At 40.7% G+C, this 258,939-nt stretch overlaps 14 protein-coding genes and 1 pseudogene across 29 annotated transcripts; 7 read left to right on the top strand and 8 right to left on the bottom strand.

The window, feature by feature from the left end:
- The first annotated feature begins 5,467 nt into the window (after window positions 1–5,467).
- six1a (SIX homeobox 1a) lies at window positions 5,468–7,790 on the top strand. Its single transcript, XM_030718792.1, has 2 exons — window positions 5,468–6,327; window positions 7,124–7,790. Exons 1-2 carry the CDS (start codon window positions 5,768–5,770, stop codon window positions 7,416–7,418), a joined length of 855 nt encoding a protein of 284 aa, XP_030574652.1. The 5' UTR covers window positions 5,468–5,767; the 3' UTR covers window positions 7,419–7,790.
- A 15,830-nt stretch (window positions 7,791–23,620) lies between these two features.
- six6a (SIX homeobox 6a) lies at window positions 23,621–26,141 on the bottom strand. Its single transcript, XM_030718523.1, has 2 exons — window positions 25,153–26,141; window positions 23,621–24,181 (listed from the first exon to the last, which is right to left on the bottom strand). The coding sequence occupies exons 1-2, from the start codon at window positions 25,722–25,724 to the stop codon at window positions 24,016–24,018; spliced, it is 738 nt and encodes a 245-aa protein (XP_030574383.1). The 5' UTR covers window positions 25,725–26,141; the 3' UTR covers window positions 23,621–24,015.
- Window positions 26,142–57,840: 31,699 nt separating this feature from the next.
- ppm1aa (protein phosphatase, Mg2+/Mn2+ dependent, 1Aa) lies at window positions 57,841–72,453 on the bottom strand. Its single transcript, XM_030718521.1, has 6 exons — window positions 72,031–72,453; window positions 70,280–71,133; window positions 70,065–70,182; window positions 66,463–66,574; window positions 66,277–66,334; window positions 57,841–59,256 (listed from the first exon to the last, which is right to left on the bottom strand). Exons 2-6 carry the CDS (start codon window positions 71,114–71,116, stop codon window positions 59,227–59,229), a joined length of 1,155 nt encoding a protein of 384 aa, XP_030574381.1. The 5' UTR covers window positions 71,117–71,133; window positions 72,031–72,453; the 3' UTR covers window positions 57,841–59,226.
- A 2,466-nt stretch (window positions 72,454–74,919) lies between these two features.
- On the top strand, window positions 74,920–80,552 carry dhrs7 (dehydrogenase/reductase (SDR family) member 7). Of its 4 annotated transcripts, XR_004019036.1 has the most exons (9): window positions 74,920–75,142; window positions 75,884–76,036; window positions 76,218–76,324; window positions 76,557–76,796; window positions 76,945–77,067; window positions 77,168–77,383; window positions 78,690–79,921; window positions 80,004–80,067; window positions 80,166–80,552. XR_004019036.1 is itself a non-coding variant. In XM_030718522.1 (7 exons), exons 1-7 carry the CDS (start codon window positions 75,013–75,015, stop codon window positions 78,729–78,731), a joined length of 1,011 nt encoding a protein of 336 aa, XP_030574382.1. In that variant the 5' UTR covers window positions 74,920–75,012; the 3' UTR covers window positions 78,732–80,552. The 4 variants fall into 4 exon arrangements, 1 of the variants encoding a protein (XP_030574382.1); XR_004019035.1 differs by having other exon boundaries at window positions 80,004–80,552; XR_004019034.1 differs by having other exon boundaries at window positions 78,690–80,067.
- Window positions 80,553–84,122: 3,570 nt separating this feature from the next.
- Window positions 84,123–87,196, top strand: LOC115772335 (uncharacterized). 3 transcript variants are annotated; one of them, XM_030718520.1, is made up of 3 exons: window positions 84,123–86,873; window positions 86,956–87,019; window positions 87,118–87,196. In XM_030718520.1, the coding sequence occupies exon 1, from the start codon at window positions 84,584–84,586 to the stop codon at window positions 86,549–86,551; it is 1,968 nt and encodes a 655-aa protein (XP_030574380.1). In that variant the 5' UTR covers window positions 84,123–84,583; the 3' UTR covers window positions 86,552–86,873; window positions 86,956–87,019; window positions 87,118–87,196. The 3 variants fall into 3 exon arrangements, with proteins under 3 accessions (XP_030574380.1, XP_030574378.1, XP_030574379.1); XM_030718518.1 differs by having other exon boundaries at window positions 84,123–87,019; window positions 87,118–87,181; XM_030718519.1 differs by having other exon boundaries at window positions 86,956–87,161.
- Window positions 87,197–90,925: 3,729 nt separating this feature from the next.
- On the top strand, window positions 90,926–92,924 carry LOC115772709 (dehydrogenase/reductase SDR family member 7-like; annotated as a pseudogene).
- Window positions 92,925–93,123: 199 nt separating this feature from the next.
- On the bottom strand, window positions 93,124–101,200 carry pcnx4 (pecanex 4). Its single transcript, XM_030719385.1, has 11 exons — window positions 101,060–101,200; window positions 99,722–100,500; window positions 99,462–99,641; window positions 98,380–98,918; window positions 98,155–98,255; window positions 97,753–97,875; window positions 97,153–97,513; window positions 95,632–95,735; window positions 94,447–95,552; window positions 94,152–94,338; window positions 93,124–93,987 (listed from the first exon to the last, which is right to left on the bottom strand). Exons 2-11 carry the CDS (start codon window positions 100,417–100,419, stop codon window positions 93,736–93,738), a joined length of 3,651 nt encoding a protein of 1,216 aa, XP_030575245.1. The 5' UTR covers window positions 100,420–100,500; window positions 101,060–101,200; the 3' UTR covers window positions 93,124–93,735.
- Window positions 101,201–107,155: 5,955 nt separating this feature from the next.
- Window positions 107,156–124,045, bottom strand: lrrc9 (leucine rich repeat containing 9). 2 transcript variants are annotated; one of them, XM_030719040.1, is made up of 33 exons: window positions 123,820–124,045; window positions 123,657–123,723; window positions 123,355–123,573; window positions 122,709–122,849; window positions 121,409–121,472; window positions 121,240–121,310; window positions 119,681–119,863; window positions 119,242–119,397; window positions 118,933–119,150; window positions 118,668–118,799; window positions 118,399–118,572; window positions 118,204–118,321; window positions 117,729–117,864; window positions 117,484–117,624; window positions 117,259–117,377; window positions 116,670–116,855; window positions 116,463–116,582; window positions 116,107–116,298; window positions 115,796–115,921; window positions 115,161–115,301; window positions 114,852–115,029; window positions 114,534–114,754; window positions 114,333–114,455; window positions 114,123–114,253; window positions 113,899–114,007; window positions 113,677–113,816; window positions 113,016–113,152; window positions 112,345–112,562; window positions 111,399–111,467; window positions 110,360–110,485; window positions 109,110–109,293; window positions 107,393–107,531; window positions 107,156–107,289 (listed from the first exon to the last, which is right to left on the bottom strand). In XM_030719040.1, exons 1-33 carry the CDS (start codon window positions 123,837–123,839, stop codon window positions 107,256–107,258), a joined length of 4,533 nt encoding a protein of 1,510 aa, XP_030574900.1. In that variant the 5' UTR covers window positions 123,840–124,045; the 3' UTR covers window positions 107,156–107,255. The 2 variants fall into 2 exon arrangements, with proteins under 2 accessions (XP_030574900.1, XP_030574901.1); XM_030719041.1 differs by having other exon boundaries at window positions 118,204–118,318.
- A 383-nt stretch (window positions 124,046–124,428) lies between these two features.
- Window positions 124,429–147,262, top strand: rtn1a (reticulon 1a). 5 transcript variants are annotated; one of them, XM_030718731.1, is made up of 10 exons: window positions 124,429–124,573; window positions 124,699–124,914; window positions 134,998–135,708; window positions 136,271–136,957; window positions 144,531–144,738; window positions 144,845–144,983; window positions 145,079–145,148; window positions 145,507–145,553; window positions 145,640–145,698; window positions 146,411–147,262. In XM_030718731.1, the coding sequence occupies exons 2-10, from the start codon at window positions 124,713–124,715 to the stop codon at window positions 146,451–146,453; spliced, it is 2,166 nt and encodes a 721-aa protein (XP_030574591.1). In that variant the 5' UTR covers window positions 124,429–124,573; window positions 124,699–124,712; the 3' UTR covers window positions 146,454–147,262. The 5 variants fall into 5 exon arrangements, with proteins under 5 accessions (XP_030574591.1, XP_030574590.1, XP_030574592.1 ...); XM_030718730.1 differs by having other exon boundaries at window positions 124,452–124,914; XM_030718732.1 differs by lacking the exon at window positions 136,271–136,957 and having other exon boundaries at window positions 124,454–124,914.
- A 268-nt stretch (window positions 147,263–147,530) lies between these two features.
- On the bottom strand, window positions 147,531–176,430 carry tdrd9 (tudor domain containing 9). Of its 4 annotated transcripts, none has more exons than XM_030718726.1 (35): window positions 176,220–176,430; window positions 167,237–167,313; window positions 167,034–167,101; window positions 166,302–166,523; window positions 165,148–165,270; window positions 164,556–164,636; window positions 164,305–164,469; window positions 164,111–164,214; window positions 163,888–164,007; window positions 162,841–162,925; window positions 162,710–162,767; window positions 161,840–161,944; window positions 161,663–161,760; window positions 161,432–161,563; window positions 159,670–159,832; window positions 159,456–159,519; window positions 158,120–158,183; window positions 157,975–158,019; window positions 156,561–156,614; window positions 156,174–156,290; window positions 155,927–156,034; window positions 154,758–154,858; window positions 154,468–154,638; window positions 153,718–153,829; window positions 153,387–153,602; window positions 152,588–152,677; window positions 152,248–152,505; window positions 151,798–151,965; window positions 150,609–150,679; window positions 150,415–150,524; window positions 149,620–149,716; window positions 149,401–149,539; window positions 148,421–148,539; window positions 148,007–148,079; window positions 147,531–147,905 (listed from the first exon to the last, which is right to left on the bottom strand). In XM_030718726.1, the coding sequence occupies exons 1-35, from the start codon at window positions 176,348–176,350 to the stop codon at window positions 147,807–147,809; spliced, it is 4,008 nt and encodes a 1,335-aa protein (XP_030574586.1). In that variant the 5' UTR covers window positions 176,351–176,430; the 3' UTR covers window positions 147,531–147,806. The 4 variants fall into 4 exon arrangements, with proteins under 4 accessions (XP_030574586.1, XP_030574587.1, XP_030574588.1 ...); XM_030718727.1 differs by having other exon boundaries at window positions 155,927–155,992; XM_030718728.1 differs by lacking the exon at window positions 155,927–156,034.
- On the top strand, window positions 168,512–175,133 carry rd3l (RD3 like). The gene is made up of 3 exons (XM_030718736.1): window positions 168,512–168,938; window positions 169,926–170,267; window positions 173,362–175,133. The coding sequence occupies exons 2-3, from the start codon at window positions 169,954–169,956 to the stop codon at window positions 173,723–173,725; spliced, it is 678 nt and encodes a 225-aa protein (XP_030574596.1). The 5' UTR covers window positions 168,512–168,938; window positions 169,926–169,953; the 3' UTR covers window positions 173,726–175,133.
- A 731-nt stretch (window positions 176,431–177,161) lies between the features above and the next one.
- On the bottom strand, window positions 177,162–188,309 carry kif15 (kinesin family member 15). The gene is made up of 35 exons (XM_030718993.1): window positions 188,187–188,309; window positions 187,948–187,978; window positions 186,980–187,166; window positions 186,757–186,833; window positions 186,612–186,649; window positions 186,415–186,512; window positions 186,130–186,309; window positions 185,448–185,657; window positions 185,231–185,356; window positions 184,248–184,370; window positions 183,989–184,136; window positions 183,721–183,812; window positions 183,417–183,626; window positions 182,977–183,154; window positions 182,749–182,884; window positions 182,296–182,437; window positions 182,021–182,188; window positions 181,799–181,927; window positions 181,605–181,710; window positions 181,316–181,481; window positions 180,805–180,955; window positions 180,617–180,702; window positions 180,446–180,524; window positions 180,266–180,352; window positions 180,075–180,179; window positions 179,836–179,958; window positions 179,577–179,723; window positions 179,403–179,486; window positions 179,104–179,268; window positions 178,721–178,821; window positions 178,550–178,616; window positions 178,406–178,443; window positions 178,144–178,276; window positions 177,364–177,495; window positions 177,162–177,263 (listed from the first exon to the last, which is right to left on the bottom strand). The coding sequence occupies exons 1-35, from the start codon at window positions 188,203–188,205 to the stop codon at window positions 177,189–177,191; spliced, it is 4,137 nt and encodes a 1,378-aa protein (XP_030574853.1). The 5' UTR covers window positions 188,206–188,309; the 3' UTR covers window positions 177,162–177,188.
- A 1,834-nt stretch (window positions 188,310–190,143) lies between these two features.
- On the top strand, window positions 190,144–198,134 carry tacc3 (transforming, acidic coiled-coil containing protein 3). Of its 2 annotated transcripts, none has more exons than XM_030718911.1 (17): window positions 190,144–190,257; window positions 192,619–192,781; window positions 193,404–193,522; window positions 193,608–193,645; window positions 193,734–194,850; window positions 194,952–194,994; window positions 195,097–195,241; window positions 195,349–195,407; window positions 195,489–195,619; window positions 195,761–195,848; window positions 195,951–196,076; window positions 196,899–196,966; window positions 197,105–197,148; window positions 197,256–197,416; window positions 197,522–197,628; window positions 197,706–197,826; window positions 197,918–198,134. In XM_030718911.1, exons 2-17 carry the CDS (start codon window positions 192,620–192,622, stop codon window positions 197,981–197,983), a joined length of 2,595 nt encoding a protein of 864 aa, XP_030574771.1. In that variant the 5' UTR covers window positions 190,144–190,257; window position 192,619; the 3' UTR covers window positions 197,984–198,134. The 2 variants fall into 2 exon arrangements, with proteins under 2 accessions (XP_030574771.1, XP_030574772.1); XM_030718912.1 differs by lacking the exon at window positions 190,144–190,257 and adding an exon at window positions 190,882–190,931.
- Window positions 198,135–199,148: 1,014 nt separating this feature from the next.
- On the bottom strand, window positions 199,149–226,000 carry LOC115772579 (fibroblast growth factor receptor-like 1). Its single transcript, XM_030718913.1, has 7 exons — window positions 225,705–226,000; window positions 225,059–225,151; window positions 208,795–209,067; window positions 202,735–202,809; window positions 201,963–202,247; window positions 200,967–201,320; window positions 199,149–200,433 (listed from the first exon to the last, which is right to left on the bottom strand). Exons 2-7 carry the CDS (start codon window positions 225,138–225,140, stop codon window positions 199,997–199,999), a joined length of 1,506 nt encoding a protein of 501 aa, XP_030574773.1. The 5' UTR covers window positions 225,141–225,151; window positions 225,705–226,000; the 3' UTR covers window positions 199,149–199,996.
- Window positions 226,001–227,686: 1,686 nt separating this feature from the next.
- On the bottom strand, window positions 227,687–257,163 carry zfyve28 (zinc finger, FYVE domain containing 28). 2 transcript variants are annotated; one of them, XM_030719657.1, is made up of 14 exons: window positions 256,787–257,163; window positions 237,393–237,533; window positions 235,274–235,411; window positions 234,951–235,153; window positions 234,728–234,817; window positions 234,517–234,606; window positions 234,333–234,434; window positions 232,753–234,243; window positions 232,429–232,524; window positions 231,252–231,415; window positions 231,048–231,164; window positions 229,824–229,928; window positions 229,576–229,679; window positions 227,687–229,477 (listed from the first exon to the last, which is right to left on the bottom strand). In XM_030719657.1, exons 1-14 carry the CDS (start codon window positions 256,820–256,822, stop codon window positions 229,346–229,348), a joined length of 3,009 nt encoding a protein of 1,002 aa, XP_030575517.1. In that variant the 5' UTR covers window positions 256,823–257,163; the 3' UTR covers window positions 227,687–229,345. The 2 variants fall into 2 exon arrangements, with proteins under 2 accessions (XP_030575517.1, XP_030575518.1); XM_030719658.1 differs by lacking the exon at window positions 232,429–232,524.
- Between the last annotated feature and the right edge of the window lie 1,776 nt (window positions 257,164–258,939).

Genomic DNA, 258,939 nt, shown 5'->3' with positions numbered 1-258,939 from the left:
GTAAAGCTCCTTTTGGGTGGGGGGTCTACAGCTCCCCACAGCTCAGTCCAATCCAATGGCCTTTTCCCTTAGCGAAGGCCAAATCCCCCACTCCCTATTTCAACATGTGGAAGAATGAATCTGAGGGGCTGTCACTCACAGACACCGAGTCTATCCAGAAAAAAGCCTCAACTCTTCTCTTGGCTTGAGGGGATTCGCTGTGAATTCATGATTCAATTCCAAAGCCAATACTTGTTCACTCAATGGGCACCTGACCAAATCAGCATGGAGAGATAAGATGGATACAAAGTTTAACAAATGGATGGACAGCAGGGGATTTTATTTTATGCACAGTGTGTCTGTGGTGGATTATAGGAGTTGTCCTCTCTCAGTGAATCCTGGCTACAGGAGTTATATATGATCTAACTGATGACCTAAATAAACAGAGGCTGTTTGTCTGTGCTCACTGTTGAGTCACAGAGAGGGAGAGAAGAAAAATGGCAGAGACTAGAGGGAAGGGGAGGGAGAGGCAGGCAACTTGGATAAAGTTACCTGTGCACAGGTGACCTCGTCGCCATGGGCAGTGGATTAGCTGATTGTTGGGTATCAGGTAACTCCTCCTGTAATATTGAAGAGGGTGAAAACAGCTTTGTTGGAGCCCAGAACAATATCCCATTTGCAGCAGGAGCCCACAGTCTGTGGATCTCACGGGGAGGGGAGGGCTAGTGGGCACAGAAAACTCCAAATTCCACCTTTGTGTATTGTGCCTATGAATTCAACAGAAAAAGAAAATAAGTGCTGCCACAAATATGCTGCGTTTGGATTTCTACATCAGAATGTTTAAAAATTTCATAAATAAAATGCTTCTTTTATGAGCGAGAACCAGGACATCCTTGTGCCTAAGTGGCGTAGTGGATCATTTTGTCCACAATTTCAAACATGCAATGTGAAACATACTTGGGTGAGCAGTAAAAAGGAGGGAACTCCCCCAGAACTCTGGCCTTATTAAAAACACTGACCTCTGAACTTTCAGATGGTTTCAAAGCTGACATTTAATGCGGCGCAGCAGACTGCAAGCCATATGTAACATGACCTGGGGAGCACGGTACTCCGCTGCTCCACGTCCCACTAATGAGAGGGCAGGGGTCAGCGGGTACCAGCCTGCTCGTACAGACCCACCATACAGGCCAAGCTCGGTCCTGGCACAAACAGTCTGTTGGCTCCAGCCGGGCTGTGGAAAGTATGTGGCAGTGTTTGAACTATGGAAGGGAAATAATGACCTTGTAGAGTTTTCTTTTACCTCCTAAGTTGTTGTTTGGCAGAGTTTGAGGTATGCGCACATGTCCGCTGCATCACCCAGTGTGGCAACGGGAAGATGCAAACAGCATGATTCACTGCTTTGTTCTGGAGTACAAGGACAGAAAACATAACTCATGAGGACAGCTTCAAGTGTGCATGTGTGAGTGTTTGTGAGGCTCAGTGTGATGCACTCACATTCTCTCTCTCTCACACACACACAAACACACTTGCACACAGGGGCAGCAGCTGGGAGGCAGCATCAAGTGCACACCACAGTGGTCAAAGGTATTTCCCAAAGAGAAAAACACCACTTTGTAACAGGAGCTGCACATGAGGACTGAAGTGACCAGTGAAGACCATGAGCACACCCGCACACCTGCTACACAACTGTGCGACTTCTGAAACGCAAATACCAACTCATCCTCTCAGGGGTTACATTTTGACTCGGATGCAAGTATTGTCATGGCGCCCCCTCCCTGCCAGAAGGCACACATGGCTGCCCCGGCACATCACGTTGAAATTGTTCTTGTTTTTTTTTTTTGTTTTTTTTTATGTAAAGGGGGGGCGGGGGTATGGATTTGTCTCCTCGCTTCGTTTGTTTATTTATTCAAGCCCCGCTGCCAAGAAAAGAGTTTCTCTAAAACAAATGTGTTCATCTACATGCCCGGAGTGTGTTTACCGAGCAGAGCACAGTAAAAAGCCAAGGCCGTAATTGCATATTTGTGGAGGTGGACCTCTGAGGAAATGCGTAATGATTTTGATGAGGAGGGGTGGTGGTGGTGGTGGCAGTGGTGGTGGGGGCTAACCCCAGTACACTTGTACCAGGTCTAATTTTCCAACATGACAGGAAACTCTGTTAAGCTGATAATTGCAGCTCCAATTTCATTTAACTCACTCATGTCAACAGTTGTGTTTTGTTTTGAGAGAAGGAGCTGCCATTTACATCACCAAATAAACCTCTTTTACTCTTAATTAAAGACACGTTTAGAGCATCTTGTATGAGCAAATCTCGAGGTTATGTTATACTTATTAATTTGTTGCTAAATGTGAAGTTAGTCAAATGTAAGATGATTTATTTGACAGAGTTTGTGACATAGACCCTGTCATTGAAGTCTTATAAAATAAGAAAGGCCTGGCTTCACGCATAACCTAAATCCACCTATGTGTTGTTGATTTGGGCTTTTTTTTTTTTTAATAAATAAATGATTCGTGTTAAATATATATTGCTGTAGTGACAGTTTCCTTTGGAAAAAAAATACTCAAACACCATGGAGACTAAATCTGACATTTTTCACTTAATTCAAACAGCATCGGCTTTGTTCCAGTCGATACAGCTGAAATAGCACTTTGGATTTAGATAGAGTGAAAGCCATCTGTTCTGTGAGCCAGTGCGCGTTTCAATTTTCCTCTATATTTTGAGAGAAAAAAAAACCCTACAATAGGAAACTTCTTTTTTTTTGTGTGTCTTTTTCACGATGACATTTTTATGAAGTGTTTTCAGTGTTTTGGGTTGTCACGCACTGGGCTGGAGTATAATCGCTACATTTCACGTATTTTTAGATCAATATTGCACAAAATGCAGTGGCGTAGTGCTGCAGTGAATTGGCTAATTATTCCAAACCTCGGAGCGGAACAGTCTAATTCAAAGAGCGCAGATCAACGTCTCCATTTGCGGATAAGATTAAGGAGGGGGAGGAGGGTGTTTGGGGGAATGAAAACCTTCTGACTCGTTTTAAAATTTCAGTGAAAATTTAAAATGAGTCAGAAAGTGGATTTTGCTGGATTTTAGCGGCTCTGAGCACACAGGAAGGGCGTTGCGGTTAATAAAGTTAATAAAGGACGAATGAGACGGACTGGGGAGAAAAACCCTGCAGAATAAGGAATCCCTGCTCCTTGGAACGAGTAGGCCTAACGAGTGATAGCCTACCCGAGTACTGCATTACTCCTTGTCGGAGTATGAGGAGACCAGCACTGGCCGTGGCAGAGGCGGAGAGTCCACATCTTGAAATAATCTCGCCCCCCGGGCTGCTCGGGTTAAAGGAGGAGGCGCGGCGCAATGTGGTAGAAATATTAGAGAAACCCGAGAGCCGCTCATCAGACAGCTCATTTACTGAAGCACTGAGGTTTTACACAGCCCAGAGTGCAGCTTACACCCCAGCCTGGCTGTGTCCACCTACTTCAGATTTTTCATCAGGGTATCCGCTTTTACTCTTGTTCAACATAAAAAGCAAGACGGAAAACATCCTACAGCAATAGAATGATGTGTTAGGCCTGTTACCGTACAGGGAGCAGTGCTGTGGGAAGTGAAAATTTAAATGTTTTCAAATGTATTTTAACCAATAATGTAATTTTTTTCTCTCCTGTGGTTAATTTGAGCATGGAGAAATAATTGTCACTCATTCAGGAGGAAAGCGCTTCAATATAAACGAATACACGGAAAACAATTCGTTTAAAATTTGATAAATTATATTTTTCTGCATATATTTTTAAATTGACATACTACACAAAACACAATCTTGTGTTTAGGACAGCCCCCTCGAAAAACGAGATATTGCCTTTCAAGAGTCTGTTCTTTCAGTAAAATCAAATAGGAGCAGAGCCAATAACCTGTTTATCCTGCAGTTTTTAATTAATTTGACGTTTTATTATTTAATAGTCTGAACATTTGCCCATATCCTCTCATATTGAGTCGTTTTGTTTTTCACACGTCTGCCCGTAAAATGTTACAGCTTGATTTATAAGAAGCCTATTCCAGAGTGAAACTCTGTCTTTGGCAGCACTAAAACAAGTTAAAAGCAATAAATCTTTATCGCCAAAACAAATAAATAAATAAAATAAAAATAAAAATCCTTGGCAAGACCTTTTGTATTAAATTGTTTTTGGTTACGTTTTCTATATATTAGAATTCAATCTTGCTCCCTATAACATATTGAAAGGGGGTTTAGTTTCAGACTCTGGTGTAGATAAAGAAATGTGATCTATATGGCTCAAACCAACAACTGCACCACCAAGGACCAGTGTCGCAGTGAACTCATTTACTAATGGATTGGTTTAGAGTTTCACCCCGCAGAAAACACTGGAGCCAGTGCTGTGCCCGTCTAATCCTTGAAATATAAATGTATAGCCTGCAGGCTAAAAGGGATCTCTTCAGAAACCCGCGATGATGCAGACAAGTTGGCACAAAGAGGAGCGTCTTTTATTTGTCCAGATAAACTATGATATTAATGGCGAGATTCATGTGGATCAGCAAAATGTTTGTCAACAAGAGGATACTTTTTTTTCTTTCAGTTTTATAAAATGTGTATTAAGTGTTTATGTATAACCAATCCTGAGTCTGTTAGGCAAGTTGCAAGCGGAGACTATGGAGGTATATTTTATCAGCCCCCCCCCCCCCCCCCCCCCTCTCTCTCTCTCTCACACACACACACACACACGCACACACACACACACACACACACGCGCGCGCGCGCACACACACACACTCTTACTTAAGTGGGTGTTTTCCTACTGGTGGTCTATGGGCCATAACACGTTTGGCAGGTAGTATAGGTTCCTCATATAAAAGAAGTGCGTAATGGCGCGTAATGGACCCAGCTATCATAGGAACTTATTAAATTATATCACCTCATAAAATAAACGGCCTTTGTTAATTAATAGGCTATCAAAGATCAGGATAAACCAAAGCCCAGCCTGCATGTAATTATGGTAGTGGTCGCCCACAACATACAGTGATGGTAAATTTAAAGAGAAGTAAACGAAGACTTGGGATTGGTTGAAACGACATAAAAACTAGACAAAAAGATTTTTTTTTCTATTTAAAAACTATTTGTTTGTTAATGCTGACTATAATCTCTGTTTAAATCGAGTATAAACGTTTCTTCAAAAATCAAAAGTTTTGTGTTTTTGTGGGTTTACCCTCCACTGACTATGATTACTGATAACGCTTGGGGAAGCATTGTGTGGTTTTGTCCCACATGGGAAGGTCTACTGCCCATAGACACCGTTTAAAGAAGATGTAGCCTCTATTCAGAACATGTTAATGCGACTTTTAAGAGGTCTGTAATAATTGATTAGTGTTTAGGTGCTGCTCTGCTCCCTCAGATGAAGCGGGAGAGGGACTGTGGGGGCGGGAGGTGGGAGCGCTCCTATTTCAGCCCCTGACGCACTGCCTCTGGGGAGGAAACGGAGCTGCAAACTCAGTCCTGCTCTGCTGTACAGGGTGCAGGGCAGAAGGAGAGCCAATCACCGAAACGCAGAGGCTCCCTTTAAGCCTGACATATCTCCAACAGGAACAAATTGTCCCAACAATCAACATCCCAATCTGCTGCGCGCATCAGGGGCTGGAGTGGAGTGGATAGCTTATAGGCCCGTGCTGCGCTGTTGGATTGCGCTGGATTGCACTGCGACAAGACACTATTAAACAAATATAAACAAAGCAAACAACTGCTACCACTTTGGATAACAACGCAGAGGACTGCGCTCGGAAATCATGTCTATATTACCGTCCTTCGGGTTTACACAGGAGCAAGTGGCGTGCGTTTGCGAGGTGCTGCAGCAGGGAGGAAACCTAGAGAGGCTCGGTCGCTTCCTGTGGTCGCTACCCGCTTGTGATCACCTCCACAAGAACGAAAGCGTCCTCAAAGCCAAGGCGGTGGTGGCCTTCCATCGGGGTAACTTCAGAGAGCTTTATAAGATCCTGGAGAGCCACCAGTTTTCCCCGCACAACCACCCGAAGCTGCAGCAGCTCTGGCTGAAGGCGCACTACGTGGAGGCGGAGAAGCTGCGCGGCCGGCCGCTCGGAGCTGTAGGGAAGTACCGGGTGCGGAGGAAATTCCCGCTACCCCGCACGATATGGGACGGCGAGGAAACCAGTTACTGCTTTAAGGAGAAGTCCAGGGGGGTGCTGAGAGAGTGGTACACGCATAACCCATATCCGTCCCCGCGGGAAAAGAGGGAGCTGGCCGAGGCCACAGGACTGACCACTACGCAGGTCAGCAACTGGTTCAAAAACAGACGGCAGAGAGACAGAGCCGCAGAGGCGAAGGAGAGGTAGGTTAAACTGTCACAGCCTCGCTGCTGACATCTACGACAGAATATATTTAGATTTTTTTTTTTCAAGAGCAAATTCTTGTTTGACAAAGTATTTTGTAAGTAGCTACAAGCAGTGAGAGTATGAGTGAATCAATGACAGCGCTTTGACAGTATTCCCCTGCACACAGAAGTAAATATATATTTCTTATGCGAAACATCAAATTCAAATAGTTCATATACTGAGTAATTTAGGACATGTTCACGTTTCCAAATCAGATAATGTCGTGATAACAGTGAAGGTGTTAAACAGCAGCGAGTTGTAAATGATGAACTCACTTCAAAAACCCGACTTGTCTCGACTTGAACTGTAGTCCAAAAATCACATAAAATCCGTGGATGTGACTTCAAAAACATTTTTTTGTTGTTGTTGTAAAAATGTCAAAATTAAACAATATGGGCAAATTTTTGGAGAGCTTGGTAAATTTGAAATATGTTAGGCTGAGGGTTAAATTACGTTATACAAGGGAATGTAAACGCATATGACACTCTACTTTTACCAAACACATCAGTAAATGCAGATAATATAAAGCAAAATTCAAGATACGGGAAAGAAGAAACAGGGGAGTAATTTTTAGAATCTGTTTCTCGCCAAGGCTAGTTTTCGTTGTTGGCACAACACCGCAGTTTGTGCACAATATTCATCCACATTTTTAATCTAATAAAGAGCTTTCCTTAAGGCCCGCCTCACTGGCCTAATGTCATCCTCTAGACTGGGAGTATTTTCTCTAAATTTCCCCGTTCTTGTCATTTCCAGAGAGAACAGCGAAAACAACAACGCAGGCGGCAACAAACAGAACCAGCTGTCCCCTCTAGACGGAGGAAAGTCTCTCATGTCCAGCTCGGAGGACGAGTTTTCTCCACCTCAGAGCCCCGACCAGAACTCAGCGCTTTTGCTTCAGGGCAACATGAGCCACCCCGGGGCCTCCGCTTACCCCATGTCCGGACTGGGGGCCCCACAGCCGGTGCACGGCATGCACGGACACCCACACCAACTGCAGGACTCCTTGTTGGGACCTCTAACCTCCAGTCTTGTGGATTTGGGCTCTTAAAGAGGCTGCCAGATGATCAGGTTTTACAACAAAAAAGCAGCAAAAGGAAGAAGACTGATAAGTGTATCAGATTAAATACATGTATGAAATAATACTATAGTAGCCTACCTTATAATATAGACTGACTTGTCTGTCGTTAAATTTGGTTAGAACTAAATTCCTTAAGGCGCTTAACCTACATACCCCACCGACAGGAGGATTTCTGATCTCCTGCACATGGAAACACACACAAACAGGACCTTTCTGAAACTCTTAACGAAACACTTACCTGGACTGCCCATTTGCTTAATTTATGATATTTTGTTAAGATAACAAACAAAAAAAAATTATAGCGACCTCCTGCTATGGAAACTAAGAGGTAACGTTTTCATTAGAGTCATGGTAATTAGTTTCCAATAAAACAAAACTAATTCATTTGTCTCTGTGTTATTTGTGTATTTAGCGGGAACAAAATAGCTGGTGATGGCGTCTATAAATCCAAGCAAACCAAAGGAATCACGCCATTAATAAGTCCTTAATAAGACTTACATTATTTATCCTCGTTTTATTTTTATAATTATTACAATTATTTTGTCATCAGTTGGACCTGAAAGAGCACGCCCTTTAACAACTGCACAACAAATAAACAAATCTGCACTGCCGGGAGATGAATCAGAAATTATGATAAGTCGCTTTTTAGGCCAGATGAAATCCTGTTCTACGGGTTCCCGGGTTTTCAACAATAAACCAAGAGTCATGAAGGGAAATTTAATTCAACACTAATGTGAGTCAACATCAGCAGCTGTCTGTCAGGAGGCTGTTGTGTACACACGAACCAGCTTTGGCTCCTTTGAAAATTGCTTGTGCTCCATCATACATGTTTGGCTGCAGGAGGGAAATTTTTTCTTTATTTATTTTTGGTTATTTAAAAAAAAAATTATTATTTTTTTTTTTTAGCCCGGGTGCTGCGGATCATTGGCTTTTTGTTGCCGTGTTTTCTTTGCTCTCTCCGAGAGTTTGCTCTGTCGGTTCCGGGCCATGGGAAAGCGCCACCATTCAACCTTTACCAGTCTTTTTTTTTTTTTGACAAAAAAAATATGGGCAAGCATCCCATATGGAAAAAATAGCTATAAGTTTACTGACTTATGGTATTTATATGGACTCTAAAACAAACAAAACCAACTACATGGGCTTTGACATTTGGTAAACAACTGTAACTACTCAAAACAACCACAGCATTAATACACACACCTAGAAATCAATATAATAATAATAATAATAATAATAATAATAATAATAATAATAATAATAATAATAATAATAATAATAATAATAATAATAATAATAATAATAATATGGTGGCCTGTGAGCAGGAATTTGGTGAGGACAGCTCTCTTGTCCCCCACCCCCATGCTCTCTCTGGGCTCATGTCAGGGTAAATTGTTTTGAGCAGAGAGCACCGAGGATTTCCTGAGCATAATCTGAAACAGTCGCCGCTTGCATTACTGCCTGATTGCGAAGATTGCAGAGCTGCAGGGCTGCAGCTCCCACTTTCAGTGGAGGGACCTTAAGGTATTCTCCATCCCAGAGGCCTCACTCTTAGTGTGACTCTCTCAGCGTTTCATTCCTGCTAAAACATCACAGCTCTGCGCGGCTGTGCCTGAGTGATTTGTCCCACTGGTCTTAACAGACCCATAACAAGTTTTTTTTTTTTTTTTTGCCACAATACTTTTTGCAGTTTTAATGTAGAATGTGTGAGTAAGTGGTGAAAGAAGTAGTCTGTAAGAAGCAGTACAAAATGTAAGTGTACTTACAAAAGTTTAACCACTAATGCATAAACGTGTGAGCTGTATTTCAATGTTGTAGCTGCCTGAAATTTAGGTAATATTAATTAATGCGTACACTGCTTGGTTGTGTACTGTGACACTATGTCTGAGTAATTAAAAAAAAAAAATACAGAGCTGTTAGGTAAATGAAATGTAGAGTAATAGAAACTTAAAGCAGGCCTTAAAGCATTTCTTTGTAACATTAAACATTTATGACTGAGCAGGCAAATATTAAAGTAACAGTAAGGGACATGACACAAAGCAGTTTTGTGTTAAAAGAAGTTAAATATCACTTACAACAACAGTGGTACTGCAAAAAATGATTCCTGACATAAATGCATAAGAAGTGGCTACAATGTAGAGTTTGAATTTGGAATCTCTGACTACAAGCGTCAAGAAATGTTTTTTATTTTTGCACTGCAGCCCATTGCAGCACAGGACAATTAGAGTGATTGAAAATTAGTTACAGCAGTAATTTCAGTTGAATAGTAATAATTTATAATATGCTTCTGTTATTAGAACCAAAAGCTTCTCACTGGACTGCCCATGTGTACCATTCAACAGAGGTCAGCAGAGAGCAGAGGTCCTCCAGATCATGTACATTTCCACCGACAGCCATGTGACTTTCACTCTTGGCACATAGTGTGGCTAAATATTCACAAATTAACAAACAGGTGATCACAAAGCCAGCAAAGAGACTCCTCATACCTGTTAATCTAATGACAACATGTCCGGCAGAGTACAGACACAGCGAGGATTAAACAGCCCCAGTGCCACATGACAGGGAGAGGCTATCAGAGTCACCTTCAGGATGTGCAAGAGACTAAAATCGATGCGGCACGGAAACTCTGACAGCGCTTTTAATCACGCTTGAATCCCTCTCTTCCGAATCAGGATGGACAAAGTCTGCAATCATAAATCTATGTGCTGTATCAGCCAGTGTTTCCTCTCATCGGCCGTGTGTGCAAGTGGAAGGCGTGCGCCAGCCTATAGACTGGATGACAAAAGCTGGAGGTAACGTCAGCCTCAAGCACCCCCGTGCCAGTAACAACAGATGCTGATGGCAAACAGAGTTCGAGTCATCAAAAGGGTATTTCATTTGTCATAGGCATAAGTGGCAGTGGCTCTAAATCAACAGCAGGAAGGGCCCTGACGTGTGCAAATAAACACGGAGAGTGGCCCACATGAGCCCGCCTCAGCTGGGTTAATGTTTTCTCTGGCATCAGAGTCAGCAAGCTTCTTGTATAAGGAGAAAATCCAAAGCTGGGAAACTTTTAGTTGAGCTGCCTCTGCATGGTCTGGTGCCTGCAGGTAGCTCAGCTGCACACGAGAGCCGGGTGTGAGATCGTCCCAGGTATCTATAACCACATAGACTGTGAGAGGGGTGTGTGTCAGAGGACGGAGAGGTGGGGGAGAGAGGGGTGGTGGGGGTTAGGCGGGTGATGAGGGACAAAAGGATCTTTTCAGGTCTGCCTGAGAGGGGTGGAGGTGGTGGTGTGGAAGGTGGGGGGAGGTAGAGAGATTTTCTTACCAATGATGCATGGATCTGACAATGTTCCTGCCCAGCCAAAGCCAGAGGCAGATACAGGCTCTGTGTGTGTGTGTGTGTGTGTGTATGTGTGTGTGTGTGTGTGTGTGTGTGTGTGTGTGTGTGTGTGTGTGTGTGTGTGTGTGTGTGTTGTTGAGAAAATAAAACTGACTAAAGTAAAACTCACACTGTATGTAGACAGTACGGGGTCTGCTGTATTTCTAGAACACTACTCTGCCAGAAAAAAATGTTAATTATCTTGATGCAGGGGCTGCGAGCCAAAGACAGCTTCCACTCACAAGAGTAGGAAGCCGTTCAGGAAGCTTCTATGTGACAGAGCTGAAAGAAATATTTATCTCTTTCTTCCAGTCGTGTGAGTGATGCATGACCCCGGGCTCATAGATGAGGAGGAGGAGGAGAATCTGCAGACGATCCCGTACTGTTAGGGTGTTAAATAGCATGTTGTGTGTCAAATGAAGGACAGCATCATATACATTACCTGATGAATTGGGGGTGGGGGGGTTCTAATGTGTTACAAGAAGGGAAAAAAAAAAAAAAAGAGAAGAGAAGATGTGCGTCTATGAAAAAAGGATTTCTATTTTTAAAAAAAAGTGACCAGAAGGCACAGGCTCATATAACTTCCCCTTCCTGAGACAAAACCCAGCTCTGGTTGCTCAGAATCAGATATCTATATTTCTGGAGCTTGGGGAGAAAGGTGATAGTCGCATTAGCCTCGTACGTTTGATCAGAAAAGTGACTTCAGTCTGGAGTGTTTTTGCTCCACTCCTGTGAGCACTTACTGGTTTTGTTAATGTAATTTTCAGACTTTATAAATGCCTGATGGATGGTATGGATGTTTTGTAAAGTCAAGAGAAAGAAAAAACTAAGGGAGTTGCATGATTTAGTAGGGGAACAAATATCCTTCTTAAGAAACATGTGATTAATTTCATACTGTTTTAAACCTAAGGGTAAATGTCTAAAAAGGCTCTGTCATTTTCCTAAAGAGTTACATGCTGTAATTATTAGCCAACACTATTCAAACAGGCACAAACAGTCACTGATTAATACGGTAGTCAGCTGTTTGCATGTGGGGGGATGAGTCAAAATAAACTACAATACACACCATTCATCATAATAAAGGAACATGCAAACCACAGTCAGGCTCACTGACATGTTTTAAGGATTCATGAACATCAGGCATAAGCTGCAGATGAGACTCGTTAGTAACATCAGTTCATTGATGCTTCCAGTCTTTTCACGCTCTTTTTATTCAGAGACAAAGATGAAAATGTTGATTTCCACATCTCCTTATCTTTAGAGCAGATGTTTTTTATAGGCTGTATTTCTATAGAAGTAGCAGCAGAAGTCTGTATAATAAATGCTTCATTCAAGCAGGATATATTTTAAAATTAGAAAACACTTTCTTGGATGCCTGAGTCTTCACTACTAAAGGAGGCTGGCATAACTCCAGTATATCAGTAAAACTGACTTAACTGACATTTCTTATCCGCATGCCTAAGTTTGTAGACAAATCCTGTGATAAAACACAGAATACAACATTTGTTACATTATCAAGTTTAGTCTGTGGGTCCGAAAGTCAGCAGCTTATTCGTCTTTTTGAGCGATTGCCATCTGAAGCATATGCAAGGGGTGCATGGAAAAATTAACAAATAAAAAACCAGAGATTATAACTTGATTTTAAAGGAAAACATCTGTGAGTTTATCATCTGCTGAGAAGTTTGACCACCATTTGCTGAGCCAAAGGTAAGAAAGGGATGCATAAATGGATGCATACTGGATGAGTGAAAGATAAAAGTAAAGATAAATGTAATGTACATGTAAAGATAAAAGCAATGAAAAATGGTCAAATGTTAGGGAATTGACGGGGAATCTGGAATGCAATATAACATATACTAGGCTGAAACATTGTTTCTACAAATGGTTATATGAATCCACAACTTCCCCAAACTGACCTAAAACTTTAAAATCAAAGTCTGGAAGATGACAGGCAGATAATATGGTGAAGATCACCTGGCAACTGTTTCTCTGAGCCATTAAAAGCTACCAACAGTTGGCGAGTATTAGTAGAAAAGTTGAAAAACTGTATTAGACAGAGTAACGCTTTGCTGTTTTTGTCTTTTTCAATGATTTCTTAACCAAACCAAACATTACATTTACTGACTCAAACAACTCCACGCTGCCAATATACCTAAAACCAGCTCAGGTACTGTTTCACCCTCAGGCATCAAGAAAGACTAACCTGCCTTATTGTCACTGTGTAGAGAGGTTCTAAACATAAATCAGCCTTCATGGCATCTCTGAAGGTGCCAGACATAACTAGAGGCATAATGACTGGATTCACTGTTATTTCACAGGATTTATTTCCCAATAATAATCCCGCAGACTGTTATCACTCTGCCGTGTGTTCCTCTGCTTTAATGCCAAGCCAAGAATGGTCCACGGGTTTAAAAGACACATCTCTGCTCCAGGCTCAAGAGGTTTTTAGGGAGGGGCAGGGGTGGCAGACACAACAAGAGGAAGTGGTATGGGATATGGGATAATGAAATCTACCTCATGCTCCCGAGAGGCATCTCCTCACCTATCCTGGGGCTCGCAAATAGCTCAAGTAACCAGTCTCCGCAACTTCACACACATGATCCACACCCCCACTGTGCCCAAACCACACTGCAACTACTCTCCACCAGGACCCTGCAGCTCTAGGCAGTTTGTACTTTATTTGTTTGCCGAAGCTGGAGTGACAGCAGCCTGAATCTGAGGTGCCATCTTGCTCCCCTTGCTCTTCATCTTCATGCTGCAGAGTGGGATAAAATGACCTTCTTCGTTCCACACGGGGGGGGGGGGGGGGGGGGGGGGGGGGGAAGAAAAGAAAAACATTCAGGAAATGAAAGTTGTAACACGATCCTCTGTGTGCCAAACGTCTCCCTGAACAGGGACAAAAGGCCCAGAGAAAAGCTGCTGGGACCATTTTAGCCTGTAAGATGACAGAAGAAGAGGGAGGGTGGCGCTGGGAAAACACGGATGGATAAAGAAAGAAAAATAGACAACATAAGATTAAGATTAGCGAGGAATCAAAAATCAGGGGGATATGGTGGGAATTCATTCAAATTATTACAAGAAGAAGAACAGGATTTGAGGGAGCTGCTGTGATGAACTCCTCCATGCAGAAAGTAGTGTGCTCCTGCAGCCCACTGTGCGCAGAGCCCCACATCCCACAGATATGCAAGCACCAAGCAAAATAAACTTCCCATTCCGGCCCTGCAGTATGTTTTCTAGAGGGCCTCTCCTGAGAGAAAGTCTTTATGACTCCCATTTTGGTGCTTATAGTCCAAAAGAGCGAGACTATATGAGAGCAGAGAGAAAACTAAAGACATTTGATGTTCAGCAACAAAGTAGGGAAAAATAAATTCGGATATTCATGCAGTCTGAGGTGGAAAACAGGCTTTGTCATTCTGCTGTTTGGAGAAACCACTTTCTTCTAGCTCACCATTGGTGTGCCAGGGCTGATCACCATGGCACCCTGGCAGCAGGGGGAGGAGAAATGCCCCACTGGTCTTCTCACTGCTGACCGGTGCATTTGCAGCATGGTGTCAGCGGCCGGTGGTAATTACCAGGCTCTCTCTGAGTTACCGCTACGCCAGTGTGCCACCGGCTCTGGTATGCCAGCTAAGCTCTGTTATTAGGCTCATAGCTGCCACTGGACAGTAGGCACTACTTCAGCAGACACACAGTCAGTCTATCTATCTCTTCTGCCTGCATAATGAGAGATTGTTTTACTACCTCCAAAGTACAGGCTGGAGTGCTAAATTAGTAGGATCTTTGTCATATGTGGGAAACATGTTTGTCTTAAGTGGCAGCTAAATTACGCACATTAGAGTTGTCATCACACTTCAACAGAATCAGTGAAATGTCTAATTTAAGGCTACGTTTTTTAAAACATTTCACCGCTACTTACCCATCAGAAATCCCTCTCATCATCCCACTGATGCCTGCTGTAGAAACAGAAGTTACACTTCATTTAGTAAAATAACCAAACCTCTCCCAAAGCTCCAAGAGCTGCATTCAGGACTACAGCTGATGATATTTTTTAATGATTATAACACATTTTGTGTGATCACCTCTGAGAAGCCTCTCGTGAAAAAAATGCGTAAAATTTCCTCTTATTGCTGCTGGTGCTGTTAAAGCCAAGTTGTTCTCCACAAAACGCACCACCAACACCCTCAAAAATGACCCGCTGTGAGTAACCTGAGGACCATATTTCATTATTATTTTATAAATTATAATTTAATTCTATTATTAAATGGGCAAGATTTATAACAGTTTTTAACAAAAAAAAACAGAGGATTTTGAAGCATGAAGGGATTTTAAAGAAGCACTAACTGTGTTATGTAGAGTTGAAAGTTAAACTTAAAGATGAGCTAGTAATTAGGCAGATATTTTAGTGGGGTGTCAGTCAGAGGTGGAGAATGGACAAATTCACAGTAACACAGTAAATGAGGAAGTGTAGTCGATGTGCTTTGGCTGTAGAAAAACTTTTCACTGCACTTCACCAGACTAAAATTAGCTCCATAAAGGGGACAACCTTTCACTTTCTTGAGCTTTGAGGGGATATGAAGCTGAGGGCAGTCCCTGCTTCGCTGTCTGCCTCTCAGAGTTTGGCAGGTTTATAACTGTGACCCGGGAGCATGGCTGAGAAAGGCCCAAGGTGCTGAACTTAAACTTGGCGACAGCTGCAGAAACTGGAGACCAGATAGTTTAAATATAGACCTTTAAAATCCCAACTGGTGCCCTTACTCTGCCTCAACACTTTCTTACACATGTACATTCACACCCTCCACTCAGCAATGCTGTACTCTCATTTACACTTCGGACCCAAACCCGAAGCTGGACTTTGTTTGCTTGTTTGTTTGCACACAGTAGTGGGTTAAAAAGATATTTATTATTCTTGATACGGTTTTTCAGAAATGGAGAAATGGAGCATGAGAGCAGGCTCAGAACAAGACAATATTTAAAGTAAAAACACCGTAACACTTACCCTGTAAACATACTGTATACTCTGTGTTATTACAGGCTGATGAGGGGAACTGTTTACTTTCTCTTCTTTGAAATAAAAGCACTCGTCAAAGCTTTTTCTCTCTCTTTCGCTCTCTCTTTGAGGCCTTTTATTGCACATGCTTTAACGTGTACTTACGCAGTTAAACAGGACAGATGTCTGCAACTCATGCCGCTTTGCTGCGCATGCGTCATTCTTCTCAATAATGGTTCTTATGCACCATCTTGTGGCCAAAAAGCAATGCTACAACTAGCCTGCATATTTCACACACCCACTAACAGTGACTTATTGTTTCATTGTTTGGTTTGTTTAGTTTTGTTCTTTTGAATAGACTATTGTGTGTCTGGAGCCTATCCCAGCTGTCATAGGGGTAGAGGCAGGATACACCATGGACAGGTCACCAGTCTGTCGCAGGGCTAACACAGATCTGTGTTAGCCCTGCGACACTGTGAATGTGAGTGTGAATGGTTGTCTGTCAGACAACCATTCACACTCACATTCACACCTACGGCCAGTTTAGAATCACCAGTTAACCTAACCCCACTAACTGCATGAAGAAGCCAGAGTAAAAAACATTATTTATTTATTTATTGCTTTCTTAGAAAATAAAATGAACAATTTGTCATTATAGCCACACCTAAAAATGTGGGCGAAATTAGTTTTCAACAGGCTTTACAGTAATGATCTGATTCAATTTGACAGATCATTTTTGCTGCATCTCCTTAAGAGTCCGACATGAACTCATGTTTGAATTCTGAAGCACCATCCGCGGAATAAAGATGTTAAAAATACAGATTTCGTTCTCTGGTCGCTGTCTCCATCTGGTGGCCAAAGACTGAACTTCGCTGACTGTCGTATTTTGAAATCCATCTTTTCTTGAAAGTTGAAGTGAAGTTGGTTAAGAACAGGCATGTACCTGGGATTTAGCACGCAGTTTAAACGCTATAGTATATTATGTGCAGAGTGATTTAATGTTTCACTCTGTTGATTATTTACTTGGTTTATTGTAGATATTCTTCTCTTTATTACGCCACTGTATAAGAGCAGGAGACCAAACATAGGCTAATGCGTCATTATAGCTTAATCCTATTACTGTAACGTTTTGGCTGCATGTGAACAAGAATGAATTTCCAAGTTGGATCCCCAGACTTTTGTCAATGCTATATATACAGTGACTGGCATAAGCTATTTACTGTGGTTTTTAATACACAGACCACTGACACTGTAAAGTGAGCTGGACCCTTGTTAACTTGTGATAATAATAATAAAATGTAATGCTTCCTACTCATGTTCCACCAAACCATGACAGTGTGATATGAGCCAGTAATTTTATTGTGTTCACTTTTTTATTTTCATTATTGTAGGGTCTTGACCTTGCGATTTGGCGTTATATAGATGAATTAATTTTTCTTCTTCTTTTTTTTTTTTGCCCTGGGGCTAATTACTGTGGCAATCAGGCCCTACTTTTAATAATCTGAAACGAACCATTTGTTAATGAGGATAATTACAGGCATTTTATTGACATTTCTAAAGGTCGGCTTCACAGACAATAAAGAAAAAAAGAAGTAGTAGTAGTATTTCAAGCTCTACAACAAGGATGTGCAGTTAATTTTCCCAAGGGCCCATGGGAGAAACCGAACTCAGTTCTGCTTAATATTAATTTTATCTCTGTACAGGTTTTTTGGTGCGGCCCTCCACAACAGTCCCAGTTTCTCCTGTGGGCCCTTGGGAAAATTAATTGCCCATCCCTGCTCTATAGTGTCACCAGGGCGATAGCCTCTTCTTGGCTCCATAAAGACTCCCAGCCTCTGTGAGAACCACGAGCTGCAGATCGTCTGACCGCAAACAGCAGCTCCATCTCTGTTCCAGGTTAGCAGGCGCAGTGACTGGGCACGTTTCCTGGTCATCCCGTCGTCCTAGTTTTGTTTCCAGCTTCTGTTAAAACATAAAATCCAGTTATAACAGCCGAAATTACGTCTCTCTGAGTGAGCGGTGACGTTTGAGATTGGCTGATTGATCCGAGCGCACTTCAGAGTCTGAACAGATGATTAGAAGAAACGAACGTGGCCAATCAATGTGTGGTAAACTTACAGCGCTCTCCCCCAAGCCGAAACCTGCAAAGGCCGAGAATATGAAAAACACGGCTGATCAATGAGCGGTCGACCTATATAGTAGGTTCTTAAAATTGGTGCAGTTGTGATTCTACTGTGTAGTGGGCATGGAGACTTTGAATTGCGAGGCTATTATACACACCCTGCGTTAGGTGCTATCCGAAGAACTAATTTGTCGAGAATCACTGGCAATTAGGCCAAATAAGACCTTTGTTTCAAACGTGTGAATTATAAACCTGTCATTGCAGCAGCTAGAGCGCTCAAGAGGGCAAAGTTTGCTTTTTCAAGACTGCGTAAAGTCTAAAGCTTTTTTGAATGTATGCCACCTCCAAACATCAGCTGTATGGCAGAGCTGATTAATTACAGACCAAATGATGGATGGGTTGGTTGGGGAGCATGCTGCAGGTGAGAGGGCCGCGTCTCTGTCCGTGGTGCTGAAAGTCTCCAGAATTTCCCTGTTGATCCGGAGGCTGAGCACATCCATTCACAGGAAATCAGCACTTGCTAACAGTGCGTTTAAAACTGACTGACCGCGTCCGACTTTAAATTTGAATTTTTTTTTTTTTGTGATAAACTTGCATTAGGTCAACACCCGGCTTTAAATCTACTCAGAACAGCTACTACTGAAGACCCCTCAGTGTTACTGGGGGATGACATGACATCTCCAATAACAAAAGCGATGCTCCTGAAGAACGAGTTCGGTATTATTTGTCTATTATATGTAAATGTGATCAATTTGAACAATGTAAAATTAAGAAAACAAAACTGAATGAAAAGACCTGGTATTTCGTACATTTAGACTGTGTGAAGAACAGATTAATACCTGTAAGGAGACATGATTTAGAAAAAATGTAGCCAGCAGGAAAAATTTGCATCTCAGTTTGTAGTTTTCAGTCCGTTTTTTTTTTCTTTGCCTTTTTTTTTAATTCGGGACTACTTGAGGCAATGAGAATATACTTTAAAGCAGTGAATCTGCATTCTATTTGATATTTTGTGATTTTTCTTTCTTTTCGGGGGGGGGGGGGGGGGGGGGGGGGGCTTGTAAATGTAACCACCTGTTTGAAAGAAATACTAACTGGATTCAGTATTTTCAGCCTCGCCAGCTGGACCCTTTTTCTATCTCTATAACAAAACTCCGTCGCCAGGGGGCGTCACTGGCACGCACTTTTTTCCGGTTCATTTTGATGACGGTTGTGCCGTGAAGCCTCCACAGAGTGAAGCATCTGCGCAACACATTGTTTGTCATTGTTTGAAAATAAAAACCTCTCAGATGGGAAGAAAAACACCTTAACAAGCAAACACAAATAACTGGAAGCTGTTATAGTTCCAAGGTTGGAAAGAACTTGGGGCCAGGAGCGACTTTAAATGGATTATTTTGATATCAATTCATGGCCTTTGCACAATGAGCTGACAGGGGAAAAGAAATCGCTTGCTTGCCTCAACCAAATAAACTCTTTTTAATGGCGATTTTTTTTAATGATCCTGCAGTGAAACCTTGTAAACAACAAACAAGGAGAGGGTTTTTTCTTCTTCTTTTTTTTAATTTTTTTTATTTTTTTTTGAAAGGGAGAGAGAGAGCAGAGAAGAAAGTTGCTGTGGTGCGGTTTTTGGTAGATAAACGAGGAAGGCGGAGGACAAAAGCCCTGCTGAAAAGGGCACATTTCCCCTGCTGAGTGTCCTCAGCCAATTCAGGAGGCGTGTTGAGAAGGAAAATATCTACTTTGTCCAATAACGATGAATCCGAAAAACTATTATTACTATTATTATTAGTTTTGTTGTTAGGAGAAATACTGAGATATCGCACTTGAATAAAAACAGTAATGTCGCAGTGTAGAAATACTTAATTAGCATCTGCAGCGCAGTAGTCAGTACTCTAATGGCCCCTTTCAGACTGATATATAATATTATTGGATTATAATTATTATAATTAGGCTTCTGGTGCATTTTTGTGTGAATACTGGTCTACCAATTGAAAAATATTGTGCTTTTTACCTCGTTACATATGTTTGTCTAACAGGTTCAGTTACTTTTCAGATTACAGTTTTTGCCTCCTGTCTTGTGCCAACCGTGTATCACCAAGTTTGTTGATTTACAAAAATAAAAATGTGATAAACGGAAGGATGCAGTATTCTAACCCTTTTGGAACAAGTGGAAAATAGATGATCATAAAGCAGAAAACAGAGATGGATTTCTGAGCTCACTGACTTTTTTTCTAGACCCTGCAAACATGATAACATGGTGCACCGCAGTAAAAGTAAAGCATCTTAAACACCCAAAGCGGTAAAACGCAACACACACATTCATAAAGCGCAAATATTCATGCATACTGCATACTTCAAGTAGCCGGTATTTTGCTGGTAATACTCATATAGGGCAGCTTTTACTTAAGCAATGGAGTATTTGGCATAGGTACTTTTACTTAAGTAAATGATCTCTATACTTCTCACACCACTATACACTAATTAATACTTTTATGGCAAAGCCTGCAGTGCAAATGAAACAAAAAGAACTGAACAGTCATTTCGCATTATGCAAACTGTATTGCATCAGACTGTGCAGGTGTATCTATTAGTCGAGTGCTCTCATGTCTTAATAATCTGAACCAACGAATATACTAAAAGTAGCGGAATAAAAAACGTTTGAGTGGCCTACTTTTATTTTCATCACCGGAAACTCCGGGGCCCCTTAGAGTGTAAAAACTATCACACCCCAATTTATAGCGAGCCCCCACCCCCACCCACCCCCCCACACACACACACACACACACACACACACACACACACACACACACACACACACACACACACACACACACACACACACAAATACACATTTTACTGCATCACTGTAACGATCTTCACAACTCCGAGGATCCCATCTCTGCCTACATTCACTCACAGCTTGGCGGGTATTGCTTGGATGCAGCAGGTGTCTGCAGCCACACTGAGTCCAGATGTATTCCAGCAAACTATCCACATGTTTATTTTAAGCCCACGAATCTCTACCAGTACGATCAGTTCTGCAGTCAGATCTGTCGCTCTGACTTCAGTTGTCACCAAGCTGAACAGGCTTTAAACCAGTACCAGCTTCAGAGGATGTTAGAGGCGAAAGACCTTCAATGCAGGGCCCTCGCAGCTATTACATTTATTTTATCATCTGATGGGATCTTAAATGAAAAATTTGCATTTCGTATTGATTTGATACTGTAGAAACAAATGGGGATAAGTGTTCTGGTTTTGAATAATAAAACGTCAGATGATGGATTTTCGCACAGTGAGAGGACACAGGATAAGATCTCTCACAAATTTAAGGTGGAAAACACCATTTTCTGCGCCTACAACGTGACCGAAGAGGCACTTTTACCCAAGGGTTAAACGTTCCCACCGTCTACGTCAAAGCAAGAGAGGAGGCTGTTTAGCATCTTGCTTTTTATCCCCGAAGGAAAATACGAATAGAATGCTATTTATCAACCAAAAGATAGGTCCAGGACGCATTAGAAAATATGAAAAATAATAATAAGTAGGTTATAGTGCGGATCCAGTTCAATCAAATACAGCTTTTACATGCAGTCATGCTTAAAGAGAAACAATGCTGCGCTCCAGAGAGTGTGCACACGCAAGGACGCTGATAGATTCAATCACAGTAAACACATATGACCAAGGCTGCAGCCTGCCCTTCATCACATATCACAACCACAGCTCAAAGAGCCTCTGCAGCACTTATCCTTAACTTGACTTGGTAATATATATATATATATATATATATATATATATATATATATATATATATATATATATATATATATATATATATAAAACATGTGTTGAGGTGCTTAAGCTCTATATATATATAGCTGAAGCACCTCAACACATGTTTCGTTGAACCTAATTTATAACTTTACTGAAGAATAATTATTGCACCCAGCAAACAACAGCAAAGCAAAAAAAAAAAAAAAAGCAAAAAAGAATAAATAAATAAAAAATAACTAGATCAAAATCACTACAATGGTGATTAAATCCTATTAATAGGCCAAGCCACCCACCCACACACACACACACACACATACACACACACACACACACACACACACATACACACACACACACACACACACACACACACACACACACACACACACACACACACACACACACACACAGGAGAAGTTTTAATTCTGCGCCCCAGACTATCCTCACAGGAGTCTTTTCTTTGGATAGCGACCCGCGGTCGCTTCCCTTCACAAACAGCGGCAGGACCCCTTTTGTCCGCGCTGGGACCCCAGACCCATCATTAGCACTGATTACCGCTGACCAGTTTGACAACCTTATTGACTGCGAGAAAGACTTTTTTCATGTGGTCCCCCCCGGTCGTCCTTATTCTCAATAGTAACGGAAATATTTAGCTATTTTGTCCTCGTAGATTGTAAAAGGAGTAAAAAAATAAATGCAAACTAAAAAAAAGAAGCACCCTGAACCCCGTTTAGTACCCTTCACTTGGTCCGTCTCTCCAATGCTCCACACACATTTGGCTTCTGTTTTGTTCAAGCTGAAAGGCTTTTGTGCGCTTCATAAGTTACAGTAGCCTAATTAATGACAAATAGGGGGAAACCAGGTGGTTGCCCCATCAGCTGGAAAGGCTGAAATTGTGGTTTAGTCTGCATTTTCTCACTGCGCACGCATCCCATTTCTGCTCGCAACACAAATGTAGCAAAGGCTGTGCAGATAATAAAATTAAATAAAATGATGCTATCATATTTGCTGAAAAACTGAATTTTTAGCTGAAGGGCTACCGAATATTCAAACATGAAATTGGCATTCAATTACACACACAATATATAATCTAATTTACAAACTCTATATCTATTGTCCAATCACATACAGATCAACATTATGCTGTATGTGTGCATCACCGTGTTAAATTCATCCAGTCCATAATTAGAAGAGTCGCAGCTTTTTTTTTATGTTAATTACAAGATTCATTTGCCCCATGCACGGTCTGATTACCAATGTCTTGGGAAAATGGACACTTGCACGATTTAAGAAGCCTGTTCCTGCATCGTCTGTGCAGCGTAAAGCCCAAGGTTCCAACAATCTGCTGTGTTTTGATCTCTATGATCTCTCCCGCAGATCATCCGGGTTAGTGAGCCGGCCTCTCTGTGACCTCTCGCTGTCACCCTGCATTACAAGACGCAAAGCATGTTGGCCAATTAGGCCTCGCTTTAAAACGTGTCAAGGAATCGAGCACCGAGGTATTAAAATCACTAAAATGTTTCTCTTAATAAAAATATCCAAGATTATTCTATATAAGCTTAACAGTGTTAATATGTTTACAGCTTTATTCACCACTTTGTCTTCTCTCTCTCTCTCCACACGACAGTCCAAGAAATAAGACTAAACTTTAAACTCTCTTGATCAACAATTATTTTATTAAGTTATCTTTACTTCTTTTTTTTTCTTTTATTGAAACACATGTTCACTAAAGCGCGCATGCTCAACAGGTTTACCTGTGTAGAAGGTAAGTATTAAAAACACCAAGCAAATGAATATGAAATTCGAAGAGACAGAGCAGATCGTTTTAAATAGGCAAATAAACATTATTTATAAAACTTTAAAGTAAAAATATCACAGTTCTTTTCAACATGAAATACCCACAGAGAACAGCAGGTTAGGCGCGTGTGGATGTCTTCATCCCTTTTCCTTTTTTTTTTCCTTTCATTTATTTTCTTTTTTTTTTTTTTTTTTACGTTTCATCTCGAAGCGTTGGCTTATTAGTCCGTGAAATGTGTCTCGTCCAAGTGTTAAGTTCAGTTATCCGGACGTGGGTAAAACGCAAACAAAAGTATAGGCCTAAAAGGATAATGACGGGCAGTCCGCAGCAGATCACAGATCCCTTCATGTTTTGGCAGCCGTCAAATATCAGTTTGTGTGTAAGTGTGTGTGTGTATATGCGCGCGCGTGTGTGTGTGTTCTTTTTTTTTTTTTTTTTTTTTTTTTTTTTAACTCAACGCAGGCACTATGACTTGTTTATTGGATTGTCTTTCACTCGTATCCCCCTTAATTCATTAACACCCTCGATCTGCCCGTCAGATGTCACATTCACTGTCGCTGGAGGTGATGGAGATGGCCGAGGCGGCTGCTTTGCTGGACAGACTGGCCTCTGGACTGGACGAGTTCCCCAGGCGGTCCACGGTGCCATCCTCGTCCGCCAGGGAGCGAACCGAGCCGCCCGAAAGGACCTGCTGCTGGAGCCTGAGCACGGGACGGAGAGAGGACATGGCATTAAAAAAAAAAAAGTCTACTAGATATCACTTCCAGGATGATCCAAATTGTGTCAAATTATCGGAAAAAGAAAAGAAATCTGCAATTTTACATGTGTAAAAATACAAAAATAAATAAAATCCCGAAACAAACAGGATCCAAACATATAGAAGAAAACTTGCTGCTTTTTCTTTGACAAAATAAAAAATAATAATAACTTAAATCAGTAAAATTAGATTTTTTTAATTTAATTTATAATAAATACATTTTAAGTACTGTACACGTACCAAAGTTAGATCATAAGTGTATTATGGGATAATAATTGGATACAGGACAATTTCAAATGTAATTTTCTGTATTAAATATCTAGCTTACAAAAGGTTTAATGAAACATGACCTTATGCATGTCTACCCACCTTATTACAGGCAGATACAACTTGAGAAAACAGTTCGTTGAAAGCACACCGTGATATCAGTTAAATTACATATAAAAATATTAGATTTATGTTATTGTTCCTTTTATTATTACTAATAATAATAGTAGCGACAGTATCATGGGGTCATTGATGATAAATTAACGTGAATGTAGTTCCAGTATTCTTGATTTTAGTCTGAATATTACACTTACAAAATAAAAATGCATATTCAGAGTCGAAATAATTAAATATAAGCAGGGGGAAAATATAGAAGCCCGTTGCCATTTTTGTTCTGCCGGTTGGCCATTTTCTGCGATTCAACATAGACACTGAAAGCAGCGTTTATTGCAAAGGAAGAAGAAGAAAAAAAAATCAGGATTACAGGATGATTCTGAATTTAATATGATTTGATGTCAGAAGTCTCCAAACAGGCCCGTATATTAACCTGAAAATTTACTAAACCTCACGATGCATGGAGTCTGGATTTCATTTATAACGTGCTCATGTAATTTGGCTGTTGAGGCTAACGTTATGCACGGAGCTCACCTGTTCTTTGCAGCCGCCGCTCTGTCTCTTTGTCTGCGATTTTTGAACCAGTTTCCTACTTGTGTGGGTGTAAGTCCAGTAGCCTGTGCAAGCTCCCTCTTTTTACTAGGATTTGGATAGGGATCCTGCAAATACCATTCTCTTAACAAGTGCCGGGTTCTCTCTTTGAAGCAGTGGGTTTTCTGCTCTCCATCCCATATGGTTCTGGGCAGGGGGAACTTCTTCCTCACCCTGTATTTGTCCACCGGCCCTAGCGGGCGTCCCCGAAGCTTCTCAGCCTCCTGGTAGTGCGCTTCGAGCCACAGCGCCTGTAGCTTCGTGTGCGACTCTTTGGTGAACTTGTGGTTCTCCAGGATATGGTAGAGTTCACGGAAATTGCCAGTGTGGAAGGCGACGACAGCCCGGGCCCTAAGCACCGATTCGTTCTTGTTGAGGACCTCGCAGGCCGCTGGCGCGACGGGCAGCGACCAGAGGAAGCGGCCCAGGCGCTCGACATCCCCGCTCTCCTCCAGAGTCTCGCAGACCCCGGCGACCTGCTGGGGACTGAAATTCAAGATGGGCAACTGAAACATGGAGGCTTCTCCCGTGTTTCCCTCTCCCCCTCCTTTCTCCTCTCCTCTCCTCTCTCTCCTCCGCGCCGAGTCCTTCTTCTTTCCGTGCGCCAAGGCAATCCAAGACACCCAGAAAACAAGGCAATCCCAAAGTTATCGAACCAATCGTCTGACCAGCCGTGAAAAACGCAAACACCAAACGCCACAGAGGAGGGACAATGCTGCGTGGGGGCCGGCTACCGCATCCTCGGGCTTGGCAAACTTGGCAGGCAAAGGGCTGAAGGTGCAAGAAAAATTAAAGCCACAGCGCCGATGTAGCCTATTTTTCAAGGTAGGCTGAGATTGAATGTACGAAAGAATTAAAGCCAGAGCTGAGATGTATTTTTAAGGGGGAGAAAAAGACAGTCAAGCCCCCTCCGATGATTTCCTATTGGACTTGGCAGATTGGCTGCCTGGTTGCCATGGATGCACGTCAATCACTGTCAAGTTCAGCCAATCAGGCGGAAAGGAGCTCTCAGCACCACCCTTTTCAAAAATAATATAAACATTTTGACCTTTTCTGCTTCGCGTCTTCAAACGTTTAGCTGCCTCTCCGTGCTTCCCTCTGCCTTTGTGCGGCGGGCGGTGTTAAAGGAAGACTCCTATATAGTGAAGTGCCAGAGCAGACAAACATGCTCAATCTCCCTTTATGAAACAGGCTTTACGCAGCAAAATGACACATCCCTGCTGACTATAGACTGCCCTGTCCTGCCCTGCCCCGAGGTGGAAATCAGCAGATAATATTAGACAGTGTGGAAGCTAAATTTGAGACATCATATTTATAGTTGCGTTTAGCATGGCCTACTAGGCGACCATACTTGCTGTGATTTATCCTCCGTTATGATAAGCCAGCCCATGATACGCCTATAATAATCTTATAAGGAATGACTATAAAAATGTAAATGCATGCTTTGCCTTTTTAAAATAGATTACAATCTCTCTCTCTCTCTCTCTCTCTCTCTCTCTCTTGCTCTCTCTCTCTCTCTCTCTCTCTCTCTCTCTCTCTCTCTCATGTCTAATACACGCATCTAAAATCATATGTCAATTTGCAACTGTAAAAATATTAATAATGGCGGATTATATTCCAGCATTTCAATAGGATTTAAAATTTGGATCCAGCCTTGAATACTTGCAAAAACTTGATTAATAATAATCATAATTATATCCGCTGTTTTATGTGACGCACGAATAAATGTTCCTTGTTTTATTTTATTTTATTTGCAAACATAGACTAAATAATTGCTGTTATTTAGCAGCTGTAGGTGTAATGTGAGCCTTTCGGTACTTCTGTGCAGTTTGTTGTTGTTTTTTTTAATTTACAGTAGCCTACATCAGCGCCAGCAGCATCAGCGCACAGGCGGTTGCGTCCGTCCAGCTTGCGATAGCTGTAAAACATAGCAGGGGAGAAATATTGTGTGTATATAGGATTATCATGGCCCCGCCAGGCTACTCGGTTTTAGTATCAGACACACTCCGTTTTGTGCACAGGCTGATTTAGTAAATAAGAGGGCGGATAGATAGCGCAGATGGTTTGAAGTGTCAGGTCAGATTATTTCATGGCTGGATACAGTAGTAAAGTTCATTCTGACGGAAAAGCCTGATATCATTTTCACAGATACACCCCCCCCCCCCTCTCTCTCTCTCGTGCACGTGCGCGTACGCACCACACACTCGATCCAAATCCCCTTCGGGATCTTTTTGCATGAATTATAGACTCTTGATGCAGAGTTATGAAATGCCTTCTGTACAGGAAGCTGTTTATTCTTTGGCTGGTTTATTTGGGGCTGTGCCGTCATTGCACATAATAATATTAATAATAATAATAATAATAATAATAATAATAATAATAATAATAATAATAATAATAATAATATAAAGAGCAGAATCTGTTAATTTGTTAGAGATATCTTTAGAAACTGTGCACAATCGTGGAGCAATGCACATACTGGGACTATTTAAGTTCTATTTGTCGGGGTCTCCATTCATTCAACCATATTACGACACCGACGTGCAGTAAATAAAGAATAAGAAGCAGAAGAAGCAATGGAAGCAGTAAATTGTGAGGGCGACTGACAAGGTGCTGGCATGAAATATTCAACTGCCTGTAAATATTTCATTCTTGCAGGCTTCCAGTCTCAACCTAAATTTACACGGACTGCAATACTTTCTCGAGGAAGCGTGCATCAATAAAAAATAAGTGAGTTTTGGATTTCTTAAACGGAGGGCTGGAAGTAACAGTTGTAGACCATGCAATGTAAGCAACACGTCTACTTTATAGGCAGTTTTTTTTTTTTAAAGATTTATATGATGAAAAAAAATGTTCTTTTCTTTTTCTCGTAATAAATTGGTGCTTACGCAGGCCTACTGCGCCAATAAAAAGGCGTTAATGCATATTTATCTTGTGGAAAGGCTCACAAATTTATCATTTCCGTTCATTTAGGATATGTTTCTGGCCTTCCTTACACTTTTTCTTGTATTTCATGCACCTGTGATTTTACCTTCTCCAATACCACCACAGGCCAGCAATGCAATCTTAAATATAGGCTGCTTAGCCGATGTGATATAAGCCTAAACTGTAGAGCAGTGCGTAAAGGCCTATGACACCATGTCAGGAGGATAGGCCTCCTGACACCAATATCTCCGCACATGCAGCACAGCGACACAGTGAACGTCATTCAAACGCATCTGTTTTCATTCTTTTGTCTGTTTCACCAATCCCAAAGCCTCTCTTCAGTCCTCAGTTACACACACACACACACACACACACACACACACACACACACACACACACACACACACACACACACACACACACACACACACACACACAGGAGAAGTTGTGATTCTGCACCCCAGACTATCTAACAAACTTCATCCTATTTCGGGTTTCTACAAATTATAGTTGGTGAATCGTTCTTTTTTTTAATTTGGTGCAAAGCCAGCTGGAGGTAGATGCTTACAAATTGAATAGGTGTCAACTTAGGCGTGCGGGTTAAAAACCGGCCGCCAACGGGTCCAATCCGGCCCTTTGCAAAGAGTGAAAATTGCAATTATTAAAAAAATTAATTGTTCCAAAATAAAATGCACTGAAATTCTGAGTGTGGAAATACCCACATTATTGTATATAAAATAAAAATGTATGGAAAGTCCTCCTATATCTGAATCAGCTGTCATCAAAATGTCAGATACTAGTTAGAAAATACTCTACACATAAAAGCTTTTTAGCTTTGTTCTGTAAACTGCACATGTAATGACAGCAGGCTGACTGAAAGTCGACATATTGTTCAAATTGCACCGGTTTTTTTCATTTATTTATTTATTTTTAAGATATCTCCGGCTGTTCATCATCTTTCTGTGAAGGGATGCTTCATTAAAGGTGAACGTTTTCACAGTGTACTGTGAGCCTACTTCTTTTCACTAAAAGAAAGGGAGAAATTTCAAGATGCTTTTCCAGAAATCATTATTATGCAATGGTTTTACATGTCAGGGCCAACTGAGATCAAATTGGGCTTTTTGTGGCCTATGAACTAAAATTAGTCTGAAAACTGATATTTTTGCACCTTCTCCACATCTTCTTACTAAAATGCTTAAATGCAGGGACTAGAGATCAGGTGAAAAAGATTCAAAACAATGCAGTGAGGGACAGGATGAGTAGAGCAAATTACAGGAGCACCTAACAACATAATTCAGCTGTGACCTGAAATGAATGACTACAAATTTAATTTAGTACTTTTTTCTTCTTTTTTGACAAATAAAACTTGTACATTGAGACTTTTTACAGGATTGACTGTTATATTTTCAACCTAGACATTTTTATGGAATAAAATAAAAGTACAGTAACCAATGAGAAGTCTTTGAAAACCTAAAGTTTCCGATCAAATTTAGAAAAAAAAGGGGAGTGTTTTATCAGCTGCTGTTTAGTCAAGGGTGAACTTTAAGGCTCAAAAAATGCACCCATTTCATATTAAAGTAAAATAACATTAGATCCCTGTTTATCATTCTGCACGCATAAAAAAATACAACAGTAACCTACTATAATGAAGAATAATGGAGGCTTTGTAGCACTTTATCCACAGTGGCTCATTATATAGCCACTGTGGCCGTTATTCCAACAGATTCACTACATTAAAGAGTTTGACAATATCATTGCCAAAGAGAAGCAGCTTGATAGACGCATGTTTCAATAGGTGGGTGGCAGCTCCATGACAAACAGGAGCACAAAGAGGACTGCAAGGTGGAAAGATGAATGAGGTGTTTGCGATATGAGATGTGTACGTTTACTTTTTGTCATCATTCGCATGTAGCTGGGTCGTAGTTTGCCCTGGGCGGAGGGAGGAAAGGAGTGGGGAATAGCTAGATGCGAACAGGCTGGAAATGACCCAGATTCCCTAGGATCACTGGAGCAGACAAGACTCCACAAGAGCCTGTCACCGAGAGCCATCCTGCCACTATCCCATACAGACCTACAGTACCTTTCTCTTGCCATCTGCTCTCCCCCATGCCACGACTGTTCATCATATCCGTAAGCCCACTGAGATGTAAGCAAACATGTGCGCAGGTACACCAAAATGTTTACGCCCACTAAATATTGCTGGTAAATGCCAGTCTGCCCCTGAAAAGCATAATATCACCTTTACTGTAAATATGCTCTGATCTGTCAGCGTAGACACGGCACCTTTTAAATCACTTAAACAGCATCAGAAAGCAGGCAGTGAAGTAAAGCACTGCCACACAATGCTAATGTATACAGTTAATTGCCTGGGGCGGGTAGGCACTTCTGCTTGGCAAAGATGAAGGATGCAGACATTAGTGTGTATGTTCACAGGCTGACGGTGTTTAGTTGAGTTCTGTGTGCGTGACAGAGTATTTGAACTTGGAGTCAGCTGTCCCAGCACAGGATTAACTTTCCAATTAAGATATCATGTCACCAACACAACCAATATCCCCTGAATGACCAGAATGTATTGGGACTTAAAGAGACATCACTTCACTCATATGTTGCCTCGTGCCCCTACAATGACAGAAGGGTTTAAGCCAAAGCTCTCAGAGTTGTGTTTTCAGACCCGCTTGCCCCCCGGGTGGCACTAGCTCTTGACGCTGTGTTTAATCTCTGGATTTGTGGTAACAGAGAAGACTTCTTATCCACTGACCCATTGGCCCCGAGTGGATGTAATCCACTACCTTTCAGTCACACAGCCCAGCTGAAATGAACAGAGGGGAGCCACAATGCTGCAGCAGCCAGACTGGGAGGCACACTCAAACACACATACACACACATGACCAGGCCTGTCCTGACACACATACAATTCTGCCATGCTTTTGTTCCACAGAGCATCTACTACAGAGCTCAGCCATAATACTGTTATTATAACCAGCGCACATGACATTTGACCTTATACCCACTAACAGTAGCATACACTATAGAATAAATATTCCCCAATGTCATAAAAACACGACAGCAGCACTGAATATTTGTGTGAGTGTTTCAGTGCTACATGAAAAGAGTTATTTTACCAACAAAACAGTTCATCATGTTACACTGACGCCACACAAAAACATTACACCTTGGTCAAATCAATTTTCTGTTGTGTAAACCTCTGCAGGATTATAAAAGGTTGTACCAACTGTCTATGGCCTGTCGATGTAACTTCATTAAATCCTGTTATTGTCCTGCAGCATAAAATTGAGATCCCATTTCCAAGGTTTTTTCCAGAACCTTAATATTTCATTCTCCTGCCGGTTGCAAATCTAAATGTTTTCCCTTCCTCCGGTCACAAATGTAGGGGAATACGATTTTTTGTCGCAAACAAACAATACAGTGAACCTCAAATCCTTGGGAGAAAGCCATTAGGAATACCTTGAAACCTATCCACCGCTTTTTTTTTTTTTTTTTCAAAAACGCATTTGTGGAGCATGTTATAGAGTGCATGCAATTGTTACATCCATTCCACTCTTGAATGCAGTCAATTTCTGACTAGATAAAGGGCTAAATGAAACTAGGGAGAGTGCACAGTGCACACCGCACTGCTTTATATAACCACTGTTTGTGAGTGTTTGTGTAAGAGGGAGAGTAATAGAGGGCAGAAATTGCAAATGAACAAATGCATGCATTGCCTATAGCACTTGCACAACAAAATGATTGTGTGTTTGAGGCAGCAGCTAAAATACCAACCTGGTAATTATGAACAGTAAAGCCTTAAAAACGAAACATGAAATGCACGAAACTGAACACAGCAATAAGTGACTTTCCATACACAAAGCATATATTAAATTGGTGGTATGTTTTTCTTTTCAATCACTCCCTTGTTTTCGGACACACTGAACCGCAACCATCAAGTGTGATAGTGAATGAAAGTAAACCGGCCAAATTGTAGTGTTTTCTAAGGTCTAAGGTGCACCACAAGGGCCCATTTGTCAAACCTGAGTACTGTATGAGAAGATATTTATCAAATGAAAAAGGCTTTTCAGTGAATGCACTGCATTGATGTAGCTACAGACAAACCATCAAGACAGGTGGGTTGGCTGAAAGCTTGGTCTTTAGACCTTCTTCTGAAGCCACCCACACACTATCTCTCGCTCCCTTTATCTATTTTATTCAATAACAAACTTCATAATACATCAGACTTGCAACGGAAAAAAGAGCACTCCATTTTGACATCTCAACGATCACAAATTAGTTGATTATTTAAGTCTATTATGATACCACCATATTGAAAGCTTCTGACTGATATTGCAACACCACTATTGTGAGCATTACATGAGGTGTGCATATATATATAAAGCTTCTAAAAATAATTTTCAAATTATTTTTATGTGGAAGCATGTGCAAACCTCCTCCTTGTTTCTTTTTGTCTGATAAGATTCTCCAAGGGTCCTCTCTCTCCTTTCTTCAGTGGTGGGGACAGCAGTTGCACTCGCCGCAAAAAATAAATAAATAAATAAAAAATAAGAATAAAAAATTAAATAAAAAACACTGTCCATGTCATGGGATCTTGACGACACCCAGAGGTGACAGGAGTCAAAACTCATCATGCTCAGGAGGACCTCTGGCGCCGGGGAGCTACATGATGCGTGAGTCAGGGCAGAGGTCACAATGCCGCAGCCATGCCGCCTGGGCCTCACCTCCACTTCACATTGTCTAAGAGCCTCTGCTCCTCCAAGTCAGAATAGACACACACACACTCCTGTCAATATACTTTGCTCTTTTGTCTGCACTATCACAGCTTTTTCAGCAGTGACCTTTACACATTTCTCTTTAGGATGTGTGCGACTTAATGTGTCGTGTGCGAGTAGAAAATATGCTTTGATTAAAAATATCTGCTGCAGTCACTTCACTCTTGTACATATATGGATTGCCTTCATACATTTATTTGTTTGCCTTCTCATGATAACTACCTACACTCTCTCAGGCACAGAGAGAAAGTTCAGGACAATGATTCACATCGAGCTCTACGCAATGGCTTCACCCTGAGGTTAGAATTACTTTATAGTAAAGGGTAGACTAATCACCCTCCTTTACTACAATGATCAAAAAGACTTCTTTAATTTGATTGGTTTTGTATGAAACACAATTATTTCTTTGACATAGTAGTGCCAAACCCCAGAAGAGCAGCAATCTGTGAAGCTTAGTCCAAAAAAAGAGCCTCTGTGTAGAATGCAGCACAGTTACACTCAGGGTCTATTAGAAACTGAGATGTTTTCATGGACTAAGGCTATTATTTTCTAATCAATTCATCATTTAAATGTGTTTTGAAATATAAAATAATACCAGCAATTATCAAACACACCGCTTTATCATAAAAATTATACATACTACTTATGGATTTGAATGAAAGTGTATATTTGACAATTGGGGACCATGTCACAGAGATCCATTGAGCCTGTATCAGAGCAAAATGCCTTCTAAAGATCTAGGAGTCATCTCCAGTACAAGGGGCAGTTGCCAGGGATATCCTGGATTTCCGGACTCTTAATATCTGTCAGCTGTGCTTTACTGATGGCTTATGTCAAATGCCATTCTGACAGAGCTCATTAGGATGAAGGGGATCATCTAGGTAGAGGCAGGAGAAGGCAGAGCTGGCGAGCTGCCTGATCACTGTGTGCACAAAGCTCACCACAGTACCCAGAGGGTGATGTCTCTGACAGAAGTTAGCTGACAGGGCTGTGTGTGTGTGTGTGTGTGTGTGTGTGTGTGTGTGTGTGTGTGTGTGTGTGTGTGTGTGTGTGTGTGTGTGTGTGTGTGTGTGTGTGTGTGTGTGTGTGTGTGTGTGAGAGAGAGAGAGAGAGAGAGAGATGCGCAGAGGTGGGTGAGGGGGTGCACTGGGATGCAAAAAGAAAGTATATGTGTACGTGTTGATGTCATTGGCTGAGTTACCGGGTGTCACTGAGCAGGTCCCTGCTTGCTTGATGCCAAGACTCCAAACATAACTGACAGGCTGAGAGTCGTCTCACTTTCGCCACTCACAAATACTCAAATATTTATCCATGTGCAGCCCTCTCAGTGCAGTGCATGGCATCAGCAGTCTTGTGCTACAAGGACAAGGCCCTGTGGAGACTTCAGAGACCTTGAGAAGATGAGTCAAATGATTTCCTCACTGGTCCCTGCTCTTGTCTGCTCCACAGTAAATATAACATCCTCCAACACCCTTTAAAAAGACACTGATTGTGGTTTGTATGCAGGTGAGCTGTTTTTCTTTTTATGTTTCTCATATCAGAAAAATCACATTTTACACATTGTCATTGAGTGATTACTCTTTAATAGGCAGCAGCCTGCATCTAATACTGACCTAAACAGCTGAATCCATATTTGCTATGGCCAGCAGCATTGCTGATGAGCTCAGACTGTTATGTGACATCTTAATATAATGATTAAAAATGCATGTTTGGAGGCTAAGCAGAGGGGTGCTCTGGGTGCTCCTGCCAGGGAAGATTAAATCATATACTTAACAGGCATGCTGGGGATTCGGGTCAATGTAAATGAACAAACTATACAACACAAAATTCAGCAGTGGATTTTCTAACAAGGCAAAATAATAAGATCAGAGGAAAGAAGAGGACACAATCGATATAAGATCTGGCTGTTAGCGTGTGCATGGTGAGCTGTGGTGACAGTGATATGGTGGTGCTAATTCACACAGAGTCTGGTGTCAGTTTAAGAAAAAAATGTCTACATTTGAAGCTGTATAAACATTGGATTAATTAGAGAAGAGACATAAATTTTAAATAAACAAAAAAAAAAAACAAGCTGAACGTATTTGTTATGCAACTGTAAAAGAATGGGCTACAAGTTTGTTTGGGGTCTCGTCAGCATCCAGTTTCATTAACGTCCTGCCAAATGGTTTGGCACATCGCAGCACATCAGCTCTGACAGCAGCAGAGAGGCTGAGCCAGTAAAACTCGAGACAGTTGTTTGTGCCATCTTGTCTTGGAAGTTGTTTGCAGCCCGACCAAAGCGATGCGCCTGCTAATCCGATCGGCCAAAACACGTCCATACAGATTTGGAGCTGAGCTGATCGATAACTTTTGCTCTTGCGTTGCCAGAACGCTGGATCGCACACACACACACACACACACACACACACACACACACACACACACACACACACACACACACACACACACACACACACACACACACACACACACAGACCTTCAATTTAAAAACAGGATTACCACCATTTCATTTAAAACTTGCAAACTAAGTGCAACCTTTGGGATTTCAGAAATACTAATTTACAGTGAAAAGTGTGAAAGTTATTTAGTCAAAAGAGGGAAAAATTATGTCAAATCATGTTTCCATGTATTTATTTAAGGATTTGTCAGATGCCTATAAAGTATAATTGATTGCATATTTCGTTTATATAATTTTTGCAGTAAATATTTCTTGAATTATATGGACAGCCAATTAATAATAAAATAAAACTCACAGTGATACGACATAATTGAGCAAACAGTTGGAATGGTTACCTAACATTACAATTTTTGATCTGTTCAGTTTAATAAAACAGGTGTCCGTGTGCATTTTACTGATGAGTTCATTCTTCAGGTTAATTTAAAGAAATATAATCACTAAATTTACTAAACGAATTGATCACATGACAAAAATTACTTTTCCCTGCTTTCACTCGGTCAATTTGCTAGTGTAACCTACAACAGAGGTTATTTTACTATCCAATGCAAAGCCTATAGCTTGTTCCTGGCAATTAATCAGCCTCCAACATATAAAGAGATGCTATTGTATATGGTATCTCTCTTTTTTGATACCTTGGTGGGTTCCTGACAGTTTTTAGCATCACCATTTGAAATGTTCCAAATGCTTTTATAAACACTGACTGTCACGGCCTTGTGCTGAATAATACAGCTTTAGAGAGAGCAAGGGAATTTTCCTCAGGGCACAGGTGTGCTCTGATAGTCTCATAAGCCCCCGGCAGCACAAAGAAAGATAGATGCTTTCTTGGTGAAAAGGAATATGGAGGCACAAGGTGGAGAAACAGACCAACAATGGCTTCTTCATTCAGGTGTATTTGGTTTTGACCTTCAGACAGAGCTTCAAATAAATGCAACACCGAGGGGGAAATCAAAAATCCCGATGACCCTGAATCTCTACACCCTACGCTGGCCTGGAATGAATATGTGATGCTGAAAGATGTAATACATTTTCAAAAAAGCAGAAAGACGACATGTGCGGGTAAGACCTCTCCAGAACTGGCAGCACCAGCAGCCACAGTCACTTCTTTTTATGTATTCATACACTTGAACACAGAAGTGCTGCAAACATATACCTATAAATGGCTATTTTTTTTTTTTTTAAAGGCATAAGCATTGCTCCAGTTGTGCATAGCTAAATGTACAAATCCTACTTGGATAGTGAAGCTTAAATTATTCATGCTGCCAGACAGCTGAAATATGCTGCAGTTAGATAATATAGATATATACACGTAGTAAATAATCTATCAACAGAGCTTGTTCAAGCTGCTCTTCTACATTTCAGTTTTTTCCACCATTTTTCATAACTTCTGTCTGCAGATGTACCACTGTGAGGGTCACTGTGGCTGAGACGGCTGACGAGCAGTGATGAAGTTGTCACAGTAAGTAGACAGACTGCTAAGTCAGGCATTCGGGAGAAAGGTAAGACACTTATCGAATGAGAGGTGAAGCCGAGGGAAGTGCTCAGGGAAATTTAATGAATCTGTCAAACGGAGGGAAAGAAAATCACAAAAACCTGCAATATGGATTTGAGGGAAATTATAGATTGTTATACAGGAGAAGGTGATAGTTTCACACACATACACACAGCAAATATCTCAGAGTGTGCTTGGAAAAATATCAGCATTTCAAATGGCAAATCTCCCAAGCAGCGATGCCTACAGGGAGGTGGGGGCTCAGAGAAATCCTGCCTGTCCTTGTGTGTCACTTACCAGCCAAAGGAAAAGACTTTTTTTTTTTTTTTTTTTGCTGATAGCGCAAAGTGTCTCCATGAGGCTAATGCTTTATGTCAGATTCTATACTAACTGGCACATTAGAAAGAGGGGATCCACCTTTACTTTGGCCATAAAAGCATTTTCCTTTTGCTGCAACACTTAGCCTCAGTAAGGTTTTTTAAGTATCGACACAGTTGAAAAGCTGATGACTGGGTTCTTAGTAGGTGGTAGAGGGGCATTGTAAAATCCTCTGTGATTGGCCTTGTTTTGTGTATTTTTGCTTCATTTTATTATATACACTTCAGCAACGAGGAGAGCTAGACAAGTGAATTGATGGGAGGGTGGAGCGGGTAGAGGGTTGGGGGGGAAGGGGGGGGATAAGGAAGAAAAACAAAACAAAAACAGACAAGGAGTGCCAGGCTCTGAAAACTGGCATGCTGCAGTTGGATGTCAGTCACCTAGCAACAAGTCCTCCCCATCACTTACCCCCCACTTCCCCATCTCCTGCTGCGCTCTCTAATTCAACAAATCTGCTGAGAATGTATGGTTGCTCCTCTAACAAAACGCATTCTGTGCTGGCGGCTAAGGATGTGGGCCTCCACTGAACACGCCACTCAGCTGCCCATTGACCACTGGGGCCTTTCTCTGCACACACTAAGGAGTGAAGGACAAAGACCCTGAAAGCAGGGGCAGCTCCACAGAGAAAACATTTGCTTGTAATTGTGTTTGACTGCATAATGAAAATGATGTTCTTTTTTAATTTGGGCTTGTTAAGGCCACAATTATTTTCCTCTGGTCACCTGATTATTATAAAGAACCAAACCCTCACTTGCCCTATGGGGTGCAGAGGGGGTAAATACTGAAAACAGTCCAAAGACCTCCCCACTCTTTACTTTAACCCCTCTTGTGTTTCAAGTGTTCATTGGTAAAAACATAAATATGTAGACTCTGTTCATTACAGGATGGGAGCGTATGCTAGAATGAGTTCCCTTTTTTTTTCTTTTTTTTTTTTCTAGAGAAAGGATAATAACAGTGAGGCACACATAGATGCGCACACATACACAAATGGGAGCGCAGCCATGCTTGCCCTGAGTTGTGAAGCATTGAGAAGGTTAGCATTCCTGGTCCTACTTCAGTGAAACAGACCATTAGTGGGAGCATCGGGCTAGCACCCAAAAGAGTGCTTCAATGGGCGCATTCACATCCAGTGATTATTTGCACTTTTTAGCCCCCAATTTCCTGTTTTACTTATGTGTGTTTTCCACATTCATTTGGCTTCCCCCTTTTTTCTGCTCACTGCTCTCCTGTGGCAAAGGTGAGCAGCATTCAGGTGAATGTTTAGGCTCAAATAGAGAACATTTAAAACAGCTTTTGGTTTTATTATTGCTTGCGAAGGCTGCACTACAGCATATTTTTGTGTTTTGTAAAGATTCCTTTCTTTGAACATTTTTATGTCTTTTTTTTAAGCCATGTTACATATGATTTATGACACAGAACCCGCTGTATCTTTGAATCCCTGAAGGTTTCCTTTCAGCCTGCCTATGGATATTTATTCAGTGATTTAATTGATTCAAGCCGGGGTCCTATATTCACAGGCATCCCTGGGAAACCCCTTTGGTAAAGCATGACTCTTCTGAGAGGTCACAGGTAAGAAAACAAAAAAAAGGGCTGACCTCTGCTCACTGATGTTCAAGCATATATTCTGGTTTTCTGTCCCTCAGCCGTGACTGCAACATTGGCTCGCGTGACCGCAATGGTGGCCTTCCTAACAAACCACAACACCTTCTGAGGTTGCACCTTTCTGCGAGCGCAACCTCAGAGTCATCCCTGTTATTGAATCTCACAGCATTTATAGAATTAGGTGCATTATGAGAACATCCTCCAGCATGCTTTCATAGTCCTTTCAGACACTGCTGAAGATTCCCATGCCTTTCACTGCTCTCCTATTTATTTTTATATATATTATTAAATACCTGAACTAGAAAATTCATTATTAAAACTAATGCAGTCTAATGCACCAACACTACTATTAATTGTGCCTTCAGTCACTCCACTTATATCAGTGTGAGTATACTAATTACTAGAAGCATCTTTCAGTAAAACATAATAATTGCACCTCAGTGTCAACAATAACTGAACATTATAACCTTTAAAATACTTCAGTGCTTTTGTCTTACACTGCAATATACATCAATATACAATTACACATAAAAAGAGGAATATTAAACACCTAAAAAATCAAAGTGCTTTATTATATCCAGGCAAAAATCCTGTAAATGTAATATTACCATAAAGCAGTTCACGTCAGTGAGCTGCAGCGTTACGTTGAATGGCTTTTTGCAGCCAGCAGTATTAAAAGGATTACCATCCTGGGCATAGAATATAGTAAATTTAATCTGTACAGTATGCAGATTTGCCACTTGGCAGAACATCAATATTTAACACATTTAATCATTTTAATTTTGGTCATTTTTCAACTAATAGTGCTAAATATTCTCTGGGTTCTGATTCTCAAATGTGAGGATTTGCTGTTTATGTCATTGTGGCTGAATAATCTTGAGTTTTAGCCAGATGAAAAAAGCAATCTGAAGAAATCGCCTCAGGCTCAGAATTTTTATTTATTTATTTTTTTTAAGACTGATGTTTTGCTCACAAGTGGTTATCCATGCCACATTAAATGATCCTGAAAGTAAGTGTTAAGCTACATATAATGAAGCGTAATTCTGACCAAATAACTGAGGTTATTTCACAATAAATGATGAGATAAATTTCCTCCTCAAGGTGGAAGCCCTTTGAGATTCAAAGCGAATCTCCTCTGTCCTCCCAACTTGTTGTTGGGACTGAGCCGGTGTAAAGACTGAATAGTCTGAGGGGTCAGATGCTACTGACTTAAGTCGAAAGATCCTGTCAGCCTGAAGTGGCTAGAGGGTCTGCGGTAACACCCCTCCCACTGAAGATTAACAAGTTTCAGCACCGCATTGATGAGGCCCTGTTTCATTCGTTGTTTTTTTTTTTTTTTCTCTAAGTGTCAACAAGTGAGCATGTCTGTCTGTGTGGGTATTTTCAGGACCCCACCTTTGACACCAATTAAAGAGATTATGTCTTAAGACGAGAGGAAAGCTATAGTTGTGTGTTACGGCAAGTGATTGCTTTTGACAAGGTCACAGGGTACCATGCAACAGTGCATGACCCCAACAGGGCAGAGATGAGAGCAAAGAAAAAGAAAATAATTACTTTTTTTAGACACTCAGACACATTAATGTAACAGTAAAAATACTAGGCCTGGAAAGTACGAAGTTGGCAGTATGCTGTGGGCCAATAAAAACCAATAATGAACAGTTTCTGAGGTCCTATACTAGCAGCTCTCCTCTCAAATAGCCTTCATAAGTCAGCCTAAGAAGACCAAAATTGCAAAATGATTAGTTTTATTTCAGAAAGAATGTCAGTATCTTTATATATCTTTATCATAATTTGCTTTAGCTTTTAATAATTCTCGAGAGTGCAGAGTATCACACTCTCCACATTGAAGAAAATTGATCAAATTGCGCTGGCATGGTTTCGAAGTAGCAGGTAGACTAATGCATTTGCTGTAGCAGCTGGAAACGTGTCACATAGTGTCTTCATTCATATCAGGCGTGTAAATGCCCATCATGTAACCAAAACTGTAAATAGTATTGTATAGCACTGGCTTTTCTATTTACAAAGCAAATCATTTCAGTGAAATACAGGAGAACTGGTGCGAGGACTTGATTGACTTGCTATGAATAAAATAGGCTGCTCTAATTCTCCAAGACAACAGATAGGCCTGGTGGGCATGACATGATGGACCCACTTAAATAGATGACTGAACCTCTTTTTGTTTGCCCTTAAAAAAAAAAACTTCCTTATTGCAGTCACTGTCAGTTTTTCTGTCTTTAAAAAAATGTGCATGTTTTAGTGAATTTATGTCTTTGCGCAAAAAAAAAAAAAAAAAAAAAAAAAGAAGGCTACTTTGATAAAGCAATGTACCCAGGTTTTACTACGACCTTAAAGTCCAGAACATGAACATCATCATTACTAAACTGGCTCAAGTAATCAACAAGACACAGAAGGTCATTATATTTGCGTAGGCTGATCATTTTTATGACTTCCACTGAATCTATTTAAAATATGCTATAGTGGTATTATTATTGATTAGAAATAAAAACCTTTCGGCATATTTTATGATGAAAAACAGCTTTTCAGCACACTTTCGCCTCCCTTTTTTTTTTTGCGAGGTTATTTATTTATCTATATATTTTTAAATTAATTCTAATGAAATATAAAACTGGAGGACATTATTATGAAAAGATGGGAAAGGAAAAAAAAATATTACGAAGTTTTCAGACCTGTAATGGCGTTTTACTTTACCCTTTTCACCTGTCTGGGTTTTCAAAGGGTGAAAACGGCATATTACGTTTCATTCCTTCTTCAAATAAGCAGCAGAGGAAATAAAGCAATAAAAAAAAATTAATTATTGTTTAATTAACTTTTTAAAGAGCCTTAAAGTCGCAGCACCTTGAGGAGTTCTGTGCTGCAAAGCCTGTGTGCTAGCTAAGATCATTTTCAGAGAGTTTTTAATAGTTTCTGATGTCCTACCTTGATGTGGAGGGCAGGTTCATCCTGACTTGAGTTTTATGCCAACAGGAGGAAACTCAGCGGCCTCCTCCTCCTCCTCGTCTGTACACTTGTTGTTGTGTGTTTTCATGTTAATTGGCAGCAGTTGAACTGTGAGCCGTAAATCAAGAAGTGCACAGTGTATTAATGAGTCGGACCACCCAGGAAATCTATTTTCTCTGCACTTTCTTAGCGGACAATGAGAGGATACTCGAGTCTGCCATGCTCCGAAAACCATGAATGAACATTCACAAGAGCAGTGCTCCCCTGCTGCCACGTTTCAACTAATGGCTGCTGTAAGTATTGGTTAAAATAGTTAAAAAAAATTTTTAAGTTTAAGTATTGCAGAATTTTTTTTTTTTTTTACTTAGCTTTACATTTAAGGGGGAAAATAAAGTAAAACATGAACTTGGAATGAGCTTGGAATCAATTAAAATCCCTCCATCTCTGGAAAAAAAAAAAAAACTCTAATCAGGTTTGATTAAATATATTTTGGTCTATTAAAGGTGGGAGCGTTTTACAGATTATTTGGCCAATAATAACTTTTTCTAATACAAAGTAGGAGTTATTAAATCCAAAATTTGCCAGAAAAGTCGACTTATGGCAGGCTTTATGCAAAAAGAAGGAAAGACATTTCCCATTATGAGTCCTTTTTTAAATAATCCACTAAAAAAAAAAGTCTTTCTATAAATAAATGTTTTTTTCTCCATAAGAGTGGATCCTCAGAATGGAAAGTAGTACTATAATTGTCTTCCATTATGAAACCTCACAAAGCTAGACCATTGGCTACTAAAATACCAAGGTTAATCTTGATTAAATGTCTTTCCAGGGCACAAAAAGCATGTTTTACATAAAACATCCTTCAAGGGGATTAAAGTATGATGTTGGGAAAAAAATATATAAAATATTGCTGATGGCAAGGCCAAGCATCCCATCTCTCAAATGAAAGGTATCAAAGAGATTAAAGAAAAACCATTACAAATCAACATACCACTAATATACCTGCATCTGCCCTATTACCCCCTCCTTTCTCCTCCTCCCCAATTCAAGTCACACCAGCAAGAAAAAAGCTGCAACTTTAATCTTTACTCAAAGTACATTTTTAAGATTTCACATGAATCATTATTAGTGCATATGCAGTACTTTACCAGTTTCTGCTTTTGTAACCAGCGTTCATTGTAAAAGACAAGTTTCAAAGTCTTTAAGAATCAGCTTACAGGCTAAGTGCTGTTTTAAAACACAGTGTTCTTGCTGCAGGTCTCTTATATAAAAACAGACTGTGAAGGTGAATATTAACTATAGGTTGAGTCTACTCTTACAGTTTACTTGAAGCTCTTCTGATCTTTAAATGTTAACCAGTTTTAGAGCAAACAAATCCAGTTAATTCAGCTGTATAAATGCTTCCACACAACCAGCTGTATTAAGGCTTCCATCTCTTCTTTCCTCTGCTGAGCAAGGAAATCCTCCTGCATGCTGAATGCCCCTCACTGGCGACTTTTGTTCTCTCACACTTACCCCACACACTCCAAATGTAATATCCTTCTGCAGAGAGAAAAAAATATTTCCTCTCACACCTGTTGATGAATTGTGTTTGTGTCTAAGGCTCAGGCGGAGCTGTAACACGTGTCTTTATGCAACTGCACGAGCCCCCAAAATAGTAGTTTCCTCACATGGGTGGTGGTGAATAGGGAAACCCTTTTCACACAAACAGCAAAGAGGCTTGAGGCCAAATTACAGTAATCGTCATTGACAAACAGAAAATAATTCCCAGTTTGGGCAGGAAAGTCATAAGATGCCTTAATGACCTCTGCAGAGGGGAAAAAGAGGCTGTTTGTGCTTTGTGGCTGAATGGTGCAGAATCTGGCTGCCCACCCATGAACCCATGCAGTCTCATTATACTAAGAATATAGAGGATAAGAAGTTGGCCGTTCCGTGTACAGTCTCATTTAATACCTGCAAAAAAAATAAAAAATTATATATATATATATATATATATATATATATATATATAATACATCTTTCAGCAGTGGTGCAGGGATAATATGAACCTGGAGAAATGGCTTTTACAAACAAATCATACACTGCACACTGCAGCTGTGTGTGTTCAAGTAAACTACTTAGATACCATGAAACATGAGTAATATCAACTTTTCTTCTGAGCAAAAGTCAAGGGAATCTGAGAAAGCTTCTTGTCTGATTAAAAAAATTATTTTTTTTAAACAGTATTCAACTTTGTCTTGGTATAATGATGATATAACACCTACAGATGACACGCTGAAGGAAAGGAAACAAAAGGCATGTTTTTTATTTCTAGGACATGAATATAAGTTTTAGAAATCCTCTTTTTATGATGCTGTTGTCAATTCCAAGAATACTGAAAAGAACACATGGTTACAGCTACAACTATGATGTGACCTTACTATTCAGAAAAAAAAAAAAATACTGACATACATGCAGTCATCTGATATAGAAAGCTGTATAGACTGAAACCATTATGGGTTATACAGCAAGTTCGTATTCAGAATTTGGCTTCGCTTTTGCTCTCTCACCATGAAGCTAAAGATCTCGCTAAAGAAACTTTATGTGATTTTTTGGTATGCAATAAACTGCAAAAAGAAAAAAACTCATGATGGTGTGGATTAAACTGGGCTTTTTTGAATTTGGGGATAGTCAAAAAAGCCTCTGAAACTGTGGTGGAATTAATGAGCATATAAATTAAACCAATAAAATAAAAAAAAAAAAAAAACTATTTAGATCATTGATGAGATATGCAGTAATAGTCTTTAAGGCTGACATTTAGTGTCATATATTATTTACTTACAATGAAAACATGCACGTTTGTTGCCAGGCTGCTCAGCTCCTGACCTTTTCCATTCTTGTGTCTGCCTAATTTAGTAAAAGAAAACTGCACTGTGTTACATAAAAATGTCCGCATCTATGTTATTTCAGAAGAGAGGCAGAGTGGGAGATGATTACCAAGAAACTGGAGATGCATAACCAGTTGCGTGTCGCTTATCTTAACTCTCTGTTGATGTAAAGCATAAAGTCACAGATGGTTTTCATACAACAGAACACACACACAACGGAGAGTGACCATTCAAGGTTTTATTCATGGACACAGATTCACACAGAACATTATGTGACTGTGATTTGTTCCTACCAGTTCTTCGGGCCTTGACTGTGGCCTGAGGATACAGTATAGTTCAATACAGTACAGCTTTATGTTTTGGATTTAAGTGCTGATTCACAGGCTGTGTTGGTTAAATAATCTGTGGTCATCCAGCAGGAACAAAAGTGCCTTTTACCTTCACTTGGGAAAGATTCAGTCTCTAAATCAGCAACTTAGTTCAGCACCACTGTTGGTTGAGGTCAGTTTAAAGATGGACCAAGAAAAACTGAGGAGCACAAACCCTGGGAAGCTTTTTAACAGCTGAACATTTTGGCTTCATAAAACTTACCTCTTACTTAAATCACCTTGCAATTTGCTTTTCTAGAACAAACCTGCAAAAATCTAAATATACAAATAAGTCAGCAGTTAAAAAAGAGTGTTTGCAGACCTTACTGAGCTGCTGCACTTGGCAGATTGAAAGGAAGCAGGGTCCCAACAGGAGGGCTGTCAGCTGAAACAATGGAAAATATTATACAGCTCCTTCAAGAAGGAAATCCAGCACTGAGTCAGAGATGTTGGTTGCTCCCAGTCAGCACAACATTTGGAGCAAGAAGAAACAAAACAGAACGGTTTTAAAAGGTACACATAGACAGAAGACATCATGGAGTGGGGACAGAAAACCCAAAGCAGTATGCCTTGAAAATAGAAAATGAACATTAAAATAATTAAAAATAAACGTGTTTGTGAAATATTTGGGCTGAATGAAATAGGAGTTGCATACAAAAGCCAAACAAAACCAGCACTAACAACCAATCAGCAGAACACTAGGTTACAGACGGCTAAAGAGAAGTAATCACGCACTATGGATGACTGGATGAAAGTAATGGTCAGAGATGAACCTGCATTGGTCAAGGAGATGACACTGGAACATGTGTTTGGTGCCATTCCAAAGACACATAAAGATGAAAGTCTCAAGAAATCAAGCAGATTTTCCTCCACTCATTTATGCTGTCAGGTTTCATGTCAGCTCAAGTTCCAGCAGAGGTGGCACTCCTCTACCTCTACAGTAAATGCACAGGTGGCCAATTACATTTAGGACACTTTTCTCATTCCACTGAGCAAAGAGCGTTAAGGGTTTTAATCAGGAAGGGAATATCAGCTCAATTTTAGGAGGAAATTGGAAAAACAACAACAAAAAAAAGGTTCATGACAAGCTCCCTGCTGCAAAGCTGATCCATCAGCAGCTATTTGAGAAAATGTAATGGAGAATAGTTTTTCAATAGTGAAGGTGTCCACCATAAACAACTGAATGGTTGCAAATTCAAGTTTTTTGCTTATGATTCCATATTTTTTTTCTCCAACACCAAATTAATGGACAAGTTTGACAAAGCTGGATGGAAACAACCAACATGCTGGATTTCATTCTTGAAGAAGCTGTGTATTACTTTCCATTGTTTCAGCTGACAGCTCTCTTGTTGGGGCATGATTTCTTCCAGTAAATCAGGTACAACAGCTCACTATGGCCTGTAAATACTCTTTTTTAGCTCACGACTACTCTGCAGATCTAAATTTGTGCAGGTTTGTTTTAGAGAAGCAAATTACAAGGTGATCCCATTGTTCTTCCTCTAATGGATCTAGAACAAAAGATTTTTGTGTGTCATAGCGGTGATTTTCTTTTTTGCTACAAAGTAAAAAAGTTGAGTGAGCATCTTCCAAGTGTGGTGGCTTCCAGGGGTTGTACAGCTCATTTAATTCCTCCCTATCACGAGCATGGCTTTAGAGCATTAAAACATACATTTAAAGCCCCTCTAAATGTCTAACATTCAACATGAAGGTGATTTCAAAATCATCTTCACTGAATACACTTGTTGGCATAGAAACAGTGATTTGTCAATGCTGGTCCAGTGGAAAAGCTGCAAGAATTAACCCCGCTGATTTGTAGACTTAACAGTGTACCGCTGTGACTCCATTCACTGGCCTGGTTCCTTTAAAAATGGGATTAAGTGTTTCTAGTGTATGATGTAAAAGGAAAAGCAAAATCCTGACTAAGCTGATCAGAAACAAAAAATTTTATGCCAAGGCAAAAGCACCAAAAATAAAAAAAATAAACCCTTTAGCAGCAAACTCAGAGTTTTACAGTTCAGTGATTAGAAGTGGGGAGAATACTTCAAGAGCCAGATACAGCTATGGTGGCAAATTAACATGCACTCATTATAGACATGAATGTCTTGGTAATTTGGGGCTTTAATAGTTTCTTTTAACTCTTCTTTTATGACTTTAAAAAACAAGATTTGGATGCACAAGTTTGAACTTATTTTGGATTTTCTCTAATCCACACATGCATACACACATGCAGATATATACATACACACCCACTAATATTTGGTTAAATGTACCTTAGCAAGTTGCACCTCAACCTGACACTTTTTGTAGCCATCAACAAGCTTCCGGTATAATTATTTGACCACTTTTATTGGCAGAATTTGTAGGATTCATTTAAATTAGTTGGTTTCCTGACACAGGCTCAGCTTTTAAGCATTGCTTAATGTTAGCCTGCTTTATCTCAGTTTTGATGTGTTTGGGATCATTGTCCAGTTGGAATACCCATTTGTCCAAGATTCAACCGGCTAGCTGCTGATCTGAGGTGAAGTTGAAGAATTTGGAGATAGTCCTTCATTATTCCATCAATTTTGTGCAGTGTACCAGTACCACTGGCAGCAAAACAACCCCAGAACACGATGCTACCACCACCATGCTCGGCAGTTGGTACAGTGTTTTTAGGTTTGAAAGCCCCACCTTTACTCCTACAAACATATCTCTTGTCATTGTGGCCAATCTTTGTCTCGTCTGACCATAAAACCTTTCTTCAGAAGGCATCTGGCTTGTCCATATGAGTTGCTACAAATTTCAGTCAAGCTTCAAGGTGTCGGTTTTGGAGCAGCAGCTTCTTTTTTGGTCGGCACCCTTTCAGTCCACGGTGATGTAAAAGTCACTTAGCCCTGGACAGTGATGTAGTTTCCAGGCCAAAGTAGGCTTGAGCCTTGGTGGTTCCTTGGTTGTTCCTTACCAATTTCTTCTCATCTGAGGATGCCAATTGGGGACTTTTTCCACATCTTGGCAAAGTAGTGGCACATCTGAATAACTTGTACTTGAATACAATTGTTTGAACTGATGATCTTGGAATCTGCAGTTGTTTAGAAATGACTCCAAGAGACCTTCCCAAAGTGTGTAAATCTATAATCCTCCTTCTTAGATCTTTACTGTGTTCCTTTGACTTTCCCATTATTCTGAGTATTGTTCAATCCAATGAGTGTCAATCAAATCCTTTTCATGCTAGCAAAGAAACTAACAGTTGCACAATTACGATCACTAATGAGAAGTTAACAGACCTTGGCATAAAATACATTGTAGAACCTTCAGTGCCACTTATTAAAAGATTTGAGTGCGTGTATGTTTATACTTGATTCTTGGTTTTTAAAGTCATTAAAGACGTATGTTGTATGTTGTCATTCCCCCCCTGGAAAAAGAACAGCTCAAAGAAACCATGTCTGACTACAACTGTACTTTAAAAAAGTGAGAGGTGATTCTGGAGCTATGCCAGAATAAAATATTGGCTTAGAGGGAAAAAAAAAGAAAAAGAATAAACAATTCAAATGAAATTCCCACCTGTGCACCTCTATAAACTGAAAGGACAGGATACCTTTATAGCATTACTCGCATTACTCAGCTTAGTCTTAGCTCTGGTTATGAGATGTTTTCTAGAAAAGACAAAATGAAGCCACTTCAAGTGTGTTTGCCTTATTCTAGCTGCCCCTGATGATGCTGTCTTTTATAATTTCATTAAAACCCGTGAACTGGATTTCACAGGTTCATACAGCTCAACTGCCTCTATCTGAGCCTTAGGCCTCTGAACATCCTCCTGTAATGTCTGCTTTGTAAAGTTCTTGTGGTGTCATAACAAAAGTCTCAATAATAGATTTGAATGAGTTTGTTTTGGGGTTTTTTCCATGATTTGAGGTCAGCAAGAGTAAAACAGTGAACACACACCCTTAACACTTCACTGCACCAGTTTCCTTTTTTAAAAAAAAAAAAAAAAAAAATTTTACTGAGCTGATTTGTTTATGTGTCTACCTGCCAGCTAAAATCCCTCCATAATAACTTTAAGCTATATGATAGAAGCATTAGATGAATTCCCATCCTTGCCTTACACTGTATTCAAATTTATACTTGTGAAACAGTTTGATGGTGGGAGTGAAATGACGAATGACTAGTTGCTAGTTATTTGCAAATGTAAACCACATCAAATAAATGATTTAGTGAGGCTAAATAATTACACTGATGGACAAACATGTGACATCTAGTGTTTGCTTCACGTCCTCTGATTAGCTCTTGTTTTAGCTGAAACCACGGAAGAGGAGGATGACTGGGTCCTGGGGGAGGGAGAAGAGCAGGATGAAGATGAGGTGAAGTTTATAGACACGGATGAAGTGAAGTGACGACATGCACGAGGTATGACTCAATCACCCACTGGCTGCATGCTACCAGAGGTCGGATAGCATGCAGAGGAGATGGGGGAAAAAAGCATGAAAAAGAGACTAAATCCTTGTGACATTATAGAATTTTTTTAAAAGCCATTAATAAGTTGAGGACCCACTGAGACAGCATAACAAGAACCACAGTCAGATTTCCATCTTACTGCAGCTCAATGACAGATGAGAGCATGCTGGAAATGAAAAAAAGGCCACTCAGGTACAAAAAGAACAAATATTTGCCATGAGACACGTTGATATATATTCACAGTAACAGCTGGGTCTCACACAAATGGAGAGCTGAAGAAAATTACTGGTATGGATTGACACAAGACAGCAAAGACAGATTACGACAAATTACTGCACCACCTCTGTGGATCCGTGCCATTCACACCTAAGAACACTTTATAATTGGTTATTTATCCTCGATCTCATGTTTACAGACCAGTTTGGAATTCTGAAAGGTTTTCTTGAGACATGAGTGACTGTGCTTTAAATACCATTTAGTAAGCATTTCAGTCTGAGGTGGTATCCACTTTGCTCCTCTACCTTGCCAGTTCCATAACTTTGTGGCATTTGCACCCAGTGAAGCAGTGCTTCAGGACTACATCACCATTCAGAAAGGAACACATAAAACATACAAGAGAAATATCAAGTCAAGACATACAAATGAGGATCCCAGATTTTCCAAAATGCACACTGTCGGTGCACACGTCACCATCTCCACGTCAAACCTCAAAGTAGCTTGAAGAGCAAGATCACTGGTGGGTTACTAGCTTGAGTGACATGCTCAGCCAAGAGTGACTGACAAGCCTGTGGGGGAGGCAGGCCAGTAGGGTCAGTGACTGTTGAACTCCAGTTGCATGCACATCATTTTAATTCATTTCAGATATAATGATTGATGTTTAGTTGTCACTGTTCAGTTGAGTAGGCGATGCTTTTGTCTTTTGGTTTTTAGTTTGTCACTATATTGCTTCTGTTTCTTTACTAAGTAAATATTAATTTTCACACTCATTTTGTATAAATCACTACATCTAAATGGCACCACAGGTCAGCAAAGCAATTGGGACAGATCTGAATGTAACACCCTCAAAGGTAGTATGACTTGTTAGGAGCTATTGATGTGTCTAAACAGCCCCCACTCATTTCATGTTCCCCGATACTCATGGTCAAATGTCATGAATTGTTGCACCTTCACTTGTCTGCCAATCAAATGCACCTTTCTCCAGTCAGAGTCTTCCCTGCCTGCAACCAGCCAACCACACCAAGGCAGGTGTCTATCTCACTCAACAGGAATGCATTGCAGTGCCTGAAATTTTCCTTCTGAAATCAGAAAAGAGCCCCAACTTTCCTAAATTTTTGTTGTTGTTGGCACTGAAACTGCTGCCTGTAGAGGACATTTTTGCTTGCCCAGTCTAAAATATTTGCTAGAAAAAAAAAATAGGCAAGTTGGATTACTTTGGGAGTTCCTAATCTACCAATCCTAAACCTTTGTTATATTAGGGTTGGTAGTGCTGTACATTCAGCGTGCTGTGTACTCGACAAGACTGTAGACATCTCGTCATTTGACCTGTAATACACCAGTGGGTGACATCACTGCTTTCCATGTCCATCTGCACATATAATCTACGCAACAGAAACATTCAACTGTTTTCACAGGCACAAGTTCTCCTGAAGACGAGTTGGGGGGATTTGCATTTAAAGAAACAAAATGTGTTTGGATCCAGTATTACTTACCAAAAAACACTGTCTGCATCCTTCAGGTTTAACAAAAGTGTTAAAAACATGCAGCTTTCCTCTTCACTACCTTTGCTGGTGTGCAGCTACTGCCAACTGCATTTTGGAGGCTGGGCATGTGTGCCCTTATGTAAGTGCATAAATTGATACAGCACATGAATCCAAAGAGAAAAATCACATTTACCCATATGAAAATCCACCTTCAAGTCATCATCATTTTTTGCCCAAAATCAGCAAAAATGTTGACAAATCAGGCACCTAAGCATCCTTTGCAAGGTATGAGATGTTTGAGTCACTTTGTTAATCCCTTGTAGCTGTGAAACAACTAGTCAGCCACTTGCCAGACAAGTTATTCTGAGACAGGTCTTTTTTTTTTTTTTTCCCCTCTCCTTCCACACAATGAAATATGAATAGAAGTGGTGGGGATAGTTGGCAGCTGTCAACAAATTCCACAGCTTCCCGCCACCATCGATCAATCAGTCCTATATCTGAACCACAACCATGCTAACCCGCTGGCTAGAACTGACATTAATCCTAAACCTTCCAGTCAGTGCGAAGGAATAACAGGATATAAGGTGGTGGGAGCGAATGCTGATACAGGCTCTAAAGAGGAAAGGTGCCAATGCTAATGAGTGTATCTGTGGCTCTTTAACGAGCCCGATTTGATGTCCTAATTTACAATGAGCTGTGTCTCAGGGGCGCAGGATAATGAGCAGGACCGGGATTCCCAAGGCAGAGGCTTGTGTAACCCATCTCATGCAGGGGACAGTCACTCCCACCGAGTGTGAGTGAGAGACAGACAGAAGCAGAGAGAGCAGGAAGGACATATTCCATGTCTGTAGGAGAGAGGAGGGTGTGAGAGAGGAGGGTGGGGAGGTGGGTGCATGTCATCCCTGCCTGATATGATTGTTTGTACACACCAATCATTGAATCGCTGCGTCCAAGTGAGAAAAGCTTGTGTTCTCCATGACAAACTGACCTCGGGCAACAAGAGCACTCTCAGAAAGAGGAAATGGAGAAGGAAAGCATGGGGGAGAAGAAACCGCTTTAGAGAACAAATATATAAAATATTGTGATTAAAAACAAAAGCCTGTTCACTGCAAAATTCATCCTTTCCCCTGCTTAAATCACAAAATTTTATAGCTGCCCTGGGAAGAAAAAAATAAATAAAAAATCTGGTTCCTAGTGCACTCTGAAGCGAATTAACAAATGTGGAGCTCAGTGACCTCGGTGCAGAGACCATGCACACAGAGTATGCAGTGTGCCCTACCACCCCCACCTCTTACTGCTGCGTCTGCATGGCTGCATTAGTCAAGCTCTGATGGGTTTTTCCGCCATGAGAAGCAGAGCATGACATGCGCTCAACAATGGCAGGCAGATGACGAGCCAGCTCCATTTGATGATGGCCTCTGCCGCAGCGGCCTCTTTTTTGATGTGGAGGAATACAAGGGCAGCGTGATTCATTATGGGTGCACAGGTGGCCCGAGATCTAATGAGTCACATTTTGTGCAGTTCAAACGGCTCTCAGAGAGGGATGCACATGCTTAAAAACAAGCGTGTTTCAGAGTTCTCGCTGCCACTTTCACTGCAGAGGGATCAGCTGCTTTTCCTCACGTGAAGATGACAGATAGGAGCACCACAATAAGTTACTACATCCCGACTCATAACCTGCATCCTGCTAATTTCTATTTGCACTCTTAAATCTCCAAGCATTAAATGCTGTTTATTAAACAAGTAAAGCTATCAGCAACAACCACTGAATAATCAGAGACTGGCTGTTTTTAATCAATTTTCAGAGAACTAAATAAGTGTTTCTGCTGGTCTCTCTAATCAGTCTAGGCTATTAACACTGCCCCCCTCTGGCTATTTGGCAGTCTTATTAGGATACCGTTTTGCACAGATCACTTAGTAAGTACAGTACAATGATATCTATGGCATCAGAAAAGTCTAAAAATCATGTGTGTTTCTAATAATCATTTAGACAAAATATAGTTTTTCCTTCTCTGCATATTATTTAACAAACACGTCCTAAAAACAGCTTGTTTTAGCATGTTAGTCAATTCATCACAGGAACCACAACAATCCAAATTGTGCCTGATCTATTAACTGCTTGCCACTGAGCACCATTTGAACATTTGACCTTCTAACACAGCTCCTGACATTATGTTGACATTTAAAGTAATCCCTCCTGCGGTTCTTAATCCCAGTTGTCGTGGACTGCCCTGGCCATTCTCTGAGATCAAGCCCCTTGCAGTACACGCTGCTCTCACCACACACCAACCAACAGAAAAGGTGGGGAGAAAAACAACTCTGACACCACCAGTGTGCAACACCCTTCTACTTTGGAGAGATCAAACCATGCAGCAATGAAAGAGCTTGTTAATAATCAAACACAAACTGAGGCATTAAGTTTGAATGTACAACTTGAGGATGCGCCACTATTGCGCTTCGGCAGAGCTAAGGATTAGATTTTCCTAAAAAATAAAAATAAAAAATACTGGCCAATGTGCAGAGGATCCAGATTAATACATACAGCTGTTCTGAAGGCATCTCACATGTGGATAAGAAGAAAAAAAAGATGCACTCATCTGATTTTCATTTATTAAGCGTGTTGTTCCTGATTTTCCTGTAACCCTTCACTTTCACAGCTGAGACACTGTTTAATAAACATTTGAGTTACATAACCTAACTGCAGAGAAAGTGTCATTCGGACAATAGGCCCCAACAGATAAAAAGTGATTAAATGAGAGGTACAAGATGACAACCCATTTATTTAGTAATACATTCTGCAAACTAGAAATTTTATTCAAACTTCAGAGGCTAAAAAATGAAAGAAAGGAGGCAGGGAAAAAGGGGGGAGAAAATCTGAGGAGCAGGGAGAAAAATGCATCTATTCACAAGCAAGGAATGCAATTTGTTCAATCGACAACACAAATAGTACAATTTAGTTCAGGGAGCAAAGCTTTTTTTTTTTTTTTTTTTTTTAAACACTTTTTTTCTGCCATTCCTTTGGAGCTAGAACATAATACAAAATATACAGTTATTGAACTTTGTAAAATCACTCACAGAGGCCTCTGAGAAGCATTTGAATCAACACTGACAATACTTAACTACAGCACTCTAAAGCTATTCTCGAATGTAATCATAAATAGAGCAGACATTAATGTATGTATGCACATTTTGAATGCTTGCGAGGTTACCATGTTAAAAACACTTGCATTTGTTGAAAGAATGACATCATCTGCAGTCGAAATTAAATAAGCTTTCATGACAGATTTGATACGGTAACATGGAAAGAAGAAAAATAAAACAAACCAGCAAAAGGTTGAAAAAGTCATAACTGGTGACAACCTGGCAAAGTCATTTTGCTGATAGCTTAAGTACCTTAAAATGGACAGATTTAAATCTCTAAGAGTGTAATGTTAGCAGCATTACTCCTCCTCGTAGTGTTTTGTTGGACAAGTAACTTTAGGGGGCAATGTGAGTTTGGGTAAGGCAAATCGGTGAGCTTATTTATGAGCTGAAAAAGGTCAAAGCGAGGCTCAGCTTGTCCCGTAAGGGGACGAATAAACCCCCACCACTAAGGGTCACACAGTAAACGCCACAACTGAGGTACATAAATATGCACAAGAGGGCGCAAGCTTTTAAAATCTCTTCAGCTTCTGCCAGGTAATCCTCTATACAAGAATATATAGGATGCATTCCAGGCAACCAAAGGTAACTCTGTAAATAGCTTTATAATATTTTTTTTTTCCATACAATAATTTTTCTGAACAAAAGGAAAAAAGAAAGCTGATTATATAGACGATCAGTGCATATGACTTGTCATGTATAGTCACACTTATTTTCTCACACATCTCACATGTTTAAAACCCTGAACTCAATACAATTATAGATTTGAACTAAGTGAGCATCACACAAGTGCACAAGAAGCTGAAATTACATGGGTGAGTGTTTGAGGGCATTGGCTGGGGTTGAGGGGCAGCTTACAGGACAAGGCCAATAGTGTTCCTACTAACTAAAACAGGTTGTCTTTTCCAGTAGTTTCTTCAATCATTATTTGTTAACATCAGCACAATTCAGGCAAACACTGTACATGAGTATAACAATATCCCATTCAAACAGACCAGTATTAAAGTAATGGGCTCTGGGGGGGGTGGGGTGGCTCTAATTAAAACTAACTGCTGAACAAAAAAAAACAAACACTTCCTACTGAGGTCACGAGGTATTTAAGTTAATGACGAAAAAAGAAAAAAAAAAAAGAATATAAGCTTGGAACAATTTTTGTTCAGTTGTTGGGGAAATAACAGGGGTGCAATGGAAATCTGAAATAATTTAAACATGCACATGTGGACAAATCATAGTCAAGCCACTCTTAGCATCTGACAACATTTCAGCTACAACAATTCTGAATATTCAAAGGTGCATCTCTACTGTAGAAAGTGGGTAATCAACAAGCATCATTTAAGGGCCACAACATTGTCTTTAAATTCATTATGAGAAAACACCGGGGCATGAGTTTGTCAACGCTCTCAACATACCCAAAAAAAAAAAAAAGTTTGTTCCTCGTTAGACTTGAAGAGAAAAATGACCAAAGTTAGAAATACCTACCAGGATTGCAACAAGCTGCTGAGTGCTGACAAATATTAGGTAAGAGACACTTAGTGCACTTAACAAACACAAGCTATGCAGAGCAAAATAAATAGCTTACAGATTAAATATGAACTGCTCCATTTAATTAAATAAAATAATTTCATATTGATTTTCAAATCCACTGAATAGATTGATGTTTTAAATTGAGTATAGCAGGTTTACAAGTATTAAGGTAAGGCAACTCTAATTTTAAAACCAAAAAGATACAAATGAAACATTTTTACTCTGCTGTTTGATTTTTGTTGCAATCTGATTTTAATCTGGGAAGGAACATTCAGTGAAACCACATCTTCATGCAAACACACAAAGAGATTTTCCGACTTGAGTTAGCTGCCACTTCAGCAAATCTTTTGATTGTTGTCATACTTTTGTAGGATTACTGGTTAAAGGTACACTATGGAGTCTCTCAGTTAAGTTACATTCAACATGTCTTAGCAAATTCATTTTGCTTTAAGGCCTATCAAATTTTTTCAGAACATCACATTTTCCTAGGCTCCATTCCCTAAATCATCTTCTGGTTTCGCAGTATTTTAATGGTTCTTTGGCACTCTAAAGGGCCCTTCACATATGTGACAGTGACGCCGCTGCACTCTGAAACCCATTCTTTTCTATGGTTTCCTACTGCACCAAGCAAAGCACAGCGCAAGTGTGACTGGTAGGAAGAACTCACACATGCCGCACATTCACACGACCAATAAAAATCGCAGAATCACAGGGAGTGGCCGCCAAAAAAAAAAAATTATGCAGAACAGGTAAAGCACAGCAGCCAGCGCAACACAACTCTTCAGCCATTTGCGCAATCTAGCGGCCAGCGCAGCACATGCCGCTTTCTATGTGAAAGGGCCATAATGTCACGTTATGATGACACTAGCTGTTGATATACAATTTTCTGCCCCCTGCAGTCAGCAAAAGTGCATTTCATGTCACCTCATGCACATCACTTGCACATCTTGTCCCTCCCTGTAAGTGAGCACTCACAGAGTGAGGACCCACTCAAAGCATTTCTCTTTAACCAATGATTAAAAACTCCACAGAGCACCTTTAAAAAGCAACCAATAGGAACTAAGAGATCTAAATGCAGTTAGTCCAGTAACTAAACATTTGTAGCTAGTTTCTCCTCATAGTGACGCAGACTTTGCAAAATCTTCGGGTTCTTTGGCATTATTTGCCACATTAAGCATATTAGAAAGCAGCTAATTCAGGATTATAGTCAAAATGAGTCTTTTTTTCTCGTAAAAATTACCCACAAATCTAAAAATAATGAAACTGTTAGGATTGTCATTATGATAAAATCAAGGAGTGTAAATTTAGTACATTATTACTCTGAATTTTATATATTTGGAACTGTTGATGACATGAACACTAAATGTATTAGAGGGAATATTTGGTTGAACACAAAACACAACCACATCAAAACAAACGAACCGCATTCTGTCCATGGCAAAAAAAACTAGCTCAAGCAACATGATTTATTCCTTTAAAATTTAAGTTGAAAATATATACATATATAAATTTCCAACAATGCAACACAAAGAATGGCAGAAAATAAATTTGAAATAAAACTTTTATCTTCAAGAAATATATCTACTGTGTGTGAAATACAGATTTAGTCAGCGGCTATCTTTTTTTTTTTTGGGGGGGGGGGGGGGGGGGGGGGTTAACCTACAGTTCAAACACTAAAGCAGCAAAATATTGTGCTGTGTCTTACAGTGCAGTGGGGGACAGTTTTTTTTTTTTTTTTTTAGTAGAGCAAATCTAATGGGAATAAAAAGGTACTGTACAACTATGAAAACTCCGTCAGCAGATTTGTTCTTGGTCTGAATGTCCTAAAGAAAGCCTTGTACATTTAGAGCCAGCAGTTTCTTCTATATTCAAATTACTAATGCGAGATTTTGTTTGAATTGTTCAGTGCTTAAACTGTTCACATCAGTCAAATTAACTGCAGAAGCTCAAACTTATCTGTAACACATACAAAAACTGCATCTGGCTGTGGGGGGGGGGGGGGGGGGGGGGGGGGGGGGCTGGCATAGGCTGTCATGAAGCTGAAAGTGAGATTTTAAAAAAAATATGGCACCCACAGTGGTCACTGTTATTCATGTACATTTAGAAATTGATATTCAAATATGACAACAGATGTGTAAACCTGACGAACCTGCCAACATTTAAAATGAATTTGTGTCATCACAGGTTACAGTAAAGTTTTGATATATATTTTTAGGGTCAAACAGGGTAAGATATAAACTCTGCTGTCCAATGCTGTTTGGAATTAGAAACAGTGAAGCCTATGTTGAGTTGATATGAAACACCGCGTGGGGCTGAAAATGGATAAGGAGAGAGCACTTCCCTTAAACTCCAGCCCAGTTTGTCTGAACCACCATAGCAAAATGAAATTAGAGCTGCGCATACAGATCTGCATTATACTGACAAGTGCGCGTGCACATGCGCACACACACACACCCACACACGTTTGCAAGTACCTACGGACAAACATGTTAACATGGGACCCATCAGATACCTTGCAGGAAATGAAGAAAAATAAAATTCCACTTCATACTTGATTGAGAAACACCTTGCCATTATTATTTGAGCATGTACAGAAAACTACTTACAAAAGTAAAATACAATTTAAAAAAAAAAAAAAAAAAAGCACAGGGGAAAAATAATTAGGATTCAAATGGTTTGATATAGAGCTTACTGTGCTGTCAACTATACAATTTACCCGTTTCTTAAAGGAGCATAGACTAATTGGAGGAGAAAAAAAAGAGAAATAAAAGCGCAGAGACACTGTGCCTGGAGGACAAGCGATAATAGTCACTGAATAGACATTTGTTAGAATTCCAGAAGAGCAGGAAAAGGCAGATAGTGCATAAAAGGTTCTCTTTTTCCATTTCTTTCATTTTTTAACTTAAAATCAAGCTGCATTAAATACAGGCTGTTTGTACAGGACAATTGCACTTCACAAAAACAGAAATATACAAATACACACAAGGAAATGTGAATCAAATTAATTACAGCAAAAAAAAAAAAAAAAAAAAATCTTACTAGTTAAGCTGATTATTTAACAAAATGGAAGAAAACTTTGTGGACTCACTTGTTATGGATTACTTTAGAGAATATTTAGGTGGGTGAACATAAAGGGGAGACAAGACAGCGGGGATCCTGAACTCCAGAGTGGACTGGTGCTGCACTGTTCCAGGTTTGTGTGCATGCATCTCCTCTTCCTCCTCCTCCTCCTACTCCTCCTCCTCCTCCTCTTTTCTCCTCCTCCTCCCATGAAATTCCCTTCTTAGAAACCAAAAGCTCAGAGTGACGGAGAGAAAGACTGCTGAGCTGAGCTGCTGTGGGTCTTGAGAGGATGGTGGTTTGTAAACTCTATGCTGTGTTAGTGGTAGGAGGTTGTGTTACCACATGTCGTCTGTGGACGCAGAGTCCTTGATAAGAAAGGAGAGGAACGAAAAACCCTTCAGACTCTGGCTGTACATCCATGAGAACTCCATAAGACCAAGAGTGCATAGAGACATTTAAAAACTGATGCTATTGTAAATATAGGAAATAACAGAGATAAAAAAAATATCATTAGCTTATCAAATACACAATATAGCCATATACAATGGTCACAGAGAATTCTCATTAGCATGGCTGACAAGTGTCATATTTTGGTTTAAAAGGCTTGCATGTTGCCCTTGCGTTGTTGTTATGCACCAAGTTAAGCTTCAACTCTAATGACTCTACAAAGGAGGAAGCTTCATTTTACAACATCACAAGACTGATGCAAAATTTTGTAGTCCCAAAAATCCTAACTGAAGTCTAAAACTCTAACGTCTAAGCTGGGAGTTCATTTGTGAATGTAATCTTTGAATCAGCTAATGAAAATAAATAAATAAAATTTAGTGAGTGACACTGCCATTAAACAGGTCACAGGGTTCAGTCATGGAAGATGACTCCACTCTGCATTTTCACAATATACATCCAAAAGAGAGAGATCTTCTCTTGCAGTCTGTGTGAGAGGGGCGTGAGCTATTCACTTTCACGCATGCTGTACCACTGTGCCATACACACAAGTGGCTACACTGCAAAACAGTCAAAACTGATATTACTCAGTGCAACAAGTGCAGCAAGCCTTGTGCATCTAAGATAAGAAACAAGGGCAATCTGCTAAAACATCCGGTCAAAGTGCAAAAGACATGAACGAAACACAGCACACTGTCTAGCTTGTGGTTCATTTCTGATTGCCCAACATATCTCATGTACGCTTTAACTAAAATAATTTTTTCTTTAAAAAAATGAAACAATAATAAGATTCTCAGAGTAAAGTTACAGTTGGTTGATAAGCAGTACCATTACAATCTTACAGACACCAGTTCTTTTGTCTGAGATTTTTAATTCTGCCTATTTTGATGATTTATTGCCCCAAAATAGCTATTATGTTATTAGTTAATTAGTTATTTTTTTCTTTGAATTGAACATTTTTACCATTTTTATAGGCAATTTTTGAAGAGAAAACAGCTTGAGAAAAGGTTAAACCCTAAATCAAAACCACTAGTAATTGGCATTACACAGGAAGATGACAAATTTGTCCGAACCACAAAAGCAACATTTTGGGATCAAAAATACTTTTCATTTGTTTACATGTACAGAACTAGAAAAAAAATAGTTTAAACCCAAAGACAAAAGTGGAAAATTGTTACCTACTGTTATGTTTTGTGATGTCAAACGGACCATGAACTTGGGTCACTAAAATCTAATTTTTTCTTCTTTCTGTTCAAGAGAACCTCTGTGCCAAATCTGACCAAATTCCTGCAAAGTGTCCCTGAGATATCAAATTCACATTCTTGAATGCTTCTTTTTTCATTTCATAATCATAATAATAATAATAAATAATAATAACAAAAAAGCAAATCTGTATTTATTAGGATTAAAAGTTATTTATTACATTTTTCATGGATGTCATGTATTGCTTATATATTGTTACTACTGTAACAATAACACTATTTTGTTATAATTTTAAGTCAAGCCATATATTATTTTGTCCATATTACTAATAATGCCTTTCTGATACGGTTTCATCTTAGCAGAACCACACAAAAATGGATAATTATGTGAAGCAGAGCCCTACAGAAAGTGTCCTGAAAAGCAGAAAAATGTCTGTAGGATGCCAAAAGCAGCACAAGATGTCTCAAATCAGGTTTACCCTGCTATTTAAAATGTTATTATTATTATTACTACTGTCAGTGTTTACAAAAATTACCCACATGATCTAGCCCAGGGGTCAGCAAACTTTAATACGGAAAGAGCCATTTGAACCCGGTTTCCACAGAAAAGAAAACACTGAGAGCCGCAAATACTAGCAGAAGCCAGTAGTGGCTACCGCGAGTGACGCATATATTGAAAAACGAAAATAAATAATTAAATAAATAAAATGATTTTATTTTAATATTTCAAGATCACAATAATGTTCCAATTTAGAACTACAACAAAAACCGAACCGACAAAAATAAATGCACTTCAATTGGATACTTATAATTTACTTCTGCAAGCCACACAGAGTCGCAGCTTAAGCCTCAAAGAGCCGCGGGTTGCTGACCCCTGATCTAGCCCTTAGATATAGCTTGTTTGCTACTGTCCTCCCTGCTGTGCACCACAATGTCACAAAAAAAAAAAAAAAAAAAAAAAACGCACATTTGAATTCAAAGAAACTAACAGCAGCAGTTAAATCTAAATTTTGTGTTTGGACACAATTATTAACATTACAATATAAATTAACTATTAGAGTCTCCAAAGTCAGTCAAAGCCAAACAAAAGTGTAAGCAGTGTTCATGACGGCCATCCTTTCTTACAGATTAGAGTTACACATTGTGGTTTTCCTGCTTGTGCCAGAATAACACAGAGCTGCAGTTAACAAACCTGTGTAATAGGGCTGTGCCAATATAATATTATCCACAGTAATGCCAGGATAAATTTTTTACGTGATATAAAAATTGTCATCACAATATCTATGATATTGGGATGCCTTGCACTTACTTCCCTAGCGCACACAAGAACTAGACAAGCCCAGGCACGTCTGACAGCTAGACCCCTGTGTCAGCCTTCGATTTAGTAAAAATGGAGCTACTTCAACAACCTTCTTGTTTTCTTGCATATTTTGCAAAGCTTTGCAATATGCAAAATATGCATATAAAACAGTTTCCACTAAAAAGGTGGGAAAAAAAACAAAAAAAAAAAAAACGTTGAGTACAATTGGGCTGTGAAGGTACTTGAGAAATAGATGCCAACAGCTGGTAATGTGTGTCCTGAAAGTAAACACGACTCAACCAAGCATCGCTGGAGTACTCCCTCGTTACGTTCTATATGACAGGAACAGCAAAACGGTGGATGGAAATTACTTATGTGGTTTCACAATGGAAAAGCAAGGCTTTAAGAAACTTGTTAAAAAGCTCAACCCAAAATACAACATTTCAGGTAGAAAATATTTTTTATTTTCAGGCAATTACGTAACAATACTGTGCAGGTTACTTGAGTTATTGTTCCTGCAAATGTGTTACACTGTAACTGCTTTTATCCGGGATGTCCATGGCAACTCATTTGCTGGTTGTTTAAACAAGAGGAAAATATAAGACTAGTCAATAAGCCCAAAAGACTGTGCATGGACAAAGGTAGACACTGGCCAAACCAGTATTTCTTGTGTAGATTAGGAACTATATGAAACTTTTAATTAAGTTCCCCAATGATCAAATCCTATTTTAAATGTGGCTGAAACGTGTGACACTTCTTGCCATGTATAATGTTCCAAACACAGGGTCACAATTTGCCAATCTTAACACAGCTTGAAGCAATAGCCTTATTTTCTTCCATACTAGCATCCACAACCCGGTGCAGTTTATGGTTACGCAACACTGGGGTTGCTTGGTTATATTCCAGTTTATCTGACAAAGCTGATCTCAGCCACTTAAAAAATATAAATATATATATATATATATATATATATATAAAAATTCTGCTGAACAGCACTGGTTAGCACTGCTGAGAACTACTTGCTTTCCCCTCAACTTATTTATAACTGCCATTCACTGACAGAGCGAGATGGGTGGGTAGTGGCCAGTGGTACTATAACATCTTTGAACCGGTAGTTGGCGGTAGGGTTTAATCCCGGGATCCGGGATTCCCGGGAAATGCGATCAGAACCATTTCCCGTTTCCCGGGAAACGTTAGACGGGAAACCGGGAAAAAAGTCGCGCGCGTTGATTTGACTTTCAAAAAGAAAAGAAAGCTTCAGAATGTTAAATTTAAGGAAATATTGAGAGAAGGGTTCGTTTAATGCGAAAAGCATTACTCTTCATTTCAGGCACGTTCAGCCTCCGTTTAAGGCTTCAGCCTTCATCTCAAGCGTTTTAATAGAGGTATTACACAGTTGTACTTTTTTCCTCTTTAATTTGTTGAAATCGTAGGCAATGTGTTTACCCTAAGGTATTTTGTATTATATAATTTTATATTATTATATATTGTTATATTGCATTATATAGCCTATAAAATATGCCTGCCCTGAACAATAAAGAAATATCTGTTTAACTTCGAGTGTTTCTTTTCCTCGTTTGCAGCCGCTTACTAACAATCATGAATTAGGATACGGGCCTAATGTGTGAAGAAATTATCATGAAATAGATTGCTTTAACATATTTCGCTTTTAAAATGGAGTTGAGTAAAATGTATATTTTTTAGGCTATAAGGATTGGCCAGTTTTTCAATAGACGATTCACAGCGAACCTACTTTAACCCTCAGACACGGTGTTATAAATTTGTTGATGCCAGAATGGCAATGACCAAGTCGTAGTGCATTACACAAGGCCCTGTGTTATGTCATATTATAGTGTAGTACGGTAGTTAACTTTTCAATGACTATTACAGCGTTCCACTGGTGGAGATATAGCGCAACAGATGTCGCCACGACAGCGTGGCTGAGCCTTTATCAATGCTGTGGAGATGAACCGTATTGTTTTGCACCAGCAGTTGTAAAATAGCTTGTTATAATTCCATGTACAATGGAGGAATATTCGAATTATATTTGTTAAGGGAGTGTTGAGGAACGATACAAGACCGCATAGCTCGAGCACTCGAATGTCGAGATGTAGGTTTTATTGCGTTAATCAAGCCGACGTTGCCCCCTACTGGGCATAACAGGACATAGCTGGAAAGCTACCTCTACAATATCACAATAGGTTAAGGCCGACACAGGCTACAGAAGGCCTAATTAAAATAAAAAATTAAATAAACTTTTTTCCCGGGAATCCCGGGAAATGGCTCATCATTTCCCGGGATTTGATTCATGTCATTTTCGGGAAAAATATTAAACCCTGGTTGGCGGTGTACTCTAATAAAATAAGAAAAATATGTTTAACAGACTAGTATTTCTAATGCTGAGCTAGCAAGGGCAGCAACAATTAAATGTCTAGTCACGCAAATCTGTAACGGTTGCTTAAAATTTCCATAGCAAACACCACCTACGCTGTATAATGCTGCCGCTGGCACCTTGTGGCAATAGTTTCACACTTTGCACTAATAAATGCTGCTGCATGCAATCTGCAGTAAAACACTGTTCAGTATTTTTTTATATATTGCCAGAAATATTACTGCAAACTTCCTTGAAATATCGTGATAATTTTAAGGCTATATCACCCACCCCTACTCTAACAGGTTCAATTACACAGCCCTACTGAAATACTCAACAAAATACAACTCAAACTTTGTTGTATTTTGTATTGCTGGAGTATTATTAGTCTAAAAAGATTTTCTATTGTAGGATCTTAGCCTTCATAAAAGGCTGACATCTGATAGTGAAAATCTTTGGTACTTTATTCAAATCACACTTTATATAAAGCTCGTGTGTGAAAAATTAAAAGAAAAAAAAAAACCTAGAGATTTCAAACAAAAGGCTTTTAAAAAGAAAAACTGCATTATTAGCAAGCTGCATGACTGCCACAAGGATGAGTCAGATAAAGCACATAAGCTACATGAGCTATAATAAAAGCTCTCACTAGATAAACAATTTAAAAAAAAAAAAAAAGGTCAGCATGACAGAATATCTGAAACAAATTCAGTACAAAAGAGCACAAAAAATCCCTTCAGAACAAGCTTTTTTAAAAAAGTGCTAATGCCTAAAAAGAGCCACGCTGCATTTGTGTAATACTGCAGTCACAAATACGGACAAAATTTAGATATACACTCAGTCACTTTATTAGGTACACCTTTCTAGTACCAGGTGAGACTCCCTTTGCCTTTGTAGCACAAGTTCACCAAGATGCTGGAAACGTTCGTGAGATTTTGGTCTATATTGACATCACATCACACAGTTGTGTGAATTCTCCTTTTTCACCACATCCCAAGGGTTTGGGTTAAGATCTGCTGACTTGGGGGGGGACCGTTTGAGGAACTCACTGTCAAGTTCAAGAAATCAGTTTGGTCTGAACTTCAGCAAGTCTTCTTGATCATGTCTACATGCACTGAGTTGCTGCCATGTCACTTGATGATTGGATATTTATGTTAACAAGCAGTTGAACAGGTGTACTAATGAAGAGACTGAGTGTATATTTCTCATTAAGACATAATTTTCTGATACGCAATATATATATGACTATTATATTTAAAAGTATAAAATGATGTGTAACAGCTACTGCTGGGTGGTATGACCAAATTTGGCAGTGCCACAGTATATCACAGTATTTTTTTTTTTCTTAAGTTGCATTCTCCCATCAGGACGAAGTATGGTAAGTAAAACCTTTTAATCTCATCATGAATATAAACAAATGAAAAACACATCCAGAAAGGGAAAAAAAAAAAAAAGATGACTGAGTTGACTGATTGTAAAACCTTCTATGAAGTGTAGTGCCCACTGAAATCTTTGTGTAAAATGGTTGGGAAATAAATCTCAATGTAACCCATTAAATACAAATCAGTCAAAAGGCTTGACTCTAATTTCTAAGAACTTACTGTGTGATTTAATTTAAATAATTAGAATACCTTCTTCACACAAATATGAAATACAGAAACCAGAGAACAATTTTTACTGTCAAGGACAAGATTATGTGCAACAACATGTAGCTGACTCAGTGAGATTATTTGATGAAATTGTAAAAGCCACAATATCTGAGTGGACAGGGGCAAAAGCTCTGTGTCCTGTTTGTATAAAAAGGACTGATGAGCAAGATCTGCAATGCAACTGTGGTTTTATACTTGGACTAGTGAATACAAACAGTTAAGACAGTTGTCCGAACTTGAGTCAATCCAATTTTTTTTCTCTGCTTTTTGAAAAATATTTCTTGCCAATATGCCTGTTTCCTCGTTTCACCTTGCTGGATATTTATAGCATGCCAAGAATTAGTACAAGTATGTTTAAAGAAAACAAAAACGTGCAAACTCCAAACAAAGCACACCTCCATAAGTTAAAGCTAAATACTTACTGTGTCATCACTTCGATAGGGGTTAAGTTTGTTGTACACTGCTTCAATAACACTTCGTCTGAGGGGAAGACAAAAAATTAAATGCTAGTTTTCATTCAAATAAATTAAAAAAAAAAAAAAAAAAAAAAAAATGAACCCAGTGTCACAATACCACAGTCATCCATTCTAATCACAAAGCTCACTTACTTGCTTGCCAGCTCCCCTCCAGGAGGAAGATTAGGGATGCTCTCAGATGCTAACGTCCGCATAACATGGACCAAATCTGGGACTCCTTCATCCCCGTGCTTTTTGATGATCTCTGTTAGAAAACACAATCTGATTAGATTTCAGCTCTGGAAAACAACACCAGAGTGCTTCTGAAAATATCTACTTGACACGAGCAATTAAGGTGTGTATCCACATGTACAAGGATGTTTAAAAGAAAAGAGCAATATTATCAAATTTAGACTGAAGCACAGATGTTTCATTATGGTTGGGTTTCATTTACGCTTAAGTGTTAACATTTCAAAAAGAAAAGCTTTGTTAGTGTAACACGTCTCCACTGATGTAACAGGCAATAAAAATGGCCATTCTAACTAAATAAAATATTGCATTGAAGCTCAATTTTAATAATAAATGTAGGAGGAAAAACTGTAAGTCTACCTGTGTCTCTCGTTCAGCCAAAGCTTTCCTCAAGATTATATCTTTTAAAAATACAATCATATAATATGTGCCACAGTATAATGTCAGAAATGTAAATACTGGTACTGTGAAAAAGAAACTAGTCCATGTAAAAATATCCTCGCCCTCACGTTCTGTTGTTTATGACATTATTATCAATTCCTGGTATCAACCACAACAGGCATTGTTTATTTTTATTTGTTTATTTATTGTTATCATATATCAATTTCGCTTAAGAAGCAAATGTGACTGCCATGTAAATAAATGTTCAGAATAAAAAATTTATTAAATATATCATGTTAGATATATTAATTAGAAATATAGCAATCAGTAAGCAGACAGTTCATTCTAGCAGCTAAAGGCTTCCAGTAATATTTGGCAAAATGTATTTTGGAGTTTGTTTTGCTCCAAGCACATCTAAAACTGTACCTGCACCTGCAAAACCACAAGACAATGGGGACAAGGCAGAGGAGGCAAAAAAGACAGATAAAACAGGAGGTGAAACAAAAAAGGATTTAAAATTTTTTTTTTTTTTTTAAAGCCAAGTGGTTAGCCAGGTTGAGACAGGCATAGCCAAGTTGCTAAACCCTGTGCAAATAATGTGGAAAGTTGTGCTACCCATACTAGCAAGTACAAAACATTAGCAAGACCTCTTACATTGCTCCTCTTCACAAAAGCTTTTAGGCAGTAACCTGGAAAGAGAAGGACCAGCTACAAGGCATTTAAAATCCCATTGCCTATACCTGCTCCTGTGTTATGATGTGACGCAGGACAAATTAAAGTTGAGCTGGCTTCAACTTTTTTTTTTTTTTTTTTTGCTCTGAAACAATGCAGTGGAGCATCAACCAGTGATTTGCTTCAGTGTTAACAGAAAAACAAACCCAGGGATGATGCTGCCATGTGCCACAGCAATGGCAACAGTGTAGCTAACAGAAGTTGTCTGTTTTCTAACTTTGTTTGCTGTTGTGTAGGGTTGCGATTCCTTGAGTAACTCCAATAATTCAATTATAAAAAATTCTGAACACAAATTTGTTGCTTCAGTGCTTCATTTAAACTCTGCAGTTCAGGTGTCTCTGTGTGCATTTCACCCACATAAGCAGCATTCGCTGTGCTGAACAGATTGCTGTCACCAAAGTTTTCTAGCGGGCTCTGCCATTAGCACGAGTGATCGTTTGGTAGGAAAACACCCCAATAGGAATGTATTTAGGAGGGCGGGTATGGATACAAAGCATTACAACATTAAGCTCATGCAGCTCCCAGTTTTTCAACAAAAACTGATAACACAACAGCAGCAGTTATTTTATGTGCAATCTGTCTGCACACATGCGGCAAGTGCAAAAAGGCGGAGCCAGTACCGAAATATGAGCTCAGGTAGAGGGAAAGGAAACGTTTTTCTAGCGTCCAAAGGAGCAGCGATTTTTCCTGTAACCACCATTAAATCTTTACTGGGAAACAGCTGGAGAAGCACTTCATCAACCCCCAAGTGTCAATGTGAAGAAAAGCGAACTTTATAGCTACTCCACCGACCACTGTTTGTTTCACACAGCAAAAATTCTGCAGTAAATCTACAGAAGTTAAAATATGCAGATGAACTTGTAATAAGAAAAGTATTTCTTATCCAATTGCTTGATTAATCAACAGAATAACGTTAGAATACTAAAATAATCGATAGTTGCAGCCCTAATGTTGTGCAACAAAACATGGGACTGAATTTGAATCTCAATCAGGATTTCAAAAATAATGGGAACAAAATAACTTGATAAATGGATTATACTTCTGAATTCATTTTCACTACAAAGCTCTCATCTTTTTTCTTTGCTATAAATCAGACATGCACTATTTTATTTGTAGCTGTGTATTTTTTGCCCATCCCTAAAAGCTCAAAGGAGCTTATAGTCAAGTTAACACAAAGAGCACTGGATGGATTATCAGTAGCAGCTGCTTTGGTCTATGGATATTTTAGGGTCCCTCACCTGGTACATTTTAGGTAGCAGGCAACAGTCTCTCTGTTACCCACTGAGGACGCTGCCACCTGTGGCTCTTAGACCCCACCTGCACCCACAGACATCCCGTGGTGGAGGCAGAAACACAGAGACTGGCAGCTGCCCTTGTGAAATGATCATTTTGGTTAAAAATACCCCATAATCACTTACTAACTCACTATCAGATGAACCTTCATCACTTCTAACTTTTTAAAAATTTGTTTCTCCACACTGTTGTGGTTAAAACATTTGCTTAACATGTAAACGAGCGTCAGTTCAAGAAAATCCGGAGGCTTGCATCAGGAGGGGCATCTGGAGTAAAAATCTGGATACATCCGCTGAGGCGACCCCTTGTGAAGCAGCTGTAGGAACCTTTATCTGTTTTTCAGTTGAATTCTACTTGAAATTAAATTAAATGTAACCTTCAGTTTGTTAATGAATAATTACGCTAACATATTACCATGCTGACTAAACTTGTAGTGATTACGATTGTTGCCATAATCAAGCAGCTTTTATACCATTTTATACCATTTAAATTCAAAATTATTTTCCAGAAGAATAATGCCATACTCATAGCCTGTTCATTTCAATCTACATTTACAATCTACACCTTTACATTTAAAGGTGTTCCAGTAAAAAAATAAAAGGAGATGATGACAACTGGTAAAATATGAGACTTGGCATCACTAGTGAGATATTCTATTGGCACACTGTGCGCGAGATGTTCAAATAAATTTGAGATGTCAATGGCAGTCTCAATGAATGTGAAGTCCTTCATTAGGTGTTTCAATGCTTCACTCTCTAGCATGATTTAAACGCATGAAACAGATGACAGGCTGCTGCCTTAAAATGTTAAGTTAAAAAGATGTTTAAGGACCAGCTGGTGTAATCTGCCTAAAATAGATATTTAAAACCCATCTATAGACTTTATAAACATTTCTATTTTTTTCCTTTACTGACTACTGTGCATGCCATCTAACCTCATATTAATAAAAAGTGGTGACTTTCAAAGAAAGTTTAGAATATTTCATTGACTCTACATGCAAGTAAGGTATATAAGCATGCATAAACTTTGTGTTTTTCTCTATATTAATTTCAACCAAAAATGAAAAAACACTAACAAAAAACACTTTTTTCCTTTCCTACCTTCTACTCTGGCCTCCAGATATTTGTCCAGGTCAGCTTCTCGTTTCACTGCTTCTGAAGATACCTTTGGGGCCCCTGGAAAGCAGACTAACACAACACTCATATTGTCTCGGCTTCCCTGTGAAGAAATAAATAACAAACAAGAATTTGTGTAAATCAACAATTGTACCAAACAGTGTAACAAAATGTCAGGACAGGTTTTATTGATAGCATACCTTGTACAAGCAGGTGTCAACAATTTCATTGCTGACTTTTTCGAGATCATCTGTAACCTCTAGCCTTGACCTCACAAAGTCACACAGTTCCTCATTGGCCATGACATCCCAGATGCCATCACAAGCTAATATAATGAATTCATCTTCCCCCTCACTTCTCTCTATTGCATAAACTTCAGGCTCTGGAGAAACAAGCTGCTCTGTCGGGCCTTTTCCATGCACACACTTGTAGTCGAAGTCTCCCAGAGCACGGGACACTGCTAGGGACCCATTAACTCGCTGGATCATGACTGAGCCACCGGCATTCTGGATCCTTTCCTTTTCCAGTGGGTTGCTGGGTTTGTGATCTTGTGTGAAGAAGTGCACAGCGCCGCCCCGGCTGAGGAGCCCACGCGAGTCGCCACAGTTGATGAAGTAGATATGGCTTGGAGAAATCATCACCCCCACTGCAGTGGAACCACTGCGGTCCACACCGTGCTTCTTCTCAGAGATGGCTCGCATGTGTTCGTCAATCTGCAAGAATCCAGTGCGGATACCGTTCTTCACACTGTCCACAGAGGGGTCATCCCGCAGAGCCATCTGGAAGTCTGAGTTGCTGGTGATGTGCTCCAGCAGGTGCTCGCAGCAGTACTTGGCCACCTGAGAGCCAGCATGCCCATCATAAACAGCAAAGAATGACCACAGGTCAAGACCATGAGGCAGCCCAATTACTGCTGTGTGTGCATCCTCCATCTCAACCCGCCAACCTTGCATACTGCTGAGCCCATACCTCAGGTTATTACCTTCACCATGGGAATTATACTTTTCCATCTTTGGTTTGTCCAAAAATGCACCCATTGTGTCCTTTTAAAAGCCTGAAACACAGATAAGACAAATATGTTGACATGGAGGTGAAGAAATTTTGTGATTCTATCAAAGCCAGCAATTTGAAAACTTTGAAGCAACGTATGCTTTCTAATTATGGTAACACACATAGATATGAGAAGAAATCTGACTCAATTTCTGAAAAACACACAAATACAAAAGTTTATGTGTAGAGGCACGAATTATATCAATAAACTAACAGCACGTCTTAGAGCCATTTGTGGTAAAAGATTAGCATCTTGGAGCTGAGTTCAGGCCCCTGCCAATCTAAAAATAGTAGACCTGTGTGCACATTTCGGACACAAATTAGGAACGCTGCTGTTGTGGATCAGACTGAAACGCCCTCAGGCCACTGGCTGTTTTGAGTTTAACATTATATGTAACGATACGTTTTAAGTTACTTAGTTGCATTTTAATACTCCACCAAACTACTCTGACCTCCGCAATGCAGAACATTTCACAGTACAAGGGGTAGTAAAGAGTTGCAGCTACAAGCCTGTGGAGTTAGCGCCAGCTAACCGACTGACCACATACTCGATAACCACCACTGCGCATACAATCGGTCAAACCCAACACTAACGCTGTAATAAACTAGTTTACACCATAATCACATTTAGTAAGAATCAATTATGCTGCTGAGTTTACTGAGAAACTTTTCTCTGCAGTCAGTACCCACTACAACTGAAATAAACAAACAGCCTAGCCTGGTTGCGGGCCTTGAACCTTGTCCCTTACAGCTAACTCTGACAGGCCTCCCTCCCTGCCGTGCTGAGGCAGGCAAAGCCCTCGGCCTTGCTAATCGCTACATGCTAACACAGCTAAGAACTCCCAACTGTCCGATGTTCCTCAAGAGCTACTAGCTAAAGAGTAAACATTTAATGACTTACCAAATACCAAAATACTAGTCGACACCAGCAGAAGCTACAAAAAGGAACGAGGACCGACTGGCCGCAGTTCGCACCAGAGAGGGTACACCGACGAAACTAGGGGGTTTGCGGCGGTTTAGCTAGGGTAGCTAGCCAGCTAGGTAGCAGCGAGCAATCGTCACTCAAGCCTCGGTGCATATAAATTGTGTAGGTGCGGAGATCCCTCTTTGCGTACGTCCGTGATGCATTACATTATCTCAGTTGACGCGAATATTCTACCGGATTTTCTCGTGGCTTTCTTTGTAGGGGGATTGGCCGGAGGTTTGTGCGGCCAAGCCAGGGGGGAGGGAAGCTGAAACGTCTACCCCAGCCACTCCACTTGACAGCCTGACAACTTGCTAGCTAACGTTAGCCTGAGCGGCACCGAGCGGCGGAGACGGGACCCGGATGTTACAGGTTGTGCATTCGAAAACATGACATCATTCCTAAAGAGCCGCGGCTGGCTGCTCCGGCTGCTACGCGGAAATGTGTTCGGAAAGCATGCACACAACAACGCGGGCTCCCAGATCTCATGTAAACAGCCAGCACACAGTGGGAAATAATAGAGTGTAATCCTCAGAAACAGGCTGCTTACGTGCTTCTGTCAAAATATGCCTTTAGTGTAAAAAAATCTCTTCCTTTTGTCATTTCAGTCTGTAGAAGCCCCTTGAACCATATGGCAAAACGTGCGAAATATGGTACAGATGTTAGTGACCATTCCCTGATTGATTATTTATTTATTTGTTGCCCTCCAGCGCTACCAATAGGACGAATTAGAGGTACGTTTATGCACTTTGAATCATATGGCTTATTTATTTTTAACAATCTACAGCTGTCAGCACATTCTACAGCAAATTATACAATAATAGGCTACATATACACAGTATACCTAGTTAGAGTTAACACATTTTAGCTATGGACATGATTTTCTTATGGGTTATGAATTTCAAAGAGAGACAAAGTAATAGTCAGTATGAATCAAAAACAATAAAAAAAAAATAGGGTTGGCAGTTTTCACTCTATGAATGTGAAAATGGCTAATGAGACAAAAGGGTTAACAGGCGTGCATAAATTTTCTTTTCCATTTAAAATAGATGATTAGCCTTTTTGTTTAGTTATTAAATGTAATTCTCGAGGTCTTTTCAAAAAGTTATACTCTACAGTATGTGCAACCGTAAAACAAATTAGTCTTCTTCCTTCAGCTGATCCCTTTAAGGGTCACCACAGTGGATCATTTGCCTCCATCGCACCCACTCCCTGGCATCCTCCTCTGTCACACCAACCTTCTTCATTTTGTTTTTAATACAGTATCTGAAAGGAAGAAGCCACACTGCCTGCCAGTTGGAGTCAACAAAAAGAGAGTTCCAGTAAAACTTCCCACATCATGTTTCCCTATTGTACAGTAGAAACATAAGTGAGGCTGATTCACTGAATGATTCTTTGATGTCAGTCTCTATCATACTGAATTTACTACAGAAATGAATTTTCTAAAAAAAAAAAAAAAAGTTTACAAATTTTTACTGGGCATATTTGGAACAGATCACCTTCAGGCCAAGCCTCAAAGGTTCTTTGAGATGACATAATTTTTACTTACTGAGCTACTTATTGTATAATCAGTTGTTAATCATCCTGTTAATTCTTATTTATTGAGCTCTTTTATTTTGTTTTGCATCACTTTTTTTCTGTTTAAGTGAACTCCTTTCTCCTTTACCTTATAGCTATTTTACCTTAAAGTTATTTTGTTTTGTCATGTTGTATTTTGTCTTATTGAGCTATTCTATTTGATTTAAGCAATTCTGTTTTAGGTTACAGATGCTCCAACATAATTTTCCCTTTTGAATAAATACTTCAGTATCTTATCTTAAATGCCCTTTAGCCCAGCTGAACTGCTTAGCCTCCTTATCATCGCTGCAGCTTTAATGGATGACAGTGCTTTGACTGAGCACAGTATTCACATGGATGCAGGGGTCTCAAGAATTAAGAGGTAATCGAGAGGAAGTGAGTAATACGTGCCTCAGAGCAGCATGCCATGATCCATTTACTCTAAATGACTTGTTTGGGGGAAAAAGGGATAATCCGAAAAAGATTAAAATACATCTAAATTATAAAAAGGACTTCAAAATGTAAATGAGTTGTGAAATGTGTCTGATGTGCTTAGGCTCCTTATTTGAACTGATATTTCCTGGTTTAAACCCCACCCCCCAAATTTACAATACATATGTATTTTAGACATATATTTATTTCTAATGTATTGACCAGCTTAATGTATTTAGTGATATGAAAAAGTATACCATGTCTACCTGTACTGGAATCAGCCAGTAAAATAACCACCCTGTGCTCCGATTGGAGTGTTGCTAAACCCAGCAAAATCCAACAAGAAAATAACACTTTCCCCAGTTAGTCAAACTAGTCAAGAGCACTGCTTTTACATTATGCAAGTCTGTGCAGCATCAGGGCCAGTGATCAAAAGAAGGGAAAAAATCTGATACTGGTTGCTTTAAACAGGAAATACAAAATGCAGAACTCTACATCCTTAATGTAACAAATCACCATAGTGGGAAAGCTTGTATTCACTTGTATTACTGCAATGTTAGAGGCACTGGATACATATCTCCCTCCTGTTTCATTAGAGGGTGTTTTATTTGCTGCTGACTTGTTCTGATTTTCGATCTCTGCTCTAAAAATTCAGGGCATTTTTCTAAAGAACAATCACCTTTGGAGAATCGCCAGGTTTCTGTGGGACACTGTGTAACAACTGTGGTCCGTTATTGCAAAAGCTGGCTGTTGTAGTGTTACGTAACCTGAAAGGAGCTCGTTTAGTTACGAAGGTTTAATTTTGAAAATCTTAAAGAGGAAGTGACGTGAAAAATCCTTTAGCTGGAGCTTTGTTTTGTTTGTAGCTACTTCAGAGAGGAGTGTGTGTGTGTGTGTGTGTGTGTAGCGTAGCCAATTCGCTTTCATGAAATGGACTGCTGCATTGTGTCAGCTCTGACCTGGTTTATACCACTTTATTTACTCATCCACTTACTGTGTTTCATTTTCGCGGATGCGGACTTCACTCTGCTGTGGGCAAGTCTGGCAGGGTACAGGCCAGGTGAGTAAATGGAAACACGCCCTATATGGTCCTGACCTTGTTTGTAACGAAGGGAATCCGTCCTGTGACAGGAGAAGCACTCTTTATCACTCTGTTGAGTCTTTGGACTGTGTGGCCTGTCAAAGAACACAGTTAACCACATAATATAGATATGCAATTACAATTGAGTAAGTATTAATAAGTAATAGACGTAATTATAGCTCCACATGGTTGAAAAAAGTCAACTTCAAGTCTTTGACTTTTTTGCACTGAAACAGTTTCCTATCAGTGCCCACTAGTGCTCTTAGTACTTTGAACAGCACTATCAGCTCTGTTGCAGTTACTGCAAATAAGTACTAAATATAAAATTATCCAAGTGTAAAGGTACAGGAAATGCATCAGCCAAAAAAAAAACAGGCGTGACGTAAAAAGGTGTTAATGTTTTGTATATTTGGGGGGGGGGACGCAAAGATCATATTTTGGGTTATTTTATTCAAAATAACTCTAAATCAAGTTCAGCCTATTTACACCTGTGCTTTCCCCTCTTTGACTAATCAAAATGTCTTCCGTGAAAAAGACACAGTATTTTTTTTGGTGTAAGTAAGGGGATAGGATGTGTGCTGTGTTTAATCTTTCAGTTAAAAAAATAATAAATTAGCCAATCCTTATGACTCCTCTGTTGCTAACTTGCAAAACATTGTTGCAAAAGGAATCTGCATTTTTCCAGGAAAACTGTTGACTGTTGTGGTTTGTGTCAACCAGAGAGAAAGCTGAAAGGGCTGGTGGTGTGGATCACTGGAGCCTCCAGTGGTATTGGAGAAGAGCTGGCCTACCAGCTGGCAAAGTGTGGCTCCCGTCTCATCCTTTCTGCTCGCCGTGAGAATGAGCTAAACAGAGTGAAACATCACTGCCTAGGTGAGATAAATTAAAAGTATGAGCTAACAAAAAGAAATCCCACTCAGCATTCAGACTTTAACTTAAACTCATCAGTCAGTTCAGGTGCCAAACTGCACAGCATATAGAGCGTTAGCTTGATTTAAATTCAGCCTTACTCACTTGAGACCTGCTGAATTATTTTTATCCTTTGCTATTCAAGAGAACTCCGACCTTAAAGATGAGGATATTCTTGTTCTTCCACTTGATTTGCTGGAGAGGACATCGCATGAGGAAAAAGCAAAAACAGCAATTCACTACTTTGGACATGTAAGACCACTGCAGTTGTTCTTAGTTTCATTACCACATTAATACTTATTTTTATTTGAAAGACGCTGTCTTCAAACCACCAATTTGCTTTTTTTTTTTTTTGTTGTCGTATAGTTTTTATTTTCACGACACTGTGTACAAATCAAACAATGACCGAGTTCAAGTTTTATGTTCCTGTATTGCAGATTAAATTAGTTAGTTTTCAAATCGTCTTTTTTCCATTCCTCATTAGATTGATATCCTCATTAACAATGGTGGCCGAAGTCAGCGCTCCTTGTTCTTGGAAACCAATGTGGATGTGTACCAGGCCTTGATGGAGCTCAACTTCTTAGGTACGGTCTCTATAACCAAGCAGGTGCTGCCTCACATGACGCAGCGCGGCAGTGGGAGCATCGTTACTGTCAGCAGCCTAGTTGGCCTCGCTGGGGCGCCTCTTGCAACAGGATACTCTGCGAGCAAACATGCTCTTCAGGTGAAGGGATTTCTTGAATTTTTGTAATGCCATTTAATGTTTCTGGATCTCATCTAAACTTTCCATTAGTTATATATGGTGGAAAAAAGAAAAACAAAAACTGTGACCTGCCCCGCCTGTGTAAGTAGTGTTGCTGTATTGTCCACAGGGCTTTTTCAATTCTCTTCGAACTGAGCTGGCTGACTATCCAAAAATACTAATTAGCACAGTGTGTCCAGGGCCAGTCCAATCACAAATCGTCAGCAATGTCTTCACAGAGGAACTGAACAAGGTGATGCATTTCATTTGCTGTTTTTATTTCAAATTAGTGACATAATGACTTTTTAAGAAGCTTTGCTTTGAGTAACCCTTTTTCCTTCCTTTACTTCAAGCCTGTGGCAACAGTTGGAAGCCAGGAACACAAAATGTCAACAAGTCGCTGTGTGCGTTTAATGCTAGTGGGAATTGCCAATGGTGTCAAGGAAATGTGGATTGCACAGCAGCCCTTCCTCCTGTTTTACTATGCGTGGCAGTATGCGCCCACATTCGCCTGGGCCATCACAGACCTGTTGGGAAGAAAGAGAGTGCAGAATTTTAAAGCTGGTCTGGTAGGTGCATAACTTCCAAATTTATAATTTATATACATATGCTGTACATAAAAGATAGATGTAATCACCAGATTCTGGACCCTGTATTTTGAGCCATGTTGTGTTTTTTGTTTTTTGAGCCAGAAGTAAACCTATTTAGCCAAAGGGGAATGCTGTTAGCTAACATAAGCAGGTTTGGTTAGTAACTCGCTAGTTAGTGCTAAGTAACAGACTAATAAAATACTAGACCTTCACTCACCAGAACTAATGCATAGATGAGCTGTACATAATAGCAGGTCATATTAACTGTCTGATATTAACTGTAATTTAAAAAACTCTTCCAAAGGACACCAGCAGCACAAACACAGCTAAGAGGTCCAGTTCAGCTCCTTATGTCTGCACACCTGTCAGTCAAAGCGTTCACATCCCCAACTTTCATCCTAATAAACAGGCAAATAAGGAAAAAAAATCATGTTATGAAGGAGGCCGTAGAGACTTGGCTGAAAACATGTTATTTTCATGGCTGAGCTTGGGTATTTTACATACAACTGAGACTTTGTAAAAGATCACTGAGGCAATTGTGAGTCACTCATTGGTTTCTGGACTCTGCATTCTGAAGCATCAACATTACCACTTTTGATGCTAGTATGTTAGATCTTTTTTGTTTTGTTTTGTTTTTGCCAGAAGTGGCCATATTTAGCTCCAAATAGCTACCAGGATAACAGAAGCTCTGTCCTGGGGTTGTGTGTGTTGGTATAATGCATAATGAAAGCTCAGCTTATAGGGAGCTAGCTTGAATGCTGATGGTTCTCACTGTGTGAGCATTTCAACCACTAGCCACTTTATTAGGTACATCTTGCTACTGTCAGGTTGGACTCCCTTTTGCCTTCCGCATTGCTTTAATTCTTTATGGCACAGATTCATCATTGAAACATTCCTTAGAGATTTTGATCCATGTTGACATGATAGCATCGCACAGTTGCTGCAGATGTGTTGGCTGCACATCCATCATGTGAATCTCCCATTCCATCACATCCCAAAGGTGCTCTATTGGCTTGAGATCTGGTGACTGTGGAGGCCATTTAAGGACAGGGAACTCATTGTCATGTTCAGGAAACCAATTTGAGATGATTTGAGCTTTGTGACATTCCTTTAAAGAATGTCATCTTATTACTACACTGAGATTTATTAAGATGTAGTAGATATTAACAAAAATTAACAGCATGTAAATTCAGACATTTTTGCTTCCAGAATAAGATATTTTTAATTATTTTGATTCCATTCAGGAAAGTACAAAATCAGTGCTGACAGACTTTTTCCTTTGCAGGATGCAGACTCTGCATACTTCACTAAACCAAAGACCTCCTGAAAGCCGTGTCCTCAAGAAGAAACACTTCATTGCATTGCTAACGTTGGACTTTGGATTCTGAATTTTTTTTTTTTTTTCCGCCCAGAAGGAAGAATTTAAGGACATTTATAAGCTCAGTGCTCTCTTTCCATCTCTAATGTATTTAATATTTTTTTTCAAATTTTTAATGTGATGCATAACCTTCATAAATAGATGACACAAGGCCCAAAGCATGATTACAGATTTGAATGACCTTTTCAATGCCTAACAAAGTTTACTTTAAATAAATTTAATAAATTTTAATCTGTGAAAAGTTGCAGACAAGCCTTTCCCCAAAGTCCAGGCACCGGAATAGTGCCGAAGTATTCCTATCCTTGTGAGGTTACTCTTTCACTGATCTTTTCTTGGGAATATTTGGAATTACACTGTCTGGTTGCTCACCAGGTTTATCAGGGGTTGCCCCCCAATCATAACTTCTCAGATTAGTTGGTCACTCATACTCACAGACTTCATGAGTATAACTCACTGTCTGTAATAAAGTTCTTAATAGTGTTGCTGTTTTGTACAGGCCCTGGAATTGCATTTTAATGTGGTGAGAGTACGTTTGACAACTTTCCAGCTTTGTTTCGAAATAGGAATTATTTTCTAAATCATGGTCAGTGTTAGAAAGTCACCCGTTTCTGTGTAACACTGTACAGTCATGGCCTAAAAGTTTGGGAGTGGCACAAAGTTTGTTTCATACACTTTGCTGCTTCAATTTTTCTTTAAGTTATTATTTTTACGTGTTTCTATGATATAGAGAAGAACAACCATGATCATTTCATCTTAAGTTACAAAGACCTTTTCTGGTAAATCAAATTGATGCAGAGTATTGACCCTTATTCTTCATAACCTCAGTTATTCTCTGTGGCATGCTGGATATCAGCATATGGGCCAAATGGAGATCCATTCCTGCCTTCTTAGTGTAGTCAAAATGAACTCGTACTTAAAAAAGGGTCGTCAAAGATTGTAATTGACACCGAATTGTCTTGGAGTGGCCACAGGAGGCGGTGTGTGTGGTGGAGAGGAGGTGAAGGACCAGCAAAAGGGAATTAGGTTTTATGGCCCTCACCTGCTTTCTGTTGGCATGCGTTGCCTCATTTTCGTTTGTTTGGTGTGGCGTGGTGTCCGGTTTCCCCGTGGCTTCTTTTTCCTTGTTGGATGTTTGCTTGGTGAGTTGTCGGTTTGAATTTTTATCTTCGTTTCTTTTGAATTGTATGGATTGTATTTAAGGATTTTATTGTTTATTATTAGTCTTAAGGTGACGGGCAGCCTTATAGATGATCCGTAATATAGCACCCCTCGGTGACGGAACGAGGTACGTTTGCCTTTTGTGATTTAGTTGTTGTGATAATTGTAAGTTTCCTGTTGATGATGTATTGTAAATAAATTGTTTTTTTTGTATCTGTTTTTAAGTTTTCACGGTGCACAATGAAGTGGAAATAAAGAGTTGAAGCACCTGTCGAGACTCCCGTTTATTGACCCAGGGGCAGCTACAGTGAAAACTCGACCATCGGAAGAGTAAGGCTTCAGCTAAGAAAATCAACGTTATTGCACAAGTATTTGATAACGGCGGTCCGGCCCAGTGTACGCCCCTTTCGCGCACCGGCGAGCTCAGCCAATGGACGGTATTTGTTACGCTTCTAGTTCAAGCGAACTGGGTAGCGATACATAAGAGACTGGTGATAAAGCCTATGATTAAGTGCTTAATGTTTAGGGTTTGAATGTGTTTTATAATGTATTCCTTTTCTCCTTTTTGGGGTTGAAGGGTAAAGTTATATTGATTAAAATATTTGTAGTTTATTGTTGTGGTTTAATGTCGAATTTTAGTATTGTTTGGTGAATTTGGAAATTGTAAACTAAAGGGTAAATGAGGTAAAATGTCCGTTAAAAATCAAGTTCTAGATAATACTGCCGACCAACCAAGCAGGTCCAGCTCCCGTCAAAGAGTTTTGACCGAGAAGGGTCAGGAGCTGCGTAGAGAGAGAGCCGAACAACATGAAAGGTCTTTTATGAAGGAATATGATGTGTGGAAACAAACAGCTCGAGATTCCAGGACGAAATTGAAGCGATTTTGTACAGTGAATGACCTTAATGTAATCCAGCAGAATTTAAAAACTAATTATGATTTAGTATGTCAGTCCTATGAGCCCATCAGGCGTAACTGCACTGCCACACCAGACATTATTAAGAAAATGGATGCTTGTGTTTCTCTCACCGCCGAAATCGGCGAACTTGTAGTTAAAAGAAAGGAAACTATTGAAGAAGTTTTTAATGATGAATTGGAGAAAGAACGAGTGAGGATGACCTTAAATAAAGGGGAGTATGGGTCCATTTTTGGAGGTACAGATACAGAGACTGTGATTTCTGAAATGTCGGTAGCTTGTCCTCCTTCCTCCCATTCAGTGGTTTCAAGTAAATTAGCAGAGGCTGAGGCAGAGTTCGCTGTTAAGGTGGAACAGGCAAAGGCGGTGAGAAAAATTCAAGCTCAACAAATGAAAATGTGCAAATTGGAGAATGAATGGAAATTAGAAGAAGCGAAGATGCTGGCTGAAATGAAACAGAAGGAAGTTGAAATGCGTTTCAAACAAGAGGAGGAGAAGCTGCGGTTAAAACAAATAGAAGCAGAAAATGATGTGGAGGTGGCAGTGGCGCGTTTGAGGGCTTATAGGGATTTAGAAGACGGTTTGAGGAATCAGGGAGAAAAGGGTGATCAAGGAGATATCCGGTCTAGTCACCAAGGGAAGGATATCGGGGATCCATCAAATTCAGGGGTTGTACCGCTTCAATCTCAACAGACATTAATCGGAGTTAAAAATCAGGAGACAGCTGACTTAGCTCAAGCCATTGCGGGTTCCTTGAGCATGTGTCACCTGTCTCCCCCCGACTTGGCAACCTTTTCCGGGGACCCCTTGAAATTTATTGACTGGAAGATCTCCTTTATGACTCTTATTGGTAAGAAACCCCTCCCAGTCTGTGAAAAAATGTTATATTTGAAACATTACCTTGTAGGGGAGGCACGCAAGGCTGTGGAGGGATTTTTTTATAGAAATTCTGAGGATGCCTATCACAGTGCTTGGACATTGTTAGAGGAGAGATATGGAAATCCATTTATCGTCCAGAGAGCTCTCCGAGAAAGGCTTATGAAATGGCCTAGGATCAGTGAAAATGATCCCTTGGCCCTTAGAGATTTTGTGGATTTTTTAAAGGGGTGTGCTGAGGCTATGCCTTATGTCAAGGGATTGGACATTTTGAACGATTGTGAGGAAAATCATAAATTGCTTAAGAAGTTACCGGAGTGGATTGTACGTAAATGGGGTAGGTTTGTTGTTGATGAGTTAGATGCATCCGGTAATTATCCAGGCTTTTTGCATTTTGTGGATTTCCTGCAAAAGGAGGTCCGTATTGTATGCAATCCTATTGTTTCCCCTTTCTTATTGAACTCTAAGGCAGCGGAAGATAAGTCAAAGCGAGTCAGTACCTTTAATACGAGCTCTCAAAGTGATGCCCCCCCTTTTGAAACAAATGTAACAAATGGTTCTAAATCAAGAATATCTTGTTTGGTTTGTGAAAATGAAACGCACAGTGTAGCAAGATGTCCCATCTTCGCAGAGAAAACAATTGATGATAAGAGAACCTTTATTCGAGAGAACCGACTCTGTTTTGGTTGTTTGTGGGGGGGGCACGTTATGAGGAATTGCAGGAGGCGGCACACGTGTGCTACTTGTGGACGGCGTCATCCAACCTGTTTGCATAGTGAGAGTGACAATTCGTCTGCCACAGCACTGGAGCCACACCTCTCTCCAGGGGTGGATGACGCCGGTCAGGAGGTACGTAGTGTATCGTCTCATGCTGTGACTAAGGGCCTTCCTTCCACATCTAATATCGTGCCAGTGTTCCTGTCATCGGTGGAAGAACCACGTAGGGAGGTGCTCACTTATGCCTTACTTGACCCACAGAGTGATACAACCTTTATCTTGGAGGATTTAGTTAGCAAGTTACATGTAAATATGCAACCAGTACAATTAAAACTGAGCACAATGACAGCTGTTGACACCGTGATTAAAAGTGGGATTTCACATGGTTTGCAAATTAGAGGAGTTCATTCCGAAGCCTATACTAAATTGCCTAAGGTTTATTCGAGGGATTTTATTCCGGTGGATAGATCTCATATTCCAACTGATAGTACCGCTCTGCAGTGGCCTCATTTGAAGCATTTGGCCGGTAAGCTGTTGCCATTGCAAGAATGTGAAGTTGGATTGCTTGTGGGTTATGATTGTACGTCAGCATTGGTACCGTTGGAGGTTGTTAGAGGGGGTGAGAACGAACCCTTCGCGCAAAGAACGGTACTCGGATGGAGTATAACCGGGTCCTCCAACCCACATTTCGATCGGCAAGGAAATCAGAGCTTTGTGCATCGAGTTACGGCAAGAGAGGTGTTCGCACCACCCGGTAGTGATATTCTTAAGGTTCTTGAGTCGGACTTTAATGAGAAGTCCTATAAAGATCAGTGCGTTTCTCAGGAGGATATGCTTTTTATACAACTTCTCCGTGATAATATATGGCAAAGAGAGGATGGACATTATGAGCTCCCCCTGCCCTTTAAGAGTAATATACCCCCCATATTGCCAAATAATAAGGGCGTAGCTATTGCTCGTTTACAGCATTTGAAGAGGAAACTAAGGGCTAATCAGCAGTATTATGATCATTATCAGACCTTTATGGAGGAAATCCTCAAAAGGGGTAATGCAGAGTTAGCCCCCCCACTATGCGAGGGAGAAGTAGTGTGGTATATACCGCATCATGGTGTATACCACTCGCAGAATCTGGAGAAGTTGAGGGTGGTTTTTGATTGCTCAGCAAGGTTTCGGGGAGTTTCATTAAATGATGTTCTATTGACTGGTCCTGACTTGATTAACTCTTTGATAGGAGTCCTTTGTCGCTTTCGGAAGGAAAATGTAGCTGTGGTATGCGACATCGAAAGGATGTTTCATCAATTCTTTGTTCCCCCGGCAGCGCGGAACTATTTGAGGTTCCTGTGGTGGGGTGGTGCAGATCTGGAAGCGGAACCGCAAGAATATCGGATGACAGTTCACCCCTTTGGCGCTACTTCATCCCCTGGGTGCGCTAATTTTGGCCTCAAGTATCTGGCCCAGAAACATACGGTGGATTATCCTTTGGCATCGGCTTTCATTGAGAAGAATTTTTATGTAGATGACGGCCTAACTAGTGTTCCTTCTGTTAAGGATGCAGAGGATTTGATTATAGAAGCACGGGAGTTATGTAAGAAAGGGGGCCTACGTCTGCATAAATTTAACTCAAACAGATTGGAGGTACTGGATTGTGTTGATGCTTCTGAGAGAGCGACGAAGGCTGGAAGCTTGCATCTTGGTTTAGATGAGCCGTTAATAGGACGTGCTTTGGGCATCCAGTGGTCAATAGAACAAGATAGTTTTAGTTTTGATATAAACCTTAAGAATCAGCCTTCTAGTCGTCGTGGCATTCTCTCAGTTATCGCCTCTATATACGATCCGCTCGGGTTTATTTCCCCCGTTACCTTATGCGGAAAGCGTATTCTGCAGGATTTGTGTCGACAGGGTGCTGGATGGGATGAGCCTCTTCCTGAGGATTTAGGCTCTCGATGGGAGGAGTGGAAAGGGGACTTGCCCAAATTGCAAGAAATTATAATACCCAGATGTTATCATCCGCCAGAATTTAAATCTATTGTTCGGATAGAGTTGCATCATTTTTCAGACGCCAGTAGCGTCGGTTATGGCGCATGTTCATATGTGAGGTACATTAATAAAGACAGAGAGGTTTACTGTAGCCTAGTGATGGCTAAAGCAAGAGTAGCACCCACGAAGCTCCTGAGTATACCTAGAATGGAGCTTTCTGCTGCTGTGGTTTCCGCCAGAATGAGTGCCATGTTGAGGGTTGAACTGGAAATGAAAATCGATGAGGAATTTTTTTGGACAGATTCCCAAGTGGTATTGGCCTATATTAATAATGACGTGAGAAGGTTTCATGTATTTGTGGCAAATAGACTCCAAGTAATAAAGGGAGAAACAAACTGTAGCCAGTGGCATTTTGTTGATACATCTGAAAATCCAGCTGATCATGCCTCCAGGGGTTTAAATGCTTCTGGCCTTTTATCAACTAACTGGATGATGGGACCAAGTTTTTTGTGGCAGCATGAGCTGAAGTTAACATCCCCTCCTTCCGCTGTGCTGTTGGTGCGTGATCCAGAAGTGAGGGCAGCACAAGTGAATGTGGCGATTACAAGCGATTGCGATGATATGCTTGATAGGTTGAGCCGATTTTCCTCTTGGATACGGCTCCTTAAGGTGGTGGCGAGAATCAGGAGGATGACATCCAGACAAAGGCATGATAGTGATCACATTACGGTAGAGGAAATTGAGAGCGCGACGGAAGTGGTAGTTAGACTTGTCCAGCAACAAGCCTTCTCCGAAGAGAGAAGAACGTTGGAGAAGGGGGATAGTCTTCCCCACTCCAGTCCCCTTTTTCGTTTCAATCCTATTTTGGATAAGGGAATTCTTAGGGTTGGTGGGAGGTTGAGGCAGTCATCTCTCAGTCAAGGGTTGAAACACCCAATTATTCTTCCTAAGAGTTCACACATTACCGAGCTTGTGCTTCTTCATTTTCATGAGAGGATTTGTCACCAAGGTCGAAGCCAGACTCAAATGGAACTTCGAGCAAATGGGTTTTGGGTCATTGGTGGGAGTAAATCCACTGCTAGGTTGATACATCATTGTGTGACTTGTAGGAAGCTTCGACGTCCGGCAGAGGAGCAGCAGATGGCTGAGCTCCCGGAGGCACGGGTGGAGGCCTCAGCACCATTCACATATTGTGGGATGGACGTGTTTGGTCCCTTTATTATTAAAAGGGCACGCACGGAACACAAGAGGTACGGATTGATTTTTACTTGTCTTTCCTCAAGGGCTATTCACATTGAGACGTTGGAAGATTTGTCAACGGATGCGTTTATAAACGCTTTAAGATGTTTTATCAGCCTCAGGGGGGCTGTACGTCAGCTTTATTGTGATCATGGCACAAATTTTGTGGGGGCTAGGAACGAGTTTAAGAAGGCTTTGAAACAGTGTGATCCCAAGAAATTGGAGGCTTATCTGGCAAATAAACAGTGTGAATTCATTTTTAGTGCGCCAGCGGCGAGTCATGCGGGTGGCGTTTGGGAGCGGCAAATTCGAACCGTGCGGAATGTTTTGAATGCCACGCTTTGTGTCTGTCCAGGTAGGCTCGATGATTTCTCACTTCGAACACTCTTTTATGAGGCTATGGCTATAGTGAATAGCCGCCCCTTGAATGTGGACGGTATCAATGATCCCAGATCATTGGAACCTTTGACACCTAATCATCTTATTTTGATGAAGTCTCAGATTGCCCTTCCTCCTGCTGGGAAATTTGTAAGAGAGGATGTATATGCAACGAAACGATGGCGACGAGTGCAATACTTGACTGAGCAATTTTGGGGACGCTGGAAGAGGGAATATTTATTGAATATTTCCCTGCGTCAGAAATGGCATAAGCCTCGGCGCAACCTTAAAACAAACGACATTGTCATCGTCATTGAGGATACACTTCCGAGGAATCAGTGGCAGTTGGGGCGAGTGGTGGAGACCATTCAAGGAACTGATAAGTTGGTTCGTAGGGTTAGGGTTCAAGTCACAGATCGGAGGCTGCATGGGAAATCGGACCCCCCTTTTAGGACCGTCATCCTTGAGAGACCCATCCAGAAGTTAGTGTTGTTGCTTGGAAATGAATGATTGGAAAATTTGATTCCTTATTTTAGTTGTGAGACAGTTCGGTGTCAGAGTTTTAACTGTTTGTGAATCATGTATAATTCGATTGATTATGAATTTATCGTGGTATGATTGGGGGGAGTGTAATTGACACCGAATTGTCTTGGAGTGGCCACAGGAGGCGGTGTGTGTGGTGGAGAGGAGGTGAAGGACCAGCAAAAGGGAATTAGGTTTTATGGCCCTCACCTGCTTTCTGTTGGCATGCGTTGCCTCATTTTCGTTTGTTTGGTGTGGCGTGGTGTCCGGTTTCCCCGTGGCTTCTTTTTCCTTGTTGGATGTTTGCTTGGTGAGTTGTCGGTTTGAATTTTTATCTTCGTTTCTTTTGAATTGTATGGATTGTATTTAAGGATTTTATTGTTTATTATTAGTCTTAAGGTGACGGGCAGCCTTATAGATGATCCGTAATATAGCACCCCTCGGTGACGGAACGAGGTACGTTTGCCTTTTGTGATTTAGTTGTTGTGATAATTGTAAGTTTCCTGTTGATGATGTATTGTAAATAAATTGTTTTTTTTGTATCTGTTTTTAAGTTTTCACGGTGCACAATGAAGTGGAAATAAAGAGTTGAAGCACCTGTCGAGACTCCCGTTTATTGACCCAGGGGCAGCTACAAAGATTATCTTCTTCCAGCAATCAGGGTGCAATCTGGTGACAATCTGTGCATTTTCCAGCATGATGCAGCACCATGTCCAAGGAAAAAGTGATAACTAAGAGGTTTGGAGATCATCAAATTAACATTTTTGATCCATAGCCAGGAAACTCCCCAGATCTTAATCTGGTCTTAATCTCTGGTCAGTTCTTAGAAAGCATATGGACAAGCAGAAGCCCACAAACTGATCAGCACACCACAGTGAGTTTTAGACATTTTTAAGGGAAAGGGTGAACACTGTAAATGCTGCATGCATTTAAAATCAAATTATTTACACCGCTCCTCTCTAAGTGTAATTTTGAAAATGCTAGAGAGGAAGTGACTTCACAACACTTTAACTGCCTCTTGTTATGAGTTGCAGTTTACATGCAGCAGCTGCTTAAATCACAAATTTGCTGTGTGTGTGTAATTTTTACAAGAAATGGACTCCTGCATTGTATCTGCACTGAGCTGCTTTTTACCACTTTGTCTACTTGTCTCCTTAATTTGCTTCATTTTCACGAATTCAGACTTAAATTTGCTGAGGGCAAGTCTGACAGGGCAAAGGCCAGGTGAGTGAAACAAACGTCCCCAATGTGCCCAGTTTCTTATTTATAAAGGAGGACCTCAGATTTATGATAAAATGTGCACCTCTCTAAGTTCTGCTGTTGGGGCCACGTGAAAAATGTTAATCAGCAAAGGCTAACTTTATAAGTCTAACTCACACTGCACCGGTGCCAAATTTTGAAAGAGATTATACATTTCTCTCATCAGTTCACAAATGTTTTCATATCAGTGAGCTATGGCAGTCACAGAAAGCCTTCTCAGAGCATGTTAAAGTTATTGCATGTAAAATTATCATAAAGGGAAAACACAGAATTTCTATCAGCCAAGGGTATGTTTTAGTAAAGGCGTTTCTGTTTATAATAATCTTTGATAGCTCTGAAAGGATTTTTATGAAGCTGAAATATACCATAAAAAGGGAAGCCGTGCCCAAGGATCACTGTCAAGGACAACAGATAGAGAGCTACATTACAATGAAAACCTGCGCTGAGAGGCCTAAAAATGTGAATTCATTATGTGCCTTGCTGTATCTGAAGGGCATAAAACCAGGATTATACTGTACCATTATAACTGGGCCTACAATGTTAATGTGTAAGCGGCAGGTGAATGTTGTAGGTAGTCAAATTTTAACTATTTTATATGCTGCTATGTAATTTTCTATGTAGGGCCTTAGTCTTCACCATAGTTAGTGTTGTGAAGTATAAAGTATCATTTAAAAAAAGGATCTTTGTGTAAATTCATTTTTTTAATTACTATACTTTTCTTATCGATTTATTAAGGCTAAAAAATAATCCACCCTGAACTTGACTTAAGTAGAGGTGCATGTGCACTGAGGTCAGCTTGGAGAATGACAGTTTTTGTCATTTTGCCTCTGTGTAAATGAAGTCATCAAGCTATGAATGAAGTGCAGACTTTCAGCTTTAATTCAAGGGTTTTACAAAAGTAGTGTATTAAGTGTTAAGGAACTGCAGACATTTTTATATTGCCAACAGTATTCATCTGCCTTCACATGCATGTGAACTTGAGTGACATCCCATTTTTAATCCATAGGGTTTAATATGATGTCGGCCCACCCTTTGCGGCTTCATCTGCTTTCCATGAGGTTTAGGAATATTTATGGGAATTTTTGACCGTTCTTTCAAGAAGTGCATTTGTAAGGTCAGACACTGAAGTTGGATGAGAAGGCCTGGCTCACAGTCTCCGCTCTAAATCATCACAAAGGTGTTCTATCAAGTTGAGATCAGGACTCTGTGCAGGTCAGTCAAGTTCTTCCACACCAAACTCATTCATCCATGTCTTTATGGACCTTTCTTTGTGCACTGGTGTGCAGTCATGCTGGAACAGGAAGGGACCATCCCCAAACTGTTCCCACAAAGTTGGGATTATGAAATTGTCCAAAATATCTTGGTATGCTGAAGCATTAAAAGTTCATTTCACTGGATCTAAGGGGCCGAGCCCAACTCCTGGAAAAAAAACAAACAAACACCATAATCCCCCCTCCACCAAACTTTACACTTGGTACAGTGCAGTCAGACAAATACCGTTCTCCTGGCAACCTCCAAACAGAAGCACTGTTCTTGAGCTAATCTGAAGGCCACATAAAGTTTGGAGGTCTGTAGTGATTGACTCTACAGAAAGTTAGCAACCTCTGTTTACTATGTGCCTCAGCATCCACTGACCCCACTCTGTCATTTTACATGGCCTATCAGTTCATGGCTGAGTTGCTAATAATACCACTAACAGCTGACTGTGGAATATTTAGTAATGAGGAAATTTCCCAACTGGACACAGGTGGTATCCTATCATGGTACCTTACTGTAATTCACTGAGCTCCTGAGAGCGACCCAATACTTTACAATTCATCCTGCTGCTTCTATCAGCAGTCACATCTTCAGTAAACACAGTCATAACACTGCCTCCTCCATGTTAGACAGATGGTGTAGTATGCTTCAGGTCATGAGCTGTTTCTTTCTTCCAGACTCCTCTCCTCCCATCATTCTGGTGCAAGTTCATCTTTGTTTGATCTGTCCATAAAATTTGGACCTTGTTGTAAGCCCTCTGTATTTCCATTCATGAAGACATCTCTTGATTGTAGACCTCAGCAATGATACACCTACCTCCTTGAGAGTGTTCTTGATGTGTTTAGGTGTTACTGAAGGGTTTTTCTTTTTAAGAAAAGGAAAGGATACTGTGATCATTTACTTTAGTTATCTTCTCTGGCCTTTCAGGCCTTTTGGTTTTACTTAGCTGGCCAGAGCATTCTTTCTTTCTAAGAATGGACTTGATGATAGTTTATTTGGGTTATTCAGCCTGCTGTGTTTGATGCAGAGAATGTGTCAGTTCACCGGTCATCTTTAAGCTTACTCCTATGTTACTAACTTCTAAAGACCAAAGAACTGTAGCAAAATAAGTGTAATTTTTTTTTTTTTACAAAATGTTGACTGTTGTGGCTTGTGTCAACCACAGAGAAAACTGAAAGGGCTGGTGATGTGGATCACTGGAGCCTCCAGTGGTACGGGATAAGAGCTGGCCTACCAACTGGCAGTGTGGCTCCAGCCTCATCCTGTCTGCTCACCGTAAGGTTGAGCTAAACTGAGCGAAAGGTCATCACTTAGGTAAGATCATTTGCTTTCAATTGTTCTTTTTTGTCAAAGTAGCCAAGAGAAACCCACTTAATGTCAATGGGTTTGATTTACACAGTAGAGACCATCTTTGTCTTATTTTAAAGTAATCTTCAATGTATGATAAACTAGCCTGTTTCCAAGAACCTAACACAGCGCACAAATTCAAGCCTTTTACTTTAACTCAGTGAAGACAGCCATGTTAAGTATACCATGTAAGAAAAAGGGATAGTGTTTGCTGTTCCTGCGGTTCTGAAGCAAAACGTATTACCAGTTTGGGGTGTTTCCCACCAGCTTTGAAGCCAAAGATTGTTGTGCTTCTGCTAATAAAGCAGATCTACTGAGATGTATTCCAGCAATCGGCCTCTGCCATCCTCTGATCAGGGCAGTTTTTTTAAAATCCAGATGTGCCCATGCTTGTTAGGTTGTAGTTCATAAACTCTCAAAAATTTTTTGGTTTTTAGGTGGGTTTCTCCTTAAACATTAACCCTTAAATTTTGGGCATGTTTAACACAAAATGCTATTATGCAGGTATGAATATATAAACATTTGACTGATGGTGCTGTGTGTTTTGTATCCAAATTGTGAACCACTTTGTGTGTTTTAAAACGTACCACACAAATATACAAAAACTAGTTGACATTTACAATATTTTCATATAAATAGATGAAGTGCTTTGTAAATTGTTTTTGTTGTCTCAACATTTTTTGGAAGCCGGAGTTGTACTATGTACAGGTGATGACTTGAGTCAAAGTGTCTATGCACTGTAAATTGAAAGAAATTAGATTTTGGGTGATGTTCCCCATCAGATTGATATCCTCATTAACAATGGTGGCCGAAGTCAGCGCTCCTTGTTCCTGGAAACCAGTGTGGATGTGTGCCAGGCCTCGATGGAGCTCAACCTCATAGGTGTGGTCTCTCTGACCAGGCAGGTGCTGCCTGTCATGATGCAGTGAGGCAGTTGGAGCATTGTGACTGTCAGCAGCCTGTTTGGCCTCTCTGCGGCGCCTCTTGCAACAGGGTCCTCTGCCAGCAAGCACACTCTTCAGGTGAAGGGATTTCAGAAAGCAGTTGATCACTTTCTGAGTCTCTTAATTCATTTAAACTAAATGTATTTATTGTTTGATTATGGGAAGAAACAGATCTGTTTCATCTGGATGTCTGTTGTATTATTCACAGGGTTTCTTTAATTCTCTTTGAACTGACTATCCAAAAATACTAATTAGCACAGTGTGTCCAGGGCCGGTCCATTTACAGATTGCCAACAATGCCTTTACAGCAGAAATAAATGAGGTATTTTTTGTTTCTTGTTTGATATGCTTAACATAACTATTTCAGTGGTATCTTCCAAGTAATCAGTTTTCCTTTCATTACTTCAAGTCTGCACCCACATTTGGACATCGAAAGGGGATCCCAACAGATCGCTGTTTGCATTTAATGTTAGTGGGAATTGCTAATGGTGTCAAGGAGATGTGGATCTCTCAGCAGCCCATCCTGTTACTATGCCAGGCAGTATGCTCCCACATTTGCCTGGTCTGTGTCAAACAGGCTGGGCAGAACATGGGTGCAAAATTTCAGTGCTAGTCAGGTAAGTACACAAAGATTTTATGGTGCACATTTACCACATAGTATAGGCTTACTGTCACAGTAGTGTAAGGCTGAGAAAATCAAATATGACCATATGACCATCATATATATATATATATATATATATATATATATATATATATATATATATATATATATATATATATATATATATATATATATATATATATATGAGTTTATATATTTTTTTTTGGACATTTTGACTTGGTCAGGAACGTGCAGGTAAACATGCAGCTTCATTCTGCAATGTTAACTGTGCTACATTAAACCTGTGATTGGGAGTTTTTCACTGTGTGAACAGACTGAAAATACTTGGATAAAGTTGTGTAACAACTGGAGGGCTCTAGTTTCTTCTGACCTTGCTTGAGTCTAATAAGAAGAAGGCAGTGGCTAGGGTATGACAGTGAGCATGACTACTTCCCCCAAGTGCTGGCTGGATAACTGACTGACCAGTGTGTCTGGTGGCCTCTGCTGGACAGTGACAGCTGAGGGCCATGCAGAAAGGTCATGCTGGGTAGCCGTTGTGGATTCACTTGCTTATGATGAAGGATTGTTTTAGGACAAAACAATCGCTCAAACATTCCTCAGCAGTGAAATAGTTGGGTAACGTAAGGGTCATGCTCATGAGGTACTTTTGTACCTCATAATTTACAAATCTCAAAATGATATATATATTCAGACAATTTTCAACCTTGAATAAAATCATTTGGCTTCATTCTTCGGAAGCAAATGCTGACAGCCTCCTCTTTTGCAGGACGCAGACTCTGAAAACTTCACAAAACAGAAGACCTCCTGAAAATCACATCCTCAAGAGGAAATTACATTCCTAATGTTGGACTTTGCATTTTTCTGCTTCTTCAAAATTTCTGCTTTCATGTCATGTCACCTTGAGATGGCTGTTGCAGGCAATGAACTGGCGCCGTATAAATAAAATTGAATTCAGTGTTGAAGTAAATATTTAGAGACATAACTCATTTGAAAGTTCAGTGCCCTCTTCCTATCTTAAAAGAAATTTTTGTGACTAATACTCAACTTCTGGTACACAGCCTTGAAGAATGGATAACAAGGTATAAAAACTATATGAAGAATGATCCTGTTTTTTTTAAATCCTGGCAAGTCTGTTTAATGAAAAACAGCTTTTGACAAGCTATTTTTATTATAAGTATATACAGCTACACATATAAAAATTAATATGTACAAGAAAACTGTGGACAAATTCATTCTAGATTGTAAACAAGTGAATTGTAAACAAAACAACAGCACTAAACACCACACATGTACAGCAAGACATTCCAAGGCACATCCTTGATATTCTTTAACAAAGCAATAAAATTTTTGTCCCTTTTTATGGATTTGGGAGGGGGAAATCACATGAACATTAAAAAAAAAAAAATCAAATTAAACCAGAGGAAATTATTACTTTTCTCTTGGAGGGGTCTAATTTAATTCACTTCTGTTTCAGCACAAACATTAATAAACAAAAAATGTGTGCTTTGTGGAGGTGATGCCGCCGTTCCTTCTGTCGAATCAATGTGGAAAAACTAAGTCGGTTCCCACACCAACTTTACTCTTCACAAATTCTGAGTCGACAATTTAAAAAGTAAAACTCCTGATTTAAGTTCTCTTTGCTACAGTTTAAATATGAATTTCCTAATAAACTTTGGAAAATGGCATTTTGCTGTGGTACTGTGACCTGAAAAAAAAAAATGGACAGATGGAACCACAGCTCAGAGGCAAGGAAAGTGAAGGGGGGCAGATGAGTAAATGGGGTATCCTAGTGGTGGATCGGCTGCCTGAACAGTTAGATTTCTTAGCATGAAGGGGTGGGCCTGAATGCTGTACCGCTCCTCGTCATCATTAGTAGCATACAGGAGTTCCCAGGAGAGGTTTGCCCACTGGCCTCTCACCCCTTCTCCATTGAGACGGCCCACCTGTACCAACTGCTCCTGGAGGGTCAGGACCCGCCCCGTGTAGGTACCCTGAACACAAGGACAGACAAAGTGATGCTAACTAGGAAAACCAACTAATCCGAACATACGTATTTTTAAGAAACTTCAGTTTGATGTTGACTGTGTAACACACTGTATCAACATTATATACTATTTTGTAGCTTAGATGTAAATGAGGACTTATATTTGATTACCATAGTGAGATCATGTCCTAGAGAGAATAGAAAGGGTTTTTCCTGAAGGACGCCATCATGCCAGCCTTTCTCTGTCACCAGACCGATGTACCAGTCCCTTTCATATTCTTCCAAAGTGCTGAACAACTCCTCAGGGGACTCCATCGGCCCCAGGCTTGCCTGATCAAACAACAGCTTGAAACTGAACCTGAGGGCAAACAAAGACATAAGTGAGAACTCTTATGGATCCTCTGGCTCAAATAAGCTCTGCTGATTACAGTCATCGAAATCTAGAGGTCCTAACTGGCAATTTTACCTGAAAGCCTGAAGCGTGAGCTGGTAAAGTTCTTTACTTGAAGACAGCCACTCAAGTCCTTCTGTCCATGGTACATCCCCACAATATAGTCTGTACACGTAACTAGGACTGGTGAAGGTAGACTCTGCACCCAGTGAGATGAGACATGAAAGTGCAACATGAATGTGCAGTTCCTTTAAGGCCTCATCCTCCTTAAGGGCTTTGGTCATGTCCTCTGAGGTGGCACCCTGCACAGCAGGCCCAAACCGCTCCAAGATAAATCGAAACCAGTCCTCAGGAAATAAAGGCCTGAGGGACAGCAAGCGGGATGGTAGTAATGGTGCTGTCCTCCACCCTTTTGGTAAGTTGAATACCTCTGACAGGGGGCAGCTAAAGTTCAGATGTGGGAGAGAGCCAGATCTCTCCCTAAATACCTCTGGGTTGTGGCCTTTATCCACAGCTGGCATCCCAATGCCCAGTCCCAGAGGCTGCAATGGCTGCAGAGCAGAGAGGGCCATGTTTTCAAAAAGACTGTCCATCTCCACGGAGCCTGGCAAAGAGGCCCCCATCTGCAGGGTGGTGTGTCCAGACTGGGCTTCTGCAGTCACTAATGCAACTGTCCGTCTGGCTGGTTGAGGTCCAAATAAGTCATCCTCATCTGACCAGTCACCAAAGGAGGTCAAACTGGAGCTGTCCTGTCTGAAAATAAAAGAGGACACATTGGATTCCACCATCACAGCCTCAGGTGGTTGGTTAGAAGTCGTCTGGGCTAACTGTGAAGACTGGGATTTCATTCCCCCAACAACTGACACTTCTTCACTGCTCCATAAAAATCCTTTATGCTTCTGCACACAATATCGCAGAAGCAACCAGATCAGAGCTTTCATGAAGTCATCCTGAAGTTTCCGCAGGTTGTCATGAGAGTCAATGATACCAGAGAGCACATTTCGGGCATCAGAGTAGACCCGCACTGCGAGTGCGGCACATGGGGTGAGGGCATTTCCCCAGTGCAGATTAATGCCCTGGGTGAACCCGAGCCGCTCAGGGCGTTCAAACGCAGCCTCAAAAACCTCATCCACCCTCCGTGCCTCCACAGTGTGGCAAGACGTCTCCTGCAGCTCCAGACCCTGTAACAAACACACCACCTTATGTAATCTTTTAGATTCTTAATTACATTCTTAATAAACAACCAGAGCGATACAGTACCTTAATATTGACAGTGCAGTAGCCATATCCCCTCTCCAGGATCATTATCCAAACCATACGGTCCTGAAAACGGCCAAGAAAATGAGACCCTGGGGCTAATGAACCTGAAAATAAAGAGAATCATCAGTTATCCATACATTCAACATGTAAGGAGATGTGATGATGAGCACAGAACATAAAACATGTAGCACACATATGGGAGTCTTTCATTTTGTATTAGCTGTGCATCCCTCTGCTGACTACATGAATAATGTGGCTACTGGATGAGCTACTTGGAGATGCGTACAATCACAGTAGTACAGGAAGGTCGTGATACTGATTTAACTGGCTGACTGCACAGAGATCTAAATATTAAATCTCTTCTTGTCCCCCAGATTTCCATTAGTCCCTAAAACTTTGCTCCTTTTGTACAAAGGTGGATTTTCATTTTCAGAGACAGAAGACAGACGTATATTTCAACACAGATGAACAGCAGCAGCAAAGTGAAGGGAAGCTTTTATTTTACCTTGACTAGTGCTCACTTGGCTCAAGGATAATGTCATGTCCCATGCTGACATCTTAGAATAGTCCCAGCCACTACCTCATGATGTGAAGTGACACACTGGGCAGATTTCTTTCCTGCTCACTGCACCACGGCCCCCAGTGTGAGCAAAGCAAAAGAACACTGTAAACTGCCACCGTTTGACTGTGAGCTTCAGCCTAACAAGCAACTTTTCTGAATTATACATCATAGCCACAGCTTCCCTAGCTCATAAAAAGCAATAAGACTGAGTGATTACATCACCTCAGATTTATTCAGTCTTAAATCATCAGTCCATAAATAACAAGTTCCTACTTGCATTGTTTTTTTTTCCTCTTGGCCCCTCCTGAGTGAGAAGAGAACAAAACCCGAGCAGCTCAGTTTAGCCTAGGAGTATTACGCAGTTAATGGTGTGGAAATATTTGGATGTAATGAATACAGACCCAAGCTTTTTTTTTTCAGGGTCACTTCATAGGAAGCTCAACTGGATCATGTAAGTTCACATTACTGCCTGTAGTCCAAAAAGTCTGCTCACAACAGAATTCCTCTTACTATGTAGCCGTATGAGATGATGCTTCAGTGCTTTCGGATATGCATACAGTCCCCATTTGACCCATACAGTTGCTGTAATTACAGCATATGTCAAAATACACTGTTGTAAAAAAGTATATTTTTCAATATAAGGTGAGTTCTGTTTACTGTGAGCAATAAAAAGAAAAACTAAACAGAGAAAAATACTGTGTATATTGTAACTAAAGCAAAACTTACCTTTAAGCCACACAGATTTAATTTTAGATACTGTGACTAATTAGTTATTAATTAACAAGTTTCACATGCTTTATAAAACTGAATATTATTAGTGGTCCAATTTAGATGTAAAAACAAATATTTTGTCATTATCTTGATGCTATGTATTGATTTTTACCTGACATATATATTTTGTATTAGCAACTTTTACTTATTAAGAATAGAAAAAAACATTTCAGGCATGAACAACTAACCCAGTGACCCTCTTGCAAAGGCCGTCCTCAGAGCAGAGGCCAGACTTCCACTCATTTGCTGGTAGAAGACAGAGTCTGGGCAGGGACAGGCGGTGCCCACGGGCCCTGGCCAGCTTCGCTGAGGTCTGGGAAACCCCACAAGGAAGATGGGCAGAGTGAAGAGGGGCAGCAAAGGGGCAGAGAGCAGGGCAGAGAGGGTCACCATCGCCAGGACCAGTGGGCATAGGGAGGCATTCAGAGCCAAAAGAGTTCCAGCTGACTGACGGCGCTGCTTCTTCTCTGTCCAAGATGTCACCAACACAGTCAGGGTGAATTTCAACTTGGCTAGGAACTGGGTTACTCTGTCTATCAGCAGGCCTACCTGTATCCAAAAGACAATGGCAAACATGAAGAGAACTGATCAACATCAGGTCTTAAAAATACCCAAAACAATTCAATTCAATTCAATTTTATTTATATAGCACCAAATCACAACAAACAGTCGCCTCAAGGCGCTTTGTATTGTAAGGTAAAGACCCCACAATAATTACAGAAAAAACGGTCAAAATGATCCTCTATGGGACAGAAGAATTTATAGTGGGGTGGAAATGATGACCTCACCAGAAGAAGCTGAACTCCAGTTCCCAAGTCATCCCATCCTGGCAGTACACTGTTTCCAGCTGCAAGCCGCACCAAGATCACCACCACCATTTGGTGCAGAGCATCTTCTGAGCTCTGCCATCCCTGCCCAACAACAACAATAACAAAGAGCAAGTGTTAAAAATCAAACAAGAGACACTTACTGATTAATCAATTTGCATTTTGATAAAAGGATAAATAATGTCAAGAGGACCTGTTTTTCAGGACCGACTTTTCAGTGTTCTTTCAACAAAGATCTGATTCAGGTTGTGGTCTCATTTAAATTCTCCCCAAAATTACTTTACAAGTTTTTATTATAATAAATATATTTTTGCCCTAATGTTGTTATTTGGACTGTGACCAAGCATTAAGTGTTAAGTATACCACTCTAAAGGCTCGAGCAAATCCCACACTGAGGGAAACCGTGTGGAGCAGCTGAAGAGACTTATCCATAGCCAGGAAAGCAATCATTGCAAATGGAGACACTGTGAGGTAAAACACACACAAATTAAACACATTCACATATAGTCATTCTTACACTTGAGAAAAACATTAACAATGGAGAAAAGCTGACTTCAAAGATACATTAGAAAAATCTCAAAACCTCACCCAGGTAAAGAAGGACTCTTCTGATTGCAGCAGCAATGTACAATCCTCTGTTCCTCTGCTTAAACATTTGCATATTGGACATCCCTTTAGGGTACAGGGGATTAAGGAATACCCCTCCAAATACATATGCCCCCTGGATCTCTCTAAGAGCCCAGGAGAGGCAGAAGAGTATGAGAAGAAGGTAGCTGACAGCAGCCTGAGGTCCTGCAGTCAAGCTATGGGACTGAGCTGAGCCGATGAAATGATGCAAAACCCCTGCCTCTGCCAATGCCACCAGTAGCAAGCTCAAATATAGCAGAACTTCCCTACAGCCCAGATTCCAGCCAAAGGAAGTTGGAGGGCGAAGTGACAGTCCCCCTCTGAGCAATTCACGGCCCCTGAAGGCTGACCTGGAACCTCTGCAGAGTGTGCCAACCTGGCTGAGATCCAGGCTCAGCAGAAATCCCATCGCAGTGGAGAAGAGAACCACACCAAGCGTTGATGGAATTAAGTAATTACACACAGCTACACCAGCGGATATACCAAACATCAACAGCAGCCTGTAAGACAGTATACACACGCACACAAAAACAAAATAGAACAAAACAAAAAAAATCAAGACTGATGATAAAAAGGCTAATAAAACACTGTCAGTGGGACCCTTTAATCTGATTTTGTACTGAAAATGACCAAGATATGGAAAACCTGTGTTTTTTGCTCAAAATTCAGTCACTTCAGAGTTCTCTGACAATTTATGTGCTCATTTTCTCTTTATTCTATAGAAACATATTTAAATTTCTGTATTTTATTTAGCTTTTACTCACTGAGCTACTATATTTTGTTTGTTCTTCTTTCCGCTGCTCCCTTCAGAGATCACCACAGGAGATTATCTGCATCTATTTCACCCTATCCCTAGTATCCTTTCTGTCACACCAACCCTCAGCACAGACACATACACCATCATAGAGAAATTAAATGCCAAACAGTTTGTATATTTGTTGTTTTTATATATCATGTGGATTTTTCTGTATTACACTAGTTTCGAAAGTGAATAAAATGAGTAAATTTTTAGTTTGATGTCAGCTAATCATTTTGATGTGTACCTGAGGTTGCTGGACATGGGTGAGCCTCCTAAGCCAAACACAAGGGTCTGCTCCATGCCCCAGAGAAGCAGAGCATCCAGAGGAGGCAGGATGCCAAATGCCCATAGCAGAGGTAGAAAGAGGAAAAGCACATGGAGAACCTGACTGGCCAGTTGGAGCTCAGGGACGGTATCCGAGAACCTATATCACAGCAAGATATTAGAATTATTATGACAGCAAAAACAAGGTATTTTAACAAAATTATGAATTTTGTTGCTCACCTATCAGCCAAGTCCACAGCAATGAAAATAAAAATGTAGAGGGGCCGGGTGAGTGGGGTTATCTCATAAGTGTCCTGCGCCTGAAAAGTGGCCGTCTCTGTAGCCGTATTTACAATGAGAGAATACTCAGCTATACACAGTGTCACCCAACTAAGGACGAAGACCACCAAGGATACACCAATACTGCCATAAAGAGCAGTCAGTCTGCCAAGGAACACATACCATGTCCCAAAGCCACAGAGCATCCCAGCTAACAGTGTATGCAGCACCACATTAAGCCCAAACCGCTTTCCAGGAGCAATGAATCGAACTGTCTCTGTGCTGACACAGTGGGTAAATTCCACTTCCTCTTCATCAACCAGGATGTTGGACGCACCAAGCCTCTCCACTGTGCCGCTCCTCCGAGCAGCATATAGCGCCAGGGACTGGACACCCGCTGCAGCCCCGCACATCAGCATGCCAGAGAGCACGGCAGCATGGAGCTCCTGAAGCAGCTGCAGCTGACTGAGCAGGGTCCCAATGCCCCCAAAAAGCCATGGCGTCAAGAACAAGACTGCCTGATTGACATATACATAAGGTGGGGCACAGTAGCCCAACTTGAAGCGTGGACCCCCCAACACTGTTTGGGGGAAGCGCTTCCAGAAGAACTCCTGCTTGTACTCATTAAGAAGGGGCACATCTGGCCCCATTCTGACCATGCCCAAAAGGGTGGCAGGTCATCTCCACTCAGCTGAAGAAGGGTTTCCATTCATCATCATCTCGGGAACAGTGAAGCACCCCTGCAAAGGAGGAAAAAGTAATAAACAGTAATCTACAGTAAGTATAGTATAGTATAATATATTCTTAAACATTATTTGGGAATATCTTCTTCCAGCTCAGGTAAATTGTTACTCCATACAACCACACTATTATTATTATTATTTTTAAAGCAATTTTATCTACAACAGCACAGGCATGGGCCAGCTTTTCCATCGAGGGACACCTAATTTTAAAAGGCACCATGGATAATATAATGTGCGGCACAAAAAGAGATGGAAAACCAGAGCCACAGCTACTGAGTTGCCAAGAAAACAAAACACCAAGCAACAGTAGCTTTTGGGTGCGCTTACGTGGGCTAAGCTGCTAGGCTAGCGGGGATATTTATAAGTCTCACTTCATATAATTCAACCAGATAAAATAAAACTGAGTACTGGGTATCGTTATTGTCCCTTTATTTCAGCTAGCTCCATTATTGTTAGCTAACGAAGGGATCAAGTATTCTCAGCTTGACTATGTGCTAGGTTGCTATTATTAATAAGTTAATAACAGCATGTTGGCCACAGTGTGAGATAAACTTACCGTTAACAGCCGAATAGCCAACTGCGGATAGGTTTTATTAAGTATTTGACGATGTAATGAGGTAATATTATGGAGAAATGGGCGGAAATGGCAAGCATTACCGTTAGCTACCAGCTAACCATTAAACACCCAGGCAACATTGGCATGATACACAGTCAGTTTGTAACCAATGAGAGTGGAGAAAAGAAGAGAGCAGCTCCTCTGATTGGCGAAAACCTTATAATCCCCGCCCATTCAACGCTCTGCCACATACCGTCGACAGTCACTGCCACACACACAAGAACTATTAATGCAGAAAAAGCTCATTTTAGAATAGGGTATTCCTTTTTTCAAGGAATTTTTCATCACTACACAACGTTGAAAACCGACTTCTATAGGCTAATAGACACTGCCAATAAAACTGTGAGAAACTTGAGGCCTTATAACCATAAAATACACATCAAAACACCTGACAATTTTTGTAATGCTTAAAAAAAAACAGGTAATTACAGGTAATTATGTTAACTGGCAATAGGTCAGTAAGATTGCTGGGTATTTTTTTTATTTACCTTTAGTTTACCAGAAAGTCCCATATTATTATATTATATTAAAAAATGCACAAAAGTTTTGAACCACCTTCTTTGTATTTTTCTAGGTAAATGAGAAATTGTTACAGTGCTTTACTGATAGAAAAAAAAGGGGGGGGGGGGGGGGGGGGGGGACTTGAAAGTCAGTATCTGGTGTGACCACCTTTATCCTTCAGCACAGCCTGAACTCAGGCAGCTTTCTTGTTTGTCTTTAAGTAGTCCTCAGGAATAGTTCTCCAGGCTTCTTGAGGGATATTCAAAGCTCTTCTCTGGATGTTGGCTGCCTTTTGTTTTGTTCTCTGTCAAGATGATCCCACACTGCTTCAATAATGTTGGGGTCCAGTTTCTGAGGAGGCGAATACATGACTGATAGTGTTCCATTGTGTGTTTTTCTATCCAGGTTATAACTGCATTGGCAGTGTGTTTGGGGTCATTGTCGTGCTGAAAAATTTGACTTTCCAAGGTGGACCAAAAACTGTTAGTACTTTTCTTCATTCATAATACATACATTTGACAAGATCCCCCAAACCACTGGTTGTAATGCAGCCCCAAACCATGGTAAAGCCTCCACTGATGGCTGTAGACACTCACTGTTGGATCTCCCGTCTGACCTCCTAGAATAGAATGCCTTTATTGTCATTATACAGGATGTACAATGAGATTGTACATACCGACAATTTGAACCAGAAATTTCAAATGTGGATTCATTTTCACTCCATCAGACCCGTTTCCCCTGATTTTCAGTCCAGTTCTGGTGTAATTTGGCGTAGCTCTTCTTGCTGCCCCCTGCACACACGAGCCCCTGAACCTGACCCCCACCCCGACTCCCCATCCACAACCACCAAATTACTCAGGTACTCAGTATATAAGCTACTTCTGTTTGCACATCATATCTTTGCACTACCACTTTATTTGTTTAGTGCCTCATGTCTTTCATGTTTTGTACTTATTTTTATATTTATTTAAACTTTTTCCTCAAAACTTCCTACATTCTTTTGCACTTTTATTTATACTGTACACATTCAGATTTAGATTTACCATGTCAGGTCTGAGAGTAACACAATTTCAAGCCTCTCTGTGTCCTGCACATATGTGGAACTGACAATAAAGAGACTGACTTTGACTTGACTTTTTATCCTGTTTCCCTTCCTTAAGAATGGCTTCTTGACAGCCACCCTTCCACTGACACCATTTCTGATGAGGCTTCAGTGAGCAGCAGATTGGCCAGCTGCATCTCTCAGGTCCCGTGTCAGGTCTTTGCTTAATTTTTTCCTGTTTCTTAAGGACATGATTATCATATGTTGTAGATAGTTTTTTAAGGTCTTCCACTTCTTCTTTTGTCCTCCACTTGTCCAGTTTCCTCAGACTCTTTAAGGACAGACTGCACACCATGCCAAGGTATGCCAAGGTTTCAGCTAACAGCTTTTTGGAATCACCTTGTTGGTGCAAAAATACAATTTTATCCCTGTCAAACTGTATTTTCATATAATCAGCTAAAGAAATTGGAACAAATTATGCACCATAAATGCTTGTTAAAACTATAATGGAAAAGTGAAAAACAGAATAGGATCCAGTCCCTGATAATATTGGGGTACATTGTTTCACATTGCATTGGTAACTTTAGCATCTGCAAAGGATATAGTTTGGAGCAACATATTCAAAAAGAAGACATCTTTTCAGGAAGCCCTTGCTTATTTCAGCAAGACTGTGCCAAAACACACCCTGTACATAATACATCAAGTAAAAATCTGCGTGCTGGCCTGCCTATGTTCAAACTTGTCAACCGCTAAAAACATTAGAGGCTTTGTGATGCCAAAATTGAGGACCTCAAACCTTTGAGCGACCTGACTTTCTTTATCAAGGAAGAATTTTGCTTCCAGAATCATTAACAGTGTTATTAAGAGGGAAGCTAGGCCAACACTGTGATAATCACATCACTGTCCAAGTGGTTTCAAAACTAGCATCAAATTCATTCAGGCGTGAAAAAACAAACAAAAGAAATTCCAGTTTCAACACATGAGATTTTTATTGACAAATACTATTATTATTTATTGACAAATACAGATACCACTCGAATTAAATAAAGGGGTTTACCACCGAACAATGAAAAGTCCATTCTTCTTTGCAATTATAATTACATCAAATGTCACATCCCATGGGTTTGTTTATCTTCTTTATCTGAAATTATTTTTCAACTTGGCACTTGCCAGTATCTTTAAATCCTGATTCTAAAGCGCTTAGTCGACCCTAATAACCGTCAAGGGATTAAGAATATTAATATTGCATTCTAAATCCTTGCTATCGTGTTCTTAACACAAAAAGCGCAAATCCAAGCAAGTATTTTATTTCAATATAATGAAAGTGATTGTGACAAAGTGTCTGCCTCTCTGATTTGCTTTGGAAGAAGCAGGGCAACAAGGAGGATCATGAAACGATCACTAAAAAGGCCAAAATATCAACACAAAGAAAGACAACAATCGGGGTCAGAGGAGATTAAATTGTTGTTGCTGTTGTTGTTCAATGGGGCCCAGGAGATAAGAATGGGCAGGAGGTTGTGTTTCCTTGTCATCTTAAAAAAAGCAATTTCTATTCTGCGTAGGACACAATAAAGCATAACAACAGAAAAACCCATCAATAACGACAACATGCACTGTACCTTGTAATCCTCCCATAGCACCACGTACTTAGTCATTGCTGTGTGTTTGTTAAAGCCCTCTGGTGAAGAATATCCACTTGAATTAACACTTTAGTCATTAAAAGAGAAACACGTTGCAAAGTGTATTAAATATGAAAGGCTGATACCAAACCAACTGACAAAGCTCTGAAAATTGATTCCTGATGAATTTGCAAGAAAATTGCGTATTCCTCTGTTGTTTGGCTGTTCTGTCAACTTGTTTTTGCCATTTCAACCAAGTAATAGGCTTTGCGTGAATAAAATAATGTTATAAATGACACACAAGTTCAATAATGTTATAAATGACACATGATTCCTGAAATGAAAAGCAGTTAAGATTTAATGCCTCTGTGATGCGGGCTCTCATCCAAAATGTCTGCACAAAATAAAAGCATTTTCCTTTTCATTCAAACTGTCACTCTCACGCCATTCTTTTCTCTGTATTTTCAGCTTCTTGCCAGTCACAATTTATTCCACAGGAAACAAATTACAGGCAAATAACAAGCGACAGCAATAACTCAATGACAGATTTCAAGAGAACCAATATGTCAAGATAGAGGATGTATTTGTAAGGATAAAATGAACTTGGGACATAATATGCACCTTTTGAGCACAAAATAATCTTCCTTGATGACTTGCAGTTGGTTGTCAATTGCAAGTTCATTTTTTTACAAAAGCAATTTCAACTCAAGTGATGATGTTGATGAAATTGTAGCCCCTATCAAAGCACTCGTAAAGTTAATACAGGCTGGTGAATTTGTAATGCATGTGGAGTGTAATGTTGCTCATCCATTACACATACAGCGCTGCACAACACGCAGCGTTAACCTCACCATCAAACATCAATCAGTGTCGTCGCCCCTCTAACTTCACCCCCAACACTTGAACCTGAGTAGGTAGCCGTGAAAACACGGTCCATTCGGCAATTATTCACAGAGTCTTGGGCTAATGGTGCTCTGAATGCACAGACACAGCAAATGTAGAAAGTTAGTGGCCCAGCAGTAATGGCCCCATACAGAGCATGTGTTTTTCTGTGTGTGTGTGGGGTGAGGTTTCTAGAGGGGGGAGGGCGGGCAGCATCTATAACTGATTCACAACAAGCTCAAACATGTCTAATTCTGAACCCAGATTACAGCTGCAGAGGCCATCTCACTTCCCCCCTTCTCCACGCCTCACGCTCACTCTCTGCGTCTCTTCTTCTTCTCCCTCTCGGTCACTCCCGCCTGAGCCGGGCTCCATATCAGGCAGATGAAAACAGAACCTGTCACATTCCATCCCATTAAACCAGCAACAAACCATGTGGTCTACGCACATGGAGCAGGAGAGAGAAGGAGCGAGATAGACAGAGGGAGCAGTGCATCTGGGTTCACTCAGAAGTGATGAATTATTCACAATCTTTATGCTAATGTCATTTTAATGTTAGAAACACTGAAAGATATGCAGATATGAGACACACTGTGCAAAGTGGCATGCTCACTATACGCTTACACTGCACACAACAGAATTAGAAATATATTTATAACATCCATACTGCGCATACTGTACTCAAATATAAAATGTGTAATTATCCTCTGCAATACCTAATGCATTAGAGCACTCACACTGAGCCCCCAAATCTCTGCTGTGCTTCTTTTTTTTTTTTTTTCTAGAGAAGTACATCAGCTGCCATTTGATGTCAGGCAGAGCAGGGTAATGACAGTGCACTCACTTGTGCAGTCATTAGCCCCGCTTAATGCTGGGAATTAACACAAATTAAGTGAAGTTAAGTACATGCATTAGGGGAGCTTGTTTGGGGAGAGCTTTTCTCTTTTTCTGCACACAGGACGAGAGAGACACAAAACTGAAGTGCAAATATCCTCCTTCAACTGATAGATGACCACATATCAGATCAAAATTCAGAGGCGTGATTAGCAGTGTTAATGGAGCTCTAAGGACACCTAGTGGTCATGTTAATGCCAGTGATGTATAAAACTGCAGTGAACACTGTTGAAACCGGTGTTTTCATAATTATATTCTTCAGTGAAATGTCTTCCATATTTTGTTATGAAAAGCTACAAGTTGCTAGGTTGCAAGCTGCTCCAAAGTGTGACGGTCAGTACGGTGACTGTGAAAGCACTGAAACTTCTCAACATTACTGTAGATTATCAGATGGGAATGAGTGAGTGTTTTGTTTCCCACTGCAGTAAAATGTCTATCACACCACATAATCTATGCCCTATGTGTCATATTCAGACTGGTGTTTTTGTTAACTACGGGACCACTAGATTAAACCAACAGAAAAACAGGAAGAATATATTTTAATGCTCTGCTGAGCTAGCATCATAAACACCAAGTGGAGTAGGTTCATTACAACACAGGAGATTTGCCCGTTAGAGACGAAACTGCAGTGGGCTTTTCGAAAAGAGGCTAACATGATGAAACTGACAATCTCTGAAATCCATTTGGACCTTATTCAAGATTACATCTTTATCTGAGTGACTGCAGATTATTGTCCACAGAGAGGTGTGCTAAAGCTGGATTATCCACTTGTTGGGGATGCATCTGACCCGATGGACGCAGGATGCCAGCCTCACACGCCCTTACATCTGTGTGTGTTTTTTTCACTTTTTTTTTTTTGCAAATGACAAGATAGCAGTCAAAATAGCACCAAAACCTTTCATCCCCAGATTACCATGGTTAGTGATCCACATATGTAGATAAAAAAAAGAAGTCTCAGTTATTATATATGCATTACATACACAATTATATATGCATAAACACACAAGTAGCCTAATTTACATCAAGTAAATTTGTATTAACTAAAAGATCAGCAAATGTAATTTATTAAAACTTACAAAACTGTCACCATTTAGATATGCAGCATGTTTAAGTCTTTAATTTCACATCAGAACATAAAAAACACACCACAGTGAGAGCTGCCACATGTGTTAACCTCTTGTTCCACCTCTTCTGGCTCCTACATGGGTGGAGGTTTACTGCGATTTGGGAATCTGGAATACAACAAGCGTGAATAAACATTCAGCTCTTTTAAACAGTTTTTCAACAGGAAAAAGAAAAAGAAATCTGATCTACATGGTTTAGTTTTTTACCAACCTGCTGTGTTGTTCTTGCTGCCTGTTCCCATGAGGGAGGTGACCTGTGGTTGGAAAGCTGTTTCCCGTTCTTCGGTTGTGTCTGAAGTTAATATCAGTTTGGTCACTTCGAGCAAAATTGCCTTGCATGTGCTTTTTAGCTGAGTGGGGAATTAATATAGGAGTGAGAGGGTCTGGAGTAATATAAAATATCACTGAAATGTCTTTCATTATTATTGTGACAGAGGATGAAGGAAAACAGCTATTCGCTATATAACAAGGTACACATGCCAATTGAAATCATGGTATTTTTCCACCAAGAAGAAACACAACCCCGAGTCCAAAGAAGTTAAGACACTGTGTAAAGTAAAAAAAAATTAACCATATTTTATTCACAGAAGAACACAGAAAATATATCACGTTTGAAATGAGAAAATATACCATTTTAAGAAAAATTTTTTTGAATTTGATGGCAGCAGCACATCTCAAAAAAAAGTTGTGACAGAAAACTAAAGGCTGGAGGGACATTTTACAGCTAACTGAGTTAATTGGCAACAGTAAGATGATTGGGTATAAAAAGAGCATCTTAGAGAGCCAGAGTTTCTCAGAAGTTCAGAGGTTCAACAATCTACAAAAAACAGTTTCTACAGACTGTGGAACAATTTCATAATAATTTGAGAAATTGAGAAGTCCTTGAATTTCTCATCATCTACAGTACACAATATCAACAGATTCAGAAAATTAAGAGAAATCTCTGCACACAAGGGACAAGGCCAAAAAGCAATACTGGATGTCCATCAGGCCCTCAGGCAGCACTGCATTAAAAACAGGCATGATTCTGTAATGGAAATCACTGTGTGGGCTCAGGAAAACTTCCAGAAATCACTGTCTGTGAACCGTGCCATCCACAAGTCAGGTTAAAGTGATTACATGTGATTATGATCCAGAAACACCGCTGTCCTCTCTGGGCTAAAGCTCATTTAAAATGGATTGAAGCAAAATGGAAAACTGTTCTGTGGTCATGCAAATTGAAATTTGAAATTCTTTTCGGAAATGATGAATGCCATATCCTCCATAGTGCAGAGGAGCGGAACCATCTGGCTTGTTTTCAGCGCTCAGTTCAAAAGCCTGCATCTCTGATGATATGGGGGTGCATTAGTGTCTCTTGAATTGGCAGCTTGCACATCTGGAAAGACACCATCAATGCTGAAAGGTATATACAGGTTGTAGAGCAACATCCAGACAATGTCCTTTTCAGGGAAGATGCTAATTTGTACACTGCATCTATTACAACAGGATGGTTTTGTAATAGAAGAGTCCAGGTGCTGAACTGGCCTGATTGCAGTCTAGACCTTTCACCAACTGAAAAGATTTGGGACATCATGAATCCTCTATCACACAAGAATGGGCAACATTACTCTCACAGAAGTCCAGCAACTGCTCTCCTCAGTTCCCAGACACTTACAAACTGTTGTTAAAAGAAGAGGGGATGCTACACAGTGGTAAACATGGTACTATTCCAACTTTTTTCAGACGAGTTGCTGCCATCAAATTCAAGAGATACATTTTCTCATTTTAAACATCTGATTTGTTTTCTATGTTCTACTGCAAATAAATTTGAATTTCCCTCTGGGATCAATAAAGTTATTCTTACTCTCTGATTCTTGTCTTGAATTGTCTATTTTTATTTGCACTTTACACAGTGTTGCAACTTTTTTGCATTTGGATGTTATACTCACTTTTGTATGTGTAACGGTCTTCGTCCACATTATTTTGCAGGAAATTGTGCATATGCATCACATTCTGCGGTCCTCCGCTTACACTCATTACTCTTAGAGTGGTGTTGTGGCGCATGAGGGGTAGCAGTCCAGGTAGGTTAATTTCACTTGTAGAAACGGGAGCTTCAGGATGATGGGAGCATGGCTTTAAAATAAAGTATTAAAAAAGGGGAATAAGGCAAATGGACAGAATTGCTGTGAAGCATGATGTGCAAAATAATCTATGAAGTGCCATTAGGTTCAACCATAAATGTCTTTGTCCTCACTAGTATATGTATCCTAACTCTGAAACATTTTTCCTCTGCTTTTCTATGTTTGCTGCTGTCCATGCAATGTGTCTACTCCACCCTACACACTTGCCAGGGGATTGGTGAGTCAATTGCTTGCTGTTCCACATATATAAGCACCTTATAGGGCAACAGTAATTACTACGCATCAATAACAACATTTAAATTCAAGCAAAGGCAGCTACAGGCACAGATTCAGAGTGACAACTCAGATGGCATTCATGAGAGTCAACAGAGGAAGGGCTGTGTTTGTGTTTTTAATGAGAAAACCCAGGATCTCTGCTCATTTCCATACTTACGTCTAACAAGCAGAGGGGGGTCGTGTTGACCTGGCTAATAGGGGGTAAATCCACTGGTGCATTATCGGCCGGGCACATTTCATCTAATCAGCAGGATGATGCCAGCAGGCTTAGGCTGCTTTTAATTCAATGCTGCAGGAGAATTACTGCCCCGGTTCCTCATTACATGAAAATTTAAATCAGTCATACTAAAAGAGTTTGATCCAGGATTTCCATTCAGAGTAGCTGTGGTTTGGATGTTGGCATTTTGACTCTTTCAGCTGGACTACATCTTATGTGATGAGGCCCATTATGGCATTTTGCATAGGCAATATCTTAATTTGTGTGTTTGTATTTCAGTCATAATTAAAATGCAAGTGAAACACAATAGGAGACAGTGAGGGGTAGTTGATATCTCACCTAAACTAACCTTATATGTGTTTGTTAAAAATACATAAATACATATATTTGCTTGACTTGGGTGCATACAGTGCTGCAGCCACAATTCTGCAAAAATACTGATTATCTTATAAAATTCCCATCATTTGTAACACTCTAATCTTTGAAAAAAAAAAAAATTAGATTAACGTGTAAATAGTTGCTACGACCCTGTATATCAAGTATGCATTATCTGTACAGTTCTCACTGGTGGATCAGCATTAGTGAGTTCAATCCTGGTCCTTTCCTCCAGAGTGATGTCCACTCCATCTAGCACCTGCAGCTGGGACAGACACAGCATCACTGCTGGTCTGTGATCAAAATTACGTGCCATCTGAAAAGATTTTATAAAACAAAAAAGGTCAAACAAACGTTTGATTAAACAGTCTAGTTATCAGCCACTTCTCAATATATTAAAATATTCATGTTGGAGATGAACACAGTCTGCCTTGAGACATCTGGGATAAATATGATGCTATGTGGCTCCCAGCGTGTTGCCAGCAGCTATTCTAGTGACCCAGCTGACAGCAGCACATAGGCCCCTTCCCAGCTGAGGGCACCCTCTATGCCAGGGTATAAACCCAGCCTGTCCAGCCGTAGAACTGCCTGTTCCTGCAGGACACTTCTGCTTTGATGAGGTTGTGAGTACATGCCAGTGGATGTCAATTGAAGAGGAGGAGACAGACTTTGGCTAGGGAACATAGCTAAAGGATCTCATGCGGTCAACAGCAGGAGGTATTGTCTCCAGGGTGGTTTTTGGCCTCTACCCCCTGGCAGGATTAACCTCACCACCACCACCCCCATCACATGGGAACAGAAGGGGGATGAGATCGAGCAGTAAAGAGGCTACCGCAGCTGAGCATTACCCTATGGACAACAGAGAGGCCCTGGGCTGCCGGCTCTGCTAAGGCCTGATCCATGAGCTCCAGATGGGTGATGTAACAGGGCCAATAGTGCCTGGCCATTTGGTCAACGAATTTGTCTCTGATGCCAGCCAGTTTGAGGCACAGCAGACGGTCCATCGTGTAATCACTTAATTTGGTACCACAGAATTACACTGTGTTAGCGTATCGGATTGTGAAAGTGAGAACTCAGCCTGTGAGTGTGCTTTTGATGATTTGCTTAAGAGATCTTGAGTTCAAAGTGTCCTGTGACTGACAGCAAATGGATTTAAATCTATGCAGGCAAAAAAACCCACCTAATTGGATTTACTGGACAAACTGCCTACAAAACTTGGTAATACTCACAGGATTGCCAAAAACAGAGAGCTCTACCAGTGAGGGAAGAACTTGTAATTTCTCAAGCTCTGCGATGTCCTAGAAAAAGTAGAGAAACAAAGATTATTTAAAGTACTTTTAATTCATTACCTCTCACTTAGCTGTTCTTTTCACACTGCTATGTGTTGATAACAGAGGCATTTGCATCAAGGCTGAACCTTTCATAATTTTGGTGTGGGCAGGATGGAAGCAGCTGATGGGAGAGATTACATGTGTGAGCCCTCATTAATCTCATGAGAGACTTTGGGCACGCAACAGGCCATGGGGGTGTTTTCTCTCATTCCCAGCTTTATACTCGGACTTGGCTGTGATTCAAAGACGCCCCCACTGTGAGGACTAATGCTCTGGATGATTGCTGTATTTCTATGTCTTAATTGAATGCGTGAAAACATTAAAGAAGTGATGGGAAGAAGGAACTGGCAACAAAAGTGAAATCACTCGCTCCGTATGAGGAGATGCAGACCGAGAAGCTGATTACACGTTGTCCTGATTGTTCCCCCTGATTCTTTATACACACGGCTGTGACCTTCAATCAAACTTGATTCTCCTTAATGCGACCCCTTGCATGCCACAGTGGGTAGTAATGAATCATGATTACTATACTTCAAGTCTTACTTTGCAAATGCAGGGAAAAGTAATACTGCTGCACAGTGAACAAAATACATCTGACACATATGAACCAATCAGTAAAAGTTGGTAGTAAATCAAAAACTGCACAAAAGCTGGCTGTGACCTCAGCGATGACCTCAAGAAATCACTGCGTTCTGAGCTATTCAGGTAGTTTAATTGAATATGCCGTTTCATTAAAAATGTCGCTTCATTAAAAAATGCCACTTATATTCACAACTTTTCATTGAAAATTGTGACTATAAACAAAAAAGCATGTGAGGAGGCTACTGCTGCTGAAGTTCAATACCTGCAGCTTGTTCTTGTTGAGGAAGAGCTTGCGAAGCTCAGTCAGGGGATCGAGATGGTTCAGCTCCCGGATCCGGTTCTCTGCTAGGTGCAGTTCTAGTAGGACAGTCTGGGCTGTGAAAGAGTTCTTGGTCAGAGCTTTAATCCGGTTTTTGTTCAAGACAAGCTCTCTGAGCTGGTGAAGCCCTTCCAAGCCTTCCACTTGACTGATCTCATTGCCTGTTGAGAGACCAAACTTTGGAAAAACAAAGGAAACACATCTCAAACAGCACCCTAATATTTCTATATGCTATCTACTGGAGTAAATTGCACACCCCGAAGAATATAAAAGGCAGTATTTAAGGGCCATATAAATATTTTTTGGGGTATTTCTTGTTTGACTCTGCTGTAAACAGCACAGAAATTACAAACCCAGCTTCCAAAGGTTTCTAAGAAAGAAAAGTATGGTTGGCTTTGTAGCACAAATCACCCTGGCAAAGCAAAACTCAATCAAAAGCCATCAAAAGCTGTTGAAAAGAAAGTCAATCATTCTTTTCTTCAAGTCTCATCCCCCACCTGGCCATAGGTCTACAGGGGAGACTTTGCTCTTTGCGCGTGCCTTTTCACAGGCTCTATACAGTGCACTTTTAATCGGATTCAAAAGAAAGGAGTGGTAACGTCAACCATACATACCTTCAAGAAAGAGTGCTTTAAGATTGGTGAGCCTGCTGAGCTGCAGATTGGCCATATTGGAGATGCCATTGTGACTCAAATGAAGCACCTCCAGGCTTCCCATCAGTGGCTCCAGGCTGCCAGTGGAGCCAGTATCCCTTAAACACAATGAGAGAAAGACCGTTTCAAACCTCTGTGGTTAAACGAGCACCTCGTTCTCCCTCCCGCTGCCACATCTAACTGGTCAGACCTCACAGGTGCAGACCACCTCAAGGCAATCACAGTCCAGACAAACAAAAGGATGACCCTCCCAGCACTGCTTGTGTACTGGTTTGGCTTCTACACAACAAATATTTAATTTCATCTACAGACTAATCATGTTTGGGTTTTTTTTAGTTTACTGTATACATTACATCAATATAAATGACAGTTTTTAAATTACTTTTTAAATTAAAACGATTTCTTGAAACTATGGCTGGAAATTAATTCTTTAGAGTCTGTCAGCAACCTCTGTTAAATTTAAGCCAGCTCATACATTGGCTGGTCAGTGCTGCCCCCTCATGGTTAGATTGCATAAAATCCCTTTGCAATAATGTAAAAAGAAGCATGTTTTTTTTTTTTGCATAAAATACTTATTACATTATATTACAAATACTTATTACACATACTTATATTATATTACCTGCTGGATTTGGATGTGCTCTGCTGGCTGTAGCCACTGGAGGGGACTTTGCTGTACAGTATCTGTCTGCTTGTCAAATGCCCCTGGGGCTTCTGCCTGGGCAGAACTGACTCAATGTGGTTGTAATTGAGACACAGTGCCTACAACGAATACAAAGTAAATTACTTCTTTGTCTTTCTTTGCCTTTCCAATCAGTGTATTGGCATTTGGTGCAATCTGTACTTTGACGTTGGGCAGGTGAATGAGGCCTGAGAAGGATGTGAGGTTGTTGTGGTCTAAGTTGATACAACGCAGGTTACAAAAGAGGTCTGGTGGCGAAAGATCAACTATTCTGTGGGAAGGAAAGTGGACTTTTTTAAGGCTTTACCTTTCAACACAAATAACATTCTCAAGCTAATTTTTAAGTGTGTGTTTTTTAATCTGTTTAATTACAACACTGCTTTTACCTAATGGAGCAGGATTGCAGGTTTAGGTGTGCGATTTCTGTGTAGTTTGAGTGACCCAGCTTCTCTGCCACGGTGTCAGTGGTTAGCCTTCCCATAAACATATTCTTTGCACTTTCACACTCACTGACTTCCTAGAGAAAACAACAGAAAAGAAGAGCAATTACAAAATACTGCAAACAACCGCGATAATATGAGGTTTTTAGCTCATACCACTGCAATTCCATCCAGAGCTTTGAGGAAGGGGAGATGAAACACTACATGTATTCGATAGTTTTCCAATTTCTCCACTAAAAGATTCCCATAGAGATCCAAAATGATGAGATTTGTCAATCCCTGAAAAGAGAAATGGGAATGAAAATTAATCCTAGTTTTGCTTTCTGGCCCAGCTTTAAGTTTGAATTAGACCCTCACTTTCAGATAGTAAATGTCTCTGGATGTAGAGATCTGGTTGCTGCCGATGTAGAGTTCAAGAAGCGACCGAAGTCTCTGGATGCCATGAAGGGAAGAGATACAGTTGTTCTCAGCTGACAAAAAAGACAGGTTGGACAGCTGGTCGAGAGCTGAGACATCCAGACTGGTTAGCTGATTCCCATCTACACTCAGTTTATTTAGGCAATGCAGTTGTGTGAGGCCTAAAGAAACAGTGCGCAAAGACAGACACAGAAACAATGATGGCGCTGTGCTACAGTATGTCTGATTTCTCAATGTAAAGCGGAGATTGTGGCTGACCACTGAGCGTGCTGATGCTGTTGTTGTTTAGGGACAGCTCCTCCAGCTTCAGGCAGTTGTCAAGACCCTCAACTTTCGAGATCTCGTTATCATTAAAGGAGGCCCAGCGCAGGTTCACCAGCTTACTCAGATTGATCAGCTTGGAAATCCTCTGGTTGTCAAGGTTCAAGGTGGTGATCTGCTCAAAATTTGATAGACATAAGAGATAATACATTAAAAAAATGAAGAAAAGATTACATACAGTATTTTACAGTTACAACACCCTTTACAATCACTTCGTTACTGAGAAGACAACACGCTGAAGCTCACCTTTGCCATCCAATCTGACTCCAGTTCTTTACCGAGGCCCCAGGGTGCTGGACTCAAATGACACAAGAGCTGGGCTGTTGACAGCAGACTGAGACTGTGGGGACGGCCACTGTCGGTACGAGACTGTGCCAGAAGAGATGCCTGCGAGGAGTGTCAACAAGTCTGATAGAATTACGATACTGCACATGAAACATTTACTTTAATCAGTCTCCTCTGGATTTGTTCATATAAAACACAGATGAGCTCAAGCAAATAGACTATAGTATATTGTCATGGTCTTATTTATTAAAAGCTCAGCAATAAAGCTGCTTTTGAGTTTATGTCTGGTCTCCCAAATGCTGCACTTTGGTTCCAATTCCTGCCTGCCACACAGCCCATCCTTCTTATATACATATACAGAAGAAATATATGCAAAAACCTGGGGGGGGGGGCGCCCGGGTAGCTCAGTAGTGGAGCAGGTGACCACATATATATATGCTGCATTGTGGTGCGGGCGGCGCAGGCTCGAGTCCCGGCCTGACGCCAGCTTGCCCACGTGTCTTCCCCTGTATCTTCCCCCCATTCCCTGTCTCCCTCTGCTATCAATGAAAGCCGCTGTGGCCAAAAATGAAAAAAAATAAATAAATAATCTTAACCTGGTTAATTTTGGAGCCAGCAGACTTCTGAACAGCTTCTGCAGCCTCTTCCTCTGCTACCAGCACATCATCCAGGTGCGTGAGGGTGGTGAGACGGCCTAGTATGGTCATCCTGACTGCCTCTGGCTGGTAGAAGGAAAACATCTTCACTCCTACATGTGCGTTTCATCTAAAATTTGAATCCAGTTCCAGCAGTATAGTATGCAGCATGGACTCAGAGACATATTCTGTATATTCTGAACATATAGTACTACTGAGCTACAACCTGTCAATATTTAGGTTTTATTTCCAATTTTGATTGCAGCACACACCCTGTTCCAAGGATTGTATCGGGTGTCCAGTTTCAGCAGAGCAGGTGTGTGTTTACTGAGCACAGCTGTATCCTCTCTGGCCTTGGTCAACTTGTTCCAGCGCACATCGAGTTGTTTGAGCTGCCCCAGCCCCCGCAGGCCTTCGAGAGTCACCAGGTGATTAAAGCTAGCATCCAAAAACTCAAGGTTTGGCTGTAGTTTATTTAAAAGAGCACGTGTTAATGGATTCAACTTTATGGTTATGCAACCACTATTCAATTTCAGTGAATAATAGAGAGGTACATCATTCATGAAACGTAGCATTCTTTGACTTTAAACACACTCTTTACTTAAAACTTAACATGATTTTGTATTACCATGTAAGAAATGTCATCAAGCTGGGTGAACTCATTGAAGCTGATGGTAAGATGCCTTAGAACCGTGAGGCTGGAAATCTCCTTTACTTTACTGAGACTGTTGCCATGAAGGTTAAGCACCTGCAGAGTCAATGCATCAATGATGGTTCAAACTGAAATGAAACAGCTTCAAAGTCATCCTCTTATTTAAAATGGCAGAATGCTTACTGTGATTTGACTGAGGATGTTGGCTCTGGCAACACTAAGTAGAATTTTATCATCGAAGCTCAATAATCTGGGCTGAGGTTTCAGTACAGGTTCCATGATGAGGACTTCTTTGTCCAGGGCAATATCATTGGAAAGTGTAGGATCTCTGTCTGTGCTATGGCTCAGCAGTGTAGGTTTGTCTTTGTCCTAGAAGAGTCAAATCAAAATGTTCAAAACATGTACTACCAGTAGATGCACACTTTTTCTTGATTTTTCAATTAAATGCACAGCGGAAGGAAAACACGAAAATCTGACTCTGAACCAACAAATCCACTACAAATAGGCGGGGTGTAACCAACACATACTCTTCATAAATCATGCACAGACATATAAGCTGCTCAAACAACTGAAATTTCATATATGTAGCTATAAACTCTGGATGACTTTTCCACAAGTCAGAGGCACAGAGGGCTGTAACTGGAAAACTGCAGGTCAGCTCTCCATCGAACCTCTCCATTGAAATACTGAAATAAATAAATCTAAAAAACACCTTAAATGAGAACAATTGTGTCATCTGTAACAGTTAAAAGGAATGCATGCATTAATTTACCTGGGTGATGTATTCATAATATATGATGTACTCGGGCAGCACAAATTCATAGTCAAACACAAACCACTGCCTTCGGCAAGGGCTGCACTCAGCGTGTGTTTTGGTGGAGCAGGGTGTTTCTGATCGAAAAACACACAGAGAAGTAAAAATATCAAAGAGTGCAAACAAACAAACAAACAAACAAGATAAGGTATTTGTTCTCATCCCATTTAATTCAGTGAATACCTTCACTCACTGCAGATCTCTGTTTTGCGTCCACATTGCGATACACAGAGTAAACTTGGGGATAATTGCTTCTGTCAACCGGTTCTCCATCTCGGATAGGCATGCTGTTACCCACGAACACTTTGGAAACAATAACCTGCCCTACAAGCAAAAAAGCATTAACACTTTAGCTTCTTTAAAAAAGAACTGATGGCCTCAGCAGATGTGAGCATAAGAACATAATGGAATGAATAAAATGAACTCACCGTGCCTGAAGGGCATCGTATCCATGCTGCGCTTGGTATCACCTTGGCGGGCCTGCCGAAGTGCATACTCAATTCTGGACTGCTCGCTCACACTTAAGCTATTGGATAAAGGTATAGCACCATCTTTCTCCATAGCCTAATTTAGAGAGTCATTATGTAAAAGTGAAAGTGAGAATTTATGTGAGAATAAGATGAGTAAAACAGATTCTTCTGTGACCCTGATGTGGTTATTTCTGTATACATACACAAGTCAGGCACACACAGAGTTCCACACTAACAGAAATTTCCTTCCTTTTAGTATTCATTGCAATCTGCTTGATAAATGAACATAATTTCTATTTTGCACATATCGTTAACTGCAGTCAGTGGTTAGCTGACTAATGCATGTTTAATTAGCTTCAATTATCCCCGTAATTGTTATTGCTATAAATGTGTGTGATTGGAGCGAGTGTATCCTTTCTGGTAGAACACACACCTGTTCCTCCTCTGCTGTTTTGAAGCCTTCCTCTAGAATATGCAAAGTTTCATCCTTCTCACATTTTTCAGGGTCAGCTACATAGAATAAATACTCCAGCTGACGTCTGTAATTCCTGCTTTAAAAAGAACTCTATTACACTATTAAGCTCAATGTAGTCATTAAAATATGTTTATCATCTGTGTGGTGACTTACTGGGAAGATAAATCTTCACTGGCTAGAAAACTATGCAGCTTGTCCTCAAAGCAAAGCCTTAATGCACTGTTTTGAATGCGGATGACTCTATTAACCTTAATGCCAGTGATGCCATATATTTTGTAGTCTGGAGAAGAGAAGCAGGAAAGCAGGAGTTCACAACACGATTTAAACCTGTAGGTCAGAGCAAAAAAGAAGTGTATATTTCCCATCTGTAACTGTGAATTACATTGTAATTACAATGGATAATACAGAATACCAGAAGGTACCAAAGATCTGTGGAGCAGCCCTCCTCCAAACGGATATTTCCAACACTTTCTAGCTCCATCAGTAGGAACTGCACCGTATATTCCTTCCTGCTTGTGGCTTGGGCCAAATCACTCTCGTACCAGAAGTCAATCCTGAATATAAGATAAATAAGATAGATTTTTCAGATTGAAAGTACAGTTCAAGTCTGTGCGGTCCTCTAGGAGATCAAATTACACAAAGCAAATAACACATTTTCTCTGTATCTCATCAAATATGCAAACTCACTCATCCAGCCTCCTGGTCCATAGTTTCAGTCGTTCCCTCAGCACTTCAATTTTAGCAAGTATTTTGTGCTCCATAGATGGATCCCCACTGATGTCACTGGCTGATTCATTTCTTTCTGTTAAGCCTTTGTCCAGCTGGGGCGGCCCTCCCGGTGCGTTCTCTGACATGCAGACTGGCTTCTTGCAACTAACCGGCACCATGGAGAGCTCACGTTCAAGCTGGAAATGGATCCAAATTAAAATTGTTCTACGCACGCAAACTGAATTCTTTTTAGAGCCCCTACAAAAAAAAAAAATTATGTGTACATACACACTTGAGGGCATGAGTGAGAGTCCTGATGCATTCTTCAGGTAACTGTGAAAGAGTTTTCTTCCTCTCTGTCAGACTGAGTCGAGCCTCTACCAGGTTCCTCTGAGCTGTACGTACACGCATATTGTAGTACATCATTTTTTTCTTCACTGCAGACTAAAAGAAAAAAAACCCTCTTATTTCAGGCTAAAAATACGTAACAGTAATTGTTATATACCTTTATAAAAACAAAACTATCAAATGTGGCAAAATAATATATATATATATATATATATATATATATATATATATATATATATATATATATATATATATATATATATATATAAAATCATGTCAAAAATATGTTGCCACATTTTTCTAGTTTCTTTGGAGAAACCTAGAGGAAATGCCATAATGGATTTAACCAGTCAGTCAGTTCGGCAGATCTTCCCAGTACCTCAGCTGCTTCCTTGATTTGCTTGCTGGAGACGTCATAGATGTCGAGTCGCTGGAGGCTTGGCACGTGATAAAGAATGTGTGTGTCATAGTTAGAAAGGAGACACACCGGGTTTGGGGTCGACGTGGGGTCTTTCAGTGCTAACTCGCTCAAACGGGGTAGACGGGAAAGCTGGGCCAGCTCCTGTTACAGCAACAGAACACACAGGTTAGATTTTAATTCTCTCAATGGGCAGACTGCAGCTTATATCACCAATCCCATTTGTTCACATTCAGCTCCCAGGTCTCTCCTATCCACTGGCAAAGACCTCTTACATGTCCCAAGGTTATGCTTCAAACAGAAAAGGTGACAGAGCCTTTGCAGTTGCTGCGCCATGTTTGTGGAATCAGTAACTGCTTATTAGCAATTATAAAGAAACTATGCAAAGTGTTAAGGGAACTGTCTGCAACCCTGTCTTGTTGACTGTATACTGAAATGGAAGCTTCAATATGACAATGACACCGAAATCAACCACACACCGTTTTGAATCTGGCACATCTATTCTCCTCTACATTCCCTACACTTAAGAAAAGCTAAGAAAGAAACGTCACATTGTACTGACATGGGGGCAAAGAGTTTTTTTTTCTTGATCCTGCAGTTACAGTGGACACTTTGGAATGAATGGCGATAATTGCATTCTTTAAAGTCAAGCTGGGTGCAGAGAAAAGGTGGAGATCTGAGGTGTTGCGTCAATCAAAGCAGAATCCACAAAACTTTTCTGTATTTCTTGACAAAATGGCCTTGAACAAACAATGATGGGTGTAATCTGAATGAGCCTGTCATGTACAGTATAAAATGTATAATATAAAACTGCCAATTTTTAAAAACTACAAAGTCTTTTAGGAATGCATATCACTGAACATAGAATGGGAAAAATTGAAATTATGTGCTTAATACCTCACTGAAGGTCTTGTTCAGACAGCCTGTTTTTGTAATGATTGGAAAATCTGAACAGACCCAGACCCCAACATTTCACAAGAATTCAGAAATGCCCTTTGTCAAACTACAATTATTAATAAGATAATAGGCTGGTTTATGGGTAAAGGTGGACTCCAGGAGTGAGATCCGAGGTCTTAAACCAATCAAAGGCAGAGATACGAAACCTTTTGTGCTTCCTGCCAAAATGACCTTGCAAAATCAATAATCAGTGTGCTCTGAAAGGGTTTCTCAGCTGAAGCATGTCTAAAATGTATAACTAACACAAACCTGTGCATTAAAAAAAAAACTCTTAGTCTCCAAAGATATATTATTTCAATAAATGCATTCATGAATGTATATAATTGAATGTGGAATGGCAAAAAAATTGAAATTATGCTGCTCAATGCCTCAATAAAGGTCTTGTGTTGCACGCCTGTTGTTGAAATGATTGAAAATGTGAACTAGCCGAGACCCCGACATTCTCCCAAGAATTTAGAAATGCCCCTTTGTCAGACCAAGGATTTTAATAAGATTTTACAAAATAAGTAAGAAAAGCTTTTAGAGAAAGTATTTCAAAAGCATGTTTTCTTTTTTAATCTTACCTTAAAGGAGCTGATCCTGTTTCCAGACAGACTGAGTTTCTGAAGGTTGACATTAGGATCAAGGCTATGCCCTTAGAAGAAGTTAAAAATTATTTGATTGCCATTATTATTTTTCACATAGCTCACTGAGTCTCCATCAAACTGAACACAAATTACTCTGAAAACATACCGATCTTTTCAATAATGTTGTCAGCAAGGTTTAGTTCTTTAAGGTTTAGAAGTGTGTCCAACCCCTTTAAGAGAGAGAGAAAAAAATTACCATCCTAAGATATGCAAAAACAGTTTTCATGAACTGCTATGTTAAATTACAGTACTGCTGCTCCTGAGGATCAAGACTTTCTATCATTTTTAAAAGTTTTTCTCTGGACATTTGCTGATTTTTCACACTTTTTCAGTCCAGTTCTTGTACCTGACCTTTTTCACAGGAATGGTTTTTGGTTTGTGAAGCCACTTAACACGGACCTATGAATCATTCAAGCATAAAAAAGCACCGAAGTCAAGGGATGAGTCAGTGTTGTGTGGCTATACATAACATAAACTTTGTTACCAGCAGCCTGTTGCAAAAACACACATTTCTTTAGTTGAATCTATGAATAATACCAAAGATAACAGGTTGACAGCATAAAATAGCACTTTTGCACCAACAAGATGATTTTTAAGGAGCTATTAGCTGAAACCTGGCATATCTCAGCATGGTGTGCAGTGTGTCCTTAAAATTTTTGAGGAATGTTTCTAGTTTTTTTGTGACAAGTGGTGGACAAAAGAAGTGTCAATCTTTAAAAAAAAATCTATGTACAGCAGATGAACAGTATCTGAAAGTCACAGATATCTGATCCATCTCACAAGACCTCAGAAATGGATCTGGCCCTTCAGTTGATCCATCTACTGTTCACTGGATTTTTATCAGAAATGTCTCAGTGGAAGGGTGGCAGTCAAGAAGCCATTCTTAAGGGAAACAGGAAGAAAAACCTGAGGTACGCCACATTACATAAGAACTGGACTGAAAATCAGTGGCAACAGGTCTGATAGAGTGATGAAGCCATTGAAAATTATTGGTTCTAAGTATCACCAGATTCTGAACCATCCTGAAAGCATCTGATTGGCAACAGCTTCATTTTTCAGCAGTGACTGAAAACACAATGCTAATGCAGTAACAGCATACTTAGTCACATCAAGATGTTCATACCAAATATTGACTTTCAAGCTTGTTAAAACTGTACAAACTGTTTTCCCTTATACACCCCATTTCCATGTATGTTTGCATAATTTGATAGATCTCCTATATTTCCCATTTTCCAAATATAAAGAAATGAGGGGTGGCTCAAGACTTTTGCACAGTACTGTATGTTAAAGAGCAGTTTTGGTGAGCTAAATCTTTAGAAATCCATAAATTAAATATATCACATTAACCTTGTATAATAAACATTAAAAAAAAGCAAAGAGACACAGTATAAGATTGCAGTTTAAACCTGTATCTTAGTTATGCAGTTGCTATTGAGCCACAGGACTTCTAGGTGGACCTGCAATTCTAAATTCTTTATTTCAGAGATTTTATTCTCATAAAGGTAGAGTTTCTCCAGCTGCAGACAGTTCTGCAGTCCAGATATTTCCTGCAATAAAGAGAAAATGGCACAGATTAATGTTTGATGTGGGAGAGTATGCTGGAATAAAAAAGACACGCTTAAATGTGCATGTGGCACCTGTTCACATCACAGATAATTTATCTTAATTTTTGAATCGGTTGGTTTTAGTAGCTCGGATGTTTTTCTTTTACATTTCTTACATGGTTTTTGGATTTCTCCAAACCCTTTTCTCCTTCTAGCTCACTCACGGTTACCCCCTTACCTGCGTTATCACCACACAAGATTCACACAAGATTGCTGTATACTCATATTTCATATTGTAGGACTGAAAAAGACCCATTACTAAAAAACATAAGGTAGTACTGCTTCACTGTGTAATGTTATAGAGTAATTCCTCTGGTTCTTTTGTTTTTCTTAGCAGGGGGTGGGGGGATCTTCGCTTATGTCCACATGACACAATTTCTGAGGGACAGTAATGACTTAAGGCGTCACCTACTGGTGTTATCAGCATTTATCAGCATAGCAAACATACTGTCAGATGGCACTGGACTATCCAAAGCTCCTGAAGCAGAGGACAGCATTCAAGTCCTTCAATGCACTGTATGTTCTGGCCAACTATGGTGAGCTGGCACAGCCTTGGGAAGAAGGAGAGGCCAACCACGCGGGGGAAACCAGAGAAAAACATCTCCAGTGAAGTGATGCTGCTTCCCTCTTGTGCAATTTTTTCGTAGGACACGCCATTAGCCATGCACTGTTAATACAAATAGTAGTTTAGCAATAAAGAAGGAAACTGAATGGAAACGGGTGGAAACTGAATATTTATGTTGTAGTTACCAGTTTTTTAACCACCTCCTCCTCATCCTCAATGCGATTCTTTTGCTTCTCACTCGGCAACATAACTCTGCAAAAGAAGTTGTTGCATACATCCTGCTTTATTTTTAGTGAGACAAAACAAAAGGGGAAAGTTATAGTTGAGGGCTGGAACAGGTTAACCTACCTGTGAATGTCGCCACGCATAAATGCTAGCTGTGCTAGCCTCCGACGCTTTCTCTGTAAATATTAACCGTGTAAGCGCCGCAGAGGACAGTTTTAATATCAAAGTCAGCGTAGATCTAAATCAACATTATTTTCCACGGGGGATTAAGCAACAACGAACATCTCTGATTGCTTCAGCTGGTGTTTGCCATCAGTCCGTATCCAGGTAAGAGCGTCTGGTTGCTAAGGCAGACTGAAACTTTTTGAGGTCATGCTCATATTTGAAGCGGCCACATGAGGGCGCCACGCGGCAAGGGATATTTTTCATCAAACCCTAAAATTCACAAAACTATTTCTTCATTTAAAATATTACCAAGGGATAGGCGTGGAGTTCTTGCCACATTTGTTTTATTTGCTTTTTAATAAACATCTTTTCTTCGCATTATTCAGACGCCATTATTCTCCTCTTCAGGCCATGTGTCCACTTTTATAAGCTCATTGTGGCCGAGCACTAGTTTGCCTGAAACCCCGACCTCATTTATACGCCGAAAACACCTTTTTGGTGTTTGACAGGTGTCCCAAATAATATGGTGCCAACCCCAGGGCTCGCGGACACCATGACGTCAGCGTGGGAGCAGTGAACTAAAACAATCAACCTCACTCCTTCTCCTTCTCCTCCAGCTCCCCGACCGCCCGACAGCACCGCCTCATCTGCGGCGTCCACAAACCCCGGCCTCAGCTGACAGACGCCAGCCAGGAGCTGCACTGTTGTTGTTGTGCGTTTTTCCTCCGTCACACATTGTATAGCGCAAACGGTGCCGCCGCTCGTTTACGGCAGAGACAGCGCAGAAGCAGCAGCCTTGTGTAGCTAAGTGTAATAATACCATCTGTCCGACGACAGGAAAGGGGAAAAGCATGTCTGCGCAGCCCGGTGAGGAGTGGTTCGGTGATGACTATGAGAGAAACGGCCTGTTCGGGAACACATCGACCCGCTTCGGCGAGCTGCGTGAAGAATTTAAGCCGAGAGGCGACGCGTTGGGCGACCTGGATCAACAATTTCATCCTTTCCAGGACGACGCGAAAAGGCCTCCCGTTGCTATGGAAACTGCATCTACAGGTAAAGCCCGCACTTATTGCTGATATTTAACGATTTACAGTCACTCGAGCCACGTTTTTTTTTTTTTTTTTTTTTTTTAAATATTAGAAACGTAACAGGTCGGTGCTGCGGTGTAAATAAATGCAGCGTAAGAGACGCAGCCGGGAGCGTTTGTCAGAGATTTAGCGTTACGACAGACGGCTTGTCTGTAAGCCCCAGTTAAAACTTCCGAGCTCAAAAACAAAAACAAAGGAAGCAACTTCAGTGATGCTGTAAACATGTTTCCAAACTATGAAACATCATATATGACCCGGTGTTTTTTTCTGCTCAGGAGCACCAGCTGAAGAATCTGCAGGGATGCAGGCATTAACAAATCGCCTGTTGAACTCTGAATGGCCTGTTTACTGTCATAACTACTGCATCATCTCCCAGATGTGGGCTTAGGTCTGCTTCTCTAATAAAATACTTGCTTTTTGATAAGGTGAGGCTACAGATTACAGGCCTAAGGCCCCCTGGCTTGGATAGAAAACACCTTAATTCTTAAGCAAAATACTTAATTAGTCCAGAAATTAAATATATAATATAGATAAACAAACATTAAGTAACCTTATTTTTTTAATGCCAAAATAATAATAATAACTAAGTGATTTTGGAAAGGTTTTGGAACCTTGGGGAGTTTTAAATATTGTTAACACGTTAAATATACTCTTTTAAAAGAAAAGGGAGAGAGATTACACGACAGAGTCCTGCATCCCTGTGTGCGCCTTCCCAGACCATGTCAGTGATGTTGTTCCATTGCTGGATACTGGGCTTTCTGTGTTTTTTTTTTGTGGGAAGATAACGCAGACCTCAGTTCTGAGTCCATCATTCTCCTCAGCACTGCTCATCTTGTGCTATTTTTAATCTTGAACAGGGCTCACTATTCGCTTGCCGAGCAAAACTAGAGCCCTGCACTTTTCACTGAAAATCCACTGAAAAATTCATGAGTTTGTGCTTTAAAAAAAAAAGAGCTGCCCAGTTTCCCCTCCTTGCTCCTCAGGTCTTTCACATTTTGCTTGCTGCTGGTCCAAAGCAGGAAAGAAAACATGTAGCTTTTGTAAATCCCTTAAGTACAACAGCATAGCTGAATGCTTAATTTGGACTTTAATCCCTTGATGCACAGAACTGTTCATGAATGTATTCAAAGCATTTGCAAATTTGAAATAAAACACAGAAAAAGCTCTTGGAACATTTAAAACAGACTGTGTGACATTACCAACTGCTTTGTCTAGAAATAGTTAGCAGAGCATTTGGTCTACTTTTTTGAATGTTGTTCCAGACAGGCTCAAACATGTGTAGGTGCACACAGACAAACACGCGCGCACTTTGTTTTGGTTCCGAAAAGAGGAAAGAATAGCTTTGTGTTATTCCCGCGACTCCCACTGAGCCATATCCGTACCAGTGAAGTAATCCGCTCTGTCACTTATGTTCTTGGTGGGAACAGTGCAGATCTCATCACATCTGGCAGGGCAGAGAGGACATTTCCCTCTTATGTAGTCATGTTACAGTCCGTTCTGATCTTTGTCAAAAACATTCACTCTAATTCTTCACTCGCACTTTTCTTCTCTGCATTTCTGATGAAGAAAGGAGTATTTTTAGATTGGGATTATTACTGTTTCGTCCTGAGCACAGGAAAGAAGTTTGGCCTTTGAACATAATGAACTGGGAAACCGGATCCTTCTCTGGGTAATCGATCCATGCCTGTCCTAAATCATGTTCACAACTCTGATGTACCCACAGACCCCAATAATGCTGACTTCAACTATATTAAATCACCACAGGGCAGAACCTTATCCTCAGATTGGATAACCTCTTTGATCTTTAAAAGTTTCCCATCCTATGAAAGTTTCAAGAGGCACGATAGAAAGCGAGAGGCAGGAGGAGCTCTGACTGGGCCCGATGTGCTGCGAGAACACCACCATCGTGTTTAGTTTGTCTTTAGCAGATGGTGTTTCAAGCCTGTTCTCTGCCAGTGAAGAAAAAACTAAGTATAAACAGTGACGCTGCATTTCCTTATTTACAACTCCTCCTGGTGCATCATTTTATCACAACCTGACAAAGTGCATCAGTCATAAGAAGCTTTCTGCTCCAATCCAGTGGCTGATAGGTGGATTAGAGTCGAGTCTTCCTCTGTCGAGCGCAGATCAGTGACAAGGATGAGACAGCATATGTCTGGCTGGGACTTTTCCATATCTTTGAGAGAGAAAAAGCACTTAGTGGACTGCATAAGGCAGCACAGTACATTTATGCCTTTAGCTGTAAGAGCTGTTCCCAAAGGAAGGGGGCAAGCAAGCAGTACAAGGTCTTTTCAGAGCAGATGATAAAGATGCAAGATAAAATAAGGCGGAAAAAGAAGGGGGCTTAATGGTTAGAGAGGCAAGGCTGTGATGACAGGGCCGGTATTTCAAAAGGCCAGACTGATGGCGGAAAAAGTGAAATACAATAAACTGCACTTTCCTTAAGGGTAACTTTAATTTGGTATCGTCCCCTGAAAAAAGGCACTCGGGGTCAGCTGTGTGTGTTTCTGCTGTTGCATATCTTAGTAATAGTTCCTCTGTTCACCTTTTCTTTATCAGTCTCGATACTTGGTGGTCTGATAACTTGGTGGATGCAGTGCTGGAGACCTGAGCAAGTGCAGTGATGAGTTTGAGGTTGTTTGCATAACCAGTTCTTCGCTCTGTTAGCCATGCTCCCCCTACAGTGACTGCTGACTACTCCACTCTGTGTGTAGGAGGAATGGCATACATGGGAATGTTTGTTTAGCATTACTGCATTTCCATGCCTCGTAACACCAAAGCCCTGTCCACACATCCAGTCATTCGCTTATTGTGCTTCGCTTTATAGGTGACAGTTGGTCACTAGTGGATATTTAAGGCTCTGGATGCACACATACGCTCACACTGAATGAGTGAATGAATGATCCTTATGGTTGCCCTCTTCTCAGCACAGTAACTGTCTGACTGCTTGTGTGTGATACGTTTAGGAGACATCTGTAAATTGTAGCTTTAAAGAATTAACCTGAGTTACAGTCCCTCCGAGTGGGCACTGGTTTTGATGATGTGTAACCTGCCGAGTTTACAGTCTCATTCAGCTTTGTTCATCTCCTGGGCCAAAAGATAGAAGGACAGATAATAGTGTGGTAGACCAAGCTCCAAAAGTTCCTCTGCAGGGGACCATATGAAAGCATTAGTGCACTCATTATATCAATAAGTTATCATTTCTAATGCCTTTTGATCCCATGTGTCTACCCGGAAAACGATTAAAAGCCAACATGTGAAACATAATGCCATGTATCTGATCTTACCAGCTCTCTAGCGCTGAGCAGAGGGCCCTGAGTAATCCCTGAGCATAGTGCTAAAGTGCTCTCGGGATTAGAATTACTATCAACAAAGGCACTTACAAATAGCATTGACCATCAGGTTTTTTCTGTGGGTGTGTAAATGATAGTAGCCTTTCTTTGCTCTGCTTCTAACCTGCATCCACACTCTTCAAAAGTGAATTGCCGTTTCAAAGTCACTAAATTGACGGCTTTGACTTGAAGAGAACGCTGTGCAGACACTCGGTCTAGATCCTCCCACATTCTCTCTATTCATCCATAAAGCTCCATGCAAGCAAGAAAGATAGAATCAATACACTGGTACTGTGCAACAGCTTCAGTCTAAATGGGGAGAGATTTTATTTAAACTGCCTCTAAATGGATTCATTTTTGACAGAAGCTGCTGGAACAATAACAATTGTCCTGGTGGCCTTTAGTGATTTATTTATTTTTTTAAAGAGAGGTAGATTCACCAAACGGTTCTTACAGTAATTGTATGTCCTTGTTGTTTTGGATCAATGCAGCAGAGCACTTGAATCCATCTGCCCAGCTGCTCTCCTATCGACCTCAGCTCTCAGTATAGGCTGTCTTTGTGCTCTTCTTTTTCTTCTTCTCCTTTACCATCATTAAAACGTGGTACTTAGCGACTGGTATTCATGTGCTTGTATAGCTAAGGATATTGTTAAAAATACATTATGAGATTAAATGCAACCATTTAAGTTCATGATGTATGACTTAAATGCTTTAAAACCAAAGCTTTTCAAGCTAGAGACCATTAAAACCTTAGCCCGGCCTTCATTACCCTGTTCACAGAGGGGGTAACGGTATTGTTTTTGGTATGTTTGTCTGTTTGTTTGTTAACAATGACATTTAGCATGTTTGGAGTGTATAGTTAGTGTGTTGTTTAGTCATGGACATGGCAGATACTAGCCAAGAAGCCACTGAAGGCAGACTCAAATGTAACTGCTGTCTCCAGGTGTACAACAGGAGGAGTGATATACTTGAAAGTGTCAGGCCTGCGATGCTCCCCTCTAACTGAACATCATCTGGATCCCATCCAGATTCTGGATTTGCAGGCTACTTGAATTTAACATGGGAAACTCCATTTAACCAATATTTTTGGCCATATCTCAGCTGACACATCATCCTCATTTGCTGCAGTAAGAAATATCACTATTGTCCATGGAGATGTAACATTTGATCGGGATATGATCCGGATACGAACATGTATGATACAACTTTTGACCTTCAATCAATCCGATCACTCAATCCCCCCGTTACCGCCCATCCCACAAACCACATATTTTCTCATTATAAGAGATAAAGCTTTTACAAAAAATGAAAATGACCATAAAATGAAATTTATTTGACTTCAGCTTTTTAAACCTTGGAAAATTATGGGCATGGACAATGGGACCTATGTGTTTTCGCGGTGAGTCAAGAACTCGGTGAGAGTGACATGTTAGTGAGATGGACAACGTTCAAACCAGCTGAAACATTTGCTGGCAGCGGGGTTTGTTGTGCCTGGCACCACTCGTCAATATAGGAATGTAATATTATCCCAGCTTCCAGAAAATCACAGTGAACCATTCAGTAATCCAAGTCAATGAAAAAAGCACACTTTCTTCAAAAAAAGTCAGCAGTTAGATAAAGGAATTTACCAGCATATTTTAAAATGCCATTTTTTCAAAATAAATACCTCCAGTCGCTTATTAAAAGTCATTGGGATGCTTAAATTCAGTGCGATTTTCAAAGTTAAAGCCCAAAGTTAGTTACATAAGTTTAGGATGCTTTAAAGTGCAACCATTTCAAATTAAAAGCCTTTTAAATATTTTCTTTAGCAGCAAGTAACAGACAATGTCTGGCAGTATATTCTGTGTGGAGAAAAAAAATACTATTCATACTTAACTATTTCTGCATTTGTTTGAATTTCTACATCAAAAAGTAAATTTAACTTTAAATTTAACACTCCGGTTATGTTCAAGTGTGAAGCAGAAAAATGCAAAAGTAGCATAACACAAAGTAGTGTAATGTAAGTTATTATAGTTGATAATGAGCACATTTTTACTCATGTACCATGTTAGACATATTATTGAATGCTATGTGTAATACATGTCCACTGGTAACACATTTACAAAACCAAAAAAGGGAACCAGAGGAAAAAAAACAAGTGAATAATCTGTACTTTGACCAAATGAAATGATTTGCAATGTCTACACACAGCACAGGCTTTGTGCATAATTCATGTTTAGCAAATAAGTTGTAATTTTTTTTGTGTCTTCCCAGTAAATGAAGGACATTTTATAGAAAGTTAAAGCCCCAAACATGCAGACGGCTTTGAAAGAAGAGCATAGTAATAGAGTTCTTTCCACAAGGTCATATTGTGAAAGAGAACACCTGAAAAGTAACACCACTGCTGAGCGGGTCATGGGTGGAGTAATGGAATTGTAACAGAGCTGTGGAGTCAGAGATACTTAAAGAAGAAGCTGAACCCATGGACATTGAGATGCTGGGTCTCGCTGCCTTCAGTTTTGTATTTAATAACTACAGAGCATGCTCTGTTGGGTTGGGATGTGGTAACTGATATTGCCACTGAAGAATACCCCTTTTGTTTGGCTTGAGAAGCTCTTGGGTTACTTTTGCAGTATGCTTTGGGTCATTATCCATTTGCACTGTGAAGAGCTGTCTGATCGGTTGTCTGATGGCTGAATCTGAGCAGAGAGTATACCCCTATACATCTGTGTAGATTCTCAGTCATCCAGGTCATAGTAGTCTCTGGAGCTTGAAAAAGGCGACTGGACTTCTTTTTGTTTCTTGAAGACGTTTCACCTCTCATCCGAAAGGCTTCTTCTACCCCTATACACTTCACAACTCATCCTGCTACTTTTGTCAATAGTCACATCATCAATAAACATTATCATCAATAAACAACTGTACCATGACAGGTGGTATGCTTTGGATCGTGAGCTGTTTCGTTCCTTCTCCATACTTTGCTCTTTCCATCATTCTGGTACAAGTTCATCTTGGTTTGTTTCAGAACTGTGCAGGCTCATTTAGATGTTTTCCAGCAATTCAGCCTGATGGTGGCCTCTTCACTTGCATCCACATTGCTTTAGACCTCATATTGAAAGTTCCACTGATACCAAACGGAAGTTCAACACTTAAAATTAACTTCAGATATTTGATCTGCTTAATTTATCATGGAATAATGACATAAGACATCTCACCTGGCCATGAAACTGCTTGTCAGTCATTTGTCCAATTATTTTTGAGCTTCTGAAAATGGGGGGCTATATTTTTTATAAAAATGGTTATATGTAATCTGTATGTAATCCAATAGTTTTGTTAAACCCCTTCAATTAAAGCAGAAAATCTGCACTTCAATCACATCTTGATTTTTTTTAAAATTTCAAATCCACTGCAGTGGTGTACAGAGGTAAAATTCACAAAAAAATGTGTCATCTTCCAAACACTTATGGACCTAAGTGTATAACTGGAACTATTGATGGCGCATGCTCGGACAGCACAGACAGACAAACTGCTCCTGAATGTCAGTCCAGCTCTAGTGATTATGGAATCAGCAGCTTGTCTTTTGACTCTGCATTGAACTGCAAGAAGTGAGACAGCATGATGTTCGAGGATACCATCTTTTTGTATCACCTCAGTTTCAAAGTTCCTTTTCTATGCTTTTTCATTTTTATTGCACACTGAATAACTGCTATGTAGGCTGCTTAGTAAACCTTTTTTTCCCCCAGTGCTAATATATTCATTTCGCAACTCCAAATCCCTTTGATATCTGTGCTCACATTTGTCTGTTGCCTGATAATTAGGAGCCCATGCCTTGGTGTAGCACATATTGCCAGTCTGCATTAGTTTCAGAGCTGCACTGGCTGCAGAGAGGCAACAAAGGGACTGTCCATTCACAGCGCTGCCCCATCCTTTCAGTGACATGATTATGTTGTGTGAGCTGAGAATTCCTCTGTTGTCATTTCCAATCCCGTCTGACTGCAGTAAAGCATTCGTTTCAGCCATGTGGGTTTTTTCCATTGTCTGGGTGCTATATCAGATCAGCAGATTCAAAATGCCCTCAATCTCCACCAAGTTTGTCAAGTGGCTGCTCAGAGCAGCTGCCCTTATGGCGGTTAAAGACATAAACTGAGCCTCATGATTGTTGAACATGCCTTATGCAACTGCTGCTTTGTTTCCTGTATTGCTACGTAAAAAGGTTTGATAAAGGGGGGAGGGGGGGTTGCCTACGGTCAACAGGAGCATGAGCAGTTCACAGCTCCAGCGATCACCTCTCTTCACAGTTTTTAGCGGCTTTGAGTGCTTCCCACTGCACGGTATTTGTGCAGTGAATCAGTTAGTGTTTTATGATGCTGTTGCCAGTGGGACGAGTGATGGGACCTATACCATGGTAGTGGACTAAGAGGATTATACATTGCTTCACTTTAGCAGTACATCAAGGGCATTTGTGTCACTGAGCTGAATATGGCTCAACAGCACTCTATTTCACATAATGTTTAGATCTACAGACACTTCACGTCGATCTACAAGATATTTCAGCCTGTTTGATACAAAATAACCTGACGCTTAATAACGTCTCGACCTGCTTTGCTTCTTTTTCTTGTGACATCACGTATCCCCTTGTATCTCAGGATGGGTGTGTAGTGTTTATGTCACTGTACTGCGGTATGATGTATTGTTAATGACTGAGGAAGGATAAGACAGCAGAAGGGAAGTGTGGCTGGGCTTTTCAGAGGAAGCAAAGGGAGGGACAGAACGTCCTGACCTGTTGGGTCTTCTGTCAGTCAGTTCGCATCCTCCAGAGCTAACCCGAAGGCTGCTATTTAAAATCTTCCCCCCACATCCAGCCCAGCAGCTGGATCCAGCCTATTTATAGCTCCACTGCTGCCCTGGGAGAAGCAGGGCTGGAGAGCAGGGGGAGGAAATGAGTTTGTGGAAGCATAAACTCTGACTTGTACACAGCACAGAAAATATCTTAACATTATGTCACATAGTTTGTGTTTGCGTGTAGCTACTATGATTACTGATGTTCATTTTACACGTTAGTTGGTGGAGTTGCATAAGTGGGACTGGTATAGGATGACCAGATCCCAACAAACTAAATGTGGGACAAAGAGTAGGTGTGTGTGGGACAATGTGGAACACAATACTAAAAAAACTGAAACTTAAGAAATATACAAACTATGCAGGTCACAGGTTTGGTTAGAGATGCATCTGTAGACCCACATCCCTTTCAGCCACATTTACTCTTGTAAACTAGAGGCAATACAGGAGGATGGGATAAAAAATGCAGTACAATCCCACATGAAGTGGGACCTGTGGTCAGCCTAGACTGGAAGCTGGAAATAAACTTCAGAAATAGAAATACTTGACTTTTGTTTCTGATGTTTAATGTTCTAACATTTCTTCCTGTTTTAAAATGTATATATAAGTATTTATAAATTATTTCCTTGCAGCACATTCAAATTATTCAGTGGAATGTGTGATATTTTACAGCAGATCACACACAGTGTCACACCAACACAACACAACTATAAATTGTTAGCTTGCACATACAGTAAATTGTTCATATTATTGTAACAAAGGTAATGTAGGGTACAGTGCAGGAACTTTCATTAAGAAGCTGCAACAATCGCTGAGGATTATGTGTCATAACTGGGTGTTTATTAAAATCTTTAGTAAAACCATATGAAAAAAGAGGAAAGCATGAACCTATCATGGTTGTGGGAAGCCAACAACCCACTGCTGGGGCACCAGGAGTATCCTATCAGCGAGCAAAGTACACTAGAATACAAACTAAAACACCACATTAATAAAGCATGCATATACAAATTTATAAAGTGAGTGAACTCTCAGTACAGTTCTGGATGACTTGAGGGAACAACCTGCCAAACAATAGAAACAGAGAGAACAGGACAACCAGAAACTACGCACAAAACTTTAAAATGACTGAAAACAGGAGGCTAAAATAATCCTAATAGAAACAGAAGTTGCCCGTAAACAGAGAGTATGGTTAATTTAAGAACATACCTCTGTATTGCTACCACTTATTCATATTTTCATGGATGTCTTAATACACACTACAGCGGCTGCAAACAACTGATGAATATCCACGATTTAGCTTACCACAGAAGTGGATGAATCAGCTCAGTCCACATGGGAACACACACAGCACAGTCCAGGAAGACGCCAGGGAGCAGCCCTCACACCTGCCAGCAATCACCTGTTTACCACTTTGTGTTGCCTCATGTGAGGCTGACTATTCTCCTGCCTGGTCCTCACTGCTCCCGTGTTACATCATTAGCATGTGGGTATATGCTCATTTTGATGACACTTCTTTGTGGACATGGAGAATTGGTGATTACAGAGTAGAAATGTGATTACAGACACCCCTTTGCTTGCATGATTTAGAACAGACCTTGGCTCTGACACTATGGTTTTTTTGGGGGCTCGAACAATCCCCCTTTGTCCCTCATCGGGTACAAGTACGCTCTGTTACCGCATCCCTCCTGATCTACACAGACACCCAGTCTGACTGTGCTGCTTTCACAGCCCCTCTCTTTGGCAGCAGCTCCAGTTGAAGCACAGCCTTGTTTAACTGGATGTTTTCATTAATCAAACTGTTCAGGCACAGGCTGGTTTGATTCAGTGTGACACTTATCTGTCACCTAAGTTTCACGCCTCTCTCTCTCTCTTGCTTTCTCTGTCTGCTGTTTTTGTAGATGATCCCATGTCTGGCCTGTTCAGGAAGCCTATGAATGATGATGGTGACGTGTACACTTCCCTGCTTTCCAATCAGAGCTTCACAACAGGCCAGGAAGCCTCCTACCTGTCTGATGACCTGAAGCCCTCCAGCCACTCTTCAGGTTCTTCTACCCTGGATCACTTCTCAAGTGACACCTACAGCTTCAGCTCCAAGATGACTTCCAGCCAGGCCAGTGATACACCGAAATCTCTGCTGGGCTCAGATAAGACAGAATCCTACAACTACATGGATATCAGCCACGGGGACGAGCGCCACGACCAGCAACAGGGGGTTCTACATGGCCTGCTGGACAAAAGCTCAGCGGGTCATGACTTACTGGGCAGCTACATAGATAAGAACCCCGGAGGAGATGAGGATGATGAGGAAAATCTGGGTCCAGCACTGGGCTCCCATTCTTTCCCCTACGTTGAGGAGCCATCTGATGAGGAGCTGGGAGACTACCGTTCCTACCGAAACCTGGGTGACACGCCACAGTCGGCCAGCCCAGTGAAGATCACTTTGACCGAGTCCCAGCCAACAGCTACTAAGACTGAGCCGCCACCACACTCGGTCAATGCTTCTGAGCGTGAAAGCGTCCTTAGTGTGGGATTACAGGGGGTCCCTACGGTCACACTGTCAGAGCCGGAGGATGACAGCCCAGCTTCCACTCCCAATGCTTCACCAACAAGTAGGAAAAGCACAAACTCACACACAAACACCTTTCAGTTGTTCAGATATAGGAATGGATGATACAGACAAAAGTCTGTAGTTTGGCATCATTTCATTTTATAGAACAGCATTTGTGTGTGTGTGTGTACACACACACACATACATGAAGTTGTTTTTTTTATTAGAATCACAAATTGCTTATGGATAAAGTAACCAGGTGAAAAGTCCTAAAAACTATACAGCATGAACTATAAAGTTCAGTCCACAGACATACTAAAGAGGATAACATATTTTATCATGAGCTATACTGTCATACATCAGTGCGTGTCGTTAAACTGAAACAATGTAGCTTCAGTTAAGGTTTTCACTGTGGTTGGGGTGTGCAACTTTAAATAATAAGATAAAATGCTAACCATTTAGCGCTTTGTAAATGTGCATTTCATTTGCTGAAGGAAGAGAGTTGTATTTATTCTTTCAAAAGTTATGTAATCTAGCTTTAAGTAATGTGTGCACATGCTTTGTGTCCAGATTTGCAAGGAAGAGGCTCATGCCCTCTTTTCTCTGCATTTCTTTGTGAACAGAAAAAGATTTCCCCTCCCATGACATGTTCAAGTCTGATGCAGTGAAGCCTGCAGTTTCCAAAAGCAGCCCAGGCACAAAGGCCGGTGGCAGGGAGCATGATGGCAGCAGCGCAGAGTCTGGAGACTCAGAGATTGAGCTGGTGTCTGAGGAGCTTCCTAAGGCCAGTAGCAACCTATTTGCCCAGTCGCCTAAAAGCAAGGGCACATTCAGCCAGCCTAACAACCCCTTTGACAGTCCCCTAGTTGCCAAGGGTGGTTTGGGCCTTGCTGGCAGTCACGCTCCACCCACAGCCTACAGCATACTGAGGGAAGAGAGGGAGGCAGAGCTTGACAGTGATCTCTTCATTGAGTCCGCGTCCGAAGAAAGCCCAAAGAGAGAGCAAGGCTTCAGTGGGCCCAAACAGGGAGTCAGCCCTCCCTCCCCCCTGATTCCCAGCGCCGTCCCTCCCCGCAGTACCACTGAGGTGGCACCCGTCGAGCCCCTGGTTTCAGAAAAGATCAAGAACCCAGTGAAAACAGACGAAGATCGCCCCAGCAAGCCTAAGCCCCCAACTGCAGCCGTGCCTCCTGAGGTGCGATCAGAAAAGCCCCACCAGGAAGACATGCACAAAATCACCAGTGAGGGCAAAGGAGACCTGGGAAAGCCTGCTGTACCAACTTTCCTGGAGGGCTTTAATAAACAAAAAGGTGAGTTCTAAAACTGTTGTTAGAAAGACTCATGTCTACTTGGGTTTACACACAAATATAAGGGTTTTTACTGTCTCTTTGTGGGAGCCTAAGGATTTCATGTAACGTATCTGTGACCTTTTATTTGTTGCAGTACTCTTATCCTGGCTTATAGGCCACTGTTAGTAGTACTGGCTTTGCAGAAATAATAATGCCCAAGTGAAAGAGCAATAAAAAGTTTGTGGATATGACTGAAAGTTTACGCTGATGCATTATGAGGGTTGTTTATCTCATGGAAGACACCTTGTGCACAGCGTGCTTTGGTGATGATTTGTTGACAAGGCCAGGAAATAAGTGCTCAGTGTTTGTCTCTGTACCAGGAGTGGGTGGGAAGGCTTGTCTTTGACTATCCCCACATCTGGTTCCCCCTGGTGGTATATAGAAGGAAAAGCAGAGTAAGGATATGTTGCTTCAAATTTATGCATGGCTACTGGAAGTCATCAGCTTCACTTTCAAACCCGTAAGCAGTACTCTCTTGACTCCAATGGTGCAACTGATAAAAATTACAAATGTCCAGGTGGAGGTGGACGCCTTTCAGCATCTTGACACCATCTGGCTTCTTACGTCACTCTGCAGCCCCCTGAGATTAGATAAATCAGAAATGCCAATCCCAGTCAGCAGTTAATGCTGGATACCCTGCACATTTTGATCTCTGCATGGCTATTTTCTATTGGCTGTTTTCTCTGTCAGTGTAAACAGTGGGTTTACATAATCCTGTGAAGTCAAAACTGGGGCACACTCTTACTTAAGAGCTTTGAAGGAATCCTCTTGAATTCCCCACATTTGTAGAACAAATAAAATCACCTCTGAATTTAATTTAATTTAATTTTTTTTTTTTTTTTTTTTTTTGCAGTGGCTAATAGAAGAGCCATAGAAGAGCAGTGGCTTTTCTATGGCTTCTTAGTGAAACATGGGAAACAAGGTTAAATCAGGTGAATAGTTGCATGTTTAAAATGTGAACTGACACATTTAATACCAGCTGAACACATTTGTCTTGCTTTGTTTACTCCGTCTGTAAGAAGATTCTGGAAATGCTAAGAAAAAAAAAACAGGTCAGCTTTTCCCCCCTCTGACGCTAGAGGGCACAACACACCTTTATCATGACAGCTCTGTTGAAGAGGAGTAGATTTTGTTTTCATCAGTCAGTGCGCTTGCACCAGTTGCCATAGCAACAGTGATGGGGGACCAGGTTAGCTTTTTCATTTCCTCTTGGTTGGTACTGGTAGGAAGGAGAAGGTGTGAGGTGTGGCTGGGGGGGGGGGCAGGAATCAGCTTTGAAAGGACTGTAAAATGGCATTTGCACATTGTTTTCTGTTCAGCACTGACACCACAGTGACTGTGCTCTTTCCATTGCACTTGTACGCATCCCACTTTGCTTTTTCAGTCACATTTTGCAGCTCCATTTGCATAACAAATGTATTCTGGGGAGGAAACCATAAAGCACAAACACATCCTGAAGGCACCAAGCAAGGAGCATTGTGCTGTACTGCACAGTGTCTTTTGTAATGAATTATTAAGAACAAGTAACTTTGCTTCATTTGCCAGTGAGTCATAGTGGAAAAGGCTATTTCAATCCCTGACTACAATCATAAATTGTGGTACATGCAATTAAAGAATAACAACTCTGGATGGTTACCATATTTTTTTTTTCCTTTGCAGCCATTTTCAGCACTCGTAAAATATGCTGTTGCATCCTGTCTGGTGTGCATGACATCAGACTATAAAATTCCTTTTTTTATTAGCTTGCACAACATGTGGTACGTGCCATATTTAATGCACATATTGCAAATGACTCCAAATAAATATGTTGCTACACTGGAGCTACGACAGAAGAAAAAGCTGTTTCCTTAACGCCACGTGACTGTGCATCCACCTAACCCTTCCATTGCTTTTACCCCCACTATTACAAATCAAAAGCTCTGTTAGGACTTTTATTGTGAAAGGAAAGAAGCTTCGATTGTCACCACCCACCCTCATACCCCTCTAGGCTCTTATTCAGTGCATGGATGATTTGCTGCAGCAGAAGCTGTGGTGTGGTGTTTACAATTTGCCCCCCTCCACTCCTCCTTCCACACAGACATAGACATACGCAATTTCCCTGCTCCTTCTGTTTCTAGCCAGCGCTGCTCCACAAGCATCAGTCTTTGTGCTCCGTGTGCCGGCAGTACCTTGGAAACCTTTCCTCCCTCCCTCCCCACCTCCCCCTCTGTCATCTCAGCCTCTCTCTCGCATCCTTTTCGACCATTCATGCCTTTCTGGGATGAGTGAGTGAGTCGGTGCGACTGAAGAGCGAGACAAAGAAGAAAACGGAGACCAGAAAGAGAAAGAGAGAGAGAGAGAACAGGGACAGAACTGATCACCAGCATGCAGGCAGCTGCAGACGTGACCAAGAAGGAATGCTCCTGGAGCAGTTGGAAAGGCCAGGGTACTGACGTGTTTACTGTGATTTGCTCATTTATTGTCTGTGCATTGTGACTGTGAGGGGTACATGGTTATTTCTGCATGTAGGTTAAAAATTCATGTCATCCCTGCATGTGTGGTTTGCATGTTATATATTAGCTGTAAGCATATGGGATTCAAACTGTGCTGTTTGCTGTTCCACCTTTTTCATGGACACGCCCTTATGACGGATCATTTCTGCTTCATGTCTGTGCATCTGACCAAAAAAAAAAAAAAAAAAACAAAGGGAGGGGGGAGGGGGAGTGGGTGGGTGAGAGACGCTGCTTGGTGTTTTGGAAAATAAGTGTATAGTCACCAGCATGCTGGGAGCCATCTGTTTTGAGTGCATGTTAATATGGATGCTAGTGTCATGGACCAAGGCGTGTTGCTGTAATCACCCTCCCCGCTTTGCAACTGTGCAAGGGAGCTGGTTTATTATGGCGGATGCTCTGTTTTTGTGTAACGAGGCAGTCACAGCATCCGAATGGCACTGACAGACTGTCTCCATGGTAACCAGGGCGCACCCATTCCGATTACATCAGCCCTTTCTCCCTGGCCGCCATGGCACCTTGCAGAGACTGGGCCGGAGAAGAGCATCCTCCAGCTGTCTGTGTCCACAGCATGGAGGGCTCGCACAGGGGGGGCAGAGAGAGAAAATGGCGTCTTTTCCTCCACGGTGTTTGTGGTTACTTATATGTCATCTTTTTAGGTTTGGCTAAGTGGTGGTAAAAACGGCAGACTGGTCTGCTCAGTGTATCGCAACACTAACTGATTCGGGATGACAAAACATCCCATTTGTCATTGATCTGCTGAGTCATTACATTTAATTTAATCTACGTAGAAGCCTCAGGCTGTGTAACATTATAGCCTGATGTGAGCGACTGACAGCATAAAGAACGTATCAAATTAAGTCACCGCAGTCAGCACAACAAAGGATGAAACTGAGCTGATTTATGGTCTGCTTTTGAATGCCTGTACATCATCTTGATCCTGTAGGCATTTTTGTTTAGTCATTCTCATTGGCATGCACAATACTTATTCACTGCCACCAAACTACTCAGGGATGATCAAACTATGATGCAAGCTTGTCCAGAAGTGAGTCATAGATAGATGATGTAATCAGAATAATTCAAACTGACAGGTACCAGTAAGACACAAAACAGCTAATAGGTTTTTCTAATATATGCTACTGCTAAAAATTCATTCTCTCCACTGTGTACACTTAGTATTTGCTGACCTCTGGGGAATTTGTGACTTGTGTCTTTATCAATCGGATAGTGTTATACTTGTAAGAATATGACAGAGCATGTCAGAAAACATGCAATATAGCTAAAGGACAGTTTTTTTTTTTTAAATTAAAAATCACTAGTCACAGCTCTATAGCCAACTGCCAAGACTTTTTTAGTTTTTCAAATATAATAATCCTGGTTTATCTTACACTGGGCCTTGGTGCAGCCCCTCAGTTCACTTTTCAAGCCAGCCTTCTTGTGATTGGCTGCCCCTCACAGTTAGGAGGTTTAGACAGCAGGTGGGTGCAACTCATGTGCTCACAGCCAGACAAAAAACTCAAACAGTGTTTGGAGCAATCTGATGTCTGAGCTGTTGGTTCAAACCACAATGTTTGATATGAACATCCACCATTCTGACTGCATATATATGGCAGAAAATAAGTAAAGGAATGATAGATCCACTTTGCAAAGGCTTTATTTTGCTAGTTATGTGGCAAAAGTTTAACTATCTGACTTTCAGATAGTTTGGATTGTAATCATTTCAGTGATAGAGCCATAAGCTCTCATTGAGTGATTGCTAAGATTTCTCTATATACATTACTAAATATACCATTATAATCTGATCATATATTTAAGAATGATAATGATTGTAATGACAATGATGAGGTATCATCCCCAAGTCCAGGTCGCAGTCACCACAATCCAAATCTCTCCCGACTCTCAGCTGTGAAAGGTGGTTGGAACTGAAGTCTTATTGCATGTTTTCTCAGTCTGGCTGATGGCGTGTTTCAGGCCACTAGGATGTCTTCAGTGATTTAATGAGGTCAGGCTAAACTAGTTCCACTACAGAAAAGGGGGGATGGGAAATCAAATTATTAGCAGTACTGTTAACCATTTGCTCTGTTTTGTTTTGTTTTTTTAAGGCCGTGTGTTGAATATCAGAGCAAAGAATCACATCATCAAACGGGGCGTGTCAGGCAGCACTTGTGTTTCCTGTCTACTCTGATTCAACATCCTGCCATCATCATTGTACTTGGGAATTATATCCTGTTGTGAAAGCTAACAGGATTTCCTTTATATGAATATCAGACTACACTGTTAAGCAGGCTTTTGGTGAATGGGCTGCACTTGCTTAGCACCTTTTTAACCCTTGTGGTTCTCCAAACCACTTAAAGTTCCTTGTTCCCCCATTCACAAAAGCACACTTAAAGCAACACAAGCTTCAGGGTCTCAGGAGACACTTTGTCTCTTAATCAGTGAATTTCGACTCTAATTTTGCTTGTAATGTGATACTTAACTGTCAGTTTATAAAATCTATAAGCCTTTTACACACTCATTTCTCTTATCCATATACTAACACAGCATTGTCCACCCACAAGTCTATTTTAACCTGCTATTGTCCCTTTGTGTTCCACAATAAAGGGAGTGGCTGTTCATGTGTCAGGGTGCAGAGACACATTATGTGCCGATGAGTCCCCAGATTCAGAGAAAATGAATCTCCCTCTGTTCCCAAAGGAACGCTCTTTCCCCTCCCTTCCTCTTCAGCCCCTCCCTTCTTGTCTCTCTCCATCTCTCACTGAACGGCGGAGAGAAAATGGAGCATGGTAACTATGGTAACTGCATCAGGCAGGTGCTCAGCGGCTCCGTGCCACCAAAGCATTTTAATGGAGCAGTCTGGACTGTTTATTAGTTGTCATAAGTCATATAATGCAGTTTTAAGCTGAAAAAGAAAGCTTTGGGGGTTTTTTTCATTCTGATGAACTGACTTATTTTAGTGGCTGGTTGACGCTCTTTGTCTCACATCAGAGAGTGTGTGCTTAAAGTCTCAGCATAAAAGCGCTCAGACAGAGAGCGAGTGTGTGTGTGTGTGTGTGTGTGCGCTGGATTGCAATGTGGTTCTTTGGCAACCGCACCCCATACATCCCCCCTCCATCCTTCAGCCCCCACTCCTGCACAGGCAAATGCTGATTTGCTGGTGTGGCTGTAGCCCCTCCCCTCCCGTGCAGGGGGGGGACTCCCCCCTTCAGCGCTCTCCTTTTGTCCGTGGAAAAAGCAACTGCCTCTTTCCCTGTTCAGCCATGGGAGCCGCAGGTCAGTACATGCTTCTGCTGCAGCTAAAGCTTTTCAGTCTGCGTGCCATCTGTGCGGCGCATCGCAGAGCTCAGTCGCTGTTGCCTTGTCAACACCTGTCACCCGAGCAGAGATGTCTGTTGTTGATGTGTCTGTGCTGCTGTCTGTGCTACCTGTGCCTGCCCTGTGTGTGTGTGTGTGTGTGTGTGTGTGTGTGTGTGTGTGTGTGTGTGTGTGTGTGTGTGTGTGTGTGTGTGTGTGAACGTGAGCATCTCTATTCAAATCAGCTGCCACATGGAGAGCTGTGCCAGCAACAATGGCTCGTATGGGGAGTTGTACATGTGCAGCAGCTGTGACAATGAATGAGTCTCTGATTTCATAGTGGTGGTGCTTGGGATAGGGCTTGATAGTGTTTTTTTTTTTTTAAATCCAATTTTAGTTGCTAAGACAAGACATGGTGTTTCACAGTGTGGGAAGAGTTAGTGTGTGAGGGAGCGGAGACTCACTCAGTCACAATGGTTGTTCTTTCACCATCCAGGTTTAGCCTCCCTCTTTGGCATCTACAGATGCCTTTTAGTGGAGAGTAAAGATGGCCGTCATCACTATGCTGCTCACAGCTCCACAGCTAAAATTAGAGCAGGCAGGCGGACAGCATAGAGGAAGACACCCGAGAGACCTCTGCAGCGATCCTCTGTTCTTCACAGGGACAAAACCTTACATTAAACAGTTGTCCATACATGCCATCAAGGATTTAATGGTGTATGTACTATAGTCATTCTGTTTGGCTTGCAGTGGCTGTGGTGGTGTTGGAGTTGGGGGGGCAGCTGGTTCAGCAGAGGTGAAACAAGCAGCCGACAGTTCTCATGGAAACAAGCCCATGTTTCCAGCCGACACAGCCGACTGCCAGAGGAGGACCACGTCGGCTGCTGGAGCTGTAATGGTACACTGGGCTAATCCTCGGTTATCACTTCTCTTTGCTAGTGGCTTTAAATTACAGGCCCCACCACCCAAAGAAGACTAGAATAGGGAAACCAGTGCAGCAAGACATATGACAGCCTGTGGATATGTGTATATCCCAAGTGTTTCTTGTGAGGAAAGGTGGTTCACAGGAATCCTTGCGTTTCACTGCATTGATGAGATACTGATGCATCATCATCCTTCATCATGATCCAGAGCTGCTGGTCTGGCCAGGTCACACTGAGCCAATATCTGTGAACTGCTGATAGTGCTTCTATTTCTGCTGCTGCTGCTTTCAGGAAACTGTAGGTCAATCATTAATTCTGTGCTCTGAGCAGGCAGTACAGGTGTACCTTCAGTGTACCCAGTGCCTGTTTGCATGTATGTTTGTATATGTATGAGACCTGACCAGATGCTCCTGATTATAAGCACACCTCACATATAACAATGCAGCTCTCCGGCCTGGAGTGTCGCAACACACTTGCTCGACTAGTCAGTGTTGGATATTACCTTTTGAAAGGTCGCTCTATATATAGTGGTAAAGAAACTTAACAGGCACATCATCACTGGGACACCTTCACACTGCGTAACCTAATGAAAAGCTGGGTTAGGAAGCTGGGTTAAAACAAGATCACGTGACAGCTCTCTGAGGACCCTGGGTTGTGAACAGCTTCCAGTAATTTGACCCAAATGTGTGGTGCGTAGACCACAGCAGCCTAATCCAGTCTGAAAAATGTACAACCGTGGATACACAGGTCTACCTCATACAGAGTAAGAGCTCAGGTGATGCAGGTTATGGCTCTTAACAGTTTGTCTTTGTTCTGTCCTCCCCCCCTCAGCGATTGATCTGCTCTACTGGAGGAATGTGAAGCAGTCAGGGGCCGTGTTTAGCAGCGTGCTTCTGCTCCTCTTCTCCCTGACCCAGTTCAGTGTGGTCAGTGTTGGGGCTTACTTAGCCCTGGCAGCCCTCTCGGCCACCATCAGCTTCAGGATCTACAAGTCTGTGCTGCAGGCTGTGCAGAAGACAGATGAGGGGCATCCTTTCAAGTGAGTGAAAACAGTCCACGAATAAGACCAGATTAAAAAGTCAGTGATGTTCACATAACTGTTAGTTGTGGACATGTATCACTTCTGTTATCGTATCTGTTATTAGAGGCTACCTGGAGATGGAAATCGCTCTGTCTCAGGACCAGATTAGTAAATATGCTGACAAAATCCTGCTCTACACCAACACCTGTATGAAGGAGCTCCGCAGGCTGTTCCTCGTACAAGATCTGGTTGACTCTCTGAAGGTTTGCCTCACATTTAAAACAAATCAGTGTTTGCCTTTTAACCCTGCTGAGAAGCGAAGTCCCTCGGCTCAAACCTCAACTACACTTTGTTTCAGTTTGCTGTTCTGATGTGGCTGCTGACCTACGTGGGCGCTCTCTTCAACGGCCTGACACTGCTCATCCTAGGTGAGGTCATCCTGACTTAAAACATCTGACTCAACTGTTCATCTGCGCCAAACTTTCAGGGTCTGCTGTTGACTCATATACACTCTAATAATCATCAGAATACAGAGGCTTATTAGATCATATTTGGAATTAACCGGGATTATGACATGTCCATCACCATGAGAGACAGCCAAGTACATTTATTGGAGGCTTTTACAGCTCTGCTTCACAGTCTATGTTTACTTTTCCAGCTTACCTTAGATAAGGGAAGTGGTTGGGGTGTGCTGGACTTCCTGTCGAAACAAACGTATTCCTGTTTGAATATATTTCCACTTCAGTTCAGAATACTTTAACCATTACTCTTTCTGTGCTTCTGCAGCTGTGGTCTCCATGTTCACCTTGCCTGTGGTCTATGAGAAACATCAGGTAGGAATGCACAAGAATTAAAGTCAGCCAAGGTTTGGAAAAATATTGCCTAGCTTCTAAAAAGTCCCATTTCTTTTTGTCTTCAGGCACAGATTGATCAGTACGTGGGACTAATACGGACCCATGTCAACTCTGTGGTGGGGAAGTGAGTGGCTGCCATTCAGTTATTTTATTCCAAGATCAGTTTAGCCTCAAAGAGAAAAAACAAGTTGCTGCTGACCAGTTTTCATGTTTGTCTACTGCAAACAGCTGAAGGAACAGTACCTGCTGTTTCCAGTGATCAGTCACACTTCTCCAAAGTTGCTCAGTGGTCAATAGATAAGAGTGCAGGTGCACTGAGCAGCTTCCAGATATTTCCAGACTCAGTGGTTCTCAAACTGTGGGTTGCAAGCAACTAGGGGGAAAATATGGGTTTGCTGATGCTATTGCACTAACCTTCATTTAACTAAAATCATCACCTTGGTCTCTGATGCTATTGTTAGAGATAAAAAGATAAATATTGTAGTGTGTGGGGTGCTACAAAAAGTATGAAAACTACTGGTTGTGAATGCCTGGCAAATTCATCTATTTGCCAGCCAGTTTAGAAGTAATGAAAAGCCACAAATGTTAAGATTGTGCTCAGGGTGTTTCTTTAAAAGATCTCTAACTACTTCCAACTGATACCTAAACTGCACACTTTCTGGATAGTTTGCCAGTTTTAGTAAAACTTGTCAGTTCCATTGACTGCCATAAAAAGACAACACACACACAGTGATGCCCACTTTAAAAAAAAAAAAAAAAAAGACTTAAGCACAAATAAATCTAGAGTAAACATCCCGTTGGAAACATGGTATTAACGTCTTGTTTTCCCTGTCCAGGATCCAGGCAAAGATCCCTGGGGCCAAGAGGAAGGAGGAGTAGACCCGTCTGTCTCACCGAGAAGCTGACAGTCCAGCTCAGAGTCAGGCCCACCGTTAAAGAGCCTGGTCGTCATCTGTGGGGCGTAGTGCTATGTCATCTTGGTGTTCTCTAAAAGCATCCACTGGAGAAGCCTTCACCTTGTCTATAGCAGTCTAATCACTAACACACACAGTCACACGTACGCACATAATCCTGTTTCTAGGTAGACAAGTTCACAACTTGAAGACAAAAAAAGAAACTGACTTTTTTTGTGTTGCTTATTATAAAGTGCATGAAGTCGAGCCTTGGGTAAATAATATTTGATATCTTTTGTGCAGTTTTTAAAGTCACGCTACATTTTTTTGCTTTGCAGTGCTTACCACAAACTGTACGGTTTGGCACAAAAGGCTAAAACGCCCACAGACGTGCTCTGCTGCCAGTGTTGAATACTGCTTCATGTTTCTGAGTTAGCAGATGGGGCTTCTCTCAGTATATGTCAATATATATAAATATCCAAAATGATTTCCTTTTGGTGTTTCCAAGCACAAAATAATTTAACAATATGCGTCTTAGATGTGGTAATTGTAGGGTTTTTGCTTTTGTATAACCATAAGGAACAATACCCACGCTCATGTTTTAGGTACTACTGTACAACTATGAAGACAAGGAGTATCTGGTGATATTTAGCTTGTTTGAATAACTGTCCAACTTTGTACTATGTTCAACTATACTCTGTAGTTCTTTAGACCCTGGACTCTTTAACTATTTGCACTCACAGTATGTATTTAATTACAAGAATAAGAAAAATAAATGTACCTTGGTGTAAAACATTTCCTCAGCCACTTTACTGCTGAACTGACATTCAGAAGATGAAGATGAGGTTCTCTATGACAACAGCTAAGTTTAAGGTGCTAACACTTTGAATGAGAGACTTGGAATGAAGAGCTATAAATATAAGCCAATACATTCTGGCACCAACACACCTCTCATAGTAGGAGATAAGTGTGTGTGTGTGTGTGTGTGTGTGTGTGTGTGTGTGCTGACAAATTTAACTTGACTCTTGAGTCACAATCAGTCAGAAGATTGACACGCCTCATCTGTTGCAGACAGCTATTTTTAATGACCCACTGCAGAAAACACAACAGGGCACAGAGGCTGAATATTATCAATGAACTGCAGCAGCCACTGAGTTAAACAGGAAGCTTCTCTAGTGACAGTAAACAAGGAAAGGATGGAGGATGTTCCTGTTAAGATGAAAGTTATACCCCCATTTTGAACTTAAAAAAAACTTCTCTGAACAATAATTAAATTGAAAGTAAACTGCTTACAAAGCGACATCTAAACCAGTTCCATGTAAATACTTATGGAATAATTTTAGCTGTTGAGTAGAGTTACAGGATGTAGCTGGTACAGAGCACGTCTGGCATTTCCACCTCCAGGCTCCACAATGTCCATCCTCAGGGAAGGATCCACCTGCAATTTAAATACACATTTTAAAATAGAAATAACTACAATGTGCCTAAAAACACAGAAGATAAAATGAAGGGATGAAGGAGCACTGATCTGCGCAATACCTGGTTCCATTTTCCCAGGTTTTCAAAGAACTGGGGAGCAACAGCTTCCCTTGGCGGAGACTTTGTGAACAGTCTGCACAATAAAAACACACAATAATTACTTGACTTGAAAATTCTGCATTTTTACTGAGTTGTAGAACATTTTGGTGCCCACAAAGACATTCTGGCTTTCGCTCAAAGAAAGATCTTCAGTATTTTTGATAAGCACACTTTCGTAAATTAAAGCTTATATTAGCTTTAATTTACTTAAGTGTGTTTATCAAGTGGTCAAAAATATCAGGAAAATGCACAGATGTCTTTTAAGTAAGGTATCACAGACAACATCTTAATGTTGTGTGGCCCAAAGATGCGTAGTCACCCCTCAAAGGCCCCATCCTCAGCCAGGAACAACCCCAGTATGTGTATATGTCAGACCTGATGAGGCGGTCCCGACAGTCCTCCTGCAGGTGGCTGATCTTGTCACGCCTCAGATGCAGAGTACCATTAGGGCCTTCGCACAAGAGGCCGTTTATAGCCACTCGCAGGGCATTTATCTGAAAACACAGAATCAATCAAGAGCCACATCGTATAAATCTCTGCCAGTATCAGAAAGTAAAGCCACAAATTGCATAAAACATGGATGTAGCCAACATGACATCACGCAGTGGTTTGGGACTCTATTTTGTAGCCTCAACGTCAGTACTTTGGCTATTGACATGCTGGTTTTCTGGAACCAGAAATGACCATATCTGGATGAAAAGGTGCAAACACAGTGGAGAGGGTCCACTTCAATGACACCACGCCCTAACCTGAGTATCTGAAAAGAATTCACCCACAGAGCTGTTATGAAGGGCAAACTATCCATAGTGGCTAAAACAACTGTTGGGTGCGAGAAGCTAGGCATTTTAACGTGAGTGTACAGTGGGTACGCTAAGTATTCAGACCCCTTTAAATTTTTCACTCTTTGTTTCATTGCAGCCATTTGCTAAAATCAAGAAAGTTCATTTTATTTCTCATTAATGTACACTCAGCATCCCATCTTAACAGAAAAAAAAACCAAATCAAACAAACAAAAAAACAAAACCGAAATGTAGAAATGTTTGCAAATTTATTAAAAAAGAAAAACTGAAATATCACATGGTCATAAGTATTCAGACCCTGGTGCAGTGTATCCTCTGCTAAAGGAGGTGATAAAGGAAGCACTGAAGCACCTTTCCTTAGTATTTGGAGAATTCAAACAGCTCTCATTATGGCTGTCATGCAGCTACTTCTGGATCACTTCTTGAAACTATTTGAACATACATAATGATTTCTATCCAGGATGATTTGAGTGCCATTTCTGATGTCACAAGTCCTACCTACATGGTTACTACAGTCAGACGCTACAACGTCAGTCTCCCTGAGGTGAACTTTACCTCGGTGATGTCATCAACATCAAACTTGACGTCGAAGGCCAGTTCAAGGTCATGCTCGGGTAGGATGGCTTCCTGTTTCTGACTGTTGAAGCCTAAGCCACAGAGTGCCCCAGTGTAGCAGGTTCTCTCTTCATTAGTGCTAAAAACAAAAAAAGTTAAGAAAATATGAACATGAATTTCTGTACATATATGCACAGCAGTAATGCATGTCATACTAACCGCAACTCCATGATGGGAGTGAAGAGCATCATTATAAGTGCAGGTAGTCCAGGGATGTCTGGCATGATGGAGGTGTTTCTCAGCAGAATGTGTGTACCTGCAACAAAACGATAACCTTAAAAGCTGTACCCTGGCAGCTGTACACTGCCAAGATTAAACCAATGCCCTCAAAATCAGGCCTGGAAAAAGTAGTCCATGCATTTGATTTCTCTTGGCTAGATTACTGCAATTCCCTTCTATCTGGTATAAATAAAAAGTCATTCTCTCACCTTTAACTAGCTCAACATGCAAGGTTGCTAACTTACTGGTTTTACTCTTACTGGTTTCAGCACATGGCATCACATTATCAAATTCCAGATTTTCTCCATTGCCTTCCAGTATCTTTTAAAATTTCACAGATGACTGCTAAAGCAGGTCGGGGTCTGGCCATAAACAGAAATGTTGAACTTTTGAGCCACATTACAGCCTCAGATCCTCCTGGCTGCTGACGTTGAAATCTAAAGGTGATAGTTATTTTAAAACCAGGGCTCCTTGGCGTTAGAACCTGCCCTTTACATCCAGCTTTCTGTTGGAATTGAATATTCTGCCTTTGCCCATCTATCCAAGCAATCTCTTTTTAAAATGTGCTATAAAAAATATTATGATTAAAATTACATTTAGACCTTCTTTATGCAACCCTCCTATCTGTAAAGGCTTGGGAGCAGCACTAGAAGGACACTAGCTTGTGACCCCCCCTCACCCTGGGTGTGTGTCTGTGAAGCTGTCAGTTTATATATATTTTTTTTTATTTGGTACCTGTGGAGTTGACTGCCACAGTCTCAGCCACCAGCATCCTCTGATGTTTGTAGTGAGGGCTTTCATTCAAAGCCAAGGAGTTGACGCTGTACTTCTCTATATGCACAGTCCTGCAGGAGGATACACTGACCATCAGCCAATGAAGAGGGTAGGTTGTTATAGGTAAATTTTTTCTAAGTCTCTGTAGTGCTTACTTGTAGAGCATGCTGCTGCTCAAGCTGTGGAACTTTATCATATTAGGACTGGTTGGTCCGTGCAGATGAACCTGTAGCGTGAGAAGGAAACAGCAATCAGACATCACATGACACATTCGCTGATTACTGTGATGCAGAGCAGCATCGTCACTGTTCTGGCTGTCAGACTGAATGGGTGTGCCTCTGAATGAAAGCAAACACAGAACTGAGCCACTGAAATGGCTCCCTCTTCTGGACAAACTGACAGTGACAAACAATACAAAGGCAACGGCATCCATCATACATGCAACGCCAAAGTACCAGGCATTTAAAAGCTAATGTTCCTCAAAACCCACCATTATCTTCTCTGACATTATCTCTGCATTTCCACTTCACTTGCAACCTGAATGCTTTAACTCTCTGTACCTCATAGCAGCTGCAGCTCCAGCCACCTTGCGTTTCCCCGTAACGGTCAGGCGTGATTCTACGTACAAAACATTTTTGTACACACCATATTTTAATAACATTAACCCTTAGCAATAAATCAGGAATAAAAAAAAAAACAAAAAACAGATCTGACAAATATTTTTGCAATATTTCACATTTTTTACCCCAGAGTCAACTCAAAGGCTTTGGCCAGTGTTCACCTAGTGACTCCAGGCTGTCACCGTTTACCTCATAACGCCGGGTGTGGAGCATCCGCAACTATTTACTCTGTAGGAGGCTGTAAAACTTTGTGAAAGAAGTCCAATACGTGTCGATGAGTCAGTGATACTGTGGTGGGCTGTTGAGGATTTCCAGAACTTTCCCCATCGGTAAGAACTTCTGTTTTTTTCAACTGTTAGCTGCTGTTAGCAGCATTACTGAAGCTTTCTTTGAGGTGGATCTAGCAATGTTAACGACTCAAACACTAAGCGAATAAAACCTCATAAGATGTGAGAACGTTAAATTGTTAATCAGAGGCAAAGTGTGATTTTTAGAACTCTTGAGCCTAACACTAGCTGGCATAATGTTAGCTTATAACCAGCTGCTGTTGTACAAATCTTAAATGGTCATATACAGTTTAAAAGAGCCACTTACTTAACCCTACTTATTAAGCATGTTGTAACACATTTTTCTGGAAGGTTCTATGTAATGAAATATGTCATTCTTGTTTCTTCTCATGAAGAAGAAACAAGACAAATGTGCATTTGTCTGCAATGTCTCTTACTTTTTTCCTGGAATAGGACTGGGATTGCTTGGAAAAGTGGGTAAGCAGGCTGTCAATGATCTCCTTCTCTTCTTTCTTACGATCGTTCCAGGTGCTGCTTACAGCATTGGGCACATAGGTACCTTCTTTCATGTCCTTGTACAGGGACATCAGTGCCTCGTGGTTCTGCTGCAAGAGCAAGAGCACAAACATTTTAACAGAGAAAAGTACAAACTGCTTTGGCGCTATTCATACAGACTCAATTTTATTTTTGTCTCAATGCATGTCAGTGCATTGCACTGGAATAACTTGTCATCTCTAATTGCTAACAGGAGAAGTCAGTCAACTCTATGAGTTGTTGGTATAGAGAATAATTTCTTTATGCCAAGCTTAATATGGTTTATCTACTGTGGCGCAGCACAGTGCCAAATAGATTTCATGTGAAACCGCCTCAGCTCCTTATTGTGTCACCTTGGAGTCAAAGCTCTCTTCAGCCTTCACAGCATGTCCTTCCTCCACCAGCACGTCTACCACGCTGGTTTTTGTTGTCTCTGAGTGGATGAGCACCTCCACGCGCATAACACCATAGAGGATGGAGTACAGGGACACGATATGAGAATGGCCCTTCACCAGAGTGATGAAGCGGTTGCGAGCGCGGCTGCTCCACTGGTTCCCCGAGATGATGGACTGAGCTGAAGGACGCATACCAGTGACCTGGAACTCCTGAGCCTGACACCACAAGCAGTTTGTCTCTTACTATTAATTTGATGTGCATTTTCTTTATTGACAGTGCCATTTATAATGTTGCTACCTGGAAAGGGTGAGACAGTAGGTCAGACGGGAGCTCCCTGAGGCTGCTGCAGGCAACAATTTCATTATTGCCATAGTCCAAAAAGAACACCTGCAGGAAGATGGGAAACTTTCTTTTTGTTGGTGCATCAGTTAATTTTTCAGGTGCTGGGATGATAATTAATTTGCAAAAGGTAATATGCAAACAATGTTATTGTGCTTAATACTAAATTTAAAGTATCATGACATTCTAATCCATGGCCTATTTAATTAACCTAACATGCAAGTCTTTAGACTGTGAGAAATAGACTGCGGGAGGAATCTTGCTGTGGGCAGGGCTCATCACACCAGTGGCCAGATGGTCTGAGACCAGCTGACAGATAAGTTGACTGAACAAATGAACAAACAAACATATTCAGACTGATATTGCAAAAGCATGATAACATGGAGCTGGAGCCTGTTAACACATACCCACTTTGTTGTCATACAAAATATAAACAAATTATATGAAATACAGATATTATATTAATAAAGAATTTTTTTTTTTTTTTTTTAATGGGCCATTGAAAATATACAGGTGGCGGGTGAAAGTGTTGTGAGGCAACAGGGCTAACCGCTCCACCACCTTGTTGCCCAAGAGGAAATCAAATAAAACTGGCTGGCTGATTAAAATGGCCAAGCAGACGATTAAAATCTTGTATTTTACAACACATACACGCAGGGAACTGGTCATAAGCCAATTTGACATAAAAGTTAAAGACAGACAAAAATGAGTGTCCTATACGTTGAACAGCAGACTGCAGAGTTTAAATCATATTTACCTCCACTTTGTTGCCACGCATGTGTAGGATCTTGGCACGGTAGTACATGCTTTGGTCATTGAACTCAGAGTACGGAGCCAGGCACAGCAGGTTGGGGTAGAGCGACACAGTTATAGGATGCAGCGTGTGTGTGTTAATCTCTGCTGTCAGATGGCGCTGCTTTTCCAAGCTGGCTTCATCTGCTTGGAACCCCCAGAAATGGCCCACCTCCACCACCTGCAGCAGAAATCAGAGAGGATACATCCATTAAGATTCATATTATTTACTCAAATAAAGGAATTCAGAAATGTAGTAGAGAACAAAAAAAGTCAAGCAGAATAAGAGGACTAACCTCTGTGATGTTCACCACAAACAAGCGATTGGGGGGTAGCTTGTCAGGGTCGATGGTGCTGCTCACCACTCCCACTGGGCAGACAGACTGGCTCTGGAAGTCAACGTTCACACTACACAGAAACAGAGATTTTAGGTGAATCTTCCCTATCAACAATGAGCGATGTGTATATTTTAAGTGTGTGCTATTGCTGTTTCACTGTCATATCATTAACATCACATTTTAAGGAGAAAACAGCTGTTTGATGTTCACCAGAATAAAACATTTCAAGAACAGACAGCCATTCAATTTTATTCACTAGTGATAACAGCTGAATTCAGCATATTTCATGAAAAACCACTATGGTCATTCGGAGAAACTAAAAATGTGTTTCATCTTATCAAAATTTGTCAGCATTCTTATGATTAAATAAATATATAATGTCGGCCTGCAGCCCAGCAGGGGTAGGAAGAAGCTGGTGAGGTTTTGCCTAAAACCTCCTCTCTCTGAGTCCAATGATTGCTGGCAAGAGGCATGCAAAGTGCTAGGATGTCAGATTACATTAACGTCTGGGGCCGAGGCACTGACCACTGCAGCCTGTTATGTAGGGGTTAGATTTGCCAAAAACACTGAGTCCTTAAAAGACAGACAAACCCAAAACTTACTTGCTAGGATGACATTTTCTCCTTGCCGAACATGTTTAAGCTTTGAACTCATGAATCAAATTTCTCAACTACATCTGGCATCTGCATTATGTGAAACCAAGCATACCGTGAATATTTCATGTGAGTTATCTGTCTGTTCCCAGCACAGGTTTCTATCTGTTCAATGGGGTAGACTGACAGCTCCATTGAAGGGCTCTGATGTCCCAGCGTGAGGGCAAGAGACACTTCAGGCAGCACAGCAGAGTCCTGGGATGTCCTGTAAAACTCCACGTACGCTCTGAGTCCACACACACGCACACAAAAACAAAGTGAGATAAAAAAAATAAAGTGCCCAAAGGTTCGAGCAGACAAAGTACTGAGTGATGATGTTTGACTTGCAGCAGTAGCCTCTGGTACCTGGAGCTCTCAAAGGAAATGGCTTTGACCTGTCCACAGAGGCGGAACAGAGACTGCAGCTGCTTGTGATACAGGAAACTGTACGGTGGAAGGTTCCTCAACTAAAAACAACAGTTTGATGATACAATTAGAAAATCAGGACTAACAATTTAATTGAGTTAAAGCAAAACTATAATTTGGTTTGAACTTAGTTTAAGAAATTATAAAAGATGGACAAAAGCGGATGCTTAATTCTGCTCCGACTCTTCTGATTGCAACAAGACTACTTAAAGGTTTGTGGTGAAGCAGCCCTAAGAAAGAATCTGCAGAGTCCAATTTGAAGCATAATCATTATTTTCAACCCATCTGTCATTAGACACTCTTCCCATTTCCCTCAGCTAGAAAGTAGGCTGGCTAGCAAGGCCGCAGCCATCTTCTTCAACATCTTCACACCCCAGGAATACACAGAGTTTGTCTTCAAAGCAGTTTTGTACCGTCCTTCACACAGTTTCAAATCACACTTCGAGGCATTTCAGTCTGTGTGAGTTTTTTTATTTTAAAGACTGAAAAGATTATCTATGCCATTCCTGTGTCTGAGTGCACGCTCTGCACTGCCTGACGCTGTTTCTATATAAAAAAGGGATTGAGTCGAGGGCTGCTTCTTGGCAGCTTCTGCAACATCCTAAAGCGCACACGCAGTGTTTTGAGTGGACACAATCAGTTCTGGTGGACAGGTATTCTTCTTCTGATGTTTTTGGGTGCACTCCAGCCAACTTCTGAATTGAAGTATGGACTGGAGTTTGTCCTGTTGCAAAAGCAGGAAAATCCAGCTAAACTGACTAATTAGAGAAGCAGAAGAAAATGAATGGATGAATATTTAAGGGCCTTTTAATTAATAATTGTAAATCTAAGACTTTAAGACTTTAAGGACGTGTACATTGTGAAAAGAGGGAGAGAAATTTGTTGCTCTTAGATCTTTGCAACTACAGGGAGACGAAAAACACAACTTGTGTTATCTAAATCAATGAATTAACCAGCTCAAATTGTACATTAGGCTTAATAATAACAACAACCAATAGACTATTAACATGTTTATCTATAGTTGTAATCATGTTAATATCATAGCATGCTAACATTAAGTGCAGCTGAGCCAAACTAACATTTCTACATTTTAGGCAAGGCAATAATACCATGACTGTTGTTCTGGGGTTGAAGCCACTCAGCTCTCTGGAAGCCAGGGCTTCATCTATATGGCCCTGGAGAAAGTAGTTTGGATAGTACGCACCAGCAAAGACCACCTAAAAACACAGTGAGTCACAATTTACAACAAACTGACATTCAGGTACACACACACAAACCAACAAATTCCTCTTTTTTGTTAAACTATGTCCTTTAAGATAACTTATGAACATCCCACAGTTTTTAGCAAAGACTAACCTGAAGAATGAATTTCTGCTTGTGTGCACTGGTGTAGTCTGAGAGTTGACTGTCCTCTGCTACATGCATGTTGAATTGGGACACGCGCTTCTTCAGCTCCTCATACAGCTCTGCAACCTGAACAGCGGCTTAATTAAGCAAGCATTTATTCTCTCTTTGAATTACATGTCCAATAGAAAGTGTTGGAAAGACCATTATTTTTTAATAACACTTTGTTAAAGACACCACAGGACTATCCATGACCTCAAAAGTAATCAAATAGAAATAGATCAGATTAAAATACACTGCAATTATCATTTAATGCCTGCTGTTCAATGCACTCAGGTTACGCTCATCTCCTGTGATTCCCTGAACTCATGTGACCAGCTTTCAGCATGATCTTTGTACCTCTCTGATCCTCTTGATTTGAATGAAGTTCTCTTTTCCCCAGTCCAGCTCATCCTAAGAAGGAAAAGCAGCAAACACAGAAAATTTACTTTTGTTAAAAAAAAGGGGGGTAAAGGAAAGGAAAACAAAAGGACTACAGATATTGAACAGAGCCTTTTTTGTAAATGTTTCCAAATGTACAATAATTTTAATGTCATGGTAGCTTTTAAATTTATTCTCAGAACTTCAAATCTTCAAGATTTTAATGGGAGGTCAAAAATTTTAAGTAGTGCCTGATAGTTTATCCAAAACCTACATCTTTGTGGCCTCAGCAAACAACAACCAGGCTATGAGAACATTAATGGCAGCTAATAAGAACTGTTATGTGAGGTCTTCAACATGGCACAGGAGACACTGGACAGATGGAGGAAAAATCTTGTTCTGGGTGAGAACTTAACACAATCAGTCAAAAAAGTGAAACTGTAAAGATGCTGGCTTCTACAGTGGGATAATGATCCAAAACAGATCTCAAAATCCACCATGAACAACTTTATATGTCCGTACAGCATTTTTCTCTGGCAGCAAAGTGCTGACAGGTTGCTGAGGAGAGCTTAATAAAAAAAAAAAAAAAAGACCTCCTACACAGTGTGTGGGTTTTGTTTCTAAGGCAACATTATCTTGACAACATATCACTACTCTAACCAGCGTTTTAAATATGATAGACTAACCTTGCCCCCCCCCCCTTTTTTTTTATTCTCTAGTCCTTGTGCTTAGACTTCTATGTGACACTGACATGCCAGGATAGAGAAACATGGCCAGAACAAGATTCTCCTCCATTTTTTTGGTTACCCATTTAATGTGATTGGTTGCCTTAAAAGGAAGAACAGCAAAAGCACCAGCAATTTTCTGAGAAGTTTGGAGATTTTCAACCAGAAGCACTTAGAGTGTCATGACACAGGATGAGAACTGGGAGAAAAAAATAGTACTGGTACTCTTAAAAATGCACAGATACTTGGGGAATGACTTGTTCCAAAATCCAAACGAGTGAAGATAGTTCTACATTATATTTGTTTCAAATGTCATAATATTATTAGCTCTAATAACACCCCCTTAACTGTTTGAGTGAAACAAATACGAGTTTCAGAATCTCTTGGTATCTGGTAATATTTGCTCTAATAACAGCATGCACTCTGACCATGCTCGAAAGGGGTTCTTCTGATGTCAAAAATTGTCCCCATTAGTTTTGTCCAGCAGGTCTGTCAGCACTCCTTAAGTCATCGTCAGTCAGCACTTCTTGGTCTTCTTTTATTTGTAACTAGTTTTTACAAAGCTTTCAGGTGTGTCATTATCCTGCTGCACAAAGATATAAACCAGGTGGGGTGGCACACATCTCTGAAGGACAGAGTACAATAGTTTAGAGTAGTTTATATTATACCTTTGGATACCTCAGCTCTCCTTTCTTTTTGGACGAATGCCATGCCTAACATAAAGAAACAAGAGAATAGTTTTAAATACAAAAATTGTGCATGTAAATCCACTGCACATCAAAACCTGCTGCTGATTTGTACCAAATTCTTTACCTTGAAGGCATTCACAAAAGCTATGGAATCACTTGGTGTGCCATGGGCAAAAGCCACCTTGCTCCTGTAGTTACATGTGATAATCAGCGTAGGAAGGAAAAAAAAAAAAAAAAAAAAAAAAACACAATACACAATGTACATGCAAGCCATAGAGGTACATATAATGACAGAAAAACTATTCATGATCTGATGAAAAGAAAAAAAACACAAAACAAAACATACTTATAAAACCAAGACCTGACCTGTACAAGCTTCTAATATCACATCCTCTACCACTGTTCACCTGCCATATACCACAGGTGGACAGTTTTATTATATGACACTGGTATGATATGACATGTGTTTTTCAGTATTTCATGTTTGCTGGACTGTTAGCATTTTTCCCCACTGAATTAGCCATTAGGCTGGACTAAATATGTAAAAGTGTGTCAATAGCTCTGGACTAAATCAAGTTGCACTATATTGCCAAAAGTATTCGCTCATCTGCCTTCACATGCATATGAACTTGAGTGACATCCCATTCTTAAGCCATAGGGTTTAATATGATGTCTGCCCAGTCTTTGCAGCTAGAACAGCTTCAACTCTTCTGGGAAGGCTTTCTGCAAGGTTTAGGAGCGTGTTTATGGGAATTTTTGGCCATTCTTCCAGAAGCACATTTGTGAAGACACTGATGTTGGACAAAAAGGCCTGGCTCGCAGTCTTTGCTCTAATTCATCCCAAAGGTGTTCTATCAGGTTGAGGTCAGGACTCTGTGCAGGGCAGTCAAGTTCTTCCACTCCAAACTCACTCATCCATGTCTTTATGGACCTTGCTTTGTTCACTGGTGCACAGTCATGTTGGAACAGGAAGGGGCCATCCCCAAACTGTTCCCACAAAGTTGGGAGCATGAAATTGTCCAAAATGTCTTGGTATGCTGAAGCATTAAGAATTCCTTTGACTGGAGCTAAACGGCCGAGCCCAACTCTCGAAAAACAACCCCACACCGTAGGCCCCCTTCCACTAAACTTTATATTTGGCACAATGCAGTCGGACAAGTACCGTTCTCCTGTCCTGTCCCGTCCCATTCTATCACAGTATTCACACTGGAATTCACTGAGCTCCTGAGAGCAACCCATTCTTTCACAAACATTTGTAGAAGCAGTCTGCATGCCTAGGTGCTTGGTTTTAGACACCTGTAGCCATGAAAGTGCCTGGAACACCTGAATTCAATGATTTGGATGGCTGAGTGAATCCTTTTGGCAATATAGTGTACCTTCCTTCATAGTGTCACTGTTGGTATACAAAATTTATTCTGACACCCTGAGTCGAGTGCAACTGCCCTCAGGATGTGACTCACCTGTGGCCAGCAATCTGCTGCATAGATGGTATTGCAAAGAAGCTCTTCAGAGAGTGAGACGCAGCTAAGGATGAGAGAGGATGTTGCGCCAATAAGTACTGGGAAAAACATGTTACATACAGAAACGCAGCATTTCAGACTGCTAACCATTCTCTGTTTCTACAACACATGCATACACAAAGGACACTTTCCAGTAGCATAGTGACAGACTAACCGATGATGAGACATTCATCCAGACAGCCAAAAACGTGGCCCAGAACAATCATCTTCCCCAGGTTCAGGTCTACAGGCAAGTGGGCCAGCACTCGGCCCAGGAACGTCATCTCGCCATCATCATTTTGACCTCTGCCATCACTTTTCACAGACAGCGCACCCATCTGCAGAGTGACAAAGAGCAGACTCTGTACACACTACTAATGAACTTCTAAAATGATAACTCGTAACACTGAAAAGGGATTGCCTGCCTTTCATAGCACCACTCCTCAAAACCACGGCATTTACCACTGTGTGTGAAATAAGATGAACGTGGCTTGTATTAAAAAAGTGATTTCAGAGTAAAAAAAGCTATGAAGTCCACTTACCAAAAGGTAAAAAAAATACATAACTATACAGCGGGGCAGCATGGTGGTGTGGTGGTTAACACTGTTGCCTCACAGCTAGAAGGTCTGAGTTTGAATCCACCTTGGTCCAGGCCTTTCCGTGTGAAGTTTGCATGTTCTCCCCGTATTGCGTGGGTTTTCTCCAGGTACTTTTGTTTCCCAGAGTCCAAAGACATGCAGTTACTTGGGTTAGGTGAACTGGTGATTCTAAACTGCACGTAAGTGTGAATGGTTGTCTGTCTCTCTGCGTTAGCCCAGCAACAGGCTGGGGACCTGTACAGAGTGTACCCTGCCTCTCATCCTATGACAGTTGGGATAAGCTCCAAAGAGCTCAAGTTTGGTTTCCTCTGACCACTGCACTTTCTCCCCACAGTCACCAAAAACAATGGTGTTATTGGTGACTGTGGTCCCAACTGCCTTCAGATCATTAACAAGCTCCTCCTGTGTAGTTTTGGGCTGATCCACCACCTTTCTCATGATTTTGTTCACCCCATGACGCAAGATTCTGCATGGAGCTCCAGACCAAGGGTGAATGATGGTCACTTTATATTTGATATTTGATTTCCAAACAATCACACTAACAGTTGTCACCTTCTCATCAAGCATCTCATTAACAGTCTTACTGCCCATTCCAGCCTTGTGCAGGTCTATGATCTCATCCCTGACATCCTTTGACAGCTCTCTGGTCTTACCCACAGTGATGGAGAATTTGCATTAGAAGAAATTGATTCTGTGGACAGGTGTGCTTTAAACAAGATGAGATCAGGAGAATCTATAAATTGATTGACTGAGTGATTGTAATCTGTGGGAGCCAGAATTCTGGCTCAGTTGTAGGGGATCAAATTCTTATTCAGTGACTTGAAAATAATTTATAGCTTTTATGTGTTTTTTTCTGGATTTTTGGTTGAAATTCTGTCTACCCAAAATTTAACTATCATAAAAGTTAGAGACTGTTCACTTCTTCTTAAGTGAGCAAACGTATAAATTCAGGAGGGGATCAAATAATTATTTCCCCCACTGTATATATATTTACTGAAAGGTAATATGTATGTTATTAAATAGTTAATAAATGTTATTATACCAGTAAGATAAAAACATGCCTCAGCATACATATCTTCATTCCCTTAGCCGAACACACAAAAACATTCAAATTCAACACTGCCCTATTCTGCTCTCACCCAATAAACTGAACAATGCTAATACTGGCTGACGCAAAGCTCCTGTCAGGGAACTCAAGGTCTAATCCTCTGAGACAGAACTGGGGGTCAGCTGCCCGCCCAAATACATAACAATCATCATTATAGCTACACATTTGTTTGCACTCGACTACACAATAATGCCTCTCGCAGAAGAGAATCATCAAGCTGCACTCTCTACCTGTTTGAGTTGGAGCACAGTCCTAACTATGTCAGAAAGGTTGGGAGGTGTGAGGGCTGTGGAGAGGAGGGAGCGGGGATCTCCCATGTCCAGCAGCTTCACCTTCAACAAGACGGTAGACAGGGGAGCAAGCTGAGGGAAGGAAAACAGTACAGCATGGATTGATTTTCAGAAGTAGGGTCTAAACTGCATTAAAAACAGAGATATCTGGTCAGTGGCACCGTGTCTTACCAGCATCTCAGGTATCACATAGTCTGGGATTTTGTTCTTCCAAAACGCTTTGGTGACAAGCCGGTAACAGTAGCCCTTGGACACTCGACCTGCCCTGCCTAGCATGCACCACATATTGAGAGTTAACGTACAAGTGATAATAAGTCTTTGCAAATAAAAGGTCTGCAGTGGTCGTACCTCTGCGTTGGTCGCAACTGGTTTTGGATGCCCAGGTGAGATGTAGAGACTGGTAATTGGTATCCTGATCACAGACCATGTGACGGGCCAGGCAGAAGTCAATAACTGTCAATAAAAAAATAATAATAATAATAATACCAATTAACTTAAAAAAATTAATTAAAAAATGGGTAAACTGAATCTCACAGAACAAACCACTTATTATTATAACTAGATGGGAGCGAGACCTGGGCTGTTCTTTTGAAATTAGTGAGTGGAAATCACAATGTACAGGGACCAGCAACCTCCTCATGCAAGTTCATTATTTACATAATCTATTTTACAGCAGAAAGACACCACAGGATAAATGAATCAACTCAGATCTTTGCCCTAGGTGCAAGACAGAGGAAGGTGACCTTATTATCATGACTGCTGACAACAAATGTATTGCCCTTTTACGGAAAAGTGTCCACTTTCCTGTATCCCTGTGTGGCTTAAAGAAATTTCCTTATATGGTATAAGACAGAAACGTGTCTGATCTCAAAAGAAAAACATCTCATACACAAATGTAAATCCTCAACTAAAATCTATGTTTTTCTGTGTTTATTCTTTGTTGTTTATCTTACTAACTGTATTCTTCTCCCTGCTTGACATTGTTAAATTTGATATATCCTTCATCTTGTAGTGCATGCAGGTGGGAGTGGTCCTTGGGGATGATTTCTACTATCTTGCTCTGATTTTCTCTGTTTTGTTGTGACTTACTTAACTACCTTTCTTTTTCTTACACATTATTGATATTTGTATATCTTGATTCTGAGTTTCTCTTGCAATGTACAGATGGAAAATTTCAGAAGTCAAATAAAATTGAAAACTGAGAAAAAAAGACCCTACCATATTTGACATCTGGAACAGTCACTGAACTCTCTGCGATGTTGGTGGAAAGGATCACCTGTGAGGGTTAGGAAATAGATAGTATAGCAGGTACTGACAGCTCATGTGAAAATAGTATCAACAGCTTTTACCTTCCTGTATCCGGGAACAGGAAACAGGAACACCCCATTCTGCTCCTCCAGAGTCACTGTGGAGTGAAGAGGATAAACCTGCAATCTGAAAAACAGCAGCATGTTCAGTGTTAACTTAAATGTCAAAAGTACTACATTTTACCTTTAGTGGATTATATCTATGGATTATATCTGCTGTTTAGATACTGGTTAGGTGCATTCATAAAGAGGTTAGATACTGCCTACCATCAGTGATGGCATAGTTACCTTGAAAAAGTAATCAGATTACTGATTACTCCTTTAAAAAGTAACAGTTACTTTACTGATTACTTAATTTTAGAAGTAACAAAGTTAGATTACAAGTTACATTCAACAGCTGCTGGTCTTATGCCAAAAAGTGATCGTCTGCCATAAAGTGATTCCGATGTTTCTGTGTGCTTTTGTGTGTAATGTCTGCTTATAATGGTAAATAGAGAGCAGTCAGCGTGATTTATGAAGGGATTATATATAAAATGAAGAAATAACTTGTTTCCAGTGCTTTTTGGCCACTTAAAAGATTTTTATAGAACTGTGATATTTGTTGTGATTTCTGCAGCTTCCTTGTTAAGACATTTTTAATGTCAATGACAGGTTTCACCTTGATTAAAAAAACGAATATATAAAAGTCACTTTGCCAAAAACTGATTGCAGCTTCTACCTTGTGATAGAAATGCTGTTTCTCGCTCAAAATGACTTGATATCATTCATGAGAGATATGTTTGGCATATGTTTCTCAGATTATAGGTCAACAAGTCATTTACAGCTATTTAAATACAGGCAATCAATTTTTGGCAAATACCGAAAATCGCTTTATGGCACAACACCAGCAACAGACAACCACGAAACAAGGTTCCCTGGTTCTTTCACAGTGAGGTGTTTCACACTTTCAGGCTGGACAGGAAGCACTGGCTAAGCCAGAGATGATTGTGCAGCATCCAGCATGTAAAAGCACACAAATGTGTGTGGCGTGGCCCACATCGCTGGTGCACAAATATCCTGGACTGACACACCTCTGATGCAATTGCTCACCTTTTGTGAACCAGCTTGCTCAAGGCCTCCTGCATGTAGCTTATCTCGTATATGCCAGGGAGGAAAACCAAAACACTTCCTCTTTCTGACAAAGTCATGCCCCCCTCTTTCTCAGCCTTGCTGCTCACACAGAAATACATGTATACTCATGTTTAGTGAACAAACAAAAATAACATGCTTATTTGCATTTTTAAGCAGTTGTGTTTCAATTATATGGCCTCACCTGGAATCTTTGCCTTCCATTTCGTCTAAGCTCTGGATGAGACTGATGGCAAGACTGTACATCTCTGCTGAGATGTAAGGGACATCTGGATGAGGTGATTCAGTCTGAAGCAGACAAAATTCAGATATAAAAGGATATGGCTTCAATACATAGAACAGTACCATCAGCAACCATTTACTCACTCAAATTTGTACCTTGTATGGAAACAGACCGCGGAGGTCATCCAGGTAAAAGTCCTCAATGGCATAGGAAGCCCCCTCCACTTCAAACACATAAGCTGAGTTCATTTTGCCATGAACAGGAGTGGCAAAGTAGTCAGCAAACTGTTTACAGTTAATGGTGGCTGACATGAGGATTATCTAAAAGACAGGCTCTTGTGAGTGAGAGTACAAGTGACTGAGCATGAGGAAGACAAAAGAAATTTTTAGTCTGATCTAACAGTTACCTTGACATAGCGAGAGTTGGAACAGAGGAGTTTTCTCAAAACCAGCAGGAGGAAGTCCATCTCTGCTGTGCGCTCGTGAACCTTGGACAAAGGCAGAGTTGTTAAAAGGTTAAATTTGGAATGATCAAGAGTCACTGATTAAATGAGATAGGTCTAAATTAAGCTTAAGTTTATAACAGTGCCTGTTATGGCATAAATCTAGATTAAAGCAGAGCAAAAACAATGCACAACAAAATAAAAACATTATGGATTTGGATTACAGTAGTCCAAATAGTTGACAAATAAAAGAAAAAATAATGGGCATTAAAAGAGCTTTGTTGCACAGCAGCATTTATTCTACAACTCTGAACTTTGTATTGATTTGCAGTCACTTTTCTTTTTAATGACACAAGTGACCCAAATCAATCCACTGCAGGGGTCATGGGGTAAGGTGTTTCCTCAGCTATTTCACCTGTCTGTATTTACATTTAATATTTGAACTTGCTACAAAAAAAAAAAAAAAAAAAAAGAACGTTTTGGCCAAATGAAGACTCACAATTTAAATTTTTAGGCACAAGCTAACAGAGAAAAATGATACATGTGGTTTATGTACCTCATCTACAAAAATGTGGGAGTATTCTGTGAGGGACTTGGCCTGAACCAGTTTTTGCAGCAGCACTCCTGTAGTCATGTAGATTAGTCGGGTATGCTCAGTTGCCATCTTCTCTAGGCCAACCTGAAAAAAATATATACAGACATATATACAAACTTGTCAATTAAATGTACAACTGTTCATTGAGGAGTCTATAAAGGCACCTGCACGACAGGGTCTAAAATCTATCTCTAGAAGACATCCATTTGCTGTTGTCTTCTGCCTTTTTTTTTCCTTGAAAAGGAAAATCCTGTCACCTGTAAATACCAACTTACACTTCTTTAGAATTTAAGGTTTTTGTACAGTTTTGCTGCATTACAGTACTACTCAGATTTATTGAGCTCCAAAAAAACACACAGAAATACTGTTTTCCATCAATAATGTTATATTCTACTGCCTTAGGAAGGAACAGGAGAGGCCACAGAGGAAGTACACTTCCTCTGCTGTAGCTTCAGGCTTAAACTTTTCCAGGGTTTTAAAAACTAATGTCTGCAATGTCAACATAACTATTTTTGGTCTGAGTGGAGAAAACGTCAGTGAACTTCGATAAAATCGATCAAATATCCATGTTACACTTTTTGGTTTGCCAACTTGCACCCAAATTCATTTTTTATTCATTGCATGCCTTTCAGTTCAAACAAAGTCAAATGGAGGCTGTGCAGAGACATAACTCTCCTACTTTACATGGTGTAATAGAAATCAGACCATAATATTCAGTTTGTGTTGCATAAGCTAAGAATTATTTCTCCTACTAACACTGACTATTTATCATTGCTCCCACTGTCAGTGACATCATCCTTAACTCCAGAGGTCTGCATCAAGCGGAGGAGACAACAGTTATTATTAGACACGCTGTTTCAAAGCTCTGCACAACACAGCCAGACATTCTAGCAACAAAGCATACAAGAGCTTGTTAACATACGCATACAAACACTCTTAAGTTGTGAGAGACATAATAATGAATACTTTGTCTAGAGCCTGAATGACTACAAGTAGATGCATTAGTACTTTGCTACTACTCCTACATGTCCGCTGCACAAAGCCAATAGAAGACACGTGTGCTTCTGTTCTGCACAGTTTATGAAAATCACATTCTATATTAATATTGCACCAACCTGATATCCCACCAGACTACCCAGGGTGCACTTGCGCTGTTTGGCAACCCATCGGGCAATACTGGTGGCTCCAATTTTACGTGGTTGGGTGACCACAATGTTGCATGAGGCATTTTTCTTATTGTAATAGTCCAGAATGTACTGTGGCAGCTGGGTGGTCTTGCCACTGCCTGTGGCTCCTCGAATGATCACTACAGAGTTGTTTTCTATGAGGGAAATCAGCTGGAAACAGCCGCAAACAGACACACACACACATATATAGAACACAAGCACAAACCGACACATGCACAGTTACAAAGAAAGACAGTTTGATTGAAAAAAATAAATAAAATAAGAGCATTTGGCTACTGACCCATATCACTGAATAAAAATGAAATTAAAAAAAGTTATGAAATTGTTGGGCAGATGGACATGGTAAGCTGATTTATGGCCTGAATTTCAGACTTTATAATCTGCATTAAGAAAGTCCAGCTTAAATGGTACCATTAGCTCCTAAAATACACACAAACACTCTATTCTGTATTAGTCAACAGAAAATATTAGACTGGTAAATTTAAAGTTAGCTATTGTCCAAAAGCATCAAATAACTTTATGTTCATCTTGAGCAAACAGTAAAAGCTTAAGTGCTCAAGTATCCCGAGGACACGATAACAATTTCTGTAAAAATGACAAACAGAACTTCAGGATAATGAAAGTGCACTACAGGACCATAGAGCAAAGTCAGCATCTTACCTCCTGTCTGTTTTTGGCTATGGGCAAATTTGGGTACTCATAGCTTAAGAGTGGAGGAGTAGCATAACCTAGGGAATGGAGAAGGATGCAGAATGGAAAGGCAAAATAAAATTTTAAACCAATTAAGTAAGAAATAAGGTTTCTGTATATGAAAAAACATAAGATGTAGAATCAGAAAGGCTGTGACAAAATTCAGTACTCACGAGCTACAGGTTCTGGTTTTTGCAGCCTCTCAGAGTTTGAATTTTGCGGGCTGCCGTGCTCAAGAATGTCTGCTGGACTGTAAGAAAATCACATTTGAGGCTTGCAAACAAATTTAACGCAGTAACACCAAAACTTATATAGGCTAAAGTTAGCTGTTATGGACAAAACGACTTAAGTTTAAGCTAATCTCTGTTTTTTTGGGGCAGTACAAATAGAAAACAGTTGACAAAATCCACTATCCACTCTCTTCAGTTTCAGCAATTATATCCCAGTTTCCCTCACAATGCAAATACCAAAGACTCTATAAATGCCATGAGAAATAACTGCAATTGTTTCCTCCTGAGAACCAAGGAAAAAATTATCTTTCAATTTTTTTTTTGTGGCCACTGCAGAGGAAAGACAAAAAACAAACAAACATTTGTCTTCAGATCAGTTCCCTTTCAATGTCAATTTATTTTAGATCATTAGAGGAACTGTGAAGCTGAAGATAATACTAGCATTTTTTCTGCAACATCATCTTAAACACAAAAAACAAAAAGGGCTGGAAAATGCTCCTCTTCCTCATACACAGTAATTTTTTTTCTTTAAAAAAATTTCAAATATAGCAATAAATAAATCTGTCCATTCTAACAGTATAATAGACCAAACCATGTATGGTTCACATGAATCAGTTATTTAGTGAGTCTGAGACTTCAAAAAAGGACTCCCAACCCTTTTGAAATATTGTTTGTCTTTCAATATACATCTTCTGGTAAAAAGTTTCACATTTGGCCTGAACTTTTTTTCCCCAAAAGCAATGTTATTATCTTCTAAAAAAAGATTAATCTTTGATTATGTTTGCTTATTTTTACTGTAATTGTGTCTTCCTTGGATAATTCTGGATTTTTATGTACCAGACACACCAAATACTTGGAGATTAAAAAAAATCTAACAGAATTTCTGATAATCACTTACATTAAAATAAACCCCACAAATACTTAAATGAGGTTATTACTGAAGGTAACTTCAAAATGTTTGCCCATAGTGAGTAAGAATACCAGCTTCTCTGCCCTTTTTACTGCTTAATGCAACTCCTAACTTTGAGTTTCTGCCTCCTCTCAACTTTCCCCTCTGTCAGCTTGACCAGGCCCACAGAGCTACAGCCTGAGGAGCATTCCCAGTTGTGTGTGTGTGTGTGTATGTGTGCCTCTTGCACTCTTAGTGAGGGGAGGATTTTATCACAACAGCAGACAAAAACCCTGACAGTACTAGGAGCTCAAATGCACACCCACGACTTGTGCGCACACATGCACTCTCGTCCTCTCTCTTTCTCTCCAATGCACACGTTTCGTGCAAGCTACAAAGCAGCTGACCCTACAACAAAAGCTGCACACTGCACAGAGGAGAGTGGGGTGAAAGGAGAAGAGAAGTGACAGCTCTTAGTCAGTTAGCAGTGTGTGTGTGACTAACTCTCCTGGAAAAAGTCTGCATGACAGGCGCAGTGGGAGGACAAGACAACAACTACAAGACAAAAAGGAAAACACTTGGAACAACAAAGCAAGGGTAGGAATGCTGCCGGACGTAGTCAACAACGAGTGAAGGAGTTAAGTTTGCACAGACAGATCCATGGAGACAAGAAGCTGCAGGCTGTACTCTGTGAAAAGCTCTTCTTTGCCCAATTTCTAAAAAGCTCATACAAGAGTTAGCGGTGCCGTTTCACCAGTAAGTACATCTCTTTCCTTTCTTATTCATCCAGATATCAGTGTGACAACTACATTTTTTAGGAGAAGGAAGCAAATCTGAAATACTGTTTTGCAACCTTACAATAAGCGAAGCTACACGTAAGGTTTTCTGTATGGCTGACCTCTGACCCTACAGGCAGTGTAATCCATCTGAGTCCCAGGTGGAAACTCAGCTGATCAATCAGCTTGAATAAAAGGGCCAAATAAACACACCTGGGACACCAAGTTTGATATGACTGCAATCAAAGCACCCATCAGGCAGAGATCAAAGGTCAGAATAGCTATGGGGTGATCATCTTTCAGCGTCAAGCTAAAATTCTGAATTATTAAAAAAGTATACAGTATTATAGATAAATCACAACCCAGATTTTATTTATTACTACTGTATTTCAATAGGAGCACAAGATTTTTTCCCCCTCAAATTAACATGAAGAATTTCTCCTGTTTTGGTTAATTTGGCTCAGAATGCACATTTTGGAGGTGACAACTGGGCCGCAGATAAAGCAAAGACTCTGTTATCATCTTACTTAAATTAAGTCTATCCATTTTCCTGGTATTTTTGGCCATTTCATTACCAATAAATCCCTTTTATGTTAGAACAGATTTAAGACAAAAACAAAAGTTTAAAAATATTTTAATAATAGTTTTATATATATTTCCTTTGAGGAAAGACCACATCTCTTTGGGAGCCACCAAAATTTTTTAATAACGAAGGAAAACAAATTTTTTTATATAAAGCTTTACAGTGAAGAGCTTTTATTTCTGTCTCGAATAATTTTTTTCCTCCTCTTTTTCTTGCTGACTTGTGCAGTTCTTGACATTATTATATTGTCCTGTCACTTGTAGATTCAACTGCAAGAGAAATCGGTTTGAAGCAACAGCTATTCCAGTAATTCAGAAGCATTAATATAGTCCTGCTGTGAAGTTATGACTTGATGCTCAAGAATAACAATCCTTATGTCTTCAGTTTTTAAGGACAGCGTGCTGTGAGTGCCATGCCTCTGTTCAGCTGGATGAAATGGTCACATGAGACAAAAGTGCAGGCTCAAGATGAAACACCATCTCTCAAAATCTCGGGGGGGTTACCGAGCCGCACGCTGATCACAGAGCTCCTGTGGCATGTGGAAGAGCGCGAGCGGCTGGCGAGAGAACTGGAGCGTGAGCACAGGCTGGCCCACAGCGCTTTGGGTCTCCACTGGTTTCAGAAGTACCCTCGGTTACGGACCCTCATCCCTTCATCAGAACTACAACAGCTGGAGTTCCTGTGTGCCCAGATCCCACCTATCCAAGCAGCCACCGTCCTTTCCAGGTGTTTAATAGTGCCCATGCCTTCCTCTGTCTTCACATTAGTAAGCTGTCAACAGAGGGTAGCTGCTACTGCATCAACAAAGCCTGACAGCAGGCAAAGCAGAGAAGACCCAAAGGGGAAAAGGGAGCTAGGGCGAGCTGCCAAGAAAGCCATTATGTGTTACTGTCACAGACACAGGCAATATAGGGTGTTAACATGTGAAGGTGAAAGACGCCCTGTAAGGGTGAGTGAAGCCAGGCTGCTGGGGTTGCCACTCATCTGTTAACCAGCATGGAAAAAAGAAGGAACAGTTGTTAGGCATGGCTGAGCACTGTGACCTACTTACATATTTCCCATAAAACTCACTACTAGGTCACTACTGTGTGCTTACATAACCATCATACCAAAGAAAAATATATTTAATAAGATGTGTTATTATGCTTTTATCATTTACAAAAATCTGTGCTGCTGTCCCAGATATGTCATTTTTTTAAACTCTGAGACAACAGATAAAAGTCTTACATTTTAGGTGAAAACAGAAATATCACCTTAGCAAGCTGACACCATGTTGATGGAAATCCTTCCTCCTATATTTTCTCAATTTGTACATACTCCACTTCTCTCCTTGCATCTTAGGGGACCAGCATGGGTGTACACTGGTCCTGCACAGACGTCTGTAGACTATCATCTACATGTTTTAGCTATGTACTGTCACCAGGGGTCAGTATCAAAAATATGTGGAACAACTGGTCAGTGGGATACTCGCAACTGCATTTGTTGCTGCTGTTCCTTTAGCTTGGCTCAAGGTAAAAAAAATGCAAGTGGCAAAAACTGCAGTTCCTCTAGGCGTCACTTGAGGCTGGCTCCAAATGGGAGTCAATCCCTACAGACTCCTGTGTTAAAATGTCCAACTTGTACTTCTTTTCCACTAGTACCTAGTTGGCGCGACTTGACTCTACTCATTTTCTGTCATTTTCCATTACAATTGAGTACCGCCTCAGCAAGGCAGCCTGAAAGTCCCGTGACATCATTTATATGCGACACAAACAGTCCCTCCGTCTAGCTCCCTCTGCATTCTGTCGTCAGCCACCAAGCACAAAGACATCTGTGTTGGTTTCATTCTTGTGAAGGAGTCGCTCTCATGACTCATCTAGGGACGTCACTCCCTGGCCAATCAGTGGCATGCATTCTGCTGACATCACATTTTCGGCTCGACCCAGCTTGTTTGAAACCCCGGTTAAGTAGGTACTAAAAACGTACCCGGTAAAAAGGCCATCACAAAGTCTTGGCAAAAAACTGAACCACCTCGGATAGAGCAGTGGTAAGAAATTGTGGAGGAGATTCACGATATGGAAAAGCTGACTCATACCCTAGGGGTAAAAGGACATTTGTACAACAAATGCTGGACAAAGTGGCTTGCTTACAAACTAAAGGAAGCACAAAGAACAATTACTGAGTAATTTGGTATGACAAAACTAGTCAGTGCCCCCCCGTTTTTTCTTTTTTTTTTCCTCTCTCTGTATGTTATTTATATTTCTGGACAATCTTTCATTTTACAGTATTGTTGTTAAATTAAAATAAAACTACTAACTAAAAGTTTTTAAAAAGTACCTGGTACCAGGTACTACCGTATTTTCCGGACTATAAGTCGCATTTTTTTTCATAGTTTGGCCGGGGGTGTGACCTATACTCCGGAGCGACTTATATGTGAAATTATTAACACATTAACCAAAATACTCCAGCCACTTGACATCTCCGTGAACGGGAGCTTTAAGGCAGTCTTGCGTAACCTGCAGGAGCAGTGGATGATGGACGGAGAGCACAGCTTCACGGCAACTGGGAGAATGCGCCACTCAACTTTCCTGTAAGTCATTGGATGGATCAACAAAGCATGGGCTTCAGTGACAACCGAAACCATCCTGTCGGGATTCAGAAAGGCCGGAGTAATTGGAACTGCAACTGACGACGAGTCTGACGAAAGCGACACAGAAGAGGAAGCGGCGCTTCGTCTACGTATGGTGTGTGCGGAGTTGTTTAGAAGCGACACCGAGGATGAAGCATGTTCTTTACACTATGGTTATCTGAATAACTGTTAATGTTACGTTAACATACCAGACACGTACTCAGTTCGTTGTGCGTCATGTAGCTGAATGTGTTACATTAGCATAACGTAGGCGTAACCGTGTTCGCCCTGTTCTTAAATCCGTTATTATTTTAAATTGCCTTTCAAGATGGAATGTCTGCTCTGGGTCTCAGATTCTATCAAATCCCCCATGCGACTTATAGTCCAGTGCGACTTATATATGTTTTTTTCTTCTTTATTATGCATTTTTTGGCTAGTGCAACATACTCCAGAGCGACTTATAGTCCGAAAAATACGGTAATCACCTAATGGAAAACCCTAAAAAAACGAGTCAAGTTGAGCTGAGTAGGTACTAGTGAAAAAGAGGCATTAGTTGCATGAAAAAGCATATTTCCAGCCTAGTACAGAAACAAGTTTTGGCTTCTATGATTAGTTTCCCCTTTTTAACAACTCTGAGTGAGCTGAATTTAAATAGAACGACCTGGATAACTGAGTTAGTGGTGTGGTCACAATGATTGACAGGTTTCCTGAAACAGGCAGCCAGAGCTGATCGGCATCTCTTACGCCTCATCCATTACTTCAGGTTACTAAACCAATCCTCTTTCCTGTGTTTGTGCTGTTGGTATCTTCTGCCTTTGGTATGGTACATACCATCATCCCAGAAGTTCCTGCTTCAGTTTATGTGAGTAAAATTCTGGTTCTTTGAAATGAAACATTGAAAACTCACCAGGAAAACCTTTTCTAAACCTGAGTAGTTTTTGCATCTACTGTCTCTGGTGGGAGAGGCAAAACTTCACCACCAACCCCTTCAGCTTAAACACAAATAAACAGATTAGAGGATGTGACTATTTTATAAACCACAGTGATACTGCGTTTACAGGAACAGACATATTCCTACATGGCTTACTGTGATTAATTTTCAGGTCACAAACCCGGAGGAGACGGAGGATGCACTGAATCACAGATCAGAGAAACAAGAAAAGCCTCTTCTCTTTAAGAATTGTTTAACTAAAATGCTGCATGCTTCCACAGGTTTCGTGAGGTGCTTGCCACTAACAACATACGACCCTGGGAGCTGGCGTCTGTCTTTAAGCAAATACTGAAGGACTTCCTGAGCCAAAAGAGATACGACGAAGAGGACGACCTCTTGGTACGGCCGGTGCAGTTCCAACCCATGGAGGCTTGGACCAGCCGGTACAAAATGAAGCAGGGCTTTGTCACACCCACAGTCCCAAACTGTGGAGACCATCCAAGAGAAGAGATCCCAACAGTCTCTGGATACGTGGACCGGGTCATGCGGCACTCTGGTTCATTCACAGCCAACAGGGACTGGGACCTTCCATATTACTATCCAGTACCTCTCAGGCCTAAAGGTGCTTACAGCACCACACTGTGAGAGGACACACTCCCTAAACATCTGGAAAAGCAATTTTCACATGAACAGCATGGAGACAAAATGGCAATACATGTATTAGATAGAGATATTTCATAGCTTTATTAAAATGTGAAACAGCACTAGGCTAGGTGGTATATGTAGGCAAATGTTTAATGGCAATAACTAGTTCTTATCCCTACGTTAGAGACTGAATTGTTTATGTACTCCTCATTATAAACTCTCAATTAGACTTTGTACAGTAGGGGATGCATTTCAGAAAAGAGTGATTTTATTAGTAAAAGCACAAGATGCCTTTTGGCTTTTGATTCTTTAAAATTACTAAATTAAGTGTGTCTGTTCATTTGTGACAGCTCACCAAGAGATGGAAATGCAGGATTTTTCCTAGCTCAAAATGTCCAGTTTCTGGGGTGCCTACCCATGGAAAAACCATGACTGATTCGCTTACAGTTAATGCAAAGATACAAAGAGTCCATGTTACAGTACTTACAGAAGTCAGTCAATTTTCCTGTTAATTTTGGCTCTTCGACAGACAAAAATATATTTTAGGTTGATCAAATTAAACCTCACAAAAAAAACCAAAAACCAAAAACAAAAAAGTGATTTTTCTTCCAAAGGCCAAAATCTCCTGGGGCAGCAAACATTTCTATATGCAGAAAAAACCTTGGAAATGCGATTGTTTAATGTAAATGTCTTAGATTGAAAAATTAAAACATTTTAATATTTAAAAAAGATTATAGAGATTAGGGAAAACAAAATCTAATTTGAGCAGGACATTTGTTTTTGTTTTTTTTTGTTGTTTATAACATTTGACTCCTTAAGTGTGACCTAAATGCCTCAGCAAACAACAGCTACTGCTCTGCACTATGTTTAAGGGACCCTTCGGGAACTTGGCTGCAGTAGGGAAACCAAGGGGATGACTAAGGTCAACTAGTGAACTTTGCTTAAGAAGGTTCCTAACTGAGTGAAATGACCTAGAAGTATCTGCACGGTACATATATAGTACATAGATATACTACGCTTCTTTCACCCGTTATGAAAGAAGGTCATCAAAACCAATCAACTACCATGGATCAGCATGTAAATGGTAATCAATAGTATGTTTTCCATTTCTCTGAACATTATGCTGTTGGCAAAATAAAACTGTGATTATGATGAAGTTGTTGCCTTGTGTGAAGAATGTAGATTTATACATTTAAAAAAAAACAAAAAAAAACATAAAGATAACGAGCAATACTACAGTGATTAAAGTGGAAGAGAAAACATGAGTGGCAAAGACAATATTTTTCACCGGTTGGTCTTTTGGATGACCTGCATCAAACAGAATGGTAGGAGCACCTGGGGATTTCTGTAGTCCATTTACAAGAATAGTCTGCATTTGCTTGGTTGATTTTGGAGTTTGTGAACTTCATCTCAATTTGAAAATTTTTTGAAAATTACTGGCAATCAAAAAAATAAAGGTTTACAAAATGTTTCAGAAATGAGTGATAAAGGAAACCATACAAAAATGTAGTTGTATTCTTCTCACATATAAGGTCTTAAAGACCTCATAGTATAGTTTCACCCCAACAGAGCACTTCACTCTCTGCTGGCTTACTTGTGGTATTTAAAAGAAGAATGGGAGGCAGAGGCTTCCAGGCCCCAGTTCTGTGGAACCAGCTCCCAGTTTGGTTTCAGGAGACAGACACTCTCTCTATTTTTAAGATTAAGCTTAAAACGTACCTCACTGCCAGCATAGTTAGGGCTGGATCAGGTGACTTTGAACTCCTTAGCTGCCGGCGGGCGGGGGCATGATGCACTGGGATGAGTTTCTTTCCCCCTTGCCTCTTTTCACTTTGTTTATACACCACTCTGCATTTAATCATTATTATTAATCTCTGGGTCTCTTCCACAGCATGTCTTTTGTACTGTCTCCCTCCCTTCTGCCCTAACCGGTCATGGCAGATGACCGCCCCTCCCTGGTTCTGCTGGAGGACTCTTCCTGTTAAAGGGGAGTTTTTCCTTCCCATTGTCACCAAGTGCATAGGGGGTCAGTTTGATTGTAGGGTCTTTACCTTACAACTTAAAGCATCTTGAGGCGACAGTTATTGTGATTTGGCGCTATATAAATAAAATTTAAAAAAAAAACAAACAAAAAAAAACACAAATTTAAAATTTTTTCCATTTTATTTTCAAAACCGAAAGCTGCAGCCCTGAACTTATTTGGATTAATTTCGGTTATAACGGGTTTGCAACCTGATTTCTTAGATTTTTCAAGCCAAGCTGGGACATGAGTCAGATAATGTAAGCGGGCAGCAACTTAAAACTTTTCATATGTTAAACATTTAACCGTACCACTTTGGACTGCTAAACCTACCAAACAAACGTTTACGCGCTATTATATTTTCAAAATGTTTAAACGGCTAACACGTGTATGCAGAGCTGCAACATGCTACCATGCTAGTTAGCTCGGCGTCGGCCACGTTTACGCTAACTTAACCTTGTCTATCTTTCATACCTGCTGTCTTTCGACGACGGACCTTCGTCTGATTTCCTTTCAGACACTTCCTCTGTGAGTTTAATGTTCGCAAACGTGGTCCCCGAAGTGAACCAGTCTGATATTTGTTCAGCAGTGAATATTTTCTTCATTTTGCGCTCAGTAATTGCATTTCTTTTTCCAGTTATCTCTGTGGACGATCACAGCATGGGGCGCAAGTGAGACCAATGTCTCCCACTAGCGGTTGGAAAAAAAAAAAAAAAAAAAAAAAAAAAAAAAAAAAGAAAATTGCCATTCTATCTATATACACTACATAGCCCATAAGCCCATTAATATTTGCTGTCTGCCTTCACATGTATGAGCGAGTTGACTTCACATTTTTATGTCGGCCCACAGCTTCCCCTTCTGGGAAGGCTTTCCACAAGGTTTAGGAGTGTGTTTATTTTTTTAACCATTCTTCAAGAAGCACATTTGTGAGAATCTCTGGCAAGAAATGCCAATAAATAAATAAAAATAATCAGACTTTCAAGTTTAGAAAAGATAGAAAAAATTTAATACAGTATTTTTAAAAAAGTTCATTGTACTAAAAAAAAAATGTTAAAAAAGGAAATCAAAAGGCATTGAACATACACTTCATTACGATGGGAAAGCTACAACAAATAATACCATGTACAAAACTAACATCTTCAGTCACAGTCACATTGCCAAACATATGCACCTAAGAAATGTGAATGCAGAAATGTGTAACCCATGAACAATGTGACATCAAAGGCAACCTAACAAGAGAAAAAAAAAAAGGTCCTCATCACAGCACAGTATAGTAGCAGATCAATGTAAAAAGGTACAAGAACCCTCGCACGTTTTTTTGTTTTGTTTTTTTTTTTTTTTTGGGGGGGGGGGGGGCTGACTGACTTTGTACTTAAAAGAAAAAAAATTATACAATTAAAAAAAAAAAAAAAAAAAAGACTTTACTGTTCAAGCAAGCACCAATCACAGATTTATCTCCAGTGATGGACACCCGATGTCTCGCATTAAGGTAATCTCTGTGCGGAGCTTTTCGTTTTCCTTGAAAACAAGAGAAATGCACAAATTTGATTGATGTGATAAGTTATCAGAATTCACACGGCCATCGAAAATCTTTAATTACAGAGAAAGTGATAGTTACCTCTTGAAGTTTTGTGTTGTCCTTTTTAAGCTTAACCAGATATTCAATCCTCTGTTTGTGGTTCTTGTGTCCCACAAGTTTTCCATTCTCCTCCGACAGCTTAATGTTCTGCTTACGGAGAACATCAATCTCCTGTAAGAAAGCAGAAATGCAACAAAAGTGACCTGTAAGTTCACAAATAGGCAAAATCCTAGAGTCTGACCAATAGTTACTTTTGACTGATACACACCCACCCACCCAAGAGCTGGAAGCTTCAACAGGGATCTGACCTGTTTTTAATTTATGAATAAATAAAAAATGTAAAAAGTAAAGAACAGGGGAGAAAAACCCCTCCATGAGTGGTGATGTTACATAGTTTGTCCACTAGAGGGCACTCTGCAACTTCCCTGTTGGCAACTGATTTACAGTTGGTCTACAGTTGGGCAGAACGTAAAAGGAGTAATCCACGACTTAGTGACAGTAAAAAAAAGAGATTTTTAAACTGCACATTAATAACTACACATTAAAAAAAAAAAAAAAAAAATCAAAAATCGGTTCATGCTTTTTATGCCAAAGAAAAGAATATTGGGCTGATACATCACATTAAAAATAAATAAAGCAATCACAAAATGTTCATGACAGTATCGCCTTAAAAATACTATATTGTCTGCAAAATACCATCTAAATCTGGCCCCAATTTTCCAAATGTAAAACATTTTAGCTTTGTATTTTTTTGCAGGACTTTTCTGTATTGCACATGCAATACTGCAATATTGCACTAAATTGAACCAAAGCTTTTACCTGGATTAATTTCTCTTCATCCACTACCCTCTGGTTCAGCTCCCTCAGCTCTAGACAGCGGTTCCTCAGCTCAGTGGTCAGCTCCTGAATGCAGGTCTGAGACTGAGCATCCATAGACTCCTGCGCCTGCAGTCTAATTTTAGAGGAAAAAAGAAGAGACAGGTGTAAAAATTTCAGCATCAAAAAATTAAAGTTTGAAGCATTATGCAATAACAATAACATAATAATCAATCTGATGACACCACCCCATCTAGGTGCTTACTTTTTTTGAATTTCAGACAGCTTCTGCATCATTTTGTTCTGTTAATGAAGAAGAAACAGTCAATTAGTAACAGTAAATTCATTTTCAGCAAATTAATTATTCAATAAATAGAAAATTAAAATGAGCAGAAGAGCAGATACAGACCTTCTCTGCTCTCTCGTCCTCTAGCTCTTTGAGTATGGAGTTCTTGAAGGCTTCATTCAACTCCTCACTGAAAAGAAAAAAAAAAAAGGAAGACATTATTCGCTCTATTTACTTTTTTGAATTAATTATCAGTGGCATGAGGATGGCAGAATCTGGATGAAGAAACTCAACCCATTATTCCCATTCTGAGTCATCTGGTTCTGCTTAGTGTAAAACTTGTCAAGCAAAGCCTGGATCTCCATTCGTACCATCTCTTTCTCTGTGAGCTGTGTCTGGGGGGGAAAAGTAATACAAAATATGAATGTTGATACAAGTTGTAATGAAATAAGATGCATTCATGAGAAGTATTTACTGAAAAAATGCAAATGAAAACATTTTAATATAGTGATTTCAATTTAAGGTTTTACAGGTTTAATGGGCTGCAGGTCACCAGAAAATAAATAGTGAGCTACAAAAGAAGCCTAGTCTAAACTAGAAAACAAAGCTACTCAATATAAATCAGTCCTAATATTAAAAAAGTTAAAGATTCATTTGACTTTTCCACAAAAATTTACCTTAAGCCATTCGATTTCCTCATTTTTGGAAGCCCTCTCAGAGTTCAGCTCTGCTAAAAGAATTTCCATGGTCATCATGGAAGAGCGCCTATTCTCCAGCTCCCGCTCCTGGCTTACCAGCACCTGGGTCAAGTCCCTGTTGAAGCTTCCAGGGGTACGAGGTGTCTAAACAAATTGAAGAAAAAAAAGAAAGGGGGGAACATTTGTATATGCCGTATTCCTAACTGGAAGTTTTCAGAAATAAACATACATCTATGAAGGCATACTTAAATATTATTTAAACCATAAACAAATTTTACCCGAGGAAATGATTTAGGTGTTACTGTTTGATCAGCAGGTGGCTGGAAAGTCCCATTCCTGATAGTTTTCTCAACAGCTTCTTGCTGTTGTTGCAGTTGGGAAAAAAGGGAGAATTAGGGAAATTAGTAATGTTGATATGATGTTATTCCATTTACTTAAAAAAACAACTTTACCTTCTGCTTTAGATTCTGAATAATGACCTCCTTCTTGGCTGTTTGCTCTTCGGATGCTTGCAGGAGGCTGTTCTGCTCATCTAAGACTTTAGAAAGTCTTTCAACTTCTTCAGTGGCATAAACAATCTCCTCCTGTAAAACCTCAACCTACACACACACACACACACACACACACACACTCCCTTAACCACATTTTATCACTTAAATAATTTTTTTTTGTGGTTGTAATTGTGATAAATCTACAAAAAGATGCATTTACCTCTATTTTATTGGATGCCACCTTCCTGTCTATAGTTTCTTTCAGGTCACAGATTTCTTCCTGCAGCCTACAGTTCTGCTCCCTGATATCGTCCCTTTCATGGCATGCTGTGTTCCATTTAGTCTGGAAGAGCAATGAGATTAGTCATATAAATGCATCCGATTGAATGGCATAAGTGTAATGGACAAGTGTATCAAACAGTATACGACAGGTAAAGGATCAAATAGGAAGATGATTACTGTGATGTCGCTGATATCTTCAGTAAGATGGGTGATGGTCTGGTCCTTCTGGCTCAGCTCACTGCGGAGGTCTCTGGTTTGGTTAATCAGGTCTAAAACAACATCCTGTCAAACAATAAGAGCAGTATTTAGAAGGGCAGTAGACATTGAAGCCATATATTATTTTTTTAAATTAATAAACAGAGGCTTACTTTGTCCTGTTCAATCTTCTGCTCCAAGCTTTTTATACTTTCATTGGCTGAGTTAACATTTTGTTCAAGATCAGCAAGAGTGGAAGCCTTTGAAATGAAATTAAGACAACCAGGTTTAACTACTGAGCTGCAATTACAATAATTTTATTTGCAGACATACACAAAGTTCTTAGGACTGACCTGCTGTTGATTTTGTGTTAACAAATCTGAGACTTGTTTTTTGAGCTGTGTATTCTGCTCCATTGTTTCAAGAAGTTCTCTGAAGGATATACCAAAGCAACTCATGTTAATATAGTTACTTAACTATGTGTGTGTGTTTTTTTTTTTTTTTTTTTACTGTGCATAACTTACTTTGATGTACTTTCTTTGTTTTCCTTTAACTGGGAGATTAGGGTGCTTGTGCGCTCCTGCTCAGTTTGCAGAGAATCATTTAGTTTCTACAGTAAAAAAAAAAAAAAATTAATTAAAACAAGAGTCAAGGATAGAAAATAAAATGTCAAGGCCTAGATTTCTTGACAAAGTTATCATAAACCGCTCACCGTGATCTCTGCCTTCAGTTCATCGATCTCCTGCTGCCTGTCACGCAGCTGCTGTCTGGACTGATCAGCCTCAAACTTGGCCTCAGCCTGAAGCTGGTCAAACGAATCCTGAAGTGTCCGATGCTGCTCCAGAAGCTGCTCCCACTCCAGTCTGGAATGAAGATGTTGTCGTGTGAGCACATCAACACACTAATGAGAGCAGAGCACTGTTAGGTCACACATTTGAACAAATAAATCCAGTCCCCAGACTCCTGAGAGGAAAACTAAAGAACTGTGTATTTTAATATTGGATACCATGATTTGATGGTCTTGTAGAAAACTGACTGGCAGCTGAAACCATAAAGCTGCACAGTTTTATGATACACAACATCATTATGAATTCATGTAGAAAGCAGTTTCATCAATATTAATATCATACTAAACTGTGTCTCAATCAATCTTACTTCAGTGATGTAGCTCTGCAGTTTTAAAGTTAACAGTTAAATCATACTCAAAGTAGACTCCTGCTTACTGGACTTTGTCAAGTTGGAGCTGGGTGCTAATCAGACTGTTGGATAGCTGACTCATCTCTCTCTGCTGCTCACTCTGACTGTCTCTTAGCTCGTTCTTCACAAAGATCAGTTCCTTATCGGACGACTCCAGCACCAAGCGCAGATCGCGGATCTCGCTCCGCAGAACTGAAAGGAGAGCAAAGAACTTTGGCACACTCGTCTTATCACTGGCTTTAGTCAAAGTTTGACAAGTTCACAAACATCAGCATGAGCCCATGCAGACAATCAGGAGGACCATCCAAACCTAACCTTCTGCAGCTTGCTGTTCAGACTGAAGGCTCTGTTGCAGATTGTTAACAGTCTCTTGTAGGGTGAGTTGATCTTTATTCCAGTTGGATCTTTCAGTAGAAAGTTGCTATGAAACAGTATAAATAATCAGGAAATCAGGACAGGAAAATAAATAGAACATTTTTCAATATTTACTGCAAATGAGAAATTTCTACCTCATCTTTGCGGTCAGATTCCTGAGTCATCACAGCCACCTGCTCTTCGAGTTTTGCAATTTCTTGCAACAGCTTGCTGTTCGTCAGCTGCTCTTCATTCAGCTGTGCTTGGATGCGACTGCCTTGCTCCTGATGCCAAAGTAGAAAAAAGTTTAACACACTCAGAGGACCCTATGTGGTCTTTTTGGACACACGTGTCAGCAAAACTCTAAACTGCTTTACCTGCACTTGACGCAATTCCTCTGTCAGGGCCATCTCAGCCATGTCTGATGGAGGCTGTTCAGACCAAATGCTGTCTTCATTATCATCTGCCCCGTTCAGGTGCTCTGGGCTGGAGAGCGGCACGAAGCGAGATCGCAAGTTGTATGCTCTGGTGGGCGTGCTGAGAATCTGGTGTAATAGATATTTCATAATTGAAACTGACTTTGTTTTTTGTTTTCTTTTTTGAGCATGATATTGCCTTACAGTTATATGAACATATTTCTACAACAACTAACCTTTAGAGTTTCAACATGAATTCGGTTTAGTTCAGAAACCTCCTGTTTTTTATAAGCATTTGTGGCTTCCAAAATGTTCTCCAAATGTCTGTTGGACTTCTCAAGGTATCTTTTCTCAGATTCCAACTGGGCCATCTGTTTCCTGAAACATAAAGCACCACATTAAGCTACGTGAAAGTTAGGGTGGAATATTTCTGCTTAGGTAAAGAAAACATTTCCTTGAGCCACAAATCAAAGCTGTGCAGTCTTTTCATATATGACAATACTGAATTCAAGAAGTAGAGGAGATGGTAACCCAGTCACATTTAGCAACCCAGTAAATATTTCTGACTTTTCAAGGGCCATGCTACTGAACATCTGCCAAGCCTTTCAGGACAATCCCCATTTCCTTTATCTTTACAATACTTTTCTTCATTAAGTTAAAAAAAAAAAAAAAAAAGGTAACCTCCTTACTTGGTGACATCTTTGTACTCCTCAAAGGCCTGAAGGGCAGCTGTCAGGTCTGTCTGTTTTTGAAGGAGCTTAGCGTTCAGTTTCTCAATTGTAGCTGCTGAGGAGGTATCTGTAGCCCCAGAGGCTGAAGTGACCTCTGGAGCCGTGGAAGAACAAGTGTATAAATATATATATGTAAATATTTTTCATTTTCAAGCATTTCTCTTCATTTCATGTCAGCAATCTTACTCTCTGTGAGCTTCTCTGACTCCACAGCTTTCTGAAAGGCCTCTTCAATCTCAGCAGCAACTTGGGCTGCAACTTCATCAGCTTTCACCACCGATTCAAGTGATCGTAGTTGACGGTTCTCCTCTCTGAGGCTGTAATTCTCTGCAGCATACCGAGTCATCTTTGGGTGATGTTCAACCTTAAGAGGCAGAAGTGCGTAAATAAAAAAAGTGTGGTGGTGAAGGTCACATCTGATTAATAAAAGAAAAAAAAAATATTACTATGACACAGGTAACCCTAGTCTGCTTTTGCCTTGATGTATGAAGAAAGGAGAAAAAAAAAAAAAAAAAACATTGGAGTTTCTCACAGGAACACTGAGAGGTTTAAGGACGTTTTGGCATCTCCTACACCTTGTACAGATATAATCATCAGCAGTGGGTTAGAATGTATTAACATTTTACCTGATCTTTCAAAATCTTAATCTCTTCTTTCAGTTGATCAATCAGAGCCTGAGACTCCTTGTCTGACAGCGAGTTTTCTCCTGCCTTAAGTTTCATCTCCAGGCGAGAGATGTGGTCTTCTCGAAACCTGACAATCATTCGGCTGGAATGGATAAACTTGTCTTTTTGTGCCCAGGCCTCCTCAAGCTGGGTCACCTTCTTGAGTAGCATCTGAGAACAGTCAAACTTGACTATAAGTTTCCTTATTAAGTTTTTAAAAATAAAAGGCAATGTGAAAAGAAAAAAAAAAACAACTTCATCTTGCCTTTTTTTCCTCATCCTGTTTCTTCCACAAACGAACAGCAGCCATAAACTTTGCTTTATATGAGACATCTTGATGAGTTTTGATGCATGGGCCTGGAAGAAATTTTTTAAAGAATGGTAACATTCACATTTGTTAAAAAAAAAAAAAAAAAAAGACTTTACGACTCTGTGCTGAACGCTAGCCAAGGTTTGTGGCTTTTAACGTGTGTAAATAGTTTAAACAGAATGTTAACTGGCTGAACTTTAACATATGTTTGAGTCATTGTTACCCAAGTGGAGTTCTGGTCCTCCTGGTGCTACGTCTCTCCCACAGTCCACTCCCTGAGCTGCCAGTGCCTGTGCAAGCTGCTCCTTAAGCTTCTTCACTTCAGCCTGCAACTGCTTCACATTTCCCTGCGTGTCTTCATTGATGACAGCCTGGCAAAGCAGAATAATTGTACAAGGATGAAAAAGAAATGAAGTAAAAAATCTTGAGTGTCTTGTTAATTCATTGTAATAAAGTATTTAGCTCTGTTCGATGATTTATACCTTATTTTTGATCAACTTTGCTCTCTGGGCAAAGTGCAGGGTGGACAAGGTTTCTCCAAAACACTTTGAACCAGGGTGCACGTTGGCTATGATGTAAGTCTTGGCATTGCCTCCGAGGGAGTCCTGAAATAAGAGTAACAATCAAACTACATGTCACTGAACATTACTAAAGATGAAATACTATATCTTTAATTTCACATAAATTGATGCAGAAGGTGCCTACACACTGCGAGATTTTAGAAGTTTTATATATTCATTCCAATCCTTAGTCTGCAACTTAGGATGTCAAGTTTGCAAGGTAAGACCCTTCAACACAATGAGAATACCTGACTCTTAGGCCATGGTGCATGTCTGCAATTCCTCTGCTATTTGTTTCCATGCTACGGCCTCCCTGACTCCTCCCTACTAACAGCTGGAGGACAAATTACAAATAAACTAGATGTTCTTATTTGTTGGAATCTCATTTGCTTATTTTACTTCTGTCTATTCCATTTATTTGTTTTTTTTTCTCCCCACAGTATAGCATTGCTGCATTCCTATTGGTTGGTTAGCAGACATAGGTGATAGCAGCAATTATACTGTGCAGTCATCCTAAAGACCATTAAAACACATGTCAGGTGTCAAACATGCATCCCAGGGGGGGCAGATTTGGCCCCCGGGAGGGTACAATTCGGCCCGCTGGATGACTTTGCAAAGTGTGAAAACTGTAGCATAATAAAACACATTGCTATTTTTGGTGTAATGATGCAAAGCCAGGATGAGGAGGAAACTAATTTAAACAATTAGTTTTCATCCTAAAGATGTGGCACCTACTTCTATCTATTTATTTAGACTCACTGTGGAGTAACTAAGACATCTTATTTTTCTGAGGACATCTCAGGCTGTTCATCAAGTTTTCGGTAAAATGCGCACAAACGTTGAACCTATCTTACTGCCCTCCCTGGGGCATCCCAAAACCAAAATGTATTAGCATCTACACTTACCCTGAGAAGAAAGGTGAGCTTTGAATCCCTGTAGCAGATGTGGCGGTTCTTCCCATTAGACACATCCACCAGTGCCATGATCACTTGGCCAAGGCACATGAGGGAGCGATTGATACTGCTGGCCTCCTGAAAGGGAAGCAGTGCAGAAAACAGCTGATATAGACCAGAAACCAAATGCAGTACAACAGTGTAATGGCATTCAGGCACAAAGCTTTACCTTCAGTCTCGAGCCCTCTGTGTGTGTGTCTTTCTGTCTCTCAGACCCTGCCAGATCAACCAGATTCAGCTGAGACATTCGAATGTTCACCACTTCATTGATGGTCTCCTTGGACTCCAAAGTCATAGTAAACACTGCGTGGGATCTCGAAGACTCACGGTTCATGGAGGTGGAGGCCACACGTCGATTGCGCCAGCCCATAGAAAGCACCTAAGTGGTTTAAGACACACATTTCATACAGTTCAACAGTGTGTTTCTTGTAAAGACATGAAATTAAACATTAAATCTCAACTTTGCTTAATAATTTCACAGTGTGGCAGCATTCATCAGGGACTTTCTTGGCTCAAATTAGACCTTTGGGGATGACCATGAATGATTGCTAGTTAAAGCACTGAGTCTGGGATACCTCACTTAACAGATCAACAAAAAATTATTTTAGGCTTGACTAAATTAACCACCACTTTAAAAAAAAAAATGGTTAAAATATTTTCATCAAAATACTTGTGATGTTTCTTTGGTGGCCAGCAAATTTTTTTATTTCCTGTTTATAGTCCACAAACTATTTCTTTGCCTTATAATAACACTTAGTAATTCATATACAAGAATATAAAGTTTCACTCCAACTGGTCAGACAGTAAATATGACAACCTTACACGAGTCACAATAAACTAGAAATTCATACCTGGTAGGCTTCGGCTGCTGAGCTCACAAACTTCTCCACAACTCCCTCAACAAACACGCCTTTCTTGATGTTCTCCCTGAGAAAAAGGCTGGCTGAGGCTGTGTCCAGAAGATCATAAATTTGTTCATTGTATATCTCAATAAATGAACATTTGCAAAGGAAACTCTTGGACTGAGGAGACTGTTGGAGGGTGGGGGAGGGAGAACAAGTGCCAAATTCATTAGAAAAACAAATCTGAAAATTTGGTTTTTAACTCCTTCGTGGTGATAAAATGTTACAGCTCACCCTTTCCACTTCTCTGTTGATGAGAAAAAACAGGTACTCAAAACTTCGAGGAATAACCCCTCTTAGATTGTCTGTGAAATTATCCAACTCAGATGGCCCTGAAGCAAGAGAGAGAAAAAATATGTAAGGTTTAAGGTCGATTGCTTGACCTTTTTTTCCCCCATTATAAAATGTAAGTAATATTATGGAAGCCGCACCAAGCATGGTGAAGGTTTTTCCAGAGCCTGTTTGTCCACTGCAAGAGAGGAGTCCAATAAGGAACTGAGTGGGTTTCCACATTAAACACACTGAAGATTGGTTGTGCCATAATTAAATTTTATGAAGAACAGAAAAATCACTTACTAGGCAAATATTGTACCGTTATATCCATTCATGCAGGACTCAACAATATTTTTGGCCACACTGCAGAATACAGCATCCTGCAGAAAGATGGCAATTAAACACAGTAATTACTTTTTGAGCAACAAAGGCTATAACTGACACCAGTCCTGTTATATTTAGAAACTTAATTTTAGCAATGACAGTGGCATCTTTATAATACTATAACCAATAATGTGCCCCAAACCTGAGTGGTGTCAATGTCAGCAACATGATCGTAGGTGAAGGTTCGTGGTTCCGGTTTTGAGAGCAGACGGATGGTGTTTGGTGAGGTGACTGAGAGACACAGACTCTGATCTCCATCTGTGGTTAGCCCAGTGTCCCGGGTCAGAGGTCGCACTCGGACAAAGACTTTGATGGAGTCGCTGTCACCACTGTAACCCCAGAAAAAGACACTTCAGAAAGCATGATACTTAAGGCGAAGATAGCAAGAGTTAAACATCACTAAAAAGGGCAGCTGCTAATTTACTACATTTGTTTTTTATAACTTTATAGTTTTGTGTGAAAAAAAATATAATTATCAGCAACAACACAAACATGTAACTGTTAGTAATTAACTTATGTTACCAATGTTTCCAGAAACAAAAGGAAAATCTTGTCATTTAAAGTAGGCTCAGCTGCAGTCATCATGACTTCTTATTTAGAATCAACTAATTGACATATAATTTAAGCGGTGAATGTTTCAGCACACCATGAAAAGCTAGAAGCATTACAAGCCACAAACATTTGGTTTGCGCACGCATCATTACATTACTTTATGTTTTTGTTGTTGTTGCGCTTTCCTGTGACTGCACACAGTGTAGAACTACACTTTCACATACATATTACACCAGAATCAGAATCGAACACGGGTGCTTGACAAAATTCAGGAGTTTGAGAGTCTGTATTATTTGCTAATGTATACAGATTACAACCCTGGCACATCACGTTTATCATCGCAGAGGCCATTCCTAATGCGGCGACCCCCATATCTACTTTGAATCACCACATTCAGGTGACAAAATAAGGAAAACATTTGCTTGTGACCCTTCTTGGTTGCAACAATCTGTTACACTCGTTTTAGGGTATGAAAAAGCTCTGGTTTAATTTTATGTTACCGTTATCCTCTGCAGTTTGCAGCCTTAGCGTTTTAAACTGAAAAAAAAGGGTGATTACCTGGCAGCAAGGTGAGTTGAATCGGGAGACCCTGTCAATAAATAAATAAATTATGACAATGTTAGACGTTTGATCAGCTGTTTAAGTCGTTTTTAGAGCTGCAATTTCTTTAGCTCAGCGTTCACGTATCATGCTTAGAGCTTCCTTAAATGCCTAACATCGAGTTATCATAGCAGCGTCTGGCCGAATTTTACGCATTTTAGGTGAACAACGAAAAATTATAGTTTTGATTGCGCTACCTTTCCCACTGGGATTCATTGTTGACAATGAAATATCCGCCGTTTTCTGGTAAAATATATTATTCACAGCATTTCGGCGAGCACTGTTTACGTCCTTCGAAATTGGCGGGCAAGGTTGGTGGTGGTTCTTCTTCTTCTTCTTCCTTGATTTTTATTAACAGACTAATGAACGGCGCATACCGCCACCTGCTGTACAAGTAAGAAAATCGTTTTGGTTTTTTTTTGTTTTTTTTTTATTTTACCAACGTTATTTAAAAAAAAAAAAAAAAAAAAAGACCACAGATAAAATACATATCTTGAGCCACCTTTCATTTCTTTATATTTTGCTCCCAAGGAGACATACCTTTTAAGTGCTCTTGAGCAGCATTGCTCCAGGCTGTCTGAATGTCTTTTATTTGGACACTAGCTGCTTTTTCACTCATTTTCAGTACAATCCTAGTACCTGACCGTTTTTAGGGGAATGTTTTTCTTTGTTTCTTAAGCCACTCAACACTGACTATAACAAACAATTTAACAAAAAAAAAACCCAAACAATTTTAAATTGTATCTTTAGGTACTTTGTTACTAGCAACCTGTCGCAAAACACATTTCTTCACAGTTCCCATTTCTTTAGTTGAATCTATGGAAAATGTCAACAATAATATAGTTTGACAGGGATAAAATAGCATTTTTGCATCAACACGGTGATTCCCAAAGAGATAATAGCTGAAAACTTTGCATATCTTGGTATGGTGTGCTGTGTGACCTTAAAATAAAATTGAGGAAACTGGTCAAGAGGTGGAGAAAAGAAGAAGTGACAGGCCTAAAAAAAAAAAAAAAAAAAAAAAAAAAAAAATCTACTGCAAATGAACAGCATCTGAACATCATGACCTTTAAAAATAAAAAAAAAATCCAGCAAAGACCTGGCACAGGGCCTAAGAGATAGATCTGGCCCTTCAGCTGATCCCTCTGAAGTTGTTTGATATGCATATACATACTGGTTTGACAGTATTTTTCTCATTTTCATGTTTAAGTTTTATAAGAAAAGGCACTGAACTGTGGCAGCTGCAACATTTTCATCATACTCCATCTTTGATGACAATAAAAAGCTTTCTATTCTATTGTGATTCTTCATCCATCCATCCATTCACTTCCGCTTATCCTTGATTCTATTTCTAATAAATGCAGAAATAAAAATGCACAAAATAAGTATACTTATACTGGTAAAAATGTAAAATAAATAAATAAATAATAAAGTTCAAAGCAAAGGAAAACTAAAAATATATAAAATAACATTAACAGCTCAAAGAAAAAATTCTTTACTTAAATTGAAATTAGTCGAAAAAATGTAAATAACAATTCATGATGAAAGGAATAATTAATTCTAAACTATTAGAGCAATTGATGATGATAGGCTGATGTAGTGAAGTGTACTGTTTTTTTAATCACCAGCTTTCCTCTGTGCCAACATAACTGAATATGTCTCATGTTATGTTTGATGAAATGTGCTTTAATTTAAAAAGGGGCATTTTCTCACTCTAGAAATGACATTAATACCTATTTTATTACTATGTTACGTCATATATGTTGGCGCTGTGGTCATATTGTTTATTTAAACCTTCACGCATGTCAAAGAGAGAAGTCTCTCACCCGGTCTTACTTCTCAATTAAAGTGTAAGAAACTAAACCTTTGTTTTCACGTACTCGCAGATAACAGCTGAACTAGCTCGAGATAAGAGGTATGAGAGTATGATTTTGTAATTTTTGTCCTGTCATTGATAGTCTATGTTCACTCGCCGTTTAAGGACTGCTCAGAGTATTATCTTGCCATTTCTGTCATCTTTGAAGCTGACTCGGGGAGGCGCTGTCATCAAAACGCATCACATCCACTCTTTTACACGATTGGCTGTGGGACCGGGAAGTGCGTTGCCTTTGAACGCTTCCAGCGATTTAATTGGTGCGTTTCACGACTTTTAAATTCCAAACGGTTGTCGCCCAGGGAAGGCGAGGGTTTTTCAAAACCATCTCATTCCTTCTCATCACTGTACCGGTGAAAGACGGAGTTTCTGCTACGGGCACATGTTATATTAAGGTAAATGGTAGTTACACGGGGTTATAATTTAGTCTGTTACACCGGGAGGTCTTTTCTAATCTGACATTTGAATCCGAGATTTCATTTTCTTTGCCTTTTTGGTAACTGAGGTGCTAGCTAGCGAATCTGTTGTCACTTCACTGTTCACGTTAGCTGGATCAGCACTAGTCCTGTCGGCTAAAAATGAATCGGCACTAATTCCCTGTTTTCTGTGGGTTTTGCTCTATGGATACGTGCATTGTTGTCCTCTTACTATACTAATAAGCAGGGTTATTATAGTTAACGAAAACGAACGAAATAACGAAAACTGAAATTGAAAAAACATTGTCGTTAACTGAAATAAATAAAAACTATAATTAAAAGGAAAAAACGATAACTAATTAAAACTGAATTGTGAGTTTACAAAACTAACTAAAACTAACTGAAATTATCGATAAACTGACTTTCATTTACTTGTTTTTTTGGGGGGGTTTTTTAAGCCTTGTGGATTGATATGAAATCATTGTTTCCGCTCTCCGAGTTTAAGCTGGGAGCGCCACAGGACAACTGTGTGAGTGCGCATGTGCGTGCGCTCACCGCGCTGGTCCGCAAAGTAATGGCTGCGGTCTGCCGAGAAAGCGGCAGAGTCCCGTATGGAGGTTCTTTGAGTACAAACACCTGCACACGACCACAAGGTAATTAACACTCACAATCCAGCTACACAAGCATAAATGCGGACATGAGGTCGGCAACTTCTGTAGCTTGTGTACAGAGGCCGCAAAGACCCTGCAGGTTTAATTAGCGAGCATCTAACCAAGCTAGCTCCAAAACAGAAGCAGCTTCAGGTGGTGAGAACATCAGGATGCAGATGGATTTGACCTTTGACTCCTTCAAAGAGTTTGTTTTTGTTTAACACCACATGTAGGCGTTATTAATCTGCTGCACTGATGCTGAAGTTTATTGTGGAGTTTATTGTAGAATTTATTGAGTTTGGGAGTTCATGTTTTTCTTTGTTTCTCCCTGTTGATGTTCATGTGTGTCCTTAATATTACACACATTTAGCATGTCTTGTGAACAGTTGGTTGTTGACTATATTTCTTTAAACTGTATCTTTTGTCAAGTTTTCATTACACAATAGTCACTTTTGCGCCTTGAATCTTGCACCTGATCAGGTATGAAAATACTAAAACTAATACTGAAACTAACTGAAACTAACTAAAACTAAGCATGAAACCAAAAATAAAAACTAATAAAAACGAGCAAAACCTCTCTGAAAACTAATTAAAACTAACTGAATTAGAGAAATAAAAGTAAAAACTAACTAAAACTAAACTATAATGTAAAATCCAAAACTATTATAACCCTGCTAATAAGTAACGGTTCATTGGAGCACTAGCCTCCCGACATCCATCAGAGGGTGTGGGACTTAACCAGCAAACCATCATTTAAAATATCAGCTGAAAGTCAGTACACTATCCATTATTTACAAGTAGCTATGTTAAGTTAGTCATGCTGTCGTTTGGTTACTGCTTGGTCACAACATGTAAATCATATATTTTAACCAATAATGCTTCATTAGTCAAGGGCCTCTTGGGCAATGCATGACTTAAACAGTAGTGCTTAGATTTATCAAACCCAGAATATAAATATTTATGAATTGTTTTTAAATATATAATGCTATAATTGTCTGAAAGTATTATTTTGGCACCAAGGTGTTGACATTAACTAGCATCTGAATGTAAAAAAAAAAACAACCTTTACAACGCCATCTGGTGGCCAAGCTGTGCAGCTGCTGCAGCGCTCTTTCTACCCAACTTATTTTGGCATTGCCGTACACACATTTGTTTTTAGTGAACAGTTTGCAGCAGTGTATATAAAACTGCAGTGAGTGAATACTGGCCTAGCACCAAGTGGCAACAGCACTTTTACTTTTTAAAACTCAAGCAGGGTTACTTGATGTTTAAAAAAGAAGAGGCCTGTCTTTAAAAAAAAAAAGAGAAAAAAGACTGAATTTCCTTGAAGTTTAATTATTCAGCTGATTAAAGTAAATGAACTAAACCTGAGAGGCGCTGAGTGGAAGGTGAACTTTTCCTGACTTATTTGTTCATGGTGGGACAAAATCAGGAACAGGATGTGCTTTTAGGCAAACACCTGGATAGAGGAGTTAAAATAAATTATAAGCACTTCACTAGCAGAAGTATTGGCTCAATTGCCTTGGTTCTTGTGTAATTTTTGTCATGTTTCTCTCACTCTGATTAACCCCTGCAACCAAAGAAAGTGTCTTATCAACTGGTTGCAGCTTTAAAACTCACGCCTCCGTCAGCGATGAGGGTTAGAGGTCCCAGCACAGTCGCGTAACAGTTTGTTCCTCTGCTTTTACAGGATGAGTTCTGTTGATGTTAATGATGAGAATCGTGGGGTCTGCCCAGGAGGAAAGCACAGCTCAACTAGCGACATATTTGCCCTGGATCAGCCAACTGGAAGGCCCTCCATCCTGCGCCAGACGGAAAACCTGCCAAACAAGACTGTACCAAAGGGGGCAAAGGTAAAGAACTTTCGCCCCCCCCTTTCTCATCTAGATTACTTCCATACAGCCTGTTGGTGAAACCAGGGCAAAAATTGCACAGTCACAAGAAAGTTTAGCATTTGACAGTTTGGTCATGCTAACCAGCAATCATAAATGGAGAGTTTTTGTTTCATTCTTGACCATTAGATGCAAAATATTTACTCTGGTGACTATATGAAGTATGACCTCAGCCTTGTTATAGCCTCAAACAAATTTGAACATGACAGCATTTTTGTTTCTTAATACAGTCATTTGTAGACACAAGTTTTTTGCTGGCTCAAAATAGGCCTTTGGGAGGGTTGTCTATATATGTAAGCTCAATAGGTCTGTTTTCCCTGTTCTTTTTGGACTTTAGATTAACAAACGTGCTTTACGCTTGAGTAAATTAGACCCCAGATTTTAAAGAGCTGGTTAAACATATTTTCATTCCAGTGCTTGTGGTATTTTTGTGGTGTGAGGCCAAAACCCCTTTTTATAAGCAGAAAAAACCCTTTGAGCTTGTCTGACATGGACTAGAATGATTGGGGATTCAAATAGTTGCTTTTTCTCTTCAAAATGTATCCAGTCAACTGTACTTACTGACTGAATCATTTATGTGTAGGTTTGTTTTCAGACTCCAAGAAGAGACCCTGTGACTAAAAAAATTCTGTCCCCCAGCAAGTCTGTCAATTTGTCAAGCGTGGATGAGCATACAAAAGCTATGGATTTGGATAAATCAAAGTAAGTTAACATCCAATTCACCAGTATGCCTCAAAAAAAAAAAAAGTATTGCATTTGGGTAACCTCAACCATTTTGGTTTTGCAGTACTCTGCCACAGCAGGCAACTGAGCAGCCCAAACAAGGTAATTTTTCTGAAACTCCACAATTATGCCCCCCGCCCCCTTTCACGCTGAGAGATTAACACAAACCTTCATGACTTTTCTTCTGCAGAAGTGTCCTCTTATCCTGATGACAACATGCCAATACAAAGCAAAGGTGGCTACATGTTGGATTTTGACAACCTTGAGTCCATCAATCCATTTCAAGAGTCTAACAAGATGGTCCTCTCTCCTGCAAGGCCTGCTTTTGACATCTCCCCCGCAGATCACTCCAAGTCTCAAAACACAACACCAGTGACTACTGTGGAGGAGTCTCTCAAAATGGAATCGGCACTAGACGAGACCCTTCCGTTCAGCGCGTCTGTAGAAAACTCACTGGCTGATCTGTCTGCGGATATTAGCTCCACAGAGAGCAGTGTGGTCATAGTGAAGAAGGTCCCAGCATTTGAGGAAGACGATTCCTGGCCTGTAACACCCGATGAAAAACAACTTGGTGGTTCATCTTCAAGCACCGATCAAGACAAATCGTCTGGCAGTTTTGCGGAGGATGCTCCACTTCCAGCAACAGGTTCTTATAACTTGGATTTTGACAACCTTGACGCGCTGAATCCTTTCCAGACTGGTGGCTCTAAAATTCCAAATTCACCTGTTCTTGGGAGAAAGGTATCAAATGACGATGCACCTGCAGAGGAACACAAACCTGGATCTGTTGTTGAGGTGGCCCAAGAGCTGCCTGTTGAGCGTGAGGTGAAGCCTATAGCTACAGTGGCCCCAATATCTGCTAATACAGCAAAACTTCCTGCTGTTGAATCCCAGCCAGCTGATGACCCAGTCAAGGAAGGCCCAACCAAAGAAGGCTCTGTCAAACTTGAATTCAGTTTTGGCGACGACACTGAGGTAAAACAGGAACCACCACCTAAGAAATTTGTCAAAAGGCCACCTGGTGTAAGACCTAAAGAGGGGAAGCGTGTCTCTGATGTCAAACCACCAAAAGAAGCTGAAGTGAAGCCTGAAGTCAGTGATGGAGATGCTGATGCTCCGCTGCCTAAAAGTTCTTACTCCTTTGACTTTGAAAAGTTCCACGACCCAAACTTCAATCCTTTTGGAACAAAAACAAACATAAACAACTCCCCCATGTGCAGCAAGAAATCCAGCCCAGAACCGACGGAAACTGCTGTTCAGGAGCAAACTGATGACCCTGCGACAAAGGAGGCTGAACCACCAGCATGGTAAGTATAAGTATAGCCTAAGCGTTTATTGGCAGTGGCCACTGCACTTGCCAGTAATGTATTTCACCGTAGCATCACTCTAAATGTTTTCGCCTTCTCAGTGCTGAGGAGAGTTTGCCAACTGCTGAACCGAACCCTGGCCTGGTAAGAGAACAGGATGTACTTTGATACAATCTTCACCAGAATTTCCCTTTTTGCTTATTGTGCACTTTATACAAACGTGTTTCATTTATTATGGACCGACAGGCTGCTGATAATAAGGTTGTCTCTGACTTTGAAACTAAACAAGCAGTACAGAATCTTCCTGAGCCCGCCGAACCCTCTCGGCCTGAGCAGAAGTCACAAGCTGACATGCTGGACCTCAATGAGGAGTTTGTTTCTGGAGAAATGTGTGAGTAATTGTTGGGTTCAACTCTGTTTGAACCAAACGGTGCTTTTGTTAAATCTTTCAGTTATGGAAAGCTCTTCCTGCTGTTAACCCATGATCTCTATCTGCAGTCATAACCAGTGACTTTGATGGACAGATTGACTACCTTGAACAGTTTGGGTCCAGCAGTGTAAGTGCTTTCTTTATCGTTGCTAAATGACTAAATGTTCAGCCTCAAGGTTTTTACATGTTTACATTTTCACATCAACAGTTCAAGGAGTCTGCACTGAGGAAACAGTCCTTGTACCTAAAATTTGATCCCCTTCTGAGGGAGAGCCCAAAGAAGTCTGCAGGCCCGGGTGCTCAAATTCAAGCCCCTCCGCCCGCTGCCCCTGTCTTTCAGTATGATGTATTCCTGTTTTTCCTGAGTGTTGCTGCTGTCACTGGACAAATTTGTTCTGTTTTGGATCTTCTGTAAAATGTGTTGAATTCATCTGGGGGAAAAAAAAAACATTTTATTTTTTTTTTCCTTGTTCAATTCAGACTTGAAATGCCACAGATGGCAGACAAAAAAGCAACAAATGGACCACAAAAAGATGACTTCAGACTGCTCGATGATGCTGCAGCACCAGTGAGTCTCTCTTGTGTCTGCCTCCACTGGATCTGTCATTTGATGTTGCTTGCACTCTTATCTCCTAACTTTATTTACATCATCCCCACATTTCTCATCTAGACTCCAATCCTCGAGAGCTTCGTCCCACCTTTCCCACAGCCAGTAAACACTGAAGACGCCATCATTGAAGTGCTCAAGTACAGTCAGAAAGACATGGATGCAGCAATCGCCAAAGTGCAGGCAGAAGTAGGTTGCCTGGTTTTTCAAACATCTAGATTAAAATTTGATGTCAGTTTAAAAAAACCAAAAAATCAGTTTGTGATCAGGTTCAGCCACAGCAAAAGGCACACTTTAAACACAGATCAAAATTCAAAGAAACTTGGTTTACTGGGGAATTTCAGTGTGTGTTCATTGTGCTGGGTTATTAATCACCAGTTTGTACGTAAAACAACACATTAGGTGTGAAGGTATCAGGTAATGTAACACAACTAGTCATAGTTAAACAAAAGAAATGTGCAAATTAAAGTTTAAACTCTTCATTTCAAAGTAGACTGTCAAACTGACGCTTTTCCTTACATTCTGTCACATATTGTTACACTGATGGATGCTTATATTAAGCATGGCCAAAGTTTCAAATGATGAGGTCAGCATATGTAAGTAATTGCTGTGAGACAAGGCTTTAGACAGACTGCTCTCAATACACTGTTTAATTTTTTTTTTTTCTCTGCACTTGGATCTTCATCCAAGACCAAGTCAAAGAGAGCAGATATCCCTAATATGGTAATCTCAGGCTCACAGCTCTGCCAGGATCCACTGACTGGCTGTTTAACCCTTTTGTTTGCATCTGGCAGCCAATCAGAAGAAAGCTGGCCTAAGGAAGGGAGCTAAAACATCTTGTTTCAGACAGAATGGACCAAAGTCCCAGTATAAGAACAATAAGCATTACTCTGAACCTTGAATCATGGAAAGCTGCCTAGAGTCCAATACACTCAATACTCATTGGAATTGAGCTCCGTGTGTGTGTGGTGGCTTTTTGCTTTTAAATTAAAGTGTGCCTTTTTCTGATAGGCAAAAGAAAAGGATGAGCAGTGGAGTATTAAGTATAAGAAGCTGCTTGATGACGGTCAAGAAATGAGGTAAGCTGTACATGTCTTTTTTTTTTTTTTTTTTTTTTCCTCTCTCTCATCAGTTTTGTATAACATCAGATTTTGAAGATATTTGACCTTTTTTTTTTTTTTTTTTTTTTTTTTTTTTTTTTTTTTTTTCCCTCACAGGAAAATAATAGCTGAATTTGAGCTTATGATTGCAAAAATGATGGGTAAGTTAATACAGTGCACATGTTATGCTAGTTGGGAGAGTTACTGATGTGTGGGGTTTTTTGTTTTGTTTTTTGTGATTAATTAAAAATTTCCTTCCACTGGTCAGCTGATCAAGAAAAAGAGAGTGAGGTGGCCCAGGTGAAGCTCAATGCAGCTCTGCTGGAGAAGGAGCAAGTGGCCAGCGACCTGAACGCCATGGAGAGATCTTTCTCTGAGCTTTTCAAGAGGCTGGAGAAGTACAAGGAGGTCATAGAGGGTTATAAAAAGGTCTGTCCATGGAAAGCAGCCATAAATGTTTGCTATAATTTCTGATTTTTAAGAAAGGAGGAAGGAGATATAAGTGGTGAAATATTTTCTGCATCTTTTACCCAGAATGAGGAGACTCTGAAGTCTTGTGCGCAGGACTACCTGGCAAGGATCAAAAAGGAGGAGCAGCGCTACCAAACGCTTAAAGCTCATGCTGAGGAGAAAATTAGCCAGTAAGTAATTCTTGCCTTCCGTGTTAAAGCATTGGGAGATTTGTAGTGACTAACTTTAACTTATTTCTCATCGTCAGTGCAAATGAAGAAATAGCTGATGTGCGATCCAAGTACAAGGCTGAAGTATCTGCACTCCAAGCACAGCTGCGCAGGGAACAGCTGAAAGTACAGTCACTGGAGAAGAGCCTGGACCAGAGGGCAAGTGAACATTTTATTTTGTATATATTTGCAGTGGTATCTTAATCTTTATTTATTTTCTTCTGATCTCTCATTTCCTTTCTTGTTACAGGAGAAGGAGGCAGAGGAGCTCACCAAACTTTGTGATGAACTCATATCCAAAGTGCAGAAGGGCTGAGCGCACTTGTAAATACTGTTTTCATTGCTTCTATTCTTTATCTTTATGTCCAGATCATCTTCTTGTGTAGTGTATTGTTTGTCTTTTTCAATGTTATAATACTATTTAAAAAAAAAAAAAAAAGGTTAATAAAGAGGATTACATGATTTAATGATTTGGTGATCATATTTGCATCAATTTTTAGTTTTGCCTACAGCTATATAAGATCAGTAATCACTAGAGGGCAGTGCATGCCTTCATAATTGAGTCCTATCTGGATTTTTGCATTCAAAGCATTATTTATGAGCATGGAAATGACATGGCCTTTTGATTCTTTGAAGAGCATCTGCTTTAAAAACAAGCCGTTCAGTGCACTCAGCTGTCATCTGTCTGGAGCCAGCGCTCATCTCCATCCTGCAGTGCTTACAACAAAACAAGCGCTCACCTGATACAATGCTCCCCTTCTTTCCTGGGCAATCACAGGGTCCTGTCACATCACTCCCACAGAAGGACAATGCACTTCCTAAATGGTGAAAGGAAATCCTACCTAGATTGGAGTTGAATGAGGTGGTGGTGGTGCAGACTAGATGTGGGGTGGGGGGGGTCAATTCACTTAAATGAGAAAAGATGCTGGTTGTTTGGTGTAGTCTTGCAGGGGCCATCACTCATCTAAAAAGCAACTGTGAGACTGCTCTTGTGTCTGTACAGTATCTATTCAGTCATTCATCCCAGCATGTTCTGTCCCTCTGCTGGCTGCCCTCTGTGTCACCCTTAGCGGCCACTTCAACCCAATCAAAGGAAGAAAGCTGACCTGTGTGCCCTGATGTTTCATGAAGGGCACTGGGACTTCTACACCTTCATGAGTGCACACTGCAGCTTTTAAAGAATACCCAAAATCCACTAATCTTCATGAAGAATGTGACTTTTTTTTTTTGTTTGTTTGTTTGTTTGTTTCTGGTCATTTAATCAAACTATCAAACATTCAAACTTTCTTTTTAAACCTTAAACAGAGTACATCATATAAGATTGTCAAATACAACCAGTTACATACAAAAATACCTAAATATTGACATGAAGTAAATGTGAATAAACTGGGTGGCAATATTCAGAATTGTACTATACACAACAATGTAATAACATTACAGACATGTAAAATGCTTTGCTCTGAAAAATAAACCTTTGATACATTTTTTTTTTTTTTTTTTAGCAAAATAAATTAAATATTCATGACTCAGTTTGATTATAAATGACTACAGCTTCATGAACTGGCTGGATAAAGCTGCTGTCAAAGAGACTTCTGGTTTTTGTCAACATACTACTGGCTACTGATGGGAAGCTACCAAAAAACATTAAAAATTATAACGTAGACCAATACAGTTAACATGGAAATGTAAGTTATTCTATCCCTTGCAGTCTTCAGCAAGGTTTTCATGCTGTGAAAGGCTATAAAATCTTACCTGTCGATTCTTTTAACAGGAGTGAGGGATGGAGAAAGGTAATATGAAGGATAGTGGTCAGCATTCCCACCGTAATGCATCTTTAACAAACAAAAGGACAACCTGAGTAGGAGCATAAAACCAGCCCTTTTGTAAATCTTAAGTACCATTTTCATCTCTGCGCTCCAACAGCTGATCATGTGAAAGATAAAAACCAAACTTCCATTTGAGAAAAAGGAAGGTTCATCTGATGAGGAAGACCTTTAAGCTGGTCCTAATAGCTGCTAATAATCTCACACTTTGCAAAAAAGTCCTGTTACTTCTTTGTATTAAGTGCCCAACAAAGAGTAATCCATCTTTAGTGGTGTGAGAATCTGACAGGTAAAAAAAGAAAAGAGCACCAAATATGGAAGTTTTTATGTAATAACACAAGGTGTGTTTCACTGGCCGCTGTTTTTCCACACAATTTCCCAACAATGTCCAGCTGTGAGAAGACAGCTTTTAAAAAAAGTAATGCCAGGTGAGTGTCGCTCCGGAGCTGCTTTTCAGTCCGCGGCTCAATGTCCGTACTGGAGGAGTTCGAAGGGAATATTTGGTACTAACACTGAAAATGAATGTGCTGATGCTGATGTACTTTGCCATCCACATGGGAGTGAGTGTGTGTGTGAATGTCTGTGTAGATTTTGGGGTAGATTTTAGCAGGAATTGTTGGTCCTCCCTGGCTGAGGAGGAGCTGCTGCTGCGCAAGGTACTCCTCATAGTTCATGGACGTCACACAGTCTTTCTCGGGGCTGGAGGAGCTGGACGAGGGAGCCACGCAGCCCCTGTCCCGCTCCCGATACGGCAGCCGGTGGGAGCTCTGCAGTACCTGTGCGGTCGGGGAGCTGGGAGGGGGACAGTGTTTTCTGCTCTGGCAGAACCACAGCAGCACTGCACCAAAGATGAACACTATTACTGCAGGGATGCCAATGATGACAGGCCAGGGGAGGGAGCTGGAGGCTGGCGAAAACATGGGCGTCATGTGAGGCTTAGTGTCTGCAAAAGAAAACAAGGTGCCAACTCTTAAACGTTTCCATCCTTTGTTGTCTTTCTGCAAACAAATGGTTGTACTTTTTTATTATGGCATTACTTTTTTATTCATCGCTTAGTCAATAACTGTCCAACCATCAATGAATATGGGTTGCAGAGAAACATGTGTTTGATTTAAAAATCATAAAATGGGGCAACAGAGGAGAAAAGCATCAATTAAAGTTAAACATTTATCCTTAAAAATGCTACATTTTTATTGAATGATTAATATTATTATTACTTATTACTAAGGCAGATACCTAAAAATAAACCACCACATTAAAATTCTATATCTTGTTATATATATATATATATATATATATATATATATATATATATATATATATATATATATATATATATATATATATATATATACACAGATATATATCAATAGATTGATAGCACCGGGCTCTATCCAAGCTGCTCTATTCTTTATCCACAGTTTCTAACACTCCCTCGTGCACTGACACACTGCAAACAAATTCCTCAAGCCTCACCTGGCCGCACACTCAGGAAGGCACTGCGGAAGCTGTAGCCCATGGTGTTGGCGCCTAAGCAGATGTACATGCCAGCGTCCTCCTCCTTGGCGCGAGTAATGAGCAGCTTGTTGAGGTAGGAGCCGTCGGGCCTCGACCACACTTCCCCCGTGGGCAGCACCACAAACCTATGGTCCCCTACCTCGATCGTGGAGTTGTAGCGGCTCTCCTCGTTAGTCTCCACGCGTTTGAGCCACTGAATGACCGGCTTAACGTCGCTCCTCACTTTGCACTGGAAGGACGTGGTGCCTCCGTAGTCCACCGTTGTGTTGACTGGGTGACTGCCTGTCAGAACAGGTTTGGAGTTTGTCCTCTCTGTGTAGACATACATTGAGAAAAAATGTCAAGATGGATGCAGACATCTTCTGACACGACAGCACCTCTGAGGACAGAAGAGGTCTTAGTCGTCCATGCCGTTATTACCCTCAGGCTTAGAACTTATAATTGACATTGAGGGAAGAATACCACATGTAACTTAAGAAGTATGTGTGATTAGTTTCCTCTCTGTCTTTGCTCCTGGTTGTACAGCACACATTTCTCATGGGAAAAGGGGGGGCAGTGGGTCTGGCAGACAGCTGGGCTATAATCGGCTCCAGATTGGGTGGATGGTCTCTAAGCTGAGCTCTTTCTCTCCCCTCTCTGCAGACACCAAGGCACTAGCCCCCAGTCTTGAACTTGCTTCCTCAGTATTCTTCTCATATACATGATTACACATGCACATTCATCCGTGCAGCAGGGATATGGATCCAGCATGTTTTGCCTTGGTCATAATCAGATCTAAAACAGTGATTAGGCTATTTGAATTTCCTGCAGCAATGTACATAAAATCACAAAAATGATCGACACAAACAGCAGTAACCATTTAAAATAATTTGCTCAGCCTCATCTGTTGGCAGTAATAATTCCAGGTGAGCACGTCCAGTATGAGCACAGCTCAGCTCTCTGTGGGATACTCACGTATGACCTCAACTTTGTACGTGGCGTTGATCTCCCCTGCCCGATTGGAGACCCTGCAGGTGTATCTGCCGCTGTTCTCTGGCATCAGGTTCTTCAGACTCAGAGTCCACTTCTTCTGACGGCCCTCGCCGACTTCCTGTTCCGTCAGCGGCCTGTCGTCCTTCAGCCACATGATGTCCGGTCGAGGGTTTCCACTGGCTGTGCACTTGAGCCGCACTGAGCTGCCCACAGGGCGAGCTATCACCCTCTTCCTCATCTTAGTCGGTTGAGTGAAGCGGGGGCGCACTTTAGAGGAAAGTAGAAGAGAAATTTACTTACTTCACTTTTAAGTGGTTTAACATTTTGAGTAGATGGTTTACCCTTCATGTAAATAATCTAAACATTTTCTGCATTTCCATTAATTTCCATCTGGAAACACGTCAGTGTTAACTGGTTCAACAAACAAACAAACAAATGGTCAGGTACAAGGACTGGGCTGAAAATGAATGAAAAGGAAGCCAAAAAATGTCCACAGAAAAACTTTGAATGACTTTCAGAAAGCCTGGAGAACTATTGCTTCAGACCACTTTAAAAAATGACAACAAATTCTGTCTCTTTAGAAGCAAAATTTAAAGAAATGAGCAGTGGTTCGAGATTTTTGCACAACTCCAATGTTTGCGAACAGGTGTAAAAGTAAATGTGACGTGCAGTAAATGCAATCAAACATGCATAACCACTCATCTGGTCTTTTAATATCCAACAGCAAAGCTGAGAGGATGCACAGAAGTCTTACCGAATTTTTCACCACCCAGCTCAGAATTGGTTCCATCAGGTGCTCTGGGTCCAGTTTTATCAGAACCTGAATCATCTGTTAACAGCAGAAAAAAAAAATCAGTCAACAAAAGGCTGAATGAAACCACAAAGGTCCTCATTAAAGTACAGATAGAAGAACTTAAATAACAATAAATGCACGTTTCCTGTTTTCTAGCCATAAATATGACACTAAAGTAGACACTAATATTTTAGATGGCTCATTTTAAAGCCTTCCATTACAATCCTGCTCTTCATGTCTGTCACTGTCACTGCCGTTTTAGCAGTGACCGGATACAAAACAAGCTGAGAAAACCGTTCCTGGCTCTCACTGATTCAATTCAGCATTTATCTACGGGCTCTTCTGAGAGTGTTGCATGCTCAGGTCACACTGTGTAGACTTTGGAAGTAACATGATCAGTTTACATAAGCCCGCTTCCAGGAGACAGCTGTGCAGTTTATGTCATTGGCTGACATCATGCAGCGGCGCTAAGACAGGGGCTTAGAGAAAATATAATGAGTGAAACCAAATCGATGAGTTTGTGATGCGTATCCATTTTTTGAGTTAAGCAGTGATGAATTAACGAAGCAGATCGGGTTTCTTGCCAATGTTTCCCAGAGTGCCGACGGACATTAAGCAGATTATTACTGAAGAAAGGCTTCGATCAAATTATTTATTTTTGCAATATTGATGGGGCGTAATTTCACAAAACATCCCCACATTATAAAATGGAACCAGCAAATGTGCAGCATTTTGAAAAAAAAAAAAAGACTAAAACAAATATTTGATATCAACACAGTTGCAGATCTTTGTCGTTTAACTGCACCTCCAGTTAACGGTATGTTTGAATAGCGATCCAGTAGGAAACTCTCTCAGCCAGTTTATTACCTTCCCTGACTCGTTTTGATTCCCGCTTCAGGGCAGCCTCACGCTGGATTTTTCTAGACGCAGTTTGGCACACTTGATTCCCTCTCAGGGTTTGATTGGGTCAGGTAAAGAGACCAGATGTGACTTCTAACCTTCTTGTTCTGCCTCCCTCTGAGTCCCCCTGAAACCATCGACGCTCTCTAGGGTTCTCTGGGTACAAACCCTCCTTTGTTTGTCCCCTGCAGCACCAAGCCCAGCCATGATGTCATGGCTGTTTGAAGGGGTTTAACTGGCCAACTATAATAACCCATTCCTTTAAAAAACAGCCTCCACTGGAAGAAATATTTCTCTGTTGCTCACTTGGGCTCTCCACATTCCTCCCGGTTCCTGAACCTCCCAATCCAAACAGAACATGGTCCCACACTGCCGGGGTTTTCTTTCTGACTTTTTTCTCTTTAATCTATTTCCTCCCTACTTTTTGGCGATTCTAGGGAACAATGGTGCCCTTTATAAGTCTGTCCTGTTAAAGCTATCACCTGCCACTATTGTCTTTACACAATGTTGGCTCACTGGACTGCAGACAGGGGCGATGTAGGACATCTCCTGGCTGCCACATGAATGTTATTTTTGGAAATCTGAAAGATAAAATCAATAAAGGAGGAGTGCCTCTCTATATATGAAGAGTTTTGTGCACAGGAAGGTTAGTAAAACCTGCAGCTTACTATGGAATCAGTGATCACTGTATGAAATCTAAAATTCCTCGTGCAAATGGGACAGTGCTCCAAGTGAGACACTCAAGTTGCTTAAAATACAGTCAGCCCTTTTCTACACAACTCACATCCATTCATGATCTAGCTACAGTGTTTGGGGTCTGATAATCTTCCCTCCCACTTCATTCACAAATCCAGCCACAGAAAACAGGTCACTGTACACTGGCCTCCTGTGCCAGCTGAACCACAGGAAAAGGCCTGGATGATTTGGGGTCACAATAAGCTCCAGATGTTGTTGGGGACACTAATGTCCAGGGAAAGTTATGCTCAGTGGCCTTGCATTACACTCTGGAAATCTCCAAACAGCTCCCACATGTGATCAGTGAGACACGGGGCAGTTTATCCAACAGTTGGCCTGACAACATCTCCAGAGAGAGGAGCAAAATGAACAATGCAAGCCAGCATCTTCATACAAAAATAATGAGCGCTGCCAGCCCTGTGTTAATAATATTTAATCTGCAAAGACCTAAACATTAACATGCAATCCTGTAATTGCTAATCAGGCAATACTAATACGAAGCCTTGCTGTAGCCCGAGCAGCTGAGGATGGAGAGACTGCTGCATGCAACGGTGTATCCTGGCAAGGGTGCTAAGAGGTGATGGGGCCAGTTGTCAGGAGACCACCCCAAACAGGGCCCAAACAGCCAGCTGGAGGGATTGAAGAGGCGCCATGTTGCACTGACTGACCAGATTCTTCAGATAGCTCTTGGGAGGACGCGCTGTCCGCTGGCAGATGGGAAGAGGGATATCTCTCCAGCCTCAGTGGAACCCCCCCCCCATCCCACACGCACAAACACACCCCGCCTCCACAGATCAGCCCACAAAACCTCTCACTTGCTCACTTCCAGTCTCACTCTACTCTGTCTCTTTATCTTACTGTGTTTCTTCTGCTTGGCCTCTCTGCTGGATCCCAGGCGATGTCTTAGAAGTTATGCTCTCCACGTTGAACTTGAACAGCTGCCAGGATTGAGCTGATCCTTCTCCCCTGACCGGCACTTTAACTGACTGCAGTTGCTCCTCTTAACATGTTGACTCCAGTAAAAATAATACACGGACATGAGGGATACTTTAGTTGTGCTGGGAGCCTGCTACCCCTTGTTTACAGAATTTTAAATAAATAAACTCTGCTCTCTGATCTTTTTAAGCACTATAATTTATGCCCCCCCAACCCAACACACACACATGCACGCAGGCACGCACACACACATACACACACACACACACACAGCAGGTTTATAGCATGCAACTAAATTAAATACCGTACACAATTAGGTGATTCAACGTTACTGGAAAGTGTTGCTCATGATAATTGTGGACTATTTGGCTATATTAATCTGACTTCAGTCCTGGAAGTATTTTGACAATGAGGCCCCTTAATCTTTGTGGCAACCAGAATGAAAATGCACCCGTAATGGAACAATTACCTATAAAAACAAACGCTGTGGCGATGGCCTGCCAGCGTGTAATGGGATGACAGACAAGAGAGCAGAAACAGAGGAGGGGGTGTTCTTGTGAGATGCAAAGAGTCCGTTTGTTATGCACTCACCACCACCACCACCAGAGGACAAGTAGGAAATGGAACAAGCCAGATCAGGATTAAGAGTCAAGCCAGAAAGTCTCTAGGTAACTCCATAAAGGGCGAAAACACTTCTGATAACAATCTCATGGAAATATGCTTCCAAGAAAGACTTGAGATTCTCTACTCTGTGAGGAGCAGAGCACTGCATGCTCTACTCAGAGCAATCCCTGATCTCAAAGGGATCCCTGCCCGCTTCATCACAGCATGTTCATTAGTCTTTATTCTCACTCGGTTGAGCCACAGCAGAAGTCAAACCACACAAATTATCTGCAGGGAGAAAGTTATTTATCAATGAGATTAATTGGCTAACTGTGTGTCTCGTGTGTGTGTGTGTGTGTGTGTGTGTGTCTTTATCTCCCAACTTTAAATCAGTATTTAAATAAAAATAAAGCCCATATGCACGTACAGTCTCTGGCTCCACTGTCGGGATAAATACTTCATTTTAAAAAATCAGTCATCTCACATGTTCAAAGAACACAGCGGTCTGGAAACTTTTGCAACTCATTCTTTTTACTTATTTTGGTTACGTTTAGTTAAGCTCTTGGAAAGACATCTAAGAATGTCACAAGTGAAAATAGTTGATATTTATTTCACTTAAAATAATAAAGTAGAATCCCTTCGATACTCTCCTTACTTTTTCATGATATCAGTAACAACAGCCTTTAAAGCAATTTAAAAAGTACCTGATAACGATGCTACTTTTTGTTTCTTTTTTTTGTTGCTGAATTTCCAGATACAGTCTCAAACCATCATTTCCAAGACTGGAAATTCTAATAATAAATTAATTTATTCAAAAAACAGCTTGAATACGATGTGTACTTGTGAAAAGGGCCTTTCAACATACACACATAATTAGGTTACTTACCTAACTTACTTGAAGTGGTTAGGTTTGCTGATAAACCCGACACCCACCTCCAAATGTAGAAGGAACCAACTACCAGCTTCCACTTTAACTGACAGCTACAGGTCAGGTTCTACTACAATTAGATATCAGCTAATTTCAGTACTTGAACCTCAACCGGATCTCCACCTTCTTTTACTACTTTCACCTGCACACACGGCCACTTTAGTAGGTACACCTTGCTAGTACCAGGTTGGACCTCGTTTTGCTTTCACGGCACAGATTCTGACCATGCCATCTGAAGAAATCGAGACTCATCAGACCAGGGAATGCTTTTCCAATCTTCTGTTGTCCAATTTTGGTGAGCCCATGCAAACTGTAATCTCAGTTTCCTCTTCTTAGCTGACAGGAGTGGCACCGGGTATGCTCTTCTTCTGCTGTAGCCCATTTGCTTCAAGGTTTGACGTGTTGTGCGTTCAGAGATGCTCTTCTGCATACCTTGCCTGTAACAAGTGGTTATTTGAGCTTCTGCTTCTGAAATCAACAAAGCATTTTCCCCCAGAGAACTGCCACTCACTGGATATTTTCTGTACTTGCGACCATTCTCTGTAAACCCTACAGATGGTTCTGTGGGAAAATCCCAGTAGATCAGCTGTTTCTGAAATACTCAATCTAACAATAATACTTAATAAAGTGGCTGATGAGTGTATGTTTAGCTACACAGAGTGCTCACACTTCATCTAAAACTTCCACCACATCAGTTTTAAGCAAGATTCTAACTTTAGTTGAACTCTTTACAAACTTTGTATTTTGACTGCCAAAACTCCAGCTCCATCTTTCACAAATTCTTTATGCTCCACTATAAAAAGTTCGTAGGAATGTCCTTTAACTGCACTGCACACACAGACATAGCCACGTCTGACTTTGATACTATACAGCACAACTGTACTACAAACCTTGACATTATAGCTGGCTCTGTGCCTCAGTCTCCAACCTTTCATTTCAGCACAATCAGCAGACACCCTCATTTTCAACTCACCAACATCATACAGAGGGAGACCCTAAAATAAACTTTGGTCTCATCTATTCGCCACTCACGAGCATGCTTTGGTGCAATAAGCGCCGTTTTCTGAAGTGATTTGTGTTTTCCACTGCTGCTTGATTATGGCTCTTCTTCGTCTGAAGCATGCCTGTCACAAGACCAGACTGTAACTCTTCCTGCGCGAGAGAGCACAGACTCTGGTCCAAATTAGGCATCTTAGAGTAATTAGAATAAACACAGCCTTCACGCTCCACTCTGCTCATTCATCATGTGCCGCTGTAATGTAGAGGAAATGCACTGTGTACAAAAGTGTACAAAAGAGTAACACACTTGGTCAGATTGTGCTTAATCCTGCAGACCTTGTTCAAGAGCCGTGGGAGAGTCTGAAGACAAACCAGCACTTTAACACTGACTGCGATTCTTATTGTGAAGCTACAGACCTCCTGCCTCTACAGAGAGTGGCCTAAGGAAAAGGAAGAGCTGGAGATCCAATTGAGTCACAGAGGATGAAGTAGTATGAAACAATATCCCGTGCCGCTGTTGACTTTGGGCAGAGAGAGGTAGAGGCTGCAACACATACAATAGATGAGAGGATCAGCCACTAAACCTCCATAAATCTACTTGTTTGAGACCTCGACCTCTGTGAGCGATGCTTTCGTTTAACATTTGAACTGAGGTGAGATTTCCGACTGCCGGGAAAAGCTACAAATCTGGCCTCTAAACACCACAGCGGAACATGACGAGGCCTGACCGCACAAATCAGGGACTGAGTCGCTGCCACAGTCTCTGGTTTTAGTTAAGAGACAGGTGACTTCATGTTTTATAGTTACTGCATTAAGCTCGAGTTTTTAACAAGAATGACACATTTTCTACGAGCAAATGATCTCATCTCACGAGCCTGCCGAGGGGCAGGTTATACAAACTAAACTCCATCTGTACTCACCGATGACGATGAGGGTGTAGTTGACGTTAACACTACCAAAGCCGTTTGTTGCTTTGCAGATGTAGGTCCCTGCATCATCTGTCTCCACCTCTTTGATCTTCAGGCCCATGCGGAGGATGCGGAAGCGAATCCAGCCGCTGTGGATGTTGCGTGCATCTTTGGTCCACATTATGAGGGGTGGAGGGTCTCCTTCCACCGGACATGGCAGCTTGATGGCACTGCCCAGCCGGGCTGTCTGTCTGTGCTCAACTTTCTCAGACACTCGTGGAGGTCCTGAGGACACAAGAAAACAAAAATGTATAGTTTTATGCAAGTGGTTTTCTTGAGGGCTTCTGGCTATGAAAATGACCTTAACTGAAGCTCCATCCATCTGCTGTTAAAATCTTCAGGGCACGAGGGAAAGCCAATCAGTAGAAAGGAGGATTAAAAAGAGGGTGGCCTTAAAGGAGAAGTTAAAAAGGTTGGTTTCAGAGGGTAAAGTGAGGGATTGCAAAGAGTTTTAACTGTGAATTGTGCAAAATTATTCTAGTAGAGCTTAAGAATAAAAATATGGAGATAGAAATCAGCACAGCTTAAATTCTTTGTACACCCATGATGAATTTTGTTGTGGTAACTCCACTGGAGAGAGAACACTGGAATAACCTTCCTTTCACAAACAAATGTTTCCACTCTACTGACATTTGGTTTGCTTTGGCTGTTCTTTGCTATTTAAGTGCTTTATATTTACTGTATTTTACCCATATTTACCTGATGGGTTTTGTCTTCTGTGTTGGTTTTTGCACATATTTTGATGTTGCCTGTGCTATACAGCACCTTGGTCAACAAACACTGTAATATCTACTTGCAACCCTTCAGCAAAGGCCCCTTTCAGTTGTACCAGTCAAACCATAAAAAATAGAAAAAAAATCTTTTCAGAAGAATGAAAATCTAAGCCGCTACATTTGCACGACAAATAGCAACATTATCTATTTATTTAGTTTACCAAGTGAGTGATATTGCAAAACAGTTTCAGAGCACTTCCAAGAAGGCAAGTGAAATAAGAACATGTGAATCCTGACTTCCCTGACTCAACCAGAGTCTAACACAGGGAGATCGGAGGCAGATGAAATGAGATAGAGGCAATTTGTCATCTTCTCGCTGATTACCCCAAAATCTTGAAACCAGATTGTAATAATTGGGTAAGCCCTGGCGTTCACGGCCTGCACAGAGAGGGTGAAGCACTCTGGCTCTGGTTATGTGTAGCGTGCAAAAGATCAAAGAGATGAGAGGGGGGCGGGTCGCAGCGAGACGGACAGCAGCCTATTCTCCCGGCTCTTAATTGGCTCAGGTCTGCACCTTCAGATCTGGTGAAGTGGAGCGGGCCGAAACACCCTGTGATGGTGTTAGGAGCCCGGCGCTGCTGCTTGCACAGCGCAGGGCTTCCAACTACTAACTCCCCATCAAAACCTAAACAAAACCCTGAATTACTGAGCAGAGGAGACACAGAGGAGAAGCAGGAGCTCAAGGGAGTGAAAAGAGGGGGAGGAAATGCAACCGAACCCTATACACAGAGTACAGACTGTGCCTCAGAACAAATGGCCGCTCTGCTCGCAGTAAAAACAATGGAAAGGGTATGTACACATGGCCTCTCCCAACGCATGCATACACACACACATACTCCTGGAGTCACATTCCTTCAGTGCATTTCACACACATGGTAAATAAGAAGTTCATTATACTGACACAGGTAACTCCATCTGGCTGTTTCATCCATCACATTACTTACAGATGTATCTCAGGTACAGCATCTGGGCAGCTATCATTTGTGATGCCAAAAATCCTCAACTCTGTCTCAAAAAACAGATATACAGCTGTATACATTGTGCCATAAAAAAAAATCATATTTCAGCATAAAAGCAACAAAACCCGCTTTCCTTTCCTTTCTGCATGACTGACAACAAACTGAGAGTTTTCCTTCCTCCCTGTGGACGTCCTTTCCTGGTCCACAGCATGCACAGGAAATTGGAAGTGTCATTGTTTATGTCTGTGGAGAAAACGCAACCGCAGTCTTTTTGGCCGTTGTCAGCTGGCCCATATCTCACTCCACTGCTACTAGGAAATCAGAACAGAGACACTTCTCTGTAGGATATGATTTAAGACCACAAACACATCCCAGCATTGGCTTGGTGCTGCTCGAGCTCATATGGACCCAGAGTCCTAAAGGGCTTAACCGCCTCGGGAAAACATAAATATATTTCTGCCAAATCTTGAACAAATAGGCTTCAGTTATCTATTCTGACTTACGGTCTCACGAGACACTCAACATGTGTTCCTTCTGGATTAACGGAGAGGAGTGACTTACAAAAACAAGGCCTGATTCAGGTCAAAGTTTTAGCTGAAGCAAAGTGTCAAAACACATTGAACATACAAAGGAAATGCTTCTGTTAAAGCTGGAAAATACATTTCTTGAGAGGCAAGCACAAGTCTGAGGAAAATAAAGAGAGACAACGGAACTTCTGAATGCCCCTTTCCATTCATAAAAAAAATAATACAAGGGTGAACTTTATTTTTTCTTGCAGTTATTTGCAGAGTAGTCAACATTTACAGTAAATTCGCACCAACCTTCCAGAGGAGGATTTCCTTCCAAGTTAAGATTTCTGTTGGCTTTATATTTGTGGTGGTTTTGGCTAAACTGAACTTTCGCCACTGCTTCATTTACTGATACCCTTTTCTCTCACTAAATCTGTCCTTTCCAACTTGAAGGAATAATTTGAGTGTTGGAGAAATAAACTTCTTTCCTTCATTACTGCAAGTTAGATGAGAAGAACAATACTATTTCTCCTCATGGGCTAAAAATAAGAATACAAGCTTCACATAAAGACTGAAACCAGTAAAAACAAACAGCTATCGCTCTCCAAAAGTAACAAAACCCATTACCTCCAATTTTATGGTTGAACAAACAAGATTTAATGTGCTAATTACTGAATGTGAACATAATGGTAGGAGGATTTTTGTCTCCGCAAATGTGAGTCTATATGAAAAATGTATGTATTGCTTAAAGACTGGAAACAAGACGAAATAACAAGTCTGGAAATAACTATTTTTGAAGACAAGTTCAGTAGTTCTCAGTAAATATTGACTACGATTTTTTAAAATGCAAAAACAAGAACATAAATCCAAGTTAGTGTGTTTCCAAAAGTATCAATCTATTCCTTCAATTGTGAACTTGAACTTGGACAACTCGAGCTACTCCTGAGTAGTTTTTGGCTTATTGCAACTTTGGCCGCTGCTCCAAGTGCAAGGAATGTGCAAGGATTGACTTCCTCCCTCCATCTCCGTTCCTAAAAAGCTTTTGAAGTCCTTTTCAAAAACAAGGAATGAAGAAGCGCTGAAATCAAGGACATTGTCTGAATAACTTAATAAGTATTTGTGCTGTGTGCATGAGCACATCGTTTCTTCAGCGGGGGACTCTCCTCTCCTCCTCCACCTCTGCCCTCTCAAGGACAGGTTCTCTTAACCTTGGAGTTAAAAGCTTTGAAACCACACAGAGGCTTTCTGTGGAAAATAAAAACAATCCAGTTCTGAGAAATGGGAAATTATTGCCCTTTTTCTTTGATTATAAGATACACAGTTCAAGATGCCTAATATTCAACTCTTCATCACGCCATAGAGGACGTCAACTGTACTGCAACAGTTACCTCACAAAGTGTTATAGTCCTCTTCAGACACTGTGATGAATGGGCATCTGCCCAACTCCTGAGAAACTGGTGAGCTTTTACCCAAATTGTTGGAATTGCTGGAAAATGATACACATGACCATATGGGCTTTTCCGTACTCCTGTGTTGGTAAAGCGCCGCTTATTATAAGCGAGTTTCATGTGTGAAAGGAATCTTTCATAGCGCAGGAAGAGGAGGAGGAGGAGGCCTGGCGACTCACAGAATTAGCTCTGTTTTTCTTTGCTCAATTTGGTGATGGATTATTTTAAGAGAAAGGGGCACATTCAATAAGAGGCATTCTTGTGATTCAGACTAAATATAGCCAGCTTTTACAAAACCTTGTGAGCGGGTTAATGAGCAGTTGATCTGTCGTGCAGGCATCCGTGGAGGGAAATATGTTAGGAAATGTCAGGAAGAGAACGAAAGAGAAAATAAAAAAAATAATGAAAGACTACAAAAGCTTCCAGACTTGAGCAACATTCAGATGTGTTGGCAGCTCTCTCCTTGTTTATTTTCTCTTTTACTAAACACCTGTGGATTTGTAATGATGTGTGCATGTGCTTTTTAGTCCATACAAAGTGCTTTGGTTTTTCTAGTCATTGCAAACATGTGAATAAAGGCTTGACTAGGCTGCTGACAGCCGTACCAATAGAGAACACCTGGAAGTTAACCAACCACAATGAGAGCAACCCCATAATGCACGAAACACTGTCCGCCCAGCGCAGGATAATAGTTATTCAAACATTTTCCAATAAAAAGCATTTTGTTGCTTAATCTCCAGCCAACTGCAGGAATTTTTAATGCATCAAAAGGCTTTTGCACGAAGGCAGACTGTAGTGATTCATTACTAAGATAAACACTGATCTGAGCGAATGTGTCTTCAATGTGCAGTATTTACATAAAGGATAAGAGGCACACAGACAGATAGAAGCTGGAGAATGTTTCCTCCTACTCAGCAGCACTGTGTTAGCTCAGCAGACCATACAAGAGCAGACAGCACTTTAACCTAAGAGAGGAAGGAGTTTAATGGAGCCTGTGCATCCAGGGAAGCATTCCATAATACATTACTTAAAGCCTTAGGAGCAACTGTATAATACAGGTAAAAAAAAAAAAAAAGAAGAACGAATAAAAAGAAAGTTCAAGGAACATGAGAGAGAATGGGGGTTAAAATCCAGCCGGAAACCGAATCCAAAGCCGAAGACTGCACTTGAAACTGGAGGGGTTGGGTGAAGGCGAAAGGTGAGGCAGACACAGCAGCTCGGGGAGTGTGTGAAAGGCCAGAGCTTCTGTTCAGGGGCTGCTGCTGCTGCTGCTGCGCTTGGCTATACATTTCACAAGCAGAGATAAAAATCAGTATAAAACAGTGAGACAGGGGACAAGAGCCACCTTGGCAATTCAAGAAAGAAGGGGGGTGAGGCAGTGAAGGGGAGGCTGGGTGAAAGGGGATGGGATTCGTGGAGTGGCGAGAGCGGTTGTTCTGACAGCAGTGAGGCAGCGGAGGGTGAAGAATGCCGTCTTTTCTTACCCGTCCAGACGTCCTGCCCAGCAGCTTCACCCAGCGTGGTAATCAATACCTGTTATTTTCCCCTCTCGGCTTTCCAATCAATAGATAAGAGTGGGTTAAGACCAGTTGGGACAATGGCTCTTTCTGTGGCACCATCAGATGTGGGCTGAATAGCAACTGCTTTAGTGGTGGGAATAGTACAGGAGGAGCTATTGGATAACATGAGGGACTAGAAAAACAGCAGGAAGGGGGTGGAATAAAAAGAAAAGGGGAATAAGATGCTCCTGTCAATCTATCCGATTAGAGAAGAATCAGTGGAGTACCATCACTGCCTGCCTGCAGTGAATCCTACCGCTGCTTCCTTCACGCAGCAAAACAAAACAGCCTCCTGCCGACTCCTCATCAAAAGAACAGGAAAGAAACAGAGAGGAATTACTCCAGCGTCATAAAGCTCCTGGAAACATCTCCATCACGCGGCTTACCCTTAACAGGCCTGACTGTGGAGTCTTTGAACTCTAAGCTGCTATATTTCATTAAACTTGATGGCCTTCTGCCTGCCCCAGCTGCCTTGGCTGGAGGAAAAAAAATGCGTGTGTGTAAGCTTTTTTAGTCTCCTTGCTACGCTCTCCTGCGCAACTTAAACCTTAATTAGTGAATATTTCTGTTTGTCAATAAACCAGATCATCTTTTCTGAATAGGGTGCAAAAAATGATCAGAGGTGCATTATAACCCCTGAAAGCAAAGACAACCTCCATTAACATCAGTAAAAAAAAAGAAAAAATACAGTAATATATAATTTATTATTTAAGCCCTCATTTTCAGATCAAATTGATCACAAGACAAGATGTGCTAAGATCTCCATGTCTGGAGAAAACTTTTACGATTATATGAAAGTACTCTTTCACTTCAGGTTAAGGGGTTTCCATAAGGACCCTGTACATTTCCAAGTATGTGGAAGTATGGAGCCCCTATGGAAAGTCCTTAACCTGAATTAATAGAGGCCTTTCATGTTATGTTTTTGGGGCCATTTTGGTCTTCCTACCAGGTTGTGAAACAGGGGTCTCAGCGGAACAGTTCATAGCCTGGTTTTCCACAGAAAAAGGGCCTTTTCTTTATTTAGTTTATTTAAATGCTTGCTTGTTTCTCTGTGTCAGCAAGATTATTCAAAAACTACAAAAAAAAAATGGAGGAAGGCATGAAATACTGCTGAGGATCTGGACTTCTTTCTCAGTGTCTCGAAGGATGCGTCAAAAAATAACACTCTGCTGTCAGTGGCAAGTTTAAAATCTCATTTATCACAACATTATGTTCAGTTTGTGAATTATGTTCAAATTCACTGCAAAATTAATTATAAAGCTGGGTATGCTTTATGTTATCTTGTGACTGAAAGGCATGCAGTGCCCTCAGATATATATAAGTCAGATCTAACCTAATTGTTCAGCTCAAGGAATTAAAACAGTAGGTCACAATCCAATGGATGACATCACAGTGGCCATATCTGTCTTTTATATACACACTGTAGTTTTTCATAGTGGCAATTTGAAAAGAACAATTATCCTCTAATGTGTTACTTACTTTTTTGTTTATTTTTCCTATTCACATCAAAATAAAAAAAATACTTGTTAAATTTAACAAAGGAACTGCTGCCAGAGTAGTAAATATGTTTCTGCTTAAATTATTTCTTAATTATTCCTAGAAAATTGAACACACTGACTCAGTGAGACAAGATCTCATGCAAATGTGAGTCTTGCTGGTCTTGCCCTGTCATAAAGAGAGCACAGCAAGTGGCACTCCAGCCGCTTTATCTCACTCCATTAGGCTAAGGCCTGGTGCACACACAGGGGCTGAGTGTGTGCTTAGGGCCACTTATCGGGGAAGAGGCAACAGCAGGGAGGCTGTGAGGAAAGAGGAAGGCCAAACAGAGTGACAGAGACAGAAGGAGAGAGCGGAGGCGTGGAGAGAAATCAAATCAAGCCAGGGACAGAGAAGCAGGGTGAGGGTTAAGGAGAGGAGGGTCGATTTAGAGAGCAGAAGGGAGCAGAAGCTAAGATGGCAGAGAGGCCTCCTTTAACACACAGCTCATAAGAAGAGGAGGGCTGCAGGGGGGAGTGAAAGGGGATTAGGTGGGCCCAGGCGGCAGTAACCAAGAATCCCAACAATCTCGCACCCCACTCCCTGGCCCGGGCTCAGCCTCAGCCACATGACACACTCAAACAGACTTCGCTCTCTCTCCATTACAAAGCAGCGCACCAACAAGCACCTGTTTATTACTGTCTATAATATGTTTGGAGGTTGGCCGACCACTTGGCACTGAATGGGACATTGTGAGAATGCCCACATGTTTTGGCTGCTTTGGACTGCCAGCACATTGTTTCTTAGTCTCCCTCACAGACAAACAGATAAGAAAGTTTGGACACAAACCCTCATTAATCTGTATGTCATTATTGTCCCCTTGCCAGTGAAAACACAGGGCGCTAACGATTAAACTTTAGATTAGTATTTATCTATGTATAGCAGTTCTCCCTCTACAGCAAAGGCTAACAGCATCTTGAAAAGACGATCCCAACAGGTGTTCTGGACCCACCAAAAAAGCCCCGCCCCCAAGAATGAAAATGGTCTTAAGATAATTAAATTAGTGCTAGTTGAATTTCCTGATTTTTTTTTTTTTTTTTACGCATGCCTGTACTGGTGTGTAAGGACTGCTCAACAAACGTCCAAACCAACACAGAAAATAGTGATTTAGAGGTCATGAGCAAACATTTTAGTTCAAGGTGTAAAAAGTCAGCAAAGTTATAGAAACCACACACAAATGTTTGTTTTTGAGGAATTATTAAGCAACTTTACCCCTTCAGATGCCAAAGTGTACATTTCCAAATTTGTATTTTTGATTTTGGACTCAGACAGTTGGGCATGCAAGTGATCAAGAGTCTGAGCTGGGTGGTGAAAAACCTGACACTGAAGAAAGAAATCTGCTGGAAATCTAGGACCACATGAAGGCTTTTGCATGCTTATTGTATTTACCACAAATCAAATTTACTTTCACATTTATTACCAACACATCTGCCTTTTAAATTTAGTTGCTGGGTTTCCCACAAGCATATTTTCTTCTGGTTGGCTGCCCCTTGAAAACAACAGGTTTGAGCAGTTTTGGATGGGGCTTCTGTGCTCACAACCAGACACATTTCGATCCCATATACTGTACAAATGTATCTTACCAATATGATAAGATACACGCAGAATTTTTAAGATGTGAGAAGAAAAAAACAAACTTGAGGATCACTGCTTCAAAGCATCAATGCTGCACAAAAAAACAATTCCCTCATTGCAAGACTTGTGTGTTTGTTGTTCATGGTCTCTTATCTTCTAGCAGTGAGGTGCGTTCTGCCTTTCACACCCCCCCTCTTCTCCTTTATTCTTACTGCATTCCCCTGTGTGTGTGTGTGTGTGTGTGTGTGTGTGTGTGTGTGTGTGTGTGTGTGTGTGTGTGTGTGTGTGTGTGTGTCCAACCTGCATTTGGCTCATTGTGTACAATAACTGACGAGCAGAGGAGCACAGAGACTGTAAACAAGAGCGTTTTGAGTCAGACATGCTGTCACCAGTAGACCCATGTGTGTGTCTTTGCAATGATGATGATGGCCAAGCTTGGCGTGGTGTGCCCCTTATTTCTCTCCTGGAACCTTACACTAGTGTACAGTCAGAGGATAAGCCAATCTCCATGACACTAGGAAGCGCTTTACACCAGCGCCTTTGTCAACAAAGCCTTTCCAGGAAAGGGCCAATGACAGACTGTGATGTAGCAGGAGTGTTTGGGCAGAATGGAGCAATTCAGACAGGGGCAAGGGGGAGGGAGAGGCCAGGGGAGGAGTGGGTGAGGGAATGAGAAAGGCGGGCGAGACAGAGACGAGACAGTGCGGGGAGGAAGAAGTGGAGAGGCGAGGCGAGGCGAGACAGACGGAGGGGGTGGAGGAACTGGCAAAGCTCTCACTGACAGCAATGGGGCCTCTTGACAATCCAGGAATATTGTCTGAAATCAATCTGTCATCATGGAGCTGTTGAGTCTGTCATTACGATGTGGTACTCGCCCTTTCACAGTGACAATTTGTTCAGTGCTTTCCCAGTTCACCTTACTACTGCACTGTATAAAGGTTGCTGCCCTCTATCCATCTCTGTCTGCCAGTCTGTCTGTCTCTCTCTTTGTTAATCAACTGTCCACACAGAGCTTTGCAGTCCTTTTATCGGGGTGACCTGCACAGAAACAGCCGTCTGATGACCAGAACAGACGTCCTGCTGCAAGGACTTCTGTTACATCATAGATTTTCCATATTTACAGCTATCAAAAAAAATATCTTTCTACAATAATAAACAAGTCAAAGAGTCTACAGTAGCAAGCAGCGCTTTCATGTAAATGCTAACATGTTCACAATAATAATGGTGGTGTGCTGAATTTGTTTGGGATTAATGTCTAGCAGTTGCTAGATATTAAGGCTCCTGAGAATTTGGTCATAAACCAAAGCTTTGGGCTCATTTTGACCTTTGATCTGATGTTCAGTAGAGTCAGTGGACTCAAATGGACAAACTCATGGTGGACTAAGAGGAGAAAGCCAAAGATGAAGTCATCCCCTAGGGAACTTGAATTTCTGGAACAAATGTTGTGGCAGTCCACCTAAGAGTTACATAATATTTCAATCTGAACCACAGACTTCATGTAAAAAAAAAAGGACATATCCACTGCGAGTCACTGATTGGTGGAATACCATTTAGAAGTATCTAGTGTGTCAGTATCAAGGTGCAACCTCGAGAACTGAAAACTGAAGCAAGAAGTACCAAAAACTGCAGTTCCTCGAGTGGCCACTTGAGGCTGGTTCCAAAATCGAGTCAATCACGATAGACTCCCAAGTTAAAAATGTCCAATTTTACAGCTTAATAGGCACATTTAAATCAAAAAGAGACCAACACCACAAACCCATGAGCACGCACCTCACTCATACCACACCTTTAGGTGTTAATACAATTTAAATGGTGACTTAGCTAAACACCAAAATTGTTTTTGGCATGATCCTACTTTAGGAAAAGTTAGAGTGAGGAAGATTCATCCTCTGGGGACCATTACTGTACAAATGTCACATATTTTAGTCTGGACCAACTGACATTGCCATTACTGAGGTCATGGTTAAATATAAACAAAAAGAATAGCCAGTTCAGCTAATCAAGACAAACAATAACTGTATCACTGGCATATTGCCAACATCTGCCAAGTCTTAAAGTCCAACTACATCCATACTGGGGGCTGATCCAAGGCCTAAGCTCACATCCCTGTGCATGAGGAAATCAAATCAGTTTCACTGCATGGTGCAGAATTCCAGTCTGGGACAGCAGTAGCTCTGCTATAAAATATGACAGATTATACTCTTTGCTTCTGAAATGATTTTTCCTCCCTTCATGTCAAAGGAGGGACATATTTTTCCATTCATTACAAAAAAAGGAGTGGGTCCCCAAAATAAAATAAGAAAATCAGAGCTTCTCAGACTTCAAACCTCCACCTCCAGTGCTGAGAAAGACCACTGCTGGTGGAAACGTGCAGAAATAAATTCCATCACGACAGCCCGGACATTCACAAAAAAATCCCCCTATTTTGGCATATTGGGACAAGCAATAGCCCAGACCAGACTCTTTATAACCTCAATCAATGGGTACAATGCATAAATTCTTTCCAGGATCACCCAAAAGAATCCTTAATGAAAAACAAAGTAGAAGTGAATAAGCCTCAAACCCATGTGGGGTCTTACTGAAGCTCATCAGAGATGAACTGAAATAACAGGGAGGGGGTTTGAAGGCAGCAGAGGCCTCATTCAGAGCTCGTTATCCCAGCCATGCCCTGGCTCAGCTGTCTTTAAGTCCGGCCAGCCACCACTGTTGCCACCACCATAACTTTCAATCAACCTTTTAACTACTGAGCGGCAGGGTTAGATAGAGGGTGGAAGGGGTTGTGTGAGGGACTGTCAAGTGATTTCAGATAACACCCTAGAAAGAGGAAGAAGGACCAGAAGAGCAAAGAGAGCAATTTTAAAGGTTTGATGTCTGGTACTATATTATAAAGTTAGCTAACAACCAAAAAACAGATGGAAAACAATAAGAAGCTCCTCAAATGACAAGCAACAGGTTCGCCCTGGGTGCTCGATTTGGTATTCTGATAAGTCAGTCAGAGACTTCAGCAGCACAGACTCTAGCAGGCTGTGGCAAGTACAGCAAACAAGCACATACAGTGAGATGGGGCAGATAATATTTCTGCTCTTTAAATCAGCCTTTTATTCACTAACATCACAATGGCAACTCTTCAACGTGCCCAAGCCTGCTCAGTCCAAGCAACATCTTCAAGGCCATCATCGCATAAAGTAGACAGTATAGATGCTTTCCCGAGGCAACAAAATGTTGTTTTGGTACATATTTTGCAGGAGATACAACCAGGAGGTAGTGAAAGATGTGGAGCAGCAGGGGAAGAATGGAAGTTTAAATTTCTGCACCCCCTGCCCAGGTATGCATCATAAATCTAGAAGTTTAATTTTACAGGAAAACAAACCCAGTTTCTCCCGTTGAGCAATGAAAAAGGAGATCAATTGGCGTGTCATCATTTCTCTTACTAAAGTGACTGAGCGAGCAGCTGTGGAGGACAAAACAGGGAGGAAGATGGTGGGGTGGGGAGTGAGGGGTTGGCGAGGGTCTCCATGACTTGGCTCCTCGAAAGAAAAGAGAAAACAGAGCGGGAACTGGAGAAATGAAGGAGGCTTAGAAAGAGGGGTTGCGCAAGACAAACAGGTCCCACTGTGGGGCTGAAATGTTATTGTAAGGTCACTTGTAAGGTTCCAGGAAGGCAGACCCTTGCCCCCCCAACCCCACCCACAGGCTGACTTCCAGTCACTCTGTCCACTCACTTTCTTCAGGCCAAGGGTGTAACGCAGCAGCCTTAAGAATGGAGTCTAAACAGTGTACTGTGTCATAATATTTAACACCAAGCAGCTGTCAATTAACGCAAATTTGTTATTCATATGTCTGCTAAATAGTGCAAGTCAGACCAGTGAAAGGCACAGAGTCGATTATCATCTGAATGGTGACCGTCCGAAGCCTCTGTGTGAGCAGCTCCGTGGGTTTGATGAAGGTTAACAGGAGCAAAAGGAATTCTATTTAGCTGAACCCAAATCCATTCAGCAGGCAGGAAGAGTGTGTGTGGTCTGAAAACACTCCCAGAGCCAACTGCCCAAACAAACTAATGAGCATTGTACACATACACACACATACACACACACACAGAAACACAGACATGGGGACTTTCTTAAAAAATAAAAAAGAAGAGGAAAGAAATTCTCATGTGCATCTGAACATTAGCATACAGCTGAAAGTGGCAGACAATACTTTGTTGAAATTCCACATGAATGTTAATTGAAGTGTCCATTAGAGTCAGTCAATGAGGGGAGTGTTGCTCACAAGGATTATATGACCCCACTAAAGTAAACACCGAGTGACCTCCATTATGACTACTTATCACTGCTACAGCTCTTTCCTTTCATTCCCCTTGGAGAAGTGAAGTCTGACACATTCCTCCCTCCAAATGTTTCCTCCTGAACTGACAGGGTCAGCATTGTGTGTTGACAGATTTGGAGCATGGATTGTTATAGTGCTGCTGACATTATTTCCGCGATAGAAACAGAGGGATTGTAGCAGGAGGAATATTATTTCCACCTGGTTTAGAGGGAAAGGAGGTGGAGTGGGAATAGCTGTTGGTCTACCTCTGAGGTTTGCCAAATTGCCCCACGCTCCTTGGATGTCTCATTATCATGACTTTTCTCAGGGTAATTTCAGGCTGCTTAATAAAACGCACGCATATATTCAGAGGCACGAAAGCAGCGCCCGTTCGCTCTCGTAACTTCTTCTCACGCAGGTCTACGTGGCACCACCTCAGGAAAGTGAGTCCCCCGTCTGCTATGAGCTTAAATACATGGCAAATAAGTCCAGTCAACAGGGATGACGAGGGTTTAAAATTAATTACTGCTGCCCTGTCCAACCCGGGGGACCGCTGCACACAATAATCCAGCCATTGTTCTCTGCAAATGGACCCAGGCTCTGTAAATATGGGGCTATGGAGAGCTGAGAAAGGCTGGGTGGGAGTAAAGGTCAGCTCATGCCTTGTTTTAACGACAGCACATTAACTTAACTCACTTCCTTCAACTTTAGACCGGTAATAAATGGGAGGAAATGCAGAGAAAAAGAAGGCGACATGTGTTTAAAAGGGTTGGCATTCATTGGTGGATCTCTGATGCGCTGAACAGTCACACCTTAAAGATGAAGTTTATCTTCCTTTGAGTTCTGCTGTTTGGTGTGGGATGAAAGACAAAAAGGTAACACGAAACTGATTTTATTTCTAACACTAAATGAGGCATTAAAGTGCAAGTTGCATAAGGACTGTTAAAAAAAAAGCATGTTACACAGCTTTTCAACCCAATCCTTTCTCTCCACCCCCCTCGTCTCACTAGCTTGGCCCACGAGCCAGAACACCACTGTTACACCTTCTTACTATTCAGGAGCTTTAAAAAAAAAATAAAGAAAATAAGAGGACTTTGGGGCATTTTGTTGCTGAGAAACTAGCCTCATTACAGTTTAAGGAAATGGAAAATGGTCTGGGAGCCAAACAGCCTTGTGATTTTAAAAGCCCTTGGCATGCAGTTTATCTCATAGTACATTCTTGCTATGAAACCATGATGTAAGTCTGCTATAAAATGTATATTTTCCAACAAGGTTGCAGAGGAGTTTGCATGCTTTACACTTTGCCAGATAGCTCCATAAGCGAAGGGAATACTTGTGGGGTTAAATTGCAAAAAAAAAAAAAAAAGACTAGTGCAGGAGCTTAAAGGACCACTGTACTTGATGCCTGTTTCTAATTAAAATGCACCAAAATAGTACCATTCACTGTGCTCATTGTTAGCTAGTCCTGGTGCATAACAGAGACACCTGGCGCCTCTATTTTTCTCCCAGGGTGCATTTCTGCAGATCCATATGTCCAGACTGCTGCATTCCTCGTTCAGTAGAGCTGAGTGGTCCCTGGGCCTGTCACCACATTAGAGCTCTGCTGGGACACATCATCAAGCGCCTCCTCCAGCTGCTTGAGGGAGGCCGAGCAAGCAGAGGGGGGGAGGACAGAAGGTGCTAAGATGGAGGAAGTGCAGTGGTTACAAGGGGGTCTCAAGAAATAATTCTTCCAAGGCCAGCTGCAAAGTTGGAGCATAAAAAGAGGGAGGTCTGTGTGGGTGTGTATGTGCGTGACTGCGTGTGTGTTTGGGGCCCTCTGTGGCACTAGAGCAGGGGGTCAGATGTCACCTGGTGACTGACAGCAACAGGCTTAAAGTCATTCACCCAAACTTGCTGTCTTCTCAGGTGCACTGCCTGAAATGTTTAGATAACAGCAGTAAAGAAACACTCCTGACGTGTTTTTACTGTTTCACACGTAAGTGAAAGAAGGCCCGTCCTCAATAATTTAATTTACATTTGTCAAAGATGTCATCATACATTGTTAAATTTTACAGGGACAGCTTAACAGCTCTGCTGGCCTTCGCTTCACTACAAAAGCAGAAGCTTTGAGTCAAAACCCCAGACTGTATTTCACAGCATGTCAGAGTCAAGCTGTTGCATTTGGACTGTAACACAGAGCTTACTGTATCCCTGCTTCTGTTGGTGGAACTGTGGGATATTTACACTTCACAGACTGTCAAGTGTCTTACAAAATCATCTCACTCAGACTCTTTGCCAGCCACATATCTGCGATTGTACATGTGTCTCTGCATCTGCAACCACTTTCAGAGAAATTATGAAAAGCAGGCTGCAAATTCTTCCCTTTGTCTGACATTAAATCAGCTCAGGCTCATCGGATCTCCACTCCCCACCATCCCACTGGCTTCCCCGTTTTGCTTTGCTCCTTCGCTGACATATGTTAATCTGTAAACATACAAAATTGCCTGTCTAATCTGATTTAGCCTTCACATTTTGTTTACTTTTGGTTTAGTTGTGCCGTGAAGGCACGGCTGCCACGCTGTGAATGAGGCATTGTCTGCAGACCCACAGATGTAATCTGCCCCTCTAAACTGCCGCCAACCCACTCCTGCCCCTTTCTACCTTGAGCCCAGATAGCCGCATGCAGGTATTGTACCTATCAGACGCCTCTTGAATTCACTCACATGCTGAGCAGGAGAATAAAGAAGGCGCTCTGGAGCCTGCCTGTTTTGCCAGAGCATAGTCTTCTGGGGAAATGTTTCTGGTTTTCAGATTTCTCTCATTAAAATGTGAAGCATAGTTTCAAGTTCTGCCCCTGTCTTTGACTCATGCCACTGGATTGCATCAGACATGGTTCAGTAGTCAGTGATGGTGGATGAAATCACAGGAACTGTCTCGACAGCTGTTCACGAGCTGTTGACAAGCTCACTGTAAATTGCCTTTATAAAGCAAAGTATTGATACAGCGCAGTGAACTGTGGTGAGGCTGAGGTTTCCCACTCTCCAATCGAGGTTTCGGTCAATATATGCATGCATATAGACACATACATACTCACACATACAGACACACACAGGCTGTTGTGAGACAGTCTCTTGGCCAGCCGCTGGAGAGCTGGACTCTTACACTAACTGGTGTCCTTTCACCCTGGGAAGCTGATGGATGATGTTTGTTTGGTTTTGCTGTTGCGAATACACGCATGCACGCACACACACACACAACACACACACACACACACACACACTGCTATTACTGAAACACACAAACTAGGGGTAGGGGTAGGGGACGGGCTGGCTTGCCCTCTCTCGTTCCGCTGCCCTGTGTTGATTTTGGGCTGTGTTTAGAGATTTTTTTTTTTTTTTTTTTTTTTTTTTAGTTTAGTTTAGTTTTCCATCTCTTCCTTCTCTGAGCGACAGCGTTAAGACCCGACTGAGACTTTCTTTACGCTCACAGGAAACCAGCCAGTCGACTTGGTTAATAGTGCTGTGTGAATGAAAAAAAGAAAGAAAAAACAAATATGAAGCAGCTCACCTCTGCAGTCAGTCAGCAAAACAGCCTCAAAGATGAGCAGCACAATCTTCAGAATGTCCATGCTGTCCAAAGACAAATTCATGGTCCCTAAATCTGAAAGACACATGCACACACACTTGATTTCAAGACATTTTTGGACAACATGACTTAAATAATAAAGCTTCCTGAGCAAACCCACTATATCCTATATCACTAATAGAGTGGAGCAACTTTCCTCTTCACAGAAGGTCCAAGTCTAAGACTCCTGGGACCTTCTGTGGTCCACAAGAAAGTTTACGATTCTAAATTTAACCCCAAGTAAGACCTATTTGATGGCAATATTAGCATATAAAGTTAATGCTAAATAACACAGGATGTATGTTTCCCCACTGCGTCCAGACATTAGATTTGGGATTCTACATTGGGGTCTATATTAAGGGTTTTTCAGGGTCGAAGAAGTGCTGAATAATGCAATAACACAGTTATGTATCTAAGCTACATATTCAAATACATAACCAAGGTCTGGAAAGCCAAAATGCTCACGGAAACTGTTGTTTTAGGCTAGTTTATCTTGATGCGCTTACAGTAAAAAAAAATATCACGCCGGCTGCTCACTTGCAGGTTGGGTAAGCATGCAAATAAAAGTGTAAATAGGACTTTAACATACCTTGGTATTCAAGTGAATTAAGTCAACCTTGTAACACTCTCTGGACTGAAATACTTTCCGCTAAAGTCCGTGTCGAGTCCATGAATCAAAAGTGACAGCGGTCGACTTTCCACCGACCTCTAACAGATCAGCACATGCCTCTCTCTGCAACAAAATAACGGATTCAAGGCTGCAATAAAACCGGACACTTCCATAAATCACAATAACCTAACCCAAGTGTTAAAAAAAAAGAAATAAAAGAAAGTAAAAAATCAGGGAAGTCCACCCCGGTCCGTGTAGTCCGCTTCACCCACAGAGTGACTTCTCCAGCAGCAGCGCGCACACAGCGGAGACTCGCCGTCCGTCCCAGCGCTGCAGCTCCGGGCCAATCACAGCCCGCAGAGGCCGGACGCGTTTAACTCTTTATCTCTCACACAAGCCTCTTCATTACACAGCTATTATCTCACCAGCTTAGTGCACGAGAAAAGAGATAACAGCTGCAAACTGTTAAGAAAGATGCCATGCAACTATAGATCCTCATAGAAGTCAGCCTATTGTATTATAAGAAAACTGTCCAGGCTGCCACCTTTCACCTTAAAGAACAGGAAGATCCTTCATTGTGGCAGAGGGGAAAAGATTTCCAGGTCATGGGAGGAGAGAGAGAGGTTTAAGAAAGCATAATCAAAAGGACCCAGCTTTCATTTCTGTAAATTACACACACACACACACACACACAGTGGAAATTGTTTTTATTTTTAAGGTAATGTGCATCACTGTGCCCTAATACAGATGAACTACATCAATACATTGTTTAAGCTGTTTTGCATAATCCTGCTTAAATGATATCATTAAAGCATAATTAAAATACCCAAAGTAAGTCATCATATACATTGATTTGTTTGAGCATGACTACAGCATGATTTATTTACTTAGCAACTAAAGCTGTAAAGTAAGTTTCATTATTAATGTAACTAGTACCCTGTACTGCAAATACTCACATTAAGTTACCAGCTTCATAAGTCAAACTTACAGCTCCATACTGTAGCTCCCTGTGCAGTACTGCAGTACAGTATGAATGCCGTCATGTGCTGCCACCTACTGGCTGCAGCTAAGCTTCGACTATATTGAAGAGACCACAGTCAAGCACCTTAGCTGTCCTACTGCTGTTTTGCCCCTGATTCAGAATCACCAGAGCTATATTACTGAGTTATTTAGCCAGCCAATCTCTTACATGCTGCTTCTCATTGGATGCCTCATCAGCCCTGTTTGGGTGGGGTCTCAACATTAGATCCCTCTCTCCCAGCTAACCCAGCCAGCAGCAATAAGCCATATTATCCAAACTTACCCGGTGGCTTTCATTGCATCTTCAGTAATGGAATGTATGACTGCTGCTCCAGTTACCCCATCAGGCAGTCCACTTCAACTGCACCGCACTGCTCCACCTTCCGCTCCACGTGTTCCTTCCCAGGAACAATCAACTCCTACTTGATCACCTGCAGTGGCTTTTCTCATGAAAAAAAGCATCTTAAAATACATGGAAAAATCTGAAACTCTGACAATGTGTTACTCAAACTCCATAAAGAAATTCAGTTAAGCAGGATGTTGCTCATCAGTGGGCCCACACTTCCCACTCAAGTGCCAGGAATAAAAATGGCACACAGCAGCTAAAATTGTTCCAGGCTATAAATGATCATCTTCACATAATATCCAGACAGATAAAATTCAACTTTAACTGTTACAATTTTCAGTCTTGGGACAAGTAGCGTAACATATGAGCTGCACTTCTTCAATCTCAAATCGTGTAAATCGGAAGAAGATGTTCAATATTTAACCTGTTGAACCTGTGCAGATATATAACATGAATATGACATTATGTGACAAGTGATGGTAGGGCAATTGATTCAGTGAGTAAAGAGAAAATTATTTTTAAACAGGAAAAAGTCATTTATTTCAATATACATTGCATTTAAAACTATATGACATTATTTGTTCAATATTTTACACAGCTCTTAACATGGAAATGTACTGGAGTTTTACAAAATAAGACCAAGCTCTGAAACAATAATATGATATCCCAACCTTTAATTACTGCATGATTTCATGTTTTTTAACATAAAGATAATTATAGCTTCATACATTATTTTTGTTCTTTATAAAAGAAAAAAAAAACTGCACCTTTCCAAAGGGAGTTCATATGTTTCTTTGATGAAAATAAGATTGATACAACAGTATTTAGTGATTCTTAATATGTAAAGCCTGAGGAACTGCTTTAAGCCAGAGCAGGATGGATAGGATGTAATATTTCATAACTGATGCTCAGTGGTCCATTTTGGCCACTTCAGAGCAGTCAGATGTACAAACCAATATACTGTAACTATGGAAGATACTGTGTATGCTGTCATTGCTGTGGAAGCAGATTTAGGAGCAGAAGGGAAGTCAAGAGGAAGTGACGTCAGTCGGAACAAAATTAATCTGCTCCTGACCAAAAGAGCAACAGATGGAAATAATTCAGTGTAAACACATACCAGCAAAACTTTGCTCTTCAGAAATGGCCCATTAGTGCATTTCAAACAGGAGAGTGATGTCTCTTAAATGCGCAGGGCCGCTGCAATTAGTAGTCACAATATTGCACTATAACATTGTAAGAAAGAGAAACTCCATGGGCATTGGCCTGTAGTCCTGTAGGCCAGCACCTGAAAAGGCCTCTGGTTCAAAACAAATTATCCTAATGAGGGCACTCAGCAATGAGAGGTCAACTCTCCACTAGGGGGCCTTCCAGATCTAACAGTGATGACTAAGAAATCCCTTTTCTTCATCTCTGTGTGCAGCCAAGTCCTTGGAGAAAACTCAGTGTGCCGTGGTGCAACAGTGGTGCAAAAGCAATGGGCACAGCCCATAACCGTAGAGAGGTGAATAGTCAGTCTTGTTGGAATTCAGACTGCATCTTACAAAGTGATACAGAATAAGACATTCACTGCCATTAAAAGCATGAAGGAATCTCAATATAAAAGTTTTCCATCTTTCAGCTTTACATGACTGGAACTGGTGGCCTGGTCAAGGTTGCCTTCCAGTTCCAATACAGAGCAAGTGTTTACTGAAGACATTTTAGTGTATTTATTACCAGAATTACCTTTATTTACACGCTGATCACAACTTACATTCTTTTGATTAAGCCAAGACTCGTGAGCGCTCAGGTGCAAATATAGGACACTCGCTAATGCGTAGGATATATTTCACAAAGTCCTTCCATTTACACCTGAAGCAAAAAAAAAAAGAAAGAAAGAAAAAGGAGGCCTGTTTTGATTTTGCTACAGAGGACTGCTGCACAATGCCAGTTTAAAATCTGTTATTGCCTGCGTTTCCTGTCTCCCTTTTCCTTTATTTTTTTTAACATCTACAGGCATTTGTGCATCATTTGGGTGGAGAAAATCACTGCTTCCCACTGACGCACCAGAATCTCAGAAACATATTACATCATAACCCTGTGGCTTTTTGTCTGGAATTTCTGTTGTCTCATCTTGAACGGCCATGCTTAGCAGGTATAATCAAGACCATCAGGGGTTACCCGAGCAGTGCTGCTTTTGCTTTGTGTACAGCTGTGAATCTGTCCATTGCATATGTCCTTGTTGTGGCAGACTGTGCGTTTTCATGGTTATCTGAGGTCAGATGCCTGCCTTGTCACTGTAGAAGGGCGTGACATGGAACATGTAGCAGTGCGTGCAAACCCTGACAGGCTTCACCTGACCGTATCGTGGCAGCGGAGCAGAATGGGAAGAACAGCGAGAGCAGAAGATCTGAAATGACAGCGCATGCAATGTATCACTTACCAGCCACACGATAACACATGAATTATCAGTTTGATCAAGTTTATGTTAAACCGAAGAGATCATACCTTTCCGCAGCTTCTACAGTGATGTTTCCTGCGGATAACAGTGAAAGGAGCCTTACAGGCAATGCAGGAATTGCAGGCTTCATCAGGGACCCAGTCAGGAGGGTCTGCACAGAGCCAAAGAGAAATCGTAAACACAAAGCAGACCTGTCACCGGCTGAACGTTTGCTGAGAGAAGGAGAAAAGGAACTGGCTGACATTTCCAAAAAAAATAAAAAAATCTGTGCAGGTCTGGTTGTGGATTTGCTGACCTTCGAACTGGCCCTCACGGGCCTTGGCTGCCAATTCTGATGAGGAAATGGTCTCTTGACACAGAGCACAGTCCTCCAGCACTGCGCTGCGCATAACAGGCCCCGCTAGACACCATAAAAGAAGAAACATGTAGAGTGTAACTGGCTGTTTATTTTAACAGCTCAGTTACAGACAAGAAAGTGCAGAATTGCTCAAAACTGTTAGAGAAGACTTAGCATCTTCTAGGCTGTTCTCACACATGAACTTTTGACATTTACGAGAGTATGACGTGAACAGAACATTTGACAAGCAGCATGCTATTTAAGATGGCCCTGCTATGTGCGTTACTGTGGAAGCTGTCATTTTATTATATTTGTCATCAGCCGAGCACCTGGTTCCATTTTTATGTGGGTGTGTATTTTTCTAGTGATTTTTTTTATCAGTCTGTGCATTAGGGAGCTGGCACTCTAAAAAGACAAATGTCCTGATGTGTACTTGCACTTCTGTTGGGCGTCATCTAGACAAATTAGGGGCTGCAGTGCATGTGTAACAGCTTTATTTAAAGAAGACTGGGTTCAGCTGGGGATTAAACTATTATTTTTTTAATTTAAAATTTTTTTAAACAAGCCCTTTTTCATGACCAGAAATGTATTTTGTTTTATGAATTAATTTAACCTCCAGGAGAAGCTTTTTTTTTGCTCAGTTGGGGGTAGCACACCTATCATCATTAATTTACAGTTCATTTTTTTCACATGGAGACTCATTAGGGAAATATCAGGCTCATTAAGTAAGGTGGCAGATATGGTGGGTTTTTAAGGCTTTTCACGGAAAGCAGCTGCCTTCAAAAAGCAATGCTATTCCAACAGTGTGAGTGAACAATGAATATTCTCTGTACGTTAATTAATGCAAGGAACCATTTTTACACTGTCACATTATCATTTAATTCATTGTTCTGAAAAAAGAAAATCATATTGTAGCCAGTGTGTAACAGCGACTGAAGTGTGCACATAAATGTTAAATCTTAATAAGAAAGCCGAATCTTTTGAGCAATATGCCCAAATAAATTCATGTAGCCATTTTTGCTCCTGTGGGTGAAAAAAAAGGACACAGTCACTAGCTCTGTTGAATTGAAAAGGCTGTTTTGAACTCTGTCTGTACTGTGAAAGAAAAAGAGAAAACGTAATACTCTAAAACTTGTCTAAAGACTGAAAACATATCACATAATCATAAAACACCTTCCTCACCTTTCTTCTGCTTATCATCGTCTCCTTGTTCACACTTGGTTGCCATGACTTCAAAAAGAGTCTTGAGGATGCTGCGAAGGTCACTCGCATAGTTGGTCTGCAGCTGGTCAGCAACACCTGCATCACACACAAACACAGAATGGATGTCAGTCCAAGCGAGGAAAAGAAGTGAGGAGAGTGACTCAAGAATGAGAGCTTTTATACCTGATATACAGACAAAGAGACGGTGGATGAGGTCGCTGCTGCTGTGGAAACGGGATCTGATCTTGCTTCTGGCCGCTGCCTTGGCATCTTGAATGGCCAGCTGGATCTCCTGCTGGTCCGGGTCTTCTGAAGTCCCTGAGCTGGGAGTCAGACTGCTGACAGGACTGGAGGAAATTGTGAGACACAGTGAAGGATCATCAGTTAACATCTTTCTCAAACCTGCATACGCCATTTCCACAGTCAGTTTACATCAATAAAAGTAGATTTCCATCTTTAAAGTGGATTTATTATGCTTTTGCTTATTTTCTCTCATACATAAAAAAAATCAGTATGTACAAGTAGCCATCCTGTGAGCTAAAAGCTTAGACTTCCAACTGTTCTGAACGCTCTGCTTCTGTTTTTGTCCTACTCTTGGAACTGCTTGATGCCAATGAGGGTGGATATTTGTAACATAGTCATCTTTGGTACACAGCTGTGCCTCTGAACCCCCATCAACCCTCAGTTCAAACCTTCTATTTGCAAGGGGCAGCCAATCAGAACAAAAGTTCTCTTAAAGGAAACTGAGGAGCTAAAACAGTTTGATTTAAAGTGGTCGAGTATAAGATAAATAAGGACTATCTTGAACTTGCAAAGCTACTCTAGTGGAGTCCGGGAATAAAAATATGGAGTTTAATTCTACTCAATTTTATTTATATAGCACCGAATCACAACAAACTGTCATCTCAAGGTGCTTTATATTGTAAGGTAAAGACCCTACAATAATTACAGTGAAAACCCAACATTCAAAACAACTCCCTATGAACAAGAACATGGTGATGCTGGGAAGGAAAAACTCCCTTTTAACAGGAAGAAATCTCCGGCAGAACCGGGCTCAGGGAGGGGCAGTCATCTGCCATGACTGGTTGGGGTTGACGGGAGAGAGAGAGAGAGAGAGAGAGAGAGAGAGAGAGAGAGAGAGAGAGAGACACTTTCCACTTCCACTTTAACTTCACTTTAATACAATACAGAAATAAATGCACAATAACAGAATTTAATCTTTATAGCCCATACTAATCAAATGAACAAATGCATCATTTAAAAAATGAGCAATTCAAGAATTCTTTAGTTACTCTTGAATGTGAGCAGGAAGAAAGCACAGACATGAGACAGACACACATTTTGATGAATAATTTGTTACCTGGGCGTATATGCACTGCTTGACAGACTACATGTGGTGACCGACACACTCTCACAGTCACTACCTGACACAGAGCTGAGGGGAGAGTTCTGAAAACTAAAAATAACCAAATACAGAAATTTATGTATATAATGAATAAACAGATATAATTATTAAGAGAACATAAAGTGGAAAACTGTGATGAATTAAGGAAGAAACAAAATAGAAAACAAACTGGATTTTTGTGTTGATGCAACATGGTGGTGCTCATACTTTCCACACAGAAAACATGATGACTACCCCAACATGCAACCAAAAAGGTGGTAAAATGAAACGGCAACACACCTGGAGCTTTTCCTGCTGTCTTCTTTGGTGTACCTCTTCATATCTTTATTTTCTGGATGTTCATTAACCATTTCCTTGTCCCTCTGTTGGCCTCCATTAACATGCCTTTTTTCAGTCCTCAGCTGGTGATTACATGGGGAGGCTCCATTTCCTACACTAGAACTACAGTCCTGAGTCTGGTGCCCCAGCCCAGGAGCCTCTTCCAGTGGCTCTGCAGAGCAGCGGGAAGGAGGAGTACTCAGCTGGGCCATTTCATCCTTACTGTGATGTTCATGAGGACGAGGAGGCAGCCGACAAGCAGAGGACTGGATGACAGTGCTAGAGGCTGGCGTCGTACAATGTTTGTCTAATCCCAGAGCGAGGCCTAAACCGAGTCCAGTGGTCTCTGTGGTGATGGCATCCTCGTGGCCATCCTCACAGCTGCCACAGCAGACACAAGAGTTGAGCAGGCAGTGAGTGGCCACCAGGGGGCCACAGGGCTCAATCTCAGAAGGAGTGGGCCGAGGTAGCAGCAGCTTGTCTACAGCAAGCTCTGTCAAACTGGGCGAGTGGGGGTTGAAGATGACCGTAGCAGAGAGCTTCATGCCTCCCATACGATGAGCAATGACTTCAGCTGTTTCGGACGCCGTCCCCTCTAAACCCATCTCCCACCCATTGGTGTAAGGCAGAGGGTCAGAACCAGGCGCGTTGGTGCAAGAGGGACGTTTTGCAGTGGGACAGTGGGTGTTCAGGTTGCGTGGCTGTGGGCAAGGCTGCTCGGCTGTTGTCTCAGAGAACCAGCCGTTCCTAACAGAGTCTGGCCTTGGTGCGGGCTTGCGCTGCACAGGACGAGCAGACTCTTTGGGAGGAGTGGCAACATAATTGCAAGGCTCTCTTGAGATGCTGGTGACGTTGTCGCCTGCTGTTTCCAGGTCCTCCATGAAGAAGACTCTGTCTTCCTCCTCTGCACAGCTGGCCGTCCTTCTTCGGATCCCCAAGATTCTGCGTGGAGACACCTCGATGCTGGAAGCCCCACTGGAGCCTGCAGGCTGTCCTCTGTTGGGATCATGGGCTGGAGATTGGCCCTGGCTGGGAGGCGACAGCAGAGTCGACATCTCATCTCCCACGCGATACACCATCATGTTGAGCTGCTCAATTTCCTCTTCATCATACTGCATGGAACATGCCAGCTCAGCCTCCTCTGCCTCCTCACAGAGTAAGCCCTGCTCCTGTTCCTCCTCTCCCTTCACAGTTTCCCCCTCCTCCCAGCCTTTTTCCACTCCTTCCAGCTCTTCCTCCTGACTGGGACAGACAAGCACAGCCAGTGGCGCCTCTTCTCCCTCACTCCCCCTTTCATTAGCAGGACTGCAGGATGAGTGATTCTCTTGGACTGGTGCTGGTACACCATTTGCGGCCATTCCCTGGCTTGTGGACAACTCCCCTTCTTGAGAAATGCACAAGTTTCTCTCCAGCGTTATCAACTCCTCCTCAGTCAGGGTCTGCAACAAGTCTCTGCAAAAAGCAGCACAGGATAGCTAGAGCATAGTGACAAATTGCGAATAAATATATTTTTTGTCATATTTGATATTCATGGTCTTTACCTTATTTTCTTCAATAAAGTGCGAAAAGGCCTGAAGAGCTCAGACATGTCCTCTGATTTACGGTCTAGGTTGAGAGGTCCCTCTGGATACACAACCAGCCCACTAAAAACATGTTTAAAATTCTGTAAGAGCTTGCAAAGGAGTAGAAAACAAAGAGGGTGGTGAAAGGACAGGTAACACTTACCACACAATGGCCAGTCTGGGAATTGTAAACATCAGTGCGGGTTCATAGTCATCGATCATGTCCTGTGTGAGATAGCCCAACTTTAAGGCTCTAAAACAAAAAAAAAGTTAAAAAAAAAATTAACATCATCTCCATGCGGTATTCACACAGGTGGATTATTTTGTATAAAAATATATCTGATATATAGATATAAAAATAGCTGAAAATTCACCTCTCCACAGTCTCACAGAAGAGCACAATCACCTCCTGCTGTACATAGTATTCTTTGGGAGACTTCACAGGCACCATGGCTGACACATAGCTGCCAATGGAAGAAAAAGAAAGAGGAATATAGCGACTTTTTGGCAAACTTCCACAACTATCCTTACGTGGATGATAAACCCAGGATAATCCTGTGGACACAATTGGTAATAAAGTCTTGTCCCTAACTTTACCTGAGCTCAAACTCAGCAAAAAGGCTGTCAAAATGTCGCAATGCATCTCTCATGCGGTCTGTGTACAAGTTGAGGTCTCTCAGGGCCTGGTCTCTGGTGATGTTGCGTACCTCCTCCAAGCTGCGAGTAAGATCCTTAGCTAGGGGTCTCATAGCTATGCTCTCTATCTCCCTGTTCATGATAATGGAGCCTGCAGCCAAACACTGGACAGGAACAAGCACATCGATAATTATGTACAGAGAATGAAATGGTTTACAATAGCACACTTGACATTCAAAAAACTCAGAATTAAATATCATTTTGTTTTGTTTTAAATGTACTACCTCAGCTCCAAACCACAGCTGCCCTGCCAAGTTGTCATGACGAATCTCCTCGGGGAACTTGACACAAAAGTCTCTGTTGGCCCGGTCGTTGGGGATACATTCATCCATGATCTGACTGATGATGTTCAATACGTTGTCCTGCGGATGCACACGGGAGTGACAAAACTAAATTTAACTAGATGCAGAGAAAAACACGAGTGAATGAAAATCTGTTCTTGAAAAGCAAATTTTCTCTGTGTTTAACTAATCCTGGTCAATAATCTGCACTTAAACATCGGTCACCCTTTCAAGAAGGTCATTATAGTCCAGTGTTCAAGAGCATTGATTAGGATGTGAATGAAAACAACTTGACAAATACATTATAGACCCTCACAGCTACATTTTCCTTCAATAAAAACACTGAACTAAAGCCCATAATTCCAGTAGTGAAAATGCACTGTCACACACAACAAGAGCTAATCAAGAGCTTATGTGCCGCTGGCATGTACAACAGCCATAACAATGACTTACAATGAGCCTTTCACTCAACCGCAGCTGCACTGTGCACTGTAATCTTGTCAGGCACAGCACTGCGTCTTTCTCTGCTCGCCCCGAGGAGAGAGATTAAAAAGCTTTGAGAAGGAGAGCTTAACCACTGATTCCTTTATGGCTGTGTGCTGCACATGTGTCTGGGGCTGGTCCAAGCGCCACCTCAATGTCTGTGGGCGCCTCCTAGCAGGGGACACTGGTGATAACCTTCACTTATGTTAGTTTCCACATATATTCAGGGGTTGTGACTGCAGCGACACCTGACTATGTGCCATAAGACTGGCTTCTTTCCTTTTTTTTTTTTTTTAAGCCCATCTCTCTTTCCTTATTGTTCTCATCTGGCCTCTTCTCTGCCTGTCTCTCATGTTTGCCATCTATCTCAATCTCTGTCCATTTCAAACACACACTCACGCCTATTCCAGCAGGCCACACTGTAAGAACAGTAGAGCCAACATAATGTGAGCAGCATGCCAGCAACCCCCACAGAGGTCCATGAATAAGAGCTGATAGCTGCAGTGGCAGGTTCAAGCACAACGTTTTGGCTTGAATGTACTTGCTTTCTATTCTTAGGGCCTCTGGGCTATGGGGTATCGTACTGCTAAAGACATTCTCAAAAAACCTTAATGCTTCTGTGAGACGCCACTCTAAATAGCCTCTTTTCTAAACATATAAGTGCTTAGAAATGGTTGTTAAATATTTTCATTGAAACTTGGAGGGGGAGAAAATCGGAGACTAATTAAAAGAACAGCCTAATTGAGAATAAAACACTGAAGCAAAACAAGGTGGCAGCCTGGCAGAGAGAAGGATGCAGGGGAAAAAGAACAGTCGGGGATCAAGTGATGACCTTATTAGGTGGTTCTCCCTGTGTGCTCTGCCAGTGGGAGGGAGGCTAAGGCACAACAGGTCAGATTAAAACCTCCTACTACCTCTAGGTCTTTCAGCATGGCGCAGCATAGCAGCTATCACTCATGCCTATCATCACCTGCTAATCTCCTCTGAGCCTTGACCTCGTGAAAACCTGCAACAATACCTCGTATGAGGCCATAAATAACCTGCCATGAATTCACACCTTAGGATTCTTCTGAAAAGTTGGGGCTCAGATTCAACCTGAATTATATTCAGGAGATTAAAATGAGACAGATAAACCAACTCTAATGTCAAACGTGATGTCTTCAGGTTAAAAAAAACCCGCCTGTTTCTAAAGAAGCCACTCCTGTAATCATTTACAAAGAGCCCACATGACACGACGCAGTTATTAAAGCAAAGCTGTCAACTGATGGCTTCCAAGCAAAGTCTGCTTATCTCACTTATCAGCAAGACTGCTTCAAGCAGTGTTTACTTAGATGATAGTCATATAACCACGCCTGTGTCTGAAAAGCGATAATTGGGGCTGCCTCTATTTCTAATTCTGAGGCAAATCAAAGTCCAGTCAGGTAATCATGTGAATGACATGAAAACAAATAGAAGAAATCCAAATCAAACCCAAGCTGGGGGTTAATTAATTCCAGCTTTGCTCATGGCCTATTTATATGTATCAACTGTAATCAAAGGTAGTGAAAGATGGCATTGAGTTTGCTTGTTATCTGCTAACCTGACAGGATCTGAACTGGTTGACCAACAGGGTACATCTCTGAGGGTCCTTCCTGCCATCGAGGCTGTCCAGCTCCGTGGCCACCTGGTTCAACTCTTCATCAGCGTAATAGAACTGGGCCAAGAGCTGAGGGTCTGTCCTCTGCACAGAAACAAGTAGGTCATTTCAGTAGTTATAAACATTTATGAGAAACAATAACAGCCAAAGCAACTCAATGCAAACAACACAAGGTAATAAATTTCAGTTACTTTATAATTTGTATCTGTCCTTTTCTCACTGACTGTTATTTCTTACCATGTTTCATCTATAAAAAGTAGAGTGTAGGGTATTATTTCTATTCACTTCTGTGTTTAATTATTATGACTTCACACAAAGCCCATTCTCTCTTTTTTGGATAAATGGAGCCTTAGCCACAAATGTAACTGCTTATTGAAGGTTTCTATCATATGGCTTTCTATCAAGCTAATGATATATTAGTATTTTCTGCAAATAAAATAATACATTGGCTCATGTTTAGGCACATTTGAGTACATTACATTAATTTATTAAAGCATTAAAGCATTAGAAATCATCCCAAGTGACACTGTGATCCCTGAGAGCTGTAGCTGCTGAATGTTACTCTGTTAGCCGATTAAAAAGCATCATAGGCGGTTAATTTAATATTTCAGTGAAAACCTTTCATTTAATGAACATTATTAACTTCACAGCAAAGCAAGCAGTACAAACAGGCTGAGTGCCCTAACCAGTTCTTAAGCTGTGGACACAGCACCAGGCTGGTACCCTTTTTGTTCGGCTGGTGCCCCAGATATCGATATTTAAATATGTAGCTGCTGTTAATTAGTGTTTTACATCCACACCAGTCCCTGATACCATCCATTCATCCATTTTTGTAACAGATTATCTCCTTCAGGGTCACACGGGGGCTGGAGCCTATCCCAGCTGTCACTGGACGAGAGGAGGGGTACACCCTGGACAGGTTGCCAGTCCATCGCAAGGCTAACAGGGAGAGACAGGCAATCATTCATGCTCACATTCTCATGTACAGCCAATTTAGAGTCACCAATGAGCCTAACGTGCATGTCTTTGGACTAATATCCCAATTTTATTCATGTTCAGGATGTAATTTAAAGCATCACCTGACTGTTTAAATTCCTGTAGGAGTGTAGCATTACCCAGGTTACCGATCATTTGTGTAGGATACATATTACGCACAGTTTCTGTCATATATACTGAGGATCAGTAAAATTTTAAAATAAAATTAGATTATATTTATGATGATATAATTACTCGTTTTAACTTTTTTCCTACATTAGATAGCATTCAGTATACACTTTATGTCTATAATATAAATAGAAAGATTTCAGAGTATGCAAACAGCAGCCATCTCATATTAAACAGCAGGGAAACACAGGTGTTACTGATGACACTGGCAAAGGCTCTGTTCAGGTTTAAATATGGAGCTTTAATTAATATGATTAGAAACACCTGTGTTACCCATGCTTTCATAGCAAAGTTGGTGCTGTGAAAATGATCTAATAAGAAAACAAGTAGTCAACCAAAGGTGGCACTTTAAAGTTATATTTATCAGGTGCTTGTTACTAAAAAGACAGAAAAAAATTGAGGATTTGCTCCCATCACAAAACACTGCGGTTATACGACTGAAACTAAAGAATATTTTGATATATTTGGTGGCTCAGTCGATCACTCTCACTCAGGGTTTTTGCAGATTCATAGCTGAAAGGATATGTAACAATTTTAAAAAACAGTGAAGCCCTCTAAAATCAATTACAAAATATTTCTCTATCATGTAACAGTCAAGCTAGAGGCACCCTACGCAACCACCCAGTTCTTTAATTTCAGCTACAAACTTTAAGCAACAGATGTCATGCATAGCGGAAATCAAGCAAAAGCAGCAAAAAACGTTTGCTAATGTGCTCGCCAGCTCGTTACTGTGCGCTCAGAAGAAGTAATAATCAATTAAGAGAACTGTCTGTTCTAGGCTTGTTTCTATGTGTAATACAACTGGAAATTAAAGAGTGCACAGTGCATTTCGAGGTATAAATACATGTGTTTATACCTGTATTTATATTTTAATAACCTTTTGTGTAGTCTATACAAGTCAGTGCTGTATTGTTTTAGGTCTCTTAGTTACTAACGCTGTTAAGCCACAAGCGTAGGTGTTAACAGTTGTAGTGCTTTAAGTAAACATACTTTGTACCCAGCAGTGAATGTAATGCTTTAAGTCATCTTTTTTTTTTTTGCTTTGGGGATATACAAACACTAATCTCACACAAATAAAGGAACAAAACAGTGAAACCACAATAGAGTGAGAAGTCATGCCAAAGCAATTAAGCACTAACAGGACATGGAGGACGTATAACACACCAGCATACTGCTGATCCACAGGGACGAAAATAAAATCAGGTAAGTAGGGCGCTGTAAAGGCCAGCTTAATGACAGATTGCTTTCCCATTTGCTGGGATTGATTTGTGAGAGATATAATACAAATTCACATTCATACATAACCACGTTTCACACATATATGAGCAAGCAAATGACTAAAAACTGTATTAATCCTGACAAAAGGAGTTAACAAAAGTTAATATATAATACTCATTACTTTAAATTTTTCTAAGAAAATATGAGATGAGTTTTATTGAAATGTGCAAACACAAATTCAATTACATTATATAAAGGCAAAAACAAAGTTTTTCCAGTTCTAACAAGCTTAAAAGTCAATATTTGGTATGACCACCTTCATCCTTCAACACAGCCTGAACTCTCATAGGCAAGTTTTCTTTAAGCAGTGTTCAGGAATAGTTCTCCAGGCTTCTTGATGGACATTCAAAGCTCTTTTTTCGATGTTCGCTGCCTTTTGTTCTGTTCACACTGCTTCAATAATGTTGCGGTCCAGGCTCTGGGGAGGCCAATCCATGACTGATAGTCTCCCTCTGTGTATTCTTTTATCTAGGTATCCTTTTACTGAAGCCATTGCCAATCAGAGACTTTCCAGATGGGATTACAAGGTTTATCCAAATCTGACTGTATTTTTCTGCATTCATAATTCAATTTTGACAAGATCCCAACACCATTCGATGAAATGCAGCCCCAAACCATGACGGAGCCTACATGTTTTACAGATGGTTGTAGACATTCGTTGCTGTACCTCTCTCCTGGCCTCCTCCATACATACTGATGACTACTTGAACCAAAAAAATTTCAAATTCAGATTCATCACTCCATAAGACCTGTTGCCACTGATTATCAGTCCAGTTCTTGTGTAATTTTCTCTATGCTTAAGGGTTTCTTGACAGCTACCCTTCCACTGAAACCATTTATGATAAGGCTTGGTAAACAGCCAATGGATTAACTGTAGTGCCAGGTGCACCTCTCAGGTCCTGTGTCAGGTCTTTGCTGCATTTTTTCCCCCTGATTCTTAAAGATATGACTTTCAGTTACTGTTCATCTGCTCTAGATAGTTTTTTCAGGGGTGCCACTCAATTTTCTCAATTGTTTAAGGCCACGCTGGATATCATGCCAAGATATGTCATTTTTTCAGGTAATAGCTCTTTGGGAATCACCTTGTTGGTGCAAAAATACTATTTTACACCTGTCATACTGTGTTAAAACTGAAAATAAATGAAAGACTGAGAAAGCCTGGAGAGCTACTGCTTAAGACCACTTTAAGGAATAACAAGAAAGGCTGGCTCCTTGGAAGCAAAATACAAAGAAATGAGGGGTGGCTTAAGACTTTTACACTGTACTGGAGCATGAAAGCTCCTCAGAAGAGCAGGTGTAATTAGAGAGCCTGGCGCTGGTGGATATCTCCCACCATGCTCCCGTCATTGTGGGGAGAACAGCACAACACAGCAAATAACTCCAATGCTGAGGGTGAAGCACACATACAGCCCCAACACACAGGGTAGAAAAATATACACAAGGAACACAAAAACTGTTCATCTATAATTGCAATCCAAACTTTACAAGACAGTCTAGATGCCAAATTCTCATTTCAAATATGCACGAATACAGACACACGCATCCTGGGGAGGGTTCCTGTTAACCAAAAGGTTAATGGTTCTGAAAATGGCGACCACATACCGATGTGCATCATCATCACAAACCACACAGTCTCAGTGATGGCACAGGAGCTCAGAAGGCCAGCATGACTGTGCAGACTGGAAGCAGGGTGAGCTGCACCAGTAAACAGTCTCACTGACTGGAAGTGTTTTTTGATGACGTAAAAACCAGAGAATACTGGTATTTACCGAAACCTCTCACAGGATCTTTTCCCTTAAGTTTGCAGTCTTTCCTGTTGCGTGATGCTATCCCCATGGACGCACACTTCTCTCTCTGAATATGATACATGGTGCTGTTCCCTCACTCTCTCTCTCTCATTAATAATGAAACAAACAGCAAGAAGAAAACAGAGATATCTCCTACAGCTGGGTCACATTATTACTGCGAGGTGGAAAAACTACTATGAACATACTGCTCTAAAAAGGTTATCAGCTGTAACCAAACAACACATCACAGCAATCCTAATTAACACATATTGTATTATTATTATTTTTTTTAATCAAGGTCAAAATTTTATTGGGTACTACTGCAATCACAAGAAAGATAACTTGCCTGTCCCAGGTCAAGCAGCACGTTAAGATGAGTGCAGAACAGCAGCACTAAAGTGAGGGTGGATCAGCATTTCTTTTCTTGCTTTGGGCTCTTTCAGTAGGGCAGACATTTGTCATTGCCAATATGAAACCCAGTTTATATCCAAACTCAGCTCTTGAGCTTGCAGCAATTCTCTCATCAACACAAATTCTAAAGAGCAAAATCAATAATATTCCTGCATACTTTCTTCACGTGTGTGAATTTTCATGTCACGTTTCATGCCATGTTATGTTTGCTGAATAAGATGGAAGCAAGGAGCAGAAAAGGCCATACAAACACACATAACTGAGTTAAAGAGTGTTTCACGTTCTTAACAAGGTCACTTACACCTTACATAAAGCAATCAAGCATAACATTATGACCACCTGCCTAATATTGTGTTGACCCTCCTTGTGCTGCCTAAACAGCCCTGACCCGTCAATGCATGAGCTCCACTAAATCCCTGAAGGTGCGCTGTGGTATCTGGCACCAAGATGTTAGCAACAGATCCCTAAAGTCCTGTAGGTTCCAAGGTAAGGCCTCAATGGATCTGACTTGTTTGTCTCAGGGGTGCTTGACTGGATTGAAATCTGGGTAATTTGGAGGCCAAGTCAAATTCGTTGTTATGCCCCTCAAACCTTTCCTGAACCATTTTTACTTTGTGGAAGTGCATGTTATCCTGCTGAGGCCACAGCCATGAGGGAACATTGTTTCCATGAAAGGGTATACACGGTCTGCAACAATACTTAGGTAGGTGGTACATGTCAAAGTAACAGCTACATGGATGGCAGGACCCAGGTTTCCCAGCAGAACATTGCCCAAAGCATCACACTGCCTCTGCTGGCTTGCCTTCTTCCCATAATGCATCCTGGTGCTCAGGTAAACAACACACATGCGACCAGCCATCTACGTGATGCAAAAGAAAATGGTCTGCGGCTATGCAGCTCCATACGCAAATAAACTGCAATGCAGTGTATTCTGACACATTTCTATCTGAACCAGCATTAACTTTTTTTTTTTTTTTGGGCAATTTGAGCTACAGCAGCTCATCTAAAAAAAAAAAAAAAAAAACACTAAAAAGCTAATTTGGGGTCATGACTTTTTTTTTCAGAATTCATGAGCCCAATTTTTTTTTTTTTTTTTGCAGTGGGTCTAATCCATTTATGAGAAAAAAGTCAAAATTCTGAGATTAAAGACAGAATTATTTTGTTTCAGTGGCCCTGATCGACTTCTGTAGAAGTTCTTCCTTGAGCCTAATTGGAAGAAATCAACATGAGCTTAAAATGTAAAAATCTGTGCCAGGAAAAGAAACAAATCACAGGAAATAAGTATTTTAGGGACATATTTCACCCCTTCAAAAAAATATTTCATATATGCACAAATTTGATCCTACAAATTTAAGAAACTGTACACCAGATACAAGGGCCACAATATAATTTAGCTTCAGCCAATTAAAGCCACCGGCAAGGGTGAATGTTTTCTTATTTGCCAAATGGCAGTGGCTGGAATAGTGTTTGATACTGATGTTTAGTTGATGAATCAATGCTTCTGTCATATCATAACCATATTTGGCATCACTTTAATGGGAAAAGCATTAAAAAAATTTTAATGTACAGGCAAATGGAAAATGAACACAAAGGGAATCTTATTCATATAGGAATAAACCCAAGCCACCAGAAGATGAGGTATTTATCCTCTTCATCTAAATTTGACCTGTGAACAGTGAAAAAAGCTGTGAGATCACTATTCATAAAGCAGACAGTTTGAGTGGACAACAGCACAACAATGAGTGAGCCTATGAGACAAATGTCAATGACCAAACAGGAAACAGAAGTGGGAGACAGTGAAAGACCTTATTCTAGCCCAGACACAACACTGCTCACAGACTACCAGCATTCAGTTGGATATTTTCTGAAGGATATAGGCCAACGCTGAAGAAGGAAGAAAAGAAGTGTTTGAGACGGACGCCATCCTATAGCCTCCTCCTGCTGCATTCCTCACACAAGACCAAACATTCTTGCAGCACTGCATCATGGGGGATAAGTCAAAGGCAGGCAGTGTTCACGGCATGCTGATTTAGGTAAAGGCAGGAATCTGTGAGCTGCTTGGTCTTCATAATGGTTCAGCACTGAATAATAATTTAATAAGTATTAAATAAGTAAAAAATGTGTGAAAGGATTGAATTTCTCGCGGTGTAGAAGTCTACTTCACACCTTTTTCTGACACTAGTGTGACAACTTTAAGACAGCTGCACCAGCTGCTACAAATTCAAACTTAGTCAAGTTATAATTTACTACATAGAAACAGGCACAGCATTACCCTACTAATACATTCCAAAAACATAAGACGGCAGCACCCCAAGACAGCACCCTATTTTCAAAATCTGAAAATCTTCTGCAGCCCACCCAACCTTTAATCTCACCTATGGTCATCACACAAATCTGAGATGATTAATTTCCTTTTAGTGTTTGAATAATTTTTATCCTTTTTTTTGTCTGTTGAGGTTGAACGTTGGACTTAATGACTCAACAACATCAGTTATTGTGCTCTCTCTGGGTACTTCAGCTTTCTCCCTCAACCCAATGACATACATGGGTTAGGTTAACTGATGACTTCAAACTTGCTGTAGGTGTGAGTGTGAGCATGGTTGGTTGCTGTGTCAATGCTGGCATCCATGGTGTACCCCGCCTCTTGTCCCATGAAAACTGAGATAGGCTCCAGCATCCCCAAAAACCCTCGGTTGGATAACTGGAAGAAAATGAATGGATGGATCTGTTGACATTGCAATCAAGTGTACCAAGACTTTTGTACTCATTCTTCCAACCAGCAATACTGTCTCAAGGCACACCAAACTAGGTGTGCCAGGGTAGACGTTATGTAAATGTGGCACATGGTGATGTAGATAAGTCACACAATAAAAGCTTGGATGCTAAACAAGGCGTTTCAGCCAGTAGCAGTGGACTTTGAGTCTTGTAAACCTTCTAACTGTACATGTTCTATACTATCACACACTCCAGGAGAGACAAAACCTAAATTATGCGTTAGTGCATACACAAGTTTTCACATATATAGATAAAACAAGAGATCTGTTGGCCTATAGAGCGCCACTGTCAAATGTTTTACTTGTACAATATGGGATATATTGGAAGGGAAACTAAAAATCTGCAGATTTGATCAGTGAATACTTGTAGCAAGTTTCAAAAGATTCAGCCAATAAATAAGGGAGAAGCAGTCACCGAAGTTAAACATGAATGTACTATTTAATCTTAAAAAAAAGAAAAAAAGAAAGAAATTAAAAAAAAAATTGTCAGAAGCATTTTGTACAGCTTTGCACACTGAATACTCATACCAAGGAGAAGAGTAAGGATTAAAGGTCCAGTACAATGTACAGTATTTCTCAAAAAATTGGAAAACAAAATCCAAAAAGTCAAAAATCAAAAATCAATCTCCCCTATTTTGTAGAACCTTACCCAGAGTATTTGTGCCACGTTTCAGAAGAATTCAAATATAAATGACTGAGGAGTAGCGAAATTAGCAAAAGGTTGTCGGACAGTTGATGGATGAATGCTGGAAAGTTCGGTATCAGATAAGCTCTGCTGACTATCATCTGTCAACATCGGCGCTAAAACACTCATAGCTGCAAGGGCCTTTTTACACTCAGCAGTTAACTGGTATTGACTGGAGAGAAAAACAGATGTTCATTAGAAACTGATGACATACTCACTAAAATAGCCTTGCTGGCCTTTAAAAGTAAACTGATGACTTAGTCATTAAAAAAGCTTTCCAGATAGACTTTAAAAGTAATAAAATACAGACAGATCTTCTGTCACAGATTCAGATCTACAGCTTCCAGTGGTAATATACTTTGTTACATGCACCATGAGTCAGTGATGATGCTATACTCTCTTCCAAAAAAAGTAAAGAAAAGGCAAGCTATCTGGTGAAACAAGTGCCTGCTTTCATCTGCCTACATAAGATAGGCTGGCACAGTAAAGTACTGGCCTTCATATTTATTTTTTTAAAGTTTAGAGCAAAGGGTTACAAAAAAAATCTATTTTTATAATAACTAATAACTATGAAAGAGCTAAAAATTACATTTTAATTTCTTAAACCTTCAGACTTGAAAGTAATAACTTTAATGAGCTAAAAAAAAAAACAGACTCCGATCATGGTATAAAAGTTATGAACTCTGAGAATTTGACTCCTGAACTCGTGAATTGTGTTATCATCCCTCACCACCAATGACAGCTCTACCTTGCGTGAGGAAATGATTCAGCAGATTCAGCTTTTGTCCCCTGTGGCGTGCCACTGTCCTGCTATAGTCCTGCTGTCAGTTGTCCCAGGTGCCCTCTGTCTGGGACGGCTCTAAAATCTCCATCCATTGCGGTCACAAACTCATCATTTCAGATGACCAAGATCCCAAAATTTCATCCAGAGTGACAATTAGAGCAAAACCCCCTCAATCACATCATTTCACAGTGACTCAGTGAAATTTCTGCTGTTTATGTTTAACACGAACATCAATAACATGAGATGACAGCATGACTCTTATTGAAACGTGCTACTGAAAGTTCCCTGCTACTGTGTGACCAGCATTTTGATCATCTCAGCCTGCTCTTTCCTTGAGCCGCTGATTTCATTTCTATTCAGACTGTGCAGACGATGACGGCTGTCAGGCTAATGCTTCATGAGCATCCACAGCATCGGTGCATGCACACTGAGCCCACTTAAGGGACTTATGAGAAACCTTGCTGTGCCCTCCATACTCTATTCCAGGCTCAATTTGCTGCCTTCTGGCTTCCTTCCAAGATCAGAGGCAAATATTGTAGGGGGAAACCAGTTCACTCTTCTTCTTTCAGTCAGCTGGCAGACTGGCAAAAAAAAAAAAAAAAAAGCAGCCGAGAACAGTTCATCACCTTATTTATTATGCAGGACTCAGCATAAAAGCCGTTGGAAGAACAAGCCAATCTTTTTGGTAGCAAACAATGAAACTTCTGCAACCATTATTTATATGAAGTTTGGCAGAATAAAAAGTATAATCTTTCTAAGAATGCAGTGTTGTGCTGATTTAGTTCCAGTTGTGTTGAGTCACTCCCTTCATGTTCAGCTCCTTCCGAACTCAGAGTTATTGATAGTCAGTTTTCATCTATAAATACCACATTTTAAGATATTTAATACATAAATCTTTAACTGCATTCATAGCTGTGGAGTATTTCTGCACAAACTAGATGAAATTTGATCTTGGTCCACAGTAGGCTACCAACTTAACTGAGTGCACTGAATATTCAAAATGCTCTACACATCTGGACTGATGACATAATCTATGTGCTTGTCTGTTTTCTGAGGGCTGGACTAATCTGGTGTTGCACTGCAGCAATGACCCAAGCATGTGCCCGGCACATGGTCGAGCAGGCAGAGGGAACATACAGGAGCACCAAGGATTTAGGCTGCTGCAGGGCGTGTCCAAGGATGCCCCTCAGTGGTCATGTGGTGACACATGGGAACACCCCTCATCCCAGCAAGCTCAGAGAAGTTCTTATGCAAGAAATAATCTGGTTATACAATCCAGTAATTGTTGATGAATCAAGGCTACACAAGGGAAAGGAAATTTTAGACTTAATAAAACCACAACTTGACATTTTTCATGTATCACTCAGTGTTTGAGTCCCAGTCAGATGAAAGCCTTAGTAGAGATGCTCGCCTCCTATCCTTATGCTGCGATGACTAAACTTTAAGAATTTTCCTGAACTAGATGAATCAACACATAAAACCAGTTTGGCGCTTCCTTCCTGCAGTTTTGACCCACGCTTCCAAGTCAGTCAAGCTAATTTTGTCCACACACTGTTCATTGTTGTGTGATCAGTGACTGAGAGTGGGTATTGTCCAGGATGTCACACAATGACAGCCCTGGACATCGCTAGTACTTGTGTGGGCAAACACACATCTCTGTTTGGCGTCAGTGGAGTTTAAAACTGCGGTTATGCATGACGCATCAGTTATTACGCACAATTATGACATCAATGCAGTGTCATAACCTTTTATAGTAGAGGTTGACTTACTGCAGTCTTCTAAATGATAGATGTCACTGCTGAGAAAAATGCATGTTGCACTCCTGTAATAGTAACAGAAGAGGTAATAAACAGGAAGTACAACATTCAAACACAAGAACAAGGATCACTTTATCCATAGTTTTCTGCAGAAAGTTGCATCTTTTCCTTTTGATACAACAATCTTCTGCCACAGCTTCTGTAACAATTGGGAATCCTATATTCCCTATTGATAGATTATAGAAATGCTTTTAAAGGAGGACTGGCACATAGACTTGTGCCTCCAACCAGTTTGCATACGTGCCACCCTTGATGCCTGCTGCCGATTGCAAAAAAATGAAGAAGAAATACGCAACCAGGTAACAGCTGGTCAGCAGCAATAATGACTACTTTTTATGCCACCATGAGCAAAGGTGACAACCACAAGCATAACCTAAGTTTAAATGTATGCCAGTCAACATGCTTCTACACATGGGATTATACCTGAAACCCCACCCCTGACACCTCAACCTCACTGCAAAATACATACCCAACATAAAATTTTACATTGACATTGTTTTTTTATGTTATTAACTGGGTAACTTAAACTTTAACTTTAACATTGCAAAGATGTCTTCAGGTTTCGAATGTTGATAGAGAATGGCATTATTTCTGACTGTAATCAAGTCTTCTCCTCGTTTTTCTCCCATCCTCTGCAGCTGATAGACAAACCCAAAATTTTTTATTGAAATGAAAAGATATTAATTTAAAGGGTACATTTGTTTTAAAAACATCTTACAGCACTCCTGCAGCAATGGAAGTAAATAAAGCCCTGGAATGTAATGCTGTTATAGGTTTCCCAACTTTTTTGATTCCTTAGAAACCCTCTGTCTGCCTGTGCAAGGGAAGATGGTATTTTATTAGGAAAATACTGCACTGCAGGATGCAGTGCTAGATATTTCTAATAAACATAAGGTGGAAGGTAAACTGGTTTGTCAGGGGTTCACCCTGCAGCAAGATAATGACCCAAAACATAAGAGAAAGAGGGCGAGGCAGGCTTCAGATGATGTAAACCCAGCATAGTCTCCAGACTGAATCCCCATCTAGGTGAACTTAACAAAAGGGCAAAACAAAGCCACCTACAAGAACAATAGGTTTGGTGCTGAAACACCCATCGTGTCATTTCTAGTGCAGAAAAAGACTGTGGTGTGAGATTAAAAATTAGGATAATATAGGATATGTTTTATCAATTCCATCATTGTTAAAATTCCTATATTACAGCAGCCCAAAGTAAACATTATATACAACCTATGACAAAATAACAAATGAATTTAAGCTTTCAGAATAGATTTCTTTTCATATTGTTTCCCTTATTGTCTAATATTACAATTATATTTAAGTGCTCTCTCTTTTCATTTTATCTTAATACCAATTTGTGCAATCTTTTCAAAGAATGGTTCTCACTCCCATCTTAAAGTAATATTGCATTTATTTATTAACTTCCCTTTGCCACACAAACACTACAGAAAAAACTATACAAACAGATCTGATAATGTCTGATAATTACTCAAACACTACAGCAAAATATCAATGTTTTTAATGACTTTGAGACAATTTGTTCAGTGATCAGGATATCTTATCATCTCAGTCATAAAATCCAGTAAGAAGAAGCACTACAGTGTTGATAAAGAGCAGCATTATTCTCAACAGTAACTAAGTCCAAAATCTAACCCTGAAACACAGACCCACTATTCCTTCCTTTTTTGACTCAAATCCTCTACTCCTGGTAAGACAAAGCCCAAATCATGAGGGGTGGATGCTTCATTTGCAGGCGATTCCTACAACAGTCAAACTCATAATACAGACAAAGGTGATCTTGATGTTTTTCATCAATGACAACAAAGACAGGAATTTAAAAAGCTTTTCAAAAGGTACCAGAATAACACCAATAAAAACAGAATGTAGAAAAGACTACATCTCCCTCAGTCCAGATTTAGACTTGCTGATTCTCTGTGGTACTTTACAATCTCACTCTTCTTCCACGGCTACTTTCCTTCAATCATTGAACCCTCACACCTCTTACAGTGGGCTTTCCTTACAGTCCTGCAATGAATTCAAAAAGGCTTTCAATCGCCTGGCCTGTCTGAATCTGCACTAGGGTCAGCTCTCTAAATCCCAGCAGCTGACACCAGATCAATTACCATGTGGCTGTTGGGTAAGCAGAATGAGACATCCACAAAGAACTCCAGAAACTGGGCTAAATATGAAACCACAGTGACCACTGCTCACCAGTTTACTGGCACACCAACTCTGTGACAAATGTGCAGAACCAGCAGTGCAAAGACAAACCCCAGAAACTAACACAGAATGGAGCAATAATTACAGAGTAAATAAGAAGCCCTGATTCTCTCCGATAAGAATATATCCATCCATTTTCTTCCGCTTATCCTTTTCGGGGTCACGGGGGAGGACTGTAACCTGTTCCTACTGTCGTAGGTACCTGGAGAAAACCCACGCAAACACGAGGAGAACATGCAAATGTTCCCGCCACCGTGCTGCCCATAAGAATATATATGAAGCATAATATCATTCATAATCAACTGAATTAAGGCTTCCACCAATGATTATTTAAATATTTCATGTGTAATTACATATTTGTTGCCTACATGAAGCTTAAGAAAAAAAAAAGAAGCAAAATTGTAAAAAAAAAAAAATGCACACTCATGGTTTCCTAAAGCCTGACCAGTATAAACTAAAATATAGAATTAATTTAAAAATCGCATAAACTAAGAAAGGCAGCAAATGCAAATTAAAAATGTAATTAAAACTGAAGCAACAATTGTGAATTTTTGAACTAGTGTTTACCTAATCATCAAGAAATTAAGCAGATTTTTTTTGTCTATTAAATGTTTGAACTCTTAGTCCTAGAAGCCATTAGAATAGAGAAATTAAAAGAATAGAAGAACAAAAATTAGTAATAAAAAAAGACTGTAGCTATGAATTTATTCTAATTCCTACTATCAATTGTGTTCATGGGAATCAAAATTTGTTTTAGGTTTTTGCTGTTTAAAAAGCCAGAACTGGAAGCATTATAAGTCTGATGACTCTGCCTTACCTACTTTTCAAACAGATAAGTTTGTCAGTTTGTGTGTCATGGCCACCTCTTCATACACGAACATTTCTTTTCAAATGAAATTCAAATGATGCATTTCAAGAAGGGCCCACGTGGCCGACAACAAAGAGAAAACAAAGGGAAAGCAAAAATATGTTTCTTTGTTGAAACCATCAGCTGTCAGCAAGCCTGGCTGCCTCTCTGATGGTGTAAATAAACTTTTTCAAAGTATCTTATATGGTGGTTTGACACTGATTTACAACTATGATAAATACTTGCGTGGCTTGACATGTTTCATTTACATGTTAATAATTTTTACACCATTGTGCTTTATATAAAAAAACCCACATCATTTCAAGGGATTTGATCTCATGCAAGCATTCTTTTCTATGATCTAAAATTCACACAGGGTTTTTTTTTATTTATGTAAAAAATTTTAGGAATGTTGCCTCAAACAAACTTTGGAACAGCCTTCCTCAGCTCCTCAGGTCGGCTCGATCAGTGGTTTGTTTTAAACAACTGCTGAAAACTCATTTTTATAGGTTAGCTTTTCTTTATTATAATTATTACTAATATTATTATTGTTGTTGTTAATTAACACTTTTCAGTGATTATAAATGCAATGTAATTAATAAAGGCTGCCAAAAGGAAACCTTGTTAGGTGATGTTTGATGTGTTGTGAGCCCAAAGCCAATCTGTTTCCATACTAAAGATTAAGCAGCAGCACTATAAACAAAAGTTATCACTCACTTCATTCGGATATATACGAGTGCAGTACGAGCTACCTATACATTAAAATGTCCAGTGGGGAGAGGCGCAAAATTAGTAGCATGCTGCAGATGGGGGTGCGTGCGCTGGGCTTGGTGGGACCTGTGAGCCCCGTCACACTGACAGATGAGGTGGTGTGAAGCTGAAGGTCAGCTCCTGAGTGCCTGATGGAATAACAGCAAAAAGAGGAACACAGGCTACAGAGGAAATGCCCAGGTTTAGCCGCCTGTCTTCAGTAATCAGTCACTGTGTGACTTGAGTGAGAGGTGAGGAAACAGTGGCCAACATTGGTCTTGGCATTGTTTGCTGCAATGTGCAATGTAGCACATTCCTATTAATTCTTTTCCAAGTTTATTTTTTGATCTACAACTCTTCGCCATAGTAAATATAACTTGAGTTACCAAGTAGGAGACCTCTTTGTAGATATTTGGGTTGCCTAACTAGCCACATAAAAACCAGTTAAACCAGTTTTAAGATCTACAAAGTATGTTAAATGCCCTACCTTGCAGCATTAAGCCCTTCCAACCCATGCATATAGCAGACCAGGACGCCCATCTTTACACATTTGTCTTTTCCAAGAACTAGTGCTTTGAATTTGATTGAGCAAGGGATGGGTGGCAGGGCCAGAAGAAAGTCCTGCTCTGTGTGACTTATCTGAGAGGTACAGAGCAGCTATGGAAATATCAATATCTCTGCTTCAGTCAAGGGAACAAGCTGATTCAACACTTTTCTATGTCCAGGAGAGCATAGTTCAGTGATAAACCACTTAACTGTTGCTGCAAATGACAATGCAATGTGGTGTTTGACAATAAATACCAAAATATGTGAGTTGGAAACATTTTAATTACTACAGAGATATTTCATCTAAGAGCAAAAATAAACTACTGGCTAGCTTAATGGCTCTTCAGTGTCATATGTGAAAGTCATCTGAACCCTCTTTTTTAAATTATGGTTGCCTGATCGGAACAACTGCAGAAGCTTTCAGCATCTCTCTTCAGTACTTTGAGACAGAACTGGTCATTTAAATCCCACAGACTTCTGCGTAACTCTGTTAAATCCTACCATAGCCGTGATTTGGCAGAGAAGGCACTGATGCAATAGCTCAGCACTTTAGAGGCAGTAGTCATTTACGAATGTAACAATACTCTGGTGATCCTCAACACTTTGGCCTGACCCCAGCCATGGATCACAGAAATGCTTCGACAGCAAACACAGTTTAACTCAGAAATAGGGAATGACGCAGGTGTGTGTATGTGGTCAAGAACAGGTGGACAATGTGTAATCAGAGGGCTTTTATCTAAGCTTTGTGTTGCATTACTGTTGCAAAAGCTCTTATTATAATTACCAACTGATGAGGTAACGCAGCTGTTTTCAATTACCAGGAAGGTTGACTTATCAACTTATGCGCTCAATTAGAAATACATGTGCCAAACCTTTTAAAGGTTCTGTATGCAAAGTGTTTAAAACACTTCTTTTATTGCCAATGTGTGACTGAACTGTGGCAACTCCCTTCCTCCAAGGCTGAAAATTTCCTCTGCGCTGTACATGAATTGATTAAATGGATCCTGAAGGACATCTGGATTTATAACTTTTATTTATTTTTTGTCTGACATGTATTAGTGAAGATACGATGCAAAATGGTTTTCCCCGTCTTGCAATGGTAAAAAATAATTCCAAAGGTTCCTGGATCCAGATCCAGATACAAAAAATTCCATCCACCAGTTCATCCATTATCTTCCATTTATCCAGGTCAGGGTCATGGGGGCAGCAGTCTCAGCAGCGATGCCTCTCCTCAGCCCTCCTCCAGCTCTTCTGGGGGGGACATTGAAGTGCTCCCAAGCCAGCCAAGAGATGTAATTTCTCCAGCGTGTCCTAGGCCTGCCCCTGGACTGGTCCTAGTTAGATGCCTGAACCACCTCAGTTGGCTCCTTTTGATGTCGAGGACTAGTGGCTCTACTCTGAGCTGATTTCCACCGCATGTATCACCAATCTAATTCATTCTCTTTACCACAACAGACCATCACTAGTCCGTCTGTTAATCCCCCCCAATCCACTCTCCTCTCACTCATTAACAAGATGGAGAAGATACTAAAATCTGTCCATTTGGGGCAGCAACTTGCTCCCAACTTTGAGTGGGCGCGTCAACCTTTGAGTGAATACTATACCTACTCTTTTGGCCTGTGAGCCCTAGCCAAGCTCAACTCAAATGAGCGATATCGGCCTTTCCTCCTGTGCACCCACCACACACAGGAGGAGCCATAAGGGTCCAGTGCAGTGTGGACTGGGCGTCAGTCAAGGTAGAGGCCCTGATGATCCGAACCCCAGTTCCCAAAACTGGCTACAGGGAATCTCCACAAGTTAGGTGGACTAAGTCCCACCTCTGGTAAAATTTTCCATGCAAATCTATCTATAACCTTTTGAGTAATCCTGCTAATGAACAAACAACTTTCTTCACTTGTTTAGATACCTGTGGAAAAATCTGGTTTCTGAGATGGTTTTTCTGTGAAAGGATGCAATATTTTCACTCACTACCAAGTACCTTGTCTCAGTGCCTATTTTCTGCTCCCACACAGAACTGATTTCAGATAGTATCTACCATTAGCAATGAAGGTTCTACATTCATTCATAGAAGAACCTTCATTAGATTTAGGATCAAAAATGCTTGGGGTGTTTTTTTCTTACAAATCAAAGATGGAGTACTAATGATTGGTTTCTATAGTACTAGCTACGAGCGATATAAGGGAGGGGCATTTAGCAGCTATCTCCAAGACATTCACGCGGATGTATTTAGAGGTGTCAAGGCTCTCACCTCTCATTCATGTCAGTTTGCTGAGCTGAGCTCATTTGCTAGCCAATCAAATCACAATGGATTTCACTCATCTTTTTTTTTTAATACTACCTATGACATGGGTGGGCAATTAATTTTCCCAAGGGTCCACATGAGAAACTAGGACTGTTGTGGAGGGCTCCACCAATAAACTTACAAAGACGTAAAATTAATATTGAAAAGAATTGAGTTGAGCTTATTGGTGTGGACCTCCACAACAGCCCTTGGGAAAATTAATTGCCCACACATGGTGTATGGTAACAGGGAGCTAGTTTGGCTCAAGCTCAGTTAGCCATTTGTCTCATAGCTGTTTTGGCCGATAACTCCCCAAGGCTTGAGTGCAAAGATACGTGCAAACAGGATGCTGACTAACTTGTTCACTTATCACAGGTGTCATTAATAAGGGTTTTTCTGAATGTCATCACAGAGGACCTTTCAGGAAAGCAAGAGCATGCCAAGAAATAACACTCCGCTCCACCACAGTCAACAGCGTATTTAAGAGACTTAACATTCGTTTAAGACTTACAATGTACAACAGCCATGACACAAGGTTTAACCTTTTATGTGCAAATCTCAAATCAGTATACTGATACAAACACACTGCTATGTTACTAATGGCAGTATTACTAATCTTGACTTGTCATGTGTGGAGCCAATTTGCGCACACTGAAAACTTACGTTTAAAGTTAACAAAAATTTTTACCCTGGAGAAATGTTCACATTCACTCATCCTTAAAGGTGCTGCAGTTGGCATATACTGAACTGTTCATTTAACAAGGCAACCAAGCCTTTAATACTTCCTCTGCTGTGTCAGGCATGTTTCCACACTTTGAGCTTGATTTAAGGAATCACAGCACATTTGTTACTAGTGCATCAAACAATACTGATGCTGCTGACAAATGTGTTTCCTGGGCAGGATTTGATTGTTTTGCCTTATTTCAAACTGTACCTACATATGCTATACAGACCTGACACAATCAATAATTTAAGTAAACCACAAGAGAAAAATAGCTGGTATTTTAGTACTCTTTAAGGATGCTACAAAAAAAAAAAAAAAGAAAAGTTTTCCTAAGGTTCATCTTATCATTTGTAACACAGTGTCTTTGTCCTGCCTGATCTTTGGGCTTTGAACTAATACTCTGAAAAAAACCATATTAATAGGTCAGCTTCCACTTTGGAAAAGGGTTGGAGCTAGCTGAAAGTCATCCCCGGATAACAAATTCAGGTAAAGTATGCGTGTTAGGTTTGTTCTGTGTTTTGAATAAACACAGATTCTTATTTTAATCCTATATTTGCACAAAGGGTTTTTTGGACATGGATTGCCATGGATCAATAAGGGGAGTATTTTCCTGTTTCTTTCCTTTGTTTATGTTTGTTGTTTTTTTTTTTTGTGTGTGTGTGTATATATATATGTGTTTCAGATAGTCTGCTTCTTTGAATTTTTCACTATTTATAGCATTTTATAAACCAAATGATTTACAGTTAATAAAAAAACACAACAGAATCAATAGTGAAAACAAATTACTATCTTTTTTAATGCACTAAAAAAAACCTTTTGTCCTAAAACCTATTCTATTATATTTCCTCTTATGTGGTAACGACATGATAATATTACTATTACTACTATTATGTTACTATTATAACCACAAAAAAAAATCTGCTTTGTTGCTGCTCTTGTGGTTATTATTAATCAAAGGTTTATTAAGGTGCTTCAAAACTGTCAAATATCAAAACAAAAATCACATGAGCATTAACGTCAGCTGAAGACAGCTGTAAGTAAATCGGTATCAGTGCAAATTGCCGGGCTGTACCATTGTTAGTCCTGACTGCAGCTTCAAAACAAAAGCATCAACAACAACAAAGGGGATAGCTGCTGATTAATACAGTGTAACATCAGGAACACGGGCTAACGTTAGCAGATGTGTCGGCAGTCTGCCAAGTGATCAGGCTAGCGAGCTCCAAAGCTATGCATAAAAAATGACTGACTGCAGGGGCTGACACAACAACTTACCTTGGGCTTATACAGCCACTTTCGAAAGCGGTTCATCGTTACCTCGCCACCTTCCTTTGTCACCAACCCCTCCTCTCTTCTCCCGTACCTGTGTGTCTGACACTATCGGCGACTGGCTGGCGGCTAAGCTAGCTAGCTCTGCTTGGGTCCAAATAGACAAAAAAAAAAAAAAACACAATGTACGGCAAGTTGTCCTGAACGTTACAACGAGGCTCTGAAAGCGCACAAAGGAGGTAGTGGGAAATAAACACTTATTTCCATCTTCCCTGAAGCCCGAGGTTCAGCAACCTGTCTCTCCACCTGCCCGGTCACTTTCCAAGTCCCGACGATACAGACCAACCGGAGCAGCGACGGCTCGGCTGTTCTCTGCCCCTCTAACGTTACTTGATGACAGTCACGTTGACAACATTCACCTCCCACTTTCCCAGGAAGTGCTGCGTTCATGTACTCCTCTGCAAAAATTGCACGCTCAACAACAACAGCAACACACACACACACACACACACACACACTAGTGTGATAAATATTATAACTGCTGTTAAATGTACATTGCTTATGCATGTTTTAATATGCTCCAATAAAAGTACAATATTTGACAATGAAAGTATAGTCACCTTAGAAAATACACGGTCATGGTACAAAGAATGTAACCCTCTGACAATTCTAAGGTTTTACATATCAGGAAATAATAACAATCATTCAAAACATACCATGACATTTATGCCCATGATGTATGTAAACTTCTGACCACAACTGTAACTCCTATGGAAGCTGTAAGGGTGCACTTAGTTTACACTGCTTCTGCATTTTGGTTTAGTTTTTGTAAAAAAAAAAAAAGATGTATAATACTCAGTATAAGACACAGTATAATATGTTATCTTTTGTATTTCATCTGAGGTTGAATTAACCTAATTTTAAGCCCTGCTGAGGGCCAAATTTTTTTTATTATGTCCTGATACAAAAACCCTTAAAATTTAAAGAGTATGTACTTTGTTTTTACCATGTAATAAAACATAGGCAACAGACAAGACAAATTTACATAATGATAGTTTTTGTATTACTTCAGTAAGAAATTTGAATTTACTACAATGTCCTGATTCATTAATCTAGAGTAAGGGTTTCAAACTGATATGCCATAGGTTCCAATTGTATTAATTAGACCAATTTATCAAGAAAATCCACTGCTATTCCTCGTGTGGTGCCCAGCTTTGGAAACCAAAGGAAAAGCTGTTTGAGTCACAAAAATCTAAAATACTTTTGTTGGTTAGTTACAAAAATCCTTCATGTGAACATTTTGTGCAGTTCAACTGCAATCTGTGAATTGTAACAGTACATTGAATGAATTAAAAAAACAAAGAAGATTTATTTTGAATAAGACAACTCAGTATGTTTTGTAAATGAAGAAGAAATAACAGCCTGTTTCCAGTCTGTCAATTTTTTTAGGGGAGTGGGGTAATGGATGTCTTTCTCTGATTCTTTCAGCTGGGTCTTCTTAACATGCTATGTAACAGTTTCACTGGCCCAGCCCTTTTGAAAGTAAATTGGTCTTGCCCCATGAGCTAAAAAAGAGTCTGACCATCCTGATCTAGAATTTATTAATAGAGTATGCAGAGATTTAAACATGTGTAGTAGAGGTTTTAAGTTTCTACTTCAAAGTGGTGTGATGTGATGCAAAGCGATACTCATGTATACAAATTTTAAAATTAAATGTCAGGCAAGTGTTGACAAAGTTCATCAGACGAGTGCTTGTTTTAAGCTGTGCACAGATGCCAGTCTGTACAGTGAAGGCCATCCAAATGAAGAGCACATTTTTTCAGATTTGTAAACTGAATTAGGGAGAAAAATATCAGTTGTAAAAACTAAAAATACACTTTCTAGGTTGTTTTCTACCTTTCAGTGTCACATGGTCACCATCAGCAAGGTTGTCCAGAAGCTATGAGATTATAATGGAGCCATTCAAACTTTCTGTCTTCTAAAACTTCACATACACAGTTCTCATAAAGTTTGGCTTGTTATTCTCTTATTTAAATTCAACCCAAGACCAAACCAATGACTTTGTTTTCACTCCCGTTAAAAAATCGGATTATAATTAATCAGATTAAGGCTGTAAATCAGATGCTGAATTATGAGGATAAAACGCCAGTTTGCATGTG

This window comes from Archocentrus centrarchus, chromosome 22 (assembly GCF_007364275.1).
Source record: "Archocentrus centrarchus isolate MPI-CPG fArcCen1 chromosome 22, fArcCen1, whole genome shotgun sequence".
Classification (NCBI taxonomy): domain Eukaryota; kingdom Metazoa; phylum Chordata; class Actinopteri; order Cichliformes; family Cichlidae; genus Archocentrus; species Archocentrus centrarchus.
The sequence above is the reverse complement of the archived record's forward strand: the minus strand, read 5'-3'. Positions and strand labels throughout refer to the sequence as shown.

Bases quoted from the DNA above. Each gene is read 5' to 3' on its own strand.
- six1a (XM_030718792.1), top strand. From the start codon at position 5,768: ATGTCTATATTACCGTCCTTCGGGTTTACACAGGAGCAAGTGGCGTGC. The intron at 6,328-7,123 runs GTAGGTTAAACT...TGTCATTTCCAG, and splicing joins GCCGCAGAGGCGAAGGAGAG to AGAGAACAGCGAAAACAACA.
- six6a (XM_030718523.1), bottom strand. From the start codon at position 25,724: ATGTTTCAGTTGCCCATCTTGAATTTCAGTCCCCAGCAGGTCGCCGGG. The intron at 24,182-25,152 runs GTGAGCTCCGTG...TCCCGTGCTCAG, and splicing joins GCGGCGGCTGCAAAGAACAG to GCTCCAGCAGCAGGTCCTTT.
- ppm1aa (XM_030718521.1), bottom strand. From the start codon at position 71,116: ATGGGTGCATTTTTGGACAAACCAAAGATGGAAAAGTATAATTCCCAT. The intron at 70,183-70,279 runs GTATGCTATCAA...ATTTCTTCACAG, and splicing joins TTGACACCTGCTTGTACAAG to GGAAGCCGAGACAATATGAG. The intron at 66,575-70,064 runs GTAGGAAAGGAA...GTTTTCTAACAG, and splicing joins TCTGGAGGCCAGAGTAGAAG to AGATCATCAAAAAGCACGGG.
- dhrs7 (XM_030718522.1), top strand. From the start codon at position 75,013: ATGGACTGCTGCATTGTGTCAGCTCTGACCTGGTTTATACCACTTTAT. The intron at 77,068-77,167 runs GTGATGCATTTC...CTTTACTTCAAG, and splicing joins TCACAGAGGAACTGAACAAG to CCTGTGGCAACAGTTGGAAG. The intron at 77,384-78,689 runs GTAGGTGCATAA...TTTCCTTTGCAG, and splicing joins AGAATTTTAAAGCTGGTCTG to GATGCAGACTCTGCATACTT.
- LOC115772335 (XM_030718520.1), top strand. From the start codon at position 84,584: ATGGCTAAAGCAAGAGTAGCACCCACGAAGCTCCTGAGTATACCTAGA.
- pcnx4 (XM_030719385.1), bottom strand. From the start codon at position 100,419: ATGGTCAGAATGGGGCCAGATGTGCCCCTTCTTAATGAGTACAAGCAG. The intron at 99,642-99,721 runs GTGAGCAACAAA...GCTGTGATATAG, and splicing joins GCTGTGGACTTGGCTGATAG to GTTCTCGGATACCGTCCCTG. The intron at 93,988-94,151 runs GTAATCAAATAT...CCTTGTGTTCAG, and splicing joins TAGGACATGATCTCACTATG to GGTACCTACACGGGGCGGGT.
- lrrc9 (XM_030719040.1), bottom strand. From the start codon at position 123,839: ATGCGTGGCGACATTCACAG. The intron at 121,311-121,408 runs GTATGTTTTCAG...ACTTCTTCTAAG, and splicing joins CAACATTATTGAAAAGATCG to GGCATAGCCTTGATCCTAAT. The intron at 115,302-115,795 runs GTTAAGATTATT...CACTCCTCGCAG, and splicing joins CTGGCTCCAAAATTAACCAG to GCATCTCTTCTGGCACAGTC.
- rtn1a (XM_030718731.1), top strand. From the start codon at position 124,713: ATGTCTGCGCAGCCCGGTGAGGAGTGGTTCGGTGATGACTATGAGAGA. The intron at 124,915-134,997 runs GTAAAGCCCGCA...CTGTTTTTGTAG, and splicing joins TATGGAAACTGCATCTACAG to ATGATCCCATGTCTGGCCTG. The intron at 145,554-145,639 runs GTAGGAATGCAC...TTTTGTCTTCAG, and splicing joins TGGTCTATGAGAAACATCAG to GCACAGATTGATCAGTACGT.
- rd3l (XM_030718736.1), top strand. From the start codon at position 169,954: ATGCCTCTGTTCAGCTGGATGAAATGGTCACATGAGACAAAAGTGCAG. The intron at 170,268-173,361 runs GTGTTTAATAGT...ATGCTTCCACAG, and splicing joins GCAGCCACCGTCCTTTCCAG to GTTTCGTGAGGTGCTTGCCA.
- tdrd9 (XM_030718726.1), bottom strand. From the start codon at position 176,350: ATGAAGAAAATATTCACTGCTGAACAAATATCAGACTGGTTCACTTCG. The intron at 159,520-159,669 runs GTTAGTCTGTCA...TCTCATCCTTAG, and splicing joins GGATGAATGTCTCATCATCG to CTGCGTCTCACTCTCTGAAG. The intron at 156,291-156,560 runs GTACAAAGATCA...GCCGCTGTTCAG, and splicing joins AAATCAAGAGGATCAGAGAG to GTTGCAGAGCTGTATGAGGA.
- kif15 (XM_030718993.1), bottom strand. The intron at 181,711-181,798 runs GTAGAAATTTCT...ACTGTTTCATAG, and splicing joins AATCTGACCGCAAAGATGAG to CAACTTTCTACTGAAAGATC. The intron at 178,444-178,549 runs GTCTGTATCTGC...CTTCATTAACAG, and splicing joins AGGACGAGAGAGCAGAGAAG to AACAAAATGATGCAGAAGCT.
- tacc3 (XM_030718911.1), top strand. From the start codon at position 192,620: ATGAGTTCTGTTGATGTTAATGATGAGAATCGTGGGGTCTGCCCAGGA. The intron at 197,149-197,255 runs GTAAGTTAATAC...TCCACTGGTCAG, and splicing joins TATGATTGCAAAAATGATGG to CTGATCAAGAAAAAGAGAGT. The intron at 197,629-197,705 runs GTAAGTAATTCT...TCTCATCGTCAG, and splicing joins GCTGAGGAGAAAATTAGCCA to TGCAAATGAAGAAATAGCTG.
- LOC115772579 (XM_030718913.1), bottom strand. From the start codon at position 225,140: ATGAATTTGTCTTTGGACAGCATGGACATTCTGAAGATTGTGCTGCTC. The intron at 202,810-208,794 runs GTGAGTACAGAT...TGCTGTTAACAG, and splicing joins CTACACCCTCATCGTCATCG to ATGATTCAGGTTCTGATAAA. The intron at 200,434-200,966 runs GTGAGGCTTGAG...TTTCTTTTGCAG, and splicing joins CTTCCTGAGTGTGCGGCCAG to ACACTAAGCCTCACATGACG.
- zfyve28 (XM_030719657.1), bottom strand. From the start codon at position 256,822: ATGAACCGCTTTCGAAAGTGGCTGTATAAGCCCAAG. The intron at 237,534-256,786 runs GTAAGTTGTTGT...GTTTCTGTGCAG, and splicing joins AGTGGCTGTATAAGCCCAAG to AGGACAGACCCTCAGCTCTT. The intron at 229,929-231,047 runs GTGAGGAAGGTG...TATGGTGTCTAG, and splicing joins CGATGATAAGCAGAAGAAAG to CGGGGCCTGTTATGCGCAGC.